At 47.1% G+C, this 288358-nt stretch overlaps 8 protein-coding genes across 12 annotated transcripts; 3 read left to right on the top strand and 5 right to left on the bottom strand.

Annotated features, from left to right (window-relative positions):
- Positions 1-32294: 32294 nt before the first annotated feature.
- tekt4 (tektin 4) lies at positions 32295-45391 on the bottom strand. The gene is made up of 6 exons (XM_039774693.1): positions 44783-45391; positions 39662-39732; positions 37393-37536; positions 35294-35516; positions 34530-34684; positions 32295-32607 (listed from the first exon to the last, which is right to left on the bottom strand). Exons 1-6 carry the CDS (start codon positions 45314-45316, stop codon positions 32394-32396), a joined length of 1341 nt encoding a protein of 446 aa, XP_039630627.1. The 5' UTR covers positions 45317-45391; the 3' UTR covers positions 32295-32393.
- Positions 45392-52048: 6657 nt separating this feature from the next.
- LOC120543114 (LITAF domain-containing protein-like) lies at positions 52049-64633 on the top strand. The gene is made up of 5 exons (XM_039775978.1): positions 52049-52103; positions 57779-57895; positions 58910-58987; positions 60836-60980; positions 64243-64633. Exons 2-5 carry the CDS (start codon positions 57796-57798, stop codon positions 64349-64351), a joined length of 432 nt encoding a protein of 143 aa, XP_039631912.1. The 5' UTR covers positions 52049-52103; positions 57779-57795; the 3' UTR covers positions 64352-64633.
- Positions 64634-97594: 32961 nt separating this feature from the next.
- LOC120542002 (E3 ubiquitin-protein ligase TRIM56-like) lies at positions 97595-112638 on the bottom strand. Of its 2 annotated transcripts, none has more exons than XM_039774075.1 (2): positions 112475-112638; positions 97595-101214 (listed from the first exon to the last, which is right to left on the bottom strand). In XM_039774075.1, the coding sequence occupies exon 2, from the start codon at positions 101198-101200 to the stop codon at positions 99041-99043; it is 2160 nt and encodes a 719-aa protein (XP_039630009.1). In that variant the 5' UTR covers positions 101201-101214; positions 112475-112638; the 3' UTR covers positions 97595-99040. The 2 variants fall into 2 exon arrangements, with proteins under 2 accessions (XP_039630009.1, XP_039630008.1); XM_039774074.1 differs by lacking the exon at positions 112475-112638 and adding an exon at positions 106344-106464.
- Positions 112639-120909: 8271 nt separating this feature from the next.
- Positions 120910-128453, bottom strand: stbd1 (starch binding domain 1). Its single transcript, XM_039776171.1, has 2 exons — positions 128113-128453; positions 120910-122148 (listed from the first exon to the last, which is right to left on the bottom strand). The coding sequence occupies exons 1-2, from the start codon at positions 128297-128299 to the stop codon at positions 121385-121387; spliced, it is 951 nt and encodes a 316-aa protein (XP_039632105.1). The 5' UTR covers positions 128300-128453; the 3' UTR covers positions 120910-121384.
- Positions 127897-244746, top strand: ift140 (intraflagellar transport 140 homolog (Chlamydomonas)). Of its 3 annotated transcripts, none has more exons than XM_039776167.1 (30): positions 127897-127944; positions 136862-137019; positions 137965-138186; positions 141677-141798; positions 146185-146327; positions 150877-151052; positions 153352-153443; positions 156145-156251; positions 160817-160965; positions 164052-164255; positions 166796-166868; positions 170107-170198; positions 173884-174011; positions 174268-174385; positions 178322-178443; positions 184499-184643; positions 188856-188987; positions 205557-205756; positions 235717-235894; positions 235990-236180; positions 236262-236357; positions 238603-238735; positions 240166-240309; positions 240409-240537; positions 240696-240878; positions 241144-241350; positions 241635-241847; positions 241976-242142; positions 244082-244223; positions 244351-244746. In XM_039776167.1, the coding sequence occupies exons 2-30, from the start codon at positions 136873-136875 to the stop codon at positions 244549-244551; spliced, it is 4356 nt and encodes a 1451-aa protein (XP_039632101.1). In that variant the 5' UTR covers positions 127897-127944; positions 136862-136872; the 3' UTR covers positions 244552-244746. The 3 variants fall into 3 exon arrangements, with proteins under 3 accessions (XP_039632101.1, XP_039632102.1, XP_039632100.1); XM_039776168.1 differs by lacking the exon at positions 127897-127944 and adding an exon at positions 130177-130489; XM_039776166.1 differs by lacking the exon at positions 127897-127944 and adding an exon at positions 131698-131805.
- Positions 218019-234117, bottom strand: tmem204 (transmembrane protein 204). Its single transcript, XM_039776172.1, has 3 exons — positions 233458-234117; positions 232791-232946; positions 218019-218978 (listed from the first exon to the last, which is right to left on the bottom strand). The coding sequence occupies exons 1-3, from the start codon at positions 233717-233719 to the stop codon at positions 218734-218736; spliced, it is 663 nt and encodes a 220-aa protein (XP_039632106.1). The 5' UTR covers positions 233720-234117; the 3' UTR covers positions 218019-218733.
- Positions 244638-270251, bottom strand: telo2 (TEL2, telomere maintenance 2, homolog (S. cerevisiae)). 2 transcript variants are annotated; one of them, XM_039776169.1, is made up of 21 exons: positions 269899-270251; positions 265435-265768; positions 264961-265238; positions 264811-264879; positions 263421-263568; positions 262359-262461; positions 262213-262281; positions 261906-262047; positions 255176-255312; positions 255007-255092; positions 254848-254937; positions 249435-249523; positions 249063-249154; positions 248864-248980; positions 248592-248663; positions 247982-248152; positions 247800-247894; positions 245673-245772; positions 245446-245510; positions 245197-245312; positions 244638-245119 (listed from the first exon to the last, which is right to left on the bottom strand). In XM_039776169.1, the coding sequence occupies exons 2-21, from the start codon at positions 265752-265754 to the stop codon at positions 244998-245000; spliced, it is 2481 nt and encodes an 826-aa protein (XP_039632103.1). In that variant the 5' UTR covers positions 265755-265768; positions 269899-270251; the 3' UTR covers positions 244638-244997. The 2 variants fall into 2 exon arrangements, with proteins under 2 accessions (XP_039632103.1, XP_039632104.1); XM_039776170.1 differs by having other exon boundaries at positions 263421-263565.
- Positions 270252-270316: 65 nt separating this feature from the next.
- nme3 (NME/NM23 nucleoside diphosphate kinase 3) lies at positions 270317-285614 on the top strand. Its single transcript, XM_039776174.1, has 5 exons — positions 270317-270433; positions 282805-282935; positions 283022-283123; positions 284436-284548; positions 284993-285614. Exons 1-5 carry the CDS (start codon positions 270388-270390, stop codon positions 285108-285110), a joined length of 510 nt encoding a protein of 169 aa, XP_039632108.1. The 5' UTR covers positions 270317-270387; the 3' UTR covers positions 285111-285614.
- The last annotated feature ends 2744 nt before the right edge of the window (positions 285615-288358 follow it).

The raw sequence follows: 288358 nt of genomic DNA, 5'->3' as shown, positions 1-288358 counted from the left end.
GGAATAGGGACGAGAGAGCGTCCCTCCTCGGAATCTGGCGAATCTGACATTCCGACAGGACTGACAGAAACGCCGGACCTCCTCATTGATCCCAGGCCAATAAAAGCGGAGTTTAACTCTCTCTAATGGTTTTTCGGCCCCAAGATGGGCGCCTAAGAGATGAGCGTGCTAGTTCACACACCTCCGCCGGAAGGTATGTGGCACTAACAACAGTTTCCGCACCTCACCCTCGTGAGTTGCCACCCGATACAACAGATCATTTTCTAATACAAAGAAGGGCTCGCGTGGCATGGAACCATCGGCATTTGTGCTACCAGGAAGAACAACTGCATTCCGGGCAAACCGCAGGGAATCATCATTCCACTGTTCTCTTTTAAAGGACGCAGGCGTAGACCGAAATTGATGATCCAGGTTGCTTAACGGATCATGAGACAGGTCTGGCGGAAGTGTCCCCCGGCTTGTCCCTTCCCCGGCGGATACTTCCGGGTCAGAGGATGTCGCACGGGAATCCACTCCCGACACGCCTGCGCCATCTTGGCTGGCCCCTGTGCATGGCGTGGAGATCGCGGGAAGGGTACCTCGTCCCCTCATGGCTAGACCCAAGGAGGCTCTGGGAGCGGTGTTCATCCTACCGCTGCTAATTTTGGACCAGTCTTGCCCCAAGATTACCGGATAGGGGGGTTCAGGCAACACCGCAACCATCAAATTGGACACCTGCCCCTTCCAGGTAACGTAACACTGGGCGGATCGATATGATCTGGTCTCCCCGTGTACACAAGTGACTTGTAAATGTTTCGTGAGCCACTGTCGCGGTAAGAGAAAACGGCGAGCAACAATGGTAATGTTACTGCCGGAGTCGAACAAAGCCACCACCGAGTGCCCATTTAACAACACCACTCCCGTATTCGGACTTGCCAGCGGGTGAGACGGAGTACAGTACCTCTCTTTAGTAGCCCAGGTGTAGTCCATCGGCTCTGAGGATGTGTTGAGGGGGCAGGTTGGCAGTAGATGACCGGTCTCTCCACACTTGTAACAGCGCGGGGAGGCCGGCTTTTCTTTGAACTTCTGCGGCGCTTCCGCAGCGCGTCGAGGGGGCTCGGGGTGGGCCACCCGTCCCTGTCGGTTCCCACGTGCTTGCCGTTCCGATCCCCCGGATCGGTAGACCGCCAGTTGACGTTCCAGTACCTCCAAGAGACCTGACATTTCCTTATAAGGATGTGACCCGACCTGCTGGGCGAGAGAACTAGGTAGGGCATTAACCAGGCCTTCACAGGCCACTTGTTCTACCACTTTTCTGGCTTGGGGGCCTTCTGGCCGTAGCCACCTCCCGATCTTACCCCAGAACTCGAATGCCTGCGCTCGGGCCGGCTTCTCCGGGTCAAACTGCCAGGTTCTCCATTCTGCCGCCTGCTGGCCCGGTGTTATGCCGTAGCGGGCCAGTATCTCCTTCTTAAGGACGTCGTATTTGGCGGCCTCCTCCTCGGGGAGGTCGTAATAAGCGCGCTGCGCGGGACCCTTCAGGTAGGCGCCAAGATGGACGCCCACTCGGACCGCTGCCACTCGTTCCGGGTGGCCGTCCTTTCAAAGATCCCTAGGTAGGACTCCACATCATCGGACTCCGTCATAGGTACCAGGAGTGGCGGTGCGTGGCACGGACGTTCTGCTATCGCTCTCCGGGCTTCGGCCAGCTGGGCCCTTGTTAATTCCAACTCCCGGTTGGTCGCGCCTGGGCTTGCTGCAGTGCCGCGAAGTTGCGCCATCCCCTGCAATACAGCATTCAGGTCTTGTCCTTCCGACATTTCTCTCGGACAACGATCCTGCCGACTACGCCAATGTAACAAATTCAATAGGAGACAACAAAAAGGTTTGGGGTTTTCCGGCCCCTTATATTGTCGACACTCCAGAATTTTCAAAATTAAACAGTCGGTCATACATAAACAATTCATGCGCGACGCCATCTTAGGCGTCGCGGCCATTTTTATATGGGAGGAGCCGGAAGTGCGGGAATGCTGGGAAGAAGTGATGGATGATGGGAGACAATGACGTCATCAAAGATGGCGGAGGGAGGGCGGAAGTAGACGTACTGCGGGCAGGTCTTATGGCGGAGTGGCTTTGGGTCTGAAAAACAAAGAAACAAGGTTAGTACCCCGCCATTCCCCGCCGGCGAACATCCTTCGTTGTGTTTTAAGATCCGTCCGCGATCTCCTACTCGCGCATGCGTGACAATAGATAGATAGATAGATAGATAAATAGATAGATAGATAGATAGATAGATAGATAGATAGATAGATAGATAGATAGATGTGAAGATAGATAGATAGATAGATAGATAGATAGATAGATAGATAGATAGATAGATAGATAGATAGATAGATAGATAGATAGATAGATAGATAGATAGATAGATAGATAGAAAGGCGCTATACAAGCAGCAGGTCTTTGATATCCCATCATGGTGGAGGTCACTTCTCTGGGGTTTCCATCGATTGAATCTGGAAGGTCCGACTTGTGGTGAGTCAATATGGCGGCCTAACCATGAAGGTTTGGTTTGAAGACCAAAGAACACGCCAGGGAACTCCATGAGAAGCACATGGCAGAGGCCAAAGGCAAGAAAATCTACGGGTCCATTAAATCAGTCAGGAAGAAATGAATGGAGCGTGGCACCCCTGGGAATCTGCTAGGACTGAAAATGATGAGCGAGAAAGGCCACCAAGAGACCGCTGAGAACTCCGAAGGAGCCACGAGCTACAGACTGGGCAGACAGCAAGTGTGCCCAGGCGCCCCATCAGATAGGGTTAGGGTTGCCAGGCACTTTGTCTCGTAATGCCTTTGTTTATATATTTTGCATATTTAATATAGCGCCTTCAGAAACTCTTCACACCCTTCACCTTCTTCACAAGTTGTTCTGTTGCACCCTTGTGCTAAAATCATTGAAATCCATTTTTTCCCCTCATCACGTGACACTCAACACCCCATAATGACAAACAGGACTTGGTGGAGGCCGCCATTCCAGCTGGGAGTCTTCCTGAGTCCGGATTTGGGGGTTTTCTGCGAGTCTTCTCTGCAGGTCCCCAGTCTGGTTTCTAGCTGGGCCACACGAGGACATTCCCAGAGGCGTCCCTAAGCCACTCCTGTCCTGTCTTTGCCTTTTGCCCAGTCTGAGGTCCCCAGTGCTCAGTACTTCGCTTCGTTCAGCTTTCTCTCCATCCCGATGAGCCTCCTCATCCCTGATAGAGTGATGAGTGGTCCGCTCCCTGGTCTCCTCCAGACATGACGCCAAGAGAGTTGTTTCTCACAGTCTGAGGTCCTTTAGGTGCCTTTATTGCAAACTCCAAGTGGGCTTTTCATGTGAGAGGCCTTTTTAGTGAGGAGAGGCCTCTGTCTGGCCACACTGCCATAAAGCCCAGGTGGGTGCTGTGTTGTAGTGGTGGTCGCCCTTCTGGAAGTTTCTCCCATCTCCATAATGGTTCAGCCAGCGTGATCTTCAGGTTCTTGGCCACCTCTCTTACTGAGGTTCTTCTCCTTCATTTGCTCAGCTTAAGAAAGAATTCTAGTTGTTCCAGCCTTCTTAAAATTAAGTATCAGGGAGGCCACAGATGCTCTTGGGAACCTTCAATGCTGCCACCTTTGCCAGCTCCGTGCCCTGGCACCATCCTGTTTCTGAGCTCTGCTGGCTCTCACAACTCATCTGTGGACCTCTTGTAGACAGCGGTGCGCCATTGCTAATCAGGCCTAGTTAGTTCACTTGACCACATGTGGACTTCAGACGTTGTGTAGAAACGTCTCCATGATGACCCGTACAATGGGATCCGTCACAGCAAATTCTTGTGTCACTGGGATGGCTTGGGTTTGTCATTTTCAAGAAATCTGCAGAAGTTTCAAAAATCCTGCTTTCACGTTGTCATTCTGGGGTGTGGAGTGTTGCTGCCACAAAATGAAACGTGACAACAGTGAAGGCGCCGGAAGTCTCTCTCCGAGTTCTGATGCATTGTCGTTTCCTGCTTCCTCGTCTCTGCTCTTCGTTTTCTTTGTCGTTCTTTGGTTGTTTCATTTCTAAATGTGATGCTTTGTACGTTTTGTAGGGGGTACCTCCCCGGGAGGCGGGGCCACCCTGATGTCACTGTTGAAGCACCGCCCTCTGGCTACCTCAGTCCATGTGCTTTCCCCGGCGTGAAGGCTGAGAATTGCGTTTCTTGTTTCGCTGGTGGTCCGCACTCTTTTCTGGATTCTTCGCTGGACGTGTTTGCTCCTCGACTGCCTGTCTTTACGACAACTCCGGGTGCCTTTGTGGGTTTTGTTCATTTTTTGAACAGACATTTTGGATTTTGTCTCCCTTTACTTTCCCTTCGGAGACCTCCTAGAAGCTTTTTGAACTTGAAAGTCCCTTTTTCTCCATTTCTGGGTAAGCAGTCACAGACAGCGTTGTTGGAAGTCCAACTGGATTGGGATGAACTTTGTTAGGAATGGCCAGTGGAGATCCTGAGCTTCTCTGATGCTTCTTTACTGCGGTTCTGACCATAACACACACAGAGGTCATCTTTGCCGAAGACACACGGGAGACTCTGAAGAAGTCAGCTGGACGGAGGTCCACAGTGGACCTGTCTGACCATCGAACTAAGCGCCATTTCACACTGGACATTATCACAATCTCTAAACCGTGAAGGTGAAGGCATCGGGCCCTGAGGATGCTTCTCTGCAGAAAGTCTTGTCAAGGTGAGGGTGAGGAGCTTCTAAAAGCAGATGGAGAACACGCGGGAAGATTTCCTTGTATGTTAGACTTTCTGCCACATCATAGCCCACGTCCATCACAAGCGCCCACCTTCCTTATAAAGGTCTGTCTGTCAGTTGAAACAGAAACACGAGAGGTCCGCTCTGCCTGGCAGCCCCCCGCTTTCTGCCTTTATGCTAATTCTTGCCTTTCGCTGCAAACACTTCCATGAAAGGTTATTTTGGATTCTTACGGGCCGCTATTTGTCCTGCCACTAAACATCTCACATTGCAAAAATCTCCATCTTTGGCCATCTGAGCTTAAAAGCGTGATGGCTGAGACCGCTGGGTATAATATTGCCTTCAGTCATTCCTTTAATATTTTGCCGGGAGCAGCTGATTCCAAAAAAAAAAAAAATTAAAATATATAAGAAAACAAAATTCTCATCTATTGCTTAATACATTTGGAGGGTCGCGCGCTGAGTGTAAGCCACGGGGAGAGCATTTTATACTCTCACAATAAATGGCAAGTACTTACCTCTACACACACGCGCATTAGCCTGATTGAATCGTATTTGTGCGTCTGTGCTGATGCACTCGCCGTCTTCCTCTTGCTTTGAACACTTCAACAAATAACATGAAAAAGATGAGATTTTAAGTTTGAGAAAGAAAGAAAGAAAGAAAGAAAGAAAGAAATGCATAGACCCTAGATGTTGTTTTCTATGTGGCGTAGTCGGCAGGACTTCAGTTTCAAACGGTTTTATTCAGAATTGTTGGGCCCCAAATTATCAGGGTATAAAATGACTGAAACATGAAACATTACAGACGCACACTGATGTTGCTTTCTGTGTGGCGTAGTTGGCAGGATATCTTTTCTCTTCTCACTCAGTGCAGGATTTACGTATAAGCTACACAAGCTATAGCTTAGGGCCCCCACCTTCTTGGGGGCCCCCAAAACAAATTGTCCGAGTGAGCAATTGTCATATATACTTATGAAGGGCCCCATGTCTCAAATAGCTTAGGGCCTTATCAAGTCTAAATCCGGCACTGTTCTCGCTAAGAGGGCATTCTTGGGACTTTTAAAACTATTTTTAACGTATTAAAAGCCTGCGCCTCATTTCCGGGCCTGAGTAAGCCAGTTGTGTTTGGGGTCAGGCTGTCTGGAGTAAGGCCTAGTCTCAAAGCAGATTGGTGAAGGAAGAGACCCTGAGAGGGAGGCCTTCTATTCTTAAGTCCATTTTGTGTTGTGCAACATAACACATGTCTGGTATCACCACCTCCCAAATTGCGTTACATTAAATGATCTGCGGGTGGCACGGTGGCACAGTGGGTAGCGCTGCCGCCTCGCAGTTAGGAGACCCGGGTTTGCTTCCCATGTCCTCCCTGCATGGAGTTTGCATGTTTTCCTTGTGTCTGTGTGGGTTTCCTCCGGGTGCTCCGGTTTCCTCCCACAGTCCAAAGACATGCAGGTTAGGTGGATTGGCGATTCTAAATTGTCCCCACTGTGTGCTTGGTGTGTGGGTGGGTGGTGTGTGTGCCCTGCGGTGGGCTGGCACTCTGCCCAGGGTTTGTTTCCCACCTTGCGCCCTGTGCTGGCCAGGATTGGCTCCAGCAGACCCCCGTGACCCTGTAGTTAGGATATAGCGGGTTGGATAATGGAAGGATGGATAAATGATCTGCTGGGCACACAGCAGTGAATCAGCTCAGGGTTAGGGAATCAACTGGTAGAGCACTTGCTTAGCCTGCAAGAGGTAGCGGGATTGATGTCCACGTTCTCCAGTGAGTCTCTGTGGTACGGTGGCCCAGTGCTAGTGCTGCTGCCACACATTATGGAGCCCAGGGTCTGCATCTCAAGAGGCTCCCAGGACCACCCAGATTAGAAAAAGACTGACCCTAACCCCAACCTTCTTTCAGCTGAAGGCTGAATCCCATACTCGAGGACATCTGCTGAACTTAAAGGGAAGTGCATTTATGACTAAAGTCAGGGTTATTTAAAGAGTTGTGGGACTCTGGAACAAACTACCGAGACGTGGCGTTAAAGCAGAAACCTCGACAACCTTCAAGAAGAACCTGGACGAGATATGGGGACAGCTTAGCTGTTAGCTAAATAAGTGGGCTTGATGGACTGAGTGGTCTCCTCTAGTCTGTCAAATGTCTTATTTTCAAAATGGTGGTAGGTCTCAAATCAGACTCATCTGAACTGAAGTGTAGGCCTCACCTGCCCAAATCAGCTTGGCCACCAAAATCAAAAAGCAGGCTGGGTCAAAAAAGGGGCATAAATAAATGAAAACCAGGAGACGCCACTTAATTGCCCAGTGCATGAACCGGTTAGTGCAGCTAAGTGCTGCAGCGCCTCACCAGGTGCCATTAACTGATTCAGGCTTCTCAGTGGGAATGTCGTCTACGCTTCTCAAGGCCATGACGTCACACTGTCTGTGTTTTCAGGGTTTAGAAGTGATGCCAGTCACCTTCCTCTGGGCAGCGCCCCTCCATTCTAGAGAGAGAAGTGTACACCAAGTGAATTGACGCCCTGCTCTCCTCATAAAGAGCCGTGTCCTGCTAGCCTCAGCTTGAAGAACAGCTGAACACACATGTCTGAGAATTGGAGCCCAAGATGAACTTCTTCTGCCCGCCCCTCTTTTGGATGGCGTGATACATAACAAGTTTTACAAATGCCATTTGGTCTATTAGTCTCTTTTTTTGTTATCATGATTCCATTTTTGAAATTTAATTTTCATTTAAAAGATTGTACTTCACTTCCATCTTGTTTTTATTTGTTTACATGACCTGTTGCGGATGCGTCACATGACCTCATTCATTGTGCTGGTGACATCACAGAGGTGACACAATACGTGGTTTCGTTACACCTTATCCCTCTGGTTTTTTCAGAATAATTTTTTCTCATCTTCAAGTTCCTTCCTAAATCTGTCTTTGTCGGAATTTTCAGCGCACTTTCATTAACTGATCTCATGTTTTTCCACCTTTACCTTTGGGTGTTTTGCTCTTTCTTTACAAAACGCTGAAGTTAATGAGGGGTTTAATGACAGGACCTACGGCTCTACGCCATTGTGCACATGAGAATTATCAACACTGTTTTACTTGTTATTCTTGGGCTCGGTTTTTATCAGCTTTGAATAAATCAGATGTGCCCACTGACTAGAAGCTTCTTTCACAATAACACTGAAGAAGACAATTTAGGATTAAATTTAGACAAGCTGTAAATAAATAAGACATACAAAAAAAACACAGTTGTCCTTGTGGCGTAGTCGGCAGGATTTTCTGTTTTTTTTCTTTAAGTAGTGTAGTCAGCAGGATTTTCTTTGTTTCTTTTTTTTTGGTAATGTGGTGTAGTCGGCGGGATTTTCTTTTTTTTTGTAATGTGGTGTAGTCGGCAGGATTTTCTGTTTTTTTTCTTTATGTGGCGTAGTCAGCAGGATTTATAAACCAAACAGAATTCTGCTTGTCCATTGTCTGTAAGATTCAAAAGACAACCCACCCAAGTATAAAACAGGAATTTAAAATGACTTGTATAATCTTGACTTGGAGTCATTTCCAGGGTTTTGATGCCCAAAAAAGTATTTTTGGGCTTAAATTCATTTTAAAGTTGTTAAGTTAATTGTGTGTCTCTTTCAATGCCATTTTGTTTTTCCACAGGCGCCACCATTTTGTGGCTTCATTCCCATGATGTGATGACCTGTTGATAGCAGGTGTGGTCTCGGAGGTCGTGACCTATGACTATCTAGTTTAATAGTCTAAAGGTCACCACCCTGCACCTCCTGTCCTTTTAAGATCACATATTAAATCTTTAGGTGCCTTTTTGCAAAATTTTCTTACCGAGCACTCCATCCTAAAGCTCAGATCAGTGGACTGCTGGCGTGGTGGTTGTCCTTCTGGAAGTTTCTTCCATGTCCACACAAGCTCTCTGGAGCCCAGCTAGAGTGACTATCAGGCTCTTGGTCACCCCTCTTACCATGCCTCGTCTTTCATGATTGCTCAGCTTGGTTGTTCCAGATGTTTTTCCATTTAAGTTCAAAGGAGGCCACAGAGGCTCTTGGGAACCTTCAATGCTGCTGCTGTCCCGGGATCGACGCCTCAGCACAATTCCCTGAACCCTGACAGGTGTGTGTCTTTCCCAATCAGTCCAGTCACTTGAATGGACCACCGGTGGACTCCAAACATCTCAACGACGACCAATAAAATGGGACGCACCTGAAATGTGTCAATGTGAGATTTCACTTTTTTATTGCTAATAAATTTGCAAACAGTTCTGCGATGTTCAGTGGTGCTTGGGGAGGGAAAGGATGAATTGAAATGATTTTAGCCCAAGGCCGCAGCAGAACACGATGAGAGAGTAAAGGCGCTACATGCTGTCTGTCCCTCGGTCGGTGGCTCGCGTCGATTGAATGAGAATTTCGGGGCTGATCTGCAGACGGACAGAGTAGGATTCATCTCACAATCGTAGCGCGTGGATTAAGCCCACCAGGAAGCACTGAGTGGATGGCGCAGTCGGCAGGATTTCCAGTTCAAGCCACCGCATTGTGCTCGTTAGCTTTTGATGATCTATTAAAGCAAATGATCCTGGCATTAAGTGGGAACTAAATACAGGATGTCAGGATCGTACTAATCTCTCCATACAAATCAAATTTATTCGGTTATTTTACTTCGAGAGAGGAAAGACTGTTTTGGATGCAAATGAATGTTCTGTCAGTGAGAGAAAAATGGCAGGCCACAAGGGCAAAATTTGTAAACTGGACCTGGAAATGTGAGATGGAAGTCCAAAAAAAGAAAAAAAAAGAAAAATTTGGAGTCGGAGCCAGAAAAATATCAAGAATACCAGGAATACCAAGCCGAGTGCGTCGTCCAAAAAGCAGATAAAAAGTCACAATAGCAAAATCCACTGCAAGGTTTTGTAGCTTGATGCAGGATCGCGGACGCTTGGCATTGTGTTCTCCTGCCAGACAAAGAAGAAGAAGAAGAAAGTGGCACTCAGACCCTCAAACCTGCGTCAAAAATCAGGTCTGGGCCACCGTGTTACCCAACCATCCATTTTCCAACCCGCTATATCCTAACTACAGGGTCACAGGGGTCTGCTGGAGCCAATCCCAGCCAACACAGGGCGCAAGGCAGGAAACAAACCTCGGGCAGGGCGCCAGCCCACCGCAGCCCCCGTGTTACGCACGTCCCTTATGTTCATTTTCTTAACTTTCGTTAGTTATTTGCATTGTTCTTTGTTTTCGATTTTGCCATTTGTTTTGTTTGCGGGGCCAGCTGCCAGTCACCGCCAGGAAGTGTCCTCGGCCCCTCGTACCTGGAGGGTCTTCCAGAGTTCTGGGCGGGTCATGTCAAATGTTCTTGGGAGTTGGTGAGTCTCCTGTGGTTGCTCTGTGCTTGTGCTGTTTCTGATTTTTCTGGGTGGCCTTATTGCTCTTTGGGGTCTTTGCTCACCTGGGATTGCTGTGGCTGGCGAGTCTTTTATGCATTTGGGCTCTCTGGAGTGTTTTGTGTGTTTTATGAAGACTTGGTGTTTGTCCTTTATATCTGACCAGGGTTTGAGGGTAAATCCCCTCTAGTGGTCAAGTATTGTTTGGGACTTTCATGCTTTGGGACTCATTCTTCATAGCACAGGCCCAAGGCGGCCCATGGCTTACCCAACTGGCAGGCTTCGGCCTACGTAGGCCCAGAAATGGAGATAGGACTTTCCACAAATCACAAGAGGTTCACACAAATGGAGCAGAGGAAAAGTGAACCATCTAGACCAGTAGTTCTCAAGTGTCCATGGCCAACCATAGGCCTTAGTAAACATCTAGATGACTGACTATAAGGATGACACAGCAGCAAAACACCCACATCACTAAAAGTCAAGCCACGGCAGGGCCAGTCAATTTATTCTTGTAGAGCGGACAACTCCTGTCATCAATATTCAAAACATGTCACATACGGCACCCAGTGGCTATCACTTTTCTCGAAGACCCCCTTTAATGTATGCATCGCGTGTGTGTATAAATAAGGAGGATCACATTTACACCTGGCATTAAAATGCATCTTCAGTGTCCGCGCCGCACAGCCCACCTGTAGTTAGAATGGCAACGGGCCGTTTGTTATGCGGCAACAAGAAAAAACTGAATAGAAGATGGCGGACCACCCAGCCGAACTGAGCAATCGCAGGAGCAGGGCCTTGGAAAGAGAGCTGGCCAGATGGGCCCTCTGCCTGAGCTCCAGAGAACTAATGTGGAGACGGGAGAAACTTCCAGATGGACCACCATCACTGCAATACCCCACCCATCCTCAATAAAGGACACACGGAAGCCCACTTGGAGTTTACAAAACGACACCTAAAGGAGTCTCAGACTGTGAGAAACAAGATCATCTGGTCTGATGAAACCAAGGTTAGGGTCCTGTGTGGAGGAAACTGCGGACCACTCATCACCTGCCTAACCCCCTTCCATTGGTGAAGCAATGTGGCGGCGGCGACATCAAGGACTGGGAGACCACGCAGAGTCGAGGAACAGCTGAATGGAGCAAAAATCCTGGGGACGCAGAGCAAAGACAACACAGAAGTACCTGAGGGACACCACTGGGAAAGTCCTTGAGTGGCCCAGCCAGACCTGAAGTCACCTGACCATCTCTAGAAGGACCTGAAAGTAGCCCACCACTGATCCAAGCTGGCAGAACCTGAGGGGACCCTCAGAGAAGAAGGCCACAAATCTAGGCGTGTGAAGACTGTGGCATCAAACCCAAGAAGACTCTGGGCTGGAATCGCTGCCAAGGGGGCTTCAGGTGAGTGAAGGGTCTGAACGCCTTTAATGCATTTACTAAAACTCCAGTTTTCACTTTGTTCTTTCCTGAGGATCGATGAGAAGATAAAAAAAAATGAACTTCATCCCCAAGTGCATTTAGGGCTGAAGTCAGGAGGCTCTTCTGCACGCCAAGGGCTGTGGAAATCCGAAAAACAAACTACAGAGAAACCTGGACAGCCGTTACAGAGGACGAGGATGACATGGACAGAGCGGGCTCCTCTGATTGGTCACATGTCTTACGCTCTCACGTTTAAACTTCTTCGCTTGTGGTGATCAATTTCAAACCCGCCATCCCTGTCACACTTGTTCCCAAGTGAACTCGATTACACGGAGTTCATTTGTAAGTCGCTTTGGATACAAGTGAAGGCGCTTGGAGGGCACGCCACCCCTGGCCACCCCTATCCGCTCACAGGGGCACATAGAGTGGTGGGTTTCTCTCCCCCGTGGCCCCTAGTGAGACCCTGGCCTGTCCCGAGCCCACCTGTCATGTCATGTCACGTTTGCCTCGGCTGCCCCCTGCTCTACAGATATGAACAGACAAAGCCCAAAGCCTGGGCGGCCCTCTTGAGCAGATGGTTTTCTATTTATTTCCAAGAACCTTCCTGTGATTGGACGCTAATGATATTGTCATTATTCAAGGGCCAAATTACAGCCTGAGATGGCAGTGTTTGTTTTCATTATTTGCGTCCCCCTTTATAATTAGTTCAGCATGAGGCTGCTAGGGACAAATGACATGGAAAAGCCAATAAGAGCCGTCCATTCTTTTCTTTTCATTTTTTTTTTGATTATTTCATAAAAGCAGAGGAGCGGTGGGCACCTGAGGTTTGAAGTGGTGAACCTGGTGCTGACCTCCAGTGCCACTCTTACCCGCTGCTCACATGTTTTACAACGAGGGAGCTGGCAGAACAAACTCGGCGGCACTCCTGCTGCTCGCCTCTAATTAGCAGGACCGAGGGACCGGTGAGGTGGTGGGTTTGGGGGGTCCGCACTGCTCTTTCACCTTTTAATGAGTAAAGGATGATAAGGATTTCTAACGTGATCGCTTTCTGTTAGGTCCTCAAAATCCCAGCCATGACCAGTGCTTTTTGTCGCCACGACCCCCCCGACTGCCACTCTGTTGTGCTCCCAAGTGGAGGGGATTCCCGGGTCCTCATTAATCAGTGTGACCTCATCAGGACGTCAGCTGATGAATAACCTGCTGTTTGCGGCCCCCCCGGCCTACCAGATCCAACCACCTGAAGGCTCTCCACCCCGTGATGTCTGCAGATCCTCCATTTTGGCAGACCTCAGGCCCAGCACTAGTTCCAGTATGGCTGCTGTACTTGGGGGCCGGTGACCCACGGCCTTTAAATGTCGACGATACTGAGAAGCACCTCTGAGTGCCTCTGCCTTCCCGCCCAACACCGGCGTACGGTCGCTCTTCTACTTTCCACACGGCTCTTCCTCCTCTTTTGAGTCCAGTCCACTACAGAAGTAAATCATCATGGCTGGCGCAGAACTCAGGTGCATTTTAAAAGCTTTAAATCGACTTCCACAGATTAGGACCACCGGGCACAAAGTAGAGAACAAAGGGAGCCCCCTACTGGCCAGCGCTGGTCTGCTGCACCGCCAGTGACTTCCGTTACTCACACCTCTTCCTTACACTCCCCCATTTCATAGATTTGAGGCCCAACTGGAGTGGTCCTTCTCTTTCACTTACCGCCGCTGCTTGCAGAGAAGCCCCCGTAAGCGCTCCACACATGCGTTACGCACTCATCTCCCCATTCACTCCTTTACTCTTCTCATCGGGCTGCTCTGATTTAGTGCCAGGTACACCCTGCCACGTTCATCCTCTGCACTTCCTGCAGTTTACGTAACGCGACTTCCATCCCGCTCAGCGGAACCTGACGCCACACCAGCTGCCCACCTTCATTAAAGGGACGGTCTGGCAATATGAGTCATTGTCATTCGGCGAAAGGGCACTCGCGGGTAAGAACTAGTAGGCACCTCCTCAGATTTCCACATTTCACTCATATCTTTGTTGTTATGCATAACAGTAATGCCCCGAGGAAGAAGAAGACGAAGATGAAGAAGATTTCAATCTGGAAATGTGTTGTCCCTTTGTGTGTTGAAGCGTTTGGCTATTTGAGGGCTCCTCAAACGTCCATCAGCTTTCATTTGAAAAGCTTACCTTAGTGAAAGCCCACCTGGGCAGACGCGTCTCCCGAGTGTGACCTGGAGGGTCGTCAGATTTGTCAATGTGAGTTAGAGAAGGCGTCACAAAGTGAATTCCTAAATGACAATTTATAAACAGCTTTCAAAAAATAAAATAGAAGTGCCTCTCACCTCTGTTTTCACTCTGCTTCTGTCTGTCTGTCTGTCTCTCTGTCCGTCCGCCTGACTGCACTTGGATTCCCACATGTCAGAGTAGCAGGGGCTCTTTGTGTCTGTCTATCTGTCTGTCCATCCTAGGCTCGCAGGTGTTCAGGCCTGATTGTGTGTCTGCATGTCTGTCCGTCGGCCCATGTGACAGGACCACTGGCTTTATCAGGCCCCTCCCACTGGATTTGAACAGGATGGCAGTCGCTCCTCTGACCCCACTGCAGTCTCCTCTCGTGTCTTCTCCCGCTGCTTTTCTTCACTGCGCTCCACACACTTTTCCTCTTTTGTGTTTTGCTATTTATTGACTGCAAGTGCTTGATGACGGCACTTAATGTAAAAGGAGCAATTAAATGTGATGGCTTGAAATGTGAACTCAGTCAGATGACACTCATGCTGAATTTGGTGGTCCGCTGGCGCTCACATTCACTCTCCCACATGACAGTCAGCAGCGGCTCAGAGACAAATAAACATCAAACTGGAAAGACGGCGATCATCGGCCAAGAGACACAGCATCCTGCTGGACACCAACCTGAGGGGCAGCTGGGGGCATCTGAGCCAATGGGGATGACTGTATGACCACCGCCTGATGGCACTGCTGGGGTCTATCTATCTATTAATCTAGTTATCTATCTATCTATTATATAGTGCCTTTCACTCTATCTATCTATCTATCTATCTATCTATCTATCTATCTATCTATCTATCTATATATGCCTTTCATCTCTATCTATCTATCTATCTATCTATCTATCTATCTATCTATCTATTATATAGCGCCTTTCACTCTATCTATCTATCTATCTATCTATCTATCTATCTATCTATCTATCTATCTATCTATCTATTATATAGTGCCTTTCACTATCTATCTATCTATCTATCTATCTATCTATCTATCTATCTATCTATCTATCATATAGTGTCTTCACATCAAGTTATCGGATTCTCCACTCTTTGCCAGTACTGAGGTCAAAAAGTTTCAGGGAGGGGCCATTCAGGTCGGCTCCACCCATGTCCCTCCTATCTGCTTAGGTTGCCCAGGGCCATGTAGGTGGGGTCTGGAACAACTGTGGGCGGGGCCAGTGCTGTCCCCCCTCCCTGTCAGGTGGCAGCTCATATTCCTCTGCTTTGCCCTGGTGTCACTGGGCATCAGTGGTTTTGCATTTGTACCAGTGTAGTTAAACTGCAGTGGGTGATTAGATGGGTGTTGGTGAGGGTGGGCTTCACATCTCCATGCCCAGTGAGGAAGCCTGAAGATTGAAGGTGTGGGTGGGACTCTTGAGCTGTTTATGTGACAAAGGCAGACCAGACTGGCACTTCATGGCTGTGAACTGCTCCGCACTTTGGCCACCCTGAAGGGCCGCTCAGGGGGTGAGGTCAGTCGCTTACTTATTTCAGCTATGTTACCCCCATTTACACTGATGGCATCCTAGCTGGGCAGACCCTAATTCGTGGCTGCAGGCTCTCGCCTCCATACCAAGTGGTGCCATGATAAGAATGATGGGCATTTCCACCCGAGCCACACCTGCATATTTGAAATGACGGCACCACCGTCCTGAATGTTTGTCGAGTGGAGCTTTTATTATCTTAACAACATGGAGCTGAGTGCGGGCCAAGACCGAAGGAATGAAGGAAATGGGAAGTGCGAGCATCGGGCCAAGCAGGGAGAGCAGGAAGCTGCCTGGGGAATACGCGGAATTGTGAGAAAAGACAACCCAGCCGGCCCCGGGGCTGGCCTCCCGAAACAGGAAAGGGGCAGCCACCTCACAGCCCCCCAAAGGCGGGCCCAACCTCCACCCTTCATTAAAATGAGAATTGCAAAATAGTGGGACTGATGATTTGAATTTACGCGAGTGACACCGAAATTGCAAACACATGCAGTGTGAAGCAACAGAGTGGGAGAAATGCCAAGAAAGGAGGTGGGGGGGTTAAAGGGTGGGGGTGCCATACAACACAGCAGAACCTGCTCAAACTCACTCAGTCCAGTGGAGGGGCACCAGGGGCCAGGGCCTACCCACTGGGCACAGGGCCGAGTGCCAGTCTGTCACAGGGCCTCGTCACACACCTGGATTCACACTGGGGGCCCATTTAACTTCACCTCCATATCTGTGGGACAAAAACCAGAATACTTAACTCTTCAATTATTAACTGGTTCATTGTTTTATTTGTCCAACCTCCCAGTAATCCAAGAAATATAACAATGCATCAGAACAGGCAACCATTCTTTCATTCATTCAGCATATCAGACACATCTATTAAAATGTAACTCCAGCAGTCAATCATTTAATTAACTCATCTATCGTATCACCAAATAAATCAACATGTCACAGGTGGGCGTGGTCAGATGTGGGTGGAGTCAGATGTCAGACCTCCGACACAGGCCATACACTCTAGTTCAGTAGGTGGCGCTGTACACCTTGATGGCATTACAATGAAAGCCTATTCGGCAAGTACTTAATTTAGCCAATAAGGTGAGCACAGCTAACGAGACCCCCGGGGGTCCGTCACCTGACTCCTCCCACATCTGATTCTCACTTCTCATAGCTTGTTCCTCCATTTCATTGTTCTGGTGTTCAGTCCTTTGTTTGGACCCCAAAAACGTACAAAGTGCCTTTCACTACCCGCCCAGTGACTGAGCGAATTCCTCAGACCCAATGCATTAACTACTCAGAAACTTCAACGGCGTCGCCAGCTCCATTTCTCTAAAGATCAGATCCGAGTCTAGTAAGTCAGCACATCAGCCAATTCGGAGCATTTGCGCCTTAACACTTCAGTCGACCGATGACTCCAACCATCCCATGTGTGCTCCATCAACCCAAAAGGCTCAGTCAAATGCCATCTGTTGTCTCCTAAGCAGATGTCGCCTGCTAGAAGTTGCTGTCCTGTCCAGGTCTGGGGCCTGGTGAAGTGGCCAAAATGACCACTGGCCTAGTGTAGCAGGGGATGAATTGGCCATCAGAGCTTTCTGGGCTCCTTCGGTTGCTGCCTTGGCATCCTGGCACACTACCAGCTCCAGTCCTCCCAGAGAAGGTCTCAGCAGCCCCGGTGGGCTCAGATTGAACATCTGACCACACCCTGTGCCTCACGCAGCACTTCCCTCCCTGCTGCATCGACGTCACTTTGGCTCACCCTGCCATCCTCCGCTGTTCTTACCTGTCCTGCATAGCTCAGTGAACCCCCAACTGCCCCCCCCCCGTCGCTGCTCGGCTCCCATAGACACCTCATTAATGAGGGACAGGCTGATTGATCGCATTCTGCGTTCCTTGGCTCTACCGGGACTCGGCCCCCCGTCTTACACAAGAGTGTTTACACAAGGAGTGCCGAGCTGGCAGTCAAACACGCATGAATTCACAGCACCAAGCGAGCGAGGGGCGGCCTGGGGAACGGCAGGGTGGGCCGAGGCTGTGCAGCTGTGCTTCTGGTCGGGCTTTGTGCTGCGCTTCAAAATATTTTTGATTGATTCTTCCATTCTTCTTCTTCTTTTCTTTTCTTTCCCTGTTGTTGCCCAATCCATGTGAGAGCAGATCTGGAACAGCCGGTCAGGACCAGTTTAGTCAAGACAGCTGGCCTACTCAAGCTGCGTGTCCCTCAGCAGACCCTGGTTGGGTCCGTCATGTCTGGTTGGGTCAGCGCCTTGAGATGTCAAAGTCTGTCACTCCACTTCAGCTCATCCACACTGGCCGGTGAGATTCGGCCTCTCTGACTCATCCTGCCCTGCTTATCGGATCAGCTGGAGTGCATCTCATCAGGCTGGTCTGAGCTGGTAAACTCCATCCAAAATCAGCTTGACCAGCCTGGTGCATCTCCTTAATTCTCTGCAGTCCAGATGATCTGATTCAGCTCATCCAGCTCAGTGCTTCTTATCCACCTGTTCAGTCCTACCTGTCCACTGTGGTCAACTCTCCAGTCAGCTTCTCTCATTCTTCAAAGCCATAAACTGATCTGACCAGTCCAACTCAACCTGACCAGTCTGTCCAGGTTCAAGGAGCCGCTCTGGTTGATTTCATCCAGGTTATTTGTTCTTGTTCGTCTGATCAAGACAACCAACTCAGCTGGTCCTTCTCACCAATCGGTTTCAATGATTTACCCTGCTCAGGAGGTCGCAGGTTTGGAAAATGAATGGATGGATGGATGGATGGATGAACAAACTCGCCAATCTCTTCCCTTTGCTCCATCATAGCCACACTGGTCCAGCTGGCCTGCTTTAGCATGTCCAGTTTGTTGCTTTCATTCAGCCACTGCTGTTCACCAGGTCCAACTCCAGGTCAGGATCATACTCAGGCCAGCACAGCCAGTCCAGTTCAGCCACTACTTTTTTTGATGTTCTTGTCCAACTTGTGCAGTTCTCAAACTCCTCAAATTCTTCCACACCATTTCAAATAAACAGACCTGACCAGTCCAACTCAACCTGACCAGTCTGGCCAGTTTCTAAGAGTTGCTATAGTAGGACCCCTTCAACGCTCCCAACTCAGCATTACTGACATTCAGCAGGACCAAACTGGTTGATCTCTCAGAGTCGTTCCAGCTTAGCCAGTCAGGTCCAGACGCTCGTCCAGTTCAATGTTCCTTATTCAGCTGGTCCTGCTTGTTCTCCTGTCCCATATCACACTCAGCTTGTCAACATGTCAAGTCTGGTCACCGTTCTTCTTGGGGCTTCAGCCCAATATGTCCAGTTTGCCCAGTTTCAGTGAGTAGGTAAAGGTGGTCTGGTCCAGCCAATCCACTGTTCCTCTAGTCCACTTTCACATGACTGGTTCCACTGGTCCTGATCATCCAATCAATTCCAATGGCTTCAACTCGCCATGACCAAACTGGTCAGTCTCCTTGAGTCACAGCAGTGCAGAAGACCTGCTTTAACTGGTCCAGTTTCTTGACCCTCATTCAGCCCCTGCCCTTCATTTGGTCTTCTGACCCCAGTTTGGCTCAACATGGCTGATGTTGGTCATCATCATTTACCTGCTGCACCTCATCCTGTCCAGCTCAGCATGTCCAACTTAAAGGTCCGCTTTAGTTCTGCCCCTTTATTGTCTTTCAATGACGTCATCCAGGTCAACATGTCCAGCTCAGATGCTCCAGTTTTGACCGTCCACCTCATTCCAGAACGTCCATTTTGCCCAGCTGCGTCATTGTCCTCTACCTGCTACAGTTCATCCAGTCCATCCATCTGATCAGGACTGGAAATCTTCTCCATCTGATTGACCGGAGCGTCTGTCATATTCTGTCCCCTTGTCAGCCTGACCCTCTCTAGTTACACTGGGGTGGTGGTGGTAGGACAGGAGCTCTCCCAGACTCTCCCATATCCTCCACAATTGTCACCTAATCAGAGATGCTCGACCCTTCTATTATCTTGGTGATGCCAGCCCGCTCTCCATGCCAACCCTACAATTTGTTCTCGTCGCTCGTGCTGGGAGAGAAGCTGACAAGGCCTTTTAATGAAAGCGCTGATGGCTTTGGCGTCAAACGCGCTCATCTCATCCTCGAGCCGCCGGTAATGACAGGCAGCAATTGCCTGAACAATAGACGGCTGTCTCTACTTTCCTGCAATCTCAGTGACCACCATCATCATGTGCTGGTGGGCGGGGGGGGGGAGTGGAAATGAGCTGTCACCAAAGCCATCCCAGTCAGAGCTCCATGGGAATCTGTGATCCCATTAATGTCACCACTGGGAGTTCCCCCAAAGTTACACCCCCCCTCCCATACTCCCATTATTAGGATAAAATGTCCCATCAGGTCCCTGCTGATTACTGCAGTCTGGGGCTGATGCTGCCATCCGTGTGGGCACAGGAGTGTGTGGGTGAGTCCAGCTGTCCATCCAGTCTAAGCAAAGATGCCCAGACATCCCTTTACCCTCCTCCAACTCCTCCGGGGGGCATATGAGGGAGTTCCTTGTCCAACTAGAACATACACCCTCTCCAGTGTGCCCTGGGTCGGCCCCCCAGGATCTTTCCGAGTGCCTGAAACACCTCCAGGAGAGGCTCGTACCACCTCAACTGCCTCCTTTATATTGTGGCCGAGGGGTTTGTGTGCCCCTGTGATCTTAGGAGGTCCTTGACTGGGATGATTGGCAGGGTCACCCAAGGCAAACTGGTCCTAAGTAGGCCTAAGTGTGATTCACATGACCTTCATGAGGAGAACCACTGGGGACCCAGTAACCTCATCTGGAAAAGAGATAACTTTCTTTGGTGAGCACCTGGTGCTCAAGATTTTACCCCTGGGGCCTGACTGAGTGAGCAATGCAGGATCAACCTCCAATGGGACCACCACTGGCCAGAGAAACCATAACGGTCCAGTGCATTGTGGCCTGAGCGATATGAAGCACATTTTAAATGTCTGCCGTGATCCTAAACCTCAACAAAGGGTGCAGACCTGCTGTGGAAGGGTATCAGGAGTGAGAGGCCTCCTAAAAGTCCTACAAAGAAGCCCCCCAAACTACACAGGCCCACAAAAACAAAAAAATGAGGGAGTCTGGCATTAAAAGTACAAAAATACTGTCAAGGGGCCTGACAAGAGAGGGGAGCACTCAAACCTCTGGCGTAAGAATCCAAATCCAAAACAAGCACCGGAATAAAGTGAGAGGGCGACAGGCAAAGACAAGGCCCAATACGAAATCCGAAACACACAGAAACCCCCTCAGTGGTCCACTGCAGGGCCAACTGCCCAGCCTCACATGTACAGGCAGGGGGCGGTCCTTCAGTGGTGATGTCGTAGGGGCGGGTCCATATAAAAAAACATAAGGAATGAAAGCACACTTACAGTCACACAAGACCTAAATAGGAAATAAGGGAGTGCATTATAAGGGGTAAATGAAAACAATACATAGAAAATGACAGGGAATATGGTGAGGGGAGGAGGTGGTATAAGTAAATGAAACTGGGGGGTAACAGTATTGACATAGGCAAATAAGACTGGGGGGGTACAAAAATAATACATAGAAATGATAGATTGTGATTGATGGCGGGGCAAAGGGACCGGAGGGGCAATATCAATTTAGGCAAACAAGAGTGCATTATAAGAGTGGGGGGCTTACATAAAAGGGGGGCACGTGATGGGGGGGCTGAGATCACCAATATAATTACGTAGGACAGGAGGGTGCGACAATATCAAAATGAAATTATATTTACATAGAAATCAAGTATCAAGTGATGATGGGGGGGGTGAAATTATTCATATAAATAAATGGGGAAAAGGTGGGGGCACACAATATCTATAGAGGCAAGAACTTCGATATTTAAGGCTGGGGCAGCATGGTGGGGGGGCAAAAAGGAGGCAATTTAATGCAAAGACAACACAGCGTATTCTGCGATGGTGGGGGGGCAAATCACCAGTATGTTTTAGGGTATTTAAAAGAAGGGGGGGCTACATGGAAATGGGAGGAGCAAAGCAAATGATAAACAAATGCTGCTGTGAAATCTATGGTGGGGCGAGGGGGTCCGCTACACACCATTTTGATAATGTATTCTGTGTATCTTCATATATTAAAATAAATTGGTTTGTCATTTTTATAAAGCCACTTAAGACACTTTCAAAGTACCAAATGACAGGGGCTGGGGGGGCATTGTCACCATGCAAAGTTTCAGAATGCCAAAGAGGGGTCGGGTGGGCCTCTAATGTCACCTATGCAGTTCAACTGAAGTGTATGTGCTTGTGTGTCATTAGAAAGGACGAGTTGGGGGGACGGCTGTCAGAAATGCAGCCGTGAATGTCTGATGATGCCACCTGCTGGCTGCAGCACAGAATGCACCCAAAACCTGACCGGTGACTTCAGATGTGTTTCTGTTTCGTTCTTTTATTTATTCTTGACAATGTCCCTGAGGGCAACACTGGGCATAATGCCGGACTCCACGCAGGACCACTCGCTTGAAAGCCAGTTTAGAGTCACCAGTTGATGTGACCCACTTGTCTGTGGGCTATTTGGGAAGGCAGGCATGGAGACAGTGTGCCCACTGTGCCCTGACAGTGACAGCACCAAGGTCTGAACACAGCAGTAGTGTTAGCGACTGTGCCACCATGCCACCCTGTCTTTCCTTCTTTGTTTTTGTGAACATTCTTTCTTAAGTAGTCTAACTTAGTCTTTATTTATATAGTGCCTTTAAAACACGAGCTGTCATAAAAATATCACTTTGTGTTTTATGTACTGGAATATGTTGACTCTCTTGGTGAAAGCTGGCACAATCCACCAAAAAAAGGAGTCGGTCAGCTGTGTTTGATTCTATGCGCTTTAACACACGGCAGCGCCCGAGGGGACTTGAAGGCTCCGTTGTTTTGGAAACACCAGGAGAACAGGACTGATCTGGCCAGGCGGGCGGGGGCCACCCCAGTGGTCAAATGTGCTGCCCATCCTGCTCGATCAGACTGGGGGTGGCACAGAGCTGGAGACTCACCCGGCTGCCACAGGAGCAAAGCTGGCGCCCAGCCGGGCAGGAATGTGGCTGAGCTGCAGAGCATGTCACACGCACACAAACACACACACACACACATACTCAATCAAGGAAAGCCATGCCCATTGAGACCTCTATACAATGAAGTTACTAAGACTTTACTTTTCCTTTGCTTGTCGAGCAATAATTATAATAATAATAAAAAAGCTGGAGTCCACACACTGGCACAGTAGTTCTGCTGCCCTATGGATCCACCATCCTGGGTTCAAATCTTTGCCCGTGTACAGTTTGCACATTCTCCCTATGCCAACTTCAGTCTCCTTTCCCAATTCCCCAAAGACCTGTGGGTCAGGTTACTTGGTGACCATAAATGGGCCCTGGCATGGCCTGGTATCACCCTCTACAGAGCTGCACTTGATGCTGCCTGGACAGGCTCCAGCTCTCCAGGACACTGATTTTGGTTCAACGGGTTTGAGAAGGTAACGTTATTAATGGGGTGGTGCTGTGGTTAGTGCTGCTGCCTCATGGATTCACCATCCTGGTTCCAAATCCCAAGTCTTTGTCTGTCTTGGGTTTGCATGTTCTTCCCGTGCCCACGCCAGCTTAGTGCCACTTCCATAAAAAATATCTTGTGATTGTCCGGCACCCCCTTTGGGGTAGCTCTTAATTCTGCCTGAATAGCACCTCAATGACACTGAATTGGGCTAAGTGTGTTTGACGGCACCTTGGTTAGCGGCGCTGCCTCATGGATCCACCATCCTGGGTCCCAATCCCAACTCCTTGTCTGTGTTGGGCTGGCGTGTTCTCCCCGCTTCCACTCGAGTCTCCGTCCCGCTTCCACATGGACTTGCTGACCACTTTCAATGGAGACTCTAAAATTGTGAATGAATGTCCTGTGATGAGCTGGCGCCCCCTATGGGGTTGTGCTTAATTTTGCGCAGATAGGCCCCGCCCACCCCATGATGCGAGTGAAATGGTTTAAGTGGCTTTGAGAGGGTTATGTTAAAAAGCTGGGTGGCGCAGTGGTTAGCCCCGCTGCCTCATGGATTAACGCCCCAGTCACATCTTTGTCTGTACAGAGTTGGCACATTCTCCCCGTGCCCACTCCAGTCTCTGTCCCCTTTCCCAGACACATGCTGGTCAGGTTGACAGATGACTCCAGATTAGCACTCTCTGCATAAAGGATTCCTGGGACTGCCTGGCGCCCTCTGCTGGGCTGTGATTCACTCTGCAATGAAAGGCTCCTGCCCTGCGTGGCACTCAATTGGGTGGGAGTAGGTTACGTTAAAACCCAAGGGGTGGCACACTGGTTATTACTGCTGCCTCATGGATCCACTATTCTGGGTGTGCACTCCAGACTGCATGTTCTCCTTGCGTCCATGCCAGTTTAGTGCCACCTCCACAAAGACCTGCTGGGTGTGAATGAATGTCTTGTGATGGTCCGGCACCCCCTTTGGAGTACTGCATGAATCGTTCCTCAATGACACAGAATTGGGCTAAGTGTGTTTGATGGCACAGCAGTTAGAACTGCTACCTCATGGGTCCACCATCCTGAGCTCCAATCCCAGTGTGTAGTTTGCATGTTCTCCTCGTGTCCACTCCAGCCGTCCTCCCAATTCCATGCAGACCTGCTGGGAAGGCTAACTGGTCACCCTATTTATCTATAAAAGAGCCTTGTGATGGTCTGGCACCCCCTACTGGTGTTGTGCTATATTTCAACTGGGCAGGACCTCCATGCCACTCAACTGGATTAAGTGAGCTTGACAAGATTATGTTAAAATAAAACGGGGTGGCACAGCGTTTAAGTGCTGCTGCCACCATCCTGGGCCCAAATGCCAAGTCTTTGTTTGTGTAGAGGGTGTCATGGCGAACTTTTCCTGGAACTCCAGTTTCCCTCCCACTTTCCCCCAAAATCCCAATGGTGTGGTTATGTGGTGACCCCATATTGGTCCTGGGTGGGTGCGGATGTGGGATTGTGCACCAATGAGCCCTGCAGTGGCATCCTGGCACCATCCAGAAGGTTGCTCTTGATTCTGCCTGCTTTGCCTCGTCCTCTTGTCTGCTTTTCTCTGACATGCCAAAGGCGTGTAGGTTTGGTGACTCTAAACCTGCCCTGTGTGACCATGTGAGTGTGCCCTGTGATGGACTGGCACCCAGTACTACCAGGAGACTCCCAAGCATTAGTAGGAACCAGCACTTGATGGGATGCCAGACCTTCACTTGGCACACTAACAGGAAGCCCACCAATTAACCTCTGGGAGGTAGGAAGAAAACTGGCATCTGCCTCACAAAGACACAAGGAGAGCGAGCACCGAGCACACAGATGATGGCCAGGTCAGGATTTGAACCCGGGAATCCAGCGGCACTAAGTCGATTCTAGTCTGACGCATTGTTATAGAATCAAATTCAATGGGCTCTGCTTAAAAAGGCGCTATATGAGGACGCTTGGTACAGTAATCAGGCCTGAGGACCCTCTGTCTGCCCTTACCAGTGACAAGCAGCATGGGGGGGGCACAAGTGACATCAGTGCTGTGCCATTCATTACCTCCTGGCACAAATCCTCCCAAATCTAATTAGCACTGTAGCAGCTCTAAGCTGGTGGCGCCCCCTGTAGTTCTTTGTAAGGACACAGCAGCTCTGGCTTGGCGCTCCTTTCCCCACCACATCGAGCTGATGCACATAGAGCGGCTCCCCCGGGAGACCACCGTGCCCTCTGCTGCATTCCCACAGCCTCTTTTAATTAGCAGGAGTTGGATGGTCTGGCACCTTCCTAGAAAAGCACCAATAAAACCGGAATCTGGGGGTCTTCCCATTGCCTTATGGATTTTTTTCCCACGTTACTTGGAAAGCTGGTGGGGCTCCGTCATTCTTACTTCATTTCCTGCAAATATTAAAAAAAAAGGATGCCAGTCTTAGCATTTTAAGCTCAAAGTACCAGGCAGGGGTCCTGGTCACCCACCAATGTGTGTGTGTTCAGGTAAGCCCAACTCGGGTCGGGGGGCACACTTGTAAGCTGATACCACATTGAAGAGCTTCAACCTCCTGGGGGACGAAGACACTGGGCATCTCATAGGGACAATAGCTGAAAAACTGGGCAGGTGGGCATCCTGGTGTGGACAATAACTGAGAAACTGTAGAAGAAAATGCAAAAGTGGGCTTTGGGTACGGCCATCATCTGACAAACTGGCCAGGAGGACAGCAAAAGACGAGGAGCTGAGCTTTCAACATGTAAAAGATCTGAAGAGCTGACCAGATGGACATGAGAGCGGACATGGAGATCCAATATGTATCTGAGAAGCTGGACGGGCAGGATTGAAAACACAAGGAACTGGACTCTGATGTGGACAATAACTGACAAACTGGCCAAAGGGACATAAAAATGGCAAACGTGGCACATGATGTAGATCGAGGAGTATCTGAGTAACTGGTGTCAGGGATGCCAGGGGCAACGACCTGGCCGGGATGCCTTGAAGGACTGGAAGAGGGTCTACGCCCGCCCTGGATCACGTGGGGGCCGCCACACTGGTTGCTTTGCACACTGGAAGCCCAATCCTGTAGGGGCCTGTAGTCACCGCCAGGGGGTGCCCCAATGCCTTGGGAACCCTGGACCTCAGCACTACCGCCACACCAGGAAGTGCTGGGGGGAAGAGAAGCAGGGACACCCGGAGACACTGGGACGTGTCGGCGGGAGATTGCCGGGGAGCACCTGGAACACATCCGGTGTGGATAAAAGGGGCCGCCTCCCTTCATTCGAGGCTGGAGTCGGGTGGAAGAAGGACAAGGTCAGAGACGAGAGAGAGTGGAGGCGGCCCGAAGAGTGAAGGCATTGTGTGGCCAGGACTTTGGGGACTTTTTGGGGTCTTGTGTGTGCACTTTAATCTTGTACATAGCGTAAATAAACGTGTTGTGGTGAATTTACAACATGTCTGCCTGTCTGTGCCCGGGTAGCGTTCACACTGGCCAGGTGGACAGGAGAACATCAGCAACTGGTCTCTGATGTGGATGCGACGTCACTTCAAGAAGGGCTGCTAAACTTGACAACTGATAGGGAGTCCCTGAGAGGAGCCAGAGGTGACCAAGAGGACCCCTAAGGAGACGGACACTCAGTTAGAACAATGCAGTCTCCCCTAAGCAGGAGGGCACGAGTCACTGCCCATCTGGTTGGTCAAGTAGACACTGGAGATACCTGGCAGCCTGGCAAGGAGTATAACTTGAATGGGAGCAGGACATCTGTGATCCGGGGTGGGTATGAGAAACTGGCCACCTGAATTGGATAGCATGTGGGCCAGTTTTTTGGAGAAACTGGGCAACATCTGAGTGTCGCCCGCTTGCTGGTGTATGTAAGCTAAGTGACTGGTGGGGCTCAGTAGCACTCTAGTGCTTAGTGGTAGGACAGGAGGAGAGCGAGACTGGACAACTGGTCAGAAGGGCATCTGGAAAACTCAGAGAGAAGAGAAAATGGTCGTCACTGTAAAACACTGGGCAACATCGGAGGAATTGGGCATCCAAGAAACTGGGCCAAGATGGTAAAACAGGAAAGGCCCGGGTCAGCAGGGTATGAAATGGGCAAACGGACCCACAAGAGCTCACTAACAGATCTGAGTGCTGAGCCGCCGGGCCACACACGAATTGTGCACTTACTGCCACCTGCAGGGGTGTGCAGCGTCCACAGGGGCAGGTGGCAGATTTGCTTGCCAGGCACACCTGTGCTTGCTGACCTCTGACCCTCACACTGGCTAGCACTGCAGCTCCAGGGCACATGACGGACCGGCCGCTGTCACACACTCGGGTGCTGCGACTCCTGCCAGGAGAATGGGACAGGCGCCAACTAGGCTCAGGTTCCTTCGAAATATGACATCAAACCCGAAAATCCTGCTGGCAACCGGCTGAGTGTGGTTTGAGACCCAACGAGAAGAGCCATGCTGCCGTTTCACGCTTGGCAGGACGGAACGGTGGCGGCTCCTCCTGATGAATATCACTCAGGCTCTCCTGTGTTGTACAAAACAATGGGCACCGGGCCAGGAATGCAGTGCTGCCCCATCTCAGGCCCCCATAAGCACAGAGCGATACCCTGTGGGCACCAAGGCATCAAGAAAGCTTCAGCATGAAGGTCACTCTGCCACACATGGCACCCTTCCTTCAACCAAATGTGACATCCTGTTGCTCTGCCATCCTAGACTGACCTCGCTGATGTCCATCTTCCACATGAGAGGTCACCTGTCTGTCAAGAAGGAATCAAGTAATAGACCACCATTGCCCACCTGCCTGAACTGTTTACATGTCCATCTTGCAGGCGAGATGCCTCCTGCCTTTCAAGAATGAATGTAGTAACAGACCACCGATGCCAACCTACATCCTAACCCTGCTACCCAAGTGCCATGAGTAAGGCTTGATAAGGACCTAAGACCCCTGAATTCCTAATGAGGAGGACTTCCTAAATGTCCACCTTCCTCAACTGCCCTTTAATGTGCCCACCTCACACTACTGTCCACCTGACTGCAGACCACCTCTGGTACTCGGACAGCCACTGGGCTTCTGGTAATGAAGACATACTTATGTTCCTCCATTTTGGAGTGACCTTCTTGTGTGTCCATATTACACATGAGAGGTCACCTACCCATCCAGAATGAGTCTAGTGAAAGACCACCAACACTACCTGTCTGAGGTGACCCCCTCAAGTGTTCACCTTACATCCCACAACCACTACTCGTCAGTCTGCAGTGAATCTGGTCAAAGACCCTCAGATGGTACAGGACCTGCTGATCTCCTGACCGTGAACACATTCCAAATCCCCACCTTCCCGAACAGACCTCTCATGTGTCCACCTCGTATGTCACACGTCACCTGTCTGCCTGGAATTAACCAAGTAGTGGACCACTGACAGGCTCTGGTCCACCTCTCCTTGCCCTTCTTCACCTTCCATTAGCAGCCCAAAAGGTGCTGATGAGAGAAATGCCAGCAACTGAAGGAAGTCCACAGAGACCTGAAGGTTGACTGTGGAGACCACCTCTCATTCCACTGACACACAAGGACACCTGAAGTACATGGATGAGCGGACCAGAAGGTAAGTAGACGCCCACTGATGGTGGTGGTGGTGGAGAATGCGAGGGCCTTCCAACTGTGACAATGAGCTTTTTCAGGCCACCGCACCTTCCACCCAAATGAGGTCACCTCCATCAATGGCTGATGACACTTTACCCATCTCACCTTAGAGTGGGTGCTTCTCTGAACACCTGGGAGTAGAAGAGAGAGGCTGCCATCCTTTATCGATTCTGCTGGCTAAGGTGGAGTGGGAGAGCGAAGCAGGTGATCAGACTGGTCAGCTGTGGACCATCACAGAGACCACCAAGTCCTCTTGTGCCCATGACACCAACAGCAGCGCTTCTTCAGCACAGCTGAGCCTTCATCTGTGGAACTTCAAGCCCATCAGCAAAAGGCTGTAATTACCGCGATTACATTATTGAAGGCTGAGGCAGGTGGGCTTTTTACTGCCAATGGGATGGCTCGCTAATTAAAGCCTCGAAGCGAGCGAGACCCCACCCTCCCCAATAAGTGGGGGCCATGGTCGCCACCAAAAGAATCGAGAAGAACGAGGAAACGAGCGACAGCCACAGCCGCCGAGGCTTCACTGCGCAAACTCGAGCCTCAACTCCTGCCTGCAGTACCCTGAATGGCCAGGAGATGGCAGCAAAGAGGCTCTTGCCACTGAAGGCAATTTGGGGAAAGGATAACGATGACGATTTAATGCGTAATTATGATCATAATTAAAATGTCAAACAATACGTTATTATTATTAATAATAATAATTAAAAATTACAAATAAAAATGTTAGAATAATTCAATAATAATAATAATAATTAAAATCCATCCATTATCCAACCCACTATATACTAACTACAGGGTCATGGGGGTCTGCTGGAGCCAATCCCAGCCAACACAGGGTGCAAGGCAGGAACAAACCCCGGGCAGGGTGCCAGCCCACTGCAGAATAATTGAAATGTCCAGAAATATTTAATTATTTTACATTGGTGGGTATGACACATGAATGATTGTGGTGGTATGCCGTGTGAAAGGCACTATATAGTCTGGCATTGAATAAACTCTCTGTGAGGATCTGCAGCCCTTCAATGGACGAATCAGATGCAGAAAATGGAAGGATGGGTGGATGGATGGGTGCTCGCCCGATTAGCTGCTGTGTTAAAGGCTTCCCAAGTGAGGAGCTCAGCATAAAATGACCACTTTTGGGTTTGTCCTCTAAAAATGGAGGATTAGTGCAGTTAGTGCTGATGGGCAGCACAGTGGCGCAGTGCTTAGAGCTGCTGCCTCACAACAAGGTTCAAGTCTTGGGTGGAGTTTGCATCTTCTCTCCAAGCCCAAGTGGGTTTCCTCCCACAGTTTAACAGACCTGCAGGTGAGGGGGACTGGCGATGCTAAATTGGCCCCCCTGATGTGTGGGTCGGTGGGTGTCCTGCTTTGCACTCGATGCGTGCGATTAGCAAGCTTGAAGAATGGATGATTGCTACTATTGATCATGAAAGGCAGCAGATAATAAAGTCTGATTGATGACGCAGATGTCAAGTTAATATGAAAACACCCTGCACGAGTCACTGGACGTGTAAAAACACTGACTTGGGATCAGAAGACTCGTTTGGAAAGGTACTACAGTATATACGGCGACATAAAGTCTGATTAAATGTAAGGCTCCACTGCTCAGGTGTTCTGATCAGATGCTCACCTGAGTGTCACCTCGCCAGTGACACAAAGTGCCACACTGATGCCCCCTACTGGCCAGGCTATCTGCTTCTGGTCAAGCGATGTTATCTTCTCCCAAAATGTTTACACCGGGCAGTTTATCAAAATTAAAAAGGACGCAAATACACGGGGAACCTCCATCAAGGCTGAATGTGTCACGGGATAAACCGGCTGACAAAATGAGCTGCCCTTTCTTACGGCCGATTTGCTCTAAAGTGGGGCTGCCTCGATGGAGATGATTTACACGCTTTGTCAGGATGAGCACTTTAATGAGTTCTCTCTGGGGGGCTCTGCACGTCTCGTCTCCCTCTTGGCTCTTCAGATGCACATCAGTGGCCGTCTTGTCCCTGTCATTCGGCTCCAACTCTTCGGATGCCTGTACTGTGACATTTTTTTTGTCTGATGATTTCATAATTTTGACCCCAACTTTTCAGGAAAAGATGCGTTTTTGTTGAAATGCCTCCAGTAGAGGGCGCTGTACAACGCTGACCTTCCCAAACCTTCCACTTGGCAAACTCGTCTGTTGTAAAAGAGAGAGACACTCAATGGGGCTTCACATTTAGTTTACATTCAGGGCAAGAAGGGCATTGCTCTAATCTGCCAGCAGATGGTGCTGTTCTGCAGAAATAATAAGTGCAGTGAGAGGTAATAATTTAACATGTTGTAGGTATGTTTGTAGCAAATTCAATGTAGTCGACATAATGAAATGTTTCCAGTTTTCCATGACATACACAATGCAGTTTCTTAAGTACAAATATGTATATTTTTTGGAGTGTGTGAAATTTACTTTGTGCCTGGTGCCACTTGCCTGTTTCCAGGACACCTCGGTGCCCTGTGCTCGGTGTTTTCAGCTCCATCCCTTTAAAGTGACCCATTGATTGAGTTTTCTGAGATGGCAACATCATCTGTATTCATTTTCTACAACTCCATGAGCCAATCCAAGCCAGGATTCAGTTCACATAGCCAGGCCAAGGGATTCAAGCAGAGGAGCGAGTCTTGTAGGTGCTGCCCTTTAAGCGCTTCACCATCTCTCTGTCTGTCCTTCACACACACACAGCCTCAGCACAGCTACTCTGTATGGCTCCGCCCCTTCTGACAGCATATCGCTCCCTCTCTCCCTCTCTCTCTCTCTCTTTCTGTTCCCAGCCTCGTCTGACAATGTGTCTGTAATAGACTCCACCCCTTTCGTCAGCATATCTCCCTCTCATCACCAGGCTCCACCCCTTCTAAAAGCTTTTCTCTCTCTCTTTCTCTTAGGCTCCACCCCTTCTTTCAGTATCCTTTCTCTCTCTCACCCTCTCAGGCTCTGCCTCTTTTGACAATGTCTCTCTTACAGACTCCACCCCATCTGTCAGCATATCTCCCTCTCATTACCAGGCTCCACCTCTTCTAACAGCTTTTCTCACTCTCTCTCACTCTCTTAGGCTCCACCCCTTTTGGCAATGTCTGTCTCTTAGGCTCCGCCCTTTCTAACAGCCTCTCTCCCTCTCTATCTCTCTATCTCTGTCTCAGGCTCCACATCTTCTCAGAATGTTTCTCTATCAGACTCCGCCCTTTTTGTCAGAATATCTCCCTCTCCCTTTCCCCGACTCCAGCACATCTAATACTCTCTGTCTCTCTTTCCCTGTCTCTCTCTTTCTTAGCCTCCACCTCTTCTAACACCTGCACTCTCTTTTTGGCTTTGAACCAAGCTCCACCCCTTTTCCCAGTCTTGTCTATCAGGCTCCACCCTTCAGACAGCATATCTCCCTCTCTATTTCCCAGGCTCCTCTTCTTCTAGCAGTGTCCATCGCTCTCTCAAGCTCCGCTCTTTCTGTCAATTTTCCTCTCTTTTTCCCAGACTCCACCCTTCCTTTAGGGTCTTTCTCACTCACTCTCTCTCTCTACCAATCTCCACTTCTTTTAACCAAATCTCTCTTCCCCTGTTTGCTCAATGGCTCCACCCCTTCTCGCGCTCTCTCTCTCCCCCTCCCTCCCTCTCACCATACTAAGCCCCACCCCTTCTAACAGTGCCTCCCATTCTCATTTCTCTTTTTCTTCCTCTCCTCCAGGTACTCATGGCACCACCAGAACTTTCAAGCCAAGCCAATACCCCACCTGCTCATTAGCTCCCCCACCTGGTTGTCCCCCAGACTAATTTCCATGCTACCAGGACTCCATTTGTGGTTGTTCAGCTTCATCATTGTGTCCATGCTAAGGGCACACTGTGATTGCAGGCTTGGCACCTGCACCCCTTGACTTGGGTTCACCTGATCAGCTCCACAGTGACCACCAAGGCTTAAACACAAACACACAAAGCTGACAGTCACGACACACTTTTATTAAAACCAAACCACTGCAGTTTAAATGACCACAGCAGGAAAAAAAGGGGGCGGGCCAGTGAGCTTGCTGACCCTCATTAATATCCCAGCAGTCGGCTGACCGGCGGGTAGCGGGTGCGATGGGTCATGCACTTGTCCCGATCAATGAAGAGACTGTTCTTCTTATTCCCAATCTCCTTCTCAAGGGACATCCGAGTGTCCTCCATGCTGCTCAGGGACTGCTTGGCCTCCTCGAGTTTCTTCTGCAGGGACTCGATGGACTCTGTGATCTCGCCAACCTCGCTCACCAGCCTGAAGAAGAAGATGCACAAGGTGTTTGCCTCACATTGCTTACTTAGTCCAGTCACATGAAGTCAGCCGGACCCTTGATTGGCTGGTCCAGCCGCCATCCCATTTGCAAGCTTGTAATTGTAAAGCGTGTCGGATTGTTGAAACAGTACCTTCTGGTAGCCAATGCATTAGTCATTTAACTGCTAACCCAGTACAAAGTGGCAGGTATCTGGAACCAGGCTCTGAAAATAGCGGGCACAAGACAAGTACACATCCAGGATGGATGCCAATGTAGATATGAACATACTGGTCAGTTTAGTCTGCACAATCAAACTCGCACTGTGGGCATAAACCAGCATGAGCTGGGCATCAAGCTCAGAGGCCCAACATCGGTGAGGTGTCAACCAAACACCAACCCAAAAACTGGACAACAGTACAATGGTGCCAGTCAATGAGGAAACACATGGAATGGTCATCTCCAGCGCCACGGGGCTGCTCTCCACGTGCCAATCATCAGACAAATTCTGAAAATGATGGGAAGATCACAAAGCACAATAAATGCCTTGATTTCACTTTCATGTTGGAAATGTGTCTGTCTTTGGATAGCGGGCAGAGATTATTATCATGTCTCGTGCCATCAACAAAAAGTCTTCACATCTAAGTGAGCAGCAGACACTACACCATAGTACCCCCCGCCCCCAAGACCCCACTCTGCTTCACCATGCCACCCCATCCATTCACTGTCTGGCCATAAATGAACCTTCACACCAAGCCAGCTGGGCAAAAGACACACACCCTAACTGCTTATGGAGCTGTAATGACCCCACAGCAACGTCTTCCTCTGTTAAGAAGACTCCATCCCAGCCTTCACTGCCAACGTTATAGTGACGCCACTTCACTTATTGTTATTGCTGTTGTGTTCTGGTGACCCCATCCCAGTGTTCCACTCTGTCACCGTGGACACAACCTGACTACTCCTGTGTCATGGTGACCCCCACCCAAGTTCTCAGTATGTAATGGTGACCCATTTCCAACTTCTCACAATGATATGGTGACCCTGTCACAAGTCCTCACTGTGTTATGATAACTCCACCCAATCCCTCCCCTCCTGTCCCAATGAGTCACAATGGTGACCCTGCCCTGACGTCTTTACTATGTTATGGTGACCCTTAACTCACCCAATCCCCCCCCTCCTGTTTCATGGTGACTCTGACTATGTTGTTGAGGCCTTGCTCTCACTCATTAATATGCTTTGGTGACCACGCCCCAATTCTCCATTGCTTGATGATGACTCCGCCCAATATGGTAACCTGGCCACAGCTACCCACAATGTTATGGTGACCCTGCCCTGACTTCTCACAATGTTATACTGACCCTTAACCCACCCAGTCCCTCCCCACCCCTCTCACGGTGACTCTGCTCTAACTCATTAATATGCTTTGGTGGCCACGCCCCAATTCTCCATTGTATGATGATGACTCCACCCAATCCCTCCGCTCCTGTCTCATGGTGACTCCGCCCCAGCTCCTCCTGCCTCCCTGGTCTCCACCTTGGCCATGTGACCAAGTCCAATTTGATGCGGGCCTCCCTCTGAGGTGTGGGTCCTGTGCTGGTTTCGGACCGCGAGTATAATGCCAGCCCCCCCTCCTTCCTCCCACCCCCATTGTTTTCACCAGAAGTCTGCTTTCCTCTCAGCCAGTGACCCCTCAGATGGAGGTCTCTTTGCGTACGAATGCCGACAGACAAACAGCCGCGGCTCCCCTCCAGCTCTCCCCTCCAGCTGCTCAGAAAGTTCTCTGAAGAGCCATCAGTCACAGACGGCCCAGCGCCCTGCCCTGCCAGACGGGACTTCCCTTGAACCACAGCGGACACATTGGAGCCTTCATCTCGTACAAAATTCATAAGTGAAAGTCAAAGGTGCCGCGCCAGACGGCTCTTCTCACCTGAACTGCACGGGGTCTCGGCAGAGCTCCATGTTAGGCCGGAATGACCGGCGGTACAGCCTCGTCTCAGCCACCTTCAGGGGAGCTTCTTTGTCCCGGATGGCCTGCTGCAGCTCCACGATGTTTTTCTCCTGCGCGCTTATCTGCTCCAGGATCTGCCGAAAATAAAAGAGCGGACGGTAAAAACCCCCAGTGGTGGACATGGGCAGAGCCAGCGGGTACGCAGGCTCTTCACTTCTGCTCCAGCATGTTTGCCGAGTGTGTGGCAGTGGAAACTCCTCTATTCTGAGTGACTCTCGTGATTGGACCCTGCTGAGAGAGATTGGCGCAAAGGTGGACCACCGACCCTGGAGGCAAGGGGCTTCCTAGTGAAGCTTTTCACAGCCAGTACAGCACAAAAACACTGGTGATGATCTGTATATAGCGCCTTTCAGACAACATAACACACCCAGGAGGCTGCAGTTCAGGGGCAGTCACTCAAACCTGGGGCAGTGGTCACTGGGACTATGGTGGTGGTCCATACAATGCAGCCAACAGGAGCAATAAACAATAGTGATGCTGAGGGGAAGAGGGTGGCCAGTGGGCACCTGCCAAGAAGATGACCTCTGACTCTGCAGTCCCTTTTTTCTTTTTCAGAGAGATGTAACTTTGAATTCATTTATGACAGGTGAGGTAGATGACAAGGCAGACACCACCCCGTGATGCCCAGTTGGCACCCACTTCCGTTACTCTGCCCTCCCACTTCCCAACCCCAGGCCGCTTGCCTGATTCAGGTGATGCTCCAGCCGGAATTTTGCATCGCTCATCTCCTCACAGCGCTTGGCGAATGCCTTATCCACATCGGCACACTGGGCACGTAGATCTTCAGCCGTATCCTGGAGCACCTTGTCGATCAGGGCGCGCAGGTTGGCAGAAGCCATTTGCTCGTTCTCGCCCAGCTTTATGTTATCTTCAGTAAACTTGTTCCATGTCTCTGGAGTTGATAAGCTAGAAGAGGAAATGAAGAAATGAAACACACGGGAGAGTGAAGTGCAAGATGGACACCCCAAAGAGGACGGCCACTCGTGTGTGACATGACATACAGCAGGAGGTGGCAGTGCTGCACGTGACCAGCTGGACATCCAGAGCAGAGAGGGGCAGCTTTACAAGGCACACTTCAATGGCCTGGCACTCCCTCTGTCTGTCACAGTCAGCTGTGAACTTCACTTCAGGGCCCTGAGTGACTCCATGGTGCCAAGACAAGTAGGGGGCACCACACAAACACGGGGCACCCAGTCACAGACGCCACATAAGACATGTACAGAGCTTGGGCACAGAAAGACCCCAAATAACCCAGGATCCCAAAAGCAGTGCACTGACCCCAGATACAGAAACGTCTATTAATTATATAGTGCCTTTCAGGTCCTCTATCTATTAATTAAATATATAGTGGCTTTCACATCTGTCTCTCTCTGGATATTATAGGGCACCATTCCAATCTACCCATTGATGTTGTATGGCACCTTTGCTATCCTTATAATTGACTAGTAATTGTATAATGCTTTTCATATTTATTATGCAGTGTCTCTTTTATCTATCCATCTCTTGGTATTATATAGCACCTTGGCTGTCTATTACTCATTTAGAGCCTTTCATTTCCATTGTGACCACTAGAGGGCACCGGAGAGCCCCAAACCACAGACACAGTAAAGCACCATACGTTAAATGAACAAAATAAAGGCTTTTATTCTTCTAAAGCACCTCTTCCCAGTCTTCCCAGTAATAAGCCACAAATATACAATAAATAAACACAATAAACTGCCAGTTCTTTCCTCCTTTCGTCCTCCAGCTGAGTGCTGCCCACTTCCTCCCGACTTTGACTACAAGAGCTATGGAAGTGGGCTCCCTTTAAGGTGAACCTAATTGTACTTCCAAGGACGTTACCTGGCTAGTTGGAAACACTTAGGGAGATCCTCCCCTGGCAGCGCCCTCCACTGTCCCATCGGGATCCCTACAGGGCTGTGCTTCTGGACTCCAACACCCATGTAGCCTTGCGGGTACCCAGACTGGAACCCTACATGGAGGACACTGCCACTTAGAATGCTGGGGCGTGAATTGTTCCCTTGCTAGGGGTTTCTGACATCTTCAGATGTCCCGATCTATCTATCTATCTATCTATCTATCTATCTATCTATCTATCTATCTATCTATCTATCTATCTATCTATCCTGATTTACCATCCTGGTATTGCCACTCGACACCCCCCGCCCCTCCACTTATTCCATACTTCCGTTATGGCATCCCACCTGGGTAAGGAAAGTGCCTTTATACTGGGTGATACGCCCACTCATCCTCTGGGTCATCTACACCATCCATTATGTATTGTCTCTCATATCAATGTGTCTATTACATAATGCTTTTCATATTGTCCAATGTATTAATTTTAAGCACCTTTCCTATATATCTGTTAATTATATATTGTCTTTAATTTCGATCTCTCTAACGGTTTCATATCACCTCTCATTTCAATCTAATATAGTGTTTCTTTCATATTTATCTGCTCATATGGCACCTTTTCTCTCAACCTGTATATCTATTATATAATGCCTTTAATATCGAGTTATGTCTCATATAGCGCCTTTCATACCTTTACCCTTGTTATTATGTTGCACCTGTCCTTTTCCTATTTCTATCTATTATATAGTGCCTTTCATATCTATCTATCTACCCATCAGTTATATGTCGTCTCTCATGTCTGTCTGTCAGTTATGTAGTGACTTTCATATCAGTCAGACCTGCCATGGCACTTGGTTCAGAGTTGGCATTGAGTCATGGTGGCCCAGTTAGACTTTGGGTTTGGGCACAAGGCCGGAGAGCCTCTTACCTGTCCTGGAACTTGACGCTGCTGGGGTGTCTCTGTGTTTCGGTGCACTTGCTGTTGTGTCGGCCACACTTGTCGTCGATGCTGTATGCCTCGTATTTGTCAGACCAGTCCATCTCCAGAGTGCTCTTGATGGTTCTGTTGGATCTGAAAGCATAGCATAACATGACATGATATGAACTTCTCAAACCTGCGTATTCCAAATCAGGGTCAAAGGGGGCCAAAGTCTGTCCTGGTAGCACTAAGGCTTAGATTGGGTGGCAGTATATTATAGGTGCCAGTTATGTGGTTTGCGATGAAAACTGAAGCAACCACAGGAAAATCCGCACACGAGGTCACAAGAATGTCTGACGCCCAGGTGAGGACAACAACCAGGCAAAGAATTTGAAAACAGGACTCCGGGTCAATGAGGCAACGCCACTAACGACTGAGGGAATATCCTACAAACGAAATTAACGGAGTCTGTGGCTCGCAGGTGGACGATGGTGGGAATCGATGGGCGGGGCTAAGAGAGGACCTCGGAGTTCATGTTGATGACGCCGGCGTTCTGACTGCACGTCTGACTGAGCGAAGTGAGCGCGCGCATGCGCGCGAGTCGGACTCCGCGAAACGAGAAGGAGCGGCCCGCCAAGTGTCACATGCGTGCGCGCACGCGCGGCACTACAGCTCTGCGTGTGACTGACGCGTGTTCACGATAAAGGACATGACGTTGTCACAAACAGTTAATGGCACTTGGTAACTGATAAAAGTAGGATAAAGTGGCAGACCCGCGTCACGTCCATCGTCCTGCTTTCTGATGGGTTTGAAAGGCGACTCTAAAAATATCAGCAAGCAAAGAGTCAAGGCAGGTCGCTCTAAATGAAAGACCTCGCGGGTAACTCTGGGACGCTTTTATTCTGGCTAAGGTCACGTTTCGGGCCCACGCCATTAGAATGGGGACCTTGGGAGGATTTTTAAGATTTTGGACTGCCTGGCATCATTATGTGCTCTACTTCGGCTTTGCCCCCATTAATATTATTATTCTTGTTTAGTTGGAAGTTATTTCAGTTCGAAGTCAGGTGGCCATACCCACCAATCGTAACGTGTTACATGTTGATTAGCACACGTGAGGAGGAGTTTTACTGGACTCTGTACGCGGGACAATATTTAAAAAAAAACCAACAAAAACACGCTCAACGCCCCCTACTGATAAACCGCCAAACTTGAGGCTCTGTAGCGTCCCTGCCGACAGGGGTCTTCTACCTACAGACCTCCGCAGGTCAGCGATTCAGGGGCTCCACTGAACAGCCAATTGGATTGCACGACTCTGCCAATTAGTTGAGCGTCGCACGTCCCTAATCTTCACCGCGGTATAACCGGGCGTATCGCGTAACATCACTAATGCATAATGCAGAGCGACAAGCCTGTCAATGGAGCGGAGCTCTGGAGGTCTGCAGCTCGGCTCTATTAAAGGTCCACACTGTAGGACACAGGATAGGTGGTGTCCAGTGGCATCGTTTGGGCAGAGGCTTCCAGAGCTTTAGTCCCTGATCTCAGGCGTGTAGCTCTTGATCTTCAAGAGCCCCCATACCTGTTTCATGCAGTGCACTTATAGCCCCTGATCTTCTATAGGTTAGCCATTTTTTCCCGTTTAATGGCCACTGACAGACTGAAAAGTCCAACCCTGGTTGTCAACAGCATGAAATCTCCAAGAGGTCTTCAAGGAGCTGGGGATAAGCCCCCAATAAGTGCAGCAACTAATGATGCAACTGATGGGATCAGCTGTGGGTGGGGCTGGATGTCTGAGTGTTACCATAATAAAGGAAACAGGATGGGGCGGGGCCAGAAACCAGACTGTTAACGAGACGTACTGCTGGGGACTGTGAGGTATAAATGAGGAATATTGTAGGTGCTAAAAGTACTGGCCACCGACATGTGAACGCAGATTTGTGGACTGCCATCCATGTGGCTCTGCAGACCTCTTAGGACAAGATGAGCCCTGCAAAGCCACGTCTCTGGGGGCTACTGTGAGGCACAAAGGGCTAGGGATATCACCCAGCCTGGGCACATCTCGTGGGTGGACAGATCAGTAAACACGTGGAGGGGCCCATCAATGGCCAGTCATATAAATGAATGGATGGACAAACAGAAGGACAGACTTGTGTGTTCACTCAGGCCACCCCCCCAGCCCGAGCCCCGTAATTAGTTGTTTCAGTTTATTGTGTGCCCGTTGTCAGTGTGTCATTGTCACCCACAGCGGCGTGAAGTCCTCCTCGACACTCGAGACGCTCACCTGACTTGACTGACTGCCTGGGCCAAAGTCCTCTTGAGGAGCTCCTGGACACTGTGGATGAGGTCCAACTCCTGGAAAGTCAAAAAGAAAAGCCATCAGCAGAGCCAGAAGGACAACTCCATACACCAGTGAGGGAACAAACAGAGTGCCTGCCCGCCTCCCTCTCACCGTCCCGGGTTCAAATCCAACCAATGACATGAGGGTCGACTGGCAAAACGTCCAATCTGAGTGCAAGTGCACCCTGTGATGGGCTGATCTGTTATATAGTGCCTTTCACATCTATCAGTTATAACATGTCTTCTGTATCAATGTATCTGGAGGTTTATCTATCTATCTATCTATCTATCTATCTATCTATCTATCTATCTATCTATCTATTATATAGTGCCTTTCACCTATCTATCTATCTATCTATCTATTATATAGTGCCTTTCACCTATCTATCTATCTATCTATCTATCTATCTATCTATCTATCTATCTATCTATCTATCATATAGCACCTTTCCTATCTATCTATCTATCTATCTATCTATCTATCTATCTATTATATAGTGCCTTTCATATCTATATATATAGCTATGTATCTATCTATCTATTATATAGTGCCTTTCACCTATCTATCTATCTATCTATCTATCTATCTATCTATCTATCTATCTATATAGTGCCTTTCATTTCTATCTATCTATCTATTATATAGTGCCTTTCACCTATCTATCTATCTATCTATCTATCTATCTATCTATCTATCTATCTATCTATTATATAGTGCCTTTCATTTCTATCTATCTATCTATTATATAGTGCCTTTCATTATCTATCTATCTATCTATCTATCTATCTATCATATAGTGCCTTCACATCTATCTATCTATTACCGTATCAGAGGTCTTTCGTTCCAATGTATCTATAATATACTGTAGTATCTTTTTTATCAGTGTATTTATAGGTATATCTATTATATAGTGCCTTTCATATCTATCTGTCTCTTTCATCATATTTCTGCCTTTAATTTTCTTGTATTTTTTATTCTTTCCAGCCAGCTTAGGTAAGAAACTAGAAGACAACAATGGGGAAATGTCACCTCCCGCTGGTCACACAAACTAACAGCTTCCAGCACTCGGTGCTCCCAGAGGTCCCCGATTCCCAAGTGGGCACTAGGCTAGTATGGGGGTGACTGTAAATGTGGGGCTCTGCTTTGTCACTGCACTTTGTGCCACTCGACAAGGATGACAGAGAAGTGTCCTGATAAACAGAGTATAATGAAACAGAACAGGTTAGTGGTGACAGAATATCAAACACACACCAGATGGACACTTTAGACAGAAGAAGCCCCCTCAGCATGACCTGTACAAGACAATAAAGAGTTGACAGGAAACACCTTTGTAAAATAAGGAACATGAAAGCTGAGGTTTCAATGCAAAAACCTGCTCAAAAAGATTGAAGGAAACTTGGAAACGTGGACCCCAGGCTGACAATTCAGACACTTCAGCCTGATTACACCCCCCGTTGTCTGACTGATAAACCTTAAGGCTGGAGGGCCACGGTCTGGGTTATAAATGGACCCCCAGTGTGAGTGGGCTGGGGTCTCGGTATGACAGACCCTGCAATGGTTGGCATCCTGTTCCTCTCAGGAATGTCTCCAGCCCCCTAAGATCCTGAATTTGATTAAGTGGGCTTTCCAAAAAGTTATGTTGTATCAGATTGGGGTCAATATAAAAGGCGCTATATAAATCAAGAGCCTGAGAAGATGAAGAGACTGTGCTGTGAAAGTCAAGAATGCAGCAGGCATATAAACGTGTACAGATTTTAAATCAGGAGGTTCTTCAAACCAGGGTTCAAGTTAAAAGGCACTATATAGAAAACAGGTCTGGAGCTAAGTAGCCAAATCCCTCATGAATAACGGGCATCAGACATACGGCGACGGGACTGCATGTGGATCAGTCAGACAGTGCAGTCAGAGTTCACCATGCAAGGCACTACATAGAGCAAAGGTTCACAGGTTTATACAAATGGGATTCACCAAGAAAAAGACCCATCAGCATTTTATGAGCGAGCAGCTGAACCCACCAGGATAAGGCAGTGTGAGGACCTGTGTGTGCGCAGGCGTGCGGATGCCTCCACATTCCTTTATCTATTTTCTGTATTTGTTTATCTACTTCAGGGTCAGGTGGTGGGGGTGGAGATTAGCCAGGCAGCAGTGGGTGCAGGGCAGGAGCCCGCCCTGCATGGGATGCCTGCCAGTCTATTCCAGTGGGTACTCCTGTCCACAGCCACACTCTCTCATACACCCTCTCACTGAAAGTACTTACATTTATAACACTGTGGGGTCTCATTGTCAACATGAAAGGACGATGCTGGACCACCAGTGATGTCCTGCTTGTGGCCGAGATGTCTGATGTCGCTGGTGGTCCTGCTGATGGAGGCATTTCGTGGAGTCACAAAGGAGAGCGAGAGAGAGAGAGAGAGAGAGACGCGTTGTGTAAGACTTTGCTGCCACCTGCTGGCAGAATGTCACACTTGGCGTACAGTGTGTACCCAGCATTTTTCATATAGCGTCTTTCCCAGTAGAATTCCCCACAGGATTTGGAGTTGACCTGATTGAAAAAACTGGTTGGGCACACTGGCAGATTGGCTAGACTTGGCACAGCACAGTATCTCAGAGAAGTAGACTAAATGAGGGCCCTTTTCACATAACAACACACAGACTCTGCAGGCCCTGTTTTAAGTTATATAGTGCCTTTCAAAGTGAAGACTCTACAAGGGGACAGCAATGGGTTTAGCACCCACCAGTTAGGGTTTGGAAGTTCAGCTCTATATCTGTGCTCATATCTAACATGCTTCACATTTCAAGAGTAGCTTTATGTCCTAGTAGGTGGCATTAGAGTGCCATCTGCTTTCATTTTTTGACGTCCATCATTCAGTTAAATGCCAATAAGCTTGTGATTGGCCAACAAAAAGTGGCAAAAAGTTTTCTTTCAATTTTGCTGCCTTACAAAACTCCTTAGAGACCTGGTACTCATTCAGTGGGCATCAATGTGCCAATTCCCTGGCATCACTCTTATCTACTCAGGAGGGCTCCTGCCCTGGCTCAGTCTTTATGCCTCTGGTCTCACTTTACATTCAGGATGCTTAAATCTTGAGCATCTGGACATTGGCATGGTCACATGTGGCATCATGATTGGTTTGAATCCTTCCTTTTTTCTTTTTTTGCTTTATTAAATGGTCTTGGGGTATCATGTGACTGAAATGAAGCCAAGTCCTTGAATCCATAAGGAAGGACAGAACGTTCATGGCATGGCACAGGCGGTCTCACATGTCATGCCCTCCTTCAGTCCTACCAACCTGTGTAGTGGCTACCACCACCCTGCCCAGGTCAGCCCAAGTCATGCTTGCATGGCATTCATTGTCCCCCACAAGCTGGTGTGGCATGATGCCTGGTGCCAGGCGAAGAATGGGCATCAGGGCTACATGGCACACTAGAAGGACAGGACATTATATGAGCACCTCTATTTGGTGGCAGAAGGACTGCTGCCAACAGTTTATGCCCCAAAGTCAGAGTAGAGGCCACTGAGGGTTGGAAGGGTTCATGGAAGGTCCAGCTTAGCCCACGATGGTGGTGGTCCACCAGTAGGCACAGCTTTATGTAGAGACAAATGGAAAGCCCAAGGGAACATGCGGTGGTTTGACCCTGATGGGTGCAGTCAGAGGGCACATTAATTTGGTGGTCCCGAGGTTTAACAGCGCCTGCCTAACCTTTTCAGTGACCACCATAGGGCTGCTCAGGATGCTCGGCGACAATAAGCAACAAAAAAAATTATTTCATATAGCGCCTTTCTGTAGTGAGCACCACCTGAGTGCTCTTTGCAGGTGTAACACAATCATCATCGCATTTCATTAACTGACATATGTGCAAATTTGGCAGACAGCACACGATTTTATATAGCGCCTTTCCAAAGTGAACCCAGTGTCCAACTGTTACTGTAATCCACTAACTGAGCTACTTACAAAGGTGGCGTTGGCACCAAATCACAAGGCGAGTGAACGGTGTCACTTGGTGTTATACAGTATAGCGCCTTTCTGTAGTGAACATCACCTCCAGGCTACTTACAGAGGTGGGCGCTACAACTGGCACTGTATTTCATTAACTGGCATGGTTACACATTTGGTAGATGACATAGTGAGGAATTGGGGGGGGTAGGTTTATATAGCGCCTTTATATGATGACATCATCTCCTGGCTCTTTACAAGTGTAAAGCAATCTTTATCATATTTCATTAGCTGACATTTGGTAGATTGCTTGGGATCCCATGATGAGTGAATGGAGTCCATTATGCGCCTTTTCAAAGTGACCCCTATCTTAAGGCTCTTTACAGGTGGAGTATAACTGTTACCACACTTCACTGACTGACCGACTCACAAAGACCACGAGGTGACTGTATGGCGTCCATTGCGTTCATATAGCGCCTTCCCCTTGGCCATCCCGAGGCTCCTTACTAGATTTCTCTAATGTGAGCCACTCTGGTAAGATGACTCCCATGATGACGAGTGAGTGGTGTGAGATGACTCCTAGTCAAGGCGCTTTAAAGGTTTACTACAATGTGAAGTGACGCGCTTTGGCCCACGCAGCTGGCCAGCCTCAGGTAGTAAACAGCAGTCCAGTGTTGTAGCCCCTTGTGTGTCATAAGTGTATATTACTGTGCTTGTCGTGTAAGGCACTATATAACAGGGTGGCTTGTGTTGCTTTGAATTGCATTTTCACTTCATGTTGCCAGAGTACTTATTGCTCTTGATACACTTCTGGTCCAGCATGATGGCACCCCAAATTACTGGCTATTCATACCATGGGGATGCCAGTTCAATCTCTGGAGGGTATGTGGGTTCTCCCTGTGCCCGTATAGGTTATGTTCCGCAGACTAAGGACTTGTTAGCAGGCAGAAGGAGCAAGGCATACTTGTGTGTGGTGGTGCCCAATGGGCATCCTGTCCAGGGTTTGCCCCTTCTCTTGTGTCCATCTCTTTCTCTAAAGTCCCCAAGAATAATGAATACCAAGCAACAGAGGGGGCTGGGTGGCAGTGAATCAGCCCATCATTGTGACTGAACTCGGCAAGACCCCTACCTTGAGGAGCTCCACTTCCACGTCGTCCTTGACCAGATCGGAGCCCACGCGCCTCTCCCGACACTGCAGGTTGTCCGTGGCTATCAGCTGGGGGGTCTCGGTGGCATTCAGTGCGCTCTCCAGCCTCCTCTTCTGGGCCAGCAGCAGGTCGGTCTCGGCCCTGAGCGCTTCGATAAGCCGCTGCAGCTCCGATTTCCAGGCGTGCAGCTCCTGCAGTCGTTCGCCCAGCATGCGAGTGGCGTTGGCCTGCGCGGTCTGCGTGCTCGCCTGGGTCTCGCTGGTCAGTTTCTTGGACTCGCGGCGGAGGACCTCGGCATTCTCGAGGTCGGTCAAAGCGGCGAAGTAACTGGAGTAGTTCCCCTGGTGCCATTCGTTCGTGGTGTACTTTGCGCTTCGGTAGCCCGCGGTCGCCTGGCCGGCTGATGAGTAGAGCCCCGTGTTGAGGGCCACTTCGGGCTCGGCCGGGCGGAGAAGCCCCTGGGACACGGCCCGAGTGTCCAATATGGGTCGAGAGGCCAGCACCGGAGCCGACATCGCTCGATTCGTTTTCACGCCTCCTTGTAAGCTGTGCTGCTTCTTCGTACTGCGGCGCGGGCTCTTCTCCGCGCGGTCTCCTTGGTGCGTCGGATTGCTAAGCGACCGGTTACCAAGGACGCGTTGCTTGGTTTTGTGTTGCAGATGCGGAGAATTCGCGGAGGAGTCTGCGATTGGGCCGAGAGCCGAGCACGTGGTGCGTCTGACTAGGGGGAGACAAACGCTTTCGCAGGGTGGGAACCACGAAAAAAGTAGCACAGGGGCCCCTGCTGGCTGTAATGTCAAGATCTCAAGTTCGAATACCCGCTCTTGATGCCCTGTGTGACTCCAAAAGAATGGGAGGCTGGCGCTACACAGTACAGGGTTTTTACATTTTAAATCCTGGATACACATTAGTGCCCATTTAGATGTAGCTTGGGAGACTTTATAATATTCTGTCGACATAAACCTCGAGATAACACCGGGATTCAAATGTTGCAAGAGGACATTTTAATGAAGAGACTCGATCGAGGAGACACGGACACAGGCGGCCAATGCCATCTGAGATGTCGTGCCCACTCTCCCTTGGCATGGAGCTGATTATGTGTAGACTGATAGCCTTCGCGACCTTTACACAGGAGCCTCGCGGACAACGGACGGTTAGCTTACACTTCCAGCCTTGACTTTCAACGTAGTCATCGAGTTTTACCTGGCGGGTTCTAAACAAAGAACGGGAAGTCTACATTAGGAGCTTCATGACAGGCTTTTCCTTTGGCTTTTTACACGTTCTTCTTCGGCTAAAAATAAATCCTAAAGAACATCGCTTTGGAACATCAGAGCAAACGTTAACTCACAAACTGATGCTTCAGCCTCAAAGTTAATGTGCTTTTACCAATGGGCTTAACTGAAAGGCTCTATATCAGTGCAAAATAAGAAGAAGAAATCCGCATTTCACTAAAAAAGCCAAAATAGTTGTCCCTAGGGTCGGCATGGTGGCGCAGTGGGTAGCGCTGCTAACTCGCAGTTAGGAGACCCGTCTGGGTTTACTTCCCGGGTCCTCCCTGTGTGGAGTTTGCATGTTCTCCCCGTGTCTACATGATGGGCTTCCTCCCACAGTCCAAAGACATGCAGGTTAGGTGACTTGGCCATCCAAAATTGTCCCTGGTGTGTGAATGTGTGTGCACCCTGCGGTGGGCTGGTGCCCTACCTGGGGGTTTGTCTTTTGCCTTGTGCCCTGTGTTGGCTGGGATTGGCTCCAGCAGACCCCCGTGACCCTGTAGTTAGGGTATAGCGGGTTGGATAATGGATAGATGGACAGTTGTCCATGTTTGCTGATTACAGTTGGATCCTCAGAAAAGACACAACACCATGTCCTTTTAGTCATTCTGGTGTATAGTTGAGAGAAGTTTGTTGTTATTTATGGCACTTCTGTTAAAAGCCATATTTTCCCTTGGGAACAAATACACGTTTTATATAGTGCCTTTCATTATTAATCTGTTATATAGTGCCTTTCATATTGATGCATATATAGAACTATCATACAGTGCCTTATCTATATGTCTATAAAACAGTGCTCTTCATATTCATGTAACTATTATATAGTGTTTATCTATCTATCTATTTATCTTTTATAGTGCCTTTCACATCTATTTTAGCAATTGCCTCACAATAAGAAGGCTGGGGTTTACAGCCCTGCTCCTCCTTGCGTGGAGTTTGCACGTTCTCTCCATGTCTGAAAGCTTTTCCTCCTAAGCACATGCAGTTTAGTTAGGGTGGAAACCCCTTGCCTGCTCCTGCCTTGCACCCTATTCCTGCTGGGACAGACTGCAGCTCACTCACAGTCCTGCTCTGGTTAAAAAAATATTTTTTTTTTCGCCCGCACAAGAGCAAAAGTAGCTGGGTGTTTGGAAGTGCGCTTGGAAAAGTTATTTGTACTCGTACTTGTTCTTTTTCTTGTTATCTGTATTTGAATTAGCATCGAGGCGGCAGGGTAGAAAGCAGCAGTAACTGATATCGGCATTTGTAAATAAATAACCGCGTCGTCGTAACAGCGATTCCTTAGTTTAAAGGAAAAGAAAAAAAGGCCGCGGCTGACTTCAAAGCAGTAAAGGTGGAAACTCAGTAGTGCGCAGGTAAGCGGCCTGCGTTAAGACACCGATCAGGCACAAGGAGGCAGTAGGAGCAAATAAGGTAGTAAAGTTTGATTTATTTGTTTATTTTAGATTAAACAGTCCTTAGCCGTCCAGAGGCAGAACAGTTAAGTGGGCGACAGCGTATTGGTTCATTAATACAAACAGTGCGAGTGAAGAGCTTATAAGTAAGAAGAGCGCAAAGTTAGGAGAAGAGACAGAGAAAAGTAAAGTTAACCTCATAGAAAGGCAAACAGCAGGCAGCTGAGAGGGAGAACAGTACAGGAGCTTAAGGGGAAAAGGTGTAAAATATCTGTAGCAGATCTTAGTGTTACCATTTAAGTTAAGGAGCAGCTGAAAGAAGAAGAAATTTAATTTTAAGAAAGAAAAAAATATATATAGTTAAGGCAGCTTAGTAATCCCAAATCAAATTTTAATAATGAGGCCAGTGCAATGCAAGTCCTGTTGGATGTTGGACTTTTAGATGATGGTTTGGAAGAGCCAGTTGTCTATGAGGGCTACATCTGCAAGAGATGCCAGCTGATCCAGCACCTCGAGCTCAGGGTCGCTGAACTGGAGGAGGAGTTGGCTGACCTGCGTTGTAATAGAGAATTGGCGGACTTGGCCCAGGTGTCCTTTAGAGAGTAGTGTGCACCCCTAAGGTGGCGCCGGAGGAGATTCCAGACCAGACAGGTAGGAATAGGTGGGTCACGGTCGCAAGGCGTAAGGTAAAGGGTGCACACTGTCCGGGGGCATCAACCCCAGAATTAGAAGTGTCTAACCGTTATCATGTCCTGGCGGAGCTGGACGGTGACTCTGATAATTCTGAGGTGGTAGGCAGGGTTGAGGAGCCCCAACGGGCCACCTCAAAACCAGTTCCCAAAAAGAGAGAGGTAGTGATAGTTGGGGACTCAATCATTAGGGGGATTGAAGCGCAGGTGTGCTCCAGAGAGAGAGAGTCTCGGACGGTGTGTTGCCTTCCGGGAGCACAGGTGGGAGACCTTCCTGGAAGGGTGGATAGGCTCTTGGCCAGAGCGGGGGTGGATCCAGTTGTCATTGTCCACGTTGGAACAAATGACATACATAAGGGTAGTCTGTCAGTTCTGCGATCCAAATTCAAAGAGTTAGGTACCAAGCTGAGGAGCAGAACTGACAAGGTAGTCTTCTCCAAAGTTCTGCCTGTGCCACGCCAGTCCAGGTAAGATTGAGGAGATTAGAAGGCTTAACGCGGGCTCAAATCTTGGTGCAGGGTAGAAGGGTATAGGTTTATGGGGCATTGGGACTCCTTTTGGAACAGATGGGACCTGTTCGCGTGACGGGTTACATCTGAACCGGAGGGGCACCAATGTATTGGGGAGGCGTATGTGTAGGCTAGTCGAGGATTGGGGGGCAGGGAGTTTAGGACAGGCCAGATTTAGATCTATACATGGAAGAACAAACAATGGTGTAGAAATAAAAATGCATAGTAATGTAAATTTTAAGCAAACACGTAAAGATAGAAGGATTAACACATTAAAAATAGCTTGCCTTAATGCTAGAAGTATCAAAAATAAGGTAAGTGAGTTGGAGTTGTATGTAGCAGAGCATAATTATGATATTATAGCAATAACGGAAACCTGGCTAAATAACAAAGATGGGGATGAGTGTAACATAGAGGGATACACATTTTTAGGAAGGATAGACAGAACAGAAAAGGAGGTGGGGTTGCTGTTTATGCCAAACAGGAATTAAATGTAAGTCATCTTCAGTTGGATGATGAGCCCCATCTTAGTGAGGACATGTGGCTTCGCCTGGAAAATATTAGGGAAAAAGGTCTCATTTTAGGAGTGTGTTATAGACCACCCAATTCAGACAGTAATTTCAACACACATCTTTTTAGTAATATCAAAAAGGCAAGTTTACAGGGGGATATTATAGTCATGGGGACTTTAATTATCCAAATATTAACTGGGATAACCTTACAGATGGAGGAGCACAAGAGCAGGAGTCTTTAGAAGTAATCAGCGACTGTTTTTTAACACAGCATGTTAAAGCACCAACAAGGGGTGAAGCCTGTCTGGATTTAGTATTCTGTAATAATCAGGATAGAATTGAGGGTGTAGAGGTGATTGAACCACTAGGGTCAAGTGACCATAATGTAATACAATTCTCAGTATTTTGTAAGAGTACAGATGCAAAGACTAAAATTGTTAAGTTGAACTTTAGTAGGGCTAATTTTGAGCAGATGCGACAAAGTCTAAGTAGGATAGACTGGGATAAGCTTTTAAATGTGGAGACAGTCGAGGAGCAGTGGAACAGGTTTAAAAATGTTTTACATGTAATGCAGGACAGATACATACCTAAATTTGGAAGTAATAGGAAACTAAAAAACTCCACGATGGATTAATAAAGATTTAAAAAAGAAGTTGCAAAGGAAAAAACTGCTGTATAAGGCATATAAGACTAATGACTGCAAAGTGAACCGTAGCGTATGAGAACATGAGGGCAACCATTAAGAAGGATATCAGAGAGGCTAAAAGACAGTTGGAGAGGAATATAGCAGATAAGGCGAAAGAAGACCCCAAGAGATTCTTTCAGTATTTTAGTAGTAAAAGAACAGTTAAGGAGGAGGTCAAGTTCATCAGGAATAGTAATGGGAATTAAAAGATACAGACAATGAAATAGCAGATGCCCTAAACTTACATTTTTCTGAGGTGTTTACAAGTGAGCAAGTGGATAACCTGCCAGAGGTAAACACAACTACTAAGGAGGTACTGAGGGATTTGGAAATTGTAGAGGGAGAAGTGCTGCTCAGATTAAATAAGATGAAATCAAACAAATCACCAGGCCCAGATAATATTTATCATCGTGTTTTTAAGGAGGCTAGTGAGTTCAGATATAAACCCTTGACACATATTTTTAGGAAGTCACTGTGCACTGGAGAGATTCCAAAGGACTGGAAAATGGCAAATATCATCCCATTATATAAGCAGGTTTGAAAGGTGGGAAGATGGATTCATAAATAAGAACCACAAGAGCGCCATCTAGGCTTCTCTAATGGCATAACAGGTGCATAGGATTTAGAACAGCAGGTGTGCTGGATTTACCAAATGTGTAAAATGTAAGAGCCAGAAGAGCGTCACCTAGAATTTTCTGCCGGTAGAAGAGGGGCGCAGTTTGCCTACAATGTATAAACTAGCTGTGCTACCTGCCTAAGATGGGCTGAAATCTAAATAATTAATGTAATCTTTAGTGTTAATGTTTGCAGCACCCCATCTATTAGAATGTATTTTGTCATACATGTAGTAATAAAATGCACTGCATTTGACATTCGTACAGATGGCACATCACAAACATTTGTTATATTAAAATACATTATTGCAAGCACTATCAGTTGGAATGACACGTAATAAACATGTCTCTGTTATATACCATTTGGTATGGGATTCATAAAGCAGTGTTAATGTTTGTGATGTGCCATCTTTTGAAATGGTAAATGCAATGCACAGGTTTCAGATATATGCCCTTCAGTATGGGATTAAAAAAAGCAGTGCTAATGTTTGTGAGGGCGCAGTGGTAGCGCTGCTGCCTCGCAGTTAGGACACCCGTCTGGGTTCGCTTACCAGGTCCTCCCTGTGTCTGCGTGGGTTTCTTCCCACAGTCCAAAGACATGCAGGTTAGGTAGATTGGCGACTCTAAATTGGCCCTACTGTGTGCCTGGTGTGTGGGTGTGGATGTGTGTATCCTGCGGTGGGTTGGTACCCTGCCTGGGATTGGTTTCTGCCTTGCGCCCTGTGTTGGCTGGGATTGGCTCCAGCAGACCCCCGTGACCCTGTGTTCGGATTCAACGGAAAATGGATGGATGTTTGTGATGTCCCATCTGTTGGAATGACAATGCAATGCATTTCATTACTGAAAATGTTTGTGATGTGCCATCTTTTTACTTGACAGAGACGCTGTAACTGGATGAGCACACGGACAGACACACAGACAGACACGTAGCCTTTTATTAAGGTGGAGAAGAACAAGCAGAGCACCACCTAGGCTTCTGTACTGATATAACAGGTGCAGTTTAGGTGGATTGGAGATGCTAAATTGACCCGTATGCGTGTGTCTCTGTGTGTGTGTGTATTAACAGTGCGATGTCCAAGGGGTGTTCTTGCCTTTCACCCTATGCTTGATGGGATAGGCTTCTTCCCCAAACAACCCTGCGCAGTGTTAAGTGGTCTTAGAAAATGTTAGGTGTTAATAAGAGCCACAAAGGCGCCACCAAGACTCTAATGGCACAACAACAGGTGCGCTGGATTTGCCCAGTCAAGTGCATAAAAAACATGAAATAAAGCGAAGAATGCCACCTTGGCTGGCAACTTCTTCACAGTTCTCGCGAGATTTGCAACCTCCTAGTTGGGTCAAAATGATCTTTTTTATTTATTTGGGAACATCAATCAGGCTATTCGTTTGAGCAAAGCTTGAAAACTTTTTATCCTAACAATTTCACTTTAGAAGAGCGGCTACAACACCAAAACACGGCTCTTCTTTATCAGAGTGCACTGCCTTCATTGCCAATGACTGGCCTCCTCTACAAGCCCTTAGACACCCCCTCAGAGTTAACGGTATCGTCCCGTTCCTGACACTCATTGTTCTCAGTAGTTCTGCGGTGATCGGTGCGCCCGCCGCTTCCTTGGCTGCACATCAGACAGGTAAACTGCAGAGAAAGGCGGCGCGATCTCCGTTTACCGTTTTGCCTTTCTTCTGTAAGGTCCGTTACATTATTTGCTGTGTGACAGGAAGACCCTGACAGGTAGAGTCGAGATGACTGCGCCGCTTCATTTAATTCAGGGCAGCCGAGCAGAGCGGCGTCTCGGATTGGCGATTACAACCTGAGCAGAACCATCCACTAGGGGGCGGCGGTTATGAATAGTGAGGGGCTCGTGCTCCGTAAACTCCGGGGAGCCGTTTATGTAAACCGATTGTGTAGTATTCGACTGTTTATTAGCACTTGTGTCATGTTGTGTCTCATGAAATCAGCCGGACACACAGCACGGTCCCACTTCTACTGGTGGACATGCTGCTGCTGCTGCTGCGGTGTTTGGATACACAAAGTGCCGTGTAATGCGTTGTTATCAACTGCTGGTTATTCCGATGGCTTTCCTGGACGCGTCCATACTGGTTTTCTGAATGTTAAACTGGAACCCGGTCAACTCGGTTGTGACGTTATTATTCCCAGCGTCAACCTCCGAGGTAAACGGAACACAGCATTTTACTGACTACCCGCTATGGACACCGAGGGGCGCCGTCCCCCGCTCCCCGCCTTGGGCTCTAAATGGTCTTCGACCGGCACTGCGTTATCAATTTAGTTCAAAGAAAAGCGTGAGAGGCGCTCGTGTTTCGTTTGGTCCACTCCGAAAAATACATCGACACATGACGAGCTACCCCGAGTCCCGCAGCTCAGGTGTGGCAGGTAGTTTGAAGCTCTTCTCCCCTTTCTTTATTTCCATCAGCATGTTCATTTCTGTCGTTTTAGGTTGACCTCTTGTGCGCCCATCATTAACAGTCACAAGCACCAAGTAACGCAGAGAACGGCGAAGAGATCGCTGCCCATCGTCGCTCTGGTGGACCACCCGTGATCGGCCATTTTAAATAGGTCCTAATCTGAAATCCTGAGGTGGTTTGTCCTGTGGTGGGTGCGGCATCGTGATGTATCTGCGCATGCTCCTAACCTCTAAACACCTATGTGTACCTACACACACACACACACGCCCATAAACACAAACTCTTAATTTAAAGTAAAAATTAAGGGCCAGAAAGATTCCAGTTTGTCAGTCAGTCAGTCATTATCCACCCTGCTATATACTAACACAGGGTCACGGGGTCTGCTGGAGCCAATCCCAGCCAGCACAGGGCGCAAGGCAGGAACAAATCCTGGGCAGGGCGCCAGCCCACTGCAGGACACACACACACACACACACCAAGCACACACTAGGGACAATTTAGGATCGCCAATGCACCTTCTGTATGTCTTTCGACTGTGGTGAGGAAACCCACGCAGACACAGGGAGAACATGCAAACCCAGGTCTCCTTACTGCGAGGCAGCAGCGCTACCACTGCGCCACCGTGCTGCAGAATCCAGTTTGCAATACAAGAATACCACAGAGTAAAGATAGGGGGGAAGGCAATGTTGTGAACGAAGGCCCAAGGTCAATGGAGAATCTGCTGGCTGTGCAGAGTATGGTGAGGGTCACACGGGTGGCGTCAGTAGGTGGCGCTCACAGCATTTGTATTCCCACATGCTCTCCGGTACTCTGTGAAGTGCAATTTCATACCCAGCAGACATCACCATGCATTGCTCTAGATTGTCTGGTGGGCCATTGCAAAACAGGATGGTCCTGATGTTAAACTGCCTGCATTGATGTTAGCAATGATGGGAAACGCAGGACAGTGGCAGCTAGAAACACGGATCTGGACAACTGTGACATATTGGATGCACATCTGTCTTTCTCTCTCCCACCCCCTTCAGGTTCCACCTCTTCTGTCAGCAGCTCTCTCTCTCTCTCTCTCTCTCTGTCTGTCTGTCTGTCTGTTTGTCTGTCTCTCTCTCCATTAGGCTCCACCCCATCTATCAGTATCTCCCTCTCTCTCTCTCCATCAGGCTCCACCCCTTCAATCAGCATCTCTCTCTCTCTCTCTCTCTCTCTCTCCCTCCCTCCATCAGGCTCCACCCCTTCTGTCAGCAGCTCTCTCTCTCCCTCCCTCCCTCTCTCTTTCTCTAGTGGGTGTCTGTTAGTCAGAGTGGGCAGAATGAGGTGCACTTCTTGCCATTGCTGTTTCATTGTGCTTCCCAAAGGCGGTGGTGTCCTGTTCGATGACCTGTTCAGGTGTGTGCGTGACATGCGGTGGACTGGGGTCACATCAAAGGTTGCCCCCAAATAGAGGGCTCCAATGACCATGTGAATGAGAAAGCAGGTTCATAGAATGGATACATGAATCCCCTAAAGGTGAGCGAGTGTTTGTCCAGTGTGCAGATGTAATGCAGACATAAAGCCAAAGGTGGGTAGAGCAGAGGGCAGGTAATTATGGCCTGGAGGATGAAGCAGGTGAAGCGCATGTTGAGACTCCACATGCCATTTGGACGGGAGTGGAATCCGAGGGCGAGCTGGGTGGCTGCCATCAGAGATGATAGGTGGACTTGAAGTGTTTGACAAGGTGCCATAGATGTAGTCACATGCAAAGAAAGCCCTCCTCAGACATCTGGTGGAGCAGATGGCATGAAGCTCTGCAATGCCCGACCCTCTGGCTTTAGGAGTGGCATGGACAGACCTTTGGAGGATCTCACAGTCTGGACAGGTCAGGTTACTGAACCACACTGTGATGCATCTGCTCAGGATGCTCTCCATGGTGCAGTAGTAGAAGTTCACCAGGATTTGGGTTCCCAGCCCAAACCTCTGCTAAGCCTTTCTGAGGATGTAGGTGGTCTTGTCAGACCCCGAAAGGCAGTTACTGGTCTGGAAACCCAGGAACCAGAAGCTTTGAACTGTCTGGACAGGGGGCCATTGATGTGGAGTGTCACATGACTGTCTCTGTTTTTGTTTGTCTTTTCGGCACTCAGGGACACCATACTGTCAGACCTTTTACTTCCCTCCTGCGATTGAGGGGGCCAGTGACAGTGGTGTCCCCTTCAAACTGTGGCCCCCACGCTTTGCTACACAGTCAATGGTGAACAGTCTGTATGGTGGCAGGCTGAGGACCGCAGGTGTTGGTGAGACCTGTGGAGGAGTTCCTGTTGCCCTTCCTCACTGACTGGGGTCTACTTGTCAGGACGTCAAACGCCAGGCACAGCTGGAGCTGCTCTGACCAAAGTCTCTGAGCCTCAGCACCTGGCTGGTGGGCACTATGGGGCTGAAGGCACAGCCCCCTGTTTGATGAACATTACGCTGGTTTAATCTTCTCCAGAGGGCCCAGAGCAGAGTGCAGAATTGGGGGCACCAGGATGCAAGCTATAGTGGATCTAAGGGTAGCAGAGATGTCACCGTGGTTAGTGTGTGACTGTACCTGCTCTTCATTACACCTTGGGCAGTGCCAGGGGGTGCCGCTAGTGGATCATAAAAAGGTGTGTGCTTGAGTGTTTATTGTGATGGTCTCCATGGCAATCGTCCGTACCCCTCTGCTAGAACATGTAATACATTCTGCCTGCACGTGGTCTGTTTGTCTGTCTCCCTGTCTGTCTGTAACTGTGAATGTGTGGGATGCAATAACCAGAACCAGACAGAGAAGAGCCACACAGATAAACGTTGGGGGTGTAAACCCCTCTCTTAAGTTAGCTGGAGGTCCTAATCTCATGCTTACCTTGTTTTGGTCGCGGGAGACACGTTGCTTTGCCACAAACTGAGGGCTCCTGCCATGCCAACTCTGCCTGGAAGCCCCTCGCTGTTAAAACCCTGAAGGATGCCTGTTTCCTCCAATGACTCCTCAACTGGGCCGGCTCATCCAACACTGAGTCAAGGTCCCGAATCACGCCGCTCCTTCTCACGTTCTCCTCACTCACCCCACAGTTCTAGCATTGTAGTCAAGATAAATTCTTCTATTGGTGCTTAGTCCTCTTCACTCTCATGCAGCTTCCACCAAAATGTCCGTCACTCCATCCACTTAATCATCCCGCCTCTTTTCCATGCTCCTCCCCACTCTGCCTGATTTGCATAAGATAGATAGATAGATAGATAGATAGATAGATAGATAGATAGATAGATAGATAGATAGATAGATACTTTATTAATCCCAAGGGGAAACTAGCTGGGTAAGTGTGCTGCTCGCACAAGTGATACGTGTCCAAAATATTATTAAATATTTAAATAGACTGAGAACATAGGCAGAGTACATTTGAATGGGAACATGAAAAAAGGGGAGGGGCCAGGAGTAAGCAACAAAAAAAAAAAAAAAATGATGTGCTGGAGGAGGAGCCTCAGACAATGATAGGAGGGGCTGTGGCGAATACCAGCAGACAAAGAGAGGAGGGGTCAGAACATGAAAAAAGGGGAGGGGCCAGGAGTAAGCAACCAAAAAAAAAATGATGTGCTGGAGGAGGAGCCTCAGACAAAGATAGTAGGTGCTGCAGCAAATACCAGCAGACAAAGAGAGGAGGGGTCAGGCAGAAGCAGCCAAAAAAAAAATGCTGTGCATTGAGGCGGAGCAACAGACAAAGATAGGGAGGGGTTTGGGGCAAATAGCAGGCTAGCATTACATAGCAATACACAATGAGAGGAGGGGCCAGGGTAAGCGTCAAATAAACAGACAAAGATAGAGTGGGCCAGGGAAAATAGCAGAGAAAAGAATAGACAAGAATCAGGGTCTCAGATAGAGATGAGAGGGGGTCCTGAAAAATAGTTTAGCTACATCGAGTAGTAGGGGAGTGTTTTGCAGAACATGAGGCAGATAAAATGATGTGCTAGAGGCAGAGTCTCAGGTGAAGATAGGTTGGGCTGTGGCAAATAGCAGCAGACAAAGAGAGGAGGGGCCAGGACTATATAGCAAAGAACATAATGAGCTGGAGGCGGATCGAAAAGACAGAGATAGGGAGGGCTAAGGTCAAAGAGCAGAGAAGAGGAAAAGCTGGAGGCGGAGCCTTAGATGGAGAAGGGAGAGGCAACTGAGAAATCACCCGCTAGAGCTGCGTCAAAGAGGGGGCGGGACAAGAAGCCAATAAAAATGAAGTGTTGGAGGTGGGGCCTCAGACAAAGATAGGAGGAGCTGCGGCATATAAAACAATGGATCAGTGATGGAGCCTCTGGCGCTTACAGGAAGGGTCTTCGACAAATATCACACAAAAGGAGAGGCCATGGGCGGGTGAAGCCTCCACTAATTGGTGATGTCGGTGCCAGCATTTGAAAGTAACTAATATTAAAATGAGCCCTGCAAAGCTTAAAAGACACAATGACATCAGTGAGTGACAGGGGACAGATGTCTCCAGTCGCTAAATCTCCACTTTCTTCTTGTTGTTCTTGTTTCTCTTCTCTTTAGAACCTGCAGTACCCACGAGTTCAATGCCCACTTACTGTGGTAGCAGGTTGCCTTCCAGCCCAAATGTAACAAGTGCCTGTCTCTGTTCGGTGACCCCCTTGGTCTGGTGGTCACCTTGTCCTGCTCATCACTGTTCTTATCTGACATGCTGTCATTTTCTGTGTGATGTTTAAGAAAACTCCTTCAGTTCTCTAACTGCCTTGGCATTCCATGTCACCTGGAGTACTGGCTGGCACAGTTGTATCTATCTTCTTGCAGTCCCCACTCGATTCTATTGTGGGGGTTCCAGGCCACATGGTCTACATGACAGATCTATTTAGACTGAGACATGCCTGCCAAGCTGATGATGTTCTTTATTTTCAGGACAATCCTTGAAGAAGATGGAGAGGGCACCAAGCACACCGGCAAACCCCCAATACCCAGCTCAGTCAGTCAGCTCCTACTCAGCACAAGGAGGGTTGTACCCGACTGCGCCCACAGGTAAGCCTGCAACCCACTAGCTCAATGCCACCTTCTGCTGCTTGTTCCCCTCATGCCGAGCGACTCCTGAGCTCTTAGCTGGTGGTCTTGTTATCCATTTTGTTTTGGAGTAAATCCTGGTCACACTTTTAGTTTGGGTATCCATTAAAAAGCCTCTGTAAATATTTTATTAACTAATAATAAATCGTAACCATTATCAGCAAGAAGACTCTTAAAAATCTGCTACCGACATTTGTCATTGTTTGAAATTGTGTCACAAATGCTTATCATGTTTTTTATAATGTAAAGACTTTTTCAGGGCCAACGTCATCTTGTGCCGACACATAGGGTTGAGGCGGATGTCTACATTAGTCAACATCCACAGGTAGAGGGTGGTAATCAGCTGTAAACATCGACAAAACCCCCTGTTACGTTAATAGGTCGACTCTCTTTGAGTTTTTGGGGAAAAAATGTTCAGCCTTGGGTCAAAACGGAAAAAAAAAATAATCAGCCCTCAAAAAGTTAATTAAGAGCTTCTTATAATGGAGATCTAAGGGAAATGTCACCAAAATCATTTGGAGGGCATGATAGAGGGTCAAAGGTGACACTGACACTGTTGTGTCACCCTTGTGAACGCTGGCTTGGCCCCCAGACATCCCACCTACTGACATTTGCCACAAGTGTAGGCAGGAAGTTCATGTAAGCTTTTGTGTCGTAGTAGTAGGTGGTCTCTGTGATCGAATCAGCACCAAGACCCTGTAGGTGGTCTCAGTGATCGATTCAATGGACCCTGTAGGTGGTCTCAGTGATTGAATCAGCACCACAACCCTGTAGGTGGTCTCAGTGATGGATTCAGTGGACCCTGTAGGTGGTCTCAGTGATCGATTCAGTGGACCCTGTAGGTGGTCTCCGTGATCGAATCAGCACCATGACCCTGTAGGTGGTCTCAGTGATCGATTCAGTGGACCCTGTAGGTGGTCTCAGTGACCCTGTGAATGCTGAGGTGATCCTTTCTTGTGTTTTCTCTGATTCCAGAACTCCAGGCCTCTGTTCCGCCACCTTACCAGGGTGCACCGATTGTGATGGCACCACCAGTGATGGTACAGCCAGCAGGTAAGATGGTGGGATACATTATAGTCCACTAGAAGAGAAGATGGCAGCTTCCCAGATGTTGGCTTTTTCCTGTCATTCCTGGGTTCAAGTCACGCACCTGACATTCTCCTGCCCCGCTGGCATAAACCAGCACTCCACATCCTGTTCCACCCATTTGTTTGCTTCCTGAACAGACACGGCTGATAACAGATGAGCCTCTATTGTTCACCTGTCCAAGATGGCTGCTGGAATACACTTACAAATATCTGCTACCTCTTGCCCTGTGTGTACCCTCAGTGACCCTCCCAACGCCTTTCCCTTGGTATTCTGACCCTCACTTGTCCTGCTCTTGAGCTTCTCCGACTTCCCGTCTTTGAAGACGACTCTCAGCGTGCCTCCTACGCCTTCACTCCTCCTCGTGTCACACACTCGCACTTCCTCTTTTGAGCACGCCACCAAAACCGAACTGACCAATCAGATTGCTCTGAGGGACTGGGCACACCCCCACACACACACACACAGGCCTTAGCGTTTTATTACATAGGAGAGAGAGCGCCTTGACGTCACGAATGCTCTCCCAATGTGCTTTACATTTCTTCCACTGTTTGCATTTGGAGTGCAGGCTCTTGTGAATTTGACTTTTGTGTTTTTTAGTATTGTTACATTTGTTTTGTGTTTTATTGGTGGGTGTGTGCTGATATTTTGCTGTTTAATGTATATTGCACCGTGAATTGACGGTCGTCATGATGCTGGCTGGTTGCTGGGGGAGTGTCTTTATGCAATGTGACGTATGATGTCATCGCTGCAACATGTTCTATAAAGGGACGACAGTCATCTCGTTATCTGTGTTTGGATAAACAAAGACACAACCTTTGCTTTGTGTCGCTCTTTCTGTTTCCGATTCTCTAGCGAGTCCTTGATGACATTTTCGGTTTTGTACTTTCAATCTCTCACTTCCTCCCGGTAAAGACTCTTGTTTGGTTTTCCAGCCTTCATTTCCTGGTATTCTGTTTGCTGGTTTGGCTGAGCCATAGGTTTTACCTGAAAGGATCACAAAAGGAGACTGACTGCTGTGATGTCAAAAAGGGGGAGCCACGCCCCCTTCCCCCCAGATATCTCATGTCAGACCCCTGGACTCCTTACCTAACCCCCAAACTGAAATGGCGCTCACCAAAGTGGGCCTCAGGCTTCTAAAGTACAAAAACCTCAAAAAGCACACAACCGTCATTAAGGGCAGAGGATGACCGTAAACCCTAAAGTCCAAAAAGACGGAGCAAAATGAATATAAAACAGGAAATATGAATAATGCCCACGAGTAAAGATCCACCACACTGAATGACCCTCTGCCCTCGGCCAGAATAAATAGAAGGTGGGCGGTCCTTCAAAAATGACATCACTCTGGGCGTGCCTCTTGGTGGGTCCCACCCACAGAAAGTAGAGGCAATGCCACACATAATTCATAACTACTAAATAATAATCTAAACATTACAATATTAAATACAAAAATTACAAAATGCTAAAAAAGAAATAAAATGGAAATGACAAAGAATTGGGATAAGACCCTGGATGAAACATAACAGGAGCAAAAGAGTTACTGAACGGCAGGTAGCCTTGTGGTTTAAGCCCACCCGGCCATTCTGCCTGCCCACATTTTAGGACAGCCACACTCCTGTCAGACCTTCATGTCAGTGCCCAGCCAGACAGGCATGGTGGTCCAGCCAGCAGACAAACACAGAGCTCTGCCATGGCGGCTCTCCCTCGGCCTCCTCATCTGAGACCACCATAGGCACCCACCACTCTTGGTCTAAGGGGCGCCATTGATGGGTCTTTCTGCTCACAGTGCTTCTTCTGTCTTTTTCTGGGATGCAGTGACCTACAATGTGATCAACGCGACCCTTCTGGACGTTCCTGGACAAGCCATCTGTCCCAAGTGCAACCGGCAGGTCCTCACCGACACAAAACCTGTCTCAGGTGCCCTCACCTGGATCTCATGCAGCCTAATCGCCTTTTGTGGGTGAGTATTTTGGGGTACTTGTGATCTGAGGGTACGTGTGTAAAGTGAGCAAGAATGTGTGTGAGTGTGTGTACAGTAGAGATATACAGAAAAAAAGGAAAGACTACTACCACTCGGATAAGGAAAGAAGAGAAGAGACGCAACATTTCAGCTCCATGGCCTTCATCAGGTGTGCAACTCAAGACAGAAGAGCTGGTGACAAATATCAGAGGGGACGGAGGGCACCAAGATGGAAGAGTAAGTGTGAAAAGCTGCCATAAGAGAAGATGAAGGGAAAGATGAACACGTGAGTCGGTCATTAAGATGTGGAGAAAGATGTGATCCCCAGCTGAGAATCAGTTGAGCTTTTCTCGTTTTTAAATTTTCACGATCTCTATCGAAACTGGCATTTTCATGTTGTAACAGCCGACCCCTCACCTGGCTGGCAGCCACACTACCAGGTCCTGTGGCCTGGATAAATTACTGAGGAAAACCTAAATCTACCAAGCCGTACCTCTGACAAATAATATTTTCCCCCAATCGACAGTATATACTGTATATATATACTAGCAATGTGCGCCCAACTACGTTGCGTGTGTTAAAGTTGTCTGTGAAGGGCTCCCTGTTTAAATGTGACTGCCAGTCGTGAACTGGGCCCTTCGTCGCACAGCATTATGATTACGACAGGGACGGCCTACTCGGAATCACTGTCCGAATCGTAATTATGTGGTGGTGTAGGAGCATTTCTGCTTCTGTTCGTTCACAGTTCGTCTCGTTTTTACGACGCTGTCGTTTCCACTCATGATGTCTTCTCCACCTTTCTCGAATTTCGCAGGTTGCTTTGTGGCAATCCAAAGAGTAAGGCAATATACATGGAGCAAAAGGGGGACACATAGGTATCCAGGCTCTTTAAAGCATAAACAGGGATCACTTCACTGACATGTGAGCAAGCCACGGTAATAAGAATTTCTGGAACGTGCTGTTACATTGTCATTCATGTCACCCACTGTCTTTCTTTCATTCATATGTTACGTAGGCACGTACCTTTTATCTTCAGCAATCTCATTCTCTAACCAGCGTAACACTGTCCACCACCCCTTTCGTTATTCCGGCACATTGTTGACATCCGTGAGTAACAACAACGTACTAAACTGGAAGGTGGTCTACGCATGTGTGGAATTCACAGACAAACAAAGATCAAGATCTAAATGAAGATCTCTTTATTTAATTTAAAGCACAACCATTTGTTTAGTTTGAATGTCTGTGTTTTGAGGTGTGACTGGCATACTGCAGTCTTCAGTAGTATAAGCCTGGAGGAGATTCTTAATGCAATGCCTATGTTTTAGCTGCCTCTCTACTGCCATCTAGTGCTTCTTCTTCTAATTCATTCACGGACAAACAAAGATCAAGATCCAAATGAAGATTATATATAGAGATAGATATATATAATATATCCCACCACCATACCAGCAAAGTGAAAGGCACTATATATCCAATAATAAATCCTCCCTGGTCCCTGCACACTAATAACAAACACACAATACAAATAATGACAACAAATGATTATTAGAATGTTAATGAATGTGAAAATGAGTCCAGGTAAATATCTGTCCAAATTACTGATAGCTGTTCAAAATGCTTGTGTTTGATTCTCCCAAATGAATACCGGAACATCCTCACCGTGATTCCTCAGCGATGGTGGAAAATAATGTCCAACCCCAGGGTTTCTGGCGATAAATGCGTTAACAATAAATCCGGCCGAGTGAGAAGCAAACTGGAAAAATGTCACAATGTGAATGAAGGCAGAATAATGATGACCAGTTGTGGTTTGGTGAATCTCCTTCTCTCTCCTCTTCTTTTCCTCCTTCCTGTTTAAATAATAATGCCCCGGATGTAAATGGAAAAACCTCCGGTTCTGATGTTTCCAGGGGGTCGCTGCCTCCCCACAACAGCCTTCCCCGTTTCTTGTTATGGGGACGACATTCAAACAAACACATACTAGTTTAAACGGGGCAATGTGACGTGTCACGGCAGAGTGCAAACACAATAAACAACAACACTTATGTGGCCTGCTACAATGTTATTCACAAAAGTATCTCCACCCACACTAACCTGACCTGAGACAGACAGAGAGAGAGATGTTGACAGAAGGGGTGGAGCCTGAAGGAAGGAGGGAGAGAGAGAGAGGGAGAGAGGGAGGGTAGGAGCTACTGACACAAGGGGTGGAGTCTGAAGGGGAGAGAGAGAGAGAGCTACTGACACAAGGGGTGGAGCTTGGGTAGGGAGGGGGAGAAAGGAGGAGCTGCTAATAGAAGTGGTGGAGCCTTGGGGATGGAGAGAGAGAGAGAGAGAGAGAGCGAGAGATGCTGACAGAAAGGGTGGAGCCTGAAAAAGGGAGGGAGAGAGCAGGAGAGAGAGGAGAGCTTCTAATAGAAGGGGTGGAGTCTGGGGGAGAGAGAGATAGAGAGATGCTGACAGAAAGGGTGGAGCCTGAAAGAGGGAGAGAGAGAGACAGATGTGCATCCAATATGTCAGAGTTGTCCAGATCCGTGTTTCTAGCTGCCACTGCTCTACGTTTCCCATCATTGCTAACATTGATGCAGACAGTTTAACATAAAGGACCATCCTGTTTTGCAATGGCCCACCAGACAACCTAGAGCAATGCATAATGATGTCTGCCGGGTACGAAATTGCACTTCACAGATTACCGGAGAGCACGTGGGAACACAAATGCTGTGAGCGCCACCTACTGACACCACAGATGTGACCTTCACTATACTCTGCACAGCCAGTAGATTCTCCATTGACCTTGGGATTTTGTTCCTAACATTGTCTGCCCCCCTAAACTGGATTCCTTCTGGCTGTTAACTTTTACCTTCTATTAAGTTTTCATGTTTATGGGCATCTGTGTGTGGGGGGGTCTTTAGAGGGGAGTGTGTGTGTGTGAGAAAAGCAGTTTTGAAGCCACAGAGAAAACACAAACCACACTCATTGTCTTGCTACCCCTGTAATAAGAACTTCATTTATTTGGTGCCTACAATTGTTTTATAGCACCTTTCATGTTAAAGCATCACAGATTTAGGCTGGAGAGTTGAGGTGCTCAGCGGTGGGCTCTCGAATTCCTGGTGCCCTGGCCCCTCTACAGGCCACACTGTTTGCTCTTATTACATCAGGATGTCCTTTGGCAGTAGAGCACCACCCTGTGGCTCTGCCCTACCAGTAGGATTCTTTATTCTTTTTTATTATCGTTATTATTTTAATTATTTTTCTTCTGTGATTCCAGGGGTATTCTGGGCTGCTGCTGCATTCCTTTCTGTTTGAACCGTTGCAAGGATGTGCAGCACACGTGCCCCCACTGCCAACAGCTGCTCTTCATCTACAAGCGCATGTGAGAGGAGTCGAGGTCACGCCTCAGCAACCACTCCCTCTGCCCGATATGAGTGCCCACCTTAGTGTTTTCATTGATTTGCTGACGAGGAGCCACGGGGCATGGCTGATGCCAAAGCCAGCTTGAAGTGCCAGTGCCGGTGGGCCACACTATGCTGTCTGAGTTTCAGACACTGTAAGATGTCTGTACAGCCAGTGTTGTGAAGATCTGCTTCTGAAGAGCTGTGTGTCTTTGTTGTTTTGCATGGCCACAGTGGCTTCTGTTTGGGCTTTTTGGTCACACAACTCACAAGGGTGACACTCGTTTTCACTTTTAAAGTATTGTTAATAAAGTTGAAAACTGTTCCTCTCTTTCTGTGACGCCAGTTTTGTTTGTTATGGGCGCCGCTGTTTGATGTCTTTCTGTGTAGTATTTCTACCCAACAGCAGTGTGTGGCGCATGAGACTGAATAAAGGACAACGGCGTGCACATCATGGTTGTCCAAGATTACGGATTGAACTTCGTAACTTCAGGACGGGTGTTTTCTGGTGAACGACTTTTGTGCTTTGAATTTTCTCCTACAGGTTTTTTGGTTCAGCAACACGTTGGTCTCGTTATGTCTTTGATCACACAAACAGAGTAAAAGGTGGTAAGATGAGGCAGGCCTTGCTCCTGTCACCTGAAGTCTCTCCAATGTTCACCAAAACGGAAAATCGAAGTCAAAGAACAAAGCCAGGAATCTTTTGAACCAACAAGTCGTACAAGTAAGCTGAATCCAGCATGGGGCGCTAGCTCCATGGTTGGAATAAGTTCTTTTGTAATTGCGGCAATGTTACATAACCCAAAACTACATAGAAATAATATAAAAAGGCGTTACCCCTCCATTTGAGATACGGCGGTAAGAAATCACATAGGAGAAATAACTTGGCTTTCTTTAATAACGGCTTACGCGGCATAACAGACAAGCCCTTATGTAGAGTCTGCCATTGACGCTGCACTGGAAGGATTTTCCAGATCGGATGACGTTATCTCCAGTGGCGTAGCTAGAGTTCGTGCCCCTTGGGGCGGGGCTTCAATTTGCTGCCCTCCAACATATCTGAATATGTTAACCTATTTAATTAGAAAATTAAAATGACTTATAGAGAAAAATTAAGAGACATTTTGCATAGATTTATTCATATATATAGAGAAAGAGCAATAATTTATATTGCATCAAATAGACAAGAATATAGTATAGATGTACTAATAAGCCGTGTGCTAATTATTAGTTTAATATAATTACGCAGCAAAAACCAGAACCAGTGTAGTGTAAAAGTGAGCAGGAACACATTCGGATTGATAACGAAACAAAATGAATAAATTGTAAATTAGTTGTTTATCTTCCCAGAAATTATTATCGGTGTAATATTTGATTATTTTTGTTATTGCCTCATAAATTTCAACTGGTGTATCTGATGTCGTCAAAGAAGGACAGTCTGAAAAATATTTTTGAAGCATTTGTGGGTAAAAATCAGAATTTTACGTTTTTCATTCATGAGTGATATTTTTCCGAACCCTGCTGCTTACACACAAATTGTACTGAACCTTTGGGCCAATAATGGCACCCCCAAAATGTGCCGCCCGGGGCAGACCACCCCCTCCACCCGCCCCTAGCTACGCCACTGGTTATCTCCCATCCATCTGTTAGCTTCAAAGGTGTGCCGGGCAATGTTCCAAGGTTTTTTTTTTCCCCTTTCTCCATGTGCAGACCCCCACTTGGGTAAACCATGCCATTCCAAATAAGGAAAAGAAGGTCCAATGTCATGCTGACTCTGACACACAGAAATAGTACAATGCCCATTTTTGTAGTTTTCCCTTTCGTGTCTTCTAATGCTTGCCTAGCAGTTCTAAATGATGAGCCTCTGTGTGCTAAATCTGGCCTTGTGTTAGCTGTACGTGTGAGATAAAGCAGATTTATAAAATACTTTTTGTACAGAGCAAAGTGACATGTTAAACTTGTATACTTATTACATAAGCACACACCAACAAAGAACGTTCCAGGTTTGGGTGACAGGAAGCGTGTGGCAGTGACCTTTATAGGCGCCGTACATGTTTTATCATTCTCAATAGCAATACACCGGGCATTCTGCTTTTAGTGAGCAGAGAGTGTTATAATGAGGGGAAAAAAGTGTGGTCATATACCAGGAGATCATTAGCACGGGTGCGACAAAACCCAAGACGTACGCCAAAAATCAAAGTCAAAAACTTTAAGAGCAAGGCTGTAGGCAAAAGTACACAAAAGATTGTTTTTTGGCAGTGTATCCGTAAACTCGGACAACAAAACACTGCATTAGAAGGCCTTTAAACCCGACATGAATTAGTTTACCTCTGTAACCCCACTTAGCCGCTGCAAGACGCCCCCAACAACAGAAAGATAAACTAGTGACACCCGCAACAAACTAAATAGTGGTGGAAACTGTTCAAAATAAAATTACAACATCTTAATTCTAATTAACTAATTCTCTGACCTCAAAAACTCATTGGAAGCCGCCCAGGAACGGCATCTTGCTGGGGGCAACACGGGGTGCCCATGTCAAAATCAAATATATTTGGAATGGTGATTACAACCTGAGCTGGTCAATTCGTTATTAGCAGAGTTTTATGAAAGTTCAGGGGCACGTGCTCTGTAAATTCCATGATTGGTACAGAGGGGCGCCATTTCTGTAACTGAAGGGGCATGCGCTCCAGATCACTGCTGACTACCTGGTAATGGACACCAAGGGGCTTTGCCGCCCCCCATCCCTGCCTAGGACTCCAAATGGCCTTCAGCCAGCAAAGGGGCAAAAAATGAATTGAAATATGTAACAGTGGCAGTTGATAAAAAGTGGTGAAGTGCTTTGGACGTGCTCTGTCTCTGGGTATGTCAGAGGACTGGGACTGCATGAAGTGGGTTTTAGCCTCACCTGGGGAGGCAAAAAGGGAGGGTGGGGGGTTAAGGGGGGAAGAGAAAGAGAGCAGGCTTGATCTATATCTAATCTATCATCTCAATCTTTATAATTATAACTATCAACGTAATAATAAGCTGCATGGCAACAACTCTTGGGGGAATAGGAAATTAAGACCTAAACTATTTCACTTCCAGTTAAGACTATAATATGACACCAAAAACTCAGAATCAGTGTCTCCATGATGGGACAGTTAACTTCGTAAGCTGGAATGTTAAAGGCCTGAATCACGAATTAAAGAGAAAGAAAGTACTTTCTCACCTAACAGGTCTAAATGCTAAAATAGTATTTTTACAGGAAACCCACTTACTAAGTAAGGATCAGTTCCGGCTGCAAAAGACTGGACTGGCCAAATGTTCCATTCTAGTTTTACAAAGAAAACTAGAGGGGTGGGAATTCTCATACATAGAACAGTACCATTTGTAGCATCAGATGTAGTATTGGATCCTGAAGGGAGATATGTGATGGTCATGGGAGACTTATCTAACTGTAAAATGATTTTGATAAATGTTTATGCACCTAATGTTGATGATAAGGAATTTATACAAAATTTATTTGCATCCATTCCCAATCTGAACACTCATAAACTTATAATGGCTGGGGACTTTAATTGTGTTCTAAATCCACTTTTAGATAAGACTTCCTCCACAGGGGAACGCAACTAACACCGCAAAGATAATTACAAAGTTTATAACTGATCACAACTTATCAGATCCCTGGAGGTTTTTAAACCCAAATTCAAGAACATATTCTTTCTACTCACCAGTACATCATTGCTACTCAAGGATTGATTACTTCTTTATAGATAATAACTTCTTGCCTAAGATTAAATCTTGTAAATACGATGCTATTGTTATTTCAGACCATGCTCCGATGATCTTGGAGCTGAAATTACTAAGCCCCATACACTCACCCCAAGCAGATGGCGTCTCAATCCGCTTCTATTAGCTGACGAGAATTGTACTGAATTTATATCCAAACAAATTGAATTCTTTCTAGAGACAAATACATCCCCTGAGATCTCTGCAGGAATACTCTGGGAAACTCTTAAGGCCTTCTTAAGAGGACAGATTATCTCATATCTTTCCCACAGAAATAAATCCGAAGCGAAGAAAGTAGCAGAGATAAAAAGCGAAATTACTAAAATAGATGAAGAACATGCCAGACTACCAAGCGAGACTCTACATAAGAGGAGGCAGGCTCTACATTCAGAATTAAACCTCTTGACAACTAAAGAAACCGAACAACTAATTTACAAATCCAGACATCATTATTATGAACATGGAGAGAAAGCTAATAAGCTTTTAGCGCAACAAATCCACAAGCAAGATGTACGCAATCTCGGTAATTACTAACACGAACGGAGATAAAATCATCGAACACAAAAATATAATGTACACTTTTAGAGACTACTATAAATCCCTATATACTACTGAGTTTAAAGAAGACAATATACAATCTAATGCATTTCTGGATAAATTACAGATACCACAAATTGACGCTATTAGTGTGGAGGAGCTCGATAAACCTCTGTCATTATCAGAATTACTGGATGCTATAAAGTCACTCCAAGGTGGAAAAGCAGCAGGCCCTGACGGCTACCCTGCAGAGTTTTACAAGAAATTCTCCGCTCAGCTAGCTCCCCTCCTATTAGCAACATTTACAGAAGCCAGAGATAACCAATCTCTTCCACAAACCTTTCGCCAAGCACTAATCACTGTCTTCCCAAAACAAAATAAGGACTTATTACAATGTGCATCATACAGACCAATTTCACTTCTGAATAACGACGTTAAAATACTCTCTAAAATCATAGCTAGAAGGATGGAGAAAGTGCTCCCTCAGTAATATCACAAGACCAAACTGGATTTATTAGGGGCCGACACTTATCTTCAAATCTTCGACGCCTGTTTAATGTAATATACTCACCAACTAAATCAAACACCCCAGAAATATTATTATCATTGGATGCAGAAAAAGCATTCGACATGATTGAATGGAAATACCTTTTACTATTTTGGAGAAGTTTGGGTTTGGCCCATACATTTGTGCATGGATTAAATTACTGTATACTAACCCAGAAGCTTCAGTTTGCATCAATAACATTTGCTCAGACTACTTTAAACTAGATCGTGGCACAAGACAAGGATGCCCTTTGTCACCACTGCTGTTTGCAATTGCCATTGAACCACTGGCAATACATTGTCGAAATACTGATCAGATAAAGGGGATTAGCAGAGAAGGACTGGAACAGAAAATCTCATTATATGCAGATGACATGGTACTGTATATATCGGACCCAGAAAATTCTGTGCCTGCAGTCTTAGCAGCACTCACAGAATTTCAAAAGCTCTCTGGTCTCAGAATTAATCTGAATAAAAGTGTACTCTTTCCGTGAATTCGCAAGCATATAATATTAGATTAGACACCCTTCCTTTTATCATTGCAGAACAGTTTAAATACCTCGGGGTAAACATCACAAGTAAACATAAAGCTCTTTATCAACAAAATTTCGTCGTCTGCATGGAAAAAATTAAACAAGACTTGCATAGATGGTCAACCCTTCATCTCACACTAGCTGGAAGAATTAACACTGTTAAGATGAATATTCTTCCTAAGCTCCTTTTTATTTCAAAACATACCAATATACATTAATAAATCGTTCTTTAAGCAATTAGATTCAACAATAACCTCATTTATTTGGAATTCTAAACATCCACGCATCAAAAGAGCGACCCTACAAAGACAAAAGGCAGAAGGCGGCATGGCTCTACCTAACTTCCAGTTTTATTACTGGGCGCAAATATACAGTCGATAAGAACCTGGACACAAATAGAAGAACATACACAGGCATGGACCGCAATAGAAGTAAAATCCTGCAGTACTTCTTTGTATTCCTTGCTTTGTGCTCCAATAAACACACGTTATCGGCAATACACTAATAACCCAATTGTGCTCCACTCACTTAGAATCTGGAACCAATGTAGAAAGCATTTTAAGACGGAGAAGCTTCTTTCTGTGGCACCCTGCAAAAGAACCACCTCTTTCAACCCTCACAAACATATGCAGTTTTAATATCTGGAAAAATTTGGAATTAACTTGCTTAGAGATCTTTATATAGACAACGTCTTTGCATCCTATGAACAATTACATTCCAAATTTAACATTCCAGCTACAAATTTCTTTCACTATCTTCAAATCAGGAACTTTGTTAAACAGAACCTTCCAGATTTTCCTCATCTTGCACCCTCATCCACGCTGGAAAAATTATTGCTCAATTTCAAGGAGTTAGACTCCATCTCTACAATATATAAAATCCTTTTACAATCCCTTCCTTTCAAAGATCCAAGAGGACACTGGGAAAATGACCTCTCAATTAATATATCAGAAAAGGAGTGGAAAGTAGCAATGCAGAGAATTCACTCAAGCTCCATATGCAAAGCATACAATTATACAACTCAAAATTATATATCGAGCACATCTGTCTCGACTAAAACTCTCAAAATGTTTCCAGGGCATGATCCAACCTGTGAACGCTGCAAAAGCCCCAGCCTCACTAGGTCACATGTTCTGGGCCTGCTCCAAATTAACATTATTCTGGACAAAAATTTTTAATTACCTCTCAGACAGTCTTGGACTCACAATCCCTCCTAACCCATTAACAGCTGTGTTTGGGGTTCTTCCAGAGGGTCTTAAAGTGGAGAAAGACAAACAAATTGTGATTGCATTCACTACACTGTTGGCACGCAGACTTATTCTGATAAACTGGAAGAACCCAAACTCTCCTCTTTAAGTCAGTGGGAAACTGATGTGTTATATTATTTAAAATTGGAAAAAATCAAATACTCAGTTAGAGGATCTGTGCAGACTTTTTTCAAAACATGGCAGGATCTAATCAGTAATATTTTGAAATGATTTTATAAAGCACAGAGAATTTGTTGATTTAGGTATTTTTAAAAGCCTTAAATTTTACACCGTTTGGCTTGCTCTCTCTCTCAAGGGTGGGGATCGATCTGTTCTTAGCATAATTCTTTTTTTTTGTAAAAATTGATTGCTATGTATTGATTGTAATAAAATTAAAAAAAAAAAAAAAAAAAAAAGTGGTGAACAATATTTACCATTGAACACGGATTGAACGAAGAGCAGAGATGAGCTGTGTGGAGATGAAAACGCGTAACAAAAAAATTGAAAAGAATTTAAAAACAATGAAGCGTTAGGTGATGTTAGGTACTTTTGCCACAAATACTTTGAAAACTGCAAAGTTAGATGAATATTACGTTTTTTTAGTCGTTTTTGTATTTATAATTAAGATCTTATGGTTTATTTATTTGCGTTCTCCCAAGACGCCATTTTCTTTTCTTCACAAGCCGCTTTGTTTGATGGTTGCTATGCAGTTACTAACAACGTCAGAGGTCACGAATCGACGGATTTTTTTAGAGGTCACGGGGTATAAAGGTCACTCGATGGGGGTCACCTGCTCTTCCGGTTTTGCAGATTTTTACTTCGTTTGTGGTTTTTAAAAATGAAATTAACTAAATACTTTGCACATTCAAAAAAAAGTATAACACGGATATTCTAACATTTCAAAATGTAATTAAAAAACATCAGAAAGTAGCCGTTACAATATTTTTTAACGTTACATGCAAAGCCTTAACTACGGAAGCGTATTACTGCCACGACATAATAAAAAAATATGCTCACTATCACGTTATAACGTGAAAATATTACATTAGAACGTGAAAACATCACGTTAAAACGAGAAATCGTATCATGTGATAACGTGAAAATATAAGATTATAAAGTGAAAACATCACGTTAAAACGACAAATAGTATCACGTTAAAACGTGATACTATTTCACGTAATTACGTGATAAAGTTTCATGTTATAACGTGAAACTTTTTTGGTTATCCAGTGAGGAGTGCACGTCTGCAAATGAAACGGCTCATTTACACGACTTGATTAAATTCTACTTTATGCTTGGGGTCAGACATGGAGAGATTCTGCTCCTGCTGACTAAGGTGGATGGTTTTGTAATAAGTATGCGTACACTGATAAGAATTTTAAAAGACATGGGGCTTTACAGAAGAAAGAATCAGTCCGACATTTTGGAGGTAGCATCATTTCTCATTGACCAGCTGGAAGGGCACGGAAGGCTCCATGGATACAAGCTACACCATCTCAGCTGCATTCAAGCTGGGCATGTTGTGACCCAAACCACGGTGAGGCATTTAATAAAGTTTCTAGACCCCCGTGGTGTTGAGCAAAGACGGAGGAATCGACTGATGCGACGCGTGTACATTAATCCTGGACCTAATTTTATGTGGCATGTTGACTCTTATGACAAACTAAAGCCGTTTGGAATATGTATAAATGGAGTGATTGATGGTTTTTCAAGGCTCATGATATGGCTTCATGCTTATTCAACAAACAGCGATTTTACGTTTTAACGTGATACTATTTGTCGTTTTAACGTGATGTTTTCACGTTATAATCTTATATTTTCACGTTATCACATGATACGATTTCTCGTTTTAACGTGATGTTTTCACGTTCTAATGTAATATTTTCACGTTATAACGTGATAGTGAGCATATTTTTTTTATTATGTCGTGGCAGTAATACGCTTCCGTACTTAACAAAGCAATAGCCTTACTTAACTTTTTGTTTTGTCGCGATCGCAAACTTATTAAAATCTTGGAATAATTCGAGAAGTCAGCGCGTCTAAAAAGCTATAAATGGTGCTATCCTTCTGGAGAGTCTCAACTTGTGTATGTAAAATGTAGCGAGTATAATAATTAAGTTAATATTGTATTCGTCTGAGTTAAAGGATGAATTATTAAATCATAAAAGTATGTAGGAACTTTCAAGGTGTGGCTCTCTTACCAATTCTAGAAAAAGGTCTGACCAAAAGGAAGTAAACGTGCGCGATTCTGGTTTGCTTAACATTAAGAATATTCGGACCCATTTCTGATTTATTTTTTTTTTATTTTGGCTACGACTTTTGCTTCACATATGATTTCGGTTTGCAACGGGGTTCGAAAATTTGGAGTTTTTTAGGTTATTAAAATAAAACCCGTAATATTTAGCCTATGTGTTTTATTTTAGGGAAAATATAGTTTTTAAATGAATACACGGTGTGACCAGACAATAGCGATACTACATCGGGCTCATTATAAGGGTCAACTGGTGCAGCGCTGCAGAATTTCAGAGTGTTGTGGTTTAGTTTAATAAAGTTTTTCAAAAATGAAGACAGCAAGACGCTCTCCGAGAAGCGCCTCGTTATCACGCTGTGCACAAATTATTGGACAGAGTCCGAGTTGTGTCATTGGCTGAGAGCGAGTCTGCGTCCTGTACCTACAATGGGATTGGCTGGAAAGGGAGGAATGGCGGGAGGCTTAAAAAGACCGGCTGGGGAACGAAGAGGGGGGACAAAAAGACCGGGAAAAGCGACCATGGGGATGATGGACTGCAGCTCTGTGCGATTTAAAAAATACGAATACTGTATATTGAAAGGAGGAGGTGGAGTGGTGTGGTGTTGAAACAACAACAACTAGAACTGTTAGCACAGTGTATCCGACTGTAGGCGAGCGTTGACAGTGGGCCAGTGAATGGATGATAAGCAAGAGAGTGGAGAGATGAGACCGCGGTTTGTATGGCATGAGAAGAGAAAGCCCTGTAACTTCGTTTAGGAACGAACGGACAATTTCGATGAGACGCTCTGTGTAATTCCTTTGGGGCTGGCGAGGCCTTTCGGGACCCCGTTACGTTTGTGAGTATCCGTTTCTTTCTTAGTTGCTCAGAAGGGAGTGATGGGGTAGTTATTTTTTTAAAAACGCCTACGAGCGCCGCTGTTTTCTGTTTAACTTAATATTTGTGGGGGCGCCCGTAGAGTTAAAATGAGCGGTATTGAAGTCTAAGAGATTGTAAACAGTTTTAAATGTGATGTAAATATAGTGACTCATCCCAACTGGGGCGAAGCCTTTAGATCAGGGGTGGCGAACTCCAGGCGGCAGTGGCTGCAGGTTTTCTTTCTCACCATCTTCTTAATTAGTGACCAGTTTTTGCTGATCATTAGTTCTTTTAATTGACTCAGGCCCCATAGTAGTTTCCGTTTTTTTTGATTCGCAGCCTAACAATAATGAGACACAAAACAAGCCACCACATGACCAGCGCCCCTGTGCCCATTGCACAATATGTGGAATTAAAGAGAGGTGATGGTCTTGGTAAGGGTGATCTGTCAGGTCACCAAAACATCTTGACGTTGGTGCTCTTAGAAAGAACAGAAAAACAGTTTTTGAAATGTGTGCTGTGGCAGAATGAGAGCAGCAACAATCCAAGGCATTAAATAACAGGTTTAAATAACAGCAAGAATTGGCTTCTCACTAAAGTGATTGGAGTGAAATTGGTTGGAGTTTGAAGCCCCAATGTAGCTGGTCATCTGTTAGCTCGTTTCACATCTCTTTTCTGCTTGGCTTTATTTCTTATAGTCTGTAAGTGCCTTGAGCATGGGAAAGGTGCCATATAAATAAAATGTATTATTATTATTATTGGCTGCCACTTAATGAAGAAAGGAATCTATTCGGAGGACTGAACTCTTCCAACAGGGCTATTAAAGTGATTTCGTTGATTAGCACTGGTCACTGATTAGGAAAAGGTTGAGAAAGAAAACCTGTAGCCACTGGGGCACTCCAGGCCAGTTCACCACCCCTGCTTTAGGCAAAGAGAACGTGAGTGTTGTGGGGAGGGCGGGACATCACTGACAATAAAAGGAAGAAAATGGGCGGTACCCTGAACGGAAGGACTGGGGAATAGAGGCGGGGATTCGGTTCTGGGGGATGACGGGAAGGATGAGGGACGAGCACGTGGTGGGGTGTGTGTGTGTGTGTGTGTGTGTGTGTGTGTGTGTGTGTGTCAGGGGGTTTTCAAACTCGGTCCTGGGGACACCCTGTGGCTGCAGGTTTTTGTTCCAACCAGCTTCTGTTTTTAATTGGACTCCTGGGCTAATTGAGCTGTTGTTTCCTAGGCTCTGTTTTGGGAACAATATGGAAATTAGAAAACCAAATTTGTTAATTATTTGATTAAGAATGTACCAAGCAGTTGTAAGGGAGTAATGTATTTATTTTCTATTTTATCAATGTTTTCCTCTTAATTTTTATTTTACTTTTCCAGGTGTTCTAATTGTTTAATTCATCCATTATTTTCTAATTTGTGGCTCTGAAACTAAAGCAGTTGCAGCCTTTCAGGATTCAGTGTTTGCCTGGGTGTCTACTCTGCTTATTTTTAAATTGTCTTTATTAAGATGCATTGAAGGGAGCAAACTGCACAGAGAGAGGGCAAAATATAATGAAATCAACAAGAGTTAAGCATTTAAATCTGTTGCAATAATGGTCTCTCAGGGCCATAGCATGAGAGGTTTATAGAGAATTGTAAATAGTTTTGTGTCGTTCGTTTTTGGTTTACATGTATTCTTCTTAGATTGTTGCAAGTAAACTGTTCTGCAATCACTTTTGTTGTGCTGTGTCCTCCTTTTCAAACCCGTCACAATGACTGTTGTATAGAACTGGATTGGACCAGGAAAGTAATTCATTACGCGAGTTTAACTAGTTACTTGAAGAATTTGTTTATCAGCTCTGTCTTTGGTATCTCTGTCTTTCGAAACTGTTCTCGCTGACAGTTCGTCAAATGTTGGTTTATTAAATATGTGAGCGTGATCTTTTTGATTCATATAGAAATCAAAGAACTTTTTTATCTGTGTTTTCGTCTAAAGTGCGATACTTCTGGACGTATGGATTTGTATCCATTATTGGCTGTAGAATTTCTAATATCTCCGATCGTTTAACTCTTTTGATTCCATGTTGCATTGATTCTCTGTGATCATAAATATAAACCTGACTGAATTGTGGTTTCTTTAAAATTAAACTTATGGTATAGCTTTAATTGTTGCAGGACCACAGATTCTCTTAGCGTTTGATCCTGAATCATGTAAATCTATGTTTTGAGCATTGAATGATGCGAATGTGAGCAGATTATTGTTAATTCAGATATTTGGCCTGTAGTGTTTGTGGATTTCACTTTCACTAAATAACAAATCTTTTAATTCTCGTGGATACGCCTCTTCATTGTGAAGAAACACTACTTTTCCCTGATGGCAACACGAAATAGACGATTTACGAGTCTCTGACTTGAATTTTAAAGCTGAACAATATCTACACTATCTGTCATATCGCCAGTGTCCATATATTCAATCTGTTTTCGCTGTTCTGTTATTTCACCGAGTAATTTCCGTTTGTTAACTCTAATGCAATCTTTACTATCATTTTTTTGAGACTTTCGAATTTTCCTACTTCCATTATCTCTAACCTGCTCTGCATGGGTATTGTGGCAATGTTTTTGAACCTCTTCATGACTTTCTACTTTGTCTTTTCTTCTACTGTTTGTCTTTTATTTCCGCCCCCGATTGAACCTGTTAGGTTTTCAACTCCTCTCTTGGCTCAGTCTTGTCTCGCGGGACTTGACATTATCTCTCTGAAAGTCTCGTCCCAAGATTTTTTTATATAATAAGAGAGATGTTTACTGAATGGGTTGTTTTTTTTTTTCTTCCCCTTTCTGTTAATAAATATTTTGCAATGTTGTACTTTACACAGTTGGACTCTGTCACTAAAGTCTATATGTAAAGTTGGTAAGAGATTTTGAGAAGTGAATTTATTATATATATATATATATATATATATATATATATATATATATATATATATATATATATATATATATATAAACACTTGCACAGTTCATACACAAATTCGGGGCACTACCCACAGTTTAAATGGTAAAGAAAGCATTGCACTTGCATGGCTTTTAATTGTGTGCATTTAACCAAGAGTTTAGCAAAAAGATTTAGAGAAAGTGAAATGCAGACAGAAGACAAGAGGTGGTACCAAGGAGGTGACTGGGCTCAGCAATGGCACCATTACTGTCAGGGACCGCTGACTGGAACAGTTGGCATCTCTCTGGACTCCCTGATGAGGTATTTTGAAGGTGAGGTTGCCAGCCTCTTCTGCTCTATTATTTGATTTGTGTGTCTGTTTCAGGTTGGTACCTGGGGCACTGCTGGGCTCTTGGGGGGCGGTGCCCGATAAAAGTCAAGCCTTGGCCGTATTACTTGATTTGATTTTATGTGCTTGAGTGATGAGAGGATGTCATGGGTTTTGTAAGGAAATCAAAGTGAACAATTTAGGCATTTCCAGTGCTATCTTGTCCACCAATATAAGAATAACATAAGAGCTTAGAGTGCCTTTCCTTTACATTTTTAATCCCAGTTTTTCCCTTTTTGGTCTCTGGGTTTTCTGACTTAGAGAGTGGTGGTTACCTCCCGCTTGTCTCCTTGTCCTTTCATTCTTTTCTGCTGTGACAAAGGCCAAGATCAAATGAAATACAAAACATTACAATACGTGACAGGTGAGACGTTTTAGTTTATGAACTTTGGTCTCTTGATTTACTCCTCATGTTCTGCTTCCTTATTTGTTGCATTTGGTGGTCTACCCTGCACCAGTGTGTACATCAGTCAGAATTTAATTTTGGAAACCACCTCTCAATTAAGTAAAGCTATCCCAAGCCTGTGGTGTACTATATATGGGTGTCCCAGAATATACACCTGGCTTAAATGCCGTTTTCTTCTCCTAGACCCCAGAAGGTTAATACACCCTTTGCTTATGACCCCCATGTTGACCGACTGTCTTTCTTTTACTGCAGTCCTCCTCTATTAAAGTGTCCCCCTCTGGCTGCTAACCCTGTAGGAAGACCATAGCAGGCAGGTGCCCTGCGTTTACTTAAGTCAGTCAATCTGTTTCTCTGACGTCAGTCTTTGGTCTCTCATGCAGGCCCTAATTTTAATTTAAAAACTCACATGGTGTCCTGGATTCCAGGATGTGACATCTGCATCTTGGCTGGCAGTCCTGCATAGTCTAAAGGCTTTGATTCTCACTCTTTATTTGTGCAAACTCTTTGATCATTTGAAAGTAAGAGTACCATAAATTTCTTAGATAATGAGAGAGAATGTACTTGTGTATAAAGTCCTAAATTACACTTTACAAGTATTTAGCCAAAATGGCCTAAAGTTCACTTCGGTCCGTTTGGAACAAAAACTGGTAACTGAGGCAGATTGCAGCTTGTTTCTGACTTGGGGTCTGCGGTTCCACATTTCTGATTTGACGTGTCCTAAATGCTGACGTGTGATTGTCGTACAAGATCAGGCGTCACCTTCCCTTTGTGGTCACGTCCTCGCTGTCAGGCTTGTCCACTCCTGATGGCTACGGTGCCTTGAAACGCCTCCACCGTTCTGATGTATTTGCTTTAGCAAGACTCCCATTCCACGTTTTCCTCATCTTTGGCACCCTTATATTCTTAAGTGACACCTGAAACGGAGGTTCAGAAATAAAAAAAACACAATGTGAAACAAATTGTGCTGCCACAAGCAAAATCTGTGCCACCTACACGCATTTGTCTGCAGCCTTTGACACAACAGTCTGCCATGGTGTGGGGTGGGGGGGCTCAGCGAAAGAGCACATGCATGGAATTCAGAGAGACCTATTCACTCTTTATTGTGTCATAGATTTAATTTTAAATGGATGCATTTGCCATTTTTGCCCATCATTTTGCACTTGATATACCATAATGATTAAGTGAAAGTTTTTGGAAAGGTGTACAAATTTATTAAACAGAAACTGTTTCTGCTCTAAGGAGAGATTTATTTCTTGTGTAGTCTTACAATCGTACAAAAAGCATTCAGGCCCTTAATTCAGTATTTTGTCGATGACCCTTTGGCGTCAATTCTTTCTTTGATTCTTCTTGCTAAGTCTCTACAAGGTTTACACACCTGGATTTGGACAGATTATCCCATTCTTCCTGGCAGATCCCCTCAAGCTCCATTAGAATGGATGGCAAGCATCTGTAATCTGCCGTCAGAGTCTCTCCAAACCTGTTCAGTCTGGGGTTTGGCTTTTACATGGGGACGCTCAGAGACTTGTCCTGAAGCCACTCCAGTGTTGTCTTGGCTGTGTACTTTGGGTCATTGAACCATTGCCCCAGTCTGAGGTGGTGTGCACCCTGGAGCAGGTTTTCTTCAAGGTCCTTCTGTATTTGGGCAGAATTGAGGGTAGAATGAATGTAGACAGTCTCCCTGTCCCCATAGCACAATGCTGCCACCACCATTAATAATAATAATAATTCTTTGCACTTATATAGCGCTTTTCTCACTACTCAAAGTGCTCAGCAATTGCAGGTTAAGGGCCTTCCTCGCTCAACGGCCCAACAGAGCAGAGTCCCTTTTGGCATTTATGGGATTCGAACCAGCAACTTTCCGATTGCCAGTGCAGATCCCTAGCCTCGGACCCCTCTTCACCACAGGGCTGGTAACGGGCAGACGAGTAGTGTCTGCTCTTCATCAGACAGAGTTTAGAGTTCAATTTTTGTTTCATCAGACCAGAGACTCTCTTCATCCTCTCAAAATCCTTTAAATGCCATTTGACAAACTCCAAACCCACATTCACCTGATTGATTGATTATTTAAATTTCTTATTTTGCCTTTTATTTTTCTTTTCTTCATTATGTAAAGCACTTTGAGCTACTTTTTTGTATGAAAATGTACTATAGAAATAAATGTTGTTATTGTTGAGTGCTGCAGAGATGGCCGTCCTTCCACCAGGTTTACCCATCTTGGTAGAGGACTTTTGAAGCTCTGTTCAAAGTGACCTTTGGCTTCTTCCTCGCCTCCCAGACCAAGGCCCTTTTTTCTTGGTTACCCAGTTTGGCCAGATGACCAACTCTAGGAAGAGTCCTGGGGGTTCCAAAATCTTCCATTTCACCATTCCTGAGGCTATTGTGCTCTTAGGAATACTCCAAGCTTTATAAATGGTTCGATCCTCTTGCTCTGAGCTATGCCTTGCCACAATTTGATCATGGAAGTCTAAAGCGATCCTTGAACTTCAGGGCTTGGTTTTTGTCCTGACATAAAGTATGAAATGTGAGACCTTCTGTGCTGGAGTGAAAAATCCTCAATTTTTCAACGTCAGACTGTTTTAAGTTTATTTGGCTCAAACCAGGATGAGCTGAATTCACGGGGCTTTTCTTACAGGCGTGGCAAACCTTTCCCGTACATTCTTTTGTATTTTATGCCTTTGTTCCATTTGGTTTCTTTTCCAATTTGATTATGATCTGTGTCAGCGGCTCACCCTCGGGCCTCATCCAAGGTACATGGTACGTACCATCTTGGGATGAGAGGAGGCACTGGTGCCAATCATGCCCTCTCCCATTCCCTCTGCTTTGCTAAGAAGGTGCCCATTAAGGGTAATGATGGACGGATTAAAAGGCAGAACTCTACGTGACCATCATCATCAAGCCCTTCCATGAGAACCCTAAATCCAAAGAGGACTGTTTCATTTATGTTAGGTAGAATGCCCAGAGGGGACTGGGCGGTCTCATGGTCTGGAATCCCTACAGATTTTATTTTTTCTCCAGCCGTCTGGAGTTTTTTTTTTTTTCTGTCCCCCCTGGCCATTGAACCTTACTCTTATTCGATGTTAATTAATGTTGACTTATTTTGTTTTCTTATTGTGTCTTTTATTTTTCTATTCTTTAATATGTAAAGCACTTTGAGCTACTGTTTGTATGAAAATGTGCTATATAAATAAATGTTGTTGTTGTTGTACTTGACTCTGCCCCTTCTGGTCTCCCACCTATGTTACACGGTCGAAGGAAGGAAGGAGGGATCACTCAGTGAGCAGAGCACAGCACAGGACAGAGCTCCTCCATACCTGAAGTTTTGAAGCCCTGCACATCACCCCTAAAAACGGCACACCAACAGTGAGGTTTGGAGGTGGGAACATCAGGGTATGGGGCTTTTTTTCACCTTTTGGCACTGGCAGACTTCATAAAATTTAAGAAAGGATGAATGGAGAAATGTAGCGGGACATTCTTGATAAGAATCTGCTGCCATTTACTAGGATGCTGAAGATGAAAGGAGGGGGGACATTTCAGTAAGACGAGGATCCCAAACACACAGCCAAGGAAACTCTCAGTTGGTTTCAGAAAATAAAGAAGCTGCTAGAATGGCCAAGTCAATCAATCACCCGACTTGAAGCCAATTGAAAATCTATGGAAAGAACTGAGGATCAGAATTCATAAGAGACCCCCAGAACCTTCAAGATTTGAAGTTATTTTGTGCTGAAGAATTGAGCCAAAATCCCACCTGAGCAATGCATGCGACTCGTTTCTCCATACAGGAGGCATCTTGACAATGTCATTACCAACAAAGGCTTTTCTATGAAGTATGAAATACATTTCAGCAAGCATGTTCAATACTTCTGTGTGTCATTCCACTTTATTACTGACCAGTAACGACGCACTGCTGTAACGATGACATGCAGTGAATACACTTGATTCCTAGTTCTCATCCTCTTTTTCTGTACGTTTACCATTCGTTTGCTCAGAGGTTGATGTGCTTGCTGCTTCCTGATCAGTTCTTTTATCCACCCTAGTGGCCCACTGCTTCGCTTCTTTTGTCTGCATCTTTTCACGTTAAAACTCATTAAGTCAGTGTTTGTGTTGCGGTAGAGGTGAAGAGGTAGGGGAAGTGACGGCGAAGGTGGTAGGGAATGAGAATGGCGCCCGTACGCATGTGCCACACTGCTGCCCTGCTGGCTGCTGCCGAGAGTCTACAATAAAATAAAAAGGGGAATAACATTGGAGGTCCATCACCCCTAAAGTGGACAGTAAATGTCACATAGTATATTTGTACCAGATTTGAGGTCAATCAGTCAAACAGTCTGCGAGCTCCAGGTGATTTAAAATCCTGGACACACAAACGGACAGCCAAGGCAGCATATTAAATAAGAAGATGGTAATTTATGGACTTATGTGTTTTGATCTCTGTGTATGGATTATGCCGAAGATGAATGTTCTCTTCGTTCCCTTGTACTAATTCATGTCTGAGAAGTAAGCTTTACTAAACCATGTAAAAGCATGCTTTGTTTTAGCAAGCAGAAAAATGTTTGTGCAAAGGACTCAAGGTCTGAGCATTCCACACGAGTCTGCCTTATCACGTTTTTCCCTTAGTTTACATCTGAACACCATAACAAAAGGGGCCAAGAAATCAAGTTGCACAAGGGGCGTTGAAGGGGCTCAAGGATTGTGTATAATAAATGTGTTGACTGCTGCATTTCATAATGATATTAAATCACGCATTCTAGGGGTATAAAACTGGAGCCCACCCAACAGACAGAGTTCAAAAGAGCCCTGACGCTGTCATGTATTATTGATTGTCTGCTTTTATCTGAAACTCTTCTCACTGTGACTCTGCAAAATAAAGCTGCTTTATAATTACACCTGCTGTGTGGTCTGAAGCCTTCATCCACAATTACTTGGGTTGTTACTGACGTCTGATGAAACTTTCATGTTAACAGCCCCATTAGAAAAATAATATTTACTACGAAACACATTGACGTGTTCAATACTTATTTTCCCCGCTGTATCTACCTTTTGCTTTTTTTGTTTGTTCTCCCCACCTCCTGTGCCCCAGAGTGCTAATACTTTTATTTCTCCTTCTTTATCCAAGTAAATGGGGAAGGCCAGGTTGCCGTCTCAACATTTACTGATCGGACTCGTTTCCTCCCTTAGCCACACCTGGGAATAGGAAATAAGCGCAGATGCTACAGAACCTGTTTTAAATCAAGTATTTGGGAAAGAATGGACGGCGTGGGAGCTGGAATTATAAAATTGAGAAATGAAGGGAGTGCAGCGGCACTTAAGATCAAACACTTTGATAAGAGTCCATCATTGGGACAAGATAGCCAATCAAATGTGTGCAATGTCACATGTCCCAAAAACCCACGTGTGCATTTTAACAGATGGCTCACCCAAGATAACAAAAAAAAACAGGAACAAGAGAGAAAGCAATGTCGGAGACCGAGACATGCAAGTGTTTAATTTGGACATCGGGGTAAAAATGATCTATGACTAATACCCATTTGCTAAATCAAAAAGCTGCCCAGGAAGTCCACCCTTTTCATTTCTGATTTTGCAGTTAGTTTTAAGACTGTTTATATCCAGACTTTGCTACCTATTTTGTTTTCTATTCTATTTTCTTCTATTTAGTATTGATGCATTAATAAATATCACCTTGCTTTTATATTTTCCATACTTTTATCTGGAGTGACCAAAATAACAATTGGGTACCCCATGCGAGTCAGATGGCTACTTTTTACGAGGTTTATTTACATTTATTTGGCTGACGCTTTATCTAAATTACTGAGTGTTCTCATCAAGCGCAGACGCGAATATCAGCAGGGTTTCTTTGCAGCCTTTGTAGATTTTCATAAAGTGTTCAACTCCATTAATTGAGCTGCCCTGTGGGACATCCTGAAACTTTACAGGATCCCCCCAAAGTTGCTGGGTATCACAGCCAGTCTGTACTCTGGTACTGTACAGTATGTGCTGTGCAGAATGGAGGCAGAACTGCTGTGTTTTTCGTGTTTTGTCAGTGGTCTGCTCTTTGCTCCCACTCTCTTCAGTGCTTGCATGGACTGAGTGTTGGGCAGGTCGTGGGGTCCAGCGGCTGTGGGGCATCTGTTGGTGAAGAGAAGGTTCACTGCTCTGATTGGGGCACTCGAGAAGTCTGAGTGTCTGGGCTTGCAAGTGTCCTGATGATAACCAAAGATCCAGGCCTTTAATGACCTATTGGGCACGGCCATTAGCAGTGTGTCCGTCTGCAGAGAGTGTGTCGACCTCCTCGAGAGGTTTACTGACCTCTGCAGTGACATTTATGTGACTCTTCCTATGAAGTCAGTTGAGGGATTAGGAGAGCATGGGAGATCATGAGGTCACTTTAAAGGGGTGTGTGACACTCCTGATATCTATGCAAAAGGGCGAAGGTCCAAGTTTTTGGAGTCCTGGTGCTCCCTGTTTGTGAGTCATGAATGCTCTCCAGTGACCTGAGATGAAGACTGGACTCCATGTGGGCGTCTCCTCAGAGAATCCTTGTGTCACTTTGTGTTGCACACGGAGTCCTGGATGAGGCCCATTACCTACATTGTGAGGGAGTGTCCATTTTGGCTCTACGGCCATGTGGTACGATTCCCTGAGGTGATAAGATTCGCATGAATATTGTGAAGTGACTGGCAGTTGGCACCACTCAAGACTTTGTCTGGCTAGGGTTTGTATGCGTTGGTGTGTACAAGAAATCCTCTGAGTAAAGTTGCAGGGTAACTGGCAGTTGGAATTACCTGAAACTTTGTCTGAATAAGGTGTGTGTGTGTGTGTGTGTGTGTGTGTGTGTGTGTGTGTGTGCGCTAATCTTAACATTGAGGTGCGGGTGTAGACCAAACCGAATAACTAACCTAGTAAGTCCCACAAATCACACAATGATGCATCTTCTATAGACGGGTCCATGTGTGCCTCTCTAAACAACATCCAGTCCATTCAATGTGCCACAGGTGGACTCCAGTCAAGTTGTTGTGGTGTGGAATTTTTCATACAAGTTGATAAATATTTTGTATGTCTTTATTTGTAACTTAGGCAAAGCAAATGTAATATTAGTGTTACATTATTGATAATAACAGCAATGGTTTGATGGTTAAGATAAAGGACTGAGTCTCTTTGTAATTTTACAACAGGGTTGGGGGAAGCGCCTTGAACCAGTTTGGCCAGTGATTCTCTGCAGGACCCTCTCTGTTAACCCCCACAGGAAAGCCAGACTGCCTATGTTGCGAGCTTCACTTTAACACTTGGTTTTGGTGGCAGGTGTGAAGGTATTCTGTCCCTCCCATTGGTCCGAAGTATGGCTTGTATCAGAAGCCATTAAGTACCATGCCACCCTATTGGCTGTAGGATTTGGACAGAAAATCCATACATTTTTTTTTTTTTTTCCCTCTTTCTCTAACTGCCTGCCTGGTATGCAGCATTTATGGCTTTTGGCATTGAAGTGTGGATGATACGTTATTAGAAAATGATCTGAAAAAGTTAGTGTGGACGGGAGACTAATACCAAAAGCAGCATTTTCACACGTACTTGTGTTAGTGTGGACTGTCAAATGAAGACCCTCCGTCATCACAACATAGAAGTCGCCTGAGCTCTCACCCACCCACAGAAGACACTTTTTCCTTCTAGTTTTTCCAAAGCCTCATAACTTGAACAATTAGACATTCATGCCACATTGTGACATTCAGGTTGTTACCTGATGTTATCAGTCATCTTGTAAATAAATGATAAGGGGACTTGAAACAGTCCAGGTGCCCCTATAAAAAGCCATACTTGGTGGTTCTTGCCAGCACTTGAGAAGATTACGCCCAATGTCTGCTGACCAGACCGTCTCTTCAGTCCTCGCACAATCGGCAGGTACAGTAACTAACGTCTTATCTCGTCTGTTTGTGCCTGATTATATAACTGACTTCGTGAGTTTGCTTATTATGAAAGGCACTATATAGCATTAAATTAATGGGGTTATTTTATCCTAAACTTTTTAATGAGGTTTACTTTGGGTCAATAGCAGGGAGAACTGCACCTGTATGGACATGTCGTCTGTTAATTAAAGGTGCCATCCTTTTATATTCTATGTGAGCCATTAAGAGCCTCGAGACGCCTGTGTGAACAGAACTGGAGTGAACTGTCAGTTCAACTTGGGGTACTCAGGATGTGGGTGTCTGCGCACCAAAAGTGAAAACTAGGCCTGGGTAAAAATATCAATTTTCCCGATTGTTGTTTTTGGCTTAAACAATTTGATATCGAGTCTTAGTCTCAAGATCAATCTCTCCGTGAATCTGTCCTTTTGAGTTACTGTGTGTAGATTTTTGCTCATCTTCACTTTTGGTGTCCGATTCAATAGATGTTGCTAATGCATCTGTCAAGACTTTCTACGGAAAACGCACTTTACTGCCTCGCATAAAACAGTGTGTCCTCCTCCACTGAAATCCACACTTACACTCGAATCAGATGTGTGGACTATCTTTGGATTCAGATGGTAAAGAACAACTGTATGAAAGTAAAGCCATATGTTAGCTGGAGATGCCGTTTAGCTCAAAGCTTCCATTTTTAATTCTCCTCGTGTCCAAAAAATAAGTCTACAAGTTTTTATCTGTCAAGATGTGAGACTCCAAATAAAAATGACTGGGCACCTATGGTGGATGTGTTGCAGATGAGAGTGCCACATGCCAGTTATGCTGGCAGCAACATCACTCCCCATGTGCAGAGCTGCTAAGATTGCTGGCTGTTTGTCTGATCACCTTCTCCAGTGTGCTGTTCTATCACAGGACTCCATCAATCCCAGGTTTGTGTGCTGCTGGCAAGTCCAATAAATGTTGCTTCTCTTTGTGCACGCGGTTAGCTGCTGTTCTGCTATGGTGGGAAAAGTTTGCAATGAGCCTCACCCGGCCGAGCAAGCAGGCAATTGTTGGAATTTTCAGAACAGCCTGTGATACCAAAGTGAGTGCAAAGCAGCCGATGTGAAGAAGCCCCATAAGGTGTACCACACAGGTCATATTAGTGCCATTGTCACTCACGATGGCGGCTGCTTTATCTTTTATGTTCCATTCATCTGACACTGCTGTCCACAAGCGTCGGCTCTAGATCCTCATTTTAAAACACTTTCCTTGTGTCAGAGGATGAACTGAGAGGACACGTTTTCCAGAGGGATTAGCACGACTGAAGATGTGTGTGACTTGTTGAATTAGTCAAAGACATGAGTCTCCCTGCTGTTATCTTTAATTTCGACTAATTCAAGATTAGTTTAAATGTGTAACAGGGGGATAAACTTGGCTAACAGTTTAGTTAAAGGGTGTCTACATTGGAGAGTCATAGCACACAAATCTCTATCTTACTGTCAAATAATGCACGTGTGTATACGTATATATGTGTATCTGCCTGTGTGTACGATGCATATGTCTGTATATACACATTTGTACGCCTGCATTATGCGTTTGTATACTTTCATATTCCGTGAGTGACTGACTAGTTCAACCTCTGTTATCATTTTTAGTTATAAATCAAACTAATTGTACTGTTACTGTCACAGTTGCCATTGTCATGATGGGGTGTCGGTTGCTACAGGAAACCTCTCCGGAAATACCATAATTAACCCAGTTGCCACAATGACACAAATAGCAGCACAGCGGACGCGTCGTTATCCAAGCTTGCAAATATCTTAAATAAGCAATCCAGTGTGTGTCTGTCTGTTTTAGTTCTTGTCCTTTTGATTTGGTGTTTTCTGATTGGTTGAGTTACTACGAGTCAGTCTTTAGCGTTTTTGGAGCGGTGAACAATAAGACAGGCCTCTGGGTCTGACTGTGACTTCAGTTTAGTGTTAGAATTAGCAAGACGTAGTAGTGTGTGAGTGTATATCTGTATGTGTATTTATTGTAGGTGTGACTGTGTATATGTGTACATTGTATGTATGTGTATCCTCTAGTCCAAGATGTCTCGTCTAACAAACGGTCTACCATTGTCAATTGCATATGTTGGTTTATAGTTTTTAAAAAAAAAGCGGAGAATTAAAAAATGAGTGCATGTGCAAAAGTAACAACCAAATGAACCAATCGAGGGAAAGAGTTAGGGTGGGATGCTGACAAACCGGGGCAAGAAAGCCGGGCACTTTGTTGTTATGCACCCACACAGCCATGCCAAGGAGATGTCGGAGGACACGAGGAAGCACACTCAGTCTGAAGGATACTATGAGATCATTTGAAAGTTCTGAGCTCTGCCAGCCCCCTTACAAATGGAGGGCATTGAACATGATAGCCACCTGTCCTAGAAGTCCATGCCCTTCCACAATGTCACTACATCAAAGGGTCTGTGCACTTGTGGATGTTGGGGTGTAGGTGTATATGAGTGCATTAATGAAGAGGCACATGTGTATCTGCAGGTCCCCACTTCTCTTCCAACTTCAGGGTTCATTGAGCTTGGTGGTGGACATGGACTTTTATTTTTCTTCTGTTCATTTAAATTTCACATTACTGAATGCCAGCTCTGCAAGCAAACAGCTGCAACCAAGAGGCAAGGCCTTTCTGATCTGGCCTAGTGCAGTGCCCACTGTTGCTCCTTTTTGGTTGTCCTGAGCTGATTACGGGCACTGCCCTTTGGTTGGGTGCATAGAGTTCTTCGTGGTGGCACCTAAATGGGTTTCTCAAATGAGGAGCACAGACAAATCCCAGCAAATTCCCAACCCCACCACACATACAGAGCAATTGGCAGCAGTCCACTGATGACTAACATTTCTTGCACAATCCAACGCCACACTGTCATGATGCTTATTTGCACTGGAACTCGTGATATGGAGCAAATGCCAGCATTAAAGAGGAGGAGGCTATGTGTGCTTTACTTGGTGGCATGTTGGCATTACTTGCTGTACTGTCTACCTCAAACACCAGTCTGCACCACACCTTCCATACTGTAATCTGCACCACAGTCTGTCAAACTTTTCAAGCCTCACCAAAATACAGTTGGCAAAAGATCTGTGATGGGTGTATCCAGCAGGGGGCGTTAGCACCCTTGTTGGAATAAGTTCTTTTGTAATTGCGGCGTGTTGCATAACCAAAATCTATACAGATATGATCTAAAAAGGCGATACCCCTCCCTTAGTGATGCAGCGGTAAGAAACCACATAGGAGAAATAACTTGGCTTTCTTTAATGACGGTTTACGCAGCATAACAGACGAAGGGAGCCATGACAAGACCTTCAGGTAATGGGAGCTCGATGAAAAGAGTCTGCCGTTTTCGTCACTGCACTGGAAGGATTTTTCAGGCACTGATGACGTTCACTCCCATCCGTCCGTTGACTTCAAAGGTGGGCCGGGCAATGTTCCAAGGCTTTATACTCGTTCTCCATGTGCAGACCCCCACTTAGGTGAATCATGCCATTCCAAACAAGGAAAAGAAGATCCAATGTCATGCTGACTCTGACACACACACATAGTCCCATGTTGCCCATTTTGCAGTTGTCCTTAACTTGTCTTGTCTTAAGATGCTTGCCTAGCAGCTCTAAATGCTGGTCCTCTGTACTAAATCTGGCTTTGTCTTAGCTGTACATGTGAGAAGAAAAAAAAAGCCGATTTTAAAATATTTGCACAGAGCACAGTGACATATTAAACCTATATTCTGATTACAATGAGACACTTTGCTGTTGGTTAAGATGAAGGAGGGAGGTGATTGGATGAAAAGTGACTGCACTGGGAATGTCTTTGCACTCGCTGTACGGGCTCCGACTTGACAGGTCGGCATAAAACTGATGGATGATTAGCTAAAACGATAAATACATGGAAGACCCTCCTCACTGTCTCTGTGAATTTCAGATTTCATGTGGTCACTCCAGTCCTGTCAAATGGGACAGGCTTTGTCTGCTGTTGTGTGCACAGTACAAAGTAAAGCCTAATGCCATGGCATCCATGTGTTCTGCCATGTTGCTCTGCTTGGGACTCCAAATCACAGCGCATTCCAGTACAGAACCATCACCTAAACAGACTACCCAAGGAGATTCAACTCAAATCCTACTAGCCTCAAAATTACTAACGCACGTTTCAAGCCTAGCAAGACCCCAAGTCCAAATTTACAATCCAGAAGAGAAATCAAGGAGCAGATTGCAAAATGAGTCAAGAAAATCCAAAGAAACTGGCAAGACTGGTAAACTCCATTACAAACTGAATGAATGATCTGCCTTAAATAACCAGAAGAAGGGCTTAGAAGTGGTGACACTGGGTGCATCTCTCCCCAAGGAGCTGTAATCACAAAGCTAAAAGAAACCTACGCACATTGTCATGACTCTGTCAGGGGTTCAAATTCATATTTGATGTTACGTTTGTTTCTTTTTGATTGTATGTTGATTATGTGCACCATTCTTTTATTTTTTATTTTTTTCTATGTATATATGCTGCCTTATGTTTCATGTGTTTTGTGAGCATTCCCTCAAGAGCTGGGGACACCTGCCAATCACTACCTGGAACTGCCCTGCTGCCTAGAAGTCCCAAGGGTCTCCCCCAGATGAGAGTCAAGGCCCGCTAACCTAATCCGAGCCATCATGGATGACCTCCCTGTCACCAGGCCACCTCTTCCTGGCAGCAGGTTGACCTTACAAGGCCTGGGACAGCTCATTTCCTGGGCAAGAAGGAGCTTTTAAAGCGGCTAAATCCAGGTCCCCAGTATCGAGGAAGGTCAAAGTGGTAGACCTTGGGTGGCACCGCCGTTCTATCCATCACCGGGAAGTCAGGGCAGAGCTTGGAGGAGATTTTCAACTGTAGCCTCAAAAGCTGGCTCAGCATACTGGCCAAGTCAGGTTTGCCTTGGCCATTCCAGAGCCCTCCATTTCTTTCTTTCTTTTCAGCCATTCCTTGGTGGGTTTACTGGTCACATTGCAAGGTTAGTCCCCATAATGTCATTGTTTCAGCAGGTGCTGGTGGCTGTGTTCCTAGCAGATTCTATGACGATGAGCTGCCCAGACCCTGATGCAGCAAAGCAGCCTCAAACTAGTACTTTTCCACCACCATGCGGTTGCTATCGGGTTCTTCGGCTTTCATCAAACATGAAGCCAAGTTGCTCTGTCTTTCTTATCAGTTCCAGAAGTGCTGGAGTTTGCCTAGGTGCTTAATGGTCAAACGTTCCTCTTTGAATGATCTTTTTTGTGGTGTCCTCCTGCCACTCCTCCCCTGTAGATCTCACTTGTGCAGCCTCATGCACTTAGACATCAACAGGGGCAAGAACTACCTTGAGGTCCTATGATGAAATTCTGGGCTGCTTAGAGACTCCTTTTATTGTTTTGCATGCTGCCCTCTAGCTCAGGCCCTAGCAGCGAGATGATAAATACAAATGTCTGAGCCTGAAATTATACAGAAACCCTACGCCCTCGCCACTATCTGTTGGACAAGTCTGAGAAGACAGACTCCCGAGTTCTCTAAGCTGTGCCGTAATGCTGACCTTTCACTTTTAGGTAGAAATGCATTTTTTGTGGGGAAACTGCATTGGAGTTCGATGAGCCACAATTTGTATGTTACACTGCAATGTATTTTCACAAAAGAATTCACTTTATCCTTTATCACTTTTTCTGCAAACCAAGTAACAAACTGCCAGTAACCCCACTTTTTCTCAGAATAGTCCAACCGGTAATTCATGTGAACACACTGAAGTGGGAAGGTGACATTTTGAAGCTCCAAAAATCTACCGGTGTACATCTATGAAATGCTAAGGGTTGTGACAGTCGGTCTGTCACGTGATTACTCATGCACTAGTGAGGCTAGAACAGGGGTCCTCAATCCCGGTCCTGGAGAGCCGCAGTGGCTGCAGGTTTTTGCTCCAACCCAGTTGCTTAATAAAAAACACTTATTGCTAAAGTAACACTTCTGCTTCACTTAAGTGATTTTGAGCCCTTATTGCTTCATTTTGTCTTAAACAGCTATTTGAATTGCTCCTTATTATCAATAACATGCAAATGACAAGAGAGAGCAGCATTTCTCCATTTAGCTTATTTACATTTTCACCTGTGTGTATTTATCTGCACTATTAGGTTTAATTAAATACTTGGAAGAAAAATGAAGGGAAAAAAGTGAAGGACTGAGAATTACTCGTCCATTTTAGCCTTCAAAGCATTTGCATGATAGAAAGGAAAAGAAAATCTCGGATATGAGAATGAGCTGACATAGCAGAGTTCATTTCATTTCATAGCTTGTTAGTGCTTTATTGGCAAGAATTGCTTTCTAATTAAGCAACCAGGTCAGAACAAAAACCTGCAGCCACTGCGGCTCTCCAGGACTGGGATTGAGGACCCCTGGGCTAGAACGTTGATCTTGGTCTTCTCTGAAAGCTTAAGCCATGATACTTGATACATACATGGGTGACGATACCTCTAGAAAGTCGCTGGACCGCAAAGAGAAAGTGACCTGGCCGAAGACAAAAGAACAGTGGCATGTCTGCTGAGCATGAGGCACATTGCTGAGGCTGCTCATTCAAACAAACAGTCAACAGTAGAGTAGTGTCATCTGTTTAGCATCAAGTAGGGAAACAGAACAGAGCAGCGCATGCAGCAAAGACAGACCAACTGACCCATCTGCCTCTCCTCGTACTTGTGACTGTAAAATATGGCGCTACACACTGTGAGGGTACTGAAAAGCAATTTCTCCTGGGTGCTGTACAATGGCTGACCCTGTGCTCTGACCCACAAAGGTCATGAGAAAAGACAATTTCCCTTTGGGGATTAATACAGTGTACCACCATCTCCAGAGCGTCGAGCCAATGGCAGGAGCCACTGCCACATACTGCGGCTCAGTGACGTGCCACCCATACTCCACTTACTTCAGAATGCAAAAACGACAGCAACGGCCAAACGAGAAGATCATCAGATCTTTACAACTTCAACCCCTATGCAAACACTGATTTTTACATCCTTACACACACCAATGTTCAGCTGTGGTGTACTACTTTCTTTTTTTTTTAACCGTGTCCTGTTCGGCTGTGAAGCAATCAGAATTGATGTCTGAATGCTGGCGACTAGCCTTACAGTTTTTCTCTCAGGTGGAGCGTTACAGCTTCTGCTGACGTCACGCCTGATACCAAAACTTTATTAAAAATATTTTTAGATGTTTTTAAGATTCCAACCGGACACGGAGACAAAAGTGAAAGAAAAAGAAGAGAGAGAAGGAAGAGATGGAGGTAAAGGAGGAGGGGGGTTTTCGTATAGAATAAACAATAAATGAACCAGAATCCGCTTCTAGACCTGCAGATAGGGGAAACAAACCACAAGACAAAAACATTGCTGCATCAGCTACATGAAGATATATAAAAGTAAAAATGTTTGCTGACAATCATACAGTAATTATTACTAAGGCATGTAGGGCCACCACAACCTTAGATCATGTGCTGAAGATGTCCAAGTCATACTTATGAAATCACCATGTGAGCACCTGTGTGTGTACGCACGCTCGTATGTGTAAGGTTTCTCTATAGGAGCATCCAATAGTGAGTGTGAAGGGCCACAGACCTGCCCCCAAAAACGTGCGAAAGATGGAGGGAGTTCCAAGCCCAGAGATCCAGAGGTCACCCCAGAGCGCGGAGACCCTAGGGAGGCCATCACCAGAGAAGCCCCAACCCCCACTCGAGAGGCGCAGAGGATCACCCCGGGGGTCACAACCAGCAGCCGGCAGAGTCCCGGGAGATATCAACGGCAAGCCCTCAGGCCCGCCCGCAGCCGCTCTTCCCCGAGTCGGCCAGGCCCGGAACCCAGCAGCCCGGGACCCAAGGGCGACCCACCCCGCCGAGGTGTACTACTTTCACAAGTTAGAGCGGCGATGTGCTCACTGGATTTTTCTCATACTGATAAGAATGTGTGGCCAAAATGCAGATGTTCAGTTTGCTCCTTATGAACCTCCTTTATCTGAGGAGCAGAGGTCCGTCTGTTTCCTTGTCGTCAATATCTTCTTATTTACCTGGTGCCTTTCATCACACAGCACAAGTATCGGACATCTCTGCTGCACAGGTGAAGGATTTTTTGACAAGTATTCCACCTCCAAGGGCTGTAGGCCGTATGTGGCTGGAATGTAGCGCCATCCATTGGTCCACTTCATCTTTATCAATATGTAGTGCCTTTCATCTTCCATCAGCCATCAAATCCCCGTGCTGAAGAGACAAAGTCTTGTGTTTCTTGTCTGTAAGCAGCGTGTGGCCAGAATGGAGCACCACCTACTGGTGAATTTCAGTAGGAAGACATGCTGCGTAATTCACTTGTTGTTGACCAGTTTTCTTTTCTTAGAGGATGCCTTGGCTGTTTCCTAATCCCGTTATATCTAAAGGGTTTCAGGGATGTGCATCACATGTGCCCCAACTGCCAAGAAGTCCTCTTTGTCCGTAAGCGCTTTTGAGAAGAAGCAGCCACCATATCTCCAACTGGCCCCCTGGCATCCTCTCCTCTGCCTTGTGGAGGTTCTGTTTTCATTTCAAAGACTCAGTAATTCAGATCATCCAAGGAAAGTCCAGCATCAGCTACATGTTGTGAACATCCAAGTGAAAGATATCACAGCTACAGTTCAGAATAATAATAAATAAATAAAAAACAAGAAATCCTGAGATTATTAAGGGATTCCCTCCCCCAACCCAAACTCACTCAGGTGTCAGTGCCCACCATTCCCATTGCGGCTACTGCTTCACCACCTGAGGCCACAGGTCCGCCATGCCCTCGACCCTCTGCAGCTCGCATACCAGGAGAAGGTGGGTGCAGAGGATGCCATCATCTATATGCTACACTGATCCCTCTCCCACTTGGACAGAGGCAGTGGTGCTGTTAGAATTATGTTTCTGGACTCCTCTAGCACCTTCAACACCATCCAACCTCTGCTCCTTAGGGACAACTTGACAGAGATGGCAGTAGATTCACACCTGGTGGCATCGGTGGACCGTGGACTATCTTGCAGATAGACCTCAGTATGTGCGTCTCGGGAACTGCAGGTCTGACATTGTGGTCAGCAGCGCCGCAGTGGACTGGACTTTCTCCGGTCCTGTTCAGCCAACATACATTGGACGTCCAATACAACTCGGAGCCCTGCCACGTGCAAAAGTTCACTGACGACATGGTCATGGTTGGCAGCATCAGGAGTGGGCAGGAGGAGGAGTACAGGAAGCTAATCAAAGACTTTGTTAAATGGTGCGACTCAAACCACCTACACCTGAACACCAGCAAAACCAAGGAGCTGGTGGTGGATTTTAGAAGGCCCAGGCCCCTCATGGACCCCGTGATCATCAGAGGTGATTGTGCAGAGAGTGCAGACCTATAAATACCTGGGAGTGCAGCGGGATGATAAACTGGACTGGACTGCCAATACTGATGATCTGTGCAAGAGAGGGAAGAGCCGACTATACTTCATTAGAAGGCTGGCGTCCTTCAACATCTGCAATAAGATGCTGCAGATGTTCTACCAGACGGTTGTGGCGAGCGCCCTCTTCTACGTGGTGGTGTGCTGGGGAGGCAGCATAAAGAAGAGGGACAAACTGGTGAGTAAGGCAGGCTCTATTGTAGGCACGGAGCTGGACGATCTGACATCCGTGGCAGAGCGACGGGCACTGAGCAGGCTGCTGTCAATCATGGAGAATCCACTGAACAGGATCATCTCCAGACAGAGGAGCAGCTTCAGAGACCGACTGAGGAGACCCCACACTATACGACTTGGGGGGCAAACGTTAACATTATACAAAGTTATAGACTGTTATACTTGCATTGTTCTCACCCTTTAATATTGTTTATTATCAGTAAGCTGCTGCTGGAGTGTGTGAATTTCCCCTTGGGATTAATAAAGTATCTATCTTCCTCCCTCCTGTGCCCAATTGTAATGAGTGGGATTAGTGAAGCTCTTCCTGGTCCATTCATTCCCTTCCTTGGCAGTGCCACTGACAGCAAACCACTGACTATGGGTGGCAGGTCACTTTCAAAAGATCTCAGGGACAGAGTTGTGGCCAGACATGAGGCAGGAGACTAAAACATCTCAAATTCTTTATCAATCCCAAAGACCTCCGTAAAGTCCACCATAAAGAAGTGTCTGGTACTACTAGGACCCTCCCTGGATCCGGCCGGCCGTCCCTTCAAATTGGATGGAAGAGCAAGGAGGAAACTGGGAAGAGAGGCTACCATGAGACCAATGGCCACTCTGAAGGAGTTACAGGATTTGATGGCACAGAGTGGTCATTACTGGTGTGCAGGTGACAACAGTTTCACAAGCGTTCCTCCACCATTGTGGCTTGTTCAGGAGGGTCGCACTTCTCAAGAAAGACCACATGAAGGCTCATTTGAGCTTTCCCAGAATGCACCTTGAAGATTCTGATGCCAAGTGGAAAAAAGGTCTTCTGGTCAGATGAGACCAAAATCAAACTATTAGGCCTCAATACCAGATGGACCACCAATGCAGCTCACCATCCACAACGCACGCTACCGACAGTACAGCATGGAGGGGCAGCATCCTGTTGTGGGGGTCTGGGGCTTTAATTAGGGGAGAAAAAATGGAAAACCTGCTACCCTCTACCAGAAAGTTGAAGATGGGCAGAATGTTCACCTTTCAACACGACAACACAAAAAGTGAATGTCCTGGTGTGGCCAGTCAGAGCCCAGACCTAAATCTGTGGAAAGATCTGAAGATAGCAGACCAGCAACACTCACCGTCCAACCAAACTTGAGCAGTTAAACTGGAAAGAAGAGTGGGGGGCAAATAATGAGTGGGCTCAGTCTGGGTGTGCAAAACTGAGAGAGAAGAATCAACAGACTCAAGGCTGGCATTAAAGCAAAAGGGGGGTCAGCTAAATGACCCTGACATTGGGGGGGCGGGTGAGCCTTTATTCATCTCAGTAGGTCTTGGTGGTGATTTTTTATCATTCTTCTGAACTGTAGCTGTGATGTCTTTCACTTGGATGTTAGAGGTGGCACCGAGGAAGTAAAGCTGGGAAGAAATCTTAGTTTGTGTGTTTTTGTTTAAGGCTGTGAAGCAAAAAAATGGAATATTTTAAAGGGGGGATTCTTTTCTCTACCCCCGCACATCCGAATTCCTCGTATCTCGTCTCTGCATTGTATGTCCTGCTGACCCTTCATTGGTCATCTGCCCGCTCTCACACACACGCAGACCCCACCCTTGCCAGGCGAGTCACTGAGGGTGTTAGACTACAAAACCTTCGGCCACCAGATGTTCCCAACTCACTGACTGGAAATGAAGCCTCGGATTGAAAATTGCTGGAATAATCGTGTAAAGTGAAGGGGCAGTTGGTCTTTACAAGCACAGTGCCCCCCCTCCCCCATACCCTTTCTTCTGTTTGATACTAGTCAATGGCAACTACCCCCCCAATATAACATGTACCAATGGCTCACTGGTTTGTGTACCGTTTCACAATTCTATTAAACTGGGGTTGATCTCGGTGGTCTGCACTTCTGTACTTGACCTCAAATGTTACTGGTTAACTGGTTTGTAAAGAACAACAAAATCATCGCAGATCTCAATGTGTGCCCCCGTGCCCTTTCATGTTTGGTCTCGTTCTCCGATTTATCATTAAACACATTAATGGCTTACTGGATTTTCCCCCATCTCACTGGTGATACTGTCTTACCATAAATGTCACCAGTGCGTCCCCTTTAGTCTTTCCCAAAGTGTGCCCACCATACCCTTTTACCAGTTCCTTTTGTTAATGAGGTGCCCCGCATACTCTTTACGATTACTCACTGGGCTGTAATCCCACCGCTGCCACCATTCTTCTTACGTGTCTGTGTGGTGAGGGACACAGACCTCTCACTCCGTCTGTCTTCTCCAGAATCATTTTATTAAGACTTCAATACAAGTTGTTCCCTTATACTGGCGGTTTTCCAACAGCCCACCCAGCACCCTTAACATATTAAACTTTTTATTACTGAAACAGAAAACACTCCCAGGAATCCCTCCACCCAAAACAATTGAGTCCACAGGACCTTTGAAACGGCAGGTCCCACCCTGAACAATGGTCCCATTTTAAATTGGTCAACAAAAGCAAGGCGCTATAATGCAGGGAATGATAGATATAAAGACGCACACACAGAGAAGGGCATGCTGGGAGTTGTACACCACATCGAGGGCGATTTCTGGGGTGGGACGTCTATGAGCAGACCAGCTTATTTTCAGTGGACCCTACTAAAGGGGTGCTACGTAAACCCCACCCCACCTCACAGTAGGCTGTCCTGTCAAACAATGTGACCTGCAGGAAGACATGGCCCACCGCACAACACTCTCCACCATTCCAACTCTTCAAAGGCCACCAAAGCAAAATGACAGCTAAGGCTTACAATGACTTGCCAAACCGACCAATCTCAACCATCTCTACTTTTCAGTACTGACCTCATAGGCACGTGTGCCCACCACCTTCTGCTACGGTACATGCCCAGACCCTTCTCTCTCTCTCTTTCATGCCACCCACCGTCCTCCCCTTAGCTAAATGACTGCAGACGTGCTCAGACTTGTCACCATAGAAATTGCCCCCTACATCACATGCCAAGCCCTCACCTATGAGACATGGGCACCGGGTACATGTCAAATCCTCCCCACACTGCACGAGTGGAATCTCAGTTGTACATCTCGTACAATGGCATGGTGCTTGACACATGCCATCCCCTGTGGGCACTCGGCTAGGCACATGCCCTCTTGCCAGTATCGTATTCGATATGTGCAGGATGCCATACCCTAGTGTATGAAATGACAATGCCATACCAGACAAATGAAAAAGTGTGGCATTTTGAAAAGTGCCCCTTATTGCCATATTAACCAACCTTAACCAGACTTGTGTCCTTCACAAGAGGTAAAGGTGGACAGGCATGCCCCCATTTTTGTCTGGTGGGCACAGCACTAAGCATATGCCCCTTTTATATGTAGTACTGGGGACATGCCAGGTAGCACAGTAGTAATAAGCCCATCTCTTGTGAGAATGACCCTTGGCATTTCCCTCCCCTAGGCATGGCACCAGGCACATGCCCTCCCCACCCCAGGAATGATTATGCCACATCTGTTGCTCTTTTGAACCGTGGCAGCAAATGCTGACAAACGAGAAGAACAGCAGCAGGAAAATCTAAAAAGGAAACATGATGAACAATCAAGACAGCCTTTGGTACAGGATACAAGCTTAAAATCAGGCAGGGCACGACGGGCACACAACGGCGGTTGACGTCCAATCCCCACCGAGTCTCCCTGGCGTGTCACCTTCATGTGGCATGTAGACATATCAGGCTCGAAAATGGCTGTGGTCCCCTATTTTATAAACTCTAACGGAGCCACTTCGGTTGGTGACAAAGACGTGCCCGTGTCTATCGGCAGTCACCAGTTTGGGCTTGAAGCCGTCCCGGAAGGTGACAAACTCGGCCTGGAAGTCACCATCGGGATCCAGCTGGCTGATCCTCTTGTTGCTCTCGACCACGTAGATGTTGTCCCACTTGTCGACGCAAATGCTGAAGGGCACGTATGGCGACTGGTAAGTGTTCAAGATGTTGCCACTGCGGCTGAAGAGGAGGACCTTCTTGTTGACGGTGTCTGTGACGATAAAGTCCTCTCTGCTGTTGACGGCCAGGAACAAGAACTTGCCACCACAGTAGTTCCTGGGCTGCACCCGCCCCATCAGCTTGCCCTCGGGGTCGTAGAGGGACACGGTGCAGGCGGTGCCCTCGCTCACAGCAATGTACTCGTTGCGGTAGGCAGCGATGGGGTACTGCGGCTGCGAACCCCGCAGGTTGCTAATCTGCATGGTGTCGCCGTCCTCAAACGCCTTGTAGATCTTTTTGTTGGACGAGAAGAAGATTTGGTTGTCGCACACCGCAATGCTGCAGGGGCGGATGTTGCTATCCAGGGAGATGTTCCACTTCTCCCTTCCGTTTCGGGTGAATCGTTTGATGAGGCCGTTCTGCTCGTCCGCCAAAGCCACGTCACCGTTATGGAAGCAGCTCATGCCCGTTATATTTTCCTCGTATGAGCTACTCGAGTCATCTGTCTCAAAGGTGCGGAGGTAACAGGCAGTGGAGAGTCCCTGGGCAGAGGGGGTCACGGGCCTGGCAGCAGGCGCTGGGGATGGCAGCTCCACGGCTCTTGTAATAGGCACGACGATAGCCGTCGCCTCGGGTGAGCTCGTATTCCTGGGCGCCGGAGATGCCCCCGATGTTCTGGGAAGCTCCTGTGTGGCGGCGGACTCTGCAGGTGGAGGTCTCCCCAAGTTCTCAGGTTGCCCTGGAGCCTGCCTTGAAGTTTCAGCACTCGATGATGGCACGACATGTGGCTGGACTGGGGCTGCTGAAGTGCCATCCAGCTGAGGAGATGAGTTGGCACACACGTCAAACTTTAATTTGAAGGCACTGGCCAGCTGCTCGCTGGTCACCACCAGACTGGGAATCTTCACATCCATAGGTGGGAGCTGAAACTCCTGCAGCTTCTTAATGTGTGACGAGACTAGACTTTCGAGTTGAAGGATCTGAGAGTCTTTGCCCGTTTCCATCACCTGCTGGCAGAAGTTCTTGGTGTTCTCGGCCGAGGAGACGTGGGCACTAAGCTGCTCTTTGATGGCCAGGTAGCTGCTTCTCTGCTGCGTGACAAAGTTCTGAAGTTCCGAAAGGACGGCACTCTGCTGCTCAAAGAGCTGCTCAATGACCCGCGAGATGAACTGCGACACCTGCTCCTTGATCGACTCGCTGGCACCTTCCAGATCTTCAATCCTGGCATCCACTGTTTGCCCATGCTGAACGGCACTTTCCAAAGCCCCGTCCAGGCTGCTCAGTAGGCTCTGCAGCTGCGGCTTCTTTGTGCCAACGGCATCGGCCAGGGTGCGCACGCAGTGGGACTGGTGATCGTGCATGCGGCAGGTCCTGCACAAGGAGGTGCTACATGTGTCACAGAAAAAGCGCAGGGTCTCGTTGTGCCGCTGGCAGAGCCCGACACCTTCTTTGTCAAGACCCCCGGACATGTAATCCTTGGTGCTGACAAGCGAGTGCGCAAAGGTGAGCCTGGAGGAGCGGTGCCCATCGGTACAAGCCCGACACAGGAAGATGGCACAGTCCAGACAGCGGGTGGCGGCGGCTGCCGTGGTGCCCTTCGAGGAGAGGCAGGTGGAGCAAGCCGCGTCCCTGTTGCCATTTCGGGACTTGAAGAGGTCCAGGAGGCCATTGATGAAAAAGTTGGGTTTGATGTTGCAGACATTGCCGTGCACGTCAGTCTCGCTCCGGCACTCCGGGCAGCAGACTCGCCCCTTGCCCTGGGCAATCAGGGGCACCAGGCATTGCTCACAGTAGGTATGCAGGCAGGGTAAGACTCGGGGTGAGGCAAAGAGCTCAAAGCAGATCTTACACTTCAGGAACTCCTCTTCGATGGTGTCAGAGAGCTGAGCGTCGGCAGCTGCCATCATCGACAGGTGACAATCTGGGGGAGGAAAGAAAAGTGGAAGAGATGTCGGTGACAATATGGAGCTCGACAACCAGTAACGCCAAACTGTGTCATCACTCAAAACAGCCAGGGATGGAAGATTACCTATAAATATATATATATATAAAATCCAACGTCCATCCGTCTGTCTTTCTGTCTGTCCGCTTTCTACTTAACGGATTTAGATCAGGGTTTTATTTCTAGAATTTGCTTGAACATTCCGGTTGCTTTTGCGACTTCTCTTATAGTTCGTTTGTGGCACCGATTTATTCGCACAAATCCGTGAGAGAGAGGCTGCGGGCCGAGGGGAGGGAGAAGTGGGCGGGGCCAGCCTCCGTTCGAATCACTCTACCTGTCGCCATGTGTTGGAGCGCACCTCGCCTCCGCTTAGCTAGGTTAGTTCAGCAGACGTTATCATCTACAGACTCTTAAGGAGTAAAGTTTGACGTCTTTGTGAGGGAGATCAGCGTGTGTTTTAGAGGGTAGCTGCCGATTGGCAGGGACTGGCCACGTGCTCTTCTCCCCACACGGATGACGCTATCCTGAACACGATGACATACAGTGACAACGTTTGACGATGGAGCGCACCCACCTTCCGATTGGCCAAAATTACATTTTTTCACTACTACGTGGGCGGAGCCACGGGGGACAGCAAGTTAAAAATAAAAGTATTGTATTATTTCACAAAGACCCTGCCAGCTGCCATTGGTATCGTCGGGTGTGCGTGTGCTCCAGTCGTCCAGTGCCAGCCAGTGAATGACGGGTTAAATATGAGCGAAAACAACTGCGAAGATGTTATGGGCACACGGCGCCTTCAGAGAGTCCTCAGCCCCCCCCCCATCTCTGTCACATTTTGTCACATCACAGCGAGTGAATTTAAGCAACACTCGATACCCTGGAATGAAAAAGCGGAGATGGGATTGGAGGAAGATTTGCAAATGTCTTTCAAAATAAAAACGCCAACCGCTCACCTTGACGCTCGCGTGTTCATGGACGCTGACAGGTCCCCAGCACTTGAGGACAGAACCGAGCACTTGAGTCACTAGGAGGCGCCGAACCTCCTGGCATTCATGTGAGAATGACGACGACGACGTCCACGTTTACCTCTTGTAAAACTGCGTACTTAAGTCTTCTACTAACGGGGCTCGGCAGACATTTTTAATGTGATGTGTTGCTTATTCATTTAAGTTACGTCGACTTACGAAAACAGTAACTGTAGCAGGGACTAAAAGGAAGTGAAATCGTTAAGACGGGCAGGCGACAAGAGGCGTCCATACTGCTGCGAAAAATGGGGTGTGGCCTCGTGATGAGTGGGCGGAGTCAAATAGATGCCGCTGAGAGGGGCGTCTCACCTTACAGGCCGCAGCACGTCTAAGGACACTGAATCTGTCCGAGGCTTCACACTGTCTCACCTGCAGCTGAGCCCCCCTTTGTCGGCGATTCCAATTCTGGAGTTTTCCTTGGGGGGGGTCTGACGCTGCAAGCTTTGCACACCTGGCTTGGGGGATGTTCTACCATTCCTCTATACAGAAACCAACAACATGGGCTCTTGTCAGGTTGGATGGAGACCACCGGTGGATGTCTATCATCAGGCCCCACCAGAGATGTACAATTGGGTTCAAGTCTGGGCCACTCAAGGACATTCCCTGAGACGTCCCCAAGTCACACCGGTGTATCATGTGTGTTTCAGCCCAGATTCCTCCCACCATGCTGGGGTCCGAGGTACTGAGTCGGGTCCTTTCTGTGTCCAAGCACTTCATCCATCTGAAGCTAAGCACGTTCAGGCCCGGCCAGTACTTGGAAAAGTTTGGGTCGCTGCTGGAAGAGGAATTGGGGGGGCGCCCACCTCGTGGTCTGAACGTCAATCCCTCGGCTTCAGTTATGCTCCATGTGCTTTGTGGGTGGTCCCCCAGGAGGTGTGACCACTCGCCTATCACCACCAGGACAGCCCCCAAATCAGGACAGCCTCCCACCCACAGTTCCTGGAGGTTCACTGAATGCACTGTGGAGTTTGGGGAGTTCTTGTGCTTCTCTGTGCTTTTTGCCTTTTTGATATCTCTGGGTTTCGGACCCCTGTGCCCCATTTTTTGACTTCACCTTGGGATTTCTGTAATGGGACGGTGCCCGCCGGTAGACTGCCTTCTAATTTTTAGGAAACTCTATTGTGCCTTTGTCTTGTATGGAGCTCTGCAGTGTCTTATCTTTTCAATCCATCCATTGTCCAGCCCGCTATAACCTAACTACAGTTTCACGTAACCAACCCCAGCCAACACAGGGCACAAGGCAGAAAACAAACCCCGGGCAGGGTGCCAGTCCACCGCAGTGTCTTTTGTGAAGAATAAAACCTTTTTATTTCTATGAGGTTTATCTAGCCAGGGTTTGATAGTGGGCACTATCACAAGTATTTCTGCAACTTTTGGGGACTTGCATGCCTTGGCACTCCTAGTTCACAACACTGTGTTGCCTTTACTTTGTCCTGTCAGCCCACCCTGCATCTGTACACATTTGAGGGGGTCTGCTGGGAAGAGTGGGATAAACTGCCTAAATCCAGGAGCATCAAGTTGGAATGGCTGGCATAGGGGGTTCTAGAAAATGCTGAACTGAGGGTCTGGCTATTTCTGGGAAGGAGAATATTTTTAGATAAATTTGCAAACCTTTCTGAAAATACATTTCTCGCTGTCATTAAGGGTAACTGAGTGCAGGCTGATGGGCAAAACTGGCAAACTCTGTCCTTTAAAAATGAAACTTAAAAGTTCAGTAAAGTGCGCAGAGGTGAAGGGTCCGAGTCTTTTCGGATTGCAATTTAATTCTAACTTTGAGGTAAAGTTGCAGAAAGACAGACAGTCATTTTGAGGTCACATTACCAGGCTGGCCTTAAAGTGACACAAATGTGATGTGGGGGTCTTTTCAAGTCAGATTCCAGTCACTTTCATATGTGGTCCTCGATCGGATTTGAGGCCGTGTGACACCAGTGACAACCAGAGTTGATGGGTGTGCTGTTTGGGCCGTACGTGGCAGCGCTGGTGATGCTTCAGCGTGGCAAAACAACAACAGAGGAGGTCAGGGACACTCCCACCCCGCCCCCCACGCCCACACATCTCTTGGTGCAGCCCTACCAGCAATAACTGCAAAAAGATATAAAGTTAGAGAGCCGTCTGGATTTTGTTCCAACTTCTCGACCCAATGGCCTGTTTGCCGTCCTCCAGAGCAAAACGTGATGCAGCTAATAGCGCGTTCGTTCTGCTGGTTTAATACCACGAGTGGTCGCTCAACTATGGCGCGATGACTTGTGTAGAAACGGATCGATGTGCCAATGTGTGGCTGTCACAGTGCTCAAATGCGTTCACATCTCAGTTTGGTATCCAGGTCACCGTCAAGACGAGCAGCAGATTGGGCCTGACTTGTAATGGGAATCACTGGTTGCCTGTCGCTGGACTCTGCACACGTCACACTGTCATCAGCCCTTCAGATGTTGTGAGGTAAAGAACACCCAACGCAAAATATGGAGGAATTTAAGGTGTAATGGAAACATCCGCGTAGGGCCCCGACTGTGAGGGGACCCCCGCCCCAGCCCCGACTTACAATTTTTTTTTTTTGTCGGGCTGTGGGCCTGGAGAGCCCCTGGCACTGCAGCTGTCTGTGCCAGTCCCTCATGTCGTGTGTCACGATACCCTCCTCATCCTAAATTTTATCATTCTGAGTCGAATTCAGAGGGGAAGGGTAGGAGCAGGGGGCAGCAGGCAGGGCATCGGGGGCATGGTCGTGGAACTGGGAATGATCGCTCAGTCTGGATAAACCACTGCACAACGTGGATCGGTTACTGGTCATCTAAGGCCTTTTCTGGATGTTTTATTAGAACACCTTCCTGAGCTCTGGGGGCTCAGCGCCCCGGACCACGCCCAACAACCCCATCCGGGGCCTGCTAACAAGAGCCCTGATGGAAATGACAACTCAGCCTCGTCTCCAGCTGAAACCCGAAGATTCGGCAAAGGGACACTGGCCGCGGTGTCACCTGATCACAACGTTTCTGTCGCAAGCAGCTGGATGAAAATTCAACGGACACTTTATTATGAATGTTTCTGTTAGGCGGCACACTGGCGCTTCTGCCCCGTAAAGGAGCTTGTGACTGGTACACCCAGTGCTGCTGACACAAGACTGATGTTGGTATTTCTACTTTAGGAATGACTATAATAATAATAATATATAAATAAAATGTATTATTATTATTGTTATTATTATTATTATATTGCACCTTTCCCATGCTCAGGGCGCTAGTAAATTAAGTTACTCGGCAGTTTCAAAAGTAACAGGACTACGTAACTAACGCACGTTTCCACACTACACCAACTCCGCCCCCGAGCAGCACTGTGTGCTCAGCTCAACATAAACGTAGCAATTCCTGGATTATCAAGATGGGTTATCTGGAACAACGCAATCGGCCAAGCATTTCCTTCAGGAAATTGTGGACGCGTCTACCTGTGGCCGGTGACAGCGCGTGCGACGCTAACACACGTGCAGATGGATGAACGGAGTGCAGCGGACCTGTGCAGACTACAACATCCTAAAGTGTATTCCGATTGGAACTCCAGTTCTACATTAAATGTAAATCTTCAGAAAATAGTGCAGATGATCAGGAAACCTCAAATGCCTCGTCTTTATACCATTTAAGTACACGGTACATTCACAAATAACTCCGTTTTGTTTTTATTGGTATGTTCCAACCTTATTGGAGTTGGCCAGTAGCCCCCTGTACGTTATGGGGTATCATCAGCCTGTAAAGACAGTCGTAATAAACGATAAAAGTAGCTTGGTGGAAGTGTTTAGGGTGTATAAACGCGACACAAAATAAGCTACCGTCACATCGCGAGCGCCTGAACTCAGGGCGCCACCGACTTAAAAACGAATGCCAGGATGTCGATTATTAGCCCCGTCCTGTATTGATCAGCGTCCAGTCCAGTTGTGTCCAAACACTGTCGGCCCGCGATGCCCACAACAGTAAACACGCGACAACTTTCTCGAGTTAAACGAGCGCCTCGCGTCCCGGAGCTGCGGGCGCTTCCCTCGACTCCGAAAACAACAACCAGGTCCTTCCACCTCCCCCGTAAGTCCCTGGCGCAACTGCTTACCCCTCTGTCTGACAGTCTGCGATACGGGAGTCACTGGCTGTCCATACCGTACGACAGAACGAGCGGCCACCCAACCGCTCGCCCGGCCTTCAGTTTCGTTTTTGTATAAAGGCCGCCCACTGCGCGCGCGCGCGCCTCCAGCCAGGGGGAGGAGTAAGCGCGTCGTGACGTCACCTGCTGACCGCGGGTTAACCTCCTAGTGTCTGCCGGTGCCCTGCACTGCGCGGTCGGCCGGCGCCATGAAATGGCAGCTCCGCTCGTCTTGGGGGGTCCCACGCGTTCACTTTGTCGTTATGAGTTATGGTGTGCAGACTGATGGGCAAAAATAGAAGTTTTTATGCATTTCAATTAAATCAATAATACAGCAAAGTGTGCAGAAATCAAGGGTCGGTGAGGATTTTCTAAACGCAGTGTCTTTCTGACTTTGAGGTAATGTGATTAAGTTATAGTTGACAAACGGAAGTTTGGTGGTAATGAAGTCACAGTCACTGCTGCCGGAGAGTGACAACGTGTGGCATGTCGAGTAGCACATGGAAATAAGAATCCCATTGGGCTCTGTGCATGTGACGATCCGAACATCAATGACTACATTTGTACCGGATAACGTGAGAAATTCATCACTGTCCCCACCCTGCGCCTGCTCTGCCATCTCGCCATTTTTATTGTACTGCAGCACAACGTCGCCGTGTGCCGGTCATAAAATGAGTGCCCAGCAGCACAAACTGAACAAAACGCGGCCTGAAATGGCAGCCCTGCTGGTCTTGGGGGCTTCTGCGGGCCCCGTCTTCAGATTGTGTTTGTGGTGTCCTGCCTGTCAGTCTGTCTGTCTGTCCACATCTTCTGGGTTTCTATGTGGTGCATTACGAGTTTCACTAAATGAATTAAAAAATAAAAAAATGACCTTCTCCTGGACACGTGTCCCTTGTCACCTGCAGATCTCTCCTCACGTCATTAAGATAAAAAAAAAAATAAAACACGTGGCTTTATATATTGTGGTGGGGGCCATTACCCGGCTGGGACGCGATTATTCTGGAAGGACCTGTGGAGAGACAGCGGACTTGGAGCATTGTCTACAGCGGGCATGTCAAACTCACTACCATTGGTGGGCCGCTTCGACTGCCATACGTGCGTCAGCGGGCCGCACTGTAACAAATACTATTATACTATTATACAAAGTTACTGTAGCTTTCTTTCCAATACTGAAAACTTAAAAAAAAAGTAACAAAGTTTAAAGAAAAGCAATTTATTTCCATACAATCTCCATACAATTCGAGTCTTAGCCTCTTAGCCAGGTCCTTATATAGGAGTCTTACAGTCTGAGATCCATTTCATTTTGTCCCGACACTTGGCACCTCGTCTTAGTGACCAGTTCGTCAATAGCAGGCTGCAAATCTTTTATGAGGGATGACAGGCGCTCGACAGGAGGTCTTGAGCGATGTGGGCTTTCGGTAGATTTCATTAACGAAAACAATTGCTCACAAAGGTTAAGAGCTTCCAAACATAGACAGTACTCTCGATGCCAACTTACGGATCTGCACATACGAGGGCAGCAGGTAAGCATACAAGCCTGGCACACCAATTTTGTTGTGTTTTGCCTTCAGAATGGAATCTGACTGCACTTCAATCAGCCCGATCTCGTCTGATCTCGGAAGCTAAACATGCTCGGGCTCGGCCAGTACTTGGATGGGAGACCCTCTGCCTGGGAACCCCGAGTGCTGTAAGCTTTTGGTCCTTACTGTTGTACTTAACCTGGGCATCAGTGTATGGCTTGGAAACGCATCTTTATCCTTGCGGGCGGCATGGTGGCGCAGTGGGTGGTGCTGCTGCCTCGCAGTTAGGAGACCCGTCTGGGTTCGCTTCCCAAGTCCTCCCTGCCTGTGTGGAGTTTGCATGTTCTCCCCGTGTCTGCGTGGGTTTCCTCCCACAGTCCAAAGACATGCAGGTGAGGTGAATTGGCGACCCTAAATCGTCCCTGGTGTGTGTGCCCTGCGCCCTGTGTTGGCTGGGATTGGCTCCTGTAGTTAGGATATAGCGGGATGGATGAAGTTCAATCAACTCCACTCGGATATTCTCAGGCGCATTCTCAACGTCGTACGAGTACGGTGACATAAACAGCGAGCGCAAAGTCCTGTTCGTGTGAACTGAAATCACAAAAACGCTCGCTGAATTTGTTGCTCAGTAATTCATGTTGGAAAACAAATCCTCCAAAAATCAAATCCTGCTTTACCAAGTTAACTTCAAAGTTCATATTGTAAAATAAGCCGATATGCAAAAAGCCCCCTGACCTGCACTAATTTTATAAACTCAAAATCACAAAAACGTGTTAATAAACAACTCACCGACTTCTCACGTCCACTCCAGATCTTCAGCTGTAGTCTGCACTAACTGTTCGTTACAATCCTAGCACAAAACTATATAAAACTAGAGCACAAAAACGTGAAAATGTCCATTCATCCATCCATCCTCTTCCGCTTATCCGAGGTCGGGTCGTGGGGGCAGCAGCTTGAGCAGAGATGCCCAGACTTCCCTCTCCCCGGCCTCTTCTTCTAGCTCTTCCGGGGGAATCCCGAGGCGTTCCCAGGCCAGCCGGGAGACATAGTCCTGGGTCTTCCCCGGGGCCTCCTCCCGGTTAGACGTGCCAGGGAACACCTCACCCGGTAGGCATCCTGATCAGATGCCCGCGCCACCTCATGTGACTCCTCTCGATGCGGAGGAGCAGCGGCTCTACTCTGAGCTCCTCACCGTATCTTTAAGGGAAAGCCCAGACACCCTGCGGAGGAAACTCGTCTCAGCCGCTTGTATTTGCCATCTCGCTCTTTCGGTCACTACCCACAGCTCATGACCATTGGTGAGGGTAGGAGCGGAGATCGACTGGTAAATTGAGAGGTTTGCCTTACAGCTCAGCTCCTTTGTCACCATGACAGACCGATGTGGACCCCCCATCATTGTGGATGCCACACCGATCCACCGGTCGATCTCCCACTCCATTACGTGACAATATGCGAGTAATTACTACTCGTGATGGTCAGTTCTGCCCAGTGGCCAGTCTCAGCAGCCCAGCCAGTAGTGTAGCCTGCCAGGCTGCTGCAGCCTAGCACGTCAGTTGCGATGTCACGGCTCATTAACTTTGGTCAAGGCTCGTAGGGCAGTGTCATGCCAGGCTATCAAGGAGCTGACGCCACAGCTGCAACAATACTAGTAGATGACTTTTCCGGTACCGTAATGCCAAGAGAAAACACGCGCTTTTGTCAGAAGGCGGAAGTAAGAAAAGTCAATAAGTAGATGCAGAGTGACTCGATCACAAACGATAGTGCTAACTAGGATCTGTCATGTGGGCCACGTGTTTGACATGCCTGGTCTAGAGTATAAGCCTCCCTGGGTTGCCATGGCTGCACCGATTCTCACCGGGCATGCTGGGAGTTGGAGTTCGCTGCAGCCCTGTTGCTCCATCACTGGACACCTGGAGCACTTCTGGGCTGCCACTACTTGGGACAAGGAAGAAGAAAAGGAGGAAGAAAAGTTCGGCGTCGTATTGTGCTGCTGTGGGGAGCGAGGTAAAGCGCTTCCTCACGAGAATAAAAGCGCGTGCTGGCGTCTGCTTGTGTGTCAGGGGTGGGTGGCTGCAGCGCCCCCGTCAGGTCACAACATACAGCCGAGGCCAGAAGTTCCACAGCTAAAGACTTTGAAGCTCCTCGTTTCCCACCCTCCTCACACGTCATGTCAGCGCACACTCACAGAGCATCTTTAAGCCTGGATTAAGACCCCCGTAGGACCCCTGGGTGACTTCCTTTAATAACACAGCACAGGAACAGCCGGTCATTTAATGAGGTTTTCCGCTCTTGCGTTCACTGCGCTAAGACTCGTTTCTTTCATCGAATGGTGGGATGGATTGCTGAAAAGCCCCCTGGCTCTCATGCCCCAAGAATGCCCTGATGGTTGAGCCACCCCTGTCCTTTATTTCTACAAGTGGTCGTGTCACACAATAACAGCTTAAGGGACACGTCGATGTCAGCCTTCGTTTCCCACATTCGATGTTCAGTGGGCCAAAATCTTGACTGCGCTGCCAAGTTGAAAGTCTCTGATTCCAGAAATGAATGTCACAAATTTTGGAAACTTCTGATTGGCCACTTGTCTTAAATGAGCCAATTGGGGCGCAGGGTTGCCAGGTGCTTACAAATAGCAAATTTGTCCCCTTCCAAAAAAAAAAAAAATAGCCCAATAAATGACGTAGATATAATGACGCACCAGAAAGCGGGTGGTGGCTTCGAGAGCAAGAGGATTTGATACATGGCATGGACAGGGGTACATGCCAGGGCACACCTGTTCTGCCAGGGAGATTTTACAATGACAAAATACGCATACAAACGTGAATAGTGGATGAAAAACTCGGCGATAATGAAAAATAGCCCAAAATACTGGATTGTAAGAACGCAAGTCTGCCAAAGCCCACTTTGCTGGGCAGGAAGCCCACAGACCTGGCAACACCAAGCAGGGAGTAAATTTAAGGCCAGAAAATCCGAGCAACCTCACAGGTCAGACTTGCCGTAAACATACATTTAGAAATCCCAACTTTTGTGTCAGAAGTTGCACAGGCACATTTCGGGCCTCCTTTTGTGAGTCCGTCTTGTTCTGGGGTCCGATGGGACACAAACTGGACTGTTTGGCCATAATGAGCACCAGGGTGAATGGAGGAAGAAAGGTGACGCTTTTTAGCCAAAAGGACGTCATCCCAAATGTGAAGCCATCAAATTGTGGGGGTCAAGGGAACTCTTGACAAAATAAATGGCATCATGACGAAGGAGGATCATCTAGAAATTGTGAAGCAGCACAGCAGCCAGAAAAGTTCAAACTTGGCCACAGATTTGTCTTCAGTGCTAAGCAGACGTCCAAAGTTGTGTCAAAATGGCTTAACCCAAACTCATCAGGGACTATAAAATAAAGACCAAATCAAAATGAAATTAAAATGAAAGACAACAGAGTGGCCATGACAAAGCCCCGACCCGAATCCTATACAATCTGAACAAGTGCGTCCGGGCGAGGAGACCCCCAAACCTAACTGACTTGCAGCAGTTCTGTCAGCAGGAAGGGGCAAAAAGTCCTGCCATGTATTGTGTCCAAGTCAATCAAAGCCTAAGGAGTAAAAAAGACGAGACCACCAAATAGTAACAAAGAGGACGGAAACCCACCGAGAATCTGATCACGTAAATGGAGGCTCTTGTAGCTGCTATTGGGACACGACCACTTATGCAGACCGAAGTAGAGACCCCAATGGACCCAACACAGGGAAGGCATTGCGTGGTGCAGCATGGAGTTTGGAAGCTGGATGAGAACCTCTTGGCCTCAGCTGTAACTTTGCAGAATTTATGGGACACTGTCATGTGGCATCGTCCCCACTTGAGTTTGTTTCTCCCCTTCCTGATAAGTCAGCACCCCCTCGACCCCCATAAGTCACATTCAAAGACACACTCACACACAGTCCCACCTCAATAACATCACATCAGCTTGGGAGTCATCAATCAAACCAACGTGGACGTCCGGGTCCTTTCTGCTCTGATCCATTCTACATTGAACTTTCCGGGGTCTTTTTTTCTGGTCTATTTTTTTTTTATATATATAATTTAATAATAATGTCCCAAGGATTGCTCCTGCCATGCACCCAATGCTTGTTCCACATAAACCGGGGTTTGAAGATGGATTGAAATAATACAAGAAATATTACAAAGTCTATAATGAGATCGCCCACCGGCCTGCCCTCTTCGTGAGGAACAGCGAGCGGCTGACTGCGCGTAAATCGAGAGCGACGCGTCTAACGGAGAAGCGCGATCACGCGAGAACGGCGAAGCACCGCGAGAACGGAGGGTCGCACTTTAGGGTCTCATTACTGTCATAAGGCGCTCATCTCAAAAGAAAGTCACAGACAGTGCGCGTATAAAATAACCGTGAACGGCATAACCCACAGATTTCAAAGCCCCTACAGACACATGGCACGCACAGCACGGGGGGGTTTACGGGGTAAAGTCAGCCGTGCCAGAGCACAAAAACAGCCTGGCACTTCGTAAAAGTCCGCGGTTTGCCTTATTGGCTTGACTAAGTTTTGTCATCAGTGTTATCAGTCCAAAAGTGTCACCCACCTGTACGTTTGTCGTCTGCTGTCACATCGTCACTCGGCCAAGAAGAACCCGCAGCTCCGCCCCGTCACGTGGCTTAACGTAAACAAAACTCCATGCTTACAGTAACTACACTTCCTTTCTTAGCTTCTTAAAATGAGGAAGGAAATACTGAGCATCTATGACTCCGCCCGGCCACCTGCCGCCAAGGCAGACAAACATCCACGTCTGCTGTGTGTACAGAGGGTGGCGGGCGCCCCCATGAGGACACCCGCTGCAATGTCTACGGAAATAGACCTACAATAGAAAATAACGGACCGCTCGATCTTTTCGCCCGCATTACGTTCAGTTGTGAAATAAGAAAAGAAAAAAAAAAGTCAGGTGGTTTCCCACAAGTCTCTGCGACTCATGCAAATTCGACTTTAGGAGAAACGCGATTTCAATTAACCCGTTATGACCGGGTATCCTACTTAGCTTTTTTAAAACGTAACTTTCTTCTAATGACCGTCTTCTGATAATTTCGACGTCAATAGCTTCTTTTTCATTCTTTATTTGTTAAGAAATGGGACACAGTGGACTAAATGAAAGGAAATCCTGAAATTTCCATTGGAGAACACAGATTATCATTTACCAGAACAACATGAAAATTAAACATAACATTCGTGAACAAAAATACCGGCGTTAACTTTCTTCCTTTAGGGGTCTTCATAATTTTGTTTAAATGGCAAACTGGAAATTGATAAAATAAATAAATTGCATAACATCTGTGACCAAAGCTGCAAACTTTTGCATCTTATTAAAATCAGCGCAACGGTGCTAAGAGAAACAAACCGCAAATAGACCAATGGCAGAACCCAACGGGCATCCAGTCAGCGTGGCATCGAAGGGGAAAAGAGGGGGCATCGGCCAGGAATACAACCCGGGGTCCAGGAGAGCCAACAGCGCAGCGTTACACGGCCAGGGCGCCCCAATCCTCCCGGGGATGTTCCAGCGCATAAGGCGCTATATTAACAAAAGAACTTCCTTTGAGGTTTGGGAGGATAAAGGAGCACCCAACGAAAAACTCAAACCGACATTTGGCTTCACTGCGGCACCCCACTGCCTTCCCATTACTACGTCATCATGATTAAGTGGGCTTGGGAAAAGGGCGGGAATGGGTTGGTCTGGTCTAGAGTGATCTGGAATAATCTGGTCGGCTATGGCAGTTGATTCCTGCAGAGGCGCAGAGAGGACGTGATATCATTCGTGTGTGTGCGTGTGTTTCATGACTTTTGCGAAATTTCTGGGGATAACAAAATGATTTTCTCGGAAATGTTTTCCAGAAATGAACGAGAAGCTTAGCGTTTAAATTACTGGATCCGGTAGGCTGGCGCCGAACTGGGCTTTAGCTGCCTGCGGCTCATTTCTTGTGTACGAGGGTCACTCACCTTGGGGCCCGGAGGACACAGGGGACTCCGCCTAGGGGACCGAATGACATTTGGCACACGGACAGCCACAGCTTCACAACAGCGGCTCCTTAATGGCAGCGTGTTTGGTTGTGCGGCTCCTCGTTGAAGTTTCATTTGACTAATAGGGGTTTCATACCATTAAGGTCTCTTCGCAGCCCCCTACACTCACACACACAAAAGCAGAATCGTATTTTTGGGCCCCACCAAACTCCCCAACCTGTCCCTCCCGGATGCACCAAATTACAGCTTTCATTTGAACAGTAAATATATCAATAAATCAGAAATGAACAAAGACGCACACATCACAAACTTAATAACGTTATGATTTGTTACCATTATAAATGAAGGCCTAATCAGTAATAATAGTAACAATAATAAGGTGCAGGGTATCAATGAGCCATTACCCTTTGTTACTTGATATAGCTTATGACATGTGATACAACAGCAACAAAAATAACAATTTTAACACTACTACTAATAATAATCCACATTAATAAAGTGCCTGTACGTCTGTCTAGGTATCATCCAGTTGCTATGTGTCTGTCATTCCAGCCGATGGAGCATCACAAACCTTAGCAATGCTTTTTGAATCCCATAGCAGATGGCATACTCATTTCCTTTGTCATTCCAACAGATGGTGCATTGCAAACATTTGTACAAATAAAATGCATTGCATTTGTCATTCCAACAGATGGCTCATCACAGGCATTAATACTGATTTTTTATGAATCCCATACCAGATGCCATATAAGTGAGACATATGCATTTCATTTGTCATTTCAACAGATGGTGCATTACAAACATTTATAGAACTAAAATGCATTGCATTTGTCATTCCAACAGTTGGCTCATCACAGGCATTAACACAATTTTCTTTATGAATCCCATACCAGATGGTACATAAATGAGACATTTGTACTTCATTTGTCTTTCCAACAGATGGTGCATCACAGGCATTAACAGTGTTTTTTATGAATCCCATATCAGATGGCCTATAATTGAGACATTTGGACCTTATTTGTCATTCCAACCGATGGTGCATCACAAACATTACAAGTGTGCAGGACTGGAGAGAAGGTGGAAACGCATATTGTCTGGTTTAATGAAATTAGAACATTACGACATTAGAAAAATTGAGACAAGAACGGGCCATTCCACCCAACTTGCCCGTCTAGCAAATTCACCTCGATTGTCCAAAATAACATCACGTTGCGTTTTGAAGGTCCCTAAACTCCTACTGTCCGCCACACCACCTGATCACCTATTTCTTGTGTCTGTGGTTCTCAGTGTGAAGAAAAGCTTCCTAACATTTGTGTGACATTTCCAGCGGTGTCCCCGTGTTCTGGTTGAACTCGTTTTAAAGTTGCTGTCTTGATCCGCTGGACTCGATCCTCTTCATAACTTCAAGCACTTCAGTCCGGCCGTCTTGTAATGTCTGCTTGCTTGAACAATAATTCCATGTACAGTTTGGGGGACCATCAGATAGGATGGCAGAGATGAGTAACCCACCCTGCAGTTAACAGTACAGAGAAAAAAGAAAAACACAAAAGTATAAAAAAGACCAAAGAACACGCATGTCGTCCGTACAGTGAAGCGGGGCAGCGCGCCTGGCAGCCCCCATATGGCCCGTCAAGGTCACCAGTGTGTGCTGCTCTGCCTTCATCCAAAATCTGTCAGCGTAAAGAACTCATCTCATGTGTGAGAGCAGAACAACAAAAGGAAGGGAATTTAGCAGGCCACCATTCACACTAAATAACCAGACCACCACACTAAGGGGGTGTGTGTTGCTTTGCTTGTTCCAAGACTCGTAAGTCATAATCACAAATTCCAATATTTCTGGCTGAGGAGGTTTAGTGTTTGAAATCTGCTGCGTTTCTCCCGTCTTGTTGCGGCCCCGTTATCTGCGCGGCTTCTTCTCTGGCAGCCTGAGCGATGCGTCCAGCCAAACCTGCTGGCCCAGCACCCTGGCACCTGTGGCAGCTCCAATTTCATGTCCGTCTGACCTTTCACAGCTCCTGTCTTAGCCCTGGGGCTTCACTGGCCTATCAGAGGGGCACGTGGGGTGAAGTGCCACCTGATAGCTGGCCAGGAATCTGCGATATTAATAGTGGCCGTCCGGCGTAGTGCTGCAAGATGAGGCCATCGACCAAGTCAGGTTCAAGCCCATATCTACGCCGACTTCCCGGGGCTGAAATCTGGCGCAGGACAGACAGACAGACAGACAGACAGGCAGACATTCTATTTAATTTATATATCTACAGTGCATCCGGAAAGTGTTCACAGCACATCACTTTTTCCACATTTTGTTATGTTACAGCCTTATTCCAAAATGGATTAAATAAATTTTTTTCCTCAGAATTCTACACTCAACACCCCATTAATAACAACGTGAAAAAAGTTTACTTGAAGTTTTTGCAAATTTATTAAAAATAAAAAAACTTTTTTCATGTTTTGCATTATGTGATGTGCTGTGAATACTTTCCGGATGCACTGTATATATATATATATGTGTGTGTGTGTGTGTGTATCATAAAGTAATTTTTATTCCTGAGCTTTCAACCTTTGCCAGGGGTCTTCATCAGAGGATAATGCTTAGACTTACAATAATCAAAGGCAATATATAGAAAAAATTACATAGGTGGTTAAGTCAGTGTATATATTGATGGGCTTCTATAAAATTTCATTTTCTCCTTGGGGATAAATAAAGTATCATCTATCAATCTGTTATATAGTGCCTTTCATATTCTATCTTATCTATTATATAGTGCCTTAAACATATCTATCATATAGTGCCTTACATATCTATCTGTCCATTATATTGTGCCTTTCCTATGAATCTATTTTAATATAGTGCCTTTCATATCTATCTTATATATTATATAGTGCCTTTCATATTCTATCTATCTATCTATCTTATAGTACCTTACATATCTATCTGTCTATTATATTGTGCCTTTCCTATGAGTCTATTTTTATATAGTGCCTCCTTTCACGTCTGTCATGCTGTCTCACTACTCATCGATTTAAAAGATCGGTGGCTGCGTCGGCCTTCACCTTGGTCGGTCTACAAACTGGATAACTCAGCAGGACGGATGTCGCCGATGTCCTGCCTGCTTTCGTTTCAGGTGGGTACACAAACTGGGGGGGAGGCCATTTCCACAAGTTGGGGTCTCATCGGGAGAAAGTGTAGCGGTGGCTCTTCGAGACACGTGACCTTCTCGTTCGGCCGGACGCGGATTTCGCGCGCGCCCGCAGACCTGCAGCGTTTCAAGGGCAGGCGCGTGCACGTGGTGAGGTCAGCTCGCGTCAGCTGATCGGTTGAAAAGCCGAATTTACGCGAGACTGACGTCATATTTTTTTCTTTTCTTTTCGAGAGTAAAGTCAAGAAGGCGCTGGTGGGGTCTTATTTATTTATTCGGTTACACTGCAGGTATAATGGATGTTGTAATGGAGTGTTTTAAGGTGGGGGGGTCCCGTGGGGGGGGTCACAGGACAGCCTCTGTGGACTGGCTGTGTGAATGTCCCTGACTGTTCATACATTGCTGGGCTTTGTGCTTTTATGTTCTTTTCCATCCCGTTTAAAACAGGGGACACTTTTGTCACCACATTTTGTGGACGAGTCTGCTGTTATTTAGTTTTCACTGAAGAGGAGGAGAGGCGTGCACCGTAGAAATGGCTGCTTTAAAGATTTGAATTGCTTAACGTTTGCCCTCTGAAACGTGTCCCTTTTTTTTTGTGTGTCCTCCTCCCTCATTGTTGCGCATACGCCCCAAACCCCCCATCCCCCTTTTACTTCATGACCCTTCCTGAAGGTTGTGGACCCCCGGTCTGGGCAGGGTCATCACGTGAAGCAGCGGGGATGCCCATTTGCCTGGGCGCTTCAACCTTCTGGATGGAGACACACGTGGCACGGACAGCTGATGACAATCCCGAGTTGCCAAGCCGTGCCATCCCAGAGCTAATGATTAGCACTTGGCAAATATGCAAGCACAAACAGTGACAAAGGTCACAAAGCGCCATATCGCCGCCGCTTCCATTACAGCAGGATACCCTCGGGACAGGATGCTGCTGCCCCCATCTGTCAGACGTGGGGGTCCGAGTTGCAGGTTCCAGTGGGCTGCTGCATTGGGGGCGACTCTTTTAACCCTTGAATAAACTCTTACAGATACATGCAATATGACTATGAGGGGTAATTGAACTGAAATAAACTGAATTTAAAATACGTGTGCCAGCAGATGCCCCACCTAGCAGGGAAAATTCCAGAGTTGGTGGCACAATTGGCACTCCAGCCACCGTAGAGAACCTCCATTCACCATTCGAACTGGTGTGGTGCTGAGATGGCAGCTGTGCCCACGATGAAGTCACCTCCCCAGCTGTCAGGCGCCCACACTACACCGATTGAAGTTGTGCCCCTTCTAGTAATGGGGGGCCAAGTGGGCACAGACGCTACCAATGATCTGGGTGTCTCTTTGGCAGTAGAGTATGCAGGTCGACATTCCGTCTCCATGGCACAAGATAAGACATGTCAGGGTATGGCACTTCACAAACATTTGTAGTAATAAAATGCATTTCAAGTGCCATTGCAACAGACAGCGCCTCACAAACATTTGTAGTAATGCATTTTATTTTCTGTAAATGTTTGTGAGGTGCCATCTGTTGGAATGACAAGTGCAATGCATTACTAAATGCACCAGAAATATATTCCAATAGTCGGTGAACTGCAATCAACACTAAAGTCTCCTTGATGACTTAGTCTTCAATCGAGCTTAGACAGGTAACTCAGGTAGTTTGTAGTAATAAAATGCATTTCATTTGGTATTCCAACAGATGGTGCATCCCAAACATTTGTAGAAAAGAAATGCATCGCAGTTGTCATTCCAACTGACAGTGCATCACAAACAAACTCACCTCGGAGTACTGCATCCTCCAACCATCCTTCTGTTGATACCACCATAGGTGAGACATCCCCACCCACAATTACAGCAGCGCAGGTGAGCAGAGAGCTGAGGAGACTTTGTGCCAGCAAAGCAGCAGGTCCAGATGGTGTATCGCCACGACTGCTGAAGGCCTGTGCATTGGAACTGGGGAGTCCTCTACAGAGCATCTTCAACCTGAGCCTGGAACAGCAGAGAGTCCTGAGGCTTTGGAGAACATCTGGTATCACTCCTGTCCCAAAGGTATCACGTCCTGGTGAGCTGAATGACTTCCGGCCTGTCGCTCTGACGTCACATCTGATGAAGACCATGGAGCGGCTGCTGCTTCACCACCTGAGGCCACAGGTCCGTCACGCCCTCGACCCTCTGCAGTTGGCATACCAGGAGAAGGTGGGTGCGGAGGATGCCATCATCTATATGCTACACCGATCCCTCTCCCACTTGGACAGAGGCAGTGGTGCTGTAAGAATTATGTTTTTGGACTTCTCTACCGCCTTCAACACCATCCAACCTCTGCTCCTTAGGGACAAGCTGACTGAGATGGCAGTAGATTCACACCTGGTGTCATGGATTGTGGACTATCTTCCAGACAGACCTCAGTATGTGCGTCTTGGGAACTGCAGGTCTGACATTGTGGTCAGCAACACAGGGGACTGGACTTTCTCCGGTCCTGTTCAGCCAACATACATCAGACTTCCAATACAACTCGGAGTCCTGCCACGTGGAAAAGTTCACTGACGACACTGCTATGGTGGGCTGCATCAGGAGTGGACAGGAGGAGGAGTACAGGAACCTAATCAAGGACTTTGTTAAATGGTGCGACTCAAACCACTTACACCTGAACACCAGCAAGACCAAGGAGCTGGTGGTGGATTTTAGGAGGACCAGGCCCCTCATGGACCCTGTGATCATCAGAGGTGACTGTGCAGAGGGTACAGACCTTTAAATACCTGGGAGTGCAGCTGGATGATAAACTGGACTGGACTGCCAATACTGATGATCTGTGTAAGAGAGGACAGAGCCGACTATACTTCATTAGAAGACTGGCGTCCTTCAACATCTGCAGTAAGATGCTGCAGATGTTCTACCAGATGGTTGTGGCGAGTGCCCTCTTCTACGCGGTGGTGTGCTGGGGTGGCAGCATAAAGATGAAAGACGCCTGACGCCTGGACAAACTTGTTAAGAAGGCAGGCTCCATTGTAGGAGTAAAGCTGGACAGTTTAACATCTGTGGCAGAGCGACGGGCACCAAGCAAACTCCTGTCAATCATGAAGAATCCACTGCATCCACTGAACAGGATCATCTCCAGGCACAGGAGCAGCTTCAGTGACAGACTTTTGTCACCGTCCTGCTCCACTGACAGACTGAGGAGATCGTTCCTCCCCCACACTATGCGACTCTTCAATTCCATCTGGGGGAGTAAATGCGAACATTAATTGTATTTTAATTTTTTTCATTTTTTTTTTCTTTTCATTTTTATTACTATTTAATTTAATATTGTGTTTTGTATCAGTATACTGCTGCTGGATTATGTGAATTTCCCCTTGGGATTAATAAAGTATCTATCTATCTATCTAGTAATGCATTTAATTATTATAAATGTTTGTGATGCACCATCTGTTGGAATGACAAATGCGATGCATTCTATTGCTGTATGCTTTTGAAAATACATTCCAACAGATGGTGCAGTGTAAATGTTAACTCTGAGGTCTGCATTGATTACTTAGACTCCAACCCGTCTTAGTAACGAGTATAAAGGGGCAGGGGGCCACCGCGGGACAGGCCATCGGTACCCAAGCTCACCAGTCACCCGCACTGTACTGCTTCATTAAACACCACGGACGCTGCAAATGTAACCAGCACACACAGAGGGGGGGACCTCCGGCCCAACTCCGCAGTCCTTCTAAGGGGGCTGTGCCATCCAGGAAATGCCCCTTTAGAGAAAAGCGTTGACAATTTTTTTTGTATTTTAGCGTACTAGAAAGAAAATGAATGTCAAGTACAGGTCAACTAGCACACCTACTTGGGGGTCTTGTGGGCGAGTAGATGGACCTCTCAAAGAAGACAAGACAACGCGTTTGAATGAGCGTCCCATGATCAGCCACACTGGCTTTATTGAGAAGCACACCCGACAAGCCACCGCTGGACGGCACGGCACAAGAACTCTTGAGATGGCAAAACGATGGCGGGCGGGCGGGCGTTTAAGGTGGGGGGGGGCGTTCATTCAGGCCTCATTATGGTGGCGAATCACAAACTGAACCGTGAGCCTCCCACCCAAGCCCAACCCTGGGATGTCAGAGCGTCACCCAAAGCTGGAGAAGCACTGCCACAGTCAGGCTGGCACAGATGAGCAGAGCGGATTTAATAATTGAACACACAGAGGAGCAGGCGAGAGCAGCCGGGCTGTTTGCACATTTTGTGTTGTCGTGAAAAGTTTAGGAACCCAAATTTAAGGACGTGACCGTGTTGCTTAACAATCCCCCCACCCCAGCTATTGAAGAAGCCACAGTGCAGTGCAGTGCAGTGCATGCAAGTCCCGGGCGGGGGTCCGCTCAGTGGTAGCCCCACCACTTGTGCACGTAGAGGTCATCGTGGCCGGTCTCCAAACTCCTGTTGTGACATTCCTCCCAGCGCCGGATCTTCCCGTCCTCCACCACGATGAACTTCCACTCCACTTGGCCTTCCGGCAGCAGTGCCACGCAGTCGCTCCAAAAGCCGTCCTTCTCCTGCTTCAGGGGCACGTAGCTCTCCCAGTTGCCCAGTTCTTTACTGTTTCCAGTGACGGCGACCAGCTGGGATGGCAGGTGGGTGATGTAATGCACTCGGAAGGTGACTCCGACGTTCTGCTGCATGGGCGAGACGGCCGCCACTTTCTTTGCCAAGTGATCCGTCTCGGGGTCACACAAGGCCGTGGCAGTAGTGGTGGCAGCAGTGGCACTCTCTACCGCCTCCTTGTTCTCCAGGTGAGCGTCGCAGGCGTCCTGTGCCTTCAGCCACTCGTTGTCATTCATGGTGGCCTCCATTATGCTGATCTCGGTTTTCTCGCTGCCACCGTCCCAGGCGGCCTTGACCCCCGAGTTCGCGTCGGCGCTCTTCTTCCAGGCCCCGTCGCCGACTTCCTTCGACACTAAGTGGTTTGCGGTGGGCTGTATGAAACATTCGCGGTCATCGGAGCCCGCAAACACGTGGCGGACTTTAGCACTCGCCAGTACAGGCTCGGTGTTGGGGTCACTGTAGGGGTGGCGCAGCCCCTCCTGGTCCACATCCCGGCTGCACGGGCGTTCGGCGGCCTCAAATGGCTTGCTGTTATCTTCATCTGAAACACACAAGGAGCAAAATCAAATCTGAATGGCATACAAAGAAAAAAAAAAAAAAGAGGAAAACACGGTCAACTTCCGGACATTTCTGCATGCGCAAATTTTAAATAATGGCTGCCAAAGCTGACCTCTGTCATCTGCTCAGGCTCTCCTTGTGCCCACCACACCAGCAGCATTATGCACTGCTTGTCTCACTACCCCATAAATAAGGATTGCTTTTTTATTTACACTGTAAATACCACAGGGGTGGGACGGGCATCCCAACCAGAAAAGTCAATGGTACCTTACGCGGACGGGAGGCTCCGAGTAGGCAGACAGGCATCCCAACCAGGAGAGAGGAAGAAGCCAGACTATTTGGGGGATGGCTGGGGTGGATGGACGGACAGCCCACCAGAAGATGTTGCTGGGAGGATATCTTACCCCCAGTGACATGAGATGGCACTTATCAGCACCCATTTAGGAACCAGCAGGGCATGTTGGGAGATGTAGTCCGACAACACAGCCCTGCAGGGGACCATGGGTGCTACTGGGGGGTGTGCGGTCAGGAGATGCGCTCCCTAATAAATGGGACTTTCACATGACCCGGAAGTGCTTCCATCGGGTAGTAGCCCTGGCACCGGAAGAACTTCCAGGTCCATAATAAAAGGGACAGCACTCCCTTATCCGGCCGAGTCTGAGCTGGAAGGACGTGGAGCAACACTGGACTGGAGGAGGGCAGCGCGGTGGCGACAGGAACTGTGATTTGGAGAGAGAGAGAGAGAGAGAGAGAGAGAGCTGCCTGGCACAAGGGGTGGAGTCTGAAAGAGAGAGAGAAGAACTGCTGACACAAGGGGTGGAGCCTGATAGAGTGAGAGCAGCTGGCACAAGGGGTGGAGCCTAAAGAGAGAGAGAGGGAGAGAGAGATGCTGACAGAAGGGGTGGAGCCTGAAAGAGAGAGAGGGAGAAAGAGATGCTGACACAAGGGGTGGAGCCTGAAAGAGAGAGAGAGTGCTGCTGGCACAAGGGGTGGAGCCTGAGAGAGGAGAGAGAGAGTGCTGGCACAAGGGGTGGAGCCTGAGAGAGAGAGAGAGAGAACCTGCGTTTTGCTTGAGCCTTTGCCACTCAGTGGAGGATTCTGGTTAATAAAGCATCTTTTATTTGAACCCGGGACACTCACCAACAGTCCCAGTTCCATCACATTACAAATCTCTGAATTCTGCAGTTTTGCTTCAGTTTAGCTCAGCGGATGGTCAAGATTCGGAGGCAAGTCCGCCCTGCTTCAAAATGCAGACATTGGCCTCTGGTCTCCCCTTCTGTCCTCACCACCCCGTTGTGTTTACCCCCTAGAGATGACGCAGACTCCAATTGCCCCCCGATTGGCTCGCGTTTATTGAGTAGCCCTCCCCATCACGTCGTCTCATAGGAAGAGGAGTTGCGCCCCATGGCGAGTGTTCTGTTGCCTCCTAATTACGTTTCGTGCAGTTTGAATGCTGCACACCTGCACCAAAAAGGCAAATCATCTACCGGTTGCTAATTGTTTGTGATTAATCCTGTGGCTGCTAGTTTTTTTACACCAATGCATGTGTGCCCAGCGTAGACAAACCTCCAGCATCCATGCCACCTGCACTTCGGAACTGACGATCCATCTGCAGCTAAGTCTGTTCAGGCCCCCACCAGTGCTTGAATGGGGGGCCATCTAGGAAAGAGCTTGGGTTGCTGCTGGAAGAGGTTGTTAGCGTGGCCAGCAGGGGGCGCTTACCCTGTGCCCGGAGTGTGGACGCCTGTACAATGATGGAGGACACTGTGCTGTAAAAAGAGACGAGACGTAAAAACTGAGGTCCCGACACAAAAGCTGCTCGTTTTTGGTTTGGTGCAAATGGTACCCATTAATGCCGTCTTCCTTGTTATTTGTACCTCATCATTAACTGCTCCTTTCTTAATCGGGATTTACATTAACACAACACTTTTCAGAGAGAGTGGGCAGCCACTTCAAACACTACTAATGTGCAGCACCCACCAGGATGACGTGATGGCAGCCATTTTTGCGCCAGTATGCTCACCACACGTGAGCTGTTAGGTGGTGAAGGGGTGACAGACAGGGGGTGAGCAGGGGGCCAGAACGACAAGGCTGGACTTTGGGATACACCCCACTCTTTTATGAAGGATGCCCAGGTAACTTTCACGACCGCCTTGGTGCCATATTTACATCACAGTGTCCCCATCAATGCACCGAGGGCATTGGCATCCACATTCAGACCACAGGGTAAAGCACCCCCTGCTGGCCATGCCAACACCTCCTCCAGCAGCAACCCAAGCAGCTCCTGGTTGGTCTGCCATCTGAGTACTGAGGACGTTTAGCTGCAGGTGTGTGACCAGTTCTGATGGTGGGACGGCTGCTTCAGACATTAACAAAGGCTTCTATGTATCCCATACCAATTGGAATATAACAGAGACATATGCACTGCATTTGTTATCCCAACAGAAGGGGCATCACAAACATTTGTAGTAATGCATTTCATTCCTACAAGTTGGTGATGCGCCACCTGTTGGAATGACAAATGCAGTGCATTTTTTTATTGACATGAATTACCGAATACATTCCAATAGCCGGTGCACTGCTGATGTGAACACCGAGGTCTGGGGAGGGAAGCACAGCTAATCGCATCCTAAAGAATTAAAATTGGACAACAAGGCAAAAAAAGAAAGTTTCAGCCTTTTCTGTTAATGTCCGACTTGCTGCTGTACTCATTAGGATAGATTTGACTAAATCGGAAGGTTGCCGGTTCGAATCCCGTAAATGCCAATAGGGACTCTGCTCTGTTGGGCCTTTAACCTGGAATGGCTGAGCGCTTTGAGTAGTGAGAAAAGCGCAATATAAATGCAATGAATTATTAATATTATTAAATAAGCAGTACACCAGAATGTAAATGACGAGGATGACGAAGATCCTAAAATGACAAACACCAAGTTCTCCCGCAGCAGCACAGCCTCCTAAACACTCTGGTCCTGCTAATGGCACTTGACTGGGATGCGCGGGCCCTCGGCCCTCCACTGCTCGACTAAGAACCTTTTCATGCCAGGGAGGGCTCTTTGGGTGTCAAGTTGGTGCCGTGGCTTTTGGGTGACAAAACAGAAACGAGGAACGTAGAAGAGGCCACCTCACGGGATAGCAGAAGACCACAACTCGGCCTGCATGGCTGTAGGCAGCAAAGGGTCCATTCGAAAATGCAGCCCCAAGGATTACTCCACGAATCACGCGGGGGGTCGGCAGACCTGGGAGTCCAACGTATGCTCGGCTGCCCAGGTGCTTCACGCTTGTAGAGTTGAAAATGTCAATGTGTGGCAGCTCAATTCATCTCCATTTTCATGAGAAGCAGATGTGGATGATGGACCACAAATGCTGGTCAGCACTGCGGCTGAATGTCAGAAGCTGGTTAGCTCCAGGGGAGGGTTGGTGGCGCAGTGGTTAGCCCTGCTGGCTCGCAGCTCTGGGCTCTTGGCTTCATACGTTGGCACCAGATGGAGTTTTTCTTTTATGATATGGCGACTGTCATTTATTCATGCCTGCTTATGGACAGGTGGACCATGTGGTCAGGTCTTTTGGGAATCAAAAATGGTTCCCCTGTGGCATTGCTTGCTTAATCCAGAGTCGCCTACTGGTGCTGGAGCCATCCCGGCCATCACAGGGTGCAAGGCAGGAAGAATCCCTGAACAAGGCGAACAAACACACACAGACACACACAGGGGCCAACTTAGCGTCGCCAATTCACCAAACCTGCATGTCTTTGAACGATGGGAGGAAATCCACGCAGGGAGGACCCCCGACATGAACCCTGGTCTCCTTACTGTGAGGGAGCAGTGCCACCTCCGAGTTACTGTGCCCCCCTATTAGTACAGTGGGCTCAGGAATGTGCTCTGTGAGTTTATGTTTTTATTGGTCCTGGTCGGATGTACAGGCTACTTTGGGGGGATCGGGGGTCTGCTCTAAGAAATCTTGATAATGCAACACACCGTCTTCTTTCATTATGAGTCTCAAATCAAGGACGCAGGCAAACAGATTGTCATGAAAGTTTAGTGACAAATTAAAGGCTGACTCACAGTTAATACAGAGTTGGCATCACCTCTGTGTGGTTAGCCTGCCCCCACCCCCCATGTTCGTGTGCGTACCCTGCTGTACTCACATATTCCGAAGATGTGTGTGTTACGTTAGCCGACAGCTCTAAAATCAGCCCCCAGGCAGTGACTGTGGTGTATACACGAGTGCCCGACGACAGAGTAGATTAATGCCACGCTTGGGTATCGGTACCCCATAATTAATGAGCCCATCCCAGGCAGCACAGGGCACAAGGCAGGAACAAACCCCAGGCAGGGCGCCAGTCCATCGCATGGCAAACCTCCCAAAAACACACACACACACACTAGGCCAGGGTTTCCCTAATAGGTGTAAACTTGCTTAAAAAAAGCTGAAGTCACAAAGACCTCGATTAATTCCCAAAGGCGACATGAGACTCGCTTTCAACAGTCGCGCCAGGAATATCGAAAATCGCAGGTGAAAATACAAACGAGGGTCTCGCTAATTGAAGTCGACTCGGCACGTTTCACTCTGGTAGACGGCTGTCTGCTCATCATTAGTTGTGTTTAAATAAGTCAAGTTGCATCATTAGGTGCTCTACTACTGTCATTGTGATTGAAACTTAAACTCCCCCTTGTTGCCCACTTTGTTACGGTAGAACTCAGTCAGTCAGTCAGTCAGATTCCAACCCGCCACATCCTAACACAGGGGTCTGCTGGAGCCAACTAAAATTACTGAGTGGCTTTTAAAAAAAAAAAGGGGGTAAAACGGGGTGAATAAGGTTAGGACCCCCTGCACTGAGGGGCTACATTAGCGACGCCAGTTCACCCAACTGTTGGAGGAAACCCACGCAGACACGGAGAGAACATGCAAAGTGCGCGCGCGCGCGCGCGGAGGACCGCCATTCCTGATTTCTAAACTGACCCAAAATATAGAAATTGCGAAACCTGCTTGGTAAATTTAAGAACAGAAGCGGGACGGCGTGTGCCAGCCAGTGGACCACCCAAGATAAGCAGGACCTCGGGGTCGGGTAGGGGGGTTTAATGCGTGCAGTTCCTCCTTTCATCGTCCCGGAGAGGACGCGCGTGAGCGCACCCAGCTCTTAAATGGCGACCCACGGGTCGAAGCCGATTCATTGAAACTCTAAACCCCCCCCCTTTACAGTGGACACTGAAGACGGACGGATTGTCCCTTCGGATTAGCAGCAGAGCTCCATGCGCTCCAAGATCTGCATTTCAAAGCGCTGCGTTGTTTTCACCCCACCTTAGTTTCATTTTGCAAAACGTACGCAATTAAAAATCTCCCGGCTGACGACGTGGTTTGCGAAACTGCGATCTTTGCTGCCGTCGGTGTGTCTCAATAGTCCTGTGCCTTTGTTTAACATGCTGGGGGCTTCCACTACACGTCCATTTAAACCGGCCCGACTCCTATTACCGAAAATGTGCAACGGGAGACCCTCGTGGGTTCGTCAAACACAATTTATGACGAGTGCGTGGAGTGGCAGGGCGATGATGACGAGGATGACAGTAAAACAGTTGGCTTCTCCTTCCTCTTAGAGCTCGTGACAAGAGTTATTTGGTGACGGTAAACGCGTCCCCCACGAAAAAGAAAATGAGCAGATGGTGCAGAGGGGGCTCAGCAGGGCAGAACTCCTAGAAGTGCCCGGACAGGCGCAGAGAACAAGCTGAGACCCCCAAGGAAATTCAAGGCAGGGTGTGGGATGAGCAGCCGGCTGCACGCTCAGGTAGGTCCGACTAGCACAAGGAGTTGAAGTTGCCCCCCGGTAACCCATTTCACGTTCATCCCAGCTTCGAATCGCCACCTTAACCGGTAAAGCGCCTCGCTGACGGTGCATGCGCAGTGCTTTCACAGCGCTAGATCAGAGAGCTGGAAATCGATCGGGGATTCTTACCTGTTGCGTTGCCGTCTCTGAAGAAGCTCATGTCGGCCGCTGCGTCGCCCTTGGTGGCCACCGGCTCTCCATCGCAATGTCCCTGGCTTCGGTTACCGAACACGTTCTTCAGCACTATGAACAAAACCCAGGCGGTGAGCACCACGAGCGTGCCGAGAAGCAGATAAACGTCGTATCCACCGAGCATTTCGTCGGGGGTTCAGTGCGCCCGTGTTACACGCAGCGGAGAGCCACTGAGCGGACTGGCGTCACTCGGCCTTTAGCGCAGCGAGGGAGCTGCCGGAGTGAGCAGAGGGGGCGCCAGTGAGCAGGTCGAGCGAGCTTTGACGATCTTAGCCGAGTGGCGCTCCCCGGCAGAGCTGCCCAGTTAAAGCCGCACAGCCGCGGGCGCCGCTCAGCGATAGTAAACCCATCATCTCTGGGAATGGCGGAGGATCTGAAGGCGCAGCTGGCGGCCCGGCTAGGGTGGGCTCCGGTCGGGGTAGGCTCGTGTTTACTGGGGAAACGACGGCTTCTCATAAATGGATGGACGGATGGATGGATGAAAAATCCTGAAATCAGAGTAAAGACACGTGCTGTCCTTGGTCCGGACACGTTGACCACTCTTTTGACCATATATGGAAAAGTATGTGTCCAAAACTGAAGGATGGAAATTAAAAGTGCTGAGAACAACGCGAGGGGACAAAGGTGACACAAAGTGAAGTGCCTGGTGCGCTTTGCACTTGAAGGATTGAACACTTAAAACTTTGTAAGATTTCTGAAAACCTGTTTTCACTTTGGATTGAAGGACAAACATGTCAAACTTGTCCATTTAAAATGAAACCTACAGCACCATGAAGCCTGCCGAGGACATTGTGAATTATGCTCTGCTACTCAGGTGCTTCAAGCTTGTAGAGTTGAGTGTGTGAATGTGTGGATGTTCAGTCTATTTCCATTTGCACGAGAAGCAGCTTAATTGACGTCCTAGTTCTGTGGATGATGGACAACAAATGCTGGTCAGTGCTGCGGCTGAATGTCAGAAGCTGGTTAGCTCCACGGGAGGCATGGCGGCGCAGTGGTTAGCCCTGCTGGCTCACAGCTCTGGACTCTTGGCTTCATACCTTGGCCTCAGGTGCTGCCCATGTGGAGTTTTTTTTTTTGTGGTGGGTTTCCCTGCAGTGTCCAGAGACATGAATGTTAGGTGATCTGGTGACCCCCAGGTGGGCCAATATGCATGAGAGTGAGATTAGCAAACACATTTGGCATTGACTTCCATCTTGCAGCCCCTGCTGTAGTTGTAGTCATTGACTTTCTTCACCTCCTGGATACCTGGGTGAGAAGATGGACGGATGGATGTCTTGTTGTTGTGGGAGAAGAATGGCAGCCTGTCCCTGAGTGTTTGTCACCCTCAGGCAGGACTGGGTTAGCTGCCATCCTCTTAGGATTCCTTGCAAGTTCAGACAATGAACGGCTTGAAGTTTTGCCCCTTTAATGAACTTTCATGTGCAGAGTGCGTTAATTGTGCTTGGCCGCTTAGATAATGAGAAGCACCTGTGGACTGGAAAGTTGCAAATGTGACCCCAATCTACAAGAAGGGAGACCAAGTGGAGCCTGGTAATTGGAGATCAATATGTCTATAAAGTGCAAAATTATAGAAGGAATAATTTATAAGTAAGTTAAAGTTTCTGTCTGGGCATCGCTTGTGTAACGCCCCGCCGATTTATGTGAAGTTTGGTAAGTACACCCACTCAGCCAATGGAACACCCGCCCACCTGCTAATCCAGCCAATCATCTAATCAGCCAATCACGTGGCAGCACTGCAGTGCATCAGACCCTGCAGATACAGGTCAGGCGCTTCAGTTCATGTTAACGTCAAGCACCAGAATGGGGAGAAAGATGTGAGATCAGTAATCCGAAGCGTGGCATGGGTGTTGGTGCCAGACGGACTGCTGGGATTTTGACACACACACACACACACACACACCACAGTCTTAGGAGGTTACTCAGAATGGTGTGGAAAAAAACAAAATAACATCCAGTGAGCGGCTGTTGTGCAGACTAAAGTGCTTTGATGAAGATAAGAGATGTCACAGATGAATGGCCAGACTGGTCTGTCAGGCTATGGTCACTCAGATGACCACTCAGCACCACCGTGGTGAGTTGAAAAGCAGCTAAGAACGCACAATACGTCCACCCTTGAGGCTCATGAGCTACAAGAGCAGAAGTCCACATCGGGTCCCACTCCTGTGAGGCTACAGTGGGCACAGGGTCACCAAAACTGAACAGATGAAGACTGCAAAAAATGTCACCTGGCCCGATGAATGAGAAAAGCCAACCTGACTCCATGCAGCCAACTCACCTTGTGTCAACAGTCCCGGCTGACGCTGGCGCTGTTATGGTGTGTGGGATGTTTCTCATGGCACATTTTGGGCCCATTAATTCCAAATAATCATTTCTTGAAGGCCACCACCTGTTGGAGTGTTGGTGGCTGGTCACGTGCATCCCTTCATGGCCACTCTTTAGTCATCTGTCTAATGGCAACTTCCAGCAGAATAATCCACCAAACGAGTGTCTCCAACATCTTGTAGAATCCATGCCACGTCGAACTGAGAGCAAAAGGAGGTCCTACCACATATTAGTCGAGTTGACCAGTGTCATGTTTGGGCTGTCCCAGTTAGCACAGGGCACAAGGTAGAAAAAAAAAAAACCCTGGGCAGGGTGCCAGTTACACACACACTCAGTACACAGCGTTGCCCGTTCACCTGACCTGCGTGTCTTTGGACTGTGGGAGGAATCCCACGCAGAACACCGGGAGCACATGTAGACTCCATGCAGGGCAGACTCGGGACGTGAACCCCAGTCAGGGGGCCGTCTTACCAGCATCGTAGGCCCCCAGGCAAACTTTTGATAGCAAACCAAAAACATACATAGGCATCAGAAACAGCGTGGGACCCTACGCTCCTGGGGCACCCAGCCAGTGCCCATTGTGCCAATACGTTAAGATGGCCCTGACCTCGGTCTCCTTACTCCAAGGCAGCAGCATTAGTAGAGCGGTCCAAAGAATTTGCTCAGATAGAGTATGTTCGTCTTGGCCCCGTTGTTTTTATGAGGGGCTTGGTTGGAGATGGATGTTTTAAGAAATCTTGCTGTACCAGTAATTGTTCACATCGTTTTCTTACATGTTGAGTCCCAAATCAAGGATGCATATAAACAGACTGTAATAAAAGTTTAGTGATAAGTTAAAGCAGACTGCCGTAGAACGCAGCGTATGCATCACCTCCGTGAAGTCAGCATGTTCTCCTCGAGTCCGTGTGCACACGCATCCCAGAGATGTGTGTGTGTTATGTTGGCTAGCAGATCTAATCGAGCCCCCCAGCACTGACGACAGATTGGCACCCCGTCCGAAGTCGATTCCCACCACGTTCTCAGTGCTAAAAGAACGGGCACCGGTACCCGGTGAGCCATAGTAGAGAATTAAATAATAAATGAGTGAATCGTGTCCTACCATAAACGCATCTTCGGCTCCTGTCGTGTCTCTCCGCTTTCTCAGCGCGCGTGCGTCGCCTCTGCTTCGGTAATTTCCGTCAAACCCCGCCACTAAGCCCGGAAGTGAGCCGCTCGGTTGTCTGGGTAACGCGAGGCGACGCCGCTGGTGCGGACAGAGACAACTTGCTTGTGGGCCGCTCCCTTCGCTTTTTTGCTTGAGCAGAAAAGGTAAGTCGTTTCTGTAGTAAGAGTGCATAAGAGGGTTAAAAAAAATTAATATTAACAATGGGAGGAACGGCGGGCTTGGTGTAGAGGCCGCACAGCAGCGGCCTGGAGTGATTTGATCGATGTGCTGCTGGAGCTCAGCGTGGCTCTTGGCATTTGGAAGCCACGGTGCACCAGATTGACAGTCCCTAATTTATGGCTCGTGTATCGGGGTTTGTAAGGACTTCGTGGTTTACGATGAGGCATCTCTGTAGAAACGAACGCGGTGGATTTTTGCTTCAGAGGACCGCTCTTTAATATCATCTGCTCCCCCAAACAGACACTCGTTTGGTTTGAAAGGTGTCTTCTAATTTCACAGGTGAACGCAGCCTCCAAAGTGACGGCTGATCGTGTCATTCTGGTCTTTTTAACGTACAACGACTGACGAGCCGGTCGCCGGTTTTGTAGTTTGCTGGACGCGATGTCAATGCCACGCGTATTGCTTTGTAACTGAAGTCAGTGGCAGTCTGATGGTCCGCGTTGTTTTATGGACGACAGGGTTTGAAATATTCGAGAAATGAATGACCAGGCGGCTTGAGTCCATCTGTAACCCTGAGCAGGTTTCCAAAGATGTCTGTTAACCATAATAATCCTCCTCCTCTTACACATTGATCTAACCACAAAATATTCCTGGGTGTGTTTTGAAGACTCCTTAATAATCATAATCATAATGATAATAATAATAATAATTCTGTACATTTATATTGTGCTTTTCTCACTACTCGGAGCGGTACTCGTGTGTTATAACCCCGCCGCTCAACACTAAAGACCCTCTTGATGTTATACTTAACGACATTAGAAACTTCACAACAGAAGTAATGTTTCAAAAGTAATTAAAAATCCAATTTGAGTTATTCTTGTTTTGTGAATAACGATATGCTGGAGATTTTGTCTTGCCTGTGCCTGTGCTGGGGTTATAACACATGAGGACCCTCAAAGCGCTTCAGGGAGTGGGGAGCCACTTCAGCCACCACTCATTTGTGCAGCACCCATTTCTGCGCCAGTCTGCTCGCCACACATTGGCAGTTAGGTGGTGAGAGGGGGAGCCAATTAGAGACAGGAGATGATTAGTGGGTGATTTAGCCAGGACGCCAGGAAGGGCATCCGGTGTAAAATTTTGCCATCTCCAATATCCATCCATTATCCAACCCGCTATATCCTAACTACAGGGTCACGTGGGTTTGCTGGAGCCAATCCCAGCTAACCCAGTGTGCAAGGCAGGAAACAAATCCTGGGCAGGGCACACGCGCACACACCAAGCACACACTAAGGACAATTTAGAATCGCCAAGCCACCTAACCTGCACGTCTTTGGACTGTGGGAGGAAACCCACGCAGACACGGTGAGAACATGCAGACTCCACGCAGGGAGGACCCGGGAAGCGAACCCAGACGGGTCTCCTAACTGCGAGGCAGCAGCGCTACACACTGCGCCACCGTGCCGCCCCCAAATCAATATGCGGAGAACAATACAAATTTCAATACCAGATCAGTCGAGCCCCAGGTTAACAACGACCGCCACCAGTACTGTTAGCCAACAGGGTGCTGGCAGAAATTGGGCTATTGTTGGCCGGAGAGGGGGGAGACGTGTCCAGGGGCAGGAGGAGAGGAGGAAAGTAAAGAGAGTGGAAGTGAGGGTAGGAACTTTGAATGTTGGCAGTATGACTGGTAAGGGGAGAGAGTTAGCCGATATGATGGAGAGACGGAAGGTTGATATATTGTGTGTGAAGAACTAAATGGAAGGCGAGTAAGGCCAGGTGGATCAGAGGGGGATTCAAATTGTTCTCTCATGGTGTGGATGGGAGGAGAAATGGAGAAGGAGTTATTCTGAAGGAACAGCACGTCAAGAGTGTTCTGGAGGTGAAAAAGAGCGTCAGGCAGAGTGATGATGATGAAGATGGACACTGCAGATGTGATGATGAATGTTGTTAGTGCATATGCCCCGCAAGTTGGGTGTGCAGTGGAGGAGAAAGAAGATTTTTGGAGTGAGTTGGATGAAGTTATGAACAGCGTACCCAAGGGACAGAAAGTGGTGATTGATGTGGATTTCAATGGACATGTTGGTGAAGGGACCAGAGGAGATGAGGAGGTGATGGGTAGGTATGGTGTCAAGGAGAGGAATGAAGAAGGTCAGAGGATAGTGGATTTTGCCAAAAGGATGGACATGGCTGTGGTGAATAAGAAGAGGTAGGAACACAGGGTGACGTACAAGAGTGGAGGAAGATGCACACAGGTAGTTGACATCCTGTGCAGAAGAGTCGATCTGAAGGAGACTGAAGACTGCAAAGTGGCGGCTGGGGAAAGTGTAGTTAAGCAGCATAGGATGGTGGTCTGTAGGATGACGTTGGAGATCAAGAAGAGGAAGAGAGTGAGGGCAGAGCCAAGGATCAAATGGTGGAAGTTGAAAAAGAAGACTGCAAGGTTGAGTTTAGGGAGGAGGTGAGGCGGGCACTGGGTGGCACTGAAGAGTCACAAGACAGCTGGGCAACTACAGCAGATGTAGTAAGGGTGACAGCAAGAAGGGGACTTGGCGTGACATCTGGAAAGAGGAAGGAGAAAAAGGAAACCTGGTGGTGGAATGAAGAAATACAGGAGAGTATACAGAGGAAGAGGATGGCAAAGAAGAAGTGGGATAGTCGGAGAGATGCAGAAAGTAGAGAAGAGTACAAGGAGATAAGGCACAAGGTGAAGAGAGAGGTGGTGAAGGAAAAAGAAAAGGCGTATGAGAGGCTGGACACTAAGGAGGGAGAAAAGGACCGGTGGGCTACAGAGGGGGGCCGAGCTGAGAAAGATGAGGAACGGGTTAGGGTGATAAAGGATAAAGATGGAAACGTACTCACAAGTGAGGAAGAGTGTGTTGAGCAGATGGAAGGAGTACTTTGAGAGGCTGATGAATGAAGAGAACAAGAGAGAGGAAAGAGGTTGGATGATGTGGAGATAGTGAATCAGGAAGTGCAACGGATTAGCAAGGAGGAAGTAAGGACAGCTATGAAGAGGATGAAGAATGGAAAGGCTGTTGGTCCAGATGACATACCTGTGGAAGCATGGAGGTGTTTAGGAGAGATGGCAGTGGAGTTTTAAACAGGATTGTTTAATGGAATCTTGGAAAGTGAGAGGATGATGAGGAGTGGAGAAGAAGTGTACTGGTGCGATATTTAAGAATAAGGGGATGTGCAGGACTGCAGTAACTACAGGGGGATAAAACTGATGAGCCACAGCATGAAGTTATGAGAAAGAGTAGTGGAAGGTCAGTTAAGAAGTGAGGTGATGATTAGTGAGCAGCAGGATGGTGTCATGTCAGGAGAGAGCACCACAGATGTGATGTTTGCTCTGAGGGTGTTGATGGAGAAGGTCAGAAGGAGTTGCATTGTGTCTTTGTGGGCCTGGAAAAAGAATATGACAGGGTGACTGAGAGGAGTTGTGGTATTGTATGAGAAAGTCGGGAGTGGCAGAGAAGTACGTGAGAGTGGCACAGGATATGAACGAGGGGAGTGTGACAGTGGGGGGGTCTGCAGTAGGAGTGACGGAGGTGGGATTACATCAGGGATCGGCGCTGAGCCCTTTCTTATTTATAATGGTGATGGACAGGTTGACAGACGAGATTAGACAGGAGACCCCGTGGACTGTGATGTTTGCTGATGACATTGTGATCTACAGGTTGAGGAGACCCTGGAGAGGTGGAGATATGAGAGGAGAGGAATGAAGGTCAGTAGGACCACCAGGACAGAATACAAGTGTGTGAATGAGAGGGAGGTCAGTGGAATAGTGAGGATGAGGGAGTAGAGCTGGTGAAGGTGGAGGAGTTGAAATACTTGGGATCAACAGTACAGAGGAATGGGGATTGTGGAAGAGAAGTGAAGAAGAGAGTGCAGGCAGGGTGGAGAAGAGTGTCAGGAGTGATTTGTGACAGACGGGTATCAGCGAGAGTGACAGGGAAGGCCTACAGGACGGTAGTGAGACCAGCTGTGTTATATGGGTTGGTGACGGTGGCACAGGAGACACAGCTGGAGGTGGCAGAGTTAAAGATGCTAAGATCTGCATTGGGGGTGACGAGGAAGGACAGGATTAGAAATGAGGACATTAGAGGGTCAGCTCAGGTGGGACGGTTGGGAGACAAAGTCAGAGAAATTTGAAATCATATTCTTCCTTCAAATGTGAACTTAAAACACATCTGTTTAAAATGGCTTTGTCTTTATGATTACAGTGGTTATGTTTGGTTTGAAATATTTTCTGATGTTTTTAGTTGTTTAGAATTGTCTTTTATTTATTTATTCTTTGTTCGGCGTCCTTGAGTTTTCAGAAAGGCGCCTTGTAAAAAGAAAATGTATTATTCTTATTATTATTAGAGGCGAGATTGCGTTGGTTTGGACTGTGCAGAGGAGAGATGAGGGGTCAATTGGGAGAAGGGTGCTAAGGATGGAGCTGATGAGTAAGGAGAGAAGAGGAAGGTCTAAGAGAAGGTTTATGGATGCGGTGAGAGAGGACATGCAGGTGATGGGGGTGACAGAGCGAGATGACGAGGACAGGACGATATGGAAGAAGATGATCCGCTGTGGTGACCCCTAACAGGAGCAGAAGAAGATCGGGATGTGTTCTGCTCTTAATGATAGAGAGTCAGAATCTCAGGTTTATGTCTCATCCGAAACATGGCGCTATTTTTGCAGCACAGTGTCCCCGTCACTTCACTGGGGGCATTGGGATCCACACACAGAGTGCGGGGTGAGTGCCCCCTGCTGGCCTCACCAATGCCCCTTCCAGCAGCAGCAGCAGCAGCCCAGGCTTTTCCTAGAAGTGCTGGCCGGGCCTGAATGGGTTTAACTTCAGGTGGGTGACCTCTTCTTAAGTGCAGGTGGCATGGCTGCCGACTCCTTATCAGACTCCACGTGTGCCCCAGTTTCTGTTGGTGGCAGGTCCTCCCCAGTGGCTGAAGGTTGGAGTGTCCATATGTATGAACTACCTGCTTGCTTATTTCACTCTTTTTTTCCATTAAATGAACTTCTCTTCTTGTTTTAACGTTGCAGTGATTCTGAACATGGCGGTGTACTTCGATCACCGCATTGAATCTCCAGACTCCGCGGGGTCTCCCATTCAGATCGCCTGGCACTCCACTTACCCGGTGCTTGCTGTCTCATCTGTTAATCCTGGCAGTGGCGGCAGCGTAGATCTGTACCTGCAACAGGTAAGATAAATTACAAGAAGAGGCAGCCGGCCATAACAAGTTATCCACAAGACTAAGTGGCCTTGACGTCAATGGCACAGTTCTCTCTGCGTTCTTTGGTGGAGTTTTCCTTGTGTTCAGAATTCCTTTTTTCTATAAGGAAAACGTTGAAACTTGGAAGCTGATGTCCTCATTTATTCTCGGTTGTAATTATTTTATTTGCTGGTGTGGGCAAACAGTAATTTTTCCTCACTGGCGGCCCTTCTGGGCTGTGGGTGGAGAAAGAGTCAAGGTGGTTGGCAGTCGTGCCCCCTGGTGTCCTGGAGTGGTAGCACTCACCTTTGATGAGACGGGAGGGTGACCCCCGACACACGTGTGGCCCATCATAAATCAAAGTATCAGAAATTAACAAAAGGAGACATTGAACACAAATGGGAACCCCAGCCAGCATTTGTAACAATTCTGACCAATGCAGACCCTCCAGCTGTGAGACAGACGGACTAACTACCCGCTGTCCTGTCACATCCATCCATTATCCAACCCGCTATATCCTAACTACAGGGTCACGGGGGGTCTGCTGGAGCCAATCCAAGCCAACACAGGGCACAAGGCAGGAACAAATCCCAGGCAGGGCGCCAGCCCACCACAGGGCACACACACTAGGGGCATTTTAGGATTGCCAATGCACCTGACCTGCATGTCTTTGGACTGTGAAAGGGAGCCCACGCAGACACGGGGAGAACATGCCAACTCCACGCAGGGAGGACCCGGGAAGCGAACCCAGACGGGTCTCCTAACTGTGAGGCAGCAGTGCTACCCACTGTGCCACCGTGCCGCCCGCAATTAAACTTAAATTCCATATTTAATCCTGGGGCAGAAATGGGAAAGATTTTTACTGAAGGCTTGAAATGCTTCTGTTAGTTACCATGGCGTGTCTTTTTAATAAACTACTTTGCTGTCTGTTAGGGTGAGCATGTTGACCACGGGCATATCGAGCGACCTTTTCAGCCTTCGTTACTGCGCTGGCATCCAAGCAGACAGACTTTGGCAGTGGGCTGGGAAACGGGCGAAGTGCTGCTGCACAGCCTGCCAAACGGTGACGTCTCCACGCTGGCCGGCGTCCACAGATCTTGTATCACCGTACTGGAGTGGAGCAGCAATGGAGGCTACCTGGTTTCTGGGGACAAGGTGTGTAATTCATTTTACAAATCGGTCACTCTGGACACCAATCTGCTGTAAGGTGCATTGTACATTTACAGTATATTGTTGTGTATTTTTTTTTTTTTATTTTGTGTTTATACTGGCTGAGTATCTCTAATCCAAAATGTCAGGGACCAGAAATATTTCAGACATTTAAAAATTTTGGAATGTTTACATATAAACTGCTCAAGAAATCAAAGGACCACTCAGGTCTCCATGGGAAAAAAACCTCCTGCTGGCTCTCTACTGCTATGGACTGAGATGGTGATGTGTGAGGAACGAAAGGATGGCAATGAAGACGATCAACCGACAGAGAGACCCCCAAACATCAAAGGGAAAAATGATGGGGCGAGTAGGCGAGTCTGTTTGGCCAAAATGTCATAGCAGCAACTCCAAGTGGTACTCGGTATTCTGTATGCCCCCCAAAAGAGGCCTGAAAACGTCCTAATGAGACGACAGATGGTGTCCTAGGAGATCTCCACCCAGATCTGGACCAGGGCATCATTGAGCTCCTGGACAGGCTGAGGTGTCAGATGGACCCAAACATAATGTAGGTGTTCTATTGGATTGAGGTCAGGCGAGTGAGTGTATCGATTCCTTCATCCTCTCGCCACATGAGGCCGCCATTTTCGTGCACCAGGAGGAACCAGCATAGGTTCTGACAATGATTCCAAGGATTTCATCCTGATACCTAATGGCAGTCCTGCGGTGCCATTGCCCAGCCAGTAGAGGTCTGTGTGTCACTCCATGGATGTGCCTCCCCAGACTGGCCATCACTGACCCCCCCACCAAACCAGTCATGCTGAACGATGTTACAGGCAGCTTAATGTTCTCCACGGCTTCTCCAGACCCTTTCACGTCTGTCACGTGTGTTCAGGGTGAACCTGCTGTCATCTGTGAAAAGCACAGGGCGCCTGCCAGTGGTGGACCTGCCAATTCTGGTATTCTATGGCAAATGCCAATCGAGCTCCACGGTGCCCATTAGAGAACATCTGCCCTCAGGCCACCCTCATTAAAGTCTCTTTCTGATTGTTTGCTCAGAGACATTCACACCAGTGGCCTGCCTGCCTGCCTGCCTGCTGGAGGTCATTTTGTGGGCTGTGCCAGTGCTCATCCTGTTCCTCCTTGCACATACTGGTGGGTCCTGCTGATGGGTTAACGACCTTCTACGAGGGGCCCTGTCCAGCTCTCCTAGAGGAACTGCCTGCCTGTCTCCTGGAATCTCCTCCATGCCATCGAGACTGTGCTGGGAGACACGGCAGACCTTCTGGTAATGGGAGGCACGTATTGCTGTGCCATCCTGGAGAAGTTGGACTACCTGTGCCAGCTCTGTAGGGTCTAGGTACTGCCCACCTCATGCTACCTGTAGTGACACTGACCGTAGCCAAATCGAAAACGAGTGACAAAACAGACGAGGAGGGGAAAACTGTCAGTGGCCTCCCTCCATCTATTAAGCCATTCATTCCTGTTTTGGGGGGTCGTCTCATTGTTAAAGTGCACCAAAGCAGCTGAAACTGATGAACAAGCCCCTCTGCTACTTCACTGAGCAGATCAACAGCCCACAAGTGCTATACTCTCTTTAAATAGGGGTCTTTTTGTTTTTTTGAGCAGTATACATGATGAGACATCTTGGGGCCTCCCTTCATCAACTCTGTAAATGCAGCCAAACCAGCTAAGTGAGTAACACGTGCCTGTGAAGTGAATTAGTCCACGCCATTGATATATAACGGGCGTTAGCATGACAAATACTTTACACCTCAAACGTCACACTCTATTTTTGTTCCCCGTTAAGGGGGTCACCGCTGCGTATTTGCGCTCGAGTTTTTTTTTTTTTTGTTTGTCGCCAGTTTAAATGGGCTAGCTGGTGTCACTTCTCAGGCCACTGGCCGACAGGTCAGGAATATCTCGGCCAAACTTCACCTCATCATACCTGCTGTATTAGAAGCCATCAGCTGACCAGCGAGGCACTACATCTAGCTGATGTATGATACGGGTGTGCATAATTAAAACATTATATGCTTTGCTTTTCCCAACATAAAAAGGTAATTTGCAGAAGTGTCCGGTTTTCCTAATGAAATCGGAGCCCTTGATGGCACTCGTAAGTGTAGTCAGGGCACCGAGCGAGAATGAAGCTGCTTTTGTGAACTGTAAGCAGTGACATTCCATTAAGACACAAGTCATCTGCGATGTCCTGACACACGTCTTGACTCTGTGCCCTGGGTCACCCTGCGATTTGTTTATTTTGAGGCAAACTAGCTCAGGCAGACGTGAGGGTGGCAGGCTTGATGGTGAGGTAACTGGCTGAACCCTCAGAGTATCATGTGGCCTTCACTACTCATTATAGCAGCAATCCTGTTATTACATGTGCCAGGTGACAGTGGCTACCCGGTCAAATGCTGGCACCTTAGCAGGAGGCACTACAGTCGATGTTTGATCTACGCTGCCCAACTAAGCACCCACAAAGCAGATTTAACGGTGCCACGCAGCACTTTTGAACTGCCATGCTGGTGTTCTCACCTCGCTTCAGGAGGGATGAAGCTCGTAGACTGGGTTTTCATGCTGCACAGGGTACCCACTGATCGTGCGTCATTTCCTTGCATCATTTAAGGCTTTGAATGACCCCCGGGTGGAGTGGTGGCTCTGAGGGTAGGGATCTGCACTGGTAGTCAGAGGGTTGCCAGTTCCAATTCCATAAACGTCAAAAGTGACTCTACTTCGTTGGGCCCCTGAGCAGTGCCCTTAACCTGCCATTGCTCCGTCCTGCCGGCAGCCAGCCCTGCATGTACAGTTGGCCCTCCATCCTGCAGGGAAAGGACCTGGGGGTTGGTGGCTGAACTGGCACTCCAGTCACCATAAAAACACCTCCCAGCGTTCCATTCCATCTGAACTGGCGTCGTGCTGAGGGGTCACCCATTGTATGGCTGCACTGGGGTCCTAATCTGGGATCCTGAGGGGGCTCCTAACCTCTCGCTCTCTGGAAGAGACCCACTAGATCACCTATCGTATGTCATTGCCTTGTGGCACTCTAAGCTTCATGGGGGGCTTCCCCAGCTCTGAAGGAACAAATCCGTTCTGGACCTGCACATTTGTTTGTTGCGCTCATCCACGTATTTTTATGCTGAAATCCAAGTAACGTTTTTATAAAGGAGAGCGCTGGTGTTGAATTTTCCACTTGTGGCGTCATGTCAGCGCTCAGAAAGTTTTGGATTCTGGAGCATTTCGGATTACGGATACTCGGCCTGTCTGTATTTATTTTTTCTTTCTACTCCTGGGTGTTGAGCTGCCAGCAGCCATTCACAGAAACTCCAAGTTCTCTCTTGTTTTTCCATTTGTATATTGAATTTATTTCACTAGTTTCTCCCTAATCCTAATGTCCACGATGTTTGGTATAGCACTTTCATTTTCTTTAATAACCAACAAATTGATGTCCCTTTCAGTAAATCCTGTCATTCTTTTGTTCTGTCTGTCTTTCTGCCAGATGGGCGTCTTGGTGGTTTGGAAGGTGGATTCTCGCGGGCGGATTCAGGAAGCTCCAGTTGTTAAACACGACTACAAAATGCATTTGACACACTGCGTCATCCGACCTGTGCTGCCTGGAGAGTAAGTACTGACCTGAGGAGCTCCAAGGGTCCCGGGACTGAGAGGGGGGGCATTTTACCTTAATGGTGAGAAGGGGGGACACAACTAACAATGAAAGTGGACGAGGCAAGAAAATGAAACACGGCATCTTGATACTTCAAAAATTAACTGCGTGAAATGTCCATTAGCCCCCCACCAGCCCGTTAGGAGGAAGTGGTGAAGTGATGGCCTGAGCTCATCCATCTGCTTTCAAGGAACACAACCTGCTGAGGTGAGGCTGCTAAATCCTCAGGCGCTCGACCTCCTTTATGCTGGCCTTCATCTCCACAAGTGTTTGCTTGACTTGTTCGTATCAAAGTAATAATAATAAATAATAATACATTTTATTTATATAGCGCCTTTCCCAGGCTCAAGGCACTTACAGAATATAAGAAAGAACGGCAGGGTATACAGTATATAGCATTGTAATAAACCAGATAAATAAATAAAGAAGATTAGGACAGTAAATTCAGAGAAACTCCTAACAGACAACATAATTGATGGTCAGCACACACACACACACACAGGTGACATGAGCATCTTGACATGGAGGTAAACTGAGAGAAGGTAATAAAGTCAGGTAGAGCTAAACGCCTTCCTGAACAGATGAGTTTTAAAAGAATTCATGGAGTCGGCTGACTGGATTCATTTCGGTAGGTCATTCCAGAGTCCGGGCACTCGCCATACAGCTGAAGGCCCTGCTGTCACACATGGAGTGTAGATTAGTGGGGGGCACAACAAGAGGACCTTAGTGGGTGGACGGGCACATAGTGATGAGAAGGTCACCGAGGTCGTCTAAGGCTTTGTAGGTTATTAGTAGGATTTTATATTCAATTCTGTAAGACATGGGGAGCAGTGAAGACGGGGCAGGATGGGTGTGATGTGCTCGCTGCTGCTGGTTTGAGTCTCTTGCAGCCGAGTTTTGAATAAGCTGGAGCTGTGATGTAAGATTAGAAGTGAGTAATGTGAGGTCTGGGCTCAAACTTGGCCAGGTGAAGAGTGGCATGGAATCGATGCTTTACTGGTACAGGATGAAATTTAGTGAATCCTCCAATCTCTGCAGATTCCAATCCCATGGATTCGCTTATCCGCTATTCTGAAAGTGTAACCCGTTTCGAGACTCGCGGTCTAATCGCTCCTATTCATGGAGAATGAGGACGGATGCAGATTTCGTACACGTTCTACGCTTGACACGTTTTGATGCCAGTCACCCACACACAGCCTGATGTTGCCCCTGTGACGATGCTGGTCCCCTACAGACTCCCTCTTCCCACATGGGAGTCTGCTGAACCCACACCGTCGATAGTTATGACCGAGATGAGCTGACAAATGAGGACAATTCTCTGTTGATGCCAGAAGATGGTGGAAGAAGTACCCAAGGGCATTTATTAAAAACACTCAAAGCAAAAGCAAAACCAACAAAAGTGTCAATTGTGCAGTGTTCTAAAAACCGTTCATAAATAAATCCAATGAAAAGTGGGGATTAAAAAAAAAATCAATAAATCCGTTAAAAGTGCAGACAAACTTCCCGATCTCAGCCCACCTTCTTCTCATTCTCTCCAGCTCACCCATTGCTCGCGTAGCCAGCGGAGACTTGGCAGCCATGAGCTCCATTATGCCGAGCCCTGTCTTGACTGCCTCCGGACATCGTAGCCAGATAGTCCAAGGTGGGCTCTCCTCCCTCCTTCCTTCGCGCTCACTTGGTCTCACCTCGGAAGCCTAGGGAGGTCACTTGCCTTGCTCGCCACACTCCATCCGAATATTCAGTGGGGTGAACTAGCCCCTAGAGCGCCACAGCCAACTCGTACTGCTTCCTCCTTCCAGGTGGTCAGATCATCGCCAAGACTGCCTTTCACGTCTTTTAACCGCTTTCTTTCCATTTGATCTTTTTCCTTTTCTTTTTCCACCCGCTTTCCTTGTGCTGGCCCGTATATTAATACACACACGTCCCCGTGGGCGCAGCGCCTTAATCACACGCCGCAGGAAGCCAATGAAGCAATTGAGAACATGGATGCGACTCACCCCAACTACCTCATTAACTCCCCGCAGTTGTGCAGTCGCGCACATGGAGAGTGACACGGCTTTATGGATTTAAAACCTGGCCCCCTGCGGACCCGCTATACCAAAGCCCCCAGGACTGTAGTGTCACTTATCATTTTTCCTTTGCTGGCACACAAGATGGTAGAATGCCTGTGCCTGATCCACGTGATTACTGTGCCCCTTGGTTACCTCCGCTCGGGGCTTAGCGACACCCACATTTGACGGTTGCTGCTTAGGGGGCTAACGCTTGACCTCGGTCATTTTGCCTTTTTACGTGCACGTAATTGCACCGCAGTAAACCTTCAGGTGACCAATTTCAGCAGGCATGTCACGGCGGCTCGGTCATGCAGTGCCACATGCATCATCTTCACTATTGGTGTCCAAAGTCTAATGACCAGTTCACGTTGTCACCATTGTGACTTGAGTCAACGAACGGTTCAGTTTCAGTTTGTTCTAAACTTAGCTTTACAGCTTCTCGCTTACATGCCGTCGTGTTTTGTGTGGAGGCTCCACCCCACTCATGAATATTAATGAGTTAAATTAGCGTGGCTGAAAACATAGGAATATTCTGGATTTGTTGCAGCACAATGTTAATTTTTATCCACTAGATGGCAGCAGAATACACTTCTGAGAGTTTTTGGCTCAACACTGTTAGGTGGACCGTTACACGTCACCCAGAGTCTGCCTCGGGCTTAACCGTAGTTACATAGAATTACAAGCCTGAGTCGGGTAAGGCATCCACAACCCTCAAATGTAAAACTGCAATGTTATTTTTCATTGTCTTTTACAAAGGATGTTTATTGTTTTATTTGATGTTTTATTTTTGTAAATGCAGAGTGTGCTTCCTGTTGCTCTTACTTCCACCGAGAACATCGATATGTTGATGATGGGTGTGTGTCTGTCTGTCTGTCTGTGTGTGTGTCAGAGTTTCTTGAGGACGGTCCACAGTTAAAACAGCTGGACGGATAAACACCAAAGTCGAAACTTGAGCCTGTTATGAGACGACGAGGTGCTGGTTAGTTTATGAGCCAAATCGTGCGAGAGAAAGAGGCCCTCGAGAGCAGGGGTCCCCAATTCCGGTCCTGGCTGCAGGTTTGCCATCTTTCTTAATTACTGGCCAGTTTATGCTGCTAATGAACTTCTTTTGCCTTCATTTTAAATGACTTGATTCAGACCCGTGAATTGTTTTTTTTGTTACCTTAATTAGCAGCCAAACGATAATGAGACACAAAATGAGCCGACACACGACCACCAAACCCTGCGTCCATCACGCAATATCTGAAAATAAAGAAAGGTGAAGATCTCCATAAGGCTGATCTGCAAAACATTTTGATCGTGTTCTTGGAAAAAACAGAAAATCGACAGTTCTGGAAACGTCTGCTGTGGCAAAATGAGAGTGGCAACAGGCCATGGACCTGAATAACGGGCTTAGTTCACAGCAAGAATCGGCTTCTCATTAAGACAGCAGTAGGAGTTTGAGAGCCCCAGTGTAGCTGGTCATCTGCTGGCTCGCTTTATATCTCACTTGAAGGAAGAACAGAATCAATTCAGAGGACTGAGTCCTCAAAAACAGGCCTAATAAAATGAAGAGTAAAGGAGTTAATTAGCAGTGAAAACTGATTAGGGAGAGGGTTAGGATGAAAACCTGCCAACTCTGCGGCCCACCAGGATTAGAGTTGGAACCCCCAAATACCGGAATTCTTCTCGTCAATTACTACGACCAGAAAGATCAACGTCAGAGTGGCGAATAATTACTGAACGGTTTGGGTAACTTGGCTCCGAGGGTGCAGAGCCCACTGACGCTCGCGTCCACATTTTTGAATTCCTCACCTGCTGTTTGCTGCCATTATGAGTTCCTGACATTTCCAGTAGCTTTGCTGTCCAAACCCATTTGGAGTTAAATATTCAAAAGCACTTTACTCAGTCAAATGCCTGTTTGAAATCTATAAAGTGTTTGTGTCGAGGCTTATGTCACCTCAAGGTGCTTTTCAAAAACACACAAAGCGAATCAACACGCCCGTCCCTATTAATTAGGATTTTTCTCCCACGGTAGGTGAGACGTACTGCAGATTTTGGTGTAAAAATTCATTTATAATGTTTGAGTACAAGCGGGTTTAGACAGAACTGTTGGGCTAAACTGGGACCCTTTTATTGACACCTTACGTATGTCAGCACCTTTTAATGGGTTTCCATTCTGGGCAGATCATACTGGCTTGTTCCCAGTGCTGAATGCACAAACGGTTAACTGTTTAGCAGAGGGGTCAGTAGCCTTTCTGAATTTTGCCCTTTTTTCCCAAAGCGCCTCACAAGTTGGTCTCTTTGTTTCAGGGATTTGGTGAAGCTGGCTCGTGCGGCCGTGAGCGGTGACGAGAACGCTTTGGACATGTTCAACTGGAAGAAGACCAGTAAGGGAGGCCAAAACAAGACGGCTTTGCAAGATGCCCTGACTGTCTTCGTCAGCTCCGATGATGGTAAATACTTCAAAATAGAAGAAAGTGTGTGTCTGTCTGTCTGTCTATCTATACAGTCCAACGCCTGTCTGTCCGTTTTTCACGAGAGAACTACTTAACGGATTTAGTTTGGGGTTTTTTTCTTTCTTTTCTTTAATTTGCTTGAACATTCCGGTTGATTTTGTGACCTCTCTCTCATCGTGCTCAGTATCAGAGTTCACTTACAGGAGCGAGATATTCGTGGGAATCCGAGAGGGGAGGGGGAGCTGGGCGGGGCGGGGCCATCCTCACTCACACGCCAGCCTCCGTTTGAGTTGCTGTACCTCTCGCCACCTGTTGGAGCGCACCTTCCCTCCACTTAGCTAGTGTTACCTGTTTGTTTGTCCTGTTTCACTGCTATGTGGGCGGAGCCATGGGGGGACAGCAAGAGAGAGAGAGAGATAGAGAGAGAGATAGAGAGAGAGATATAGATCGATAGAGAGAGATATAGATAGAGAGAGATAGATATAGATAGAGAGAGAGAGAGATAGATCGATAGAGAGAGATAAAGATCGATAGAGAGAGATAGATATAGATCGATAGAGAGAGATAGATATAGATCGATAGATGGAGATAGAGATAGATCGATAGATAGAGATAGATCGATAGATAGAGATAGATATAGATAGAGAGAGAGAGATATAGATAGAGAGAGATAGATATAGATCAAGAGAGAGAGAGAGATATAGATCGATAGAGAGAGATAGATATAGATAGAGATAGATATAGATAGAGAGAGAGAGAGATAGATCGATAGAGAGAGATAAAGATCGATAGAGAGAGATAGATATAGATCGATAGATGGAGATAGAGATAGATCGATAGATAGAGATAGATCGATAGATAGAGATAGATCGATAGATAGAGATAGATATAGATAGATAGAGATAGATATAGATAGAGAGAGATAGATATAGATAGAGAGAGAGAGAGATATAGATCGATAGATAGAGATAGATAGAGAGAGATAGATATAGATAGAGAGAGAGAGATATAGATCGATAGAGAGAGAGATATAGATAGATATGTATAAATCTAGATACAGGCAGTCCCCGGGTTACGTACACGATACGGACTGTAGGTTTGTACTTAAGTTGTATTTGTTTGTAAGTTGGAACAGGTCCATTGTTTTATTAAATGCTATTGTTGACCGACTGTAACCAAGTGCTCTGCCAATGAATGATGGAGTGTCACCTTTCTCTGACTATTTTCAATGGTGATGGTTTTTCTCTTCTTTCCTGTATCACCAGCACTTGCATCAGATTTGTGTTTCAGAGACATTCTTGAAGGGTGAAAATGAGCTCTTCAGCACAGCACTGTACACGCTATCACAGCAGGAAGGCACCCGTCGTCAACACGTCTGATGTACTGACGAGAGACGACTTCCTGATTTGTGCGTCACAGAACAAGCAGGCTTGCTATTGAGAATGAATGGGGGCAGCGAATGGGCGGGTTCATCACCAGCCCACCACACAGTCACCTCCACTACACTATGCTGCCTGCAGCGTCCGCCCACCGAGAACGAACACGTTGCGGCCAAAGGCGGGTAGTGAATCACCCCCATTCAACAGGCAGCCATCCGAGGCATACTACAATGCCACAATGCGCCCTCAATGGCCTCCATTCACCCACAACCGGATCAACGCTTGCAGCATTATCAGCCACCCACCGAGAACGAACGGGGCAGCCGTGCGTGCTGGGTGGGTAGTGAAACGCCCCCCTCCGCTTCATCCAGCCTGCGTCCAGTCAGGAGCAGTAGCTGTGGTGGCGTAGTGGGCGGGCAGCGAACCATCGTCCTGCACAGGAGTGATAGCTGTGGCCCCGGTGACTATGGACCACGGGTCACCACTTGCTGCTGGGACCCACCCGAGGGAGACTACACTGCGTGAGCAGTGAAATCGCCCCCCTCCAGCCACCACTTGCAGCGTCCCCAGGCCAAAGATGACAGAGTGGCAGCTACTGAGGCGCATGCGTCACAGCTGCCGCCCCATTCATAAGTCGTAGGTTGGATGTCCATAACCTGGGGACTACCTGTATGTAGTGTGGAGACCGACCCGGACACAGACAGGTGGACATCGTAGGTTCACCCTCAACACGTTTATTATACATCATTATAATTATAAGTGCACAAACCCCAAAAGTCCCCCAAAGTCCTGGCCAAGACCAAAAGGCCTCACTTTCTCTTCAGGCCGCCTCCTTGCCTCCTCCAGAGACCTCGTCCTCTTCCACCCGACTCAAGTCATTGTATGAAGGGAGGCGGCCCCTTTTATACTCCCCCGAATGTGCTCCAGGTGTGTCCCGGCAATCTTCCACCGCCATGCCCCAGTGTGGCGGTAATGCCAGCTGTATCCCCGGAAGCACTTCGGGTGTCCCTGCTCCTCTGCCTCCCAGCACTTCCAGGTGTGGTGGAAGTGCTGAGGTCCAGGGCTCCAAAGGCACAGCGGTGACCACGGGCCCCTACAGGGTTGAGCTTCAAAGCTCTGTACCCATGGCCCCCAAAGGTACCAGGGCGGTCACCCCCACATGGTCTGGGGAAGGCATAAGCCCTCCTCCAGTCCTCCCGGGCGTCCCAGCCGGGTCGCCCCACCAGCCATCTGCGACGATACATAGATATAGATAGATAGTCAGATATACTGTAGATATACAAGGTGTGATCAGAAAGTACGGTGAATGTTGATGCAGAGCGCCATCCAAGAACAACGCAAAACAGTTGAGTGCTGGTTCTGACAGGTCCATCCTAGGGCCGGGTTTGTAACGAGTGTCGACTCACTTGATGCTGTCAGCCGATTGTGAGCCACTGTCGAGTTCAAGTGAGTTTTCCAAGTTTGTCGTTAATAATAGATATCGAGCAACGCATTAAAATGAAATTGTGTTTCAAATTGCAAAAAGCTCAGGAAACCCATCAGATGTTAAAATCGGTTTATGGTGACACTGCCCTGACAATTAGGACTGGTTTGATCGATTTCGTAATGGATCTGACTCGGTTGAAGACGAGAAAAAAGATCAGGATGTCCTTCAACATCAATAACCGAGGAAAACTTTGAAGCAGTGTCTTTCTTCATCGTGACAACGCCAAGGGTGGATGCCATCTGAAAGCCCCATATTTGCCCAAACTCTCACAAACACTGAAACTGAATTTTGTGGCCTGGGTCTTCCAGTGAGTTCTTGGCTGCTAACATAAATTACTTTGTGATTCTATTCCTTCACCACAAAACTATACTTTCTACTCTGGAGGATTACAAAGCACTTCCTGACTGGCTCATTTCATTTATTTTAAAACCTTTGTCACTTCCTAGTTTAAAGTGAGTAGCAAATATGTGGCACTGTCATTGTTCTCTTCCTTCTGCATCATGGCCGGCCTGGCCACTGGTACTGGGAGTGCTGTGCAGAGTGGAGGACGAAGACCCTCTGCGATCTTCCCAGTTGATTTTGGGGTCCGTCAGCGGTGTGTTCTGCTCCTACTCTGTTCAATGGTCACAAGGACTGGGTGTTGTGCAGGGTCAGGGGGTCCAGAGGCTGTGAGGGCATCTGTTGGTGCCGAGAGATTCACTGATGTTGACTTTGCTGACGATGCTGCGATCTTCAATGGAGGCTCTGATCGGGGGTCTCGAGAGACTGAGTGAGGAGTCTGAGTGGCTGGGCTTGCGAGGGTCCTGATAAAAACCAAGAGCCAGGCCTTTAATGACCACTTGGGCACAGTGGTCAGCAGTGTGTCTGTTGGAGTGTTGACCTCGTCGAGAAGTTTACTGACCTCAGCAGTGACTTTCATGTGACTCTTCCTATGAAGTCAGTAGACCGATTGGGAGGTCATGAGGTCGCTGGAAAAGGGGGTGTGTGGCACAAAAGGACAAAGTCTTCAGAGTCCTGGTGCTTCCTGTTTGTGAGTCATGGACGCTCTCCAGTGACCTGAGACCAAGACTGGACTTCTTCATGTGTGTCACTTCAGAGGGTCCTTGGGTGCCACTGGTGTGACTTTGTGTTGCTCACGGAGTCCCAAATGAGGCATGTGACCTGCACTGTGAGGGAGCGTCAGTTACGGCACTACGGCCACATGATGTGATTACCCAAGGGTGACCTGGCTCATTGTTGAGGACCTGAGTGGCTGGACCAGGCCAAGGAGGTGCCCATGTAACATCTGGCTGAGGCAGATGGAGGGTAATTTCTGGGGGGTTGCCAACCAGGACCCCGAGCTAATTCGTCGTGTGTTGGGTTGGCGAGTGTGGCAATGTGCTGTACCAGCGCAAGCCCCCTGACCTGACCTGACCTGACCTGATACTACATCTCAATGCTTACGTAGTATGAAAACCATTGAATGGCTTTTATTAATAAGCAAGGAAATTATTTTGCCCGTTTCAGTTAATTGGCAAAAGTAAAAACCCGTGGCTGAGCTGGCATTGCGGCTGATTTAGACGTCTTAATGGCCGTGTTACTCGTAATCATTTGAGATTATCCTGGAAGTCCAGTGTTTTCCTTCCACAGCACCCTAACTGATTCTCACACATGATGCCCTACTTTGTGTTTCCTCCGGCAGGGTCTGTTCATTCCCTTGACGAGAAAGGCAAGAGCTCTGCAGTAGTGAAGTCTGACAGTCCCATCCAGAAGCTCCTCTACCTGGAGGGCCGTGAAGTGCTGGTGTTGATTACACGGACGCTGCTCTTGTCGCAGTACAGTGTCGGACCGGGAGGAGAAACGCAGGAGCTGATGAAGGTGGGTTTAAGATCTGGGCCTGGAGTCCCACTCGGGTTATCCATCTCTAAGGGGTGAGACATATGGAGGCAAAGGTGACCTCGGGGCACTTGAAGTTCACCCTGCATTTCCAGATCCCTGGTGCTGACACGTTTGGCTGCCATCGTCTCCCAGACCTGCGTTTAACATCCCTAACTCAGTGAAACCCCTAAGTTGAGCCCCCCACCTGAACCTATGGGGACAGAAAATATATAAGAGTTGATAAACATTAAAAGAGATGAGCTGATTTATTAAAGCACACAAATCTGTATATGTAAATCATGAGCCATTTGGACGGCTAAAGTGAGTTTCACGACATTTTGCATGAGTGTTGTTCAAATTTATAGGCTAAGGGGGGATTTTAATAGGAGGTGGGCAACTTGGGAAACAGTGCCGATGCAGGGACCACAATTCCCATCAGGCAGCACGAGTGCACTGGGGTGAGGATCTCATCTTCAGCACACACAAACCTTTGTAGCGGCCAAAGAGGAATCTCATCTAGGACCACAGGTATATTATACTGCCAAACGTATTGGGACCCCCCCTCCAAATCATTAAATTCAGGTGGCCCACTCACTTCCATGGCCACAGGTGTGTAACATCAAGTCCCCCTAGGCATGTAGACGGCTTCTACAAACATTTGTGACAGAATGGGTCACTTTCAGGAGAAACTCGGTGAATTCAAGCCTGGTACTGTGATGGGATGCCACCTGTGCAGCAAGTCCATTCGTGACATTTTCTCACTGCTAAATATTCCACGGTCAACTGTCAGTGGTCTTATAACAAAGTGGAAGACATTGCAAACAGCAGCAGCTCTGCCATTGAAGTGGTAGGCCACGTCAAATCACGCATGCCGAGGTGTGCAGAAGTCGCCAACCTTCTGCAGAGTCCATAACTACAGACCCCCAAAAGCTCGAGAACAGTGCAGTGTAGAGAGAGAGAGCTTCATGGAAACCGAGCAGCTGCAGCCAAGCCTGACCTCACCAAGTGCAATGCAGAGTGTCAGATGCAGTGGTGTAAAGCCCACCACACCGCCACTGGACTCTGGAGCAGTGCAGACGTGTCCTCTGTGGTGACGAATCACACGATCTGATGGACGAGTCTGGCCAGGAGAACGGGACTCGTCTGACTGCATTGTGCCAAGTGGAAAGTTTGGATTATGGTGTGGAGTTGGGCTTGGCCCCCTTTGTTCCAGTGAAAGGAACTCTTAATGCTTCAACATACAAAGCCATTTTGGGCAATTTCATGTGCACCAACTTTGTGGGGAGAGTTTGGGGATGGCAACATGACTGGACACACACCAGAGCACAAAGCAGGGTCTGTAAAGACATGGAGGAGCGAGTTTGGTGGGCTGCACAGAGCCCTGATCTCAACCCGGCAGAACACCTTTGGGAGACTGCGAGCGAGCCGGGCCTTCTCGTCCAACATCAGCGCCCGACCTCGCCAGTGCTCTCCTGGTCAGACATTCCCATAAACACACAACCCTACACCTCGTGGAAAAGCCGTCCCAGAGGAGCTGAAGCTGTTAGAGCTGCACAGGGTGGGCCGACTCCATATTGAGAACGGGATGTTATTGAAGTTCACGTGTGTGTAAAGGCAGGCGTCCCAATACTTTTGGCCATATGGTGTTTGTGCAGAGGTTTCTTCTCAAATAATCTGGAAAACAAATTCCAGCATTTCAGGAATGACCTCAGACCTCTGTTAGAAAGAAGACCCCACATTAAAATCCTGATGAGACGGACACACACACACTGCAGTTTCAGTTTGTATTATAACAGCCACACGATGTACTGATCTGAGGCAGGGCAACAACATTTATTTCTGTTGCACATTTCATACAAATAATGAGCTCAGAGTTCTTTACATGATGAAGTACTAGGGTGTTGTACCGTGTTAGCCATTATGAATGTAGAGAAAAGCCAAGCAAGATGACACCTTTTATTGGCGAACTCAAAAGATTACAACATGCAAGCTCTCGAGGCAACTCAGGCCCCTTCTTCAGGCAAGAAGAGAAGAAAGACAAAATCAATAAGAATTAAAATAAGACAACACTCATTAACAGAGAATAAAAGTAAGATACGATGGCCAGGGAGGACAGAAAAAAAAAAAAACTAAAAAAAAATAAAATCTGTAGGGGGTCTGAGGCCACGAGACCATCCAGCCCCCTCTGAGGGCACGAGACTCTTTACTCTTAAAGCCCACCTTAGTACCTCCACCGAATGATGTGTAAGGGTTAGAGTTGAGTTGTCGTGCGTGAACTGATGTGCTCCTCTCTTTACAGGTGAAACTGAGTGGGAAAGGCGGGCAGACGTCTGACATCACCTGGGCAGAGAAAGGCTTACTCATTATGGCTTCTGGAGAAATGGTGATCAGGTACCAACCCGTGAATGAATGTTTATATATATTTATATCTGGTGCCTGGGTGTATTAGTAGAAAGGGCTAAGGAAGAAAACATTTCTGTGCTTTTAAAATGGTGTCCCTGTTGTTATCGCTAGCTGTCCCATCCATCACCCTCACTGCCTCTCTATAGATGTGTCTGCTCTTTTTGGGTCCGATTGGATTCCAGAATTGCGGTAACTCCTGGCATGAGCGCTGACATGTCGTTCTACTGGGATTAATAAAGTATCTATCTATCTATCTATTATATAGTGCCTTTTATATCTATCTATCTATCTATCTATCTATCTATCTATCTATCTATCTATCTATGTATTATATAGTGCCTTTCACTCTATCTATCTATCTATCTATCTATCTATCTATCTATCTATCTATTATATAGTGCCTTTCACTCTATCTATGTATTATATAGTGCCTTTCACTCTATCTATCTATCTATCTATCTATCTATCTATCTATCTATCTATCTATCTATTATATAGTGCCTTTCACTCTATCTATCTATCTATTATATAGTGCCTTTCACTCTATCTATCTATCTATTATATAGTGCCTTTCACTATCTATCTCAAGATGGACAGTTTGTAGTGCTTAAATTATAAAGAAAAGCTGACAAAGCAGGCGTTAAGCAATAAGCCATTGATTCTCCTTTGTGTGTCAGTGAAGCCTCACCCAACGCCCCCCTGCTAAGTGTGGAAGAAATCAAACCCAAGGAAGACAGGAATAGTTCAATCAGTTTGATTTTTATTCAGTCACAGGTGAGTACCTGGATTCTACATTGCGAGGCAGAAGAGCAAAGTTCCATTTTTCGATTGGCTTTTTCTAATTTCTTCATTTTATTTTATTACACCAATGGGCCATCTGTTCTTATTTTTTTAATTTTTTATTCGTCAGATAGACCTTAAAAAGGAAAGATCATCTTTTCTGTGTCAAATAGACGAGGCGTTCCTAAAGAAACTGGAAACCTGTCCTCGGTCAGCTTACTGTACCCGGTCTTATGACAGACGCCTGAGTGAATAACCTGCCGTTAGAGCAAAATGGCTTGGTCACTTATTAACCCTAAGTAGCTTGCAAGCAGTTCATTTTTCTTTCACAGAAGGCACACAATGCCCCTTCTTGTGCCACGGTAGATAGACGCAGCCCATGGCGTGGGCCGGGCAAGTAATGTTCTGCTCTGCTCATTTTGTCGGCCAGTCTGGCTTCAGTCTATTTAGAGGTTTCACTTACTCTGAGCCAGCAGGTGGCTCTGACGTGCAAACTGTAGGACACGGGGTTGAAGCAAACACTGGGACCCCCAGGGTCCAAATTTGGAATTCCGAAGTAGTCTGTCTTGTCCGTATGGTCCTAGAGAGCAAATCTGGTCCAGATTAGTCAAAGAGTGTAGGATTATGTAGGGAACAGACTGACGGCAGACATTCTGTTTAATAAATCTGTAATTGTGGTCTACACGGTCAAGATGCCATGATTATGCACTTACTACTTAAGGAAAGCATTTTATTATAATGTGTGAACCTTTCAGTGGACTCTTCTCACTAAAGGTGGTTTTCCTGCAACAGAACATTCTTACCCATGCGATAATCCACTTGAGGGTCACGTGAGGTGCATGGCACACAAGGCAGCGCCCATTAATGCACACACCAACACATCGACATGCCAACTTAGCTAACCTGTGTGTCTTTGGAGATGTGGGAGCAAAGCCTCTGCAGACCGCGGGAGAACATTCAAATTCCAAACGGACGAAGAACAAGCGCAGGCCGCTGGACCCCTGAGGCTGCAGCACTAACTACTGGGCCGCCATTCCTCCTCCATCATTTGCCTTTTTAAACCTTGAGCTGCCCATCCTCTCTTGGGTGCCCATGAGCCATTTTGTCAGAGCCGTACGCAGAGTGAAAAGGCAAGACAGATGGTGGCAGAATGCATTGCATTTATACTTAAGTTCTAAAACTTCAGTCATTGGACGACTAGAGGCACTGATGCCCACTTCATTTGACTGCAAAATGGATGCCAGGCTTACCATTTCAAATGGCTGGATGGCCCTTGATATGGATGGCAGGATCGGATAGATGAGGAAAAGCCTCTAAATCCGTTGCAGAAGCGAGTGGTCAAAAGGTCTCGTTCAGTCGGATGGGACGGTGAGGGGACGCGTGTTCCAGAACTGAGCTCTCGTTTTAATGCGTCTCGAGAGAAGAGGCTTCATGCCTGAACACAAACTCGCTGAGTAAATTTGCCGGGCCACTGTGCTAAATAGTGAGCCGGGCCTCCGTTTGCTTAATCCAGTTCAGGGTCCCGGTTGTGCAGGGTGTGGGCAGGGGTTTTAATGGTGTCATATTCAGCAGACCCAGCCCTTGATTAGGGTCAGCAGAGAGTGTGGCCCATATCTGTATGCAGCTGCACTCACGTGGGACCAGTTTGGAATCTCCAGTTCATCTGTCCTGCATATCTTTGGGGTCGTTGGATGATGAAACTGAGGACGAGCCCCCACAGACTTGCGGGGAACACGTAAACCTTTCATGGATAACATCCTGATGTGGCATTCAAATCCTAACACTGGATCGATGAGGCAGGAATGTCCACCCTCGTGTTACTGTGCCAATCCCTTGACATAGATAGGCTAAAAAAAAAAATGAGTGTCACTTGACGTCACTTTTTTTTTTTATTAACATTGTTTTGTAGATTGTGGGACCTCGAGAGAGATGAAAACTATGTGCTGTCTCTTGATGAAAATCTGGGCTTTGAAGTAGGGGAGACGTTGAACTGTGTTTCCTATTGTTCTGCCAAAGGTAAGCGTGGCATTGGTTGGGTCTGCGAAATGCATGTGGGGGTCACAGTGCAAACACAGATGCTAAACCAGTGAAGACTACAAATGGCGTACAGACAGTTAAGGGGAAATCCATCTGTCGTTACTCTGAGCTGCATTAACGTGGGCATCGGACACAGGCAGGCAACAACTCTGAATGGGGCGCAGCTCCATCGTAGGCAAATCCTTTTAGCATAATGTGCTTGGCCTGGGGGACACCATATTGGTACTAAGGAGCGGCATTTAGGACAACATCAGTCCAAGTCTGTTTTAGAAATCGGGATACACCCAATACCTCTACATGCTTGGGGATGCCATCCAAAGTTACGTCATTTGAGAATCTCTGGGGGAAAAAAAGACATAAGGGGACTGAAGTAAAGGATAAGGTAGGTGAGGAAAGGCTTCTACAGTGGGATGCAAAAGTTTGGGCAACCTTGTTCATAGTCATTATTATCCTGTATAAATCATTGGTTGTTACGATAAAAAATGTCAGTGAAATCTATCATATAGGAGACACACACGGTGATATTTGAGAAGTGAAATGAAGTTTATTGTAGGGCTGTGCGATATGACCAAAATCTTATATCCCGATATTTCATTTCATATCCCGATATCACGATATAGTACATTTTCTTTGTATTCAGTGAATAGTTTATATAATCACCACTCTTAAATTAAAAAAATCAAAAATGAGAAGTACTCAACTTGTAATTATTTCTGTTCTTTTATTTAGAACATTTGAGCAAATGTTTGACTTTGAATGTAAACATAAAATGTTAATGTATCAAATATAAAACACTTTTCAAAAACAAATTACTAAAGGCCCAATATAAAATACTGCTATATAAAATGCCTGACATAAACAAAATGTGAACTGTAGCAGCAATAACTCTCACAACATATATTAAATATAAAAGGATCAAAGCACTAACAACTAAACTATATAAGGCCAATAAACCCTTTAAACAAAATAAATACAAGTCTAACATTTACTGTCAAAACCAAATGTAAACATTGTACTTCAAACTGTAGCAGCAATAAGGCTTACGACAAAAATATATTAAATATATAATATTAAATATAATATTTTTTAGGCTACATTCTAGTAAAATGTTAATTTGCACATCGTAGTGTGGCAAATCTCCGTTAACGAGTTACAGCTGATCGCCCCGTGCGTGAGACTGGACGGCGCTAACGTGTTGATGCCATCCAGCCCCAAGCACGGGGCAATCCGCAGTAACTCGTTAACGGAGATTTGCCGTGTTAATGCAGTTGTGGCGTAAACGTAATTTTAACAAGATTAACGCTGACAGCAAACGCTGCAGGAAAATTATGCCTTAACCAAATTGTTTTGGTAGCAATTAATCTTCCAAGCTTTTAACATGCTCGTTTAAATAGTACCTTTACAACTGTAATATCCTACGTGGCCTGCCTCTCAGTTGTAAACTCTCTGCATGCTCGCTCACGTGCTTTTTGCGGAGGTGGTAGAAGAGGTTTGTCGTGTTGGAGTCTGTGGTAGCGATCGGTTTGCAGCATAATTTGCACAGTACCGTTTTCTGGTCCGTGTCAGACTCTTCAAATCCAAACCATCTCCATACTACAGAGGTAGCCCCTCGTTTAGGAACAAGGTCCTTCTGTGTGGAGCTACCTGGTGTTGCCTCGTCTTCATCAGCCATGCTAGTGTGTCTGCATCCACGTGGTGGCCATCAAAACAATGAAAAAAATATTGCCGACACCACGAAACAAACGATAGCGTAATGTGCAGCGATAGACGTTTTCATATTGTCATCCTATATATATCGTTATATTGAACAGCCCTAGTTTATTGGATTTACAGAAAGTGTGCCATAATTGTTCAAACAAAATCAGGCAGGTGCAGAAATGTGGGCACCACAAAAAAGAAATGAAATCAATATTTAGTAGATCCGCCTTTTGCAGAAATTACAGCCTCTAAACGCTTCCTGTAGGTTCCAATGAGAGTCTGGATTGTGGTTGAAGGTATTTTGGACCATTCCTCTTTACAAAACATCTCTAGTTCATTCAGGTTTGATGGCTTCCGAGCATGGACAGCTCTCTTTAACTCACACCACAGATTTTCAATTATATTCAGGTCTGGGGACTGAGATGGCCATTCCAGAACGTTGTACTTGTTCCTCTACATGAATGCCTTAGTGGATTTTGAGCAGTGTTTTGGGTCGTTGTCTTGTTGAAAGATCCAGCCCCGGCGCAGCTTCAGCTTTGTCACTGATTCCTGGACATTGGTCTCCAGAATCTGCTGATACTGAGTGGAATCCATGCGTCCCTCAACTTTGACAAGATTCCCAGTCCCTGCACTGGCCACACAGCCCCACAGCATGATGGAACCACCACCATATTTTACTGTAGGTAGCAGGTGTTTTTCTTGGAATGCTGTGTTCTTTTTCCTCCATGCATAACGCCCTTGTTATGCCCAAATAACTCAATTTTAGTTTCATCAGTCCACAGCACCTTATTCCAAAATGAAGCTGGCTTGTCCAAATGTGCTTGAGCAGACCTCAAGCGGCTCTGTTTGTGCTTCCTCTGCATCACTCTCGCATACAGCATCTCCTTGTGTAAAGTGCCAATGGTTGAACGATGCACAGTGACTCCATCTGCTGCAAGATGATGTTGTAGGTCTTTGGTGCTGGTCTGTGGGTTGACTCTGACTGTTCTCACCATTCGTCGCTTCTGTCTGTCCGAAATCTTTCTTGGTCTGCCACTTGAGCCTCTAACTTGAACTGAGCCTGTGGTCTTCCATTTCCTCAATATGTTCCTAACTGTGGACACAGACAGCTTCAATCTCTGGGACAGCTTTCTGTATCCTTCCCCTAAACCATGATGGTGAACAGTCTTGGTCTTCAGGTCATTTGAGAGTTGTTTTGTGACCCCATGTTGCTACTCTTCAGAGAAAAAAAGGAGGAGGGAAACTTACAATTGACCCCTTAAATACTCGGATTCACCTGTGTATGTAGGTCAGGGGTCACTGAGCTTACCAAGCCAATTTGAGTTCCAATAATTAGTTCTAAAAGTTTTGGAATCAATAAAATGACAACGGTGCCCAAATTTATGCACCTGCCTGATTTTGTTTGAACAATTATTGCACACTTTCTGTAAATCCAATAAACTTCATTTCACTTCTCAAATATCACCGTGTGTGTCTCCTGTATGATAGATTTAACTGACATTTTTTATCGTAACAACCAACGATTTATACAGGAAAATAAGGACTATGATCAAGGTGGCCCAGACGTTTGCATCCCACTGTAAATCCGTCGCAGACGCGAGTGGTCGAAAGGTCACGTCCAGTCAGATGGGACGGTGAGGGGATGCGTGTTCCAAAACTGGGCTCTCGTTTTAATGCATCTCGAGAGAAGGGGCTTCATGCGTGAACACACACTCACTGAGCAAATTCTCAGGACCACTGCACTAATAGTGAGCCGGGCCTCCATTTGCTCTCAGGACGGCACTCTGTTCTTTGTGGCACGGATTCCACAAGATGTTACAAACATTTCTTTGACATTGTGGGTCATGCCTGGTGTAGTTTCTGCAGATTTGCACATTCATACTTCTAATCTCCCGTCCCACCACATCCCAATGGTGTTCTACTGGATTCAGATCTGGCAAGTGGGAAGGCCAGCGAAGAACACGGAACTCTTTGTCATATCCGTGAAACCAGTTTGCAGTGTGACGTGGTGCAGTATCATGCCCGTTAGAAGATGGGTAAATTGTGGCCCTGAAATGCTCATAGTCAGCAACAATTATCAGATAGGCTGTGGTATTCAAGTGATGGTCAACGGGCACAAAGTGTGCCAAGCAAACATTCCCTCACACCATTACACCAGCACAAGGCAGGTTGGGCACATGGCTTCATGCTGTGCCTTTGGCACTTTCAAATTTGAATAACTATCCGTCCTCCTTCCTTGTTAATCTTACAGGCAGTGATCTTTAGTGTTCATAACGAAACACACACATTGAAAAGTGATCCTTCGGTGGGTTCCAGAGATGCCAACATCCAGATAGATGACCTGAAACGTTGGCATTTTCTCTGTCTGTCTGGAAGTTTGCAGAATGGAAAGTGAAGGCATAACAGCCGAATAGCCTGAATAGGAAGATTTACTCAAAATCCCGTCAGACCGGGTTACGGCTCGCCTCTCTCGTTACCCCGCATTCGCTTTTCTGGTCTTCCTTCCCATCGTCTTGTTAAAAATGGTCACCCCTGTCTGATGAGTCAGCTTGCCAGTAGTTTCTCGTGTTTCTCCTGTCTTATCATTTGCATCCTCTGGGCACCTTTGGAAGCCATCGTTTCTCTTTGTGAATTTTTACTTCTCATTCACTTTAATTCCCGCTGGGTTAGAGAATGCTGACGTCTTTCAAACAACACAGCAGGAAATAAGGATAATAGAAATCGCTCCGGCGTTAACTGGGGGTTATCAAAGTTGGATTTCGTTATAGTCATTGAAACTGTACTGCTGAAAAGCAGCCGACTTAGACATGTGTTATTTAAACCTGGCATTAATGTGTTTTTGGCAGGTATGCTTGCAGCTGGCACCAGCCGTGGACGTATTGCCATGTGGCGTAAGGTGGGATTTTCTAGTCATGGAATTCAGAAATTGGAGGGGAAGGGCCAGTGGGTTCTCCAGACTCCAGTGGAGACCGAAGGAAACATAATCCAGCTCAAGGTGCAGTATGTGTAGTTTTCATTCTAAAGTTTTTACTTCTCCGCCTGCCCGTCTGTCACCAGGTTGGGTATTTCGTTACGGAGCAAATCTAAATCCAGAGTGTCTATGAGAAGAAGCAGGCCCAGTCGGACATCTGCAAATACAAGGATTATCTTTATGACCGATTAGAGAAATGGGCAAGAGTGTCGGTCTCACCCATCGACGTACCAGTCAGAAGAATGAGGACTCTCTACAGGGGGTTTGGAAACGCATTCGGACCCCTTGTTTTCTGCACGCTTTATTGTGCTGTGGATTTAATTTTAAATTGATGCATTTACCTTTACTGTCCATCAGCCCACACTCGCTAACCCATAATGACAAAGTGACGGCATGTCTTTTAGTAACAATTAAAAACTGAAATCTCTCATTCCCAGACGTAGTCGGAGCCTTTGCTGTGGCGCTCCACTTCGTGCTCAGGCCCAGCCGGTTTGCTTGATTTCTCCTTGAGGTTGGTTGAAGTCCACCTGTGCCAAACGCCATTGACTGGGCATCAGTTTTGCCCTGGCAGAGTTGTGTGTTACTCGACTTTCCCCTGTTATTAACTAGCCGTCCCCCGCGGCTCCACCCGCGTAATGATGAAACAGGACAAACTTACAAAATCAATAAACATACAGGTAATGCTAGCTAAGCAGAGGCGAGGTGCGCTCCAACATGTGGCGAGAGGTAAAGTGACTCGAACGGAGGCTGGCGTGTTAGTGAGGAGGGTCCCGCCCGGCTCTCCACTCCTGACGTCACGCTACCTCCTCCCCTCAGCCTGCTGCCTGTCTCTCTTGGACTCGCACAAATATGTCGGTGCCGCAAGCAAACTATGATGCTAAGCACGATGAGCAAAGTCGCAAAATCAACCAGAATGGTCAAGCAAATAATAGAAAAACACCCGATCTAAATCCGTGAAGTAGTTCCCTCGTGGTAGTACACCTGATTAGCCCCCCAACGCTAGCTAAGAAGGTCGGAAGAACACATGGCAGTGATATCTCTGCCAATCAGCAGCTACCCTCTAAAACACATGTAGCTCTGCTCTCTCTCTCAAAAACAGGAAACGTTACTCCTAAACAACCTCGAGATGCTAATGTCTGCTGAACAAGCGGGTATCGTGTGGCGAGAGGTAGAGTGACTCGAACGGAGGCTGGCGTGTGAGTGAGGAGTCCCTACTCCTGGGGTCCCCCCGTCCCTCGGCCTGCTGCCTGTCTGTCTTGGATTCATGCAAATAAATCGCTCCTGCAAGCAAACTAAGATACTTAGCGCAATAAGCAAAGTCGCAAAATCAACCAGAATGGTCAAGCAAATAATAGAAAAAAACCCGATCTAAATCTGTAAAGTAGTTCTCTCATGAAAAGCGGAAGACAGACAGACAGACGTTGGATTTTATAGATATCGTATATATATTGAGATGTGCAGCCTTTGTCACAATGCCTCAAATCTCACAGACTTACCACTCTTTATCAGGTACTGTTTGTTCCATTTAACTTCTCCCCACCTTCCCTTCTACATGTATAACCTCAGGCAATTAGGTGTAGTAAAAGACAAGCAGGAGTTAAGTTGCACTTTAAATAATGAATTATTGATCATATCCATAAAATAATAACAATAAGCAAAGTACAAGTGAGTAATGGTATCCATACAACCTGATAAATGCTGATGTGTCTCTTCAGGCAGCACACAGACTTGTCAGTTACTTCAAATGTCTGTAGTTAAGCTCTCATTTGTGGTCAAGTTTCTTCAGAACGGGCCGCATGCTTGTCTCAATATGGCTCCCGAGCTGTGCTCTTCGTTGTGTGGTCTTTTTCAGTTCGTGGTGTTAGGAAGGGGGGGGGCGATAAAGCAAGCAAATGTATAGCCTCTCTGTCCAACCCTACAGCCAATCGGGCGTCACGGTACTTAATGGCCACTGATTTACAACCAAACAGGCAACTTTAGACCAATAGACTTGTGGTGTGAAACACTGGTTTCACACCTTTAAACCAACCCCCCGAAAATACCCCACCGCGCCCCCAATACCATTTGTTAAGCTGATTCTTGCCAGCCAGTTAGTTTATCTTTCCTGTGTGGGTTGATTGAGAGGGTCCTGCAGAGAATCACTGGCCAAACTGGTTTAAGGCGATTGCCACCAACCCTGTCGTAAAATTACAAAGAGACTCAGTCCTAAAGACTGGGTGGGGTGGGGTGGCAGTTCGTTAAACATCAAACCACCACTGTGCGCGCCAATGACGTAACACTAATATTACATGGCTTTGACATACAAAATATTTATCGACTTGTATACAGAATGTCACACCACAACATCTGGTCAGGTCACCATTTGTAACTTTCTTCAGGGCAGGCCGCACGCCAGTCTCAGTATGGCGGCTTAAATATGAAAAGTAAAGCATCCTAAGACCATTCATGCCAGCCAAGGGAGTGCAGGGTCACTCATAATTTGGCCTAAGAACACAGCCATGAATAAAGAATGGAACCAAAACATCCCAACCACCCGAGAACAGTTTGGTGACCAACATGACGGAGCACCAGGCCATAAGGCAAAAGTGAGAAGTAAGTGGTTCAGGGAACAAAACATCGAAATTTGGGGTCCATGGCCAGGAAGCTCCCCAGACCTTCATAATCCCATTGAGAAGGCGGTGGACCAACAAAAACACACAGATTCTGATTCTGCAAAAATGGGCGACCATCTGTCAGGATTGGGCCCAGAAGTTGACTGACAGACAGACAGACAGCCTGCCAGGGTGAATGGCAGAGGTCTTGAAAAAGAAAGAAGGGCCAGCACTGCAAATCTGGACTCCGCACCACATAAACTTCACGTCATTGTCAATAAAAGTCTTTGAAACTGCTGAGCTGCTCGTAATTCTACTTGAGTATCCCATAGAAACATCTGACGCAAAGATCTGAAAACACTGAGGCAGCAGACTTTGTGAACACCAACACTGGGGTCATTCTCAGAACTGTACAGTATTATGGTCTGCTTTGGAAGTCACTTTGCATTAAGCCGTCTGCTAACTGAAGGATAGCAGTGATCGTGATTAAGCAGTTTTCTGTGGTTTTTGTCTTCACAGTGGGGCTCCAATGCAAACCTCCTGGCCGTGAACACCGTGAGCACAGTCCTCATCCTCTGCGAGCACGTCATGTCTGCCCACTTGAGCCAGCAGGTGGCCGCCGTGCAACTCGCTCCTAACCAGCTGAGCCTGAGCTTCTTCAGCACCGGCACTCGGCACAGCCTGCGCACGGACATGCATATCAAAGGGGTCTGCGTCTCCAAGGTGGGTATCTTCTCGTTTCATAGCCATGCTGTTTTCTAAGCCTGCTTAATCCTTGGTGAGGTGACATGGGGGCTGGAGCCTGTGCCAGCAAATATAGGGCACAAGGTAGGAACAATCCACTGGATGGGGCGCCAGTCCATCACAGGCTGAACACACACTCGCACACACACAGACACGCAAGCCAATTTAGTGTCGCCAGCATGTCTTTGGACTGTGGGAGGAAACTCCTGCAGACGTGGACAGAATGGAAGGGGGGGACCTGGGATGTGAACCCTTATCTCCTACCACTGCGCCACTGTGCCCAAAGGGCATTACTATGCACAACTTCTTAGTGGTTTGCCTGGGAGAGGAAATTTCTCCCACATATCTCAAAGAATAAATAAACCAAATGTTTGTTTCCTTTAGAGAATTGGCTCATTGTTGTTATTTTGAGATCACTGGAATTTTCCATTCCATGGATCCTTACAGAGCCTGATAGATGGAATGCAGCAATGCCGAGATGAGTGAAAAATGATATTGAGAATGGTGCCAGTTTTGTGATTTCTGCTTGCTTCTTGTAAAAAGTTGCAAGAAAAGTAGTGTACTGACAGAGCAAAGGGCAGCCAGTTCTAAAATAAAATAAAGAGTCAGGAACAGGAGAGATAATGGAGTCCAGGACAAAGCAAAAGTCAGAACAGAAGGTCAGAGATAAACATCTGAGCCAAATCGCTCAACCAAAAAAACGCAGCTTTGTTTCAAATATACCAGCAATCAAGAGCACAAAATTCACAAAGAGAAATGATGGCTTCCAAAGGTGCCCAGAGGATGCAAATGATAAGACAGGAGAAACACGAGAAACTACTGGCAAGCTGACTCATCAGACAGGGGTGACCATTTTTAACAAGACGATGGGAAGGAAGACCAGAAGCGAATGCGGGTAACGAGAGAGCGAGCGTAACCGGTCTGACGGGATTTTGAGTAAATCTTCCTATTCAGGCTATTCGGCTGTTATGCCTTCACTTTCCATTCTGCAAACTTCCAGACAGACAGAGAAAATGCCAACGTTTCAGGTCATCTATCTGGATGTTGGCATCTCTGGAACCCACCGAAGGATCACTTTTCAATGTGTGTGTTTCGTTATGAACACTAAAGATCACTGCCTGTAAGATTAACAAGGAAGGAGGACGGATTGTTATTCAAATTTGAAAGTGCCAAAGGCACATCATGAAGACGTGTGCCCAACCTGCCTTGTGCTGGTGTAATGGTGTGAGGGAATGTTTGCTTGGCACACTTTGTGCCCGTTGACCATCACTTGAATACCACAGCCTATCTGATAATTGTTGCTGACTATGAGCATTTCAGGGCCACAATTTACCCATCTTCTAACGGGCATGATACTGCACCACGTCACACTGCAAACTGGTTTCACGGATATGACAAAGAGTTCCGTGTTCTTCGCTGGCCTTCCCACTCGCCAGATCTGAATCCAGTAGAACACCATTGGGATGTGGTGGGACGGGAGATTAGAAGTATGAATGTGCAAATCTGCAGAAACTACACCAGGCATGACCCACAATGTCAAAGAAATGTTTGTAACATCTTGTGGAATCCGTGCCACAAAGAACAGAGTGCCGTCCTGAGAGCAAATGGAGGCCCGGCTCACTATTAGTGCAGTGGTCCTGAGAATTTGCTCAGTGAGTGTGTGTTCACGCATGAAGCCCCTTCTCTCGAGATGCATTAAAACGAGAGCTCAGTTCTGGAACACGCATCCCCTCACCGTCCCATCTGACTGGACGAGACCTTTCGACCACTCGCGTCTGCGACGGATTTACAGTGGGATGCAAAAGTTTGGGCAACCTTGTTAATAGTCCGTATTTTCCTGTATAAATCGTTGGTTGTTACGATAAAAAATGTCAGTTAAATATATCATATAGGAGACACAATCGCAGATACTGGACACCGTTTTTGGGTTGAGGGTGGTTGACCTTCATACTGGCTCACCGTTGGCATCACAGACAGTGCAGCCCTGACGCATCAAGGGCGACATCACAGCCCCGTAATTGTGGCACCCATAAGTGAAAGCAAAATGGTGTCCGGTTAGTCAGTAAAATGTAAATCAGCTTTTAAATGGACGCTCTAATTAAAAATCTGCTCGCAGGAGGAGATTCCTTGGATGTTGAAACCCCCAAAATGGCACCAAGGTGGCTTTTCTGAGCCTGAGGAAAAATTTAAACAAAGAACTCGGGTCATGACAAGCAGGCTGGCTTTTCTTCTTCCTCTTTAGAAATTTTATCCTTTAGATCAGGGGTTTCAGACTCCGGTCCTGGAGGGCCGCAGTGGCTGCAGGTTTTCATTCTAACCCTTTCCTTAATTGCTGACCTGTTTCTGCTCCTAATGAACTTCTTTTTTCAGTTTTGAACCAGTTCATGTTCAGTTCATTTTGAGTTTTGTAAGGAGGGAGAGTAAATGACCCATGAGTTTACTTTTTTTCCATTTTGCATGCCTTACTGTATCTTTATATATTTTTAAATGTTTTCGTGATTTCTTCTGCTTTCCTGCAGGACACGGTTGCAGTGTGGAACGGCAAGCAAATCACAGTGTATGAGCTGTCAGGACCGACTCTGCGGCATGCAGGTAACCGGCGGCCTTTAGTTCTTCACCTCTTCATCCAACCTGTTTGATCTTCTGTGTTGTATCAACAAGCGAGTCCTGCGCTCTGACAGCCATTTAAAGATTCACGTAGCCAGACTGGTTGTTCAGGTCTGAAATGCAGCATCCCAGCCTGTGTCTGTGTACATCTCAGAATGGCTAACTCTACCGCTAATTTGAAGTGTACGCTTTGAGTGGCTCATTGTTAACCTGCAGTTGCTCCAGATAAAGTATAATACAATACAATAATAATTTTTCCAAATTGTGGTTTTGTACTTTGGCTTTAAAATTAGACTGACTGTACTCCCTGTCTGAGACGGGCTGAAATCTAAGTAATCCAAGTTTGCTGTGCGCCATGCAGCGAGAATATCTCTGTTATATGCTATTTGGTATGGGATTTTTAAAAGGAGTGTTAATATTTGTGGTGAGCCACCTGTTGGAATGACAGAGACATAGCAACGGGCAGACACACAGGTACACAGACACTTACCATTTATAAGGCTTTCCTCTCGGAACCCCCTTTGATTTAAGAACTTTTTGGCTACACGTACAAACTTCAGATGTGCAGCCTTCAGACGGGAGCTTGACAAACTCTCTCCATCTGCCAGCCTCCTTTCTTCTGGGACAAGGGATAAAGAAAAAGCTGGGAGTCTATCAAGCCAGTCCTTTTTTTTTTTTTTTCTTGTCCCCACATTTTGTCGAGTGAGTGAACTGTGCAGCAAGGTTATTATACTTTTGCCTTTTTATATTAGATTTTATTTCTATATTTTTGCTGACCTTACTTGGAAATTCAGTTTAGTTTTAGTTTTCCTTCATTGTGTATTTTTAGTTTTAGTTTAGTTTTTATTTCACAAAGACATCCATCCATTCATTCATTCATTATCCAACCCACTATATCCTAACTACAGGGTCACGGGGGTCTGATGGAGCCAATCCCAGCCAACACAGGGCACAAGGCAGGAAACAAACCCCGGGCAGGGCGCCAGCCCACCGCATGGGCACACTCACACACTAGGGACAATGTAGAATGCACCTAACCTGCATGTCCTTGGATTGTGGGAGGAAACCCGGGTCTCCTAACTGCGAGGCAGCAGCACCACCGTGCCGGCCTTCACAAAGACTATTTTATTTTTATATCTATTAGTTTCCGTTTTAGTTTTAGTAATTATGGCATGGAGCTGCTACGGAGTTTAGTTTTGTGTCACAGTCAGACAGAACTGTACACTTAACAGATTTGGATACGAGTTTAATGTTAATGGAAGCTTACTACACTACATGGTTTACTATCTGGTTTTGTTTTTGTCCATCCATCCATTTTCTAACCCGCTGAATCCGAACACAGGGTCACGGGGGTCTGCTGGAGCCAATCCCAGCCAACACAGGGCACAAGGCAGGAACCAATCCTGGGCAGGGTGCCAACCACCCACACACACACTAGGGCCAATTTAGAATCGCCAATCCACCTAACTGGCATGTCTTTGGACTGTGGGAGGAAACCCATGCGGACATGGGGAGAACATGCAAACTCCACGCAGGGAGGACCCGGGAAGCGAACCCAAACAGGTCTCCTAACTGAGAGGGAGCAACACTACCCACTGTGCCACCGTGATTAACAAATCAAAACAAATAATAATATATTGAACAATTATTATAAAAGTAAAGTTGAATAAATCTGACTCTGCAGCTGTATGAATAAAAAAAGTAAAGTACCACTTCTGGGTGATGGATTTGTTAATAGAGATCTACAATTCTAGTGTAACAACCACATGCCAAATTTCCTCCATCTATCCAGCTGTGTTTTTGAGTTATCGTGATTATACACACACACACACACACACACACACACACACACACACACGCGGTATTTTTCGACTCTGGTAGGTTTTTAACGTCAAGATTCATCAGGTCAGATTTTTTCATGATCACTATACTTTTGCTACACTTTGTATATGAGAAAGTAAAAACGATTTCTCCTGTGCGAAGTGGCAGGCGAATTGCTGTCAACAAGAAGCAGTCACCTGAGAAATAAACTAAAACGTTACTCACTCGTGATTTTTGTGTCCGTACGGTAAACGTTTTGTTGACCAGCACAGTCTGACTTCATCCGTTTGAATTACATCTTGATATACAACAAGCGCAAAGAAAGGCGGCACGTAAATCGATTTGTATTCCACACTCTTTACGCACCCGCCTTCAGCTCACTCTGTCACCGCAAGTGCTGTGTGAACAGCCGCCCTCCGTCACCAGCCGCCGTTCACTGGATGAATACGTGCGGGCGGCTCGTGGTGGATGACTTTCTGTTTCAGAGTTAAAACTTACAAGGGCAAAAGACTAATGGCAAGAATATTCATTCAAAAACGAAAACTAAAAATATTTTAGTAAATTATTATTGTATTTCGGTTAGTCTTTCCAGCTAATGTTATAGTTTTGTTTTAGTTTTATATTTCGGTTTACAAAAATGTGTTTTTAATAACAGTTTCAGTTTTGATTGTAGTTTTCGTTAACTGTAATAATGTTGCTGTGCAGGTGTGTGTGCTGCAGGACAGATCTACACTTGGGTGGGCATTTGGTTGTGTTGTTTGCCTGCCCATGGAAAAGGCATCTCTGATGGCAGAGCACTGGAATCATCGGGTAGGAGGGTCCTGTCATCTGATTGGCCGGCCCAGCATCTGACTCGGCTGTGGAATGGCCAATGTGGGGTGGCGGCTTGGTGGCCGAGGCCTCCTATGTAACAGTTCTGTCTGTTCTTGCATTGTGCTGTGTAGCTGGTACTGCTGCCATTGTCCTCTTGTGTTGTGTTCCTGAGGTGGCCGTGACAGATTGGCCATTGAGCTCTGTGAGGCGGATGACTTGTGTTCTGTTTTCTCTGTGTTGTGTTTACACCATTTTTTGACACCCAACCTACCTGGAAGGGGGTCTCTCTACGAATTGCCTTTCCCGAGATTTTTTTTTTTCCCTACAAGGTTTTTGGGGAGTTTTTTTTTTTTTTGTCTTTTTAGGGAGTCAAGGCCATGCTGTCAAAAAGCAAGGCCTGTTAAAGTCCATTGCACCCTGCCTTGTGTGATTTTGGGCTATGCGAGAATCGTAAAAATTGTTGTATTGGCCATTTTAATTTTTTTTCTATTTATTTAATTTACACGTCCCCTCTTTGGGGGCCATTTGCCCTTCTTGGGTGTACGTCCCGGTCTTCCTTTGCCTAAATGTACGTCTCTTCTCTTCACAGGTTCATTCCCCTGCGACTCCCTGGCTGTTGCTATGCATGAGGAAAATATTTATACGGTGGAACCAAGCCGGGTGCAAGTCCGGACCCTACAGGCAGGTTTTTAAAAATGAAATTGTTGTTCTTCCTTCCAGAAGGTCACCCTGTCAGTTTTGTTTTTTTTTTTTGGCCCTGTGCTCTAACTGTCATGTCCTCCTTTTTAAAATCTTTGCCCCCTAATGTTTACCCTCATTATAAGCCCGTGTCACATTAGATGACTTTTCCGGCCATTTACAGTTGTAGCCTTCATTTAATATACATAATCTTAGCCAGTTGGAGGGTCCCGTGAAGCCGATCGCCTGAAGTGACATACCTCACGACGGAGACCAACTGGTCCACAACTGGCTTTCACGGAGGGGCAGGCTGGGTATGTAGGCTGGCAGGAGAGCAGACCCCCACTGAGTGATCGTCTGGAATTTCAAGGAATAAGGAGCGCACGTGTTGTGAAACTCGTAAACAGGAGAGAGGCTCGTCTGTCTGATGTCTCATGTTTTACATATTAAAATAGAATCGGGAAATAAGAAAAAAGGGCCGAGGCTGCAGATCAACTCACCGCAGCCTTTAACACTTGGAAGAGCGCTGGTTCTGTCAGGGCTTTGGACCTCACAAACAGAACAGAGGCTCATATGTCTGATGTCTTAAGATAGCAAAAGAAAAAAGGGTAGCTGACCTCCCGTAGTTACACCTTCGTACAAACAGCAGGCATTTGGCTGTCAGAAAAAGGGCCAAGAACAGCCACACTAGAAAGTCGGTGACGTAGATAATGCCCAGCCATTTGCTGTCATGCAGTCCGACAAGATCAGCATCTTCTGTCGACAAATGTGACGTGCAGCTCATTAAAAAGTCGCGTAACGTGACATCGCTTTTACCGGACTTCAGACCCCTTTACTTGTTTCACATTTTCTTATGTTGCAGCCTTGTGTTAAAACCATTTCAATTCAATCTTCCTTCAGTTAAGCAACACTCGATACCTCCAGGCTGACAAAACAAGCACACTTTGCCATAATGTCCAGATTGGTGGTACGTTGCAGTGATTATTGTCCTTCTGGAAATTTCCTCTCATCTTTACCCGGGGTCTTTGAAGCTTTGGAGCCAGCGTGACCATCAAGTTAATAAGGCGCCTCTACCACAATTGATAGCCTTAGGAAGAGTCCTGGTTGTTCCAGACTTCTTCCATTTAAGGGTTCCTCCTGCATGGAGAGCACTTTGAGCAGCTAGAAAGGCGCTCTATAAATGCAAAGAGTTATTATTATTATTATTTGTTATTAATTCTGTAGGCCACCGAGCTTTGTACCTCAACACAGTCCTGCCTCTGAGCTCTGCAGGAAATCCCCTCGACCTCATGGCCTGGGGTTGTGCCCACCTGTGGACCTCCTAGAGAGGTGTAGGCCTTTCCTAATCAGCCCCATCGATGGAGTTGACAGCAGGGTGGGCACCAAACAAGGAGTGGCAACCTCTTCACAAAGATCTGCAGGATGAGATGTGCCTAAGCTGGCAGACTTCAAGTGCCATAGCAAAGGTTCTGAATTCTTGTGTCTGTGTGATAATTCAGGTTTTTATTTATAATAAACTAGCTTTGTAAACCTGTGCTGTCCTAGAAACCAGGAATTCTGGCACTTCCATCAGTCGCCTTGCTTGTGTATTAGCGGCTAAGCGAGTTTCTCTTTTCTCGGTTGTTTCACTTTGGCGACAGAGTCGCTTTCTTTGAGCGTCATGGCGTAGCCTCGCTTCCGGGCCGGATGGACGGACGGACGGACAGAGAGGAGTGGTGGCTCTGAGGCGAGGGATCTGCACGGGCAGTCGGAAGGTTGCCGGTTCGAATCCCGTAAAAAGGGACTCTGCTCTGTTGGGCCCTGAGGCGAGGCCCTTAACCTGCAATTGCTGAGCGCTTTGAGTGGTGAGAAAAGCGCTATAGAAATGCAAAGAATTATTAATTATTATTATTAGAGACAGACACACACACTTCCACACGTAGACCTTTATATGCTGCTCAAAAAAATGAAAAGACGACTTTTGAATGAGAGTATCGCATCAAGTCAATGACACTTGTGGGCTGTTGATCTGCTCAGTGAAGTAGCAGAGGGGCTTGTTCATCAGTTTCAACGGGGCAACAATGAGAAGACCCCCAAAACAGGAATGAATGGGTTAACAGGTGGAGGCCACGGACATTTTTCCCTCCTCATCTGTTTTGTCACTCGTTTTGCTACATTTGGCTACGGTCAGTGTCACTACAGGTAGCATGAGGTGGGCAGTACCTGGACCCTACAGAGCTGGCACAGGTAGTCCAACTTCTCCAGGATGGCACAGCAATATGTGCCTCCCATTGCCAGAAGGTTTGCTGTGTTTCCCAGCACAGTCTCAATGGCATGGAGGAGATTCCAGTTGGCGGGCAGTTCCTCCAGGAGAGCTGGACGGGGCCCCTCTGTAAAAGGTCCTTAACCCATCAGCAGGACCCACCGGTATCTGCTCCGTTGGGCAACGAGGTACAGGATGGGCACTGCCAAAGCCTACAAAATGACCTCCAGCAGGCAGGAAGGCAGGCAAGCAGGCCACCGGTGTCAATGTCTCTGACCAAACAATCAGAAACAGACTTCATGAGGGTGGCCTGAGGGCAGACGTCCTCTAGTGGGCACCGTGGAGCTCGAAAGCCATAGAATACAAGAATTGGCACCCTGTGCTTTTCACAGATGAGAGCAGATTCACCCTGAGCACACGTGACAGACGTGAAAGGGTCTGGAGAAGGCGTGGAGAACGTTATGCTGCCTGTCACATCGTTCAGCATGATCGCTTTGGTGGTAGGTCAGTGATGGTCTGGGAGGGGTGGCATATCCATGGTGGGACGCGCAGACCTCTACAGGCTGGACAACAGCACTGCAAGACTGCCATCAGGTATCGGGAAGAAATCCTTAGATCCATGCCTCCTTGGTTCACGACAATGTCCACCTCATGTGGCAAGAGGATGAAGGATTTGATACCATTGACTGCCCCCACAATCCAGTAGAACATCTCTTGGTGGGACATTATGTTTGGGTCCATCTGACGCCTCCAGGACACCATCAGTCGTCTCATTAGGAAGTTGTCAGGCATCATACAAACTACTGAGTACCACTTGGAGTTGCTGCGGTGACATTTCGGCCAAATGGACTCGCCTGCCTGCCTGCCCGCCTGCCCCATCATTTTGTTCCCTTTGATTTTCGGGTGTCCCTCTGTCGGTTGATCGTCTTCATTGCCATCCTTTCGTTCCTCACACATCACCATGTCAGTCCATAGCAGTAGAGAGAGCCAGCAGGAGTTCTGATGCGTTTTCAAACTGGTCCTTTCATTTTTTGGAGCAGTTTATATAAGAAGTGCAAAAAGGGCTACAATTCTGTTACAGTCTTCTGCTTCTGGTGTATCGAGTGTTGTTGATTGTGGGGAAAAATAAATTGAAATGATTTTAGCACAAGGCTGCAAATTGAGTCCACAGGGATTGGGTCTGTGAGGACTTTCTGAATCCGTCGTATGAAGACCACCTGCTGGTGCTTCTGTAAACCTGTCGGGGTCATTGACCTCAGAGGAGCAGAAGGTTAGCACTGAAATGCAAGCCCACCCGCTACTGTGTGGTCTTCACCTTTGCGTAAATCCGTGGCCTTGAAAGCTGTCTCAGTGTTCCCTGACCTAACTGGGAGCTCTGGAATGAGGGGAGATGAAGCACATTTCCGGTGCCCGCGTGTCTAATTTGTTCCTTTTCTTCTTTTGCAGGGCACAGTAAAGCAGCTTCTTCCATTCGCAGAAGTGGAGGGCAACCCACAGCTCCTGAGTGTCTGTGGAAATTTTCTTGCAGTGGGCACCGACGCGGCGTACATTAAGGTTTTTGATTTGTCTCGCAGGTAAAAAAAAAAAATGAATGAAAATCCATTTGTGATCTTAAAATGTGCACCTTTGTAAAGCCATCTTGTGTTAAGTTGGAAATGTTCACGTTTGGACTCCAGATGCAGTATTTCCACCTGAAGGGTGTCCTCAAATAGCAAATCATAAGATTTCTTTGTTTGGTCACATTTGTTTTTCTAAAATTCTGTAGATCTTAATATCTAACTTTTTAGATAAAAAAAATACATTATTTCAAATGTTCTTTCTCCCGTACAGGGAAGCAAAGCCACACTGCAGCTCAAAGAGCCTGACGGATCTCATTCCGGGCCTGGGCTGCATTACCTCAGTGAAGTGCAATGCAAGTGGAACCCAAGTCAGCGCTCTTGCCACACGGGTCAGTAGGAGCTTCTTGTTACGCAGTGTGATTGTCACAGCCATCGAAATGCTGATATTGTCATGAAACTCGACACTTCCAATGCATGCAAGTCCCAGAAACATCACAAAATGCCCACTAGAGGGGAGGGATTTTATTTTACACAGAAATGCTCTGATGAAAAAGTGAGCTCTGTGGAGCACAAAGGGCAAAAAAGAATAGACAGTTGCTATCAACAGCAATGCAAGGTGAACAAAATCTTCATAGAAATTCAAAGAGTGGTCAAGAGCAGAACAAAAAGGTCCAAAAATCACAGAGAAACACTCAACAACTCCGCAGCGCATTCACATGAACCGCAAGGGACTGCAGCTTGCCCCGGCCTTTACACGACTGAACGCGGTCCTTTGTGGTGATGCACTGGTGGTCCTGCCTCTTGGAGGACCACTCATAAAACACGAACAGGAACGTAAGAAAAGAGGCAGAAACATAAAGAAACGAAATAATCAGCAGGGTAAACGTAAGCAATGAATAACCGAGACATAAACGGCATTAGAGCCTCAGCCAGGGGAGGAAACATAACAGTATGGGGTTTGGCCAAAAGACAACTTCTAGTTCTGTAATTTCTAGTTTTAGGAAAGTTGTAAAATATGCAGGTATTGGCGCGAAACTAATTTCATTCACTGAACATAAAAAAGAGTTTTTTTTACTTTTTTAAATGTGACAACAAACAAGACAAATTAAAAATTCTTTAAACAGTTGCATTATGTCAGAGAAACACACAAAACTATATTTCCCTCATAGGACAAGTCTGTATGTCTGTCATATAGTGCCTTTCATATTTATCTGTCTGTCTGTCTGTCTATTATAATAGAATCTATGTATCTGGCTATCATATAGTACCTTTCACATCTTCAGCTATATAGTGCCTTTCATTCTATCTATCCTATCTGTCTGTCTGTCTGTCTGTCCGTCAGTCATATAGTGCCTTTCACATCTATCTATCTATCTATCTATCTATCTATCTATCTATCTATCTATCTATCTATCATATAGTGCCTTTCATTATCTATCTATCTATCTATCTATCTATCTATCTATCTATCTATCTATCTATCTATCTATCTATGTATTATATACACTGTGTGCACAATTATTAGGCAAGTGAGTATTTTGACCATATCATCATTTTTAATGCGTATATTCCAACTCCAAGCTGTATTAACTTGAATGCTTATTGGATTTAAGCACGTCAGGTGATGTGTATTTGTGTAATGAGGGAGGGTGTGGCCTAAGGAGATCAACACCCTATATCAAGGTGTGCAGAATTATTAGGCAGCTAGTTTTCCTCAGGCAAAATGGGCCAAAAAGAGATTTAACTGACTCTGAAAAGTCAAAAATTGTAAAAAGTCTTTCAGAGGGATGCAGCACTTTTGGAATTGCTAAGATATTGGTGTGTGATCACAGAACCATCAAACATTTTGTTGCAAATAGTCAACAGGGTCGCAAGAAACGTGTTGAGAACAAAAGACGCAAATTAGCTGCCAAAGATTTGAGAAGAATCAAACGTGAAGCTACCAGGAACCCATTATCCTCCAGTACTTTCATATTCCAGAGCTGCAACCTACCTGGAGTGCCCAGAAGTACAAGGTGTTCAGTGCTCAAAGACATGGCCAAGGTAAGGAGGGCTGAAACCCAACCACCACTGAACAAGAAACATAAGTTGAAACGTCAAAACTGGGCCAAGAAATATCTGAAGACAGATTTTTTCAAAGGTTTTATGGACCGATGAGATGAGAGTGACTCTTGATGGACCAGATGGATGGACCTGTGGATCAGTAATGGGCACAGAGCTCCACTCCAACGTGGAGGTGGGGTACTGGTATGAGCTGGTATTTTTAAAGATGAGCTAGTTGGACCTTTTGCATTGAAGATGAACTCAAAATCAACTCCCAAACCTACTGCCAGTTTTTCGAAGACACTTTCTTCAAACAGTGATACAGGAAGAAGACCATGATTTTTATGCAGGCCAATGCTCCATCACTTGCATCGAAGTTCTCCACTGCGTGGCCAGCCAGTAAAGGCCTTAAAGATGAAGGAATAATGACATGGCCCCTTCCTCATCTGACCTAAACCCTATCGAGAACTTGTGGGCACTTCTTAAACGCTAGATTTACGGGGGAGAAAAACAATCCACCTCTCTGAAGAGTGTCTGGGAGGCTGTAGTCACTGCTCCACAAAAGCTGATCGTCAACAGATCAAGAAACTGACAGACTCCATGAATGGAAAGGCTTATGACTGTTATTGGAAAGAAGGGTGGCTATATTGGTCATTGATTGATTGATTGATTTTTTTTTGAAATGTCAGAGATGTTTATTTGTAAATTTTGAGGTGTTTGTTTATTATTCTCACTATAACAGATGAAAATAAACAAGTGAGATGGGAACATTTTCATTTTTCCTTTAGTTGCATAATAAATCTGCACACTAATAGTTGCCTAATAATTGTGCGCACATATGTATTCCCCTGATGATGTTCACACTCACATTTCCGTTGTGAAACATTCAGGTTTCAGGTTTATTAACATTTTGGATTGACTGATAGCACTGTGTTTGTTCCATATTAAAATGAATCCTCAAAAATACAACTTGCCTTATAATTCTGCACTCCCTGTAGTGCCTTCTATCTATCTATTTAACTATCTATCTATCTATCTATTATATAGTACCTTTAACTCCATCTATCTATCTATCTATCTATCTATCTATCTATCTATCTATCTATCTATCTATCTGTGTCTGGCTGTCATATAGTGCCTTGTTTGTCTGTCTGTCTGTCTGTTATAATAGCATCTATGTATCTAGCTATATAGTGCCTTTCATTCTATCTATCCTATCTGTCTGTCTGTCTGTCAGTCATATAGTGCCTTTCATTTCTATCTGTCTGTCGGCTCTTCTAGCCCCCAGTTTTCCAAGCTTATTTTAACTCGTCTTGTTGCCTGCTCTTAGTTGCTGATGGCTTTCGACCAAGCATGTAGGACCTGTTTGCATATGCGTCACTTTTGAGAATATACAAGACATTTAGGACCCTACAGGATTTTTTTTTTTTTTTTTAAGTTTGTGGAGTTTTAAAAGATCAGATATGAAAAGCTCTGAGCACCAAGTAGCAAGCTTACCAGACCTTCTTTGTCGCTGATGAAGAGCACACTGTCTGTCATGAAGTGGACCTTCCTAAGAGGCAAAGTGGTTGTGGAGCCTCCTGAAATAAGTGAGGATGAAGAGCAGAATCCTAACTGGTCCGCCTGTGAGAGGCTCACCTGAACTCAGCCAGGCCTCTAATATAACCTGCTGGTTTCACTTGCAGCAGGTCCAAAAAGGTGGGGTGGGTGAGTTTTGACCATAAGTTCTTGGTTTGTATTAAAGGGGCAAACAAAGATCTTTTTGAATAAATGATTTATTAGCAAAAAAGCTAGAAAATACAAAGAAGGGCAAAAGAGGCACATTTGAGTTGCCTAAAAAATCCACACTTCAGAAATCAGAATCCTTAAAACAGAAGCAAAATGCCAGAAAAAAAGAGTCAATCCAAAGAAAAGTCCAACAAATGAATGATCCCAAACTCCTCAGCCTGCTCAGCCGATTTAAATAGCCAGTGGGATGGCTCAGGAATGGCCCCGCCTCCTGGGGCCCCACCCACAAGGAACATCCGTGCATTTACAGGCACAGTAAACCAGTAAACAATGCCAAAAATCACCAATGAAACCAACTTAAATGTCATGAAAAACAATAACCCAGAATGAATGAAAACGTCAATTAAACCTGAAAGACTCACAACTTCAAACAAATGACTGATTGCTGAAAGCGTGTGTACGCTAATACCTTCTCATGGGCTGAGCTCAGACGCATTGCTGTGACCCGTAACTCTTCGATTTCGCCTCCTAATTGTTTTTCCTCATTCTTACAGGCTGACGGAAGTCCTGACTCGCGAGTTTACTTCTATGACGTGGAGATGGACACTTTTACTTACTTTGACTTCTTTACGGGACGCCCTCCAAGTGAAAGTTTGCAAGTAGAAGAATCAGAAAGGTGAGAGGGGTAAAGTTTTACCGGATTACAGCGTGTCACGTTAGCCTTCATGAAACATATGCGACTGTGGGCTGCAACCAATCAGATCAAAGTGGCGAGGAAAATTGTATTCTGGCAGAGGGTACGATATTTCAGATTTTACTATCAACAGACAAACACCAATTTTGAATGAGACACAAAAGGCACGCACTCGGTGGGCTCCTTTTAGGCCGCTTATCTCATACCAGCTAGTGACCCCCTGTTTTGCGTATGGAATTGTCTGAACTGTTTAAATCAGGGATTCAGCCTGCCCGTGCTGACCCGATCCCATCAGGCAGTTGAGCGTCTCTAGGACTGTCTAGCAGTCTCTGACATCAACTGGGAGAAAGTTTTTCCCACTCGTCCGTGCAGAATTCTTCCAGCTGTGTGACGTTTGAGGAGAGTCTTACATGGCACGGCCCATTTTAAATCCCACCACAGCATCCCGATGGGATTTCAGATCTGGGCTTTGACCATTCCTGAACCCTCCATTTCTTTTCTTGGTGGCAGTTACTGGTATGCTTGGGGTCATTTTCATGTTGCAAGGCTCACTTCTGGTTGATCTTCAATCATCTGACAGGTGGTCTCCCATTATTCTCAAGCACCCTCTGATGCCTACAATGAAGAATTCATAGTGGATTCTTTGATGGTACACTATACATGGCTACATGCTTTACCACCGCCATGCTTTGCAGTTTGCCATCAGGTTCTTCTGATCAAATTCTAGCTTTGGTTTGTGCCAAACGTGTCTTCTGATGCTGTGACCAAGTAAATCTCTCTTTGCCTGGTCTGCCCATAGCACATCGTCCCAGACGTCCTCATGCCTGCCTAGGTGTTTATGGGCGACCTTTACTCTTACCTTAAAGTTCCTTCTGGACAAAGAGGCCCTCTCCTGGTAGACTTAATATGTGCACCCACTTTCTAATGGTAAACTCTTACCCTTTGATGCCAACCGTGGAACGAGCTACCTGTAGGTCCTGTGATGAAGCTCTCGGCTTCTTAGAGCCGTCTTTGAGTGCCCTGCGTTGTGTTACTGAGACGGCCTGGACTGGGCAAGTTGTTGTTTGCTTGAAATGTTCTTCACTTGTAGATGAACCTCAGGGCAGTGGAATGGTTGGTTTTCAAATTGTTTGCAGATCTTTTCACATGTCTTTCCAGCCTCATTGACATCTAGAACCTTCTTTCTGAAGGCCTTTCGATCAGAGAACAAAGAGTAAACCAAACCCGAGATTGAAATAAAAGACAGGCCTCTCTAATGAAAGGACCTGGTGGCTACATTCTGACTTTGCCTTGATGTGACTCAGAGAATCCAGAATATCTTTATTGTCATTGTAACAAATACAACGAAATTAGGTGCAGTCCCTGCGGTGTCAAAATATAAATAAATGTAATTAAACAAAGGATAAGAAGAAATAAGGTAGAACACAAACATTCAACGTAAATTCGATGTTTCCAAAGCAGATTCGAGTGTCTTTCGTACTCTACGTGGTCCTAGACTGAATATGAATTTGATTCTTGGCCGTGCGATTACAATCTGAATGAGATTTTTTTGCTCATACGCAGCGCTGCCAGTGCTGGCTGATGATGGCAGATCTGCAAAACAACACGCTAGGAGCGCTATAGCTGTGCCAACACTCGCAGTCCCTCCACTGCCGGCTCCTTTCTCGTACCCACGCATCTCTTGTTGTAGCCGTGCTGGCAGTAGCTGCGAAAACAGCAAAAGCTCCCCGTCTGGCCTTTGTTATCCTACTCGACTTAATCGGGTGGAGCGGAAGATCAAATCTATGTTAAAAAAAACATGTCATGGGGTGTACTTACTTTTTCACACGAGTGTTTGTTATGAAACCGGATTTGTTTGTTTGATTGAGAGCTCGGCGTCGCTCTTGTATATTTTTTATTGTGCTGTCTGCCTTTGATATTTCCTAATTAAATCTTCTTAGATACAGTAAGTACCATCCTGTCTGCTTTAGTCATGCAGATGAAGAATGACACTGGGATTAGGAGTGCGAGAGCCATCTGGGCGGCAGCGGGCATTTCAGCGAGGCACAGCTTCATGAGGCGGTCGAGACTAATTAAGCGGCTTATTTGAAGTGCATCACATCCTCAAAAACGAGCAAATGAGGACAACAATTCAAGCGTTTGATCCTTTTTTTGCCGTGGCAGGAGGGCCAAACGCAAGGCGGACGGCGGAAATCAATTATAAAAATTAAAACGTCTTCATCGGTAGCACAGACAGCAGTAGGCCTGTGCTACAATACGAGCAAATAATTGGGTATCTGTGTACGAAAACTTGAAAGGTTCTTGTTTGTTGTGTGAATTCTGTTCTTCATACTGTGTGGACAAAAAAAAAAGGTTTGAATGCACTGGTGTGGTGGGTTCAGGAAAACTGGGAATGACTGCCATTATCTGATGGTTGGTATTTAATGACTCCATGCAGCAGAAGCAGGGGAGCCGTTCCTTCTCCATCTTTGTCTTCTGGTCATAAGATATTCTGTCTCTCGGCTGAAAGGCTATTCAGCATTCTGCACGTTTGTCTGAATGGCTTCCCTGCGGGGTACTCCCATAACCTGAGCAGTTTTTGTGCAGGGTTTTCACTCCAACCCGTTCACTAATTAGAAGGCAGTCCTTGCTGATAATGAAAATGGCATTTCACCGCATTGCTTGTGTCTCCAGCAGAGGGCGCTGGCTGCCTGGGATTGTGTTCTTTAGAGAAATGCAGGACGTACTTGAACCTGCGCTGTATTGGGACCCCTTCAGAAATAATCAGATATGAGAGACGTGCAGTGCAAACAGATATTTATCTCAAGAAATTAGAATATCAGTTCATTTATTTCAGTAATTCAATTCAAAAAGTCAAACTCCTATATTATAAAGATTCATTACACACATAGTGATATATTTCAAGCGTTTGTTTCTTTTCATTTTGCTGATTATGGCCTACAGGTAATGAAAACTCAAAATTCAGTATCTCAGAAAATGAGAATTTCACAGAAGAGCAATAAAAAGAAAATGATTTTTAATACCGAAATGTCGGCCGGTTGTTCAAAGGCATGTCTGTGTACGCATGCACTCAATACCCGGTCGGGGCTCCTTTGGCATGAATGACTGGCATGGAGGTGTTAAGAAAGCCCAGGGTGCTTTGAGCTCGTCTGCAGTGTTGGCTCTGCGGTCTCGCATCTTCCTCTTGATAGATTCTCCATGGGGTTGAGGTCAGGTGAGTTTGCTGGCCAATCAAGCACAGTGACTCCATGGTCATTAAACCAGGTATTGGTACTTTTGGCACTGCTTGGAAAATGAAATGAGCATCTCCATTAAACAGAGGGAAGCATGAAGTGCTCTGGTAGACGGCAGCTCTGACTTTGGACTTGATAAATAAAACACAGGGACCAACACCAGCAGGTGACATGGCTCCTCAAATCATCACACTGGACCTCAAGCAGCTTGGATTCTGTGCTCCTCCAGTCTTCCTCCAGACTCTGGGACCGTGAGTTCCAAATGGATCTGAAGAGAGGACTTTGGACCACTGAGCTGTTAACAGTCCAGCCCGTGTTCTCCTTAGCTCAGGTAAGACGCTTCTGACGCTGTCTCTGGTTCAGGAGTGGCTTGACACAAGGAGTGCTGTGACAGTTGTAGCCCACGTCCCCGATACACACGTCTGTGTGTGGTGGGCTCTCCAGCCGCAGTCCACTCCTTGGGAATCTTCCCCCAAATTCTTCCCAGTCCTCTCAAGGCTGCGCTTACCCCTGTTGCTTGTGCCCCTTTTTCTGCTGCCGCATTTTTTCCTTCCATTCAACTTTCCATTGATATTCTTGGACACGGCACTCTGTGCACAGCCAGCGTCTTTAGCGGTGACCTTTTGTGGCTTGTGGAGGGTCTCCATGACTGGACAACAGTCAAGTCAGCAGTCTGATTGCGTGGCCTACTGACCCAGACTGAGAGACCATTTCAAGGCTCTGGACCCCTTTGCTGGTGTTTTGGGTTCATTAGCTGAGTGGCGTGGGACACCAGGGGGCTACGATATGGATCTTTATAAAAAATATTCTAATTTTCTGAGATACTGAAGTCTGTAAGCCATAATCTGCAAAATGAAAAGAAATAAACACTTGAAATATCTCACTCTGTGGGTAATGAACCTTTATAATACAGGAGTTTGACTTTTTGAATTGAATTGCTGAAATTATCTTTTCGATGATATTCTAATTTATTGAGATGCACCTATAAATAATACGACTTTCACCTCCCATTAACAATAATAATATAATCGTTTATACGTACACATCCAGGCTGAAGAGAAGCCAGCGGAGCCGCACAGCCATCGTCGAGTTCTTCAGTTGCGAATGTTGATGCCTGTCATTGCTGTTTGAAGTGCAGGATTTGTTCATCTTGGCTCCTAGAAGGCCCCTCGCCATTTTAAATACTCCACTACTTTCCAATTAGGGGTAACTACCATCTGAGCCTGTGTTACATACGGGCTGTGCTCTTCTAAGACCCCAATACCATCTTTTTAATTCCTATCTGCGCACAGAGCACCTGCTCTAATCATGTGAAGGATCAGGCCTCCTGTAAGCAACCAAAGTCCCCGCCTGAAAGACCACAAATCACACTTCGCACAGAGTGAGACCTCAGTTCGGGTTACAGCTCATTGGTGCTTTCATCCATCCAAGACAAAGTTTACTTGCTCCTTGTCTGAGAATATCGTCCATATGTTTGGTGGAGCACAACACATTAGGTTTGCACTTCATGAACATTTTATTAACACAGATACTTCACATTCACAACTGAAGTGGAACCAAGTTAGCTGGAAAGGTGGTGGCTTCTTCGTTATCTGTATTTCGTCATTAGCCGTGGCTGGTTAAGAATAGATACTAGCAACAATTAAAACCAAATTTAAATTAAAACTAAATGGACAACTAAGAGCTCTGAATTGTAACAAGTGAGTTAACCATCTTCTACAAGTCTCTGCTGGCCACTAGTGGAGGAGAGAATGATGACAAAGCTGAGTGCCGTTATGAACAACGCTGCACATCTTCTCCATGATACACTCACACTGAGGACTCCCAGACAAGGAATCATTCAGCTGAAGTGTGAAGAAATGGGGTGGGGGGTATGGGGGCTCCTTTATACCAGCAGCATCTGCCAAGGCAGAACTTTGGTTTCTTTTTAATTTTCCACCATTTTATTCATTCAGGTGGGTGTTCAGACCAGTGTGTGTGTGTGTTATTTAAAAAGCTTCTGTAAAAAGCCAAGTTTGAGGACAAATCTCTATCTATCTGTCTGTCATATAGTGCCTTTCATTTCTGTTTATCTATCTATCTGTCTATCCATCTATCCTCCTATCTATCTATCTATCTATTATATAGTGCCTTTCACTCTATCTATCTATCTATCTATCTATCTATCTATCTATCTATCTATTATATAGTGCCTTTCACTCTATCTATCTATCTATCTATTATATAGTGCCTTTCACTCTATCTATCTATCTATTATATAGTGCCTTTTCTATCTATCTATCTATCTATCTATCTATCTATCTATTATATAGTGCCTTTCACTCTATCTATCTATCTTATGGTGCCCTCCTATCTATCTATCTATCTATCTATCTATCTATCTATCATATAGTGCCTTTCACTCTATCTATCTATCTATCTATCTATTATATAGTGCCTTTTATATCTATCTATCTATCTATCTATCTATCTATCTATCTATCTATCTATCTATCTATCTATCTATTATATAGTGCCTTTCATATCTATCTATCTATCTATCTAACCAAAGTTAAGTCCATTTTGATTTAGCAGAGAATAAATTGGTTGTAATGTAGAAATGTGTTGAGGTGAAAGCCTGCAGCCCCCCGTGCCCCTGCAGGACTGTGATTGAATTCCGTAGCTTCAGCCGGTGATTCTGCCGCCGTGTCTACATCTATCGTAGCCATTAAAGTGCAAGTGAATACCCCAGTTGTATTTCTAGTGCTGTTCCCGGTACGATTCTCCAGTATTTACTCGTAACGATTTCTTCTTTTTTCCTGCAGAGGGCGGCTGCAGGCCAGTGAACTGTGCGGCAGATTTCCGGTCAGTCAGTTCTGGGATGAAAGTGAGCAGCGACTCTTTGTGTGCGAGACCCTGCTCACTATGCCCTCTCTGTCCCAAGCAGAAAAGTGTGACAGCGGTGAGCAGGTGGGTGTTTTTTATTCTGTGCTCCATGGAATGGTTTTGTTAAACGTGTAACTTGGGTGTTTCATTTCTTCTGTCACACGTAGTAGTCATTACTGTCTTGTCTTAATTTTTCCTAAATGACAACAATTCCCCTTCTGGCCTGACAAACTGCACCCTTTTTTTTTTTTTCTGTTCTGCACTTTATCCAATTAAGAGTTGCAGGAGCCTGGGGCCTGACCCTCCAGTACTGGGGATAAAGTGGGATTCACCCCTGGATAGAGCGACAAGTCTATTGCTGGGTACACAGGTGTACACGAGTCTTATCATGAGGTTTAGGGTTTTATTTCTTTGTGTCACGTTGTTCCAAGTCTGGAGTTGTGTCCAGGTGTTGTCCCTGCCTTGCTTACTGGACTAGGTGACCCTGTCCTAGATGAGCAGGTTAGGAAGATGGATGGATGGATGAATGGAGGGATATAAATGTAATAGTTTTCAAAATCATTGCTGTCATAAAATGGCCCTTTGTGTTTTGTGGGTGGCTCCCCAAGGGGCAGGGCCACCTGCCAATCACTGCCAGGGGCGCATGCAGTGCAGTGGAGTGCAGTGTTCTTGTGCTTTTTGCTTTTTCTATTGTTTTGTGACTTCCTTGGATTTTTGAACCTCTGCTCTGTTTTTGAGTATGATTTTGGGTTCTGTACTGGTTACCGCTTTGCCTTTTCAGGCATCTCCTTTGTGCTCGTTGGAGCTGTGGGGCCTGCACAGCCTTTTTGCTAAATTAGTCCTTTCGTGAGGATTTGTCTCGGCCCTTTGGGTTTCTAGCTGGGGGTTTTTGATGGTGTTTTCTCCCCTTTTGATACCTGTACCTTTGAGACTTCCCCAGATCACGACACCAGTATGCCATCAGTCTGGAGTTGGAGAGTTTTATAATACTTGCACTTTTAGGGCCCCAAGTTTTCTGTAAAATGTCCTAAATAAGCAGTCATAAGCAGGCAGGCATAAGACTACCTTATAACAAATGTAACAAAGATCACTTCTAGCGACTGGTGTCTACCTGATTTAAAGTATGCAGGCAGCATCCTCTGACCCGGAGACTCGGCAGCTTGAATACAATGTCTGTCTGGAAAAAGTCCAGCCATGGTTAATATAACGAGGACGGTTTGTGCAGCTTCGGTGTAACCTGGCAGCCATGGACAGCAGACTGGAACGTGCCAGCGTGAACAATGACGGGGCACTAGACGCCATTGAGTGAGCAGGTGTACTGTGTGGCTGTGGCTTTCAAAATGACTGTGCGAGTAGAGCAACAAATCTTCATCAACTTTTGTGTTAAGCTTGAGCATTTGTCCGCAGAAACTGTTTGGATGATTCAGAAGGCTTTCAGGGACGATGCAATGAGTGGCGAAACATCAAATCACCCAGTCCAGATTGGGCATCCTGCGACTTCTGGCCTTTCCCAAAAAGTAAAATCGCCCGTGAAAGGGAAGCGATTTCAGACTGTCGATGAGATTCAGGAAAATACGACAAGGCAGCTGATGGCGATTTTGCCAAGTGTTTTGAACAGTGGAAGAGAACTGTGGGAGGTCCCAAGGTGCCCACTTTGAAAGGGACTGAGGTGTCCTTGTCCTGTGTACAATGTTTCTTGTATCTTCTTCAATAAATGTGTCTGTTTTTCATATTACATGGCTGGATACGTTGTGGACAGAGCTTGTGTAGTCCAGTTTTGAGTTGAGATCATTCTACTTCACCTTTTCAGAGTGTATAGTTATCTGGGATGTATGATCGTAGTCATAAAAGCTTTGTCCGATTTGTGATTAGAGTGCAGGACTTTGGTCTTTACTGCCTGTAGTAAGTTTCTTGCATACTTGCTGCAGTCCAGAGAGTCTTCAGGACGCTGAGCTCAGGATTTGTTTTCTCCAACACCAGTTATGGACCTAAGTTTATTTACATTGCTGAACTCACTTGGAACAGAAGTGACACCACAAACGTCCTGAACCGTCTCTCTCCTCCATTATTTAGTCCCTAGGTTCGTGCAGAATGTCATTTGTAGTCCTTGCCTCACCATTCCAGCTCCTCTTTCGGTCAAACGCTCCTTCACCTCGTGCGTAGTCAGGCTGGCAGGCAGGCTTTCTCTGCTCATTCCACATCTATTCCTAGAAGTTGGATCACCTGGCTGAACAGCTGAGCTGCCATCTTTCAATATGTCCTCATGACAGGAGTCTGCTTCTTCAAAGCTAAACTGTCGCCTTAATAGTTTTGTAGCTGGCAACTTCCAAGAAGTACCAACATACAGTCAAAGTAAAAAGTATGTGACCCCTTTGGACTGATCTGCTTTACTGCATGAATTGGGCATCAAAAGTGACATCATGGGTACCGAAATACACGATGAGCTGAAGACAATGACACACAAACAATTCGACTCTTTTCACGTTCACAGTGGGAGTGGAAAAAGGAAGTGAACCTTGGGATTTCATAACTGGCTGACCCTCCTTTGGTGGGCACTTCCTGTAACTGCAGATCAGACCTGCACATCGTGTGCGCGGGGGGGGATTTTTTGCCCCTTCTTCCCTGCCGAGCCACCTTAACTCCTCCATATTCTTTGGTTGTCTTCTGTGTACGTCTCTCTCTCTGTTCAGGTCATTCCATAGGACTGAGATCTGAGCTCTGACTGAGCCGCTCCACAAGGCCGAGTTTGTTCTTCTGAAGCCATCGTGCTGTGGATGTGCTGCGATGTTTGGGCTCGTCGTCCTGTTACGTCACCCAGCCTCATGTTGTTGGTGGACAGACACCCTCACGTCATCCTGGAGAATTTGTTACTAATCTTGTGAATTCATGTTCCCCCTCCATGATGGCAAAGCCGTCCAGGCCCTGATGCAGCAAAGCAGGCCCAAATCCTGATGTTCCTTCCTCCACCATGTGTGTTGATGTTGATATGCGGTGCCCTTTTTACACCAAATGAAGTTCTGCTTGTTCCTCCCAGTACTTCCATTTTGGTTTCTTCACTCCACAAGACATTTTCCCAGTCCCGTTGTGGAGTGTCCAAGTGCTCGTTCATCAATGTTCTTTTTTGGATAGCAGTGGCTTCCTTCTTGGTGTCCTGCCATGGACTCCTTTCTTGTTCGATGTTTTGTGTGTAGTTGACGCGTGAACAGAGATGTCAGCCAGTTCTGATGACTTCTTCAAGTCCTCTGCTGTCACTCTAGGGTTCTTCTTGGCCTCATTGCTGACTTTGCGTTGTGCTCTTGGGGTCATCTTGGCAGGACGCCCTCTTCTAGGCCGAGTAGCCACAACACCACATGGTCTCCACTTACAGACAACATGCCTAACAGTAGACTGACGTAAGATCTCAGATCTTGGAGATGACTTCTTCACCCTTTCCAGCCTCATGTAGATGAACAATTCTCCATCGTAGCTCTTCAGACAGCTCTTTAGTGCGAGGCGTGATTCCTATCTGGATGTGCTTCTTGTCAAAAAGCTCCAACTTGATCTCATGTCATTCTGGGCCACCACGCCTCTGAACTCGTCTCATTAAATGGACTCCACGTGTGCTAAATTCGCACTGCAATGAGCTTTTTCAAAAGTCCTTAGCTTAGGGTTCACTTACTTTAAACCAGCCTTGAGTTTCACACTTTGAATGATTTACTCAATATGGCCAACACTTCTCTGAAAATCTGTGTGTCTTGAGTCCTAGGAGACGGTGTGTGTTCATTATGGGGACTGACATGAAGATACCACCAGGTGTTATGTGGGAATTGGACAGAAACCGAGAGAATTCCTAGGGGTCACTTACTCTTTACTTTGACTGTACATAAAGCCTCTCCTACACAAATTGTGTTTTTGTCTCCAAGAAGCCGAGCCTTCCATCTGAGGGCAGCAACGGGTACAAGTCAACGTCCAAGTTACGGTTATTGTAAAGCTGTGTTTGCCGTCTCCTTAAAATGTAGAAGGTGCCACAGCGGGTACTGAAATGATTACCAAGAGGACAAGTTTAAGCAAATCCTGATTTAGGCTGTGAGTTGCGTTTTATGGTTCGTCTAGCAGACGTCTGATATTTAGGGAAATAAAAAAAACAAACGATGTGGCGAGGCAACTGAGGAGACTTTGAAGACCACCAAGTGTCTGCTGCTGTGGTCATGTCTGTCCTGACGTCCTGCACTCGTTCTTTTCCGACTTGAGATACGCGGTGCTGCATCTCCGTGTTCTTTGTGCTGTGGATGAAACTTTTTCTTTGTTTTCCTGCAGGAGGACGCCTTGGTGGTCTCTTTCTTTAGCACCCAAGAGTATGGGCTACTTCTGCACGACTCTTACCCACGTCCAGCTGGAATGGAAGCTCTCCTTGCCCTTAATGTCCCCTTCTACTATTTCACTTGTAAGGTAGGTTTGGTGGTCCGTACTGTGGGGTTGTGCAGCGCTTTAGCAAATGCACAGCGGATTGAGAAAGTTTTGAGACCCCTTCACTTAATGCACAAATTACGGTTTGTGTTGTAGATTTCATTTTAAATGGATACGTTTGCCAGTTTTGCCCATCGGTCTGCACTCAGTAACCCATGATGACCAGGTGGAAGTGTGTTTTCAGGAAGGTTTATATAAATGTATTCAAAATCAAGACCTCAAATCTCTCCTTCCAGGTATTCAGTCCCCTAATTCAGCACTTTATAGAGGCCTCTTTGGCTGCAATTCCAGCGCCACGTCTTCTTGGCTAATTTCTACAAGCTTTGTGTGGCTGGATTTGGGCATTTTATCCCATCCTGGTAGATCCTCTCAGGCCCTGATAGACGGGATAGGAAGTGTCTGTTCACACAAGTTCATTCTGTGGGGTTTAAGTCCAGGTTTGTGGCTCGGCACTCGGGGACACTCAGACTTGTCACAAAGCCACTCTGGCATTGCATTGACTTGGCTGTTTGTTTCTGGCCATCGAACTGTCGCCCCGGTCTGAGGTGGCTGCACTCTGCTGGTTTTCTTCAAGGTCCTCTCAGTATTTGACAGCATTCATCTTTCCCTCAAGTCTCATTGGCCCTGCACACCCATGGCGTGGTGCTGCCACTACCTTGCTTCATCGTCGGGATGATATTAGGCAGGTGATGGGCAGTGCCCGGCCTTCATCAGACGTAATGCTTTGAGCTCGTTTCTGTCTCATCAGACCAAAGTCCCTTTTATGCCATTTGTCAGAGTCCAGGGGGGGCTGTTGTATGCCTTTTACTCAAGAGTAGCCCCCTTCACCTTTAACACCACAAGCACTTAGTACTCTGAAGAGCAGCCGTCACCTGCTTTGCCCTGAGTGACATGTGACAAGGCTGACGAGACTTACTTCAAGTCAAGTCACTTACTTCAAGTCAAGGCAACCCCTCAGGCAGACACACAATCCAGTCCCACCCTCCAGAAATGACCTTCTATCTGTCGCAGCCAGTTGTTACGTGGGTGTCCCCTTTGGCAGCAACTCCAGCTTTCAGCCTTCCTGGGTAAGTCTCTACAAACTGATGGAAACACTCTCCAGGGTCCTGGTTGGCAACCCTTTGGGTCATCAGGCAGACACACAATCCAGTCCCACCCTCCAGAAATGACCTTCTATCTGTCACAGCCAGTTGTTGGTCTTGAGGAGTTCTGCCCAAAGAGAAGAATTCGGGTGTCCCCTTTGGCAGCAACTCCAGCTTTCAGCCTTCCTGGGTAAGTCTCTACAAACTGTGCACACCTGGTCTATGGAGAGTTCTTGGGACTTCGTGGCTTGGTGTCCTGAGATGCAGTGTGACTTGTGGGACCTTCTGTACACATCTACATGATGACCACTCAGTCCAGTGTGCCACATTTGAACTCCAGTCAAGTTCTTGACACATCTCAAGGTGAATTAAAGCAAACAGGTGGCACCTGAGCTCAATTTGGAGTGGCACAGCAAAGGGTCTGAATACTTTCAGGAAGGGGAGAGTTCAGCTTTTGATTTGTAATAAATTTGCAAACCTTTTTGAAAACATCAGGTCAGGTCGGGGAGCATACACTGGCACAGGGTGTTGGCGCACCCAGTACATGACAAAAACAGCTGGGGATGCTGGATGGCAGGGGCAGACACACGGTCCAGGTGTTATGTGGGCATCCCCTTGGAATGGTCCAGCCAATGGGGTCCTCAACAATGAGCTGGATCACCCTCGGGTAATCGCGCCACATGGCCGTAATGCCATAACCGACGCTCCCTCACAATGCAGGTATAGTGTGCCTCATTCGGGACACAGTCAAACCGGTGGTGCCCAAGGACCCTCCAAAGAGACACGCATGAAGGAGTCCAGCCTTCGTCTCAGGTCACTGGATGGCGTCCATGTGTCACAAACAGGAAGCACCAGGACTCTAAAGACTTGGACCTTCATCCTTTTGCAGAGTTATCAGGAGTGCCACACAACCCTTTCCAGTGACCTCATTACCCCCCCCCCCCCACTATCCCAACTCAAGCCCCCACCCAAAATTGGTGCCTTTGGCCTGGTCCAGCCACTTGGGTCCTCAACAATGAGAGTCCTACAAGCCGGATCACCCTCGGGTAATCGCGCCACATGGCCGTAGTGCCATAACTGACATAACGCCCTCACAATGCAGGTCATGTGCCTCATTCAGGACTCTGTGAGCAACACAAAGTCACACCAGTGGTACCCAAGGACCCTCTGAAGTGACACACGTGAAGGAGTCCAGTCTTCAACTCAGGTCACTGGATGGCGTCCGTGACTCACAAACAGGAAGCCCCAGGACTCTGAAGACTTGGACCCTAATCCTTTTACAGAGACATCAAAACGTGTTGTCAATTGATCACCCTGTGTTTTTGGTGGGTAACAGAGGGGCCAATGTATCCACTTAAAATGAAATCTATAACACCGGCGGAGGCGGAATGGTGGCCCTGAGGCCAGGGATTTGCCTTCCGATTTCCGGTTCTAATCCCACAAAACGCCAGAAGTGACGCTACTCGATCAGACCCTTAACCTGCCATCGCTCCGTCCAGGGTATGACTTTAATCTGCATGCAGGTCCTCCAACATACAGGGGTTGGTGACAGGATTGGCACTCCAGCCACCGTAAAAGAACCTCACACTGTTGAGTGTGGCGCTGAGGTGTCACCCATTGCCAGGCTGCACTCAAATCTCAATCGGGTGGTTCGTCTTGTGGTGGGTGCGGCGACGCGGAGGTTGGCAGTGTGCGCCAATTACAGTGCAACACAGGAATGTGCAGAAGCTGAAGGGGTCTCAATACTTTCTCAACCCCCTGTAAGGTGGGATCTTTCAAACAAATGTTTTTGTGAAGCTCGTCTGTTTTTCACGCTCGCTGCTGTACTCATCTGTCTTCTGCCTTCCCTTTTTTGCGCTTTATTTTGCTCTGCCATTTCTTTCTCTCATTTTCTGCATGGCTGCTAGTTGCTGTTTCGGAGAGGTGGCCTCTTTCAGCCTTATGTGAGTATCTTTCTTCATTTCTGTTCTTCAGCCTTCTCTTCTGGGAGCCCCGGATTTTGTATTTCATTTTCATTTATTGTTTGCTCTGCTTGTGAATAAATAGACTCCATCTTTCTCCAGCTTCAGATCAGAAAACAGAGTGGAATTTGATAATGCTTGGCTCAGGAGCAGATTATAGAAAGAACATTTTCAAAATGAATTCTAGTGACCAAAGTGCAACACCAGTTACCGGAGGTCACTTCTTTTATTTACTTCTGGCCTGACTGAGCTGAGACGCATTACAGCAGTCGAGACGAGAGCAGGCCGTTCAGCCCAACTGAGCCCACCAGTCCTCTCCACTTATTTCTTCCATAAAATCATCAAGTCGAGTTCTGAAAATCCCTAAAGTCTCACCGTCCACCACATTACAGTCGCGGCCTGAAGTTTGGAGAAGGTCCCTCGTGTTGGTGTCCGCTAAGTCTGCTGCTGCTTCGGTGTTTGTAGATCTTTGTGTCAGATGTTTGTTTCTTTGGGATACTCAAGTAGAATGACGAGCAGTTCAGACGTTTCAAAGGCTTTTATGGACAATGACGTGAAGTTTGCGATACTTTGGAAATGTGAAATTGTTCTGGAAATTCATCACGAAGTGCGATTTATAGTCGTGTAATACTCAGGCGACAAAATCAGCAACTCGGTCATCACATTTGGCCTCCTCGGTGATGACTAGAAGCTGTTCAGCGTGTCACCGGCTTAACAATACAGCAAGGTGGACAGGGACTTACACCGGTAACCTGTCTGAGAAGAGGCAGAACATGAGCCGAAACACAGAATCGTGGGGGACATTTGGGACCCCAGTGTTGGTGTTCACAAAGTCTGCTGCTTCAGTGTTTTGAGATCTTTGTGTCAGATGTTTCTGTGGTGTACTGAAGTAGAATTAAGAGCAGCTCAGACGTTTCAAAGCCTTTCATTGACAATGACATGAAGTTTATGTGGCACAGAGTCCAGATTTGTAGTGTTGGCCCTTCTTTCTTTTTCAAGACCTCTGCAATTCACCCTGGCAGGCCGGTTGGCAGTCAACTTCTGAGCCAAATCCTGATTGATGGCAGAATCAGAATTGGTGGGTTTTTGTTTGTCCACCCGCCTTTTGAGGGCTGACCACAAGTTCTCAATTGGATTATGAAGGTCTGGGGAGTTTCCTGGCCATGGACCTCAAATTTCAATGTTTTGTTCCCTGAGCCACTGAATTCCCAATTTGGCCTTATGGCCCGGTGCTCCGTCATGTTGGTCACCAAACTGTTCTCAGATGGTTGGCACACGTTGCTCTCGGTTGATGTTTTGCTCCCGTTCTTTATTCAGGGCTGCTGTGTTCTTAGGCCAAATTGTGAGTGAGCCCCCCACTGCCTCGGCTGACGTGAGTGGTCTCGGGATGCTTTACTGTTGGCCTGGCACAGGACTGATGGTGGCGCCACTCACCTTTTCTTCTTTAGATGCCCTAAACAATCAGAAAGGTGATTCATCAGAGAAAATGACTTTCCCCCAGCAGTCCTCAGCAGTCCAATCCCAGAATGTCAGTCCATCCCTGATGTTTTTCTTGGCTTCTTTGTTGCCCATCTTGACACCTACCAGGCCATCCTCCACAAGTCTTCACCTCAATCCCACCTTCCTGCTGCCATTCCTGAGTAGGCTCTGCCCTGGTGGTGCCCGCAGCTGAATCCACTTTAGGAGACGCTCCTGACGCTTGCTCGACTTTATTGGGCACCCTGACGCCTTCTTCACCTCTCTACTGTAGCTCAATCAGCCTGACCGAGTGACCTCCAGCCTTGTCCTCGTCGTCACTCTCACCCGCATGATCACTGAAATGACGTCAGCAGGTCCTGTGGTGGCAGGGCTGACATGCAGTGGTTTTTTGGGAATGAAGTTCATTTTCATGGCAGAGAGGGGCTTTGTCATCCATTGCAGTTCATCTGATCACTCGTCAGAACATTCTGGACTCGATGCAAATTGCCATCATAACAACCGAGGCAGCACACTTGGTGACAATTCAGATTTGTGTCCTTCTCAACACGACTGTAGGCCAGGCTGGTTTTGCTCTTGTTCTCTGACACATCCTAACAAACTTCAGTTCCATCCGTAGGCCTTCAAAGCAGACGCCTGTGCTGGACATCAAAGCCCACACTCCTTCCTCACAGTCGGGCTTAATTTCTTATCTATCTATCTGTCTATATTTAAAATTCAGTCGGTGGGTGTGTGTGGGTGTGTGTGGGTGTGTGCGAATGTTCCAGCATCACGTCCGAATGGCTGGAGCAATTTTCATGAAACTCGGTACACTTGTTTCTCATTGGTCGACTAGAAATACCGTCAGGTGAAATCAGCCCTTCTGGGTATGATCTCGCGGTCTTGTGTGCATGTTATCATCCAGTTGGCACTCGGACCGACCACCAGAGGGCGAACTGGAGGTGACTGCCAGCCTGTGTTATGTCTGAGCGCCACCATCACCCGGGTGCCTGCTGCTTTTGAAATTAAATCGAGTTGGTCGGGTCTGAACGTCAACATACAAGACCGCAAGACAAGCGCATTAGTGAGTCTTCATTGTTTGTTAATTTATTTTTATTTTTAAAGTTGTGTTTTGTTTTTTTTTTTTAATTATACTTTTCTCAAACAATTAAAGAAACACTTTAGTTTCTGGGTGGCACAGTGGGTAGCGCTGCTGCCTCACAGTTAAGAGACCTGTCTGGGTTCGCTTCCCGGGTCCTCCCTGCATGCCTGTTTGGCTTTCCTCCCACAGTCCAAAGACATGCAGGTTAGGAGCATTGGCGATGCTAGTGTGTGTGTGTGTGTGTGCCCTGCAGTGGGCTGGTGCCCTGCCCAGGGTTTGTTTCCTGCTCCAACAGACCCCCGTGACCCTGCAGTTAGGATATAGCGAGTTAGATAATGGATGAACGGACGGCAATGCCGTGTATTTCAGCGGGTGAAACTATAAAGGTGACGACGTTGCGTGTGTGAATGTGCATAAGCGACATGCTAACCGATATCTGACAGCGGGGTCTTTGGTAGTTCTGTGTTGTTAATCAATATTAAGTGAGGTGGATTTAGACTCCAGCAGCTGCTCAAGTGGCCCACCAGTAAAGCAATCGTCATTCAGTCAATCAATTAGGGTTTTTTTGGCATGAAGTTCATTTTTATAGCAAAGAGGGGCTTTGTAATTCATTGCAGTTCATCTCTTCAGAACATTCTGGAGTCGATGCAAATTGCCATCCTAACAACGGCGGTGGCACACTTTGTGACAATTCATATTTGTGTCCTTCTCGAATCTTTGGGCCACAGCTGTACCTGGTGGCTTACTCCAAGTGTCTGTCGTCCTCGCTTTGATCCCTGCAGTGATGTTTTATACGCTGCCCACCCACCCAACTCCTCTCCGCTGTCTTCACACTAAAGCTGGCTCTGCTCCGTCAGCACTGACCCCCTCGGCTGCTGCTGCTGCTTCAGTTTTCCACAAATAGCATTTGGGAAGTGAGCCATGCGAAGGGCGAGAAGTCAAGGACAGGGCCTGGGTGTGCCAGGAGTTTTCAACAGCGGAGAGCACATCTGCGTTTGTCGCATTCATTCAGAGATTTGTCATCTCCACGGCATTTTTAGAAAGAGTGGAGCAGAATTCCCATTAGTGCTTCTGATTCTGCTTTCCCCTTTCTACCCCCCCTAATCAATTTCTTTTAATGCGTCCCACTGACTTGTCGACAGACTGGGTTTCCCCCGTTAACTAGAGCCCAACCAATAGCTCTCCCTGTGGTCGTATCTTAATGTTGTGTGTGCCCTTTGAGCCCTCAGTTTCTGATCGATATTTCATGGCACAAATATGGAGTTACGATGCCAGTTTGTAGGGCTTGTTCTGTTTAGCTTTCATTTTTTAATTCCATCAATAACGTATGGAAGTGTATTAGGGCCACCTAGAGGCGAGACAAGAAAGTGCATTTCAAATATCATTTTGCCTTTAATCTCGAAGGTAATTTCATGAATTGAGTTGAAATGTCTATTTAAATTGCAACGTAATAAGAGAGTACTTTATTCATCCCAAGGGAGAAATGTCACTTTTTACAGAAGTTAAAGAAATATTATAACAAACAGCAACCCTCTCAAATATACACAAGAATTACTAAAAAGAGGAAAACTTACTTACTTGGCTATGGATAAGAGGGCCGTCCCAGTGAGGCGCGACAAAGGCGTATCGCTGTACGTGTCAAGGAGCCCCAGTAGCGTTTCTTGACACACTTCTGCTTAATGATTTGTTGGCTGGTGTGTCACAGGCGGGATGTGAGCTGTTGCTCATAATGGCCATCAGTTTTACCTTCATCCTCCGCTCCACCACGACGTCCAGCGGGACCACAGGGCGTCCCATAACTGTGCCTGCTGCTTTACTCGACTTGTTGATTCGGTCGGCCACACTTGAGGTGACGTCACCAGCCCAGCATACCACGTGACGGTCTCAGAGCACGTAAAGGATGTCACGACCTTCATTAAAGTATTAAGTTGAAATGTCAAGAATAGCGGTGACGTTTCACGAATGAAGTCAGTTTGTAAATATCAGCTATGTGACGGTGCACAGATGTCCCCAAGGGCTTAAACGGTTGGGTTTTATGCGCAGTTGGACAATATAATGGGTAGTTACAATTTATCATTATATAAGTGACATTTCACAGGTTCAATTTTATTTAGCTAGCCTGTCTGTATTTTATTTTAGTACCTGAGCGGACTGTCATTTCTGAAATTCACCTTGACCCAATGGAGCAATGCGCACCTGCAGTGCATGACTTTCATTTAACAAGCTATTCACTTGTATGTATGTGTGTGTGTTTATATATATCAATCATACACACACATACAGTGGTGTGAAAACTATTTGCCCCTTCCTGATTTCTTATTCTTTTGCATGTTTGTCACACAAAATGTTTCTGATCATCAAACACATTTAACCATTAGTCAAATATAACACAAGTAAACACAAAATGCAGTTTTTAAATGATGGTTTTTATTATTTAGGGAGAAAAAAATCCAAACCTACATGGCCCTGTGTGAAAAGTAATTGCCCCTGAACCTAATAACTGGTTGGGCCACCCTTAGCAGCAATAACTGCAATCAAGCGCTTGCGATAACTTGCAATGAGTCTTTTACAGCGCTCTGGAGGAATTTTGGCCCACTCATCTTTGCAGAATTGTTGTAATTCAGCTTTATTTGAGGGTTTTCTAGCATGAAGCGCCTTTTAAGGTCATGCCATAGCATCTCAATTGATTCAGGTCAGGACTTTGACTAGGCCACTCCAAAGTCTTCATTTTGTTTTTCTTCAGCCATTCAGAGGTGGATTTGCTGGTGTGTTTTGGGTCATTGTCCTGTTGCAGCACCCAAGATCGCTTCAGCTTGAGTTGACAACAGATGGCCGGACATTCTCCTTCAGGATTTTTTGGTAGACAGTAGAATTCATGGTTCCATCTATCACAGCAAGCCTTCCAGGTCCTGAAGCAGCAAAACAACCCCAGACCATCACACTACCACCACCATATTTTACTGTTGGTATGATGTTCTTTTCTGAAATGCTGTGTTCCTTTTACGCCAGATGTAACGGGACATTTGCCTTCCAAAAGTTCAACTTTTGTCTCATCAGTCCACAAGGTATTTTCCCAAAAGTCTTGGCAATCATTGAGATGTTTCTTAGCAAAATTGAGACGAGCCTTAATGTTCTTTTGCTTAACAGTGGTTTGCGTCTTGGAAATCTGCCATGCAGGCCGTTTTTGCCCAGTCTCTTTCTTATGGTGGAGTCGTGAACACTGACCTTAATTGAGGCAAGTGAGGCCTGCAGTTCTTTAGACGTTGTCCTGGGGTCTTTGTGACCTCTCGGATGAGTCGCCTCTGCGCTTGGGGTAATTTTGGTCGGCCGCCACTCCTGGGAAGGTTCACCACTGTTCCATGTTTTTGCCATTTGTGGATAATGGCTCTCACTGTGGTTCGCTGGAGTCCCAAAGCTTTAGAAATGGCTTTATAACCTTTACCAGACTGATAGATCTCAATTACTTCTGTTCTCATTTGTTCCTGAATTTCTTTGGATCTTGGCATGATGTCTAGCTTTTGAGGTGCTTTTGGTCTACTTCTCTGTGTCAGGCAGCTCCTATTGAAGTGATTTCTTGATTGAAACAGGTGTGGCAGTAATCAGGAAATTGAACTCAGGTGTGATACACCACAGTTAGGTGATTTTTAACAAGGGGCAATTACTTTTTCACACAGGGCCATGTAGGTTTGGATTTTTTTCTCCTAAATAATAAAACCATCATTTAAAAACTGCATTTTGTGTTTACTTGTGTTATATTTGACTAATGGTTAAATGTGTTTGATGATCAGAAACATTTTGTGTGACAAACATGCAAAAGAATAAGAAATCAGGAAGGGGCAAATAGTTTTGCACACCACTGTATATATATCTATACTAATAAAGGCAAAGCCCTCACTCATTCACTCACTCACTCACTCACTCACTGACTCATCACTAATTCTCCAACTTCCCGTGGGGTGGAAGGCTGAAATTTGGCAGGTTCATTCCTTACAGCTTCCTTACAAAAGTTGGGCAGGTTTTATATCGAAATTCTACGCGTAATGGTCATAACTGGAAGCAGTTTTTCCATTTACTGTAATGGAGATGAGCTTCAATGCCGTGGGCGGAGTTTCGTGTGACATCATCACGCCTCCCACGTAATCACGCAGTACATAGAAAACCAGGAAGACCTCAAAAAGCGCTAAGAAAACATGCATTATATAATTGAGAAGGCAGCGAAACAATAAGAAGCGGCGAAAGTGACATATACAACCATATTCATGAGTTCTGCTACTTGAAACAAAGCACGATGTAAACCTACACTTTAAATTAAGTTCATAGACAGGCTACGCTGGCGTTTGTAATTTAGTGCCTGCCCATATAAGGCCGTCCGTCAGCGCAATCCAATAGCAAACTGCCACGGGTAAATATTCACGGGTGAAGGACTGTGCTTATGGAGAGGAAGATGAGATGGTCAGGGTGGTGTTTGACACAAACTCAGTAGCGTTTCTTGACACACTTCTGCTTAATGATTTGTTGGCTGGTGTGTCACAGGCGGGATGTGAGCTGTTGCTCATAATGGCCATCAGTTTTACCTTCATCCTCCGCTCCACCACGGCGTCCAGCGGGACCACAGGGCGTCCCATAACTGTGCCTGCTGCTTTACTCGACTTGTTGATTGGTCGGCCACACTTGAGGTGCGTCACCAGCCCAGCATACCGTGGCGGTCTCAGAACACGTAAAGGATGTCACGACCTTCATTAAAGTATTAAGTTGAAATGTCAAGAATAGCGGTGACGTTTCACGAATGAAGTCAGTTTGTAAATATCAGCTATGTGACGGTGCACAGATGTCCCCAAGGGCTTAAACGGTTGGGTTTTATGCGCAGTTGGACAATATAATGGGTAGTTACAATTTATCATTATATAAGTGACATTTCACAGGTTCAATTTTATTTAGCTAGCCTGTCTGTATTTTATTTTAGTACCTGAGCGGACTGTCATTTCTGAAATTCACCTTGACCCAATGGAGCAATGCGCACCTGCAGTGCATGACTTTCATTTAACAAGCTATTCACTTGTATGTATGTGTGTGTGTTTATATATATACTAGCAGAATACCCGCGCTTCGCAGCGGAGAAGTAGTGTGTTAAAGAAGGTACGAAAAAGAAAAGGAAAAATTTTAAAAATAACGTAACATGATTGTTAATGTAATTGTTTTGTCATTGATATGAGTGTTGTTCTCATATCTATCTATCTATCTATCTATCTATATATATATATCTCTATCTATATATATATCTATATATATATATATCTATCTATCTATATCTATATCTATATATATATATATATATATATATATATATATATAGGCAGCGGAGAAGTAGTGTGTTAAAGAAGGAAAGAGAAAGAAAAGGAAACATTTTGAAAATAATGTAACATGATTGTCAAAGTAATTGTTTTGTGTATTTGGTGGCAGCGTCACAAAGTTTTTTTCGTCTAGCTGCATCAGAAAATGTACCACGACGTCTGACACGCCTCCTTTTACTGTTTTCTCACAGCTTGGATTGCTGCTGTCATATATACACACACACACACACACACACACATACATATATATATATATATACATACATACATATCTTCATATCTATATACATATCTACATATACACTTATATATATACATACCTATCTACATCATATATACACACACATACATACACACACACAAATTATATATATGTATGTATGTGTGTGTGTGTGTGTATATATATATATATATATATATATATATATATATACACATACATATACTTGTGTGTATGTTTGTATGTGTCTATATGTGTGTGTATAGCTTTGGTCACTGAGTGCAAGGGAAAAATAATAAAATATAGTCTATAAGTTATTAAACAGTAAAACATTAACGTTTTAAGAAGTACAGGTACATTGAGCACTACTGGAGTGGTTGCAGGTAAACTACATTTTAAAGACTGTGTAACACAACAGGTAAGTAACTAACAGCAGCTAAAATGTATATGGATCATCTCGGTAGTAGATCCCTTTTGAAAGGCTACACGACGGCTGTGGTATAGAAATTACATTTTCTATGTGAGCGTTCAAATTTGTGCCTCTGGTAATGTGCCTTACCGGCATTTAAAGAAAATTAGTTTTGTGTCCTCTGCAGTGTTAAGAGAGAAAGGCTTTGGTTTGGGATAAAAGGTGTAAAGAAAGGAAAGTTGCCTTTTTCTTTTATATAGTATAGAGATGTGTTCGCTGGCGTTATGATCGCCTTTTGGGGACAGTCGCGGTGGGTCTTGTGTAGACTGGTGAGGCGTCCCGCCATTAATCGGCTGTGATGGCACTGTCAGTCCTCCACTCGTGTCGTGTCTTCATAATCCGAGTGAGGACCTCATAATCGTAACGTGCAAAAGAAAGTGTGAATCGCCTTAATATTATTTTGCCGTGGTGTAGAAAAGGGGTCCGTGTTTGCACTTGTCTGGGCTATAGCGCGGGGAGGATGAAAAAATTAAAAGTGCTCACTTTGACTTAAGGCAGAAGCGCAGTCAGCGTCTCAAAGGCCGGCACAGCTATGCGGCGCTGGCTGCTCGACTTTTGCTGGGCAGGAGACCACAGTTTTGCAGACACGTTCATGATATCAAAAGTCTCAGCGCTCTTTGGAGGTCATTCATATATTATATATATAGCAAAATACCCGCCTACAGCGGAGAAGTAGTGTGTTAAAGAAGTAATGAAAAAGAAAAGGAAACATTTTAATAATAACGTAACATGATTGACATTGTCATGAGTGTTGCTGTCATATATATGCCTGCCTAAATAAGTCACCCTCGCTTTGCTCTTACTTTATTTACCGTTCATTTAATCATGGCTAGTGGCGGAAAAATTATAAAATGGAAGGAGGATGGCTTTACCAAAACAATTATTGATGGCGAATCGATTATTCATAAAGCTTGAATTGGTGATCTGTTTTTCTGTGTTAACCTCATATTTTTCATACTTCTTCTCAAACTAAGGTGGTGCGAGGGTAAAATGAATCGGGATGCTGATCAATGTAATCGTGTACCAGGAAATCATGCATTGACAAAAGCTCCCTTTGCTTGTAATGCAAAGTGTGATTAAATGCATTATTTTTAACGTTATGGAGCACATGCATGAAGCTTCTCAGCTGTGCTTGTGCTAAGAAAAGGAAAGATTTTAAAAATAACGTAACACGATTGTCAATGTAACCTTTTGTAAGTAGTGCCTGGAGGATTCAGTGTGGAGAAACTCTAGAGACAGCGTGTGTATTAACTTGTGGATTTTTCTGTGAGTATTTGGTGGCAGTGTGACAAGTTGCTTGAAGACGGCGTTAGCGCGAGCTCAGCTCAGAGCAAATGAGGTAAATGGGAGGGATATGATGGCGTGACTCCCCACCCGCCTTAACTGTCAATCCCCACAAACACAGTCTCGGAATTTGCATAAGCACACCCCTTCACCTACAATTTTAACTTAGTTACAAAGTGATCAAAACTCTCGTTTATATCCTCGTCCTCTCATTAAACTTGTATCCCGCATTACCTGTGGGCATGTGAAGCGCCAGCGTAGCCTGTCTATGAACTTAATTTAAAGTTTAGGTTTACACCTTGCTTTCTTTCGAGGTAGCAGCACTCATGAATATGGTAGTATATGTCACTTTCGCTGCTTCTTATTGTTTCGCTGTCTTCTCAATTATATAATGCATGTTTTCTTAAGCCCTTTTTGGAGGTCTTCCTAGTTTTCTACGCACTGCGTTGACAGTTCACGTGATTACGTGGGAGGCGTGATGATGTCACACGAAACTCCGCCCCCCCACGTCATTCCAGCTCAACTCCATTACAGTTAATGGAGAAAATAACTTCCAGTTATGACCATTAGGCGTAGAATTTCGAAATGAAACCTGCCCAACTTTTGTAAGTAAGGTGTAAGGAATGAGCCTGCCAAATTTCAGCCTTCTACCTACACGGGAAGTTGGAGAATTAGTGATGAGTCAGTGAGTCAGTGAGTGAGTGAGTGAGTGAGTGAGTGAGGGTTTTGCCTTTTATTAGTATAGATCAATCATACACACACATATATATATCTAATATATAAAGCAGAGTTGATGTATGTATTCTTGTTTGTCCGTCATACAAATCTGCACCGGGCATCCGATTGCCACCAAACTGGGGATGGGGTTCCTTTGTGACCAGGAAGGGGTCATGGGGTATGTTTGGTTGGGAGAAATGTTCCTGGTGAAGCACAGGGCACCTTTTCACCGACACAACATTCGGCAGTACTTCTCATCGACAAGATGGCCGCATGTTGCAACAGACGTTAACGGCGGCGCCATCTAGCGTCACGTTTGGTCCCTGTGCCTCGCTCTTTACCCATGCTACTTTAAATTGCCAAGAGATGGCACAAGTGTCCAAGTATGAGACGGCTGACTGCTTTCATTGGGTGAAGAGGAACTGCCGTATGGATGTAAAATGTGAACAACCCAGTGCGCGTGACTGGCTTTCTGTATTTGTGGTGCTATTTGCTCACTTTACAACTCACAGTACGATTTCAGTGTTGGTCTTTCTGACTGACTCGTGCTGTTTGTTCGCTTTCTGACGTGTTGTAAATAAGGTCAATTCATCTCACTGTGGTGCTTATTCCGGTCGTAATACCACATCACACATTAGAATTGTCCTGCTTTTCACTAATATACCCACACCACCAAAAAAAAAGATGTAGGTCCACTTCAGATGCCAGAAAAAAGTCTATTTCAAGGGCGTCTGAAACGCCACAGCAGACAGAATCCAGAGTGGAGAAACAAAGGACTAGAACATAGATTCTCGGGCAACACCGGGCACTCCTGCTAGTATATATATATATATATATATATATATATATATATATATAGTTTTATGTTGGTAGAGTAATATATATTGCTCTACTGTCCCCTATTGTATTATTAATATGTAGCCTTAGAATACCTAATCTCACAGACTTACCACTGTATATAACTTATCTCCACCTTCCCTTCTAAATCTATAACATCAGGCAATTAGATGTAGTAAAAAGACAAGCAGGAGTTAAGTTACACATAAAATAATGTATTACTGATAATATTCATAAATAATAACAAAAAACAAAGTACATTTGAATATTGGCAGCCATACGACCTGAGAAATGGTGATGTGTAGCTCAGGTGGCACACAGACTTGCAGTTACTTAATGTCTCTAGTTAAGGCATCACTGGTGCTCAGCTTGTAGCCACACGTCTGTTCAATATGGCTGCTGACACTGGGCTCTTCATTGTGTTGTCTTCATCATCACAGGTTAGCAAGAGAGATGCTTCTTCATCATATGTTGGTCAGAGAGAGAGAATGTGGTTGATTTATAGATGTTCTCTCCAATTCCTAGAACCAATAGGACATCATGGTACTTAAAGGCCTCTGAGACAAGACACTTCCAGACAGCCATACCTCAGACCAATGAGAGAAACAGAACATCTTAACACCTCAACCCCCCAAGACCGTATGTTAAGCTAACCTGGCTTTGGCTTTGTGTAGGGAATGAGACAAAGACTTTAGCAGAGAAATACTCGTCAAACTGGTTTAAGACACATCCCCCCAAATCCTGTCATAAAATTATATACAGTATATAAAATTACAGGCTCAATCAAAGTTATGTTAACACTAATGGTACTGCTCTGTATAGACATATACAATTTATGTGCCACCTTTGGTCCATGTGTTGAACGTGATGGCGAACAGGTTGAGGTTTCCGCCATTCAAATGCTAACATAATTTTGATTCACTCTGTATATGTATGTGTATACTGTATATACTTTTTTTTTTTTAATAGATATAAAATTATACTAGCTGTCCCCAGCAGCTCGGCCCACATAGCAGTGACACAGGACAGTGAGAAGGGTCCCGCTGGCTTCCTCCCTCCCCTCGGACCGGAGCCTCTCTCTCGGGTTAGGGTGAATATATCGCTCCTGTAAGCCAACTGTTATTCTTTGCACAAAAGAGAGAAGTCGCAAAATCAACCGGAATGTTCAAGCAAATTCTAGAAAGAAACCCGATGTAAATCTGTGAAGTAGTTCTCTCCAGATGTTCGATTTTATCTATGATTTATTTTATAATCTATTTAATTTGTAATTTTTTTTTTTTTTTAATTTGACCTTCTTTATTTTTCCAAATATGAAGCTGTCTTTTCGTATGACCTTTGGAGGTCAGAGTGCAGGGTCAGCCATTGTGCAGCAATGTTCAGGTTACTTGAGGGCCCACCAGAGTAGGATCCCTTCTGGCAGTCGCAGGACTTGAACCTTCCGGATAGCAGCGCAGGTCCTTAGCCTCAGAGCCACCACTTATTGTATGTGTGCTTGATAATGTCAACTGGGCATTCAGAGGTTAAAGACACCGAATGAATCGCACTGTGGACCCCCCTTACCGTTCAGTTGTCCACCTTTCTGTACTGCAGATAAACACATTGGGGGCTTTGGAGGAGCTGCGGGTGGGTTCTGCCTTAGTGAATTGAATGTGAACATAAGGGCAGTGCTCAGAGCCGCGTCCCACGACCGTCACAGTCGGTAGCCCAACTCTAGTCCCGCCGGCGCCCTGGTATTTCAGGTGTGCGCTTCTCGCATCGGCTGTTGTTAATCCAGCTGTGATCGTCTCGGCGTAACTGGTAAGGAACTGATGGGCCTCACTGTCACTTGACAATCCCCTACTTATGAGACGAAATGAAGCAAAAACCAGCAATGCTGATATTTCAACTTTATTCACAAACTTACCTTCTGAATGAACTTTGAAAAGTGGCATTTAAAGGCACAATTTTGTGTGTGTGTGTGTTTTTTGTTTCACCGCCTATGTGTTTCTAAAACGCTTCCATCATTGCTAAGCAAGATAAAAAAAAAAATGCTTACATCTCAATTCAATTTTATCTTTTCTTGAATGAGCACAGCCTGGAAAAAAGGTGGCTGAAGGAGAAGATGCGCCAGCTCCCTCGTCAGCACCTGAGATGGTGTCACGGAGGCCAATGCGCGATTTTGTGGGTCTGGAGGATTGTGACAAAAGCACCCGAGAGGCCATGCTGAACTTCAGCTTCTACCTGACCATCGGAGACATGGATGAGGCCTTCAAGTCTATTAAGCTGATTAAGAGGTACGTCAGTCTGTTTACGACGCCTTTCAGGACACTCAAGAGTATAACAGACCATCAGTTGACTCCACGGTAATGAAACAGTCACTAAACATTAAAGTAATAAGGAAATATTAATCAATGGTGAAGTCACGGCAGTGCATATCGGCTGCTCACGCTGCAAAAGGCCTGTCGGAGTGAGTGAGTGAGTGAGTGGGACTTTAACTCTTTAACTCTGAATGTTTTTTTCTGAAAAGCACACAAAGCAATGGCTTCACGCATAAATCAGCATAAAATGTCTGTTGCTGCCTGCTGTGGCTGCTGTTGGCGCAAGTTCGGAATCTCTCAATGCAGTGGCTGCGTGGGGGCACCTCGACGGCCTGTACGAATGCACGGTGGGCTGGCTGCCTTCGCACAGGTCGGCGTCGATGGCAGTTGCAGTGTGACGCAATTGGTTTGATGTCATCATAAGTGGTGGTCCTCCCAGGCGAGTGTTGCCGTAGGCATATCAGCTACACAAACGTGTTAAACACCACGATCATCTGGAGACGGATCAGTTGATGCTGGTACCTCACTTTCGTATTCGATGTCCTGATCACTTGCATCAAATTCCAAGTCCGACAAGTCAGAGTCCAATTCAGCGATAATATGTAAAATGTCCACAGAGTACTTGAACTTGAACATTCACTTTAGTCTCTCGCCAGATGTCGATGCCATTTTAGAGGTTGTTTGTTCTTCGCTACTCACGCAGGGAATTGAGTTCAAATCAGCAAAGCTACTTAACCTTCCTTCTAGCAAAGAGAGTCAAACTTAAATGTATGGGAGAGTTTTGTCGCAGTTTACGGCTGAATACTGTGCTGTACCCCTGAATTTCGACGAAAGTCGACATCAGCCCTGAAAGAGTTAAACAACAACGCCGTCTCTTTCTAGAGTACGTTCATACAAATGCTGGAGCTCAAAGTGCTTTACACCAGGCTGTAGCGGTCCGGTGCCCTAAGGTTCACACCGTCAAGCTGACGTGATTTATTTATTTTAATAGAGGGACGCTGCCAGCCTTGGCCCGACCCGCACACCCTCACAAACAGAGACAAAATAAAGCACACTGGGAACAATTAGGAATATAATGAAACGAAATAATACAAATGAAAACAGTAATACCAACCCAGTACCCCTACAGCGAAATTACATTAAACACATAAACACAAACGCCACACAGCAAAGTCCGTGAAAAGCCACACCAGACGTAATGAGAGATGACGAGAGAGAGTCCAGAGATCTGCGCGCCGAAAGGGAATGAGAAAGCAGTCCTACCAGTGGACACTGAAAGGGTGAAGACGGACGGATGGTGGAGGAGCGGGAAAGCCGTGAATCCACAGTCAGTCCTCAGCACACAGGTCGACAGACGACTATCCAGACCCTAATAACGAATACAATCCAGGACACGGCGACTAAATACGGCTTCATTAACAGAAGGCAGTCCGACAGGCGAACGACACACAAAATACAACAACAGGAAACGCTCTCCTTCATTTCGGACACCTGCCCTCCTTTTAAACCCCTCTGACCACCTTTGAGCCCAACAGACCCTGCAGGGACTGCTGGGAGATGCAGTTTTAACTACTAGTCGCACTGCTACAAGGGGTGGGCAAAGTCAGTCCTGGAGGGCCGCAGTGGCTGCCAGTTTTTGTTCCAAATAAGTTTAAGGTTTCTTTATTTAGTCAGTTTACAGAAGAAAACATGAAATTTGCCTTCTTAGTTGCATCTCATAACAGACAGAATGAAATAAAACGACAAATAGAAACAAGAAAGGTGAAGGTAAGGCAGTTAGATACACCAAAAAGGGTTAGGCTTAGGGTTAGGGTTAGGGGATATCTATCAAATCCTTAATCATCCATCCATCCATTTTCTATCCATCCATTTTCTAACTCGCTGAATCCAAATACAGGGTCACGGGGGTCTGCTGGAGCCAATCCCAGCCAACACAGGGCACAAGGCAGGAACCAATCCTGGGCAGGGTGCCAACCCACCGCAGGACACACATAAACACACCCACACACCAAGCACACATTAGGGCCAATGTAGCATCGCCAATCCACCTAACCTGCATGTCTTTGGATTGTGGGAGGAAACCGGAGTGCCCGGAGGAAACCACGCAGACATGGGGAGAACATGCAAACTCCACGCAGGGAGGACCCGGGAAGCGAACCCAGGTCTCCTAACTGCGAGGCAGCAGCGCTACCACTGCGCCACCGTGCCACCCCAATCCTTAATCATGATCTCCGATATTTCTTATTGAAAAGTCGTATGGCACGACGAGGAAGAAGGGAGTTTGAGGAGCGATTTGTGGGGGTTTTCAAAGCGACTCTCCTTCCTGATGTACTGAACTTTAGTTCTCCATGTAATGGCTGCCTGTCACCAGTTGAGATGATTTCCAGTTTCTTTGACGTCGCCTGCCCTCTGACACACACACACACACACTCGTCAAATCATCTCCATCAGCCCCGATAACTTTAGCTGCGTACTTCGTAATCTGCTGGAGCTTTTTTGGAGTTTTGGTTTGTCAGACACCATCAATGATGGCAATGAAACTGAAGTGACCAGAGACTGCGGTAACAGGACACCGCGAGGTTCTTGTCTACTTGAAATAGTTTGAGTTTATGGAGGAGAAATAAGCGCTGGTTGCATTTAGAGAATCATTTCTTTTGTATTTGTATTCCGGTTGAGATTGTTTTCTAGGTAAGTTCCTAAGTATTTCTATTTGGTCACCATTTCTACCTCCTCTCCCAGAACTCCAACAGGTGAACATACAGATTTCTGTCTCTTAAAATCAAATATCATTTCTTTGGCCTTTTTTACATTCCGAGCGAGAGGCCAGTTTACCGTCCAGTCCACTTGACTTCATCCTCCCCAGATATGCGTCCTTTGAGCCTACTTGATAATGGAGCAGCGGACATCGTTCTGTCTCAGGTCGCTCGTGTACACGGTAAACGGTAATGGCGATAAGACGCACCCCTTGAATGAATGACAATTAAAAAAGTGTCCTGTACTTTAGCTGTCTGTGAACGATTTAAAAGAAAGTCCTGAATCCGTCGTGTAATAAACGGGTTTACATTCATACTGTTCAATGTCCCAGTAAGTAGACGAGGCTGGATGGTATTGAACACTAAAGGTGCTTAATTAGAAAACAATAGTTGCCAATAATTAAATATGATGGCTTGTTGGTGCTTTAACTCTGCCATGTCAGGTTTTATTTTTCTTTCTAAGGATATCATCTGAGTGATTTGAAGTCTAAAATGGGTGAGTAATTCTCAGTCTTTCACTTTTTTCTCTTCACTTTCCTTCCAAGTATTTAATTAAACCAAACCGTGCACGATAAACACGCACACACGGGTGTCAACGGGAACAAGCTAAATGGGGAAAAGCCGCTCTCGTTTGTCTTATTGGTAATAAGGAGCCATTAAAATTAATGAACTAATTAATTAAATGAAACTAAAATAAGCAATAAGGCCTCAAAACCTTAATGACGGAGACAACGAAAATGAAGCAGAAGTGTCACTTGAGCAATAAGTGCTTCTTGTTAAGCAATTGGGTTGGAACAAAAAACCTGCGGCCCTCCAGGAACGACTGTGCCCACCCCTGCTATACAGGATGAAAAAAAAAATATATAAAAATAAGATTAGGTGATACGAAGTAACAAAGAATAAATAAAGTGAGGTCCGATGGCTGAGAGGACAGGAAAACAAAAAAACAAAATCTGCAGGGGCTCCGAGGCCACGAGACCACCCGGCCAGCCCCCCATTTGCTGCAGCATTTTCAACGATTTGAGTGACCAGTCAGTCAGTTAGAAAGGAACACGTGGGTTAATTACTCAGTGACCTGCGTATTTAGAAGATATCTTAACTCTCCAGCGTTTTGAACGTGTTGTCGGCCATTTTGTGAATTGTGTTTTCACCGGCGTGTCGTCTTCTGCGCTCTTCTCGTTTCTGTCTCTTCTGGTCATTTTTTTTTTTATTTTTTTATAAATGGTTCCACTGTTTCCTGCAACGCACTGCCTGCCATTGAATCGTTTCTGCATATCGTTGACGATGGGGTGGGTGTTAACAAAACTAAATAACAGAAGGGGCAGCACGGTGGCGCAGTGGGTAGCTCTGCTGCTTCACAATAAGGAGACCCGTCTGGGTTCGCTCTCCGGGTCCTCCCTGCCTGCGTGGAGTTTGCATGTTCTCCCCGTGTCTGCTTGGGTTTCCTCCCACAGTCCAAAGACATGCAGATTAGGTGACTTGGTGATCCTAAATTGTCCCTAATGTGTGTGCTCTACAGTGGGCTGGCGCCCTGCCCGGGGTTTGTTTCCTGCCTTACACCCTGTGTTGGCTCCAGCAGACCCCCGTGACCCTGTAGTTAGGATATAGCGGGCTGGATGATGGATGGATAAATAACAAAAAGGGACAATCATAGGGATAAGCACAAACAGCAGTGACCCACCGGAGGTCCATGCCCCGCATGTCCCGTCTCCCTTGACCTCCCATACCTCAAACTGGCACCTGTCTTCCTCCTGCCAGCTGAGCACATGTCCCTCCACACCCCCTGATGCCAGACCCGTGTAACAGACGATCAGAGGGAGCTGCAGGGGACCACCCTGGGATTAGGAATCCCTTCCCGAATCCCCAAGACCACCGTTCAGCGCCTCCCGCTAGCAAGGTCCAGGTGTCACTGTGGTCACAAGTCGCAGTTTGTTCATAAAACGAGGAATGTAGCAGTATTGCTGGTAGACAGTATGGCCACACGTGTGGAGACACCTGACCAGCACACCTACTGTATACGAGCTTGTTGGGCAGCCCATTCCAGTGTGGCGCTGGCCTGCACTGTCCTCTCTCGTCTGTGAGGGTCTGTGCCCACTTGTGAGGTCAGGTACGGGATGAGAAGACCTGGCTAGTGATTGGTATTCCAGTCCATCCAAATGGTGTTGAGCAGAGTTGAGGTTCGGGCTCAGCGCAGGGCACTCTTGTTCCTCCATGTCTTTATGGACCACAGCGGCACAGTCAGGCTGAGCAGAGCAGGGTCTTCCACGAAGTGAAGTGTGCAATCATCTGCCAGGTCTTTGTTTAGTACTGAATGAACAGTGGCCCTCACTGGAAGGCGGCCATTATCCTCCTTTGGCACAATGGCGCCCAGAAGGTGATGCCATCCTGACGTCTGCTGAACCCAGATTTTTTTTTTTTTTTTTATTAAAATCAAATCACATTCCATTACAAACAAGTCAAGTTTAACAAAACTAAGTTTGAAACAAATCGACTCCCACCCATAAGAAGGAGAGCCAGGCTAGCAGAGCAAAACTTTAATAATTGTAAAAAAATTGTAAATAAATAAACAAATAAAAAGAAACAGAATAACAAAAAGAGGGGAGAGAATCCGCTTCCTCAATGCAAATGCTTACTGCAGATGAATCCATTAGACTGGCAGGTAGTGTGGCATGCTCCAGGGTCCAATGGCACTGTGCTCTATGCCACTCCTGCCGATGCTTGGCATTGCCCGCAGTGATCTTAGGCTCGGCTCGGCCATGAAGACCCTCTTGATGAAGTTCTTGTGCTGATGTTGCTTCCACAGGTGATGCCCCCAATGATTGGCCGCTTTTACACACCTTAGTACCCGGCGGCCCTGCTCTGTGGGTTTGCGTGGTCCGGCACTTTGTGGCTGAGCTGTCGTTGCTCCTCGACGTTTCTCGCTTCTTCAGGCACTGTGGCAGAAGTCTCGTCCTGTGACGGTGTCACATTTAGCGTCCCCGAGCTGCTCGATACGACCCATTCTACTGCCAGTGCTTGTCAGTGGAGAGTGCCTGGCATTGATGTACCCCATTGAGAACAAAACAGCTGAGCTCAGTCCTTTGCTGGGGGTCCACATGTGGTGTGTGCTGTGGGGGGGTCTCCCTGCTGCCCTCGGTTGGATTGGGGTACTCTAGCTGTGTGTCACCCCACCATCCTCCTAGTATTATACAATACAATACCATTTATTTGTTGTATAGCCCAAAATCACACAAGTGGGCTTTACCAGGCCCTGCCTCTTGACAGCCCCCCAGCCTTGACTCTCTAAGAAGACAAGAAAAGACCCTTGTAGGGAAAAACCTCAGGAAAGGCAGTTCAAAGAGAGACCCCTTACCAGGTAGGGTGGGTGTCAAGAAGGGGGTCAACACAACACAATACACAGAACAGAACACAAGTAATCATCAGTACAATACAATAGAACAATAGAATTATTACAAGTATGGAGCAGAATTTAGCAGTAGATGATATCCCATAATAGGATTTGGATTTATTATTATAAGTCCTGGAGACCTCGGGCATCAAGCCGCCTCCCCTCATTGGCCATTCCACAGCTGAGCCAGCCAATCCGATGACAGGACCCCTCTACCCAACGATTCCTGTGATCCTCCATCAGAGACGACTTTACCTTAGGCAGGCAAAACAACTTGGCAGGTGGGCCGTGGCACCAAGTGCCACATTTGAGTACCGAGAAGAGAAATAATCCCATAATCAAGAGTCCCACAGTTTGTGCCCAGTCACGATGGCATAACCGCCCCATAGGCTGCCATTGCAGTCCACCTTCTAACAGTCTGGTGTCTGCCAGCCCTCCATTTCTTTTACATGTTCGATTGTTTTTTGCCTTTTTTGAGTTGAGCTTCGTCCGGCGTTCCCGCTGCAGCTGGTTCTCGATTGCCACGCAGGTCGCCTTTGTGTTTCTATCCAGTGGCCTGCAGTCCTCGTGCACAAGAGCAGAAACGCTACCGCTGGCCTCGGCGCTGAACTTTCTGCCCACACCGCTGGTCCTGTTTCCCCTCTACATGTGCTCGTGTTATTGTTAGAGAAAGCAGCACATCCGATTTGCAGGAAACTTGAGAATGTTAATAGCGTAGATGACAGCTTTATAAACGTTTTCATTGACAGCTATTTTTTGCCGTATTTTATGAAGTGGCACAGCGGTATTGTGCTGGATTCCCGCAATCTGCTGCCTGCAGCTTGACGTAGTTCCTGCTCTGGGAATTAATAGGTACTTGGTTAGGTTACTGGGGAAGACTCGGATTCTGTTTGCTGTTTCCTCTCTCCTTGTGCTGAGAGCCGCTCCCTGGCTTGGCACACGTGGGCAAAGCTGCACAATTTGGATTAAAGCTTCATCCACCTTGAGCTTTGTCAGTTAGTCAAAGCCACATCCCGAAAAACGATTCGGCCATCACTTGTTTTGCAGTTACAGTTTCCATTCGCAGCTTCCTTTGCTTTTCTTCTGTTTATTTATAGACGATCTGTTTCTGCTTTTTATTTGCTGGTTTGCCCGTATTGGCAACGTGAGGTACAGGGTAGGAGCCAGCCAGTCACGGGGCACAAACTTACCAAACAAATCGAGGGGCCTGTTTGCCTGTTGGAGTCTCCGAAAGAAATCTGCCTAAACGCGGGCATAAGTCATAAAGTCACCCCGTCGAGAATCCAACCCAGGTTTGAGTGTCTATGAGGTGGTAGTGCCAGTCGCCATCCCACTGTAACACCCACTGAAAAAAATCCTTAGGAGTAAAGCTGAGACAGGTGTGTACACTCGACTGGAGGTACTGGCATATCGAGAAGATCTTCTTAAAACTGCCTACAACTCCCAGCAGCCCCAGCAGTGTTGAGGGAGGACTGGCATCCTGGCCGGGAATGGGGGTGACTTCATACCCAGATGGGAGGCCAGAGAGGAATGACTGGCTGGCAGAACAAAAAAATAACTTTGTGTCCGGCCGTGAGATGTTTCTGTTCACTTGGGGTTTCATTCCACACTCCACCGTCTTCTGCTCCTGCTGTGCTGGACTCTGTTGGACTTTCTTGTCAGAGTTTGTGCTTTACTCTGTAGTGTCGGTACATTTTTATTCTCTTCGTTATTTGATTCATTTGTTCTTTTTTTCATCGATTCATTGTGCCGCTTTTCAGTGTGTGTGTGTGTGTGTGTGTGAGGTCAAGGCTGGGGGTATTCCTGGGGTCCCTACAATAAAATAAACAAATGACCATCTGCAGATGCTGTCCTCGAGACCCACACAAAGTAGCAGCGGCTCTGGGTGACTACTTGTGAATATTTTAAAAGCAGAAACAAATAAGAACTCAAAAAATGCAGAAACGTTCAGGAATTGCAGCAAACTGAGCAAAGGCGATGGGAAGGAGAAACTGCAGTAGGTTTGAGTGGACTGGAATGGCGCAGTGCTCTTCTAAGTGTCCCTGAGGGCTAGGAGAGTGTCTGCCAGGTACGTGGGACCTGAGCTATGAGGCAGCAGTGCCAACCACTACACCACCGTGCCTCCCAGAGGTAGAACTCCACTCGCAGTCCTTTATCCATCCCTCTCTGCGTCTCCCGAGTTCTTATCACTCTGACTGACGTACACCCACAGAGCCTGAGATGTGAGGGGTCAGCGTTACATACTTGGGTTTGCTGTCCCTGTCACTACCCAGTCTGCACTACGTAGCGAGGAGCATCGCATGCGTAACCCAGCCGTATAAGATCCAATGTACAGTGAAGCTATTTTCATAATAATCTCACTATGGTCCGCTGATGTACCCCTGAGCTCCCTAACATGGACGCTTACAGTGCACACGTCTGAAAGTTCTGCACGTGCTTGGCGCAAGTCAGGCCAGGAGGGCACACAATAGCACGGTGACGTCACGCTGGCCTCACAAGGCATCATGGGGTGCTGGGACAAAAAGTTTGTCGAAGCTGCCCACACAGCAAATTCCTAGGGAAATTTGTATTGAGGGGTGGCACGGTGGCGCAGTGGGTAGCGCTGCTGCCTTGCAGTAAGGAGACCCTTAAGGGTTTGCATGTTCTCCCCGTGTCTCCGTGGGTTTCCTCCCACAGTCCGAAGACATCCGGGTTAGGTGGATTGGTGATCCGAAATTGTGTGGGTGCGTGTGTGTGTGCCCTGTCTTGTGCCCTGTGTTGGCTGGGATTGGCTCCAGCAGACCCCCGTGACCCTGTAGTTAGGATATAGAGGGATGGATTTGTATTGAGGATATGATAAGAACGTTAAGTTGATGGCAGGTCTAGACATTTAAATAATAAGCTGATTTACTGATTTTTGCCCATCATCTGTGCCCCACTGCCATTTGTTGTCCTGCTTTGGGTCACGAGTGCTGACTTCTGTACAAGCAGGTAGATTTTGTCTCCCTTCCAAAGGCCCGTAACAAGCAGCTTTAAGACGTCTGCCCTTTGTGCTCCACAGACACAGTGATTATGGAAACAAAGCAGGCAGGCATTTCCTTTTGGACGTTTTCAACCGCACTGCCATTTAAACAATCACGAGCCCTCCCTGCTGCTGCCTTGCCAGCTTTGAATGAAGTGGTGCCCATCATCTGCTGTGATTTTCACACACCTTCTTGTGCTGTAGATTTCATTTCAATTTGACCTTTTTTGGCCATCAGCCTACACCGGGGTGTCGAACTCCAGGCCTGGAGGGCCGCAGTGGCTGCAGGTTTTCATTCTAACCATCTTCTTAATTAGTGACCAGTTTTTGATGCTAATGAACTTCTTTAGCCTTAGCTTTAATTAGCTCGACTCTGCCCCTTAGTAGTTTTTTTTTTCCTTAATTAGCAGCCGCTATGAGACATAAAACAAGCCGGACATGACCAGCTCCCCTGTACCCATCAAACGAAAGGTGAAATTAAAGAAAGGTGAAGGTCTCAGTAAGGCTCATCTCTCAGGTCACCAAGAAAATAATAGAATATCAGCAGTTTTAGAAATGTCTGCTGTGACAGAATGAGAGCAACAACAAGCCATGGAATTGAGTAACGGGTTTAATTAACAGCAACAACCGGCTTCTCATTAAGAGACTGGTTGGAGTGAAATTAGTTGGAGTTTGAAGCCCCAGTTTAGCTGGTCACTTGTTGGCTTGTTTCACATCTCATTTCTGTTTGGCTGACATTTAATGAAGAAAAGAATCAACTCAGAAGACTGACTCCTTAAAAACAGGGCAATGGAAATCGAGGGAAGAGAAGTTAATTAGCAGTGAAAACTGGACACTGATTAGGAAAAGGGGCAGAAAGAAAACCTGCAGCCACTGCGGCCCTCCAGGCCTGGAGTTTGACACCCGTGGTCTACACCCTGATGACAAAGTGACGAGTTTCTTAAAAAGTCTTCAGTCCTTTGTCTGTCCCTCCACGTCGTGCTCAGGTGCCTCCTGTTTGCTTTAATTCTCCTTGAGATGTTTCTAGAGTTTGAATGGCGTCCCCCCCTTTGACCAACTGAACTGGCTGGACACCATTTAGTAGCGAGACACGCCAGAGGACAGAGAAGGGCCCACAATTCCCACCACATGTCGGCGTGAAGTCCAAGGGGGTCTCTCTGTAGACCTGGTAGCAGTGCACCAATTAATGGACTCCATTTCCCAGCCTGCCCAGAGGGCATTGATGGCCCTGATTGGACGTCTGCAGGGGCTGCTGGGCAAAGGACCCCGCTGTTTGGGCTTGCGGATGTATGGAGGGTCTCGCGCCTGTGCCCGTTGGTCATCGGACTGTTTATCACGTTACTCACAGATCGCTGCTCCCTGCATCGTCGTCTTTTAAACTTCATCCTCCACCACTGCTTTTGGACTCTTTATGGACTCGTGGAGTCGTCCGTCTTTATTGTTGTGTTGGGGGGATTAGCCCGTTATTGGCAGTTTGTCTTTTTGTTTCTTTTAGCGTACCACACAGTTATTTATCTGATTTGCTGTGTGTGAGTCGTGTGCGTCGGGCTGAGGCTGGGTGGCATTCCTGGGATCCCCTGACCAAAAAAAAAAAGAAGAAATCACCGTCCCGTCAACAGTGTGAATGTGAGCGCCACCGGACCACCACAACCTCCACGGTGAAACTGTACTGAGGCAGAGGGATCGGACCATTTCTAAACCTTTGAGCGTTCCCAGGAGCTCAGCAGCCTCCAGCACTGGGAAATGGCAGAAATTTTGGTCCATCAGGACTCTTCCCAGAGTTGGGGGTCCAGCCAGACTGAGTAAGTTGGGCAAGTAGGGGCCTTGGTCAGAGAGGTGACGATTGAAGAAGCCAGTGGTCACTCAGGTGTCCTGTGATTAGATGAGAGAACAAGTCACAAGGGCGGCCATCGCGACGTCAGCCAGGTGTTTCTGGTGGAGTGGACAGGCAGACGTCACTCTGGGACAAAAGGCATGTGACCGTCTAAAGGACCCTGAGAGTCAAGGTCTGATGGGACAAGAAGCGAACTCTGTAGGCAGACCACCCAGCATCATGTCTGACCTGCCCTGAGACCTGCCTAGTGCCATCTCTGTGGTGACAACACCATGCTGTGCGAACAGAGAAGGGCAGCCGTCTGAGCCGCGTGTCATCGGGCGGGTGACAGCAGGGGGAGCTGAGGGTCTGACCAGACAAACATGGACGTCTTTGAGCAGAACTGCCTGGTGAGGAGCAGACACTGGTCATCACCTGCCATCTGTATGGTGAAGTGAAGCACGATTGAGGGAAGGGTTAATGAAGCCAAATACCGAGAGGTCCATGAAGAACTGGAGACTGCAGGCCACCTCAGACTGGGGCGGTGACGATGACTTGACACGTGCAGCCAAGATGTCACAGGAGTGTCTCCGAGTGTCCTTTTGTGGCCAGCCAAAGAACATGCGTGGAGCGTCCTGAAGATGGCAGCTTCTCATCCAAGGAGGGGATAAAAGATCAATGAAATCCAAGGTGTGCAAAGCGCGTAGAGAGTCGCCAAGAGGAGCGGAGTACGTCTGGAGTGCGAGAATTCAGTGTGCGATTTGTAAGCACTTTGTCATTACGGGTTATTGAGTGTAGATTGGTGGGCAAAAATGGCAAATTCATCAACTTAGAATGAAATCTGCAACACAGTAAAGGCAGCGGCTCTGCAGACTTTCTCAGTCCACGGGGCGTCTGTCTCAATAAGCCGGCCTTACAGGTGAAGTCGTCACGATGGCACAAATGGCACGTTTATCAGTTTGGAATGCGATCTGTCACACAGTAAAGTGCGCGGAAAGCAAAGGGCTCGGAAGTCTTTCTCGATCCCCTCGTCAGTTGCGCGAAAATAACGATCTGACGCCCCAAAGTTCGTATTCCTGATGCGACTCCTTGCTGGAGCTGCCCAGGTCAGCGGCCCGAGCGGACCCCTCCGCCAGTCCCGTCTGCACAGCTGCCAGGGGCTCGGAGAGCCACCTGCTGAATGTCACTCCTGTGGTGGCGCTGGCCTGCTGAATGTCACTTGTGGTGACCCTGGGTCCCTCCGTGTTTTTCACATATTTTTGGGAAAGAATGAAACAAGCAGATGCGATACACGTTTGACTTTTATTCAGCAATAAATAAATAGAAGCAGCAAAGCCAAAAACCAAAACCAGTGATGAGGTGGGGTGTAGATCAACCATTAACATGCTGTATACCGTTATTTTTTATATATACAGGTATATATATATATATATATATACTAAGATGATTTTCTCACTCATTGTGCTCCACTTCCAAGTGCGATGCCCGACTGAGACCTCTTCCCAAAGTTTCACTGTTGCAGTTTCTGCTAGAAAGGCAAACCCGAGTCTAAAATACGGCAAATGCTGAGTTTTCACAAGTTTGTTTTTGGGGGGCCGCGAGATCCAATTCTGCAGATGGTGCTTTATGAGAAAAACAAAGGATGAAGCTGGGTTAAGGGAATCGTTACTTTAGGCAGAAGATCTGCGGGCCAAACCAGGTGGCACACTCTTAGGGGGGCTCCAGCATCTGCTGCAGGCTCGATCCCGTTGCATTGGCTTTTCCGTTTGCTCCCCTCTGGAGTTCCCAAGTGCCTTGAGAAGTTGTGCGGCTCCTCCCGTGGGTTAGTTAGTAAGCGTCCCCGTGTGAGACTCTGAACGTTGCTAGTGTCGGGTGACCCCGAAGAAGGACTGCGCTGCTCGCTCGCTCGCTTGCTCCCCCGGTTAAGAGCTGGGAATGGTGGCCAGGACATCTCCCGTCGCCAGTAGAGTTCTGCTGTTGACCGACCGGAAGGTGAAATCAGCAGGGGGACTCCACGTAGTCGTTATCAAGCCTGGGGCGGAATGGGGCGGCCAGCGAGCGGCTGATGACGATCACGCGTGGAGAGAGGCAGTCCTCGCGCCGGTGCAGGATATTCCAGATGAGCATCGCCGCCGCCAGCGTGGCCAGGAGACAAGCGCCGATGTCCAGGTAGCAGGACCAGGACAGGTGTGTGTACGGGCCAATGCGGTAGAAGGTCACGAGGCCGATGACAAGGACGAAGCCTGCAGGAGAAGCAAGAAATGTCACACAGTTAGGAATGTCGCACAGTTAGGAATGTCACACAGGTAGGTAGAGTCGTTTACAGTCCACAGTCACCTGCAGGGGTTTTGATGGCGGCTGGCGAATGAGATCAACGGCGCGATCTTTTGGTTTTCGAAGTTTTTTTACTTTCTCGTATGCGAAACACGTCCATAGATTCCTTTTCGACATGTTGATGAATTTCGACGTTTTAGGTCTCCCTGTGTAAGAAAGTACCATTTTTGGAAGTGTGTATCCGTGTGTGTGTTTAAACACAATGACTCGAGTTTGCTTTTTACGTGGGTCAACCAAGTTTTGCATACAAGTATTTGGTACAAAACGTCGATTTCTATCAACTTTTGAACAATTTCTGTTAACCGGAAGTGGTCCTTTACCATTTATTCATGCAGCTGCAGAGTCCGATTTATTCAACTGTACTTTTCTAATAATTGTTCACTATATTATTAATTTGATTTGTTGTTGATGGCTCGTTAATGTCCATCATCTATACATATAAAGGAGAGTTGGGATCCGAGAGACTGTGTTTGTAGAGGGATGCAGAGTTCCGGCGGGTGGCGGAGTCACGTGATCATCTCCCCTCCCATTCACGTCATTTCGCTCCGAGTTGAGCTCCGCAGCTGACGCGGTCTTGCCGTTCTTTTTCCTTAGTGTTTAGTCCTCTCTCCTTTACTGATTTACTGTTTACTAGACGCAGTACTTACTTAGTAGTATTTTTTCCTTTAGTGTTTCTTAGTGTTTAGTAGACGCGGTGTGCCGATGTTCCCGGCGGTGTTGCGGTTTACTGTTACTTTCTACTTCTTTGTACTTTTTGTACTTTAGTGTTTAGTAGACTTTTACTACCAAAAATGTTGTATATAAAGAAGCTCTATAAGTCGCATGTAGATGCATAATTATTCCAACTACAGCGACTGCAGAGAAGCGCACGTGGTCTGCAAGTATAAAATATAATCCTTGTCTTGCGGTTTAGTCCTCAAATATCCAGCTCCATATCTGAGTATACGAGCAAGTCGAGGGCTAATTTCTATTTGCTAACACTCGTTCAGTAATCTCTTTTAGGGGGGTCTGCTTGGCCTGGCGAGGGCTGTGCTGTAGACCCTGCGAGTTTCCCGCACGTCAAGCCCACCCGCTGCTGTGTGGTGGGTCGCACTCGAGCACAATGGCTTTATTTGCTTGAACTCCTCTCTGTTGTTTTCTCCTGATTTGTGACAAAACTAATGTCGCCAGTCTGACGACGTCTTACCGAACTGGCGATGGACGAGTAAAGCGATCGATCGTTTATTGAGAAGGACGCCTGTAAGGATTCTGATGAGCGAGGGCTCAAAATGAACGACTCTTGCTGTTACTCTGAGCCTGTGATCGGCGCAGAAATGCATTTTTTTTGTTAAACTTGACTTACTTGTATGGAATGTTAATTGATTTTAATCAAATTTAACACAAGAAATGCCTTTGAAGTGACTTTGCACCTGCGTTTTTAACTAAGTAATAATCCTTGCGCGTTTTTTCAGGTTATTTAAACGTTTTTCTCTGTGCGGTTCTTTATATGTGGCTGGCACTGCGCCGTCACCCAGTAGTCAGTGCTGCTTGGCGGATGAAAGTATTTGAACCCTCAAACCGGTGTGGTGGTCTGCTTGGACTTCCTTTTAATTTTATGGCTGAGTTTTATGCACGTCGGGCTGATGGCGGAGTGTCCGGTTATCTCGGTCTGCGAATGGAGGAGCGTTTAAGTGAGTCTGTCTGCCCATCGTCTCCAGGGCTCCTTTCTACTTCGTGCCCAGTGCTGCCCTGCACCCTTGACTCGGATTGAGTAGATCTGACGATGTCACTTCGTGTTATTTATTTCGGGGCCAAATGAAGAGACCGTTAATTAGGAGCAAAGTCCTTGCGATCCATGCTTTTTACGTCGTGCACTGTAAAATGAACCCATCGTGTATAATGTTGATATGTGTTATGTACAGTAATGGCATCTTTTGGGGCATCTAGGACAGTTCTGTGCTGTTTTCTTTCAAACTTGTCTACATAACTGCTGAGGATCTGGAAGGCCGTCGGTTCAAATCCCGTTACTGCCAGAGGGGATCCGACTCTGTTGGACTCTTAACCTGAAATTTGCGCCAGGAGTGCCAATGACGTTTTAACCCTCGGGGATTCATAAAGTAAAAAGCATTCCTAATTATCAAGCAGGTTGACACCCTCACACCTCAGACATGCCCAGTACCAATCGAAAGTTTGGAATCACTCAGAAATGTTCCTATTTTTCCTAGACGTTGATACTTTATTTATTTCTTTTTTTGCTCTCCTCTCGTCTATGGGGGCCCGGCCGGATTAAGGTGGGTGCCATTGATGCTGCAGCATTAGGCCCAGATGAAAACAGATGAGAATGTTCCAGAAGGTGAACAGTTTTCCTTTGCTATGATATCAAAATAATTCTTAGAATGAAATTTGGAGTCCGACTTTGGGACGCCTAGACACGGCGTTACTTATTATATAATCACTATTGTTCTTGGTGCTGTGTTGTAACTATAACGTCGTTGTGTTTATTGTTAACCAAAGATTTCAAGTTAATGCTATCAATTTTACGTTAAACAGTTTACTTAGTAATTTAGCTGCGTTTTTTTGCAATATCTTGCCACTTTATTATTGCTCGGTAAGTGTCACGTAGTCAATGTTTCACCTTGAAAGTTAGTTGTACAGTAAAAATCGATGGCTATTTAAATGGTTATCTGTAAGGATAAAACTAAAAGCGCATGGATCTTCAGAATGTTTAAAATCCTCGACAGGATTCTGGTCTGTTATGAAATTTAAATCGTGGACCAATTTTTACAAACCTCAAGAACCTGAACTGAGTCACTTTGCCCCAATGGCTCTGCAAATTCATTTTTTCTAACTCTGTTTCGTAAGAGAATTGTGACATTCTGTGTACTTCATTGTTAGGTTTTCTGCATTCAGTGCACTTTCAGACCGTTGCAGTTGAATAGTTTGATGTTCATCTCGAGTCGTTACGATACCACGTCGTTATTATTATTCGTGTTCACTAAAGGCCGGCCGGTTGCGTCCTTGGCTGGTCTGAGTCTGCGTGAACGGCGAAGCCTTTTTTTAAAAGCGCTGCAACATCAGGCCCAATTTCGTCTTATGGGGGAGGAGCTAATGCTTTAGGTTTGTCAAAAGTTTCGCCGGATCTCCCGATATTTGACTTTCCTGTTCCCTCAGCTGTTTTCAATCGATTTGATTTTGGTGTCATTTTTTAATAATGTTTTGTCTCTGCTGGTGTTGGTCGCCTAATATCTATCTATCTATCTATCTATCTATCTATCTATCTATCTATCATATAGTGCCTTTCACTCTATCTATCTATCATATAGTGCCTTTCACTCTATCTATCTATCTATCTATCTATCTATCTATCTATCTATCTATCTATCTATCTATCTATCTATCTATCTATCATATAGTGCCTTTCACTCTATCTATCTATCTATCTATCATATAGTGCCTTTCACTCTATCTATCTATCTATCTATCTATCTATCTATCTATCTATCTATCTATCTATCATATAGTGCCTTTCACTCTATCTATCTATCTATCTATCTATCTATCTATCTATCTATCTATCTATCTATCTATCTATCATATAGTGCCTTTCACTCTATCTATCTATCTATCTATCTATCTAACACTTTTGGATATCTCGATGTCGGCCCGTCTGTCTGTCTGTCTGTCAGAGTTCCCCGAGGACGGTCCAGAGCAGAAACGGCAGGATGGAAAAACTCCAAACCCGAAACTTCAGCCTGTTGCGAGATGACGAGGCGCTGATGAGTTTTTGTGTCAAATCGTGCGACACTTGAGAGGAGCCATCAAACATCGTAATAATAAATGAGGAATTCCTGTCGTCAGTTGCTATCGTAATGATCAGAAAGATCAGCGTCAGAGCTGTGAATAAGGACCGAAGCGTTAGAGAAGAGTTTGGGTAACATGGCTGCGAGGGCACAAAGCCCACTGACGCTCACGGCCGAATGTTTCATCGAGATGCCCTGGAAGTGACGTTAAGGGGCTGTGAAGACAGTCCGGCCATTTGACTTGATTCTTCACACAGGACTGCAGCGCCCCCTTCACATCAGCCGTTCCTCCACTGCTCTGGTGGTCCGCTCCCTGACTGACTAATGCTGGTTGGTTATTAGAGAAGCCTGAGGCCCAAGTGAGATCACTGATGTGAGGTAGAATGCCTAGAGGGGTCCGGGTGGCCTCGGAGCCCCTGCAGATTTTATTTTTGTTCAATTTTAATTAGTGTTGCCTAATTTTATTGTTATATTTTGTCTCTTATTTTTTCCTCCTGCAAAGTCCTTTGAGCTCCATACATCACTTGGACTACAGAAATAAATGGTGGTGTTGTGCCGAGAGGTCCTGGCTTCAAAAACGGCTAAAATGTAACTGCCTTCTCAAGAGAAATGTCCACCTGTCACGTTTGTTTTTGTGTGACATGTGACAAGAACCGGAAGATGTCACACAAAGCTGCCGGACGGTGTCTCGGGAGTAAGCGGGTGGACGGGATCAGCCAGCGTAGACAATGCAGAGCAGGGCTCAGACGGACAACCGCAAAGGAGAATAAGGAGATCCGAGCGTGTGGTGTCCTCAGGTGGCTTCTCCCATAAATACACACCAAGTCCCAGTGCCACCTGCAAGACAGAAAAGACGACTCCGGGATGCTGACCATAGTGTCCGATGTTCTTGTGTCCATTTTCTTGTTGTATTTGCCAGCCTCCATGTGGCTTTTTCTTTGAACTTCGGCCCCTAAGGCCAGCATCTCAGAGTCGGTCGTCTTTTGCCAGTTGCAGGTGACACTGGGGTTTGCCGTGTCCCCCTGATGTCTTTCCGCTCAGATGCAGTTCTCCCAGGACACAGCGGTGGATGTCTTTGTATGAAATCTTTAAAGTTTCTTGGCGGTCTGTCACATGGCGTAGCCCCCTCGTTCTGCAAAGACACCGCAGAGTGACATTTATCTTGAGATGGCCGTTTCTGGACCCAGAACCTGAACTTTGCCAGTAAATTGCAATCGACTTACACACACTGGAGTGACGGAGATGGACAGACAGCCGTGCCCGGTGGCAGTGCTCATGCAGAGGTTTCTCTAATAACCAATTAGCCTTTAAAATGACAAATTAAGAACGAGCGAAGGGGGCTGACCGGTAGGACGCTGAGGGAATGGCTGCTGGGAATGTGGCCTCCCAGTCGCACGTGACTAATGAATTTGAGACGGTATCAGCCACCAGTAACTCCATTGGCTTTGTCTTTAAGTCAGCTTCACGGTGTCCGTTTCTATCAAAAACGCAGAACTTTCTGGTGGCTCCTAAACGTTTGCCGGCTGTCGAAGGAGCGCAGCGCGTGGCGGCTCTACGTGACGACGCCGATCTCTGGGCTTGTGACTCATGAGTCACCTGTTGGGCTGAACTTTCCTGAATGAGCCTTTCCAAGACTTGAGCCATCGCTTGCCATTTGACAGCAGGAAGCCGAGACGCCGCTTCCTCCTTCCGCCCCAAGTCAAGTGTGCCGTTCCCACCGAGTCATTTCCCTTCGCAGGCCCTCGGTGGGAACTTCTGCAGTGGCACGAAACACACAGCCTGCTCGTGTGGCCCCCCGTGACATTCTGATGAGCCCAGACTGGTGCGTGTGACACTGCCACAGGAATTCCTAGTGACGTTGCCATGCTGCGGGGGTAGCACTAGGTGGCAGTGCGCTCTCTAGGTTGGTTCATGGATGCTGCTCTAACATATTTGATTTTTATTTTTTGCGCTGTCCCTAACAGTCACATGACATTTTCTAAGCCAATCAAGTCAGTTGAGGGTCGGCAGCACAGAGTGGAAGGCGCCTAACAGCCCTGGACGGCCCACTCATTCATTCGCCAGCACCCGACTCGCAAGAGGGCCCACCTGGGGGGTGTGAGCATAAAAGCAGAAGCCCACTTAATGTCCGGACGGTGAACTGATGGGTAAACGTTTAAGTAGAACCTGGAGTTGCACATAAAAACACAAAAATGGGCAAACCGGGAAATCACAACAGAACACAAAGTGAGGCAAAGTCGATGTCGACAGAACAAGCGGGCGTTCAAAACCGAATAGAATAAAACACGCAAGAGCAGTTGGAGCAAAGCTTTCTGATGGCGTGTCGATATCTGCAAATTGGCTAAGGGAACGAGCCAATAGCCACCCTTTTGATCCCATCAAGTCGATTACAAACAGGTCACGACCTCTGAGGCCCCGCCCCTAGAAGCCTGGGGAAGCAGACCTGATGATGGAAACTCAAAATGGCGGTGATGAGGACCTAAAATGGCATCCAAGATGTTGCCGAAACGACACACAGCACTTGAACCGTAAAGAATACGGAGGGAAAAATGACAGAAAACGGCAATTCAAGTGCCAGACGATAGGATGTGACGCCTGTGACGGAAGGACCGGAGGAGCAGATACGCACAGGGCACTGCAAGGCGCTAGATGGCAGCCCCCCCGGGTCGCAGTGCTACCTCGGATTCCCTCAGGACTCCATGGGAGTTGGAGTCTGGCACAGCCCTGTTGGGTTCCTAGGGGGCCACCAGGGGGCGCTGCAGACGTCACATTTTAAGGACACACTGCACTCCCCCCAACCCCCTATCCCAGACCCTTTTAGGCCATGTCACATTAGAGAAGGTACCCAGGCGTGGCGTTCATTTACTTCGTCTTAACGGCTCGGAGGCAGTCGCGTGAGGTGACAGTCCCAGCCATTCCCTCCATTTAAGAAGCAGAAGGCTTTGACTTTGTCTTCAGTCATAGCGTTGAACTCCGTGTGCGTGAGATCTGACAGCCAATGAGCACTCAGCTAGAAGTACAATTCACTGAGGGATAACACGGGGGCTTCGGACCTCCCAAACTCCAGTGTCTGATGTCTCATCTTTTATGTACCACAACAGAAATTTGTAAAAAAAGGTGCAGCTGAACTCGCCGTAGCCGTTAACCAATTGTACTGCAGCGACTCCATCAGGCGCCACGCTATTGGCTGTCAGAAAATGGGGCGGGCACAATTGACGAAAGTCGTCATGCAGTCAGTAAGTTTGAGAAGGCCATTTAATGAGGCTGTCAAGTCTGACCGTCCCTACGAGTAGAAGGCACCTAGTGGGACGTCAGCTTAAACGGTGACAGCGTAATCCTCCTCGTATCGTGCAGCTTCATTAATCTTAAAGGTATAAACTAGAATGGTGGCAGTCAATCGTTTTTGTGTTTCCTATATAAACACGTGTGTCTTCATGGTCCACCAAGGTGGGGGGTGGTGGTTCAGTATGACTGTCTGATTTGGGGTCCCCCCCCTTAGTGATTCAAGTGCGATCATTAGAGCAGGAGGGGCACCACGAAGAAGTCACCCACTGAAAGCTAAGCCTGTTTGGGCTCGGCCGGTACTTGGATGGGAGACCAACCAAGAAAAGTTTAGGAGAGGTGTTGGTGAAACCAGCAGGGGGCGCTTACCCTGTGGTCTGAATGTGGACCCCAGTGCCCCCCCGGGGTGGTGACGGGTACCCTGTGCTGTAAAAATGCCATCTGCCTGACTCTCTGCGGTCACTAAAGATCCCTGGGCATCCTTCATTAAGACTGGGGCTAAATTGCCCACCACAGCCTGGTCATTCTCTCCCCCAAATCATCCCTTGTCTCTGATTGGCTGTCTCTCTCACCCCTTCACCACCACAAAATGGCTGCTGTCACATCATCCAGGTGGGTGCCACACAGTGGTGGTTGTTGAAGTGGCTCCACGCTTGCTGAACCGCTTTGAGTCGTGAGAGGCGCTATATAAATGTAAAACATTATTATAATTGGAGTGGCGGCCCACCGCGGCCCACCTACTGATATAAACCGTAGCGACTTGTTGGAGATGGCGGGGCTGAGTTCAGAGCTGCTGTGTGTGTGTGTGTGTGTGTCGTGTTGCTGTCTGCAGCCCGAGGACCACCAGGGCGCACACACAATGACAGACTGCCTTTGGTGACTTCCCAGGACGTGGTGGGCTGCAGTCACCCAGTTAGCCGGGGCTCTGACGTTTGTGATCCGCGTGTCTTTCGTGTTCGTGTCTTGCTGTTTGCTTTTTCTTTTCCACCGTTTTGCGCTCTGCTGGGCTCAGTGAAGTTCGCTTTCTCTTCCCCTCCATTCGTCCGTAGGCAGACGTAAAGCGAGAGGCTCATTGGCAGCTGTGTGTTTATAGAGGGTCTTGCACTTCGATGACAGAGCCCCCCTGTGGTACGGTTTGTGCCTTTCACCCCCCCCAAAATGAGTTATTGGTTTACACAGTTTGGTGCCCCAGTGAGGCCCTGACTGGCGGTACAGACGGAGGGTCCCTAGCGCAACGTGTCTGCCGGCCCGCGGTCTCCCGTATTCCAGTGTAATGGACCCTCATAGTTGGCACCATGGGAGAGAAACGCACTGTTTGTGGGGCCGTTAAGTCTGAATGTCCAGTGAATAAGTTTAAAGTAGCAGTCGCATTCCGGGTAGTTTTCAAGGGGGCCTTCGTCAGCTCCCAGTTATTCCATAGTCGGAATGTACGGAGGATTCAGAGAGTGTCAAGACTGCCTTGTGTTGCACTTTACATTTTCAACATAGACATTTGCCCTTTTTACCCATCATCCTTCACTTGATAGCCCACCATGACAAAGTGAAAACGTGTGCTCTGAAAGGTCTCCTAAAAATCCAAAGCTGAAGCCCCTCACTCCTAGATGTACTCTGACCCCTTGGCGGTGGCACCCCAGACTGTGCCCAGGTTCATCCTGATGGGTCGAGAACTTGACGGCGGTCTGCCTGTAGTAGGGTCCGCAATTCACACTGCGTGTCAGGACAAAAACCAAGAGGTGAGGTCTAAGGATCAAACTGTGCTGGGGCAGACATCAGGGCGGGGTCAGGAATGGTGACATGGAAGGAGTTTGGGACCACCAGGCCTCTTCCTACAGTTAGCCGTCCAGCCAAACTTAGAAAGCAGGCAAGAACGGCCTTGATGAGGGGACTCTGATGAAGAGTCAGGTGGTCACAAACCTTCAGACGTCCTCAACTGAGTAGGGAAGGGCCGCCATCATCAAGCAGGTGCCCTGTTTACGGTCCTGACGAGACAAACCTGGATGTCTTTGAGCAGAACTCCCAGCAGCACCATGTCTGTCGAGGAGTGGGCACTGTTCATCACCTGCCCGCTGCCATCTCTATGGTGAAGTGAAGCATGGTGGTGGCATCATGATGTGGGGACAGGGAGACTGGTCAGACCTGAGCTCAGGGTGAATGCGGCCAAATACAGGGGGGTCCTTGAAGAAAACCCGCACCAGAGGGCACAAAACTTCACACTGGCACAACGGCCCCTAAAGCTATGGTGGAGTGGCCTTGAGAGGCCCCAGTGGAAAGACCTGAAGATGGCTGGCAGCTCATAGACCCCTCACGCCCAGTCTAATGGCGCTTGAGAGGCTCTGCCATGAAGAATAAAAATAAAATGCCCAAATCCAGGAGTGCCAGGCTTACCAAGAAGACCCGAAGCTGGCATCTCTGCCAAAGGGGCTCAGTTGTGGGCCTGAATACGTCTATGAATGAGAGATTTCAGCTTTTGATTTTGAATACGTTTGCAAACCTTCCTGAAAACACGTCGTCACTTGGGTGAAAGTGTCTTGTGTGTCCATTTCAAGTGAAATCTGCAACACGGTCAAGTGGGCAGCAAGCGAGGGGGTCCACACTCCCTCCTCAGTTTACTGTCATTAGTGGATTCCCCTTTTGCTCTGATACTGTAAAGTGGTGCGACACTTTGCATCTCGTATGTTTGATTTGTGCCAGGTAGGTCTGGGCATCACTGTTACGAGATGGCATGCAAGATATCCAGCCCTTGCTACTCGCTATCATACGAAGGCGGGCAGCAGCTTAAGCGGCAAGTGATGGCTATGCCAGGACCAGACAGGCTTAGTTAGCATCAGGTGGGCTTTCTGTTCTGAAGTGTGGGTGGTACGGCGGCTGGCAAAGAACTGAAGTGGTGTCGCGCAGTGTAGTGAAAAGCGCCACAAAATGAATACACTGGAGGAGGACGACGTTAAACCTCTGGAGTGCCCCCTGTGGACCCCCAAGAGCTGAATGTCTCTGGGCTGCTGGGGGTCAGAGGTGAACGGTGGTGCACCTAAACGTGAGGCTCCAGTTTGTTCTCCTCTGCCGTCTTCTTTCAGTTTTCTTTTCTGAGCCCCCCAAAGTCTGGCTATTCTAGGAGGAACGACGGTTTCCAAGAAAACAAGCGGAGGGTCCGTGTGTGTCGGCTTCCTTCCTTTTTTTCCGGTCTCGCTGACGACGGATTTCACGCTGGAGGCCTTGCCTGCCGTTGCTGATAGCAGTAGGCTGCAGGTGCCGAGAAGCCCCCTCGTTTTCTTTTGTGGCCCCACCATGATGCACGCTGTCCCTTCACACGGACGGCAGATCATTCAGTCGGGCCGATGCTGCGAGGTGCCGTACGATGTGAAGATGGAGTGAATGTGACGGACGTGTCGGGGCTGAGACCACCGTGCATTTCGGGGGGACGTCTAAATTAGGATCATAGCTGACGGTAAGTCATTATCAAGTAAAAAGACGGGAGCACAAGATGTCCTGTGACTGAACCACGGCGGGGGGGTCTCAAGGTCCAGCTGTCTCCTCCCCATACAGGTGGGCAGACCGCGAGAGCCAATCGGTGTGGCCGGACCCGGGTCATGCGCTTGCACTGGGGCTCCAGGTCTGCCCTTGGCACGCTTACAGCTGTTTACTGCCATACCCATCCCTCGGATGCCCCTATCTGTCTGACAAGGATCTCGTGCTGCAGCCCCCCCGCCACCCTCCCCCAAACCCCCACCGCCTTTACATAACAGGTAGTAGCAGGCATTTCCTTGTCCTGAGACGGGATATCCTGGCGCCCGGCAGTCGCTCCCGGTGTTTGGGAGCAGCTCTTGGGCCATCAGCATGTGCTCAGGGCACGGGGGCTAAATTTAGTAAGAATGGGCCGCTCGCTCCAAACAGGCCAAACGCAGACACCGCACTTCCTCGGGGCAGAGGAAGCTGAGAAAAGGAAGGAGCGGATCTGGGCCTGCCTGGTGGGCTCTTTCATGAGGTGCACTTCTTGAGATGGGAGCCTGCAGGCGCTAAGGGGCCATTTATCTCCACTAGCAGGACCACCTGAGAGAATGGAGCCCGTTGGACTGGCTGCTGGCACCACACGTGATGGTGACACTCACATCAGTGGTCCTCAACCCCTTGTTGCCTTGGCGCTCCGTTTTATGATGACCAGTTAGTTATCAGCAGTAATTTTGGGGTCAGGTAGCCGACACCCCCCTTGAGTGGCACATCGTAACAAATTACGGTCAACAAAAAATTTGACATTTGAGTCCCATGTGTGTAAAAATTGAAACCCACACGGCGCTCATTCACTGGAAACACGGGAGTTTAATACCAGACGAAATGTAGCGTCCCTTTATGTCTTTATGGGTGACCCGGGCTCACCAAGTTTGCCAACATGAGGGGAGAAGGGGGGGGGGTCACAGACAGGAAGCCCTCTTTAGTTTGTTGGCGGCTTTAGGACTTTGGCCCACGTTTCTGTTGCATGAGAGGCTTTGAAAGTTTCTGATACAAGGGATGGTCGGAAGGTGAGGCAAATTGAAAATGGCGACAGACACAAAGACTTATGGGTAACGTGCACAGGCACTTGAAGTCAGGGTCACATGAACATGGCCGCTCCACCGCGGGTTTGTACCGTTGTGAGACTCCTGTTGCCAGTTGGTGGGTGAGAGCCACTGAAACCCACCGGAGGATGTTGTCTTGTGCAGTAAGGTGTTTGGGTGGCCATCTTGTGCAGACTATACGGCGTGCCAACTCGCAGATGCAGCATGGGCAGAGAGGGCTCACCAAAGACGTTTTGTGTGGCCGAGTGGTCAGACATTTCACCGAGTTGATATCAGACACTGGTGGGCAGCTATACTGACGCCTACAAGAAGGGGGTACTGCCAGCTTCTGGGGCCAGGGGGCAGACTTCCTAACGCCACAGTAGACCCTCACATCTATTGAGTCAGTGACTGACGAGGCCAGCGCTCCTGGTGTTCCTTATGCCAGCCGCTCCCCTTGGTGCTGCTTGCACTGTTTGTCTGTTCAGATGTCTTTCCATGGGGTGTACTTACTTTTGCACACGACTGCGTTTTGTTTGGCCGTTCCTGTTTCTTTCAGGTTTTTGGGATGAGTCTTGTGAGGTCGCGATGGGACTGGAAGAGTTTGGAGTTGGCGATGTTAAGGGGCATTTGAGGAGCTCATCTGTGTCTGTTGGCTTCTGTAATGAAGTGTGTGGTGGGCTGTGATTACACTTGTGTCTCAAGTCATTTCAGTTCCCCGCCATGTAGGACCACAATGTCCCATTGACTGGGTGCAGAACTGAAAGCTGCCATCAGCGGCCCCCTAAAACATGAAAGTCACGGCCAGTTTACAAGGTGACGACGCGTGCAGGGCATCCAGCAGCCCACAGTCGAGAGTCACTGACTTGGACCACTTCAACTGAGCGAGCACCAATGAAGTGCTTGCGATACCGGTGCCCTCTGTGCCCTGCAGGTTCACCAGCTGGGTAAAAGGGCACACGTGCTTTTGAAATTCGTGAGACCTCCTTTGGCCTGGGCTGCCTGTGGGGGTTTCTGGGAAGGGGGCTGCGTCCCAAGTGTTTTTAGGTCTTCAGCAAATCGCGGAGGATGTGCCCACCTGGCCTTTCTCTCGATCTGCTTTGCACTCGTGTACAGTCAGACGCCATGTGCCCACCGATGTGACTAGCGTTGGGTGAACGGTTTGTTCGTTTTAGTAAATTGTAGTAAGCGATTTGCGAATATGAAAGAATTTACTTCAGTGGAGCTTAACAGAGTGCTGGCGCCAACGTGTGCCCGGCGTGATGCCATTGGCGCCTTTGGTTTCATTGACGCTAGTCGATGTTGAAGGCCGATGTGTAAGAAGTGCCCGAATTACGTGACACGACGCCATTCTGTTGTGGCGCCGGGTCAACCAACGAGATCAGCGTCTCCGACTGTGCACTCATTCGCCGTGCAGCGACCGCACGTTTCCGTCGTTGTTTTGCTTTGCACGAGTCGTTCAACTGAACAGCAAATAAACACAAACTGCACCTCCTCAGGTGGTCTTCTAACCTCTAAGGACTCGTCGATTTGAGCCTCACCTCGGTACACGCGGCTCCCTGGCTGAACCGGCCGCGCGCCCTTTGCTGATTCGCTCGACTGAGTCATTACCCGAGGACGAGTCGCGCGGTTCTGCAATGTGCCGTCTTAATGTAACTGCGCATCTTCAGTGTGCTGTCACAGGACGAGGCCACATGTCTGCCATCAAGTTAAACGAATACAGCAGTTGGTGACGCTGACTGACCTGCACAGGACGAGTTTCGATATTCATGAGGACTTGACGTCTGCACCCGCGTCTAATCCAGAAAAGAAACGGAAGGAATCAAAAGAGCCGCTTTACTCAAACGGGGAGATTGCGAGGGTCGACTCGGTAAAGGGAATGGAAATGCGATGTGACGCGTATTGTCACCGATCGACAGGCCGAGGATAAACTTAAGGTCTGCCAGCCGCACACCTGGCACACACGCTCTGAGATCAAGTGCCCGCTCCTGGCTGTGTCACTGGGGTCCCCTGCTGTCTACCAGATTGGGACGCGTTCACCTGATGCTGCCAGGTGGGATACCCCGTGGGCGCCATTTGTGTGTCTCAGAATGCTTGTCACTCGTTAGAAACGCCAAAGCGGCTCGTAACTTACTGGCAAACTGGAAGACGGCTGCGATGGCCTCCTCCCACCACTGGGAGTCCTGGGTGAAGAAGGGCAGCTCCACAAGCCCCAGGAGGAAGATGAGCTGACCAGCTGTCAGTGCCGCCGTGGCGATGAGGTTGCAGGCCCGCATCATGTCAAACTGCACTGGGGGAGAAAGAAGAGGGCATTAGGGGGGGCCGTGTTGTCACACTAACGAGCCTGGCATGCTTTCCCATCAGGCCGTGCTCATTTTGCCAGTTGATACACAGCTTGGGGGATTTGGGCTTCATTCACACACCATGAACCCCCAGACTCTGGCACAGCAGAGGTGCCACTGGCAGAGTGGCATCGACAGATCTCACCACCTGTCTGTAATGTGAGGGCACAGAATTCAACGTGCAGAGCTGTGCTGGCACCTGAGATAAAGACTGCTGTTGCCCCTCAGTGACAGACTGGCATTTTAAATTTAAAAGAGAGGCACACATGGCAGTGGTGGTGGCACTCTCTCTGGTAAGTGCCATACAAAGGGCGGCACTGATTTCTTCAATTCTTTTCTTGTTTTAAAACCGCCGAGTTCCCCTCCCACGTAGCCCCCCCAAGTGCGAAGCAGTAAGTTTAGCACAAAATGTCAAGCCCAGGTCATGTGACCCCTGCCCTCGACGCCCGTCACACTCACACTTGACGGTGCTGCGGGACTCCTGGAATCCTGAATACTCCGCTCCCCAGGACAGAGCCTGGCACTGCCCGTGCCGCCCGCTGCCGGCCCCCTCGCGGCCTCGCTCGGCCATGAAGCACATCTTCCAGAGCCCCACGCTGCGCTTGCGCCCGTCCTCCAGCGTCTGAAATACCCAGCTGGGTGTAAAGGCAGCCACGTTGTTGAGGATCAGGGACAGTAAGGCCACAGCCACCGCTGTGGCGACCAGTTTCTGAATGGCCATGTGCCACCCCGAGCCGAGCCGACCGGGGGGCAGCAGTGCAGTACAATTGACGGCCGGACCCCCAGGTGAGCCTCAGCTAGAGGACATCGCCATTCATCCTCCAGCAGAACTGGCTTTAGCTTGAAAGATGGGGGCAAAATCCTGCAGGGCTCCCTGTTACCCCTCTTCTTCGGTTTGGGGTGCCAGCAGTAAGTTGGTGAGTTCTTGGAAGACACGGCGGTCCATTCCACTGGCTTCGCCTCCTGGCTCCCACCTGCAGGACCCTCGCGATGATCCCGCTTCTCTGCTGCCGCCGCCGTTACTCAGTCCGCAAATTCTGCAGTCCGTCGAGTCCGCAGCACGCCAGAGCACTCAGTGAGCCCGTGTGCCGCGAATGAGTGAGTGGGTGGGTGGGCGCCTGAGGCCGCGGGGCGGGCTTTACTTCTGCTAAACTCACCCCTACCCCCACCCCCGCCCGCCACTTCCCAGGCAAACAGCAACAGGATGCGCTTCCTGAAAGGAAAGGGACGCTGCTGCCTCTCCGGCCACTGCTGCCCAGCCTGTCCCGGATTCACCCTTCTGTCCACCCCGAGGTGTCTTAATGGTGGAGACCCCCGAGTTTCTGGAGCCGCCCGTTGTTTTCTGACTTGACTTTTTATAGTGCCTTTAAAAGGGAGTGCCAGTGCAGGGCCCCGGTTTTGTTTGTTGTAGCCCAAACTGGTAACGCAGTGTGCTTGGTGGTTCATTGGTGGAAAGGTGGCCCAGGTGGGATTTGACCACCATGGTGTGATCACTAGAGGGCCATACTGAAACACGGTGACCCCTCGGCCACTCCCGACTTACTCTTACTGACAAGAATGCTGGGTGACCCCCTGACTCCCGAAACACGCAGCCCCCCCGAGCTCCAGCAGAGTTTGTGTGCAGTGCCGGGGCCCCCAAAGATTTGTAGAATTTCCTCTCGCCTGCCTTTAATAAACAGCACACATCTGAATCGAGTCCAGAAGGGAAGGGGAGGTGGAAAGCAAATGAAGAGCAGATGTGCGAGGAATCTGAAAGGCCACCACGCGGGCCCCGGAGGTGGCGCCACGCATGGCATTTGGCAAAGAAGATTATTGCAAAGGACACGACTGTCACCTTAACTTCAGTTGACGTCTGCCATTTGTCACGGGTTTGTCATACTTTGTAAAAAAAAAAAAAACAAATTTCAGCTCTGCCCCCCTTGACTGCTCTGAAAAATTAAGTAATCCCCCCCAATGTGCTCCTTCCATCGTAATTGTAATCTTTCTGTCAAGTCGTCCCTTTTGTGGCTTCATCTTAGGTTGTGCTTTACACAAAGTCGAGGCCGGGGCTCAAATCAGCAACCTGTGTAGTCGCACACCTTGGCACAAGGGGGCCACACTGAGTGTCACCAAACCTGAGAGCTCCTGAGAGGACAGAAGAGCACACAGCAGGTGACGAGGCTCACTTGGGGGTCACCGGATTCCAGCTATCTGTCTCTTGACACCCACTGGAGGCAACACTACTTATTTGTGGCTCCAGGGGGGGGAGTTCCAGGCAGCACAGAGTCCAGCTGCAGACCCCCCATAGCACCTTATAGGGTTGTTGGGGGGCTTCCTTATCTGATTCAAATTTTCACGACTGTCCATTAAGTCAACTCCACGTACTTGGAGAGCCCCCAAGGTGGAAGCTCCACGTTGCAGAGATGCCCCTCTCCCTGACCCTGGCACACTATGACCACAAGGGGGCCACAGTGAATGTCACCAAACCTGAGATCACCTGATAGGACAGCAGAGCACACAGCAGGTGACAAGGCTCACTTGGGGGTCACCGGACTCCAGCTAATGTGTCTGTGCTGCCTGGAACTTCCACACTGGAGCCACATCAGTGGGTGCCCGTGTTGAGGAGCTGCAGACCTCCATAGCTCCTCCTGGTTACCCTGGTTATGAACAGGGTGGTGGTGGTGGGCTCATCTGACTTAATTAATGCTCACTTTCCTTTTGGTTGTGCTCTTTCTGCAGCGAGGCAGTCTGGGAAAGCATGGCACGCATGTGTGTGAAGACCAAGAGGCTGGACGTGGCACGGGTGTGCCTGGGGAATATGGGGCACGCACGTGGCGCCCGGGCTCTGCGTGAAGCGGAGGTAGAACCAGAAGTGGATGCCCGGGTGGCAGTGCTGGCCACACAGCTTGGAATGCTGGTAAGTAAAGGTCCGCTCCTGGGGGTGCCATGGTGGTGGGGGGATTTATTGAGATATTAACCCGGAGTGTCTTTACATCGCCCTGTCCTTGGCAGGATGACGCAGAGAGGCTGTACAAAAGCTGTCACCGCTACGACCTCCTCAACAAGTTCTACCAGGCGGCGGGGCAGTGGCAGAAAGCCGTAGAGACCGCCGAGAGCCACGACCGCGTCCACTTACGGGCCACCTACTACAGCTACGCCAAGCATCTGGAGGCGATGGGAGACCGCAACCTCGCCGTGCTCTAGTACGTGTGCCAGAGTCTCAAGGGGTGGGTTCCTCGCTGGGCATGACCCCATTCTAATGTCACACATCTTCCTTCCCTCAGTTACGAGAAGTCAGACACCTATAGGTTTGAAATTCCCAGAATGCTCCTGGAAGACCTGCCGGCGCTCGAGCTCTATGTCAGCAAGATGAAAGACAAGTAGGTGGCATTTAAGTATCTGCTTCTCGACAGCCTTCACGTCGTGTGCCAGTCGTGAGAGATCTCAGTGTCGTCTGTGGGCACCGTAGTGCAGCACTTAGGCTTCTCCACCGGGTGGCAGTAGTGGATATTACTCTCTGAGCATGGAAGCCGATGTGTGAGCAAACTGAATGCAGTCCAACACGTGACGCCCTTTGACGTGGGACGGCGTAATTAAAAAGAAACCAATCGGGCGACTCGTTGGCCATCAGTATGGGGACAGCGTTTGTGACAGTTTGAAACGCATTACACTCAGCACACTTCTGTTCATTGTGCCAAAATTTTTATGAAAATCAAATGACCAATCGGTGTTGAGAGGCGGGGCCTGGGGCATGAACAAGAAGAAGACGGACCAATCACTTCTCTGCCCTGGCACGCACTTTAGGTGTCCAGATTAACATCAAGTCGAGATTTGAAGTCCCCGAAGCACACATCCTTGGTCACTTGTCCCCTGTGTCTTTTGTGTGACGGTCACCCTTTGACGCGTTTCCAGCCCATCCCTCCGTGTTGCTGTTGAAGTTCTTCAATGGATGACGTGAATGTTGTAACTCTCAGTAGTCTCGTTACTCTGGCGGCCGTGTCACATCCGATGACGTCCCTTATATCATTATAGCGAGTCGGAGGAGGTCACCTAATTTGGTGTGTCCAATGACTCTGTCCCACTAGTCTGATTTCATCTTTAGTTGGAGGGGGCGGCACTGAGTGGGCAAGAGAGAGAGCCGACAACCAATCAGGAGGTGGAATGCATAGACGGCAGCATCGAGGAATGAGGAGCACGTGATGCTTTGGGACTCACAAACGAAAGAGAAGCTCAGCTGTCTGGTGTCTCGTGTTTGACCAAAAAAAAACCGACGGGCGAGGTGGCGTCTGAACTCGTCGTACTGCGCGCCCTCGCTGTCACATCTGTAGTCGTGAAATGTGACACGGCCAGAGCAGAGATCAGCACGTGCAGTCGTCAAGTGTGACATGCCCTATGACTAGAAGTCACGTGATGTGACGATGGCTTTGGTCTGGTGGCCTCATGTTGCTAGTTTTGGGCGTGTCTCATAAATGGGATTTTTGAACTTCAGTTTTTTTTTATCATGATGTCATCTCGTTTTTCTTTACGTCTTCTTGAGCATTTTGCCCACCACTTGACAGATGTTGACGCTGAAGTGGCCACGAGTGACGTTACTGACTTTGGCCGACTGCCAATGCTCTGGGGGCCGTGGCAGGATGGGCCCATTGACTATTGGAGCTGGTGGGCTCGGCTTATCAAGAGCTCGATGTTTTCTAAATAATCGAAGTAGGCGGTAAGTGACGGCGGCATGGCGGCCAGCTGATGAGCGCACTTGTCGAGTGGGTGGAGCCTCAAACCTGGCTGTCGAGTGGGTAGAGCCTCAAACCTGGCTGTCGAGTGGGTGGAGCCTCAAAACTGACTGCCGAGTGGGTGGAGCCTCAAAACCTGACTGTTGAGTGGGTGGAGCCTCAAAACCGACTGCCGAGTGGGTGGAGCCTCAAAACCTGACTGTGGAGTGGGTGGAGCCTCAAAACCTGGCTGTGGAGTGGGTGGAGCCTCAAACCTGACTGGAGCCCCCGAATTGATTGACAGCAGCAGTTATCAAAATGGTCCACGGCTTTCTACAGAGCGCCGTTCAAACAGCAGTGCCGCAAGTTAAACACTAAATACTGAAAGCTCGGCCTGCACATCCCACATGACACTGCTGAGTCTCTCCCACCTCAGGGGGGCGCTGTAGCAGTTACCGAGAATGTGTTGTCGTCATTGGAGATGCCCGATGCCCCGCCTCTTGAGGCTGATTGGTCTTTTGATTTTAGTGAGTTTTGGCACATAAAGCACTGCGGTGGGTGTCACATTAAAAAGCAGGGAATGACATCACGATGGGAATACGCATCACGTCTGTGGGGATTTAGTGTTTAAATAACCAGACCCGTTGACATGACACACACATGAGTTGGCTTAGCAGGCGTTCAGCTGAATTGTCACAAAATGGAGGCACAGCAGACGCCCAGTCGTGACGCTGGCACCTCACAAGTTTCGGCATTTTCAGAACCCGTACGCTGCGTTGAAGACGTAGGAGGCGACTGTGGCAGTAAAGGGGTGTCAGCGGCCCCTCAGGCCGGTGGCTTTGGTCGGGTTCCTCTTCGGTGACTTTGTGTTTTTCCCTCCCTTTTCTTTCTTTTTCTTTCTCTCTTTCTTTCTTTGCAGGAGTCTCTATAAGTGGTGGGCCCAGTATCTGGAGAGCCAGTCCAAGATGGAGGCGGCACTCAAGTACTACGAGTTCGCCCAGGATTACCTCTCGCTGGTGCGCGTCCACTGCTACCTGAGCAACATCCCCAAGGTGAGGAGGGCAGCCCGCCACGTGTGTCACGTCACTGGACATCATCGGCCCGTGGGTCTCATTGGGTGACGAGACTTTATAACGAGCCGAATGACAATTTATTTGATTTCATGAACGCGTTAACCACGTGGGAGTCGTTTCCAAAGTCCAACGCGGTCTCTTAATGGTATGTGGCACCCGCGTTGGCTCTCGATGCCCGCCTGGACATAGACTATCTGTGAGAACTGATGTGAACCGCAGGACACGTTGATCATCGACACCTCAAAGGCACCTTGCAGCCCCTCCAGGGGGCCACACCTATCTGAGGGTCTCCTTTCTAATCAATCGGTTGGCATGGGTCCCAGGCCTTTCTGTATAAAATCGGTGACACCCCAGACCCACAGCCAGGGGTCCACTTCCTGTACCCGAGACACGGAGAGTCCTAACTGGGCTAAGCCAGCGGCCATCGATGACAAAGAGGGAGAGAGAGTCACTCAGTGCCCTGACTGGGCCTTCATATTAAAGTGACAATAAATGAAAAAAGTCGTTGAAAAATCGTAAATTGTCATTCGAGAAGATCAGGAGAGCAGCAGCAGGGTGAGGCGCCACCACCAGGGGTGGAGCCAAGGGGGGCTGGGGGGATTCTCTTTTTTTCCTCCAAACCCGTGCCACCCGTAACCATCTAGTGCACTGCGGGCCCCCTTGGCATAGCGACCAAAGACCCCAGCGACATTCACATACAGCTCCCGTCACCACATTGCCCCCAAAATTCGCCCCTTCCTGGACTAACCCACTCACACCAGCTGTGCCCTCGCCCCTTCGCTGCTCCTCCACTCCATCCTCCATTCGCTGAACATTCCTCTCCTTGCTGCCCCACGTGTTCGTCCTCGCGTTAGAACTCGGCCCACCTTTGTTGAGCTAATTGGCGCCCACCCCTCTGGCAGCCCATGGTGTGATACCTCGTCTCACCTGAGGTTGTGTGTTTGTTGCCCGCCGTGAACACTTTTCAAATAACACTTGGAATAAAAAATGACGTCACGTTCTGTGTGGACCCTCGGACCTCCAAGGGGCACCAACTCCCACCATCCCACCCACTGTTAGTTCTTGTGGACCAGGTGTAGAGAGTCTGGTGAAATTGTGACTGATCACCATGTCACTCGTCACAGTGCTACTAGCTGTCCTCGTCACTTCCGTCCATCTGTCTCACCACATCTGTCATAGCCTGGCAGTAACAAATTGTATACGAATGCCAGCTTAGTGGAAGTTGAGCCTGAGAAGACGGAGTGCCCTCCAAACACCACCACAGTGCCCAAGTCAACTGCGTAATGCAGGTGTGCCCATTTTGGTCAGAATTGCAGCGTTATGCTTGCGGAGCCCCCCCCACACCCCCCAGATTTTAGTATCGTGGTGATGGCTTGGCACAAATGTGACGCTGGGTGTTTGATCCGCAGGCAGCCGAGATCGCTAATGAGACTGGAAACCGGGCAGCGTCCTACCACTTGGCCCGCCAGTACGAAAGCCAGAATGAGATGAAGCAGTCCATCCACTTCTACACGCGGGCACAGGCGTACAACAACGCCATCCGGCTGTGCAAGGTAAGGGCAGGGGGACGAGGGTGGGGATTTGGGGGTGGCAGAATGCACTGGAGTGTCGCCACCCAGCCATGGCACAGACACGCTGTCGGCTCTTCACAGGAGAACGAACTGGATGACCAGCTGATGAATCTCGCGCTGCTCAGCAATCCGGAAGACATGATGGAGGCCGCCTGCTACTACGAGGACAAAGGGGTCCACATGGATCGAGCGGTGATGCTGTACCACAAGGTATGTGGAGACACGTCTTGCCCGGGTCCACCCGACAGTGTGGGAGCAGTGGGACAGAGTTATCGTGTAAATTCTGCCTGCTGTACTCAATGGGCTGAGCTGGCACACTGTGCCAAGCTAAAAAACCTCACAACACTCTGTCTGCTGTCCCACTGCAGGCTGGTCACTTCTCCAAGGCCCTTGAATTGGCCTTTGCCACCCAGCAGTTTGCTGCCCTCCAGCTGATCGCCGAGGACCTCAATGAGAACTCGGACCCTGCGCTGTTGGCCCGCTGCTCCGACTTCTTCATCGAGCACGGCCAGTACATCAAGGCGGTGGAGCTACTGGTGGCAGCAAAGAAGGTAAGTGGCAGCTCGGACCTGGCCGGCTATCCCAGAAGGCTGTGCTGGGCATCTGGATGGGCACACAGATTGCATTTACATGGGAAGAGCAGATATCAGGTTGGGAGGGTGAGGTGTATGACGGTCACCGCAGTGGCAGATGTCACCATGGGCAGGAATATTTCAAGGGACCCTCACAGTGGGGATCACCGGGTGGTCAAGGGGCACTGAGATTTTTACGGTGCCCTTCGCATGAATCTTTTCTTCATTTGTATGTTCCCTGCAGTACCAGGAGGCCCTGCAGCTTTGTGTGGACCACAATCTGACCATCACGGAGGACCTGGCCGAGCAGATGACAGCCTCCCGTGACTCTGGTGACCTGCCGGAGGCCACTCGAAGACAGGTCCTCGAGCAAATTGCGGACTCCTGCATGCGGCAGGGCAACTACCACCTGGCAACCAAGAAGTACACCCAGGCTGGGAACAAGCTGAAGGTAGGTGGGCACAGCCAGGTGGGCATCAGAAGTTCCAGATTTTAGAATGATAGTGTCGGCTCTTACACGCTGACTCGCTGTGCAGTGACGGTGTTGGCACCGAGCAGATCAGCCATCGACTTGTAGGACAGCCGGGTCTGGTGGCAACTCTTGTCTGTTCAGGGCCCTCGGGGCTGGCGCGTGTAGCCCTGCTGCTCAGGGCGTGTTCACATTGGCACTCGGAGATGCTATGTTGTCCAGCCTGGTACTGCCCACGTGTGTGACGCCATTTTCCCTTCCTGTAGGCCATGCGGGCGCTCCTCAAGTCGGGAGACACGGAGAAGATCATGTTTTTTGCCGGAGTGTCTCGTCAGAAGGAGATTTACATCATGGCAGCCAACTACCTGCAGTCCCTGGACTGGCGCAAAGACCCCGACATCATGAAGAACATCATCAGCTTTTATACCAAGGGACGGGCGCTCGACCTCTTGGCGGGCTTCTACGACGCTTGTGCTCAGGTCAGTAGCGGGCAGGGCACTGGCACCTAGGAGGGTTATGTCTGTGGCCACATGTGACTGTCCAGCTGGGCACATTGGGGTCTCCTGTGATTTGAATTGGAGGTGGTCACCTCTCGTGTCCTCCACAGGTGGAGATTGACGAGTACCAAAACTACGAGAAGGCGCTGGGCGCCCTGACGGAGGCCTACAAATGTCTGGCCAAAGCGAAGGTCCGCAACGTCCAGGAGCAGGAGAGCAGGCTGGCAGAGCTGCAGCAGAAACTCACGCTGGTCAAGAAGTTCATCCAGGCTCGCAGGTGAGGGACTGGCATCACCCACGAATGCACAATGGTGTGCTGTGGGACGGGCGGGGCATACGGGCAGGAAGGTTGTGTGAGTGTCCGCCAGAGGGACCAACTGGAGAAAAGGCGGCCACCCCAATTCACTGGGCTGCGATGTAACGCTGAGCTCGTCAATAAGCCGGCCCTCGCTGTGGGACACACTTGGTAAATCCACCCCCCCTCAATGTCAGACCCCTCCCCTAGTCATTTAGGCTCCCCCCGCTGCGTGATGTCAGCATATAAGAAAGGCAGCAGACATGTTGAAATGGGCGGGGTCAGATTTTCCACAATTAACTACGCCAATGAGGATAATGCTACATGGGTGGGACTGGCACTCAAGCCACGCCCAGGTCAGTCCCAGCCCCGTCTCACATCCTGCTGTTGCTGTCCTCTCTCTTGGGCGTACTCCGTTTTATGTTTGCACTGCGCCACCTGTTGGAATGTATTTGATAAAGCACGTAGTAATAAACTGCGTTGGATTTTTTATTCCAACAGATGGCGCATCACACACATTAACTGCACCACATCACTACGTTTTTGTTTAGTTAGTCTCCATTTTCTTCTTTTTGCCCACCCTACCCCGGTGTTTTAAGCTCCAAAGACGGAGGTTTTTGAAGATGCCCTCCAGAGTGTGGGTGGGTGAAGACGGAGCGCAGCAAAGGCTCTGGTTTGTGTTAATTACGTGGCGCTGCCACGATTGGTTTTTGCTCGTTATGGTTTCTCAGCCGCTTTGCTGGCCTTTTGCTCCAAACTTAAATTCCGCCTCCTCGTCACTCCGGCTGGTGCAGGGCAAGGGGGGGGGCGACCACATAACACCAGATAGAGGGTGGGAGTGGGCTGCGTGCCATTTAGGATCCTGAGCTGTTTCTTTGTGTGGTGGGACGGGCATCGAGCTGTACCAGTGTATGCCCCCCCCGACCTGCCGCAAGTGAATGTCCAGCATGGAGGGCACTTCGTCTTCCCGTGTCCACCGATGTGCGCCTGTTCTGGGTAGGCGAGTGGCCACGTCAGTGCGTTTTCGGTTGTTTTAGTCGTAGACGATGTGAAGCCTTTGGGTGGGCGGATATCGTGGGTGTGTAAAATTAAAATGTAACATGCTATGGGCAGTGCCAGGCTGTGACCGTTGGCCTGGTATAAACACACTAGACGTCTCGAGTCTGGGGTTTGAATGCCACGCAGTTTAACTACTCGGGTTAAATGGAGACCCAGAGATTACAGCCAATGATGGGACCACCGAGGGCGCGGCGTTCATGAAAGTTAAGGACTGTGCCCTCTGGACAAACCGAGGTCGCCCCAACTCTGATGATACTGAGTGGGCATCATTTATGACCATAAGAGTCGCTGGGGGGAGGGTGCACTCCTTAAAGTACGCAGTGCCATCCGTGCTATTGAAGAGACGCACACGCTGGACACTGGGGGGACCCCCAACAACCCCCAATGATTATCAAAATCTAATAATCCTGACTGCCCACTCCAGGCAACAACCGTCATCCTCAGCTGGGGCTCAAAAAGTACCCTACCCGTAATGGACTGGCACTGCCGGGATGGCCTTCAGACCGCATGGACTAAGTGGGTTTGGTGAGGCACACCCTGGCACGTTTGTTGGGTTCTCCTTTATATACCAGAGTCCAGATTTAGCACCTCTCCACTGTGATGCCCCCCTAAGGTAACTTTACCAGAGATGTGGTACAACAGGCACAGAAACGGGTCAAGGTGGGGCAGCACTGGTGGTGGAGACTGAGCAGACATCTGGAGGGCCGGGCCCATCAAGAGCTTTTGTCTTGGTGCCGTGTTGATGAGCACTTCACCGTATACTCTGTACACGTGCCACTGTGGGGGTCTGTACACCCATAATGCACCTTGACGTGGGCTCTTGGCCCCTCATCATCTTCAGCCCCTGTCACTGTCTTCTCAGGCTCTATGAAGAAGACCCCAAAGAAGCGGTGCGCCTGTGCGAAGCCCTCCTCGAGGAGCCCGACTTGGACCCTGCTGTGCGCGTCGGCGACGTCTACGGCTTCCTCGTGGAGCACCACTGCCAGCAGGGCAGCTTCCAGGTGGTGAGTGACATTCATCTGTTAAAGTCGGAGCCGGGTGGGCTCCTGGGCTCTACCACTCTTGTGAGGGATGGATAGGGGGACTCCTGCCTTGACCACCTGCTCATCTGTGGATCCTTTCTGCCAACAGGCCCTCCGCACTCTGGAAGAAATGCAGAGACGTCTGCCCGCCGTCAACGTGGGCTACTATGTCAGCCACCAGAGCCTGGAGGCCATGCAGAGGGCTGTGGGCGTATCATTTGGGAGGGCGGGGGGCCGCAGTCGGAGGGACAGTGGCGGCGAGGACGACGAGGTTGAGGAGGAGATGGTGGACCCCCACCAGGGCCACTAGCCGGATGGCACAGGGCTGCCCCTCGCTCTGCTCCCACGATGCTTTGCAGGACACTTTGTTTTTCCCTCTTCGCCATGACAGCCAAGTAACTTTTGTATTAATATTTATTTATTTTCGTGTTCCTTTTGAACTGATCACATTTTTCAGAAACCCAAAAAGGGTCACATTTTGATATTAAAAACAAATCAAAGCGCACACTCTGGACGCGTCTTTCCTATTTGGCCGGCTCCCCAAAATGTTTCAATGCCATCCGAGGCTCTTGTAGTGCCAGGCCAGTGCCGAGGTACCCAGCGGACTCCCGGAATGCGCCCTTTCCCTGTGAAATTCCTCAGGTATTTTTGGCAAGACGCTGGCGCTGCCAAGTCTATAAATATTTCGTCCGAGGAGCACGTCAGGCGGATGCCTGGACGGAGTGTTCCGGATGTGACATCCTGCCTGGCAGCTCTTCAGAGGGTCTGCGCTGGAGGCTCAGGTGGCTGGAGGCCCTTGGTGAGGCGCTGCTCCAGCAGGACCAGGGCCTGAAGGGCGAGGCTGCGGCACGTGGCATCGGGGTCCACCTCGGTGGCACCTTCACAGAACAAATCAAAGCAGGATAAGGATGGGGGGCAACATGCCAGGGTCACCACGGCCCACCCGTCCACTCACCTTTCAGCCAGGCTCTCGCCTCCAGCAGCTCCTCACCGAGTTCTGACAACAGGCCGTCGGTGGGCACGCTTAGCAGGACCGCGCACGTGGCAAAGTGGACCCCTTGTCTGACCACTCTGAAAAGGCAGGGGGGGGAAGAAAAAAAAAATCAAGACCGGTGGAAGACACTGTGCCACCTTTCAGCTAGCAAGTGGGTGGGCCGCCACGGTGGGTTACACTTAAGATTCAGAGAGAGAAAGAAAGACTTACGCATCTGCATGGTGGCGAACGGTCCAGATAAAATCGAGCAGCGCTCTGCCCATCTGCGCAGCGACCTGGGGGACAAATGGCAGGAAGCAGACATGTGTGAGGATTCTAGGAAACGGCGATGGCAGAGAGGAAAAGAAAAAAATAAGGGGGCTCCAGCGAACGAGACCCTCTCTGCGTGCATTGTGGGATTTGACAGCAAATACAAACTCAAACGAAAGAAGACTCACCGGCGCATGGACTGCCAAGTACATGAGGATGCCCAGCGTGTGGACGAGGCGACCCAGCACTAGGTGGTCACTTCCTAACAGGTCAAAGGTCACCTGCGGCCTGAGCAGAGGGGACACAAATGAGTCAACAGTCTTGTTTTCAGACACAGCAGGCGTTCTTAGCGATTTGCAGTCAAAGAGACGAATACAAACAGGTTTGGAAAACGGACAGAATTCTGATGGAGGGCTCTGTTGTGAACAACAAATACTTAAACCCACCAGACATCGAGGTCATGTTACGAAAAACCCAAACAGAATTCTATTCACAATCCCCTTTAGAAAATCCTACACAAAAGAAAAGCGAACAAGTAAATGGATACCGAAAAATACGAGCGAACTGCTGAGCCGCCCGCCGCTTTATGAAGAGCTGCACAGAAAAAAAAGGAAACGAGACCAAGAAATACAACAGACGGCAGGAGGACATTCACAGCACACACACGAGTCTCACGCACACACACACATATAAGAGTGTCACTCACACACACACATAGGAGTGTCACTCACTCACACACACACATAGGAGTGTCTCACACACACACACACATATAGGAGTGTCTCACACACACACAGGAGTGTCACACACACATATAGGAGTGTCTCACACAGACACACAGGAGTGTCACACACACAGGAGTCTCACACACACACACATATATAGGAGTCTCACACACACACACGAGTGTCACACACACACAAGACACACAGGAGTGTCACACACACAGGAGTCTCACACACACACACGCACACGAGTCTCACACACACGCACGAGTCACAAGACACACACACGAGTGTCTCACACACACACACACACACGAGTGTATCACACACACACACACACACACACGACTGTATCACACACACACACACAGGAGTGTCACGCGTCACACACACACACACATAGGAGTGTCTCACACACATATAGGAGTGTGTCACACACACACACACGAGTCTCACACACATAGGAGTCTATCACACACACACCATAGGAGTGTCTCACACACACACAGGAGTCTCACACACACATAGGAGTGTCACACTCACACTCACACACACACACACACACACACATAGGAGTGTCACACTCACACACACGAGTCTCTCACACACACACACACACATAGGAGTGTCACACACACACACACTCCACTCCACTCCACTCCACCTCCAAGGCCCTTTCACGTCGTACTCTTTGGCTTTGGACCCCACTGGCCCGGGTATTTCACCGTTGTACCCAGCGCACTGCTAAAATACAACGCTGGCACGTCTGCCCTCTAAGCGGGTCGCCAAGTCCGGTCCTGCAGGTTTTCATTCTCGCCCTGTTCTTTCTTGACGAGTGTCCTGTTTGTGCTGCCAGTTAATTTCTTGTGAATTCATTTGAATCGAGTTTCATTTTTAAGATGCGCTCCCCTGAATTTCTTCATTCCTTTCCTTAAGTGACACGTGACGTGAGGGGCCGACAGACGACCAGCTAAGTCAGGGTCTCCATGAGGCGCCGATTCTTGTCGTTCATTGAACTCGTTCTTTAATTCTCACAGTGCATTAGCAGACACGTCCGACGTCGTGGATTTTCTCTTTATGTTTGGTGGACCTGAGCAGATCGACACTCCTGAGACCCTCACCTTTCTTTATTTTCAGATGTCGTGTGATGGACGCCAGTTGTTTTGGCTCGTTTTGTATCTCGTTGTTGTTCGGCTGCTAATTAAGGAAAAAGAAACAATCGAGGGGTCCGAGTCTTCAAGAGGAAATCAAGTAAAATGAATTCAAAAGAAGTGAATTAGCAGCACAAACAGGGCACTCGTTAAGAAAAAACAGATAGGAGCGTTTGCAGCGGCTTGGAGACGAGTCTCATATCCTGGATGCCAAAGTCCGCCTCACCCGGGTGGACTGGCGTTAATGGAAGAGACAGGCAGTGCCATGCCCACCGATGCCCCCCACTGGTCAGCCAGCACTCCCTTTTTAATCCTCCATCTCCTCCGTAGACCGAGAACACGCTGCATATTCCAAAGGCGGCACAAACAGACAGACACGGCGCATATCGACGGGCATCGACCGTGACAACGCGGGAGTCCCAGGTGGGAACCACCTTACCTGTCGTAATTCCGCAGGAGAGGAAAGAAGAAGTAGCCAGCAAGAGGAGCAAAACGGTTCGGGGCAGCAGCGGCACTCCTGGTCCTGTTGGCACCCTGCAAAGTGGGCAGAGGAAAGGCCACTGATGGAGAAGCTACGACATGGCGACCCACCCGCACAAAGCCGCCCCAGGATGGGCCTACCTTACTGAAACGCTTGGTCTTGTCAGCGATCCTCTGCTCCACAATCTGTTTCCAATGCTGGGGGCCGTCCTGCGGACCACCGGTCATCCTCTCTGTGACTGCCGACTCTGCTGGCCGTTTGTCAGATGCAGCGGTCGGCTCGGAGAGCTCCTGGGCAGACAATGCCAACACCTGGAGAGATGCAGGAAAGCCAACTAAAGATTGAGACGTGCCCCCCGTACGGCGAGGACGCACAAGTCACCGGTGCGCTTCACGTCTTTAGCGATCAAATAGAAAACGGTAAACTCCAGTACCCTTCAAGCTCATCGTGCCAGTACTTGTGATGTCTCCATCATCAACAGAAACACGAGATCAACAGCCAGCACGGGGCGAGTGACTGATGGACGGACAGACGCACAGACGTGTCGTATCCGGGTGGGATACTCGTCTTCATAATCACCCACGATACGCCAAAGAGAACAGAAAGTGAAGAGCCTGACCAAGGACCGAACCCAAAACACGCACAGGTCCCTCGTCATCGGCGAGTCAACAGTTCATACAAATAAATAAATAAGTAAACACAAAGCAGCCGCCATCGACAGCAGGACCACCTTCATCGTTGTCAGCCCACCTCAAGCATGTCAAGACGCTGCCGCAGACTGTAGTTGAGGGCGTAGAACTCGGCCGTCACGTACTCCGTCACCTGAGGAGAGACGACACTCAGCTGTAGCGACTCCGGCCATTAAACCGCCATGTGAACCCAACAGGCGAGACCCGGTGACAGCGAGAGTACGACCATCAGGCCAAGGGGCCGGAGCCTCACTGTCACTGTCACCGAGGCCACCGGCCACACAGACAAAAGGCAGACTCCTCTGTCCTCCCCTCCCTCAGACAGCCACTTACTGGGATGGCATCAACAACAATGAGGGCAACCATCCCTCTCTGTCTCCAGAAGGAGAAACCATCCGAGTTGAACTGGTCTTCCAAATGCAGCAGGACCTTCATCAGTTCCACACTGACCTGCAAACAGAGCCGACAGTGGGAAGGGGTCACCTCATGCAAGCCAAGGGGGCACAGAGTTACAAGCTATGGCACAACTCACCTCACGGGTGGTCATCGGGTGTTTCCGTACCAGTCCTTCAACGGCGTGCAGGGCAGCTTCTACTCGCTTTGGATCTTCAGACGACGTGAGAGCTGAAGAGGAAGGTACAGAGTGAGAAGGTAAGAATGGCCGGAATGGACGCTCTCTGCCCACACCATAGTCTTCATCATTAGCTGATCTTTGAATCTCACATTGGCCTTTGGGCAGCTCATCCACTGTTTTATACCACAGGGCTGACTTAGTAAACTACTGGCGGGTAAATAAAGTGTGCCAGCCGAGAACGTCTGCGGCCAACAAAACCCAAAAGCTGCACAACTCAAAGCCCACGTGGGTGGCAGACGTAACAACCAAAGGTCCTCCCTCCATTCCTACCTTCAAGACAGTCTCGGAGGTATCGGGGGGCAGGGGAGGTCACCAGCTCTTCATCCTTGGACATGTCAAAGGGCACCAAGTCATCATCGCTGGCCACAAAAGAAACAAAGAAAAGATGAAAGTAGGCGCCACATCGTCCCTTCTCAGACCGCACACACCGAGACCTCCTCGTTCTGTGTGACCACGCGGACCCCAATAAGTGATGTGTGCACAAAATGAGGACATTAAACGTACGTGAGAATAACAGAAAGACGCTCTAAGCAGTATGGAGTCAGAGGGATGCTGGGATTGATTGTGAGCCACTTTTTGTCTTGATACAGTAACTTTAGGCCACTTTGGTTCATTTCTTTGCCTTTTGTTTCCCCTTTGCCACTCGGTCTTAACGTATCCCTGACAAAGTTAAAGTGATGGCACATGAGATTAAATCAAATATAAGGGGTTATGTTTTGAATGCCAACCCCAATCCATTAAAGATGGCCGCTTTCAGTTTCAAACTCTCAGGGAGCTCAAACTTGTAGTGCGGTGAGTTCAAATATCCAGGAAGGTAAACGTCTTTAGCTTACTTATGAAGAGCTAAACATTATAAATGAACGTTTAATCAGCAAAAATCCAAGGATGTGCAGTGGGATCCATGAAACCTAAGGTGTCATTAAAAATGGACTGAGGAGATGAAGGAGGGCTGAGAGATCAATCAGACAGCACCTCGTGGACCTCCTTACACGGCGCCTTCACATTTGGGTCGCGAATCGATGACTTATATGAGAAGTGAAAGGCATCACTGAGAAACCACAGTCACCCTGGCAGACGTGCCAAGAGTCGAGTCCAAGTGAATGAAACGTCACGAGTGGTCGCGGCCCAAAGTTCTGAGAAGGTCCCCGGTGTTGGTGTTCACCAAGTCTGCTGCCTCAGTGTTTTGAGATCTTTGTGTCAGATGTTTCTGAAGTAGAATGACGAGCAGTTCAGAAGTTTCAAAGGCTTTGAGTGACAATGACGTGAAGTTTCTGTGGCGCAGAGTCCAGATGTGCAGTGCTGGCCCTTCTTTACATATCAAGACCCCTTCAATTCACCCTGGCAGGCTGTCTGCCAGTCAACTTCTGTGCCAAACTATGACTGATGGCCGCCCATAATTAAAGCTTGGAGTGAGTTTGTCACAACTGGTCGGTTTTTGTTTGCCCACCCGCCTCCTGAGGAGTGACCACAAGTTCTCAATGGGGGTTTCCTGGCCATGAACCAAAAACGTCGATATTTTGTTCTCCGGGGCCACTTAGTTGTCACTTTGGCCTTCTGGCCCGGCGCTCCGTCATGTTGGTCACCAAACTGTTCTTGGATGGTTGGGATGTTTTGGTCCCATTCTTTATTTATGGCTCGGGATCGGGGAGGCACCACCAGTGCGGAGCTTGCTCAAGAATGGCAGCAGGCAGGTGGGAGTGAGGCGAAGACTTGAGGAGGATGGCCTGGTGGGCGTCATGAAGAACAGCAAAGCAGAAAAACATCAGGGACAAACTGATCTTCAGGGATTGGACTGTTGGGTCAAGTCATTTTCTCTGATGAATCTCCTCTCCGATTATTTAGGGCATCCAGAGAAGAAAAGGTGAGTGGCGCTACCATCAGTCCTGTGTCAGACCAACAGTAAAGCATCCTGAGACCACTCACGTCAGCCAAGGCAGTGGGGGGCTCGCTCACAATGTGGCCTAAGAACACAGCAGCCCTGAATAAAGAACGGGAGCAAACCACCAGCTGAGAGCAACGTGTGCCAACCATCTGAGAACAGTTTGGTGACCAACATGATGGAGCGCCGGGCCGTAAGGCCAAAGTGACAACTAAGTGGCTCGGGGAACAAAACATCAAACTTTTGGGTCCATGGCCAGGAAACTCCTCAGACCTTTAATCCTACTGAGAACTTGTGGTCAGGAGGCGGGTGGACAAACAAAAACCCACCAATTGTGACAAACTCACTCCAAGCTTTAATTATAGGCGGCCGTCAGTCAGGATTGGGCCCAGAAGTTGACTGGCAGACAGCCTGCCAGGGTGAATTGCAGGGGTCTTGATACGTAAAGAAGGGCCAGCACTGCAAATCTGGACTCTGCGCCCCAGAAACTTCACGTCATTGTCACTCAAAGCCTCTGAAACTTCTGAGCTGCTCGTCATTCTACTTGAGTATCCCACAGAAACAAACATCTGACGGTGGACACCAACACGGGGGTCCTTCTCAGAACTGTTAGCCACAAATGTAAATGTGAATACAAATTATTCTATGACCACAACTACGTGGACCCCCCGCAAATGATTTACTTTGGGTCTCTCATTGTTAACAGGTGCATCAGCCGTGCCATCTCCATTGACAAACACTGGCAGGCCGTACTCGAGACCTCCGTGACGTCAAACGGGGCACTGTCACTGGATGCCACCTGTGCCACAAGTCTTAGAGTACCAGTCCGCTGTAACTGCTGTTCTTGTCAAGTTCAACAGCGGTTCCATATTAATGGCGCTGGTCGCTGAATGGGGTGTCCATCAAGCTCCTAGAGGTGGGATGGCGAGGGGTCCGCAGACACACAAACCCACTCAGTAGATTGAGATTTCTCGCGTTTCAATGTTTTATGTTAACTACAGTTAAATGGACGTGTCCTGTAGAAAACCAAAAAGTGAAGAAACGCCACCTCTGATAAAGTGGCTTGTGCACATGAAGATGAAGACAGCGACAAGGTCCACCATACTGCACGATGAAAGCTTTTTATTCCCAATTTGCCTTCTTCAAAGAAAGGGAGTGAAGAGGACCGAGATGAGATGAAGGTTTAACTCTTTCAGGGCTGATGTCGACTTTTATTGAAATTCAGAGGTAGAGGATGGTAATCATCTATAAACTGTGACAAAACTCACCCTTAAGTTTATGTTTGACTCTCTTTGCTAGAAGTAAACTTAAGTAGCTTAGTTGATTTAACCTTGATTCCCTGCATGGGTAGGAAAGAGCAACGATCCTCTAAAATGGCATTGACATCTGACGAGAGACTAAATACTCCATGAACATTTTACAACATATCACTGAATTGGACTCTGTCTTGTCAGACTTGGAATTTGATACAAGTGATCAAAAGATGGACATCAAAAACAAAAGTGAAGTACCATCATCAGCTGATCAGTTCCCAGTGTATCGTGGTGTTCAACACGTTTGTGTAGCCAATATACCTACAGCAGTGTTCGCCTGGGAGGACCACCTCTTATGTTGACAAGCCATATTGCATCACACTGCAACTGCCATTGCTGCCCAGCGGTTGTGCAAAGTCAGCCAGACAGCTGACCCACCATGCATTCCTGCGGGCCAACGAGATGCCCCTGCGCAGCCACTGCCGCCAGAGTTGCCGAACATGCACCAACAGCAGCTACAGCATGTAGCAACAGACATTTTATGTTGAAACCACTGCTTTGTGTGCGGTTCAGAAAACTGAATTTTTTGGAAAAAAAATTCAGCCCTCAAAGAGTTAAAGAGATGATGTGAACGTTGAGAGGGCGAGAATGTGAGGCACAAGCGCCTCCTTCAAGGCGGGCGAAGCAGCAGGCGCTTCCAGAAGTGCAGCACATTGGAGGAATCCGATTGTGTTTCTTGAGGTCTCAATTTTCGATGTTCATGAATGGACAGGGGTGGCACGGTGGCGCAGTGGGCCGCAATGGTGCCTCACAGTTAGGAGACCCGTTTGGGTTCGCTTCCCGGGTCCTCCCTGCCTGTGTGGAGTCTGCTTGTTCTCCCCGTGTCTGCGTGGGTTTCCTCCCACAGTCCAAAGACATGCAGGTGAGGTGGATTGGTGACCCTAAACTGTCCCTAGTGTGTGCCTGGTGTGTTGGTATGTGTGTGCCCTGGCGCCCTGCCCGGGGTTTGTTTCCTGCCTTACGCCCTGTGTTGGCTGGGATTGGCTCCAGCAGACCCCCCGTGACCCTGTAGTTAGGATACAGCGGGTTGGATAATGGAGGATGGATGAATGAACAGTTGCCTCTAATGACGCTAAAGTTTTACGAGCTTCGTCCTCAATGAGAAGAAACACCTGCTCACTTCCTGAATGATCGTTACATTTCATTCTTGTCAAGTATCTACAAGTTAACGAGTCGTGGGGTCGCTCACTCGCAGCTCAGCAGTCGGCTCAGCAGTCGGCTCAGCAGTCGGCTCACTGGTTTTCCAGACCTTGCGGTTTTGAGCTTTAAAGGAGAGCAGAAATTTCAAAAAGAGGAACGCTGCCCTCTGCAGATGGAAGTAGGAACAACACGCTGTACATTAGCAATACTGTACTCCATGGCTGATCAGTTTGATCATATTGTGTCAACATCTTCATAGACGTTATGACATACTGGTGATGTCCTAATTACAGGGGTGTCCACCTCCAGTCCTGGTGGGCCGCAGTGGCTGCAGGTTTTCATTCTAACCATCTTCTTATCAGTGACCAGTTTTGGCTGCTAGTTAACGTCTTTTGCTTTACTTTTAATTAACGTGACTCAGACCCCTTAGTTGTTTCTTTTTCCTTAATGAGCAGCCAAACAATAAGGAGACACGAAACACGAGCAGCTCACCTGTGCCCACCACACAATAGGTGGAAATAAAGAAAGGTGAGGGTCTCACCAAGGCTGATCTCTCAGGTCACCAAAATATTGTGACGGTGTTCTTAGAAAAAACAAGAAGAAGATCAACAAGCCATGGAATTAAATAACGGCTTTAATTAACAGCCGGTCGTGCAAAGGGTGCATTCACGAAGACGGCCGAACACAGAGGGCCGCGGTCGACAAAACGCAGACTCGGCACGGGGCTCGCCTTCTCCAGTTGAATGTCGGTATCTCGCTTCAAACACGTGAATTGTGGCAGCTCAAGTACGCAGCACATCAATCAAACAAATTTTACTGATGAATTCATTAAACCGGTCGCCGATTCGTTAAATGCATAAGTCAAGTTTTCTTCTACCTATGAAGAAATTTTCTTTCTTTTTTTTTTTTTTTTTTAACATTAAGGAAATTGCGAAAATTTTCCATTTTAAATACACTGGTTTGGAAAACAAGTGAAGGTATTCTAGGGTGAGGGGGCAGCTGAAATTAAATGGCACGATGGCGGCTTCGCCTCTAGAACTGGGCCTGATTAATAGTAAGAATCGGCTTCTCCTTAAGAAAGCGGTTGGAGTCTGAAGCCCCAGTTTAGCTGCTCATCTGTCGACTCGCTTCAATGAAGAAAAGAATCAACTCAGAGGACTGAATCCTTAAAAACTGGGCTATTAAAATGAAGGGCAGTGAGAACCGATTAGGGTTAGGGTGACAATGAAAACCTGCCGCCCCCCAGGCTCAGAGTTGGACACCCCTGTTCTAAGGTGGGCACTCAGCTGGTGAGAATCATTTAAAGACCCCGATGGTCGTTTCCATCCCCGTCACAGCTCGTATGGCCTACCTGTCAAGATCTGAATCCGAATTCTGGGATGTGACTGGCTGACCATCTGCCATCCTGGGCTCACCCTCTACGGCTGCAGCAGGCTCTGAGCTGAAAGGCAGACATCAACGAGTCAAGAAGGTCACCGGTTCAAAGGTCACGTATGAGTCAAGGTCTTACCTGCTAGGTGGTGGTGGTGGTGGAGCGCCAGCTGACGATGGTCTTAGAAGAGACACGAGCTCCTCACTGTCGCCATCTTTCTCATACTAAGAGAATACAAAGAAGAGACTTGCAATCAAGGTCTTCTGCACAAAGGTGTAACGGACCATTCGCCAAGGAGCGGCAGTACCTCAAACTTCAGTTGTGTGCCCTGTGGGTCCAGCTTAGAGCTCAGACACTCGGCTACAACCATGCCCAGGCGTCGCACTTGTACAAGGCTGCTGTCTAAGTGGCACTGAACTCCTGCCAACATGCACTGCAGCAACTCTGAAAAAGATCAGGGGACCAACGTGAGGTGCGTCGTCGCTTCAGCTCAAATTTAACTTGTAAATGTGACGGACAGACCAAGGTGGGCACACGTTACCCACGCTACCATCGTAGAGGCTTCACGAAGGAGCGTAAAAGGCTAAGAGCTACTTAACTGAGAGCGCAGACCCGTACAGCACAACTCCAGAAGTGGTGCGGAGACTCGCCGTGCTTGACGCTTTTATCAGACACAACAACAACAACCACGAAAACAGCAAAAGGTACCCAAAGCAAGACCACAGAACAGAGTAAGCAGACACCTCGACAATATTCTACATACTGAACAATTAAAACTAGAAACTACCAATTAGGCACAAGAATCGATTTATCAACGGGATGCGACTCACAACACAGGAAGAACACGTTTCACATCAGAAACAACGTCACACAAAGCGCTAAGACACAACTCTCAAACCCAAATGAACAACTCGAATGAAGTCACAACGAAAAACACGTCCGAGCAACATCAGCGCAGACACTCGACACCTGTTACCAGTAGCGAGAACGGGCAGTGGGTACACTTGACTTGCCCATTCCTAGTTTTCCTCCTCTGTACGTTTATCGTCCATTTGCTCAGAGGTCGATGCGCTTGTTCCTTCCTTCTTTTCTCCACCCTAGCAGCCTGCTTCTTCTCTTCCTTCGTTGGCATCTTTTTGCATTAAAACTGATTGAGTCAGCGTTTGTGTTGCAATTCCTTAGTACGTTTTCTTTAATTTTTCACTTAAGTCTTCAATCTGCCTCAAGAATGATTTAAGATATGAAGAGGTAGGTAGGGGAAGTGACGGCGAAGGTGGTTGGGATGAGAGCGGTGCCCGTACACGTGTGCCACACACACATGTGCCACACGGCTGCCCTGCTGCAGAGAGTTGATTCTACAATAAAAATAAAAAAAGGAATAACCTTGGAGGTCAATCTTCACCCTGAAAGCAGACGTCACGTAGTGTGTGCACCAAATTTCAGGTCAATCGATCAAACAGTTTGTGAAATCCAGGCGATTTAAAATCCTGGACAGACTAACGGACAGCCACGCTGGCATAATTCACTAAGGCAAGACACCCATGGAAAGCACGCCGGAAAGGGGGCGTGGATTCACTAAGCCGCCGACAAGTGAGACACCTATGGCACACGCAGGAAGGAGCCACGCCCACCGACTCCAAGACCATTGGATACGACGACAACTCGCAGGGCCACGGCCACCAACTCGGATGCGACGACACAGAAAAAATGGCGTCATTTCTATTCGTCTGTCGTAGAGGCCACATGCATCTCCGAGCCACTTTGACTGTTCCTAGAGGCGTGTTTCTCGTGGAGGTGAGTCACCATATGCAGCGTGTGAAACGGTTTGCGAGGGGTATCTCATGGGCTCCTTAATATAATCCTTTACAACTGAGGTTAAAACACAATGAAGTGAGCAGTCTTTAAAACGCGAGTTTTAAACTACGGCCTTGCGCCGCGTGCAGCATAGCAAACTGTTTTACACGCTACATGCAGCGATTCGCATCCGCGACAAACATGCGTCGTGTCTTTCCAGAAGTGTTTAGCATTCAATAAATAATTACGCATGAGACTGAGCGCGTGTCTACCCGGCGCTGAGAGGCGTGGGTGAGCCATTACGTCCCTACCTTTTGTACACACCCCCGTCCCACCTCGCTACTCCCGTGGTCGAGAAAGCAGCGAAAACCGGACGGAGCAATGAAACGTCTGCGTGAGTCACAGGTGCATCTGGACTGCGTAAAGACGACGACGACTCCAGTGACGAGTTGGGGGTGGGCACATGAGCGGGCAGTGCTTACTGAACGAGAGGGCGCAATGGCGGTCCGCCAGTTTTCAGTCACGGACGATTGTGTGTTGGTTCGCTCCGTGCATTGTTACAATGTTGCTTTTCTTGCTGATTTCTTACATTTCCGATTTTTCAAATGTTAATTTTCTCCCTGTGCTTAAAAATCATTAAAAAACTGGCCTGATTATGCGGCGTATGGTACACCGCGGGTTGGCTAGTTAAATATAAAAGGTATTGTGACAGGTGGCCACGGCCATTAGGGTTTCATGGAAGGACCGGAGGAGAGAGCATCGGCAGTGCAATACCTCCCCAAAGACACTAGAGGGCAGCTCTCCTGGGCAGCTGTAGCTCCATGGAGCCCAGCAGGGCATGCTGGGACTTGGAGTTTGGCACAGCCCTGTTGGGTTCCAGGGGGAGATGCGTGGTTTACAAAGCCTTGAATCGTCTGCTCCATCTTACATCTCTGAACGGCTGTCACCTTACACTCCAAATCGTAACCTCAGATCTTCAAGTGAGGGTCTGCGTAGAATTCCAAGAGCTAAACCTTAAAGAAGTGGTGAGGTGGGCGCAACTAAAATCAGGAATATGAGTTTACCGATAGAAATTGTGCAGGCTAATAGATAGAGATAGATACTTTATTAATCCCAAGGGGAAATTCACAAATAATAATATGGTGGAGCACCTTAAAAAAAAACAATATTTTAACATGGCTCTCTCATCGCTTCATTTTAGTGTAACCCTGACATTCTGCAAATGCACCGAATTATCGTTTTTATGGTGGCTCCACAATCTGTACTAACCCCTACTTTATCTTCTGTTCTTTTTCGGGTTTTCTGTGGTGGTGATCTGTGGCACTGCCACCTGATCAAAGCACCAAGCAGCCCCTACATTGATGGATTGAAGGTCAGAGGTCCACATGGCCATCAGCATTAAACTCTTTCACATGAAACCTAAAACCATGAAGACCAATTGAGATCATTTATGTTACGTAGAATGCCCAGTGGGGGCTGGCCGGGTGGTCTCATGGCATTGGAACCCCTGCAGATTTTGGTGTTTTTTCTGTCCTCCCAGCCTTACTTTATTCTTTGTTATTTAGTATTGCCTAATCTTGTTATTTTTTATAAACTTTCTTCATCTTTCTTCATCTTGTAAAGCACTGTGAGCTCCATCATTTGTATGAGAAGGTGCTATAGAAATAAATGGTGTTGTTGTTGCTTTCATATTTGTGCAGGTTGTGCCCTTAACAAGGTGTCTCTTGTAAAATGCCAGCTAGGATCCACTTGACTAATTCCTTTGATCATTTGAAACACTTCAGTCAAGTCACCTCTTATTCTGTCTGTTAAACTTATGAGCTTCAACGCTTTTGATTTTTCCTCATAGCTCTCAGACCCCGGAGTCGGCCGTGTCACTCTTCTTTGGACTTTCTCTAGTGCTGCTGTGTCTTGTTGATAATATGGTGACCTACAATGTACACTCTACTCCAGGTAAGTCCTCATGAATTAGTTCGACGCCTCAAGTATGACCTCCCTTAACTTGTAGTCCACACACCAGGGTGCTAACATCCTAGTAGCCTTTTTGATCACTTCTGAGCACTCGAGATGTAGATAGTGACCAGTGCACGGTGATTCGAAGGTGGACTTTCGCGTTTGAAATCTCCCACTGTGTGTTAAAATCTTATATTTTGATTTCTCTGGAGTTAAACCTCATATTTACTTACATTAAATTTGAATCCTGGAAAGAAGCACACGGGGAAATAACCGCACACGGGAAAAACTACACATACGGTGAAGAGCGCACACGGCGGCAACATATAACTATTACAAATATAAAATATACTCCACCTATACTGCTAGACACTTTTTATTATAATGACTAGTTTGCTCTTGCACAATGTCACCGTTCTTCGTTTTCATTCAGGAATGGCACTTTGCTGATCGATTCTCACGGCACCTCCAAGTATCTACTCCATTTGTTGTGTGAAAAAGCAGATATTCAAATCCCTTGTAACCGAGAACCTGCTTGCCTTTCTGACTGATCGAAAACTCCATCTCAGTTATTCAAAAAAAAAAAAAATAAATAATAATAATAATAATAATGTCGACTTGCGTTGCTCAAAAGTTAGGGAGGATTAAAGAAACCTCTAACTGTGTGGCCTGTTTATAAGACGACCTTTACTTACTTGCCGTAATCAAAACTATAAAACCCTAATCTGCCTACCTGTGGAATAAGAAGGTGAAATCTAAATTCTCAAAACTATTGTAAAGAATAATAATTTCCTAGAAATGGTCATTTAGGCACAACAATGACAGTAATAAAAGGAGTAACGACTATTTTATTTTATGGACCATCCAACAGCCCACTACCCCAGTTAGCACATATTAAAGCATACAAGCTTATAAATACGGTTAGTGAACAATTCTACAATTTTGTTTATTGCGATGTAAATATAACATTTTTTCGTTCTTTGCATATACACCTTTGCTGTATTTATCAACGTGCGGTTATTTCCTGTGCGCTTCTTTCCCGTCACCATTAAATTGAATCTGCTAAACTTCTGCCCAAGCCCCTCTGTAATGATTCACCAGACTCTACATTATCTGCCATTCATGCCAGTTTAGTATCATCAAACTCGACCAGCTTGTTCTTTATATTCTTATCGGATCGTAAACTGTGCAGCGGCCTCAACAGCGACCCCTGCTGGATGACCACTTCTCACACCACCTCATTCAGGTAAGCTGCCACTTACTGTAAGTTTGTTCCGAGTGTACCCACCTATACACAACATCCTGAATCCCCACTTCCTGTTGTTTTATGACTAACCTTTCACGTGGTACCTTATCAACAATCTCATAATCACCTCTCTAATCGGAGGCTTTTGCTGCTTCCTCAAAGAATTCTGGGCTATCTGGTGAAACTTCTTTAACAGGTCTGACCACCCTAACCCACTCTCACCTCGGAGTACTGCACCCTCCACCCATCCTTCTGCTGATGCCAGCATAGGTGTGACATCCCCACCCCCAATCACAGCAGCCCAGGTGAGTAGAGAGCCGAGGAGACTTCGTGCCAGCAAAGCAACGGGTCCAGATGGTCGCCACGACTGCTGAAGGCCTGTCCACTGGAGCTGGGGAGTCCTCTACAGAGCATCTTTAACCTGAGCGTGGAAACAGGGGAGAGTCCTGAGGCTTTGGAGAACATCTTTTATCACCCCAGTCCCAAAGAGATCACGTCCTGGTTGCTCTGACGTCACATGTGATGAAGACCATGGAGCGGCTGCTGCTTCACCACCTGAGGCCACAGGTCCGCCATGCCCTCGACCCTCTGCAGTTCACATACCAGGAGAAGGTGGGTGCGGAGGATGCCATCATCTATATGCTACACTGATCCCTCTCCCACTTGGACAGAGGCAGTGGTGCTGTAAGAATTCTGTTTCTGGACTTCTCTAGCGCCTTTAACACCATCCAACCTCTGCTCCTCAGGGACAAGCTGACTGAGATGGCAGTAGATTCACACCTGGTGCCATGGATCGTGGACGATCTTCCAGACAGACCTCAGTATGTGCGTCTCGGGAACTGCAGGTCTGACATTGTGGTCAGCAGCACAGGAGCACCGCAGTGGACTGGACTTTCTCTGGTCCTGTTCAGCCAACATACATCAGACTTCCAATACAACTCAAGAGTCCTGCCACGTGGAAAAGTTCACTGACGACACTGCTATGGTGGGCTGCATCAGGAGTGGACAGGAGGAAGAGTACAGGAACCTAATGAAGGACTTTGTTAAATGGTGCGACTCAAACCACCTACACCTGAACAGCAGCAAAACCAAGGAGCTGGTGGTGGATTTTAGGAGGACCAGGCCCCTCATAGACCCCGTGATCATCAGAGGTGACTGTGCAGAGGGTGCAGACCTATAAATACCTGGGAGTGCAGCTGGATGATAAACTGGACTGGACTGCCAATACTGATGATCTGTGTAAGAAAGGACAGAGCCGACTATACTTCATTAGAAGACTGGCGTCCTTCAACATCTGTAATAAGAAGATGCTGCAGATGTTCTACCAGACGGTTGTGACGAGCGCCCTCTTCTACGTGGTGGTGTGCTGGGGAGGCAGCATAAAGAAGAGGGACAAACTGGTGAGGAAGGCAGGCTCTACTGTTGGCACGGAGCTGGGCAGTTTGACATCTGTGGCAGAGCGATGGGCGCTGAGCAGACTCCTGTCAATCATGGAGAATCCACTGAACAGGATCATCTCCAGACAGAGGAGCAGCTTCATTGACAGACTGAGGAGACCCCACACTATGTGACTCGGGGGGTAAACGTTAACATGATACAAAGTTATTGTCCGTTATACCTGCCTGGCACTCTCCACCCTGCTCTTTTTAAATTACACTGCATATTTATCACTCTTTAAATTTAATATTGTTCTTATCAGTATACTGCTGCTAGAGTATGTGAATTTCCCCTTGGGATTAATAAAATATTTGTCTATCCATTATATAGCGCCTTTCTCTCTAGCTGTCTGTCTATCTAAACCCAACCCACTCCGCCTGAAAGCCTGCTGACTAATACAAGAAGTGGAAATCCATACTGGAGACATGCCCGTTTTTGTTGTGTGGCGCCGTTGTTATGGGGTGGCAGTGTAAGGAGATTTTTCTTTCCACAGTGCATTTCCCTGCTGGACACGTCATATTTGTGTCTGTTATGATCATGACAAGCAGTTTAATGGGGGGCTTTGGGGTTGCTACTGGCACATCTGCTAAAAGGTACGTCTACTCACCAGGTCGAAGTTCTCTGAGCTCTGCCTCAGTCAGGGAACCCAAGGAGATGAGCAGGGCTTTGCTGATATAAAGCTGCTGCTCGAAAGGCGTATGCCTCACGGCGCTGCTACTGGACCACGTGCTGCACAGATCCTTCACGGCCTAAGCAGAGAAATGAGAGGCTGTTCAAAGTCTGACCGAGTGACCCTCTGCGACTCTTTACTTGACCACAGATCCCTCGAGAACACACAAGGCATTGCAGAAATCAGACAATAAGGCAATGAATACAAGAAAAAGAAACAATCCTCAAAAGAGAGTCTCCATTACCTGAATCAAAAAAGGCCGACGGAGGCTGTCCTGCGCCAAATATCCCAGCAGGCTCCTTAGAACTGACGTCTAGAGGAGGAAGCACAATCAGTAAGAAGCGAGTGTTTTAGATGGCGGCCATGCAGCTCTCTCTGCAGGCTTCTCACCTGGTGCTTGTACTGCAGCAGCAGCAGTTTGTGCGTTAAGACAAACTGAGCCTTTTTGTTCTTCAGGATCACATTCCCCATCAGCCTGGAGAGAGCAGTGGGCCTGTCGGAGCAAGAAAATGTGTGCCAGTCAATATGTGTGCGCGTAGACGTGCAATTACTGACACACAAACCTTGGAGAGGGAAGCACTTACTACCCCTACAGTTTAAGGGGGTCAGGACCTTCATGAAGAAGCAGGTAACGGACTGTGTGTGGGTCTGTATCCACAGTGGTCCGGCCAAGGGGGAGCGCACAAAAACCTACGCAAACCCTGATTAAAGCCAGCAAAGTCAAGAGTACAGTGTGATATGAAAAGTGTGTAAGTGTAAAGTGTTGATGTGTGATTTATTGAGGGATTTAATAATACAAGAGTTGGGAATTAAACAAGAAGGGTAATAAAAGAACAACCAAAGGCAAAGAACCAGCTGCCCCACAGGCCCAGGTAAACAATAGTTTGTTGCCTGTTTATATGGCCAGATGCCCGCCAGTTTGACCCTCCTAACATATCTCTACATTTTCCAGCTCTGTGCCCAGGAGGGGTGCTTTGGACTACTGAAGTTCTGAGATCAGGATGACTGGGTGATGAAACCTTGGCTCCACCACCTTCCTCCCTCCAGTGCCCCCCCAAGCCCCTCATTTCTCCATTAAACAATAGACCTCCCTGCTGTCGCCTATTGTGCTGGAGAAATTCTAACAGAGTGCCCCCTGGTGTTTTTCCATTATTAGAGTGCCCCCTTCTGGTGATTGTTTGGTGAAACTACAGTGGGTCAAATAATCAGAGCGAGTGCAGTCTCTGTCACCAAATCCAGTATGGAGTGCAAGCCCAGTGCCTACCAAAGAGCAGACGTGTGTTTTAGAACTAAGACTTCTGCAGCAGTAAGAGAAACGGCAGACTTGAGTGTCATAAACCCAAAGCAGAGTTTTAGAAGAAATGCTTCCCTCAGGCCTCGCAGTTCACCGTATCAGCCATAGACAGTGGAGGAACAAGAGAGAACGCTGAACCGATCACGGCAGCTGCTTACTCATCTACTGCTAAAACCAGCCCAGAAATGACAGCTTCCATCCAACGGTCTGGCACGCTCTCCATCAATCGCCAGCACACCCTCTGCCACACAAAGTCCGACTGGGTGGAGGTCAGGAGACTGGGCGCCAGCACTCTGAAGATTTCTTCTGAAAAAACAAACAAAGAAAATGTGAGCAACAATTAACACAAGCCAAGAGCAGCCACCAGAAAGAGAGACAAAAGATCAGATGACAGTGTGCAGAGGGGCCATTTAATCTGGGCTGCCTTCACTTCCTAAGGCAAAATTAAAGAAAAGCAGCCTGACAAGGTAAAAAAAAAATAAATAAATATGAAACAATATAAATGAGTAGAAAAAAAATACGCCTGCTCCCTACAAGGCCCTGGCACACCAGTGCTCAAATGTTTGGAATCGCTAAGAAAGTCTTTGACGGAAGTCGTGCCTTTTCAATCAAGGTACAATTTAATTGGTGCAAAATGATGGCCAACTGCTTGAAATGACGGACTTGTAATTTATTAGCTGTCCCCCATGGCTCCGCCCACATAGTAGACAAACAGGACAAACTTTAAAAATCAATAAAAAAAAAAAATTTGTATTGAGAAGAATTGATAGCTTTCATATTCAAGGGCCTCTTGATATACAATATTGTTGGTTTTGCTATCGGGGCGAAGATAGACAGACAGACAGACAGATAGATAGATAGATATTGAAAGGCACTATATAATAGATAGATAGTGTAGATAGTGAAAGGCACTATATAATAGATAGATAGATAGTGTAGATAGATAGTGAAAGGCACTATATAATAGATAGATAGATAGATAGATAGATAGACAGTGAAAGGCACTATATAATAGATAGATAGTGAAAGGCACTATATAATAGATAGATAGATAGATAGATAGATAGATAGATAGAATTTCATTTATAGTGCAAGCTGACCTCCTGTGTATTAGAACAAGTCATAAAAAGGGATTCAGTGAATCAACGCGGTCTTCACGTTATTCAAACTATGACTTTATTATTTATCTGGGCCACCTCTCATGGAAGACTCATCATCCAATGCCATCCACAATTACACTTTTTCTAGGGGAATGCTGCCAATTTCATCTTTTCAAAAATTCGGTAAGAAATATTCCTACAATGACAGAATGAACCAACAGAACACGCCACCCAAAAGTGGTCATTTCTTTACATGCGACTTGCCCTCTGCGGCTCTAAACTTTCCGATAGAATCAGTGCCAACGTGGGCCAGCGCTGGAGCACAGCAAACAGTATCCAGACATTCCTGACGTGATGTCACATTATTCATGTGAAGTCATCCAGTCGTGTGCTCATAACGGGCAACATTTATTTTATTTTTTTATGTACCTCACTTTTCTCGACTTACCACTATGTCCCTGTGTGCAGACTTTTCCGAGCAGCTGAGCCAAGAAGGACACAGAGCAGTCAGTCTGACCTAAAAAGGAATACACGCAGCGTCAGCTTGAAGTTGGGTCCAAGTCCCACCAGCTCATTAGGATATTAACAATTCCATCACCTCTTAGTGCCTGACATGTCTTCTCTAGAGCAGCAAAAAGCTCCCTGGCCAGCAGAGGATAGTAACGCTGTGGATAGAAGTTTGGGCGGGTACGGTGCTGCAGATGATTAGCAAGCAAGTCGGGCAAGGCCACCAGACGACTCAGCAAAGTGTCCTGCATCTGGAGGGAACTGGCAGGAGTAGACCTCCGACAGGCTGACCAGAGCAGGTCCCCGATGCGGCCACTCTGCAGAAAAGACTCCAGGACAGCCAGCAGCCGGTCCAAGCTGGTGCTAGGGCTGAAAATGAGAAAGAATCAACCTGCAGGGTCATTGCATGAGAGCTGCCATGTTGTGAACTTATTAGAAGCTCCGGACGGATGGGGTCAAACAAACCTCAAAATTCCAGTTAGAATACCTGAAGCAGCCTTGTGCACTTGGATCAGAAGGTCCATGATGCTACACAGTGAAAGCAGAAAGACACAAAAGGACTCACCTGATGGAGGTCACCGAATCTAGCATGACCAGAAACGCCTGGTCAGGTGGGCCACTCAGAAACAATCCATCCCAAAGTTCCCGGTGCTGCCTGGGAGTCAAGGCCTGCACCCAATCTGCATGAAGACTTCTGATAAGGGCCTGCAGGAGCCTGGTATAGTGAAATGTGGCAAATATGTCCTTATCACTGGGGGGAAGCTCATTGCTTTCTTTGTCCAAATACTTCTTCACAGTCTGCAATGCCTGCACAACTTGTTCAGAGTCCTTGGAAGAAGACAGCGTGTTGATACACTGGCGAACCACAGGTCTGACTGAATCCATGACAGCAGTGCACCCTGGGAGCCAAAAAACAAATAATAATAATAATCTCTCTATTATAAAAAAAATCTTGGAAGGAGACGAGACGCGAGAGACACACATACAGTGGTGTGAAAAACTATTTGCCCCCTTCCTGATTTCTTATTCTTTTGCATGTTTGTCACACAAAATGTTTCTGATCATCAAACACATTTAACCATTAGTCAAATATAACACAAGTAAACACAAAATGCAATTTTTAAATGATGGTTTTTATTATTTAGGGAGGAAAAAAAATCCAAACCTACATGGCCCTGTGTGAAAAAGTAATTGCCCCCTTGTTCAAAAATCACCCAACTGTGGTGTATCACACCTGAGTTCAATTTCCTGATTACTGCCACACGTGTTTCAATCAAGAACTCACTTAAATAGGAGCTGCCTGAGACAGAGAAGTAGACCAAAAGCACCTCAAAAGCTAGACATCATGCCAAGATCCAAAGAAATTCAGGAACAAATGAGAACAGAAGTAATTGAGATCGATCAGTCTGGTAAAGGTTATAAAGCCATTTCTAAAGCTTTGGGACTCCAGCGAACCACAGTGAGAGCCATTATCTACAAATGGCAAAAACATGGAACAGTGGTGAACCTTCCCAGGAGTGGCCGGCCGATCAAAATGACCCCAAGAGCGCAGAGACGACTCATCCGAGAGGTCACAAAAGACCCCAGGACAACATCTAAAGAACTGCAGGCCTCACTTGCCTCAATTAAGGTCAGTGTTCACGACTCCACCATAAGAAAGAGACTGGGCAAAAACGGCCTGCATGGCAGATTTCCAAGACGCAAACCACTGTTAAGCAAAAAGAACATTAGGGCTCGTCTCAGTTTTGCTAAGAAACATCTCAATGATTGCCAAGACTTTTGGGAAAATACCTTGTGGACTGATGAGACAAAGGTTAAACTTTTTGGAAGGCAAATGTCCCGTTACATCTGGCGTAAAAGGAACACAGCATTTCAGAAAAAGAACATCATACCAACAGTAAAATATGGTGGTGGTAGTGTGATGGTCTGGGGTTGTTTTGCTGCTTCAGGACCTGGAAGGCTTGCTGTGATAGATGGAACCATGAATTCTACTGTCTACCAAGAATCCTGAAGGAGAATGTCCGGCCATCTGTTCGTCAACTCAAGCTGAAGCGATCTTGGGTGCTGCAACAGGACAATGACCCAAAAACACACCAGTAAATCCACCTCTGAATGGCTGAAGAAAAACAAAATGAAGACTTTGGAGTGGCCTAGTCAGAGTCCTGACCTGAATCCAATTGAGATGCTATGGCATGACCTTAAAAAGGCGCTTCATGCTAGAAAACCCTCAAATAAAGCTGAATTACAACAATTCTGCAAAGATGAGTTGGCCAAAATTCCTCCAGAGCGCCGTAAAAGACTCACTGCAAGTTATCACAAACGCTGGATTGCAGTTATTGCTGCTAAGGGTGGCCCAACCAGTTATTAGGCTCAGGGGGCAATTACTTTTTCACACAGGGCCATGTAGGTTTGGATTTTTTCTCCTAAATAATAAAAACCATCATTTTAAAAACTGCATTTTGTGTTTACTTGTGTTATATTTGACTAATGGTTAAATGTGTTTGATGATCAGAAACATTTTGTGTGACAAACATGCAAAAGAATAAGAAATCAGGAAGGGGGCAAATAGTTTTTCACACCACTGTATTTTGGATTTTTCAGCAAAGCCGACTGGCACCTTAAACTCTCCGGTCCAAACGTTTTTGTATTGTGCGGTAAGATCAATTATTTAATGGGCTGGTCTCTTACGCTATTAGATGGGTTTTCAGCTTTCACTGAGCTGGGAATTTTTAAAGGTCTTGGCAACCCTGCTGTACAGTCGTCATTATTTGAGTCCGATAAGCCCACCACAAGCAGGACTGCCAGATTTGCAGGCCTCCTACCAAACTGGTCCGATTTTAAATTCTTGAACGAGTACAAATTTTGATTTGGCAGGGTGCAGTTTTTGGGGGTATTTTTCAAGGGCACCACTAAACCCTTACTGGCACCTCCCAGTCTATGACCACCTTCCATCCAGTGGTCTTCTTAGAAATCTCCTTAGTCAGTGGGTGGGCCTCTCTGGCAGGGTCTTCAATTGGTTTGAATCCTGGCAGGTAGAAAATTCTTTGTTAGCTGTGGTAATTCTACTTTAAAGACCCCTGATATTCTATATGGTGGTCCACAAGGCTCTATCCAGGGTCCGCTGCTCTTTTTGATTTACATGCTTCAGTTAGGTCAGATTATCTACCGTGAACGACCACAGCTCTGCTGATGACACACAGCTGTATTTCTCAATAGCGCCTGATGACCCCGACTCTCTTGATTCACTGACCCCAATGTCTTACTTGTGTTTCTGAGTGGATGAGTAGTCATTTTCTCAAGCTAAATAAATAAAAAACCAAAATTTTAGTGATTGGCAATAATGGATATAATGAGGTTATTAGAAATAAACTGGATGCATTAGGATTAAAAGTCAAGAATTTAGGGGTAACTATTGACTCAGACCTGAATTTTAAATCCCATATTAATCAGATCACTAGGACAGCATTTTTTCACTTAAGAAACATAAGTAAAGTTAAACCTCTTATATCATTGCAAGATGCTGAGAAATGAGTTCACGCTTTTGTTTTCAGTCGTCTAGATTACTGTAACGCACTCCTCTCAGGACCACCCAAGAAAAGACATTAATCTGTGACAACGAGTGCAGAATGGAGCTGCTAGAATCTTAACTAGGAGAAGAAAATCCGAGCACATCACGCCAGTCTGAGCGTCACTACACTGGTCACCTGTGTCATTCAGAATTGACTTTAAAATCCTGCTGATGGTTCACAAAGCCTTCAATAATCCGCTCCATCTTATATCTCGGAGCGTCTGACATCTTATATTCCAAATCGTAACCTTAGATCTTCAAATGAGGGTCTGCTTAGAATTCCAAGAGCAAAACTTAAAAGAAGTGGTGAGGCGGGCAGGCGGCCTTCTGCTGTTAGGCACCTCAAATCTTGAATAGCCTGCCAGTAGGAATTCACCAGGCTGATACGGTGGAGCTCTTTAATAAACTGCTGAAAACTCCTTACTGTAACATGGCCTTCTCATAACTTCACCTTAGTTTAATCCTGATGCTCTGCACATCCTATTAATGATCATTACTATTCATGGTGGCTCCAAAATCTGTACTAGGCCCTACTCTCTCTTCTGTTCTTTTTCCAGTTTTCTGTGGTGGCAACCTGCACCACCACCACCTGATCAAAGTACCGTGATGTCCTCCATTGATGGATTAAAGACTGTCATCATCAAGTTCTTCCTTGTGAACCTTGAGTACAATGAGAACTGATTGCGGTCATTTATGTTGGTAGAATGCCTAGAGGGGGCTGGGTGGTCTCATGGCCTTGAACCCCTGCAGGTTTTTTTTTTTGGAGATTTTTTTTTTTTTGTCCTCCCTGGCCATCGGCCCGTACTCTTATTCTATGTTAATTATTGTTCTCTGATTTTAATTCTTACTTTGTCTCTTTCCTCATCATGTAAAGCACTTTGAGATGCATTATTTGTATGAAAATGTTGTTCTAGCCTGCAACAAAAATCACCTCCCACTCCCGAAAGGCTCTTCGATTGTCCAAAAAACTCCAAGCGGGTCAGCCCACCCCTCTTCGATTTTACATTGGGTATTATAGTCTGCGACCAGATGCCATTCATTAAGCTGCTCCCGGTTTTCACTGGACCTGGCCAACCTGCCCAGTCATGACCCTAATTTTAACCATCGTGGAGTCGGGCGTATCCCAGAGTTTGCGGCTACAGCTGCTAGAAGGTTTGGAGTGACGTCAAATGCAATGCGACAACCTCCGAAACGGAACGGAGCTCTGCAGCTAAACTTTACTGGGGAAGGGCCCTGCGATGCCGGATTTTCACGTGCCGTGATCCTCACAGATTCTCCCATTTGTTTAGGCAAACCCCGTCCCGTTTTCTAACAGTCACAGCATGACTGGTAATGCTTACTACTCCCTCATTTTAGTGCTCGTTACAAAGTAAACGAATGATTTTAATGGCGTAGAGACAACGTTCACAGCGCGGGTAACACGCAGAGTCGACTGGATCGTCGCCACCAACTCAAACCCACCTGCTTTCAGCGGACTCCGTTTGTCTTCGCCTTTTCCTTAATTGGGGCCACTGCTGGATGACACCTCATTGCTCTGTGGTAATCCATTCCGCCGACCAGTAGACACGGAAGGCAGCGACTTCTGGCACATGTCGCTCCCGCTCAAAACCAGCCAAGGCTGTATACGAAGCCCTCGTTTTGTTAACTATACTTAGCTGCGTCCCAATACTCGCATCACACCTTAACTATTATTTTGTACAAGGTACTTTATGCCACACAGGGGGGAAAATGTCACATGGCATACAAATAACTCTCTAGGCAAACGCACATTTCCCCCAACGCTTTCTGACCCAAACGGCAACCCATACCGCCCACGTGGTTGAGTTTGTGACGCACGCCGTACAGTTTGGGCGGTGTCAACCGTGCGCGCCAAACCCCGCCCCAGTGACGTGCTCGTCCTCGCTGTGCCGGCACGCGTGTTGAAGAGGCGCCCTTCGGACTGATGCAACAATGATTTGTCTCTTTATGACCATCTTTGCAAATATTTTCCAGACAGGTAAGCGGCACGAGCCTAACAACATGCTATAAAAGAACCTTTCAGCAGGGGGAGAACCTGAGCGAGTCCGGATAGTGCGGGAAATGTGTTTTGTTTTTCTGTTACTTTAATTTGCATTACGCTGGCGTCCTAATGAAAAGAAAATATCTGCCGCCGATGTGTAAGGAGCGGGTCAATGCGAGGTGCGACAATGACATCTTAAGTACAAAAAATACATGCATTAATGAGATTGTGTAATCACGGCCGTGCTCCGCGGGAATATGCACAAGCCATACTGAGGATAGCAACGGCTGCGCCCAATAGATGCCATCCGAAATACCTGTGATCACGTGGGCAGCTTGCCGCCACCTGCGCACCTGTGCTGATGGGAACAACAGGGCTGGCACGTTTAATGCCATGTATTTATTAGGCAGCGCTCGTGTGGACTGACAGAGCTGGATGTACGTTAGTTCAGCGAGTCTCGAAGTGTAGTGTTGTCGAAGATACAGATATTAGATTAGATATACTGTACTTTATTCATCCGTAAGGGGAAATTCAAATGCATACCGTAAAAGTGCCGTCTCAAATTACAATATAAGACAACAGAATAAAAACATATATTACAATAAATGTTAGGTTAAAAATAACTATAGTAAATTGAAGTCTGTACTGTCTTCTTATGGCTTCTGGCTGGAATGAAGGGAGAGACGTCAGGAGGAAGTGCTGAAGCACCTAAAGGGGGAAAGCTGAAAAGACCCCCAGAGGCTCTTTATATTACACCATGGAAATGTGAGCTGCTGGTGAAAAGGACACACCTGGAAGGGATGGGCAGAATTGTTCATGATGGCATCTAATGTTGGCACCCTCCTCTTTTCCACAGTAGCCTCTGGAGTGTCCCGAGTCAGTCCTGTGACGGAGTTGACTTTACTGATGCGTTTCGGCTTTCAGCCATTCTGCATCACCTGAACTCGGATTGCTTCTCCAGAAGGCCACAGCACAGAGCAGCACACCTCCTACACCAGGCTGGTAAAACGTTTCCAGCCCATACATTTATTTTTTCCTACGTGTTCTCATTGGAAACATATTGTAATGACCCAAAGAACACAGAAGCTGAGTTGGCTCACAGACTGAAACAGTGAGCTAGTAAGCCAGAACAGGCTGTTTATTAGAAAGCACATCTTTATTGTTAAAGTGCCTGCATGGCACCCGCTGTTTTGCCTTTGAAAGGTGCCCAAAGAAAGACAACAAACACCCAGAACAGACAGAACTCTGCCAAACTCGCACTGCTTCTCAGTCTTGTGCTGCTACTTTATAGGCTACCATACTGAATCCGAGTACAGGATGAGACTGGGAAGACCAAGTACAGTGAAGAAATAAAAGAAGTCTGAAAGAAAGTGAAACCGAGTGTTTGACTCAAAGTGCTCAAAGTCTGAGAGCTGATTCATGCGCCCTTACTGATAAGAAGGACCACCTGGCACATACTCATGGACCTCACTTTAAGAACCACTGCACTAGTTGAGTAACACGGCAGTCCACATTGCTCAAAACGCTACAATAAAGCACAAGTGATATCCATCCATCCATTATCCAACCCGTTCTTTCCTAACTACAGGGTCACGGGGGGTCTGCTGGAGTCAATCCCAGCCAACACTGGGCGCAAGGCAGGAAACAAACCCCGGGCAGGGCGCCAGCCCACAATTGATATGTTTAAGTGAATTCAGGTCAAATCCCATTATGATGAGTAACAAAATGTTCAGAATAACAAATACTTTTTGTGGGCCCAGACAAACATTCATACAACATTCTGTTAAACGAATTTCATTTTAACAAAATGTGAATAAAACACAATAAATAATGAACGTTTCTTTGACCAAAAATGGCCACCAAAGATAATAATGCAATGCAAAAAATACTTAATGCCAGCCTACAGTTTCCACGGTGAGTCTCAGGACCTCTGCAACAGGCTGCTACAAAGAAAGCGACCGTCTGTTGTGATATCTCCGGCATCGGGCAGTCTGAGCGAGAGTGTAGGCACGACATCATACCGGAATAGCCGACTTCAGAGTCAGAGGTCCACCTAGCCTTCGAGTGGGTAGTTGTGTCAGTGTGCAGATACTGTCCTGTTCAAGTTTCATGCCACTTCTCTGAGTTCTCTTTGAGAGGAACAAAAAATATGAGAAACGGCGAAAGGAAAATGAACAACCCTAGAAAAAGCTGATTCCGGAATGAAGAGAAATGACGTGGCGAAAACATTCGGAATCGCATCTTCATCTAATGTTTTGTTTCCATTCTGTATTCTCATACCTGTATTTCTATCAAAAAAGAAGTTACATCTAATGCCTCATTTTGAAATAAAATATTTTTTTTGTAGTTTAAGAAGCAGTTTTTTTCGACAGGTATTGTCAAGCTCGGGTCACAGAGTTGCACGATAGGAGATAGGAAGGCGAGTCCAGGTTTTCAAGGAAAATCCAGAAACTTCACTACCGTATAGAGAAGGCAGGTCCAGTGTCAGCACTTCGCTTTGTTCAGAGTAGGAGCCGCAGCACAGCAATCATCCTGCTTCATCTCCCGCCTTCAGGTTAGGTTTGCTGGTTACCAGATGGTCACCTTAGTCACAATAGTATTCGTGTTTTCCCCATATTTGTTATAACAAAATATTTCTATGGCCTCATGAGTTTTGTTCATATCTATAGATGTGATCAGTGCCTTTACTGGCGTGAAAATTGCATTTTCCTCCGTGTGTGCCGAGTTCTTTAACATTTGCATGAAGTCGTCTCTCTAAGCTTGACTTTCCTTCTTTTACTAACAACTAGTGAAACATGCAAGTTCTCTCGCCTTTCACGTCTCCATAAATCAATCAATGGACTGGTGGTCTGTCACGATTGTCGAGAAATCCGGTGACATTGTGACAAAACAAGTGAGCGCCCTGCAGCTGCCCATTTGTCACACAAACGTTTTGGCCATGGAGTGCCTTAATTGAAATGGCAACACCTCAGGTTTGGCATCGAATGGCTTTGACATAAAAAAGGAGAACACACAGCTGGCACACACGTGCATGTGCAGACCACCATGCGGCTCTGTGTGTTTGCAGATCAGTGTGAATTGAAAAAACGTTGTCCTGCATACACGTGTGATCTTTCACCTCTTGGACGCAGGAGCCTCCGATTACTGGCTTCTTCCCCACGGAGCAGAAGGAGCACACAAGTCACTTCCTTGGTGGCTTTTTCCAATTTAGCTGAGTCTTCATCGGTTGAAGGTGAAACTCAAGGTGCAGTGGAATATTTTGGGAAGACTTCAGTTTTGATTTTGACCTCATTTTTTGTTCACACCAGGGGGCTCCGCCACCTGCTGGCTTCGCTTGCCCACCCCTGTATGTGGTTTACCTCAGCGTTTCTCAACCTTTAAGTATTTGCGACCCGAGTTTTCATAGCAGTTTTAATCGCCCAGCCCGTAATGTTTTTTTGAAACCCTAATAAGATTTATTCCTATATAATTTTGCTGCCGATACACCGCTACAATTTTTATTACACGTGGACAAAATTGTTGGTACCCTTCAGTCAATGAAAGAAAAACTCAAAATGGTCACAGAAATAACTTTAATCTGACAAAAGTAATAATAAATAAAAATTCTATGAAAATAAAACTAATAAAAGTCAGACATTGCTTTTCAACCATGCTTCAACAGAATTATTAAAAAAATAAACTCATGAAACAGGCCTGGACATCAATGATGGTACCCCTAGAAAAGACTGAGAATAATGTGACCAAAGGGACATGTTAATCCAAGGTGTGTCCACTAATTAGCATCACAGGCAGGTGTCTACAATCTTGTAATCAGTCAGTGGACCTATATATAGGGCTCCAGGTAGTCACTGTGTTGTTTGGTGACATGGTGTGCACCACACTCAACATGGACCAGAGGAAGCGAAGGAAAGAGTTGTCTCAGGAGATTAGAAAGAAAATTCTAGACAAGCATGTCAAAGGTAAAGGCTATAAGACCATCTCGAAGCAGCTTGATGTTCCTGTGACTACAGTTGCACATATTATTCAGAAATTTAAGATCCATGGGACTGTAGCCAACCTCCTGGACGTGGCCGCAGGAAGGAAAATTGATGACAAATCAAAGAGACTGATAATACGAATGGTAACAAAAGAGCCCAGAAAAACTTCTAAAGAGATCCAAGGTGAACTTCAAGTTCAAGGAACATCAGTGTCAGATCGCATTATCCATCGTTGTTTGAGCCAAAGTGGACTTCATGGGAGACGACCAAGGAGGACACCATTGATGAAAACAAATCATAAAAAAGCCCGACTGGAATTTGCCAAACTACATGTGGACAAGCCACAAAGATTCTGGGAGAATGTCCTATGGACAGATGAGACAAAAATTGAACTTTTTGCCAAGGCACATCAGCTCTATGTTCACAGACGGAAAAATGAAGCATATCAAGAAAAGAACACTGTCCCTTCTGTGAAACATGGAGGAGGCTCTGTTATGTTCTGGGGCTGCTTTGCTGCATCTGGCACAGGGTGTCTTGAATCTGTGCAGGGTACAATGAAATCTCAAGACTATCAAGGGATTCTAGAGAGAAATGTGCTGGCCAGTGTCAGAAAGCTTGGTCTCAGTCGCAAGTCATGGGTCTTGCAACAGGACAATGAGCCAAAACACACAGCTAAAAACACCCAAGAATGGCTAAGAGGAAAACATTGGACTATTCTAAAGTGGCCTTCTATGAGCCCTGACCTCAATCCTATTGAGCATCTTTGGAAAGAGCTGAAACATGCCGTCTGGAAAAGGCATCCTTCAAACCTGAGACAACTGGAGCAGTCTGCTCATGAGGAGTGGGCCAAAATACCTGCTGAGAAGTGCAGACGTCTCAGTCTTGATTGATTGATTGATTGATTGATTGACAGTTACAGGAATCGTTTGATTGCAGTGATTGCCTCAAAAGGTTGTGCAACAAAATATTAAGTTAGGGGTACCATCATTTTTGTCCAGGCCTGTTTCATGAGTTTATTTTTTTAAATAATTCTGTTGAAGCATGGTTGAAAATCAATGTCTGACTTTCATTGGTTAAATTTCATAGAATTTTTATTTATTATTACTTTTGTCAGATTAAAGTTATTTCTGTGACCATTGTGAGTTTTTCTTTCATTGACGGAAGGGTACCAACAATTTTGTCCACGTGTGTACCTACTCAAGTTTTAGCGACATTTCTCTAACTCTATATTTACTTTTCTAGTATCAGAATGTAGTTTAAGTTCATTTGATTTGGTTGCAATAGATGGATTTTTCATATTTTTGATTCTTGTTTTCTTTTTTTCACATCTTTGCGCCCCCTTATTTGTTACTTCGGGGGGCACGCCCCACAGGTTGACAACCGCCGGTTTACCAGATATGCAATTTAAAGAGAAAAAGTGACCGAGTAGCGTGGTGGACAGTAAGACTTTAGGGACTTTTGATGTTTTTTTGGAAGAAATAAGTGGACAGGACTGGCGAGCTTTGTCGGGCTGAATGGCCTGCTCCCGTCTCGCTTGTTCTAATGTTCTAATCTCTGCTGTGTGTTGTCAACTGGCCACAGCTCAATGACAATGTTAATGGACGTACACTGTCAGGCTCCATTTCTGTTAATCAGTTTGGAACTGCTTAGTTTTACTGACTATTTAAACAAATTTCAATCTGTATGTGCAGGCATTACACAATTAGGGATGTACACACGCACAATGTTTACAAGTCAAGTCCAAAGCCAACTAACCAGACGTCCAGCAGGCAACTAAGAAGCAAATCGTGTGGGCCCAACAAAGCTGGTGAGGGGACTGCACTGAAATGGCAGAGCAGCAAGTGAGGCAAAGGAGGAGGGAATGTGTCCATTAAAGTTGGGTCAGGGTAGAAACTCCGTCCAGTATGAATGAGCTGGAAGTCGTATGAGCACAAAAGTGTACAGCATGGGAGGAGAAACGCGGCCTCCACAAGTCAAAATTCATCTGCGGTGTAGTCTCTCCTCCTGGAGAGCTACTGTGGCTGCAGGCGTTCATTCTAACCTTTTTCTTAATTAGTGACCAGATTTTGCTGCTAATTAACTCTTTGCCTTCATTTTAATTGGTGCACAACTTAAGACTCGGGCTCCTTAATTAGCAACCAAACAATATTAAGACACAAAATGAACCAGCACTTAAACAACAACCTGCGTCCATCACACAATAACTGAAAATCAAGAAAGGTGAAGGCCTCAGTAACGTTGATCTGCTCAGGTCCACAAAACATTTTGGCAGCCAGCGCTCTTAAAAAAGAAAATCAACAGTTTTAGAAATGTCTGCCAGGGCAGAATGAGCACCACGGAATGAAATAACGGGTTTAATTAGCAACGAGAATTGGCTTCAAATGAAGAAACTGAATGAAGTGAAGCAGGTTGGAGTTTGAGGCCCCAACTTAGTTGGTCATCTGTTGGCTCACTTGACATCAAGTTTAAGTTTAGGTGCCGTTTAAGGAAAAAAGAATCAATTCAGTGGTCAGAGTCTCACGAAAAGTCAATTAAAATAAAGGGAAATAGTTCATGTTTGGGTAGAGTATATATATATATATATATATATATATATATATATATATATACAGGTATATATACACACTCACCTAAAGGATTATTAGGACCACCATACTAATATGGTGTTTGACCCCCTTTCGCCTTCAGAACTGCCTTAATTCTACGTGGCATTGATTCAACAAGGTGCTGAAAGCATTCTTTAGAAATGTTGGCCCATATTGATAGGATAGCATCTTGCAGTTGATGGACATTTGTGGGATGCACATCCAGGGCACGAAGCTCCCGTTCCACCACATCCCAAAGATGCTCTATTGGGTTGAGATCTGGTGACTGTGGGGCCATTTTAGTACAGTGAACTCATTGGCATGTTCAAGAAACCAATTTGAAATGATTCGAGCTTTGTGACATGGTGCATTATCCTGCTGGAAGTAGCCATCAGAGGATGGGTACATGGTGGTCATGAAGGGATGGACATGGTCAGAAACAATGCTCAGGTAGCCCGTGGCATTTAAACGATGCCCAATTGGCACGAAGGGGCCTAAAGTGTGCCAAGAAAACATCCCCACACCACCACCACCACCCTGCACAGTGGTAACAAGGCATGATGGATCCATGTTCTCATTCTGTTTACGCCAAATTCTGACTCCACCATTTGAATGTCTCAACAGAAATCGAGACTCATCAGACCAGGCAACATTTTTCCAGTCTTCAACTGTCCAATTTTGGTGAGCTCGTGCAAATTGTAGCCTCTTTTTCCTATATATAATATATATATTGCTCTACTTTTCCCTATTGTATTATTAATATGTAGCCTTAGAATACCTAATCTCACAGACTTATCACTGTTTATAAGGTACTAGCAGAATACCAGCGCTTCGCAGCGGAGAAGTAGTGTGTTAAAGAAATTATGAAAAAGAAAAGCAAACATTTTAAAAATAACGTAAGATGATTGTTAATGTAATTGTTTTGTCATTGATATGAGTGTTGTTGTCATATCTATCTATTTATATTATATATATATATATATATATATATATAGCAAAATACCTAGCATTGGCAGCGGAGAAGTAAAAAGAAAAGGAAACATTTTAATAATAACGTAAAATGATTGACATTGTAATTGTTTTGTCATGAGTGTTGCTGGCATATATATATATATATATATAAATATACACACATCTATACACATATATATATACAGTTATATAAATATATACATATACACACATACATATATATACATATACATATATACACATACTGTATATACACACACACATATATACATACTGTATATACAACATATACATATCTACATATATACTGTATATACACATATATATACAAATCTACATATATATATATACATATATATATATATTAGGTGGGACTCGATTAAAAAATTAATCCAATTAATTAGAGGCTGTGTAAGAATTAATCTTGATTAATCGTATGTAATCGACACGTAAATTTGCCCCAAATCGCAAATGTTTTTTTTTTAATTTAAAACGGTTTTAGTGGGCTTACAGAATCAAATAATAGACATGGACATGAATATTGTAAACTGAAGCTGTTTTAATTTCTGAAAAAAAGCTTTAAACTGCATTTGAATTCAAAACAGAAACAAAAATATCATCCCTGGTTAAAATTGGGCAGACTTAAAAATAAAGTGGTAGTTTAAGTACTTTAAGTACATTTTCAGAATAGTATTGTCTTTAAATAATAATAACCAAAATTTCACCATAAAGTGCAGTTTTTCTTCTTAAAAAAATAAGTCAGAAACATAAAAGGTAATTTGACCAGCTTACTCTTTAAACTCTGAGTAACATTAGCCAAAATTATTTTGTACATTAGGCTAAAACAGTGTGATCATTGAACATTTTGTAATTAGATGTATTTAGAATTACTAACGGTCACGGAAGTCCAATGATCCCCAGTAAGAGCCACAAAGTCCGCTTTCTGTAATGCATCTAATTTTGCTTGCTTTTCAGTGTGCACAAAACCATGCTTTTATCAAGGCTTCGCTCGGGTAGTCGAAATGATCAGTCGTAGGAACGCTTTATTCCGACTCTAACATTTTTGTAGCTGTGATGTGTGCATCAGTGTAATGGATGTACCAGGAAATCATGCATTGACAAAAGTTCCCGTTTGCTTGGAATTGAAAGTGTGATTAAATGCGTTATTTTTAACGCGTTATGGAGTACATGCATCAAGCTTCTCAGCTGTGCTTGTGCTAAGAAAGGGAAAATTTTAAAAATAACGTAACATGATTCTGCGTTAACCTAATATTTTTCATACGTCCCAAACCAAGGAGATGAAGGTAAAATGAATCGGTAGCGCACATAGTCAGTACATCCCCTCTCGAATCGAACCTCGAATGTCGGCGTTAGAGGCTTAAGACTCTACAATTAGCCACAGCGTGTGGCTTGTCTATGCTAAAGTATGTATTGTAGATCGGGTATATATATACATTTATATATATATATATATACCGTATACGCAGTGGAGAAGTAGAAGTTATGAAAAGAAAAGGGAACATTTTAAAAATAACGTAACATGATTGTCAATATACAGTAATTGTTTTGTGAGTGTTATTGAATGTTGCTGTCATCAAGGATTTGATTATCATTATTTCTTTCAATCAGGCTCGTATTTGTAGGATGTGTTCAAGTTACATTCCGTGTTTGTCAATCGCTGTAAAGATAAGAGGTTTCATTCATCGATTAGTTCCTTACTGCATCAATAAACAGCTCGTCTTCCTTTTATCTGTGATGTGACAAACTGCATGCACGGTTTTTTTTACACTGTCTTCCTTTAGCAGGACATTCACTTTTTCCACCGTGTGCTTTGTTTCCGCAGTAGCTGCACTTATGAATATGATTCTATGTATAAGGCGCTTCATATTTTTTTGCTGCCTTCTCAATTGTGTAATTCGGTTTTTGTTCAGCACTCTTTGGAACTGTTGCTTTTGTCTGTGCACTGCGTCAGTTCACGTGAGCCGCTTGGTGTTCTTGCATCGAAGGTTCCCAGCTGTACTGGTGCCATCTCGTGTAATGTCAGCTAAGACCCGGCACTTAAAACTTTCTCTCGCAGTTTCAATGAGTTTGTGCCAAACACCACCCTGACCATCTCATCTTCCTCTGCATAAGCACAGTCCTTCACACGTGAATATTTACCGGCAGTGTTTGTATTGGATTGCCGCTGATGGACGGCCTTATATGAACAGGCACTAAATTACAAACGCTAGTGGCAGCCTGTCTATGAACTTAATTTAATATAAACTTACGGTTCACGCCGTGCTTTGTTTCCGCAGTAGCTGTACTTATGAATATGCTTGTATGCATCATTTGCTTCATAATGTTTTTCTGCCTTCTCAATTGTGAAATGGCGTTTTGTGCTGATCGCTGTTTGGAGTTCTTCCTTGTTCTCTACGTACTTACGTAGGAGGCGTGATGATGTCACACGAAACTCCCCCCCGCCATCTCAACTCAAGACTCCATTACATTATATGGGGAAAAATAGCTTCCAATTATGACCATTACGCGTAGAATTTCGAAATGAAACCTGCCCAACTTTTGTAAGTAAGCTGTAAGGAATAAGCCTGCCAAATTTCAGCCTTCTACCTACACGGGAAGTTGGAGAATTAGTGATGAGTCAGTGAGTGAGTGAGTGAGTGAGTGAGGGCTTTGCCTTTTATTAGTATAGATTATTTTATATAACTTATCCCCACCGTCCCTTCTAAATCTATAACATCAGGCAATTAGATGTAGTAAAAAGAGAAGCAGGAGTTAAGTTACACATAAAATAATGTATTACTGATAATATTCATAAATAATAACAAAATACAAAGTACATTTGAATATTGGCAGCCATACGATCTGATAAATGGTGATGTGTAATTCAGGTGGCACACAGACTTGCAGTTACTTCAAGTGTCTCGAGTTAAGGCATCATTGGTGCTCAGCTTTCAGCCGCATGTCTGTTCAAAATGGCTGCTGAGCTGTGCTCTTCATTGTGTTGTCTTCAGTTCATGGTGTGATGGTCTTCTTCAGTTGTTAGCAAGAGAGAGAATGTGAGGTTAAGCACATACATTTCTAGATGTTCTGCCCGACCCCTACAGCCAATAGGACATTCTGGTACTTAAAGGCCTCTGAGACAAGACACTCCCAGACAGCCATACCTCAGACCAATGAGAGAAACAGAACATCTTAACACCTGCCACCCCAAACCAGATGTTAAAGTAGACCTTAGCCTACTTGTGAGGGTAGAAAGACTTTAGCAGAGAAATACTCATCAAACTGCTTTAAGACACATCCCCTGAATCCTGTTGTAAACTTACAAACAGACTTAGTCGTAAAGGGGGGCAAACACAAATGCCTCTCACCCAAGTAACACTAAATGACTTTGGTTTGCCTAAATTATAAATAAAGACACACAAAACATTTATCAAGTTATATGCAAAATCTCACACCACAACAGTTAATTAGCAGCAAAAACTGGTCACTAATTCAGAAACGAGTTAGAATGAAAACTTGCAGGCACAGTAGCTCTCCAGGACTGGAGTTGGAGACCCCTGATCTAAAAGAAGGTGGTCCTCTTTGTCTTCTTAGCACGGTAGGGTTGGCTAAGCAGGGCAGGAGGTGCTGCAGTTGCTCAGATGCACCTCATCAGCTCTACATTAAGTAAGATTATCTCCTGAAGATCCATCTGCCCTTTCTGATTTGTATATCAGTGGGTGGGCAGATCGGCGGTGCTGTGTTGGACCCCAAGAACGACTCCTAGCAAGACAAGCTGCTGACTGCACTGCCATCTGTCCAGGTTGTACTGCCGTCATTCTGTCACATTTATTGCTTTGGTTGTGTTTTGGGCAAATTTATGAACCTTAACTTCGAGAATGTTTATAATGCACTAGGGGGCTTCGCTCACCCACTTCCAGGTTTGTTTTACCGGACATACAATTTAAAGAGATTGTTATTGTCATGGGCATTGTTACGTATGCGTTATTTTCACTTGTACTTTTGTAAAACCAATGTTTGCCCTTTATTTCCAACCCTGGGCGTGGTTGCATCTCCCTCTCGCAGGACGTGTGACGCTGCTGGCGTTGTGAAGGCTGCTGTCCGGTTTGCCACTTCGTGTCTGTGCTGCTCGCGTTGTGAAGATGGGAGGTTAAGGTGGCTGAACGCACGCAAGGAGATCATCGGCTGCGAGCTGCGTGTTTTGCTCGTCGCTTGTCGTTGTTTTAAGAGCTGTCTCTCGTGGGACTTCAGATTGTCTTCTGAGAAGATCCCGTCTCGTCTCCCCAAGATTTTTTTTTATAATAGAGAGATAACTAATAACAGTGCACTTTGTGTGCGTCTTTTCTGTTGTGTGCTGGGAAAAGTTCAGAAAAACCAAACCCACCAGTCAGGGCTCATTTAAATCTGGACGACGACCTCCGGCTGCACGTGTGCACAAACACCCAAGTGAACAGAGGACACCACGGGGCCAATTGGTTCAGCCCCTCATCGAGAAACAGGCGGGCAGCACCTGGCATGGTGACAGTTCTGCCAACCACAAAGCTCTTTAACGACATTGGGCACATCATAGAAAGTTGACACAAATTGCTCAATAGACCCGAGGGTTATTCTAAACATTTTAATAATGTGCCAAGTGACTTTGGGGTAACGTGTCACTTACTTCGCACAATATCTGGTGGAGATGTGCCCCTCCGAGCCCAGCTGTGCTCTTGTGAAGCGTCGTGATGCCGCGCTGCTGCTGTGAGGTTCTGCGTAACGCTCGACGGATCAAAGAGTTTCTTCACAATGTGATTCTGATTACTGAGCTCAGTGTTGCTCCTTTGTGTCCCTGCAGCATGGACAGGCGTCAATGAGCGCACTTTGATTGCCGTAAAGCCCGATGGTGTGCAGCGCCGCTTAGTGGGACTGATCCTCAACCGATTTGAGCAGAAAGGCTTCAAGCTGGTGGGGCTAAAGCTGATGCAGGTACCAATACTGTTAAATCCTCCCACCCGTCTTCCTCTTTGTGTGGATATTCCGGCTGATCCGTATTTTGTGCGTCTCCTGCACAGGCGTCAGAAGACCTCCTGAAAGACCACTACATCGAGCTAAGAGAGAAGCCCTTCTATGAACATCTGATTCGCTACATGAGCTCCGGGCCTGTGGTCGTAATGGTAAGTCGGCTTACTTTTCTTTCTGCTTCGTCAGGCTTTGCTGTCACCGAGACGTGTGACGATGGCCACAGGGCAGAAGAGATGGCGCAGTGTAAGGATTTTGGGATCCCAGGTCAGTCTGCTGATGTGTTGCGCCCGTCTATGGCAAGATGCAGAGGCAGCACTAATCCTGCGTATGTAACGCCCAAAATGAAAAACTGGGCTAGAAACGCGGTATAAGGTGCCGACAGGAATATGTAATGAAGCGTGTTAAATATTACTCTGTTTAAGTATTTATATATAAGTAAAAGTAAATTAACAAAGTGCAACAATACGCATAGTTCAAGCAGCACGGTGTGAAGTTACTGACATCCAAGGTTCTCTTGTGGGTGGCCTGGTAGCATCGTTTGTGGTCATCACCGCTCCACTGGCAGATGCAGAGCCCTGGATTTAAATGGCAACATTACCAAACGTGTGCAGGCGAGTGTGGATGTGTGGGCGAGTAGGCCCTCTGGCGGACTGGCACCTGAAGCGGCGTAAGCTGGTGGAGAATGGCATGAGATGTACACTGCTATGTAAAAGGTGTGAAGCCCAGGGCACGTACAGCCACCCTATCCCCGACTCGGACAGGCAGGACACGACTTTGCCACACAGCACACAAAGCTCACATGGCACAACACAGTCCCTGCCAGTCCTTCTGCCCCCACTCCTCCTCAAGAGCTTTGTCCATTGGGTGGTGGGGACGGGCTCCTTTTATAGGGCACCCGGAAGGAGTCCAGGTGCCCAACAAGCTTCTCACAGCAGCTGCTAAATAGGGTCCTGCAGAAGTCCATACGCCCCCTGGCAGTGGCCACGGACCCCAGCAGGGCTGAGTTTCCATGCTTACGACCCGCGGCCCCACTGGAAACCAAGGCTGCCCTCGGTCAGTCCAGGGGAAAAGGGCCTTGAAAGTACCCTCCCTCTCTCTCTCCGCTGGTCCTTCCAAACTCGGGGCATCCCCGCTGGGTAAGGGCACAGGCCTTCGAGGTGTGTGTGTGTGTGTGTGTCAGAGCTTGACTTTGGATGGTGATGGGGACAGTGTGAGGAGTGCGTTTTGTTCCCGGTCCTCCTCTTCGTTGACGTCATCTTGAAGGGACGATGAAGTTTATGAAGTAGTGCAGGAAATGCACATAATGGGGATGGCAGGAGACTTCACGGTGTAGCCCATGGCAGACATTTGGCATGTCATTCTCTGTTTATAGCGCAGTGGGGGCCTGCAGCGCTCCTCCGCGTACCTGGCCAGCTCCGTTTCTGTCTCACACTGATTTTTGCATTTTTCACTCCTTCTCTGAAGGTCTGGCAAGGCTTCAATGTGGTGAAGATGGCCCGGAAGATGTTAGGTGAAACAAACCCGGCTGATTCACTTCCAGGCACAATCCGAGGGGATTTCTGTGTGGATGTCAGCAGGTGAGTGTGGGTTTGTCCTACAGATTCCTCGTATGAGTTAAGAACAAACATGCCTTGCAGTCCCACATGCCAGACCTTCATGATTCCTTCTCGGACCTTCTCGCTATTCACACACTTTGGAGTGAAGTGAAGTGAAGTGAAGCTCAGCTCTCGCCACTCAGCAGCAAACCTCTGACTTCTAGTCCATTAGCAAGGCCTGGGGTGGTAAAGGGCCCTTGGATGACACAATGTAACCTGTTGGGAAGAGGTTGGGGACCACTGGCTTAGAGACAACGCCCCGTATGTTCTTTTATCTTCTCCTTTATTTGGGGTTCTTATTCCATATCATTTGTGTAGAAGCTCACTGGGGACGGGGAGTTCACATATCTGTAACCTCGGTTAGCGTAAAAGAAAACTCCAGAATGTTCCCAGCTTCGCCCCCGACTGATTTTCCTTTTTCCACAGGAATGTTGTCCATGGCAGCGACTCCGTCCACAGTGCCCGGCGTGAAATTCTCCTTTGGTTCAGGCAGGATGAGCTGATTTGCTGGGACGAGTCGGCAGAGCCCTGGATCTACGAGTGAAGCGCCGGGCCGTCCAGCCGAGCGAGTTTCACACACGCGGCGCGTCTACAAGCGGCAGCAGCAGCAGCGCTGACTTCTGGGATGTTTTCTACCTCATTTGACCGCAGAGCCGATTCCAGCCGGCCGGCAGAGGGGTGGGGAGGCCTCACGTCCCGTCGTCATTTAGTTTTCATTTTGGCCTTAAGACACATTTGCCGATTTGTTTAACCAATCAGGAACCGGATATCCTGCTAGCTCATTGGCTACAATTTATCTCCATGGCAATTGGGATTTTGGGGTACACTTTGCAATAACGGGTACGCCGGCTGCCAGAACACGGGCCCTGTGAGCTCAATGATAGCAAAGCTTTTAATAAAGTAGACGGGTAGAAGTAAAGGGAAATTCTCACCTGCATGTTCCACGTGTAGCGCGTCTCCACTCTGCAGAAAACACAAATCAGCTTACTGGGTGTTTAGTTCTGCTGCTGTATTTGTTATAAAATAAATCAATTAAAACCAAAAAAAATGGGCGTTTGTCATACAGCACCCTGCCAAGTCTCGCGGGCATCTGAATGTATGGAATGGCCACAAAGAAATCCTCCTCACAAAATGCTTCAGCCAACGAGTTGTGGGGGTCCCAGTTCAGCACTTGTGGGGTCCCAGTTCAGCACAGGGTGTACTTAAACACCCCCCAAAAAAAAAAAAAAAAACAGAGCAGTTTAGTGCAACGGGGCGACACACAAAAAAAAAAAAATAAAACTGGGAGTCGCACCCCTGGACTCTCTCGTATGCTGAGATGGAGGAGAAGCTGATCAGAGCTCATCGATTATTTAATATCGACACACAATCAGTTCTCTCCGTTTATAATCCAACTTTATATTAAAACTAGTAGTGAAAAAACAATACAAAAATCAACAACAAAAAAGTCAGAATTGGTACTGAGAGGAATTTCTGTTGGTAGCTTTGGGCCTCCTGATGTTGAAGATTTTTGGTTTTGCTATCAGGGGTGAGAATGGAGCTGTGATCTCTTTGGCAAAAATGTAAAAAGTTGGCAAGGTATCTGTGGCCAAGCAGAAGGTGGGCATGTCAAACGTTGGCACCGTATCTGATGGTGTTCAGCTCTGACGGGAGAGCCCCCCCTCCGCATAGCCATGATGGCTCTGCCAATCAGCAGCTGCCCACTAAAACACACGGAGCTCGGATCTCTCGCCCAAAAACGTCAAACGTTACTCCTTGGCAATCTGGTGAACTCCAGGCCTCGAGTGCCGCAGTGGCTGCAGGTTTTCATTCTCACCATCTTCTTAATTAGTGACCAGTTTTTGCTGCCGATTAGTTCTTTTAATTAACTTCTCTCAGATCCCTTAGTTGTTTCTTTTTCTTTAATTCACAGCCAAACAATAAGGAGACACAAAACAAGCCACCTTACGACCAGCGCCCCTGTGCCCATCGCACAATATCTGAAATTAAAGGGAGGTGACGGTCTCAGTCAGGTTGATCTCTCAGGTCACCAAAACATTTTGACATTGGTGCTGTGACAGAGCGAGAGCAGCAACAAGCCATGGAATGAAATAACGGCTTTAATTAACAGCAACAATCGGCTTCTTGTTAAGAAAGTGACTGCTTGGAGTTTGAAGCCCCAGTTTAGCTGGTCATCTGTTGGCTCGGCTCACATCTCATGTCTGCTTGGCTGCCATTTAATGAAGAAAGGAATCAATTCGGAGGACTGAACTCTTCTAACAGGGCTATTGAAGTGATGGGGGGGAAAGTGAATTAGCAGTAAAAACTGATTAGGAAAAGAGAATGAAAACCAGCAGCCACCGCGGCCCTCCAGGCCCAGAGTTCACCACCCTGCTTTAGATGATAATGTGTGCTGAACAAACAGGTGCGCTCCAACACATGGCGACAGGCAGAGTGACTCGAACAGAGGCTGGCGCGTGAGTGTGGAGGGCCACGCCGTCTCTCTCTCTCAGATCCACGCGAATAAATCAGCGCCACAACCGAACTATGATACTTGGCACAATGAGAGAACCGGAATGTTCAAGCAAATTCTAGAAAAACAAACGCGATCTAAATCCGTCAAGTAGTTCTCTCGTAGTGACAAGTCAAGTAAAGCGACGCCTTTTATTGGCTAACGAGAAAGATTACAATAGGAGAGCTTTGGAGGCAACGCAGGCCCCTTGTGATGTGATGTGATGTGATGTGTGAATACGTGTTGATTACACGCTGCCTGAAGTCGGTTAGCCAATAAAGGGCATCATTTGACTGGACTTGTCACTGCATTCAGAATGGCTACCACGGTACAACACCCTGGCACTGTGGTACTCTTGTGAAAAGCAGACAGACGGATGTGGGATTTTATATACAGTATATACACATACACTGCTCACAAAAATGAAAGGAACACTTTAAAGAAACACATCAGATACATCAGATCTCAATATGAAGTTGGATATCTATACAAATAACGACAGGGCAATGTCTTAGGAACAAAAGGATGCCAAGTCTTTTTATGGAAATCAAAGTTTTCTGCCTACAGAGGGCTCAATTGTGTAGAGACCCTAAAATCAGAGTGAAATGAAGATGTGGCAGGCTAGTCCATTTTTTCAAAAACTTCATTTCTGCTACTCAAAATGCTTTTCAGTATCTTGTGTGGCCCCTCACGAGCTTGTATGCATGCTTGACAACGTCGGGCATGCTCCTAATGAGACGACGGATGGTGTCTTGTGGCATTTCCTCCCAGATCTGTATGAGGGCATCCCTGAGCTGTTGTACAGTCTGAGGAGCAACCTGGGGGCGCCTAATGGACCGAAACATAATGTCCTACAGATATCCTGTTGGGTTTAAGTCAGGGGATCGTGAAGGCCATTCAATTGTTTCAACTCCTTCATCCTCCAGGTACTGCCTGCATACTCTTGCCAGATGAGGCTGGGCATTGTCGTGCATTAGGAGGAAACCAGGACCTACTGCACCAGCGTAGGGTCTGACAATGGGTTCAAGGATTTCATCCTGATACCTAATGGCAGTCAAGATGCTGTTGTCTAGCCTGTAGAGGTCTGTGTGACCCTCCATGGATATGCCTCCCCAGACCATCACTGACCCACCACCAAACTGCTCATGCTGAATGATGTTACAGGCAGCATAATGTTCTCCATGGCTTCTCCAGACCCTTTCACTTCTGTCACGTGCTCAGGGTGAACCTGCTCTCATCTGTAAAAAGCACAGGGCACCAGTGGTGCATCTGCCAATTCTGGTATTCTATGGCGAATGCCA

The sequence above is a fragment of the Polypterus senegalus genome, chromosome 13, assembly GCF_016835505.1.
Source record: "Polypterus senegalus isolate Bchr_013 chromosome 13, ASM1683550v1, whole genome shotgun sequence".
Lineage (NCBI taxonomy): Eukaryota > Metazoa > Chordata > Cladistia > Polypteriformes > Polypteridae > Polypterus > Polypterus senegalus.
Note: the sequence above shows the minus strand (reverse complement) of the source record. Positions and strands in the feature narration are given on the sequence as shown.

Bases quoted from the DNA above. Each gene is read 5' to 3' on its own strand.
- tekt4 (XM_039774693.1), bottom strand. From the start codon at position 45,316: ATGTCGGCTCCGGTGCTGGCCTCTCGACCCATATTGGACACTCGGGCC. The intron at 37,537-39,661 runs GTGAGCGTCTCG...CTATGCTTTCAG, and splicing joins CAGGCAGTCAGTCAAGTCAG to ATCCAACAGAACCATCAAGA. The intron at 35,517-37,392 runs GTAAGAGGCTCT...TTCCTCTTCTAG, and splicing joins AGCGTCAAGTTCCAGGACAG to CTTATCAACTCCAGAGACAT.
- LOC120543114 (XM_039775978.1), top strand. From the start codon at position 57,796: ATGGAGAGGGCACCAAGCACACCGGCAAACCCCCAATACCCAGCTCAG. The intron at 57,896-58,909 runs GTAAGCCTGCAA...CTCTGATTCCAG, and splicing joins GTACCCGACTGCGCCCACAG to AACTCCAGGCCTCTGTTCCG. The intron at 58,988-60,835 runs GTAAGATGGTGG...TCTGGGATGCAG, and splicing joins AGTGATGGTACAGCCAGCAG to TGACCTACAATGTGATCAAC.
- LOC120542002 (XM_039774075.1), bottom strand. From the start codon at position 101,200: ATGATGGCAGCTGCCGACGCTCAGCTCTCTGACACCATCGAAGAGGAG.
- stbd1 (XM_039776171.1), bottom strand. From the start codon at position 128,299: ATGCTCGGTGGATACGACGTTTATCTGCTTCTCGGCACGCTCGTGGTG. The intron at 122,149-128,112 runs GTAAGAATCCCC...TGTGTGTTTCAG, and splicing joins CAGAGACGGCAACGCAACAG to ATGAAGATAACAGCAAGCCA.
- ift140 (XM_039776167.1), top strand. From the start codon at position 136,873: ATGGCGGTGTACTTCGATCACCGCATTGAATCTCCAGACTCCGCGGGG. The intron at 236,181-236,261 runs GTACGTGTGCCA...TCCTTCCCTCAG, and splicing joins CGCAACCTCGCCGTGCTCTA to TTACGAGAAGTCAGACACCT. The intron at 236,358-238,602 runs GTAGGTGGCATT...CTTTCTTTGCAG, and splicing joins GTCAGCAAGATGAAAGACAA to GAGTCTCTATAAGTGGTGGG.
- tmem204 (XM_039776172.1), bottom strand. From the start codon at position 233,719: ATGGCCATTCAGAAACTGGTCGCCACAGCGGTGGCTGTGGCCTTACTG. The intron at 232,947-233,457 runs GTGAGTGTGACG...TTTCTCCCCCAG, and splicing joins GTCCCGCAGCACCGTCAAGT to TGCAGTTTGACATGATGCGG. The intron at 218,979-232,790 runs GTAAGTTACGAG...CTTCTCCTGCAG, and splicing joins AGCCGTCTTCCAGTTTGCCA to GCTTCGTCCTTGTCATCGGC.
- telo2 (XM_039776169.1), bottom strand. From the start codon at position 265,754: ATGGATTCAGTCAGACCTGTGGTTCGCCAGTGTATCAACACGCTGTCT. The intron at 264,880-264,960 runs GTGATGGAATTG...ATTCCTTTTTAG, and splicing joins GACATGTCAGGCACTAAGAG to GTCAGACTGACTGCTCTGTG. The intron at 262,462-263,420 runs GTAAGCAGCTGC...TTGCTCCGACAG, and splicing joins CTGGTTTTAGCAGTAGATGA to GCCCACTGCTCTCTCCAGGC.
- nme3 (XM_039776174.1), top strand. From the start codon at position 270,388: ATGATTTGTCTCTTTATGACCATCTTTGCAAATATTTTCCAGACAG. The intron at 270,434-282,804 runs GTAAGCGGCACG...GTGTCCCTGCAG, and splicing joins TGCAAATATTTTCCAGACAG to CATGGACAGGCGTCAATGAG. The intron at 284,549-284,992 runs GTGAGTGTGGGT...CTTTTTCCACAG, and splicing joins TTCTGTGTGGATGTCAGCAG to GAATGTTGTCCATGGCAGCG.